This window comes from Pleurodeles waltl, chromosome 6 (assembly GCF_031143425.1).
Source record: "Pleurodeles waltl isolate 20211129_DDA chromosome 6, aPleWal1.hap1.20221129, whole genome shotgun sequence".
NCBI classification, from domain to species: Eukaryota; Metazoa; Chordata; class Amphibia; order Caudata; family Salamandridae; genus Pleurodeles; species Pleurodeles waltl.
The window spans coordinates 1,702,005,826-1,702,232,914 of record NC_090445.1 but is presented as its reverse complement, the minus strand read 5'-3'; the positions used below and the strand labels follow the sequence as shown (position 1 = coordinate 1,702,232,914).

General features: G+C 50.0%; 1 protein-coding gene across 1 annotated transcript; it reads right to left on the bottom strand.

Moving 5' to 3' along the window:
* Window positions 1-45,163: 45,163 nt before the first annotated feature.
* On the bottom strand, window positions 45,164-171,226 carry LOC138301816 (E3 ubiquitin-protein ligase TRIM39-like). Its single transcript, XM_069242315.1, has 5 exons — window positions 170,743-171,226; window positions 117,932-118,027; window positions 92,917-93,147; window positions 69,515-69,809; window positions 45,164-45,798 (listed from the first exon to the last, which is right to left on the bottom strand). Exons 1-5 carry the CDS (start codon window positions 171,151-171,153, stop codon window positions 45,287-45,289), a joined length of 1,545 nt encoding a protein of 514 aa, XP_069098416.1. The 5' UTR covers window positions 171,154-171,226; the 3' UTR covers window positions 45,164-45,286.
* Between the last annotated feature and the right edge of the window lie 55,863 nt (window positions 171,227-227,089).

Here is a 227,089-nt window from a genome sequence, read left to right as displayed (position 1 = left end):
AGATAGTCTGACAAGCACCAGGGAGGAAATCAGCAGATAGTCTGACAAGTACCAGGGAGGAAATCAGCAGATAATCTCACAAGTACCAGGGAAGAAATCAGCAGATAGTCTGACAAGTACCAGGGAAGAAATCAGCAGATAATCTGACAAGTACCAGGGAAATCAGCAGATAGTCTGACAAGTACCAGGGAAATCAGCAGATAGTCTCACAAGCACCAGGGAGGAAATCAGCAGATAATCTGACAAGTACCGGAAATCAGAAGATATTTTGACGAGCACCAGGGAGGAAATCAGCAGATAGTCTGACAAGTACCAGGGAAGAAATCAGCAGATAGTCTGACAAGTACCTCGGAGGAAATCAGCAGATAGTCTGACAAGCACCAGGGAGGAAATCAGCAGATAGTCTGACAAGTACTAGGGAGGAAATCAGCAGATAGTCTGACAAGTACCTCGAGGAAATCAGCAGATAGTCTGACAACAACCAGGGAGGAAATCAGCAGACAGTCTGACAAGTACCAGGGAGGAAATTAGAAGATAGTCTTACAAGCACCACGGAGGAAATCAGCAGATAGTCTGACAAGTACCAGGGAGGAAATCCGCAGACAGTCTGACAAGTACCAGGGAGGAAATCAGCAGATAGCTTATCAACAGGACCAATAGAGAAACTCAGCAGAAGGTTGTCTCCAGATTCCTGAGGAACTCAGCAGCTAGTTTATCAGGAGGCATCATTTACTAAATCAGCAGAAAGTTTATCACCTATTGCTAAAAAGTAACCTGAAGTACAGTTGCAAGTCCATCTCACCAGTGGTACATAAATAACTACTGCTGCTTGTGTGTACTCAATGACATTTATTGTTAGTACATCTTTGGTATTTTAAATAATAAATACGCAAGTGTTTTCTACTTGGAGGAAAAATCTATAATCTAGTTTAGGCTTTCCTTGTCCTGTTCATTTAATTGTTTGCCAAAATGAACACAATTGACAATTTACTCACAAAACCATTTTTGGAAATGACACACGAAGACAAGCTTTGTGTTAAAGCACTTGGACCAGAGAAACCCAACATAAACATTGAGCAGTCTGCCAAAGACCGGGGGAAAGGTTACACGTGCAGGTTTACACGAACATGGCTTAATAAAATGGAGTGGCTTACTGCCAGTTCTTCTAAGATTGTCTTGTTCTGTTTCCCCTGCTTGCTCTTTGCGGGTGGAGTTAGCTGCCAGATGCCTTTAATCAGAGTTACTGATCTAAAGCATCTGCCGCTGCAAGACCACAATGAACAGAAGAGTCACTAAATCCAGGTGTCTTCAGAGGACTGGTTGATTTTGTGTCCAGTATAGACAGCGCAATGGAAGCACACTTGAAAAGTGCAACTGTGTTGAAAGGCACTTCGAAGACAATGAGTTGCTTGACTGTGTGCTGGAGGTAACAAGAGAAACCATTGTACAGCAATTAAGAAGCACTGATTACTGACATCTCTACCAAGACGCAGTCAGTACTTGTTTTTCACTAAATTGATGGGAATTCCAAGGTATTAGAAAGATTTTATTGCTTTTTGTATCTGAAAGATGCATTTGCTGATACAATTTCAGCAGCCATTCCTAAATAACTTAACCTTGTATTACCAGAGCGGAGTGGTAAAGAGAAGTGAATTGCTCAGAGCTATGATGGTGCTAGTGTCATGCGTGGTGCCTCTGGTGGGGTTAAAAAAAAAATCTGAGATATATACCCTAATGCACACTATGTCCACTACTACGCCCACCAACTAAATCTAATAATGGAACAAGCTGCATCGAAAATATCCAGAGTCAGAATTTTCTTTAAAGAGCTGCGCGGCATTACTGCATTTTTTTCCCATTCTCCAAAACTGACTGAAGTTCTTGAACAGATCGTGGCAAGAAGAATACCGAGAGGGTCTGCAACTCGCTGGAACTTCAACATTCGAGCTATCAATATAATTCACGAACACAGAGATGACCTTATAGAATTCATTAAATCTATTACACAAAACACTACGTGTGATTCCACTTCTGCATGTGAAGCAAAGGGCTTCACCAGAACTCTGGGAGACAAGGAGTTTCTTTTTTTTCTTTTTATGTTCCACAGCATAATGCCTCAAGTCAATATCTTATACAATCAGTTGCAAAAGGGAGACATTGATACTGTGTTTGTACAAAGAGCCGCTTCGGACTTTGTGATAAGCATCAACAAGGTACGGGAATCCATTGACAATCTGGACTCTGAATTGCCACATGATTCTCAATTTACAAACCACAAACTGCAGATATGTACCTTGATACAGGAGGGAAAAGAAGTATGTGACATGATTGTGGTGCATGCCAGGGAGCGCTTTGCATTTACACGGCATCTCGTCAGTGCAACACTACTGCATAGTGAGCTGTTTCAAAAACATGCCAGATGTTTTCCTAGTGCAGCTCTCAATGAAACAGTGGAAACATATCCAATGCTAACAAAGTCAAGATTACACACTGAACTATCAATCCTGTATGGAAGACAGGATTTTCATCAGGCTACAGGCGGTGCCATGTTTTTATATATATTTATGTCAAAATAACTTACAAATCTTTTTCTGAGACTCTAAAGTTATTGAGAATTGTCATTACAACGTCCATGACAACATCTGAAGCTGAAAGATGATTTTCTACACTGAAGAGAATAAAAACATTTTAAAGAAACACAATGACTCAAGTGTGACTAAATGCATTAGCCATGCTGGCAATGGAAAACGAACTAATAAATCTGATTCCAGAATTCAACAAAAGAAAAGGTTGCTCACATTAAAGAACGGTGTGCAAACTTTCTGTATAAATAGAAACCATGGAAATCCATGTAGTGTTGTTAAATATTGTTCTTAGGGAATACAGTTTTGGTTTAGTTTGTATTGTAAGTAACATTAAGAAATATTGTAGGCACCTTGTATGCAAGTAAGTGCGCCATGTATTCAATGCATGTTTCAGTATTTTGCATCACCTGAGAGGCATTCAGACTTGCTTATCCTTACAAAGCCACACAAGCTTGGTGTTGTTCAGGGTATTAGATAATAAACCTCTCCCTGTATCTTTTTTTTAAAGTTCACCAGAAAATATGGCCCAGTTATGTAAATATCCTAAACTCTGGAAAGCTTTGGACATACTAACAAACCTCAGCCAGACAGACGGTGACAATGTACCTTCCATGACATACGTAAAGATGGTGCATACTGACCAACAACCAGTCCTGTAAGAAACTACAGGAGTATATCTATTGCTCTCAACTTTCCTGAGGGTATTATATTCATGGTTTGCAAACTTTAGGTGTACAGCAAGGATTTTTTAAGGAGAATTGAGTTTCTTCTGGCTATCTGTCTGATGAAGCATTTCTTGTTGGCTCTTTTCCTAATTGCAAAATCATGAACTGTTATGTTTGCTCTGCTGTTAGAAGCCTGTGGAATCCTGGATATGTTTTTTTTACCATATCTAGGGCTATGAGTACCACATGGACTGATAATGAGTGAATTTGTTGATAATATTTCTTGTTTATAATGATGGACTTCCTTACTGAATCGATATTGCTTAACATCCTTTTCCACTGAAGAGCTGAGTAGATTATTTGACACCAGCAGTGCTTGAAATGGAAAAAATAAAGTGCTGGTACTCTGTGCCAGAGTACCTGCTTGTTTCCGAGAAGTGCCGGTACTCTCCAATTAAAAGTATTACGTTTTTCCTGAGATGTGCCAGTACTCGCCCTCTCAAAATAAAAAAGTGCCGGTACTCAGTACCGGACAGTACTGGCCCATTTAAAGCACTGGACACCAGTGAATAGCTTTAGATCTACACATGACGTGTTACGTTAAACTTGATTGCTCAATGCCAAAGTAAAAAGGTTCATAGTTGAAACAACTATATAAAGGGGGCACCACTTCATGTTGATCGAGTGTGTTTGTTTAGCAGAATCTGAGTCTAATCGCCATCTGCAATGATGCAAATGCTATGAAGGTGCACTTACATTTTCATCAAAGTTGTCGGAATGTTGGCTCATTTTTGATTGATAAATGATGATATAACAATGTTTGTGTATGTTGGCACATGTTGACTTATCTACGACTACTCACAAGATTTTGTGATAGGTTCATGGGTGTCAGATAATATAATTTACATATAAATGTGTAAACCCATACATCTTGGAGATAGTTTTATTTCTTCTTTGCACCAATACATATTTAATTTCTTTATATAAGTTCTCTAAAGTACTGGTTAATTAAAGTCCTTATCAGAGATGTACAAAGTATTTAATTTTAAAGTATGCAAATTTACTTTTTGAACAATTAAAGCGTCCCTACACAAAGACTTTTGGGCGATGTGTATTTACTTTTAGTGTTTTAACGACCCTGCTCAAAATTTTGTTGATTTCCTATAAGATCAAATTATTATTTTTGTCTTCAAATAAATATTTCTCCTACCTGACTGTGGCCAATTATATCATATGAACATGTGTTTGACCTCCTGTGTGCTTGGCTTTGAACAGATGCTTCAGAAAAAAAACAGACATGTACTAACTGTAAGGAATGCATTTTGTGTGTTGCATGTATATATTTTAGCTCTGCATGTTTCTGTATTTTTGGTGTATGTGAGTTGCCTTTATGCATGATCTTGAGTTTCAGTTTGGGAAAACTAACCAATATCTTATTCTGTGGACTCAGTAGGCATTGGCTCTGTTCGACCATCCTGAATGCCATTTTATCTCAGGCATGCACTGACCCAATAGACAGCTCCAACCTCTTCATGCAACAGCAACATCATTGAAATTGTGATTATTAGCCCCTGCCTATTGTATTATTCTCAAGATATCAGCCTGAGGTATTCACATGGAGATAAGAGAACTCATTTTACAACCATGTCGTGAGTGAGAACCAACCCCAACGCCTCTTGATGCGGTACACATTGCTAAAGAAGGAAGTCAGGCCAATGAAAGCTATTTTTGTTCTTTTTATTTTAAGAAATGTATCCCAATTTTGTTAAATAGAATTTGCAGAAGAAATGGAAAATTGCAACTAACCTCCTGAAAAAATGCTCACAATGCCCCCCCCACCAACCCAGGCCCCCCCTCCCGGACCGCCACCAAGCCCAGCCCCACCACTTACAAACCTCACCAGCTGCCACTGTGTCCGTGCCAAACTGGGACGTCTGGTTGCCCTAAATCTAAGCAACCAGTGCCTCGTTGTGTGAAAACAAAGAAAAGTGCTTGTGTAAGAAGCCTCAGAAAAGCTTGCGGGGCTGGGGCAAAGTGCTTGGCAGAGCAATCTACAGCTCCAAAAGTGCCCATGAAATGCGTTCTAGAATTTGTATAGGTCACGCGCAGCAAACTAACAAGTCATGCAAATGTTAACTCACCGCAGAGGATTCCAGAGCTAAGAAGAAACTGCCATAAATATCATTAGCGCAGTAGGATTTCCACATTTGCAAACTCAGAGTTACAGGTTATTTGTGGTCATTCCAGATGAAGTTGTTTGCATAAAGAGTTTAGAGCCCACAAACAGGTGAACTTGTGATTATGCATGGAGAGTTTGCAGGTAGATCCCCTCCTTGGCTGCAGATGTCCTCAGGCCAAGCAGAGCGGTGGGCGCAGTTCCTGAGGGAGCAGGGAAGGAGAGCCCGATATGGAACGTGAAAAGTGATAACCTGCATCCTTTGAGCAGGAGCGCCTCTGTGCCTGAGACAGAGCAGCAGTAAAGCACCCAAGAGCCAACTAATAATTGCCTGATGAGGAGTGAGGTTGGGACGGGGGTCACCAGTTTGGGGGGGGGGGGGGGGGGCTGGGTCTGTCTCCGGTACTCACCAGAGCATGGCAGCCTCTGTCTCCAACACAGGACTCTGTGGCCGGTGTCAATCATCCCACAGCTCACCCCTCGGTGTCTCCCCACCGGAGGCAAACGTTCTGCTTCCAATGTTGTGACACTGAGTGGCTTGTGGTCGAACTGCATGATTAATACCCGAGGCCGGCAGGAGCCAAGTGAAAGGAGTGCTCGTGATAGTGTTGGAGTGTAGCTTTTATAATCAAAATTAACATGAAATGCTTGCAAATTAATGTGTAATGATGCTGCATGGAAAATGTATTAATGTTCTATTAATGTACACGTTTGAAACGTGCCCACGGGGAGTGGCCACCAATGTATACGCTGATCAATGAAATTGACTAATAACGAATTAATAATGTACTAATGTATGATTTTGTATTACCATTAAGAGTTATATGTTAAGGTTTTGCTAGATGAATCACTAGTCCTTAGCAAGAGTCTGGGCCTAGCTGCCTGATCTCATAATGAAATGTGTTTTTCTAACGTGCAATGTTCTGTCTTGCTAAAGGACATGTAACTGTACTTTTCCAGAAGTTAGAGATGTGTGTGTAACCGTAATAAATTCTTTCTCATGAGACCCGATTTGCTCAAGGAGACATTCTTGCCGAATGCAACAGTGTAATTCGCAACAGGTGCAAGGTTGCCTGGACTGGTAGAGACAATGGAACTACTGACTGAAACCACAAGTGTAACTTTTCCTACCTGACATTCTACCTATTGAAGACGTCAATTACAGGAGCCAATAAACTGCATGAGAACTGTCTTAAGTGAAAATTCTAGTAAGGTGATCGATGGATTATTGGTCAGAGATAATGATGCACCAAACTTTGCCCAATTGGAAATTAGAAGCTTGTATGACAAGATTGATATAATGACATGTCACAAGGAGAACTCAGCCATTCCTTGCCATTGCCATTACCTAGCCATTTTGTCATTGCGAGCCACTCTATGCCATTATAGGGACATTCTTGCAGTTACTTTGACACCCTGGCTTAGACTTAGCTGTTTGATTCTTAAAACCATCCTCACCTTTCTTGCCTTGCCCGATACTTACTTCTCCTCCTTAAGAGGGAAGTGTTCCCTATTGCCCTACCTTGCTGAGACTTTGCTGCTGACCCCGGCTGATGGCGAATCAACTGATGTCCTGAGGACGAAGACTGACTCTGTATGCTGACCCATTACGGAGGGTAACTATATGATAATGATATTGTAATTGTCTGTTTGCCTTTTCTTTCTAGGTACCAACTGCTCTTTTGATAGAGTCCATAGTTAGATGTTTTCAAAATTTGTGTTGCCAAATTGTTTTGCATGAAGCACAACATGCGGATGCTAATTCGAGGCTACTTAAGGAGTGTAGGAAAGTACCATCTTGCCTGGCATGTTACCCCCATATTTCACTGTATGTGTGTTGTTTTAGTCCTTGTGTCACTGGGACCCTGTCAGGCAGGGCCCCAGTGCTCATTGTATGTGTGCTGTATGTGTTCCCTGTGTGGTGCCTAACTGTATCACTGAGGTTCTGCTAACCAGAACCTCAGTGGTTATGCTCTCTCTGCTTTCCAAATTTGTCACTACAGGCTAGTGACTAAATTTACCAATTCACATTGGCACACTGGTACACCCATATAATTCCCTTGTATATGGTACTGAGGTACCCTGGGTATTGGGGTTCCAGGAGATCCCATGGGCTGCAGCATTTCTTTTGCCACTCATAGGGAGCTCAGACAATTCTTACACAGGCCTGCCACTGCAGCCTGCGTGAAATAACATCAACGTTATTTCACAGCCATGTACCACTGCACATAAGTAACTTATAAGTCACCTATATGTCTAGCCTACACCTGGTGAAGGTTGGGTGCCAAGTTACTTAGTGTGTGGGCACCCTGGCACTAACCAAGGTGCCCCCACATCGTTCAGGGCAAATTCCCCAGACTTTGTGAGTGCGGAGACACCATTACACGCGTGCACTATACATAGGTCACTACCTATGTATAGCGTCACAATGGTGACTCCGAACATGGCCATGTAACATGTCTAAGATCATGGAATTGTTGACAATTCCATGATCCCCCGGGTCACTAGCACAGAATCCGGGTACTGACAAACTGCCTTTCCAGGGTCTCCACTGCAGAGGCTGCCAACCCCTCAGACAGGTTTCTGCCCTCCTGGGGTCCAGGCAGCCCTCGCCCAGGAAGGCATCACAAAGGAGTTCCTCTGAGAGAGGGTGTTACACCCTCTCCCTTTGGAAATAGGTGTGAAGGGCTGGGGAGGAGTAGCCTCCCCCAGCCTCTGGAAATGCTTTGATGGGCACAGATGGTGCCCATCTCTGCATAAGCCAGTCTACACCATTTCAGGGATCCCCCAGCCCTGCTCTGGTGCGAAACTGGACAAAGGAAAGGGGAGTGACCACTCCCCTGACCAGTACCTCCCAGGGGAGGTGCCCAGAGCTCCACCAGTGTGTCCCAGACCTCTGCCATCTTGGAAGCAGAGGTGTTGGGGGCACACTGGACTGCTCTGAGTGGCCAGTGCCAGCAGGTGACGTCAGAGACTCCCTCTGATAGGCTCTTACCTCTCTTGGTAGCCAATCCTCCTAACCTGGTAGCCAAACCTCCTTTTCTGGCTATTTAGGGTCTCTCCTCTGGGGAATTCTTCAGATAACGAATGCAAGAGCACACCAGAGTTCCTCTGCATCTCCCTCTTCGCCTTCTACCAAGGATCGACCACTGACTGCTCCAGGAGGCCTGCAAAACCGCAACAAAGTAGCAAGATGACTACCAGCAACATTGTAGCGCCTAATCCTGCCGGCTTTCTCGACTGTTTCCTGGTGGTGCATGTTCTGGGGGTCATCTGCGTTCACCCTGCACCAGAAGCTCTGAAGAAATCTCCTGTGGGTCGAGGGAATCTTCCCCTGCTAACACAGGCACCAAAAGACTGCATCACTGGTCCTCTGGGTCCCCTCTCATCCTCACGAGCGTGGTCCCTGGAACACAGCAACTCTGTCCAAGTGACTCCCACAGTCCAGTGACTCTTCAGTCCAAGTTTGGTGGAGGTAAGTCCTTGCCTCCCCATGCTAGAATGCAAAGCTGTGTACTACCTGATTTGCAGCTGCTCAGGCTCCTGTGCACTCTTCCAGAATTTCCTTCATGCACAGCCTAGCCTGGGTCCCCGACACTCTAACCTGCAGTGCACAACCCTTTGAGTTGGCCACCGACGTCGTGGGACCCTCTTTGTAACTTCACATGGACTCCAGTTTGCTATTCTTTCTAAGTGCCTGTTGGGGTACTTCTGGGGGTGCTGCCTACTTCTGTGAGGGCTCTCTGAGTTGCTGAGCGCCCCCTCTGTCTCCTCATCCAAGGGGCGACATCCTGGTCCTTTCTGGTCCTCAGCAGCACCCAAAAACCTCTACCATGACCCGTGCAGCTAGCAAGCCTTGTTTGCGGTCTTTCTGCGTGGGAACCCCTCTGCAAGCTTCATCGCGGCATGGGACATCTGTCTTCCAAAGGAGAAGTTCCTAGTCCTCTCCTTTCTTGCAGAACTCCAAGCTTCTTCCATCCGGAGGCAGCTTCCTTGTCCCCTATCACGACTATTGTGCTCTCTGAGGGTAGTAGGTGTACTGTACTGCTACTTTTCAGGGTCTTGGGGTGGGGTATCTTGGACAGCCTGGCTGTTTTCTTACAGTCCCAGCAACCCTCTACAAGCTCACATAGGTCTGGGGTCCATTCGTGATTCGCATTCCACTTTTGGAGTATAGGGTTTGTGTTGCCCCTAGACGTATGTTTGCCTATTGCAACCTATTGTAATTCTACACTGTTTGCATTACTTTTCTTACTCTTACTTACCTGTTTTTGGTTTGTGTACATAGAATTTTTGTTTTTTTTTAAATTGTTTTATTCAGTTAAGCACAAACCAAGAAAAAACATACATTAATTCAGCAGAGCTCCAAACGAGTGGATAAGGATATGTGAGAGTCATTACACATCATATAACTACAGTGGTGTCACATATCTCAAGTATGACTCTACCGGCGTCTCTCGCCATCCGCCAGTATCCAGGGGTCCGTTCCAGAAGAGGAAATCATAAAGAAAAAAGGCCCACCATATCGGAGAGATGCAGCATTCCACCGCACCATGTAGGGAGAACGACAGAAACACCCAATGATATTAATCAACCACCGTCGTACAGGAAGAACTGCAACTAGATACCAATTGCAAAAACCTCTAAAAGCAGGCAGGTGGAGGGCATAACCACGTCACGCAGGGCTATCGCACATCAAGGTAACTCGCATGACTCGGGGGGGGATTGAAACACTCAGTTGGGGGACATCAGTCACACAGCACTCACAGTCTGCATAGCCAAGTATTCATTTAAAGGGCTCCAAATATCTTTGGGACGAGATCTCTCTGGCATGAGTTCCCAAAATACTAACAGCTGGTCATGGCAGAAAGCCGCATCTCGTAGCCAGTCCGATCTGCGCGGGGCTCTCCCTCTTCCCCAACACATTGCTACTCTTCGCTTGGCCAGCAGCATAAGCAGGCCCACTAAACGTCTATGCGGGCTCTGCATTTCGTCCATATATCCCAACAGCGCTACCTTAGGAGAGAGGGGTATCTCTTCCCCTATCATTTCAGCAATCGCTCGTCGCACCTCCTCCCAGTACTTATATACTTCCACACACTCCCATGCCAGGTGAAAAAAGCCCGCATCCGGAGCTCCGCAGCGGACGCAGCGAGTGTCCGCTACCAATCCCATGGAGTGTAACTTCCTAGGTGTATAATATATTCGGTGTAGAAACTTGAAGTGCAGCAAGCGCAGTCTATAATTCGGGGACAATGTCCTCATATGAGCACAACAGCTGCGCCACATCGCATCCGAGATAGGCTCCCCCACGTCTCTCTCCCATGCAGCCCGGGCGGGCATCACCAAGCCACCACCCTGCTCCTGCGCAGCATTATACAGTTTGGTTATCAGCTTGGAGGGGGATTCCGCGCTACAGAGTGCCTCCAAAGCCCGGAACTCAGAGGGAGCGGTCGACTCTCCAAAGAACCGATCCCGCAGCAAGGAGCGAACGCGGAGAGCATAAAAGCGCAGCAACGGAGAGCCGTCACAGTTCGAGAGTGCGTCCAACAGCCGGCCATCCACCACCCAGTCTCCCAGCACCAGCAAATCAGCGTCCCGTAGAAACCCGCGCACCCCTCCATCACGGAACATCTGGCCATCTGCCACCGCCATAACAGGTAGTGATGGCGCAAAAGGAGCCAACAACCCAGCCCGCAGCATCAACGCCTTCCATGCTCCCGCAGTGCAGGAGACCGTGTCTATTCCTCTGGGGCGGGAGAAATCCCGCCCGCCGAGCACACATACCAAGCCGTCAGGCCAGACAGAGTCACTCTCCGGTGCAAGATGTGGCATGTATCGGGTCGGATTCAACCAAAAATACGCGAAATGTGCTTGAGCGCTGTGATAATATAACTCCAGGTCTGGGGCTGCCAGTCCGCCGCGCTCAAATGGCAACGTCAATTTCTCCCAAGCGATGCGGGGCCGACGCCCCGCCCAGGCCAGCCGCACAAGCGCAGATCTCAGGCGCCGAAAATAAGCTTTAGTAAGTGGTAGGGGGAGATTTCCGAATAGATACAGAAATTTAGGGAGTACCACCATCTTAGCAATAGCAATGCGGCCGGTCAGCGAGAGAGGAAGGGCCCTCCAGGCCTCCACCTTGCCCTCTAGCCATGTCATCGCTGTTTCGTAGTTAGCAAGTCGAAGCGTCTCCACGTCACGGCATAGGTGTATACCTAAATAGCGCACTGGTCCGTCCGCCCAGACCAAAGGGTATCGCGAGTCGAATCTCTCTACACTAGGGGTTAGTGGCAGAATCATTGATTTCGACCAGTTAATAGTGACCCCAGAAAAGTTCCCAAAGCGAACAATTTCATCTAATAAGATATCTAGATTTTGCCCGGGATTGCGCACATATATCGCGATATCATCTGCATATAAAGATATCAAGACAGGGCGTTGCCGGAACCGTAGGCCACTATTGCTATACTTCTGATGCAGTCCCGCCGCCAGTGGCTCCATGGCAGCCGCAAAAAGAAGCGGAGACAGCGGGCAGCCCTGTCGTGTACCCCGCAAGACCAGGAATGGGGCTGATATACCCCCGTTGAGGCGAAGCCTGGCAGTAGGCAGAGTGTACAGCAACCTGATCCAATTCACAAAACGCGCGCTAAGGCCCACTCGATTCAGGAGTGCAAACATATATTCCCAGGCCAGTGAATCAAAGGCCTTAGCCGCATCGAGAAACACTGCAGCCACATCATCGTCTGTCTCTAGTGATCCCAGCACCGCAAAGAAGGTACGTAGATTGTGGCTTGTGGATCTCCCAGGAACAAACCCCGATTGATCTGGGAGCACCATTCTAGAAAGTAGTGGCTGTAGTCGGGTCGCTATCATTTTTGCAAGAATCTTATTGTCAATGTTTATCATGGAGAGTGGACGATACGAATCGCAACGCGTCGGGTCTTTACCAGGCTTCAAGATGGTTATTATTAAGGCCTCCCGGAGGGAGGTCGGAAGGGAGCCGACCGCCAGGGACTCTTCATACACCTCCAGCAGATAGGGGGCAAGGATGTCCCCGTATTCTTTATAAAAGGCAGGGGACAAACCATCCGTGCCAGGAGACTTATCCCCAGGTAGGCTCTGGATCGCCGCCACCACCTCCTCTACCGTGAACGGCATATCCAGATACATCCTGTGTGCCTCTTCAAACCACACTAACGCAATGCTCTCAAAATGCTCCTTCATATCTGCCTCTCTGAGACCCTCCGGAGGCGCGTACGGCTGCGAGTAAAATTTAGTAAATTCCTGCATCACGCCTCCAGTTCCAGTCACCCTGCCACCCTCGGTGTCTAACACTTCAGTGACGTAATTGCTGGCCCAGGGGCTGCGCAGCAACCCCGCAAGTGTCCTCCCAGCTCTCTCACCCTCTCCATACCTACGAGCCCGCGCATGTCTCCCAAGGAAGCAAACCTCTCTAAGAGAGGCCTCTTCATACAGTGACACCTCTCGTCTGATTTCCGCAAGTACCTCGTTTGACCATGTCGCCTCAAGTCTCCGCTCCAGGTCCTCAAGCCTCCTTTCAATATCAGCCATCTCCCGTCTTAGTGCCTTCACTATCCCATGCTGCTTTGCTAGGCACTCCCCACGGATCACCACTTTAAATGCTTCCCATACCGTGCCAGGGGAGTCCACCGACCCTCGGTTCTCCTCAAAAAATAGCCGAATAGCCTCTCATATCTCCGCTCGAAAGGTGTCGTCCCGGAGAGCACCACTGGGCAGCCGCCACATCACCATTGAATGTAGCTCACTAGGCATCGCCAGGTCTAATAATACCGGTGAGTGGTCTGACAGCGTACGGGGGAGATGGTTAATTGTTCTAGTCCAGACCTCCACATCTCTAGTGCCCAGCCATCGATCGGGACCAGCTGCTATGAAAGTAATTCAGACAAGTGCCCTCCCGCACTCCTGTGTGTCTCTGCCTCCACAAATCTACCAGCGCGCCACTATCCATTACTGCTGTCAATGCCCTTGCTGCAGAAACATGTTGCATCCTAGCCACACTCTCGCGGTCCAGCCACGCATCCAGCGCAACATTAAAATCACCGCCCCAAATCACAGCCCCAGCTCCCAGCGAATCTGCTTGGCGCCATACCTCCAGGAAGAATTCCGAGTCATCCACATTTGGCCCTGTGTACATATAACTTGTGTATATTACTTACCTTCTTACTGAGGGTACTCACTGAGATACTTGTGGCATATTGTCATAAAAATAAAGTACCTTTATTTTTAGTAACTCTGTGTATTGTGTTTTCTTATGATATTGTGCTATATGATATAAGTGGTATAGTAGGAGCTTTGCATGTCTCCTAGTTCAGCCTAAGCTTTGCCATAGCTACCTTCTATCAGCCTAAGCTGCTAGAAACACCTCTATTCTACTAATAAGGGATAACTGGACCTGGCACAGGGTGTAAGTACCACAGGGTACCCACTATAAGCCAGGCCAGCCTCCTACACCACGTCACGTCAGTGTCTTTCATTGGCTCATGGGATTGGCAGTTAGAATCTGCTTGATTTAATTAGTGGAAGGCATGCACACGTCATGCCTTTTTCGGTGGATAGCCCTCCTCGAGCACATCGACCACGTACAGAAAACATGCGAGGCTCGCTATTTTCCGTCTGGCTCGTGGACTACTTTTTCTCTGTTTTCCCAGCGCGATCTCGCTTGGCAGAAGTCGAACGCTTTACATAATATCGACCCTGTTACACAGTTAATTGCACTTTTTCCGGTTACGTACATAATTGCACTTTTGCCGATAGGTTTCATTAACAGTGAAAAGTCCGGTTAGGAGTTTTCAACGCTATCAGCTCTAACAGGAGCAAACGCGAGACCCGTTGCATTGCAAATGCTTGTCTTAACATGATCTCACGGTTATACACAGGTCTGCAGCATTGTAAATTCGAGTAGCTGGCTGCAGTACTGAACAATGCTTATGTTGGTCACTAGATGGCAGTGGAGGATTAAAACAAATAAATATATTTTATCCTTCTGTTTACACACGCCAATGTTTACACATTTAACGTGAAACCCAGGGCTCGTACATAGTTTGCCCTTACATTGTTTAATGTTTTTCCATTTGTAGGTCAAGTGCTAGCGTTCGACTTGGTGTACACTAAAGTGTACTTATAATGTGGGTTAAATTTAAAGCAATTTCATTGGCCTGTCCTTTAAAAATTCTTGCTCGCTAGTGGTCAGTTCTGCCTTTTTCTGTTTCAGAGCAGGGACCAAGGGCCACATGTAGGTAGCTTTTTGCACGTCGCAAACAGCAAATTTGGCTGTTTGCGACGTGCAAAAAGCACATTGAGATGCACAAACCCAGTTTTGCGATTCAGTAACCTGGTTACCGAATCGCAAAACGGGTTTGCGACTCGCAATTAGGAAGGGGTGTTCCCTTCCTAATTGCGACTCGTAGTGCAATGTAGGATTGTTTTGTGAGTGCGAACGCGGTCGCAAACCAATCGCAGTTTGCACCCATTTCAAATGGGTGCTAACACTTTCGCAAAAGGGAAGAAGTCCCCTTGGGACCCCTTCCCCATTGTGAATGTCACTGTAAACATTTTTTCAGAGCAGGCAGTGTCCTACGGACCACTGCTTGCTCTGAAAAAAATGAAACAAAAACTTTTAATTTTTTGTTTTTGTAATGCATCTCGTTTTGCTTTAAGGAAAACGGGATGCATTACAAAAAAAAAAACTGCTTTATTGAAAAGCAGTCACAGACATGGTGGTCTGCTGTCTGCAGCAGGCCACCATCCCTGTGAGGGCCGCAATTCGCAAGGGGGTTGCAAATTGCAACCCACCTCATGATTATTCATGAGGTGGGCATTGGCGACCCCCTTGCGAATCACAGATGGTGTCGGATGTGCGACTCGTAAATTGCAAGTCGCTCTGACTCGCAATTTGTGGTTCGCAAATCCGAAATTTCGTACATGTGGTCCCAAGTACTGTGTCCTTCCACTTTGATTTCTTTGTCTGTTGCTGTGATGGACTATTTTTGACATTTCTTGGGTGCTCCCTTTGGCTGCCTGCTTCCTCCCACCACCTCCCTGACAATTGTTGTCCAGATTGCAGCTGTACATGTTTTATTTCAGATTATGTTTTACAGTTGTTTATGGCTTAGAGACTAGAAAGTATTGCAGGGCTTCACATGAGCCCACTTAAACTATCCGGTTACTTTAGGCACGGGTAAACAGAGTGGCTTGCCAGAACGGGATGTTGAGCCAGTGGCAAGACTGGAACCCTGCACCTCAGATCTCCCGTTGGCAGTCCCGGCCCTTACCCCACAGGTTCTCCGCCAGGGGCGGCCCGTCCTTTAGGGCAGAGGGGCCACGCCCCCCCACCTTTTCCCCTCATGAAGAGTGTCTGTCAGGCTGAAGAAAGCTCAGCCTGACAGACACTATTCAAGTTCAGGTCAGGCATCCAGGAGCAGACATGCGCGATTTGCGCAGACCCCTGGCTACCTGAACTGAACTTTGCTGGGCTGAGGAGGTCACAGCTCCTATGGGCGTGATCTCCTCGGCTCAGCAAAGGTGCCTCGAGGCCCTCCCCCGGTTCACGAGGAAAGCGTCACCAATTGACACTCTCCCTGGCGCTTCAGTTTAAGCCCTGAAGTGCCCAGGGCGAGTGTCAATCAGTGACACTTCGTCACAGAGTGGGGTGGGGTCAGCAGTCTCACTGACCCGATCCCACTCTGTGACGAGGCTGGGACTGCTGCCTTCCCTCATTGGTTGACCTATGGTCAGCCAGTGAGGGAAGGCAGCAGTCCCAACCCTCTTGGGACCTCGAGGCTGAAGGTAAGTGTGTGTGTGTGTGTGTGTGTGTGTGATGTTTGAAAATGAATGTTTGGTGCATGCATGCATGTTTGAGTGTTATGAGTGTTAATGGATGTGCGTGCATGTGTGAAAGAATGAGTGTGTGTGATGTTTTAAAATGAATGTTTGGTGCGTGCATGCATGTTTGAGTGTTATGAGTGTTAATGGATGTGCGTGCATGTGTGAAAGAATGAGTGTGTGTGATGTTTTAAAATGAATGTTTGATGCATGCATGCATGTTTGAGTGTTATGAGTGTTAATGGATGTGCGTGCATGTGTGAAAGAATGAGTGTGTGTGATGTTTTAAAATGAATGTTTGGTGCGTGCGTGCATGTTTGAATGTTGTTAATGGATGTGCGTGCGTGTGTGAAAGAATGTGTGTGTGTGTGAAAGAATGAGTGTGTGTGTGTGAAAGAAACAGTGTGTGTGTGATGTTTTAAAATGAATGTTTGGTGCGTGTGTGCAGGTTTGAATGTTGTTAATGGATGTGCGTGCGTGCGTGTGTGTGTCTGTGTGTGTGAAAGAATGAGTGTGTGTGTGTGTGAAAGAATGAGTGTGTGTGTGTGTGTGTGAAAGAATGAGTGTGTGTGTGTGTGTGTCTGAAAGAATGAGTGTGTGTGTGTGTGTGTGAGAAACAATGAGTGTGTATGTGTGAAAGAATCAGTGTGTGTGTGTGATGTTTTAAAATGAATGTTTGGTGCGTGTGTGCATGTTTGAATGTTGTTAATGGATGTGCGTGCGTGCGTGTGTGTGAAAGAATGAGTGTGTGTGTCTGTGTGTGAAAGAATGAGTGTGTGTGTGTGTGTGAAAGAATGAGTGTGTGTGTGTGTGAGTGTGTGTGTGTGTGTGTGTGTGAAAGAATGAGTGTATGTGTGTGTGTGTGTAAGAATGAGTGTGTGTGTTTGTGTGTGCTTCCCGTCGCCCACCTCCCTCCTAAAGCTGCCGGACGCCACTGGTCTCCACTACTCTCTGCTGCTGATTTTTGCAGATGTAGGCATTGAAAGTTAGGGTTCAGGTGACACCCGTCTTGTCTACTGATCGAGCTCCTTTCTTGAGAGACATCCACCCAATTACATCGCATACGGACGTCATTTGTTATACGTACACAAACCCAAAACAGGTAAGTAAGAGTAAGAAAAGTAATGCAAACAGTTTAGAATTACAATAGGATGCAATAGGCAAACATAGGTCTAGGGGCAACACAAACCATATACTCCAAAAGTGGAATGCAAATCACGAATGGACCCCAGACCTATGGGAGCTTGTAGATGGTCGCTGGGACTGTAAGAAAAGTTAGGGTGTCCAAAATACCCCACCCCAACACCCTGAAAAGCAGGAGTAAAGTACCCTTACTACCCCAATAGGACACAATAGTCGTGACAGGGAGATTCTGCAAGAACCACAAACACCAGCAAAGCACTGAAGACGGATTCCTGGACCTGAGGACCTGCAAGGCAAGGGGACCAAGTCCAAGACTCGCGATAGTGTCCGGGGGGGCAGGAGCCCAGGAAACCCCGGATGAAGGTGCAAGAAGGCTGCCTCTGGATGGAAGAAGCCTAGGATTCTGCAACAATGAAGAGAGCTAGGAACATCTCCTTTGGATGTCCCACGGCGTGCTGGAGGTTGCAGAAATGTTTTCATGCAGAAATACTGCAAACAAGCCTTGCTAGCTGCAAGAGTTGCAGTACATGTTTTTGGGTGCTGCTGTAGGCCAGGAAAGACCAGGATGTCGCCCCTTGGAGGAGAAGACAGAAGGGGTACTCAGCAACTCAGAGAGCCCCCACAGAAGCAGGCAGCACCCGCAGAAGTACCAGAGCAGGCACTTAGAAGATTTGTGAACTGGAGCAGGCTCAGAGTCGCAAAGGAGGGTCCCACGATGTTGGAGTTCAACTCAGAAGGTTGTGCACTGCAGGACAGAGTGCTGGGGACCCAGGCTTGGCTGTGCATAAAGGAATCCTTGGAGGAGTGCACAGAAGCCAGAGCAGCTGCAAATCACGCAGTATGCAGGTTTGCAGTCTAGCGTGCGGAGGCAAGGACTTACCTTCACCAAACTTGGACTGAAGGATCACTGGAGTGTGAGGGTCACTTGGATAGAGTTCCTGTGTTGCAGGGACCAGGCTCGTCAGGATGAGAGGGGACCCAGAGGACTGATGATGCAGAAGTTTGGTGCCTGCGTTAGCAGGGGGAATATTCCGTCGACCCACAAGAGATTTCTTCTTGGCTTCCAGTGCAGGGAGAAGGCAGACAGCCCCCAGAGCATGCACCACCAGGAAACAGTTGAGAAAGCCAGCAGGATGAGGTGCTATAATGTTGCTGGTAGTCGTCTTGCTACTTTGTTGCGGTTTTGCAGGCGTCCTGGAGCAGTCAGCGGTCGATCCTTGGCAGAAGTCGAAGAGGGAAGTGCAGAGGAACTCTGGTGAGCTCTTGCATTCGTTATCTGAAGAATACCCCAGAGGAGAGACCCTAAATAGCCAGAAAAGGAGGTCTAGCTACCAAGAAAGGTAAGAGCCTATCAGAGAGGGTCTCTGACATCACCTGCTGGCACTAGCCACTCAGAGCAGTCCAGTGTGCCCCCAACACCTCTCAATCCAAGATGGCAGAGGTCTGGGACACACTGGAGGAGTTCTGGGCACCTCCCCTGGGAGGTACTGGTCAGGGGAGTGGTCACTCCCCTTTCCTTTGTCCAGTTTTGCTCCAGAGCAGGGCTGGGGGATCCCTGAACCGGTGTAGACTGGTTTATGCAGAGATGGGCACCATCTGTGCCCATCAAAGTATTTCCAGAGGCTGGGGGAGGCTACTCCTCCCCAGCCATTCACACCTATTTCCAAAGGGAGAGGGTGTAACACTCTGTCTCAGAAGAAATCCTTTGTTCTGCCTTCCTGGGCTGGGGCTGCCCAGACCCCATGAGGGCAGAATCCTGTCTGAGGGATAGGCAGCAGCAACAGCTGCAGTGGAAACCCCGGAAAGGCAGTTTGGCAGTACCCGGGTTCTGTGCTAGAGACCCGGGGGATCATGGAATTGTCCCCTCAATACCAGAATTGTATTGGGGTGACAATTCCATGATCTTAGACACGTTACATGGCCATGTTCGGAGTTACCATTGTGACGCTATACATAGGTAGTGACCTATGTATAGTGCACACGTGGAACGGTGTCCCCGCACTCACAAAGTCCAGGGAATTTGCCCTGAACGATGTGGGGGCACCTTGGTTAGTGCCAGGGTGCCCACACACTAAGTAAGTTGGCACCCAACCATCGCCAAGTGAGGGTTAGACATATAGGTGACTTATAAGTTACTTATGTGCAGTGAAAAATGTCTGTGAAGTAACGTGGACGTTATTTCACTCAGGCTGCAGTGGCAGGCCTGTGTAAGAATTGTCTGAGCTCCCTATGGGTGGCAAAAGAAATGCTGCAGCCCATAGGGATCTCCTGGAACCCCAACACCCTGGGTACCTTAGTACGATATACAAGGGAATGATATGGGTGTACCAGTGTGCTAATGAGAATTGGTAAATTTTGGCACTAGCCTGCAGTGACAAATTTAGAAAGCAGAGAGAGCATAAACACTGAGGTTCTGGTTAGCAGAGCCTCAGTGATACAGTTAGGCACCACACAGGGAACACAAATAGGCCACAAACATATGAGCACTGGGGTCCTGGCTAGCAGGATCCCAGTGACACATATCAAACATAATGACATCATAGGGTTTTTACTATGATCACTGTGCCCTGGCTAGCTGGATCCCAGTGAGACAGTAAAAACACCCTGAGATATACTCACAAACAGGCCAAAAGTGGGGGTAACAAGGCTAGAAAGAGGCTACCTTCCTACACGTGGACAGGGCTCCGAGCCCTTTTAAATTCCTAAAGCGTCTCGCTTAACGAAACGCATGAGCAAGTGCATGCGACGCAGGCTCGACCCTAAAAAAAAAGGAGAGCTCAGGATAGGATATGACGATATATAAGAACTGTTTTCATGAGATATTAAGAGGAGCGGATTCATTAGAAAGGGAAGAGAAACATTATAGAGGTTCTGCAGAGGCGTATCTTTGTCAGTGAGTTTCAGGGCAAGTGAATCTAACATGTTTTTCTAACAACCACTACAGCGATCCCAATTAAAAAAAAAAGAAGCCTGAAGCATTTCTGCTCTCCCGACCGCTGTGGAGCACGAAGGAAGGACAAAGGAAAACAATGTGACGTAACTGGTGTTTACGCAAAGCGCTCCAATACCCGATCAAGTTCGCGGTGTATCAAACTTAAAAATACCACGGAGTGTGAAGGGGAAAGGCAAAATAAAAAAATTGTTTGCCACACTGAAGCATATTGGCAAATGTGCAACTGTCCATTTAACTGGGTCAGTCTGCAAGGCAGGGACAAAACCACCCCCGGCGGGATAAACTAAAGCATTTACCAAAGACATCAAGGGATTTTTGCAAGGCAAGCCCAAGAACGAATGAATGTGATGGGCGTAAGGTGGGCGTGGTTAAACCCCACAAATGAATTACAACATGTCGGGAAGCAGTGCTTGTGCGCTTCTATGCTCACCCTAAAAAGAAGGAAGCAGTAACACGAGGGACGCTCTGAGAAGGGATGCTGTCAGCTTGTGGGCCTCATCACCCGTCACTGCTCATCTCTCATCACCAAGATGCCACCCTGACTTGTGGTTCCTTTGCTGATCCTAAAGTCACGCGCTGCCCTTCTTCAGTGCTGTTTCTCTTCTGTGACCTTTCCACCTCTCTTCTCTTTGAAGAGACCTCTCCTCTGGGGGAGCAGATCAAGGGGCGGTGTTATTTCACCAATGGTGTAGTATATCCATGGGGCACAGTTTGTTTTATCTTCCTGCAGTAGAGAAGGAGTGCATATGTGCTTTGATCGGTAATAATGAGCAGAGTTGGGTTGTGACACAGTTTTCATATTAGGAGAGATATAAGGACATTCATCTGTCCCTATCTGAGTTATACTAGAGGGTTCATTGCAGGGCAAGTCAGAGGAAACCGATAATTTTGTAAATAATTACAATATTTGAAATGGAGATTATTTATACTGTTACCCACTGTATATGGCACACAAAGGCATCTCCTCTTGACAGCAGATTTTCACTATTTGATTTTTGGTGTCATTTAGGTTTTCGCTTACCTTCAAAAATGCAGTTCTGTATCTTGTTCATAATGTTTCCAAGAAAGAAGGTGAAGGCGGACACTGGAGAGATGTTAGAAAACTGAATGGAAAGGGGTGTCAATCTTGTAAGATCTGTCAACGTGAAATACGTGGCCAGGGAGACCTTCAAACTAACCAAATCTGCTGTCAATGTAAAATCATACTTATGTTTTGTAAATGTAAAATTATACATTTAAATAGCTGTTAAGTTACAACCTTACAGTGTTACCTCTTGCACGTTAGGATTTTTAGCACTTTACAAACAATAGAGCCAGTCTCTTTCAGGAGAGAGAGAGGACAGTAATAATTTTCTCTAGGAGGGTTGCACTTTGGGGTCCCTCCGGACCTTATCCATCAGTGTATCATGCCATTGCTTGAGAGGTTGTCAGTGAGTGAAAAAAACAACAGCCACTATCTGTCACGCCGCAAGTCGCGGCGCGAGCCGAACATCCCACACAATTTTCGGGAGATAAAACAAAAGTGGGTTATCTCATCAGTGCTTTGTCAGGTCCTGCCTTGGCCTGGGCAACTCCGATAGTAGCCTCCAACGACCCGGTGCTGCCTGACTATTCAGCCTTTGTAGGAAGATTCAAACACATGTTTGAACGCCCAGGATTGAAAACATCAGCAGAAGAAGCGCTCTGTGATATTCAACAAGTCACTCAAGAAGTTCTCCAATACATAACACACTTGAGACAATTGGCTGCCGAGACAACAAGGGTAGAGCGTACTCTGGTAATTCTTTTTCGCAGAGGGTTACGAGAAGACATAAAAAACGAATTAATACACTCTGCCAGAGTAGAAAATCTTCAAGGTTTGATGGATTTAGCTCTCTCTATAAAATACCGTCTCCAAGAACGTCGTCTAGAAAAAAGAAAGAATCGTGGACCTTCCCAGTCAAGCAAATCACGTATCTTTGTACATCGTCCTGAAGAACCTCGACCTGTATCTAGAGAGACAGAAGGAGAACCTATGCAGGTAGATACTGCTCATGGGCCACTTTCTACTAGCGAACGTGAAGATAGACGGAGAAGAGGATTGTGCATATATTGTGATGCAGCTGGTCATTTGCTCCGCACTTTTCCAGTTCGTCCTATGAAGACCTCGGGAAACGCCACTTCCCGTCCTCTGTGAGAAGGGAGGGGACGTGATCTTCTGCAATACCTTCCATCAGTTCTTCCAAGGAAGATGCCAGTATTCTATTTATGTTACCTGTTATCCTGCAATTACCTAATGGTCGTGAAGAAAGGGCCCAGGCATTATTAGATTGTGGAGCTAGTGGCATTTATATAGATATGACCCTGGCCAAAGAACTACAAATTCCAATACTGCCTAAAGACGTTCCAGAACAAGTGCATACTGTAGACGGATCCTTAGTATCCTCCGGTCCTGTTATTAATACCACTTCGATTTTAGGTCTACACTTTGGGAAACATCAGGAACATGTCTCTTTTGATTTCATTTCCTCCCCCAATCATTCTATAATCCTAGGAATCCCATGGTTCATGAGACACAATCCATATAGTAACTGGGAAACCAGAACCATTTCTTTGTCTTCTAAGTTCTGTCACGATCATTGTTATGCTTCTGACACCTATTGGTCTCCAAGCAAAAATAATAACCTCAGAACCAAATGTAGGACATTCCATAAATTCAGTCTAAGAGGTACCAAGTCAATATCTGGAATTTATAGACGTATTTCAAAAACCATCAAAGCCCCTACTACCTCCACACAGAGACTATGATTGTACCATTCCCCTGCAACCTGGAGCAATTGTTCCTTTTGGAAGGATGTATTCTCTCACGGAACCAGAAAAAAAGATTCTGAAGGACAATCTTCAAGAAAACCTACAGAGTGGCCTCATTACACCAGCTTCTTCTCCTGCGGGGCTCCCCTCTTCTTCGTACCTAAAAAGACGAAAGATCTTCGTCCCTGTATAGACTTCCGTGGATTAAATAAAATCACCCTAAAAGATTGATATCCACTACACCTCATCAAAGACATTTTGGAGGCTGTCAGAGGGGCACAAATGTTCACAAAATTAGATCTTCACGGAGCATATCATCTCTTGTGTATTAAGGAGGGAGATGAGTGGAAAACTGCCTTTCGGACCCCTTTTGGACATTACGAATATAAGGTAATGCCTTTTGGCTTAACAAATGCCCCCTCAGTGTTTCAAAGATTTATGGATTCAATATTCTCTGACTTATTAAATCACACTGTACTGATTTATTTAGATGATATCCTCATAAATTCCAGATGCCCTGAACTCCATCCTACACACGTTAAGCAAGTCTTAAATAGACTTAGGCAACATCAACTCTACTGTAAGCTGGAGAAATGCAAATTTGATAAGACTGAGGTGAAATATTTAGGCTATCATATTAGTCAAATTGGTATCTCTATGGATCCGGAAAAAGTTCAAGCCATTCTAGATTGGCCATCCCCTTCGTCAATCAAGGAAACTCAGTGTTTCCTAGGGCTGGCCAACTTCTACCGTCAATTCATCCTGGACTTTGCTAAACAGACCAGTCAAATTACACAAACTCTCAAAAAAGAGAGTTTGCGAAATGGTTTCATCTGGACAGACATGGCTGAGACTGCTTTCCAAAACCTAAAACAGGCCTTCACTCAAGCACCCATACTGAGACATCCGGACACCAATAAACAATTCAAAGTTGTTACTCAGAAAGAGCTATCGGGGCAGCATTACTACAACAACAAGACGATGATAGATTAGAACATACAATCTTTTATCTATCCCACATGCTCTCTGATTCTGAACAAATATTCAGTACTGGAAAGAGAACTGTTGGCTCTAAAGACTGCCTGTTAAGAGTGGAGACAATCCTCATGGGCTCAAAAGAACCTTTTGAAGTAAGAACGGACCATCGTAATCTGCATTGCTTACGCAATTTTCAGTGTTGAAACAGTCGACAAGCTCGTTAGGCCTTTTTCTTTAGTCAATACGTTTTCCATAGTACCCATATTCCAGGATCTCAAAATATTTTGTCTGATGCCCTATCTCGCCGTTATCCTGACAGTTCTAATAGCACTTCACAATATCTGCTTGAACCAGACAAGTTAATTGGTGTAGTTCAGTCATTCCTAGATGAAGTACAATCTGAATACTCAACCCTTTCAGAACAAGAACTAAAGGATCTACGTTCCAAAATATGCAAATGTAAAGAATACTATTATTACAAGGACACCTTATTTCTACCTACTAAAAGAGTGCAAGAAAAGACACTTCAGATGTGTCATGATTCCCCTGTAGCCGGTCATTGGGGTATTAAAGCCACGCAGGAATTACTTCTCTGCTCTTTTTGGGGCCTACGTTGAAACAAGACGTAGAAAGATACGTGGAACATTGTCCCATTTGTGCCCAAGTGAAAGTACCCCATACTAGGCCCTCAGGACTACTTCAACCATTACCAGTTCCACCAGCCCCTTGGCATCCAATCTCAACTGATTTTATGTGCTCATTGCCTCCATCTGCAGGAAACCGAGTTATAATGGTGACGATAGATTCATTTACTAAGATGGCTCATTTTACTGCTTTGAAGAAATTACTCACCTCACAAGAATTGAGTCAGATCTTTATTCAAAACATTTTTCGTCTCCATGGTCTCCCACAAAGTATTGTGTGAGACAGGGAACCTCAATACATATCACAGTTCTGGAAACACTTTTGTAAGATCTTGAATATCAATGTAGCGTTATCATCTGGATTTCATCCCCAAACCAATGGGCAGACAGAACGTCTTAACCAGGCACTTGAGCAATATCTTCGTTGTTTTTGTAACTCCACTCAGAGTAACTGGAGCACCTGCCTTCCCATTGCAGAATGTTCTTACAATAATACCGTCCATAGTGCCTCCAAAGTCACTCCTTTTTCCTGCTCATATGGATTCTATCCCACATCTTTTCCTACTACTCCCAAGACCTCCTCTACACTTCCTTCTATCACCTCTCTTTCCAAGAGAATACATAGAATTCTAAGGCTTATTTGATCTAACTACTAGTCACTAAAAGATACATGAAAAGACTGGCTTATAAGAAAACAAAGGGAGGCTCCAGCTTATCACGTCCAAGATAAAGCCTGGCTTTCTTCAAGATTTTTGCCCCTACATCTTTCCCAAACTAAGTTTAAGCCTCGTTACTACAGACCCTTTTGTATTCTTCAGAAAATTAATCCTGTACCTTTCCGTCTCTGTTTACCTGGAACCTGGAAAGTCCATCCAGTCTTTCATGTCTCTCAGTTGAAACCCTTTACACCTGATCCTTTTTCCCGACATTTCACATGTCCTCCTCCTTTGTTGGTGGATAATGAACCTGAATATGAAGTACAAGAAATATGTGACTCTCGTATATTCCGGAACCATCTCCAGTATCCTATTCATTGGAAAGGCTATCCTCTTAGTGAATGTTCTTGGGAAGATGCTTCTTCAATTCATGCCCTTCTTCTGATTCGCCAATTTTTTCGACTGTTTCTGCACAAACCCGGGGCTCCGGGGGGGACCTACTGTTGCGGCGCGAGCCGCGCCGTGAGCCGAACATCCAACTTGGGACACGGATGCGAGCTGCGGCGGCAGGACGTGCCGCACCCCTGCCATTTACCAATTGGGCATGGAGCCTCAACACATTAAAGCCACAGCGCGCCCCTACTAGTATTTGCCTCCCTCCACTCTCCATTCCCCCCACTTATCTTCTGCTTCTTTTTCTTTCTTCTTTTCTGCCTTCCTCATTTCTTCCTGAATTTATGCCTTTCTTTCATTTCCATGATCCTTTCTCCTTCCCGGCATGCTTTCCTTCTCTCTGCATGCCTTTGGAACCTTACTTAACATGGTGACTTTTACTAAAGGTTTCTATGCTATGTTCCCCATCTAATATGGTGTCTTTTACTTCCTGCCGGTCACTTTTTGTTCTTTGGGTATATAAGGTGTGTGATTCCTGCTCTCTTTGCGCTGCAACACTTCCTTTGGGTGGTGATCTTCGCTCCTGTTCTTCTGTGTCAGTTATATGTTTTCTGAGCCCGTTCCAGCTTTTTTCTTTGTCATTTTTGTCTTTTGTTCAGATTTACTTTTTACTTTTTGTTTTTGTTCCAGGAGTTCCTGTTTGTGGTTTTTTCCCTTTTTCGGTTTTTCCCTCGGGGGCTCCTTCTGGAGGGCACGAACTGCCTTTGGCGCTCCCTCCATCAGCAGCACCATGGCTAGCAGAAAGGGTCGCCCCTACTTGGGTCAAGGCAGAACCTATAGGAACCAAGACCTCGTCACATTTCCAGTGGGCCACAGACATAGACAACAAGTAGATTGTGACACTATCAGGGCACATTCCTGTCTTAACATCTTATTATTCTAAAGTTACGAGGTACATACATCTCTTCCAACGTCCTTTAATACTGACCTCTTGACATTCCGAACAAGGGATGCACACATAACTCTGCCAATCTCCTCAATTTCAACTCACAGACACCTCTGTAAAACAAGCCCGGGCTGCTCTACCTGTATACTTGAATCCTGACATGAAGTACCTCACCTAAGCACGTGATCACTCCATCACAAAAGCTGCTGATGGGCTCTTACGCGTCTACCAACAAAGGGGAATTGATCAAGCTTAAAATTGGAACCAAATCTCTCAACACCTCTTGAGTATTAAAAGGGACTGCACTACAACTCCCCAGTCATTTATCTACCACCTACTCACTGATATCACATACAGGGAAGTGTTGGTCATTGATAGACCTGGCTTTTTTTGGCTTGTTTCCCCTGTCTTTTTACCTTCTGACCTCCTGTTTTTATGGTATGCTGGACTTAGTTTTTTCTGGTTTATTGTCTCTGCGCACTTTACCCCTACAGATCAGTGCTAAAGTGCAAGTGCTCCCTGTGTACATTGTGATTATGATTGATTATCCATGACTGGCATATAGGAGATACTAGTCAGTCCCTAGTATACTGTACCATGTGTGCCCAGGGCCTGTAAACCAAATGCTACTAGTGGGCCTGCAGCACTGATTGTGCTAACCACATGAGTAGCCCGGTAAACATGGCTCAGTCCTGCCATTGCAATGTCTTAGTGTGCAGTTTTAAACTGCCATATCGACCAGGCAAGTGTGCCCAATTGCCAGGCCCAAAGCTACCCTTTTACTACATGTATGTCACTGCTAAGATAGGCCCTGTATAGCCCCATGGGCAGGGTGCAGTGTATTTAAAAGGTAGTGTTGTGTTGATGTGTTTTACATGTCCTGATGGTGAAATACTGCCATATTCGTTTTTCGCTATTGCAAGGCCTATCTCTCCCATAGGTTACCATGGGGGATTGTCTTTAAATACATTTTAAGTGTAATTTCCCACTGGGAGCAGATAGGGGTCTGGAGTTCGGGGTCTCTAAACTCACACTTTAAAAATACATCTTTTAGTGAAGTTGATTTTTAAATTGTAAAATGCTACTTTTAGAAAGTGGACATTTTCTTGCTTAAACCATTCTGTGACACTGCCTAATTGTGTATTCCCTGTCTGGGTCAGGCTGACAGTTGGGCTGTTTGTAAATCTCCAATAGATAGTAACACAAAGGGAGCTGGGGTGTAGCTGGGGTGTAGCCTGCATATCTTGATGGGCCATCTGGGCTAGAGTGGAGGGAGGAGTAGTCTGAGCCATGCTAACAGTGCTACTCATGTGGATGGCACAACCAGTGCTTCAGGCCCACTAGTAGCATTTGATTTACAGACCCTGGGCATCTATAGTGCACTTTACTAGGGACGTACTAGTAAATCAAATATACCAATCAAGGAAAAGCTAATTACACATATAATTTACACAGGGAGCACTTGCACTTTAGCACTGGTCAGCAGTGGTAAAGTGCCCAGAGCAACAAAACCAGCCAAGATAAAGTCCAGCACACAGTCAAAACATGGGAAGCAGAGGCAAAAAGGACAGAGATTATGCCAAGGATGCCAGGTCTAATAAAGAGGTCTGCCCCTTTGCTGTGTGTGCTTTGCTGGGTTGACCTGCAGTTGCTGCTTCTGCTGTGGAGAGAACAGAGACTGGACTGCTGTGTATCTTGCTTGTGAAGTTTCTCCAAGTGCTTAGAGTACAGCTTGCCTCCTGACTCAGGGATACCAAAGACTTCAAGTTCATCTGTCTACAGCTCTGGGGACCGTGTGTTTTGTGCTGCAACAGAAGAAAAACCACCAGGATGCCATCAACGCCGGCACTGCACGGAGCCTCGTCCCGCTCGTACAGCAACCCTGGTCTCACCACTGCCGCCACCACCGTGTCGCTGCTTGCATCGTGACCTGTGAGCCCCGCACGTCGCATTGCCTCGCTTCACACCGCAGCCCTGGTATCACCACCTCCGCTCAGTGCTGACACCGATGCTGCTGCCTGCACCGTGGCTTGTGGGCACCGCTAGTGAGGTACACGAAGCATCACCCGATCACGCCCGCAGCCCCGGTCCACCGACATCATCCCCATTATTAGAAATGGCCTTTCTACAGGGTCACCCCCAAACTTTTTGTCTTCCACCTTCTCTTCTTCTGACCTCATTTTTGCTGGCTTAAGGACTCTGCACACTTTGCCACTGCTAATCAGTAATAAAGTGCATATGCCTTCTCCTTAAAACATGGTGATATTGGCTCATACCCAACTGGCTTATCTAATTTACCTTTAAGTCCCTAGTCAAGTGCACTACATGTGCCCAGGACCTGTAAATTAAATGCTCCTAGTGGGCTGCAGCACTGGTTGTGCCACCCACATAAGTAGCCCCCTAACCATGTCTCAGGCCTGCCTCTGCAGTGACTCTGTGTGCAGATTCACTGCCACTTTGACTTATCATTTAAACGTACATGCCAAGCCTTAAACTCCCCATTTTCTACATATAAGTCACCCTTAAGGTAGGCCCAAGGTAGCTCATAGGACGGACAGGGTGCTATGTAGGTAAAAGGTAAGACATGAACATGTGTGTTCTATGTGTCCTGACAGTGTAAAACTCCTAAATTCGTTTTACACTGCTGTGAGGCCTACTCCTTTCATAGGATAGCATTAGGGCTACCCTCACATACTGTTTGAGTGGTAGATTCTGATCTGAAAGGAGTAGCCAGGTCATATTTAGTATGGCCAGAATGGTGATACAAAATCCTGCTTCCTGTTGAAGTTGGATTTTGTATTACTATTTTAGAAATGCTACTTTTAGAAAGTGAGCATTTCTCTACACTTAAATCCTTCTGTGCCTTCCAATCCACATCTGGCTAGGTTTAGTTGACAGCTCCCTTGTGCATTCACTCAGACACCCCCAAACACACACTGCTCAGTCACACTTGCATACATCTGCATAATAAATGGGTCTTCCTGGGCTGGGAGGGTGGAGGGCCTGACACTTACATGTTAAAAGGCAGTAGCCTGCCCTCACCCAAAGGACTCGCACACCCCCTACTGGGACCCTGGCAGACATGATGGAACTGAAAGGGGACCTTGTGCATTTCTAAGCCACTCTTTGAAGTCTTCCCCACTTCAAAGGCACATTTGGATATTTAAACAGGGTCTCTGACCCCCATCAACTCAGACACTTCTGAGGTAGACACTCTACCTTACAGACACTTACTGGAGAAGAAAACCTGAACCAGAACCTGCCACCTGCCAAGAAGAACTGCCTGGCTGCTCAAAGGACTCACCTGACTGCTTTTCCGAGAAGGACTGCTGCCTTGTTGCTGCCCTGCTGCCTTGCTGATCTCTGGCTGTGCTGAGAAGTGCTCTCCAAGGGCTTGGATTGAGCTTGCCTCCTGTACCCTGAAGTCTCAGGACCAAAAATACTTCATTCCTGCAAGAGAACTCCCTGTGTGGTAAAAATCACCGCAACAGCCTGCATCGCAGTGAGAAAATCACCGCACGCTGAACAGGAACGACGCAGACCGACTTCGCAAGGAGAAGATTGAAGCAGCACCAGCGTAGCGACCAGAAATTCGACCCAAGGCCCACTGGACACAGAGCTGAGCCGGAACGACGCAGCTCGACTTCCTGAGAGGAATCGACACACTGCAGTAGAAATTTCCACGCAACGCCCACCGAATCAACGCAGCCCCTGTGACTTCGTCCTGCAAGCGCCGGATTTCAACACATCGTCCCTGGGGCATCCGAAAGCTCCGCAACCAAAAGAGGATCCCAGTCTACGCTCCGGAAATCAACGCAAAGCCTGCCCTGCGTGAAAACTCAACCACACCTCGTCCACGTATGCCAGAAAAAGCAACGCACACCTCCCCGTTTTCCACACATCTCCTCCTCTGCGGTCTCTTGCGGAGAATATGAATACATACCAGGTACTTTGTGCTTGCAAGAGACACTTGTTGCTTTTTAAGAGACTAAAGACACTTTATATACTTTTTACAGTGATATGTCACCATTCTGACCTGCATGAGAAATATGATATATTTTTCTAAACACTGTGTGGGTTGATTTTTTATGGTGTTCTACTGTGTTGTTGCATGATTATTTTCACAAACACTTTACACATTGTCTTCTAAGTTAAGTCTGACTGCTCAGTGCCAAGCTACCAGAGGGTGGGCACAGGATAATTTGGATTGTGTGTGACTTACCCTGACTAGAGTGAGGGTCCTTACTTGGACAGGGGTAACCTGACTGCCAACCAAAGACCCATTTCTAACAGCCGTCAACTCCAGCCTCATTAAGATGCCACTGCTTGCACCGTGACCCGTGTGCACTGCACAGAGCCCCACCCCACTTAGCATTGCAACCTTGAGCCTACCGATGACATCGATTCAGCATTGAGGACGACGCTGCCTGCAACGCAACCTGAAGACATTGCATGTTGCACCACCCTGCTTCATATCACAGCCCTTGTCTCACCAATGCCTTCCTGCACAGAGACCTAAGGGCACTGCACGTTGCATCATCTTGCTGCACACCACAGTGGCCATCAACGTCACTCACGTCACTCTCATGGAGTTCGATCTGCCACTAGTGTGACTTCAAGAGCCTGACGACCCCTGCACCAACCTCTGGAACCGATGCCAGCAATGCCACACTTTCGGATCTCATCCCAGCGAACGCGATGCCCTCCCTACGTTTCCAAGGTACTGTTTGCTGACCTTCCCCACACCGTAGCTGGCCCGTGACCTCGTGCTCGGCCTGAACTGTTGGATTTGTTGTTCACAACGCCGTAATAGCCCCAAGCAGAGCTATCGACTTTAAGGAACTGTATTTTTTAGTTGATTCTTGCAAAATTCATATCTTTATTACTGTATATTGGATTTTTCTCATTTTTGTCTTGTTTGCACAAATAAATATTGGCTATTTTTCTAACACTGGTGTGGTGTCATATTGCAGGGTTCTCAGTGTATTACTGAGTGTTATTTGCAAATGATTTACACATTGCTTCTTCGATAAGCCTGAGTGATTGTGCCAAGCTACCAAGGGGGTGAGCAGGGGTTATCTTAGGTGTGTGACTCCCTTATCCTGACCAGAAAGAAGAGTCCCTACTTTGACATGGGCAAGCCACTGCCAACTAAAGACTCCTATTTCTAACAATTGTTAAGGGGTGTGAGGGTATCTAGGGAGTGAGGGCGTGAAGATAAGTCGGTTGCAGTGGGTGATGCGCAAATGCCAAAGGTGCAAGAGTCAGGGAGTGCGTAGAAGTCAATGGGGTCCAATGGAACATCGGCAAACAAGATGGGTAAAGTCACTTGTGAAGTTTAGGAGGTGAAGTCTGGGGAGCAGAAAGGGAAGCAAGGAAAAGAAAGGGGACAAGAAGGGTGGGAATACAGGAGCGAAGAGTGAGAGAGAAAAAACATTGCCTTTTATGGGAATAATAATGCCTTTACAAAATCATACGTAGAAGATATGGCAGGGAGAATATGTGGATGTTTCCAAGTTATTACACAGAGAGATACAAGCGAAAGAGGGATCAGAGGAAGAGGAATAGGAGCGGGCCAGGCATCCTAGGATCCCAGTAAACATCAAGATATGGACACCACGGTTCTTAATCTACGCTAATCTATACTAGAGTATACTGTAAACGTTACGCTGATAGAGCTGCTTCTTTCCCCAGGTACATTGATGTTATTTACTAGGCACAGTTGGATGTGAGGGTCTTAAGACAGAACAGAGGAATTCAGAGCACTTTTGAGCGTCTATACAGAGAAATCCTGGGAGGGGAGCAGATTCAGAGCTGTGGTTGCAGTGGATGGCACCCACACGACTGGCGCCAGCTGCACACACATCAAGTGGTGTGCCGATTCAGCACCAGTCCTTTCTGGGTCGTCCCGTCTGTGGGAAGCTAGGGAATCTGCAACCTTCCGATGGAAGCACTCCTTTTGTAATACAAGGATATGCATCCGCCTAGTTCCTGATCTGAAGCCTCTTTTCTGATGATCACCACTTTAGTTCTTTTTAGCTGGAAGAGGTGGAGTGTCAGCACAGTTCAATTTCATAGGGTTCCCTATTATTCATTTGACTGCTCCCCGACTCAAGGAGTCCACCTATCGCACCATGAGGGGCATAGGCTTCTACAGGCTAGAGGACACAGGGTATCTTACAATAGCTAAGCAGGTTCAAGCATGTGATGCAGAAATGTGTGTGCAGCTCCAGGGTCACAAGTTTAAATGTTGATACAATAGCAGGGACTGGGGTTGTAATGCACCTGCTACTGCTAACCATCGGTAACCTGCAGGTCACAGGCTCATGGAGTGTATATCTGGCCTCCTAAAGGCAGTACGGAACCTAAAGGCAGTTCACTCAGGATAGTTGTAGGAACATTCACCCTTCCCTGATGTCAGCAGGAATGTGCTTAGGGTTCATCCTGAAACTTGGAAAATTGTTTCTCTGATGTTTATCAGATAATTGTCCTTGAGCCAGAAGCTTCATTATTACAACAAGAGGGAATTGAGGGCATTTTATAATGAAGGACACTGCTATTTAAAGGAGTGATGTGTGTGATTGTGTGTGTATGCCCTCCAGAGTAAAACCCTAGTACAATAACGCAGTGGGTTAATGTGCCTGCTCCACCAAAATTTATATAACTCAGTTGTGATAAAGAACTGAGGGGCAGTGAGAGGAAGTGCTTTGCCCAGGATCTTACAATTTGTTCATGTGTGGGACTCTACACAGTCACCTAAGTGAGTGGTGACTGAGGGCTGATCTTCGGTTCCATTTCAGGAACAAACTGTCTACTGAGCCCTATTGCAATTCATGGTATGTAGTTTGTAGAGAGTAAGAATTGGAGAATAAAAATGAGCTGCCTACATTTCAAGACAGAAGATTATGGACAATAGAGAATGAAAATATAGTCAAGTGACATTTTGCGGCTAAAGATTTTTGTCAATAGAATAATGTTGGAAAATGGGTTATTGGTAAGGGCAGGTAAGTACCTACACTTAGCAATAAGCCACTAACCTCCACTTAGGTCCAGTTAGGTCTCAATAAATTAAACCCAGCTCAACCCTTGGTAGCTTGGCAACGAGCGACAAGGCTTAACTTAGGAGACATGTGTAAAACATTAAAAATAACAAAGCAAATAAGTAAAAGACAATAAAACTCCAACACCAATTTATAAAAATAGATTATATTTTTATCTTTAAAATTACACCAAAACAAATAAAATACAATCGGATAAGGGGAACCGGAGATATGAATTTTTAAAGAATTAATGCTTTCTAGCTCATGGAGACAAAAAGCGCCAATCTGGTCATCTGGTCGCACCTCGACCGGGGCTAAGTCAAAGTTTATGGCCCACCGCAATGGAGCAAGGCTAGGCTATAGCCCACGGAAGGCCTCGGTCAGAAGTTTACCTATGTTTTTTTGCAGATTTTCTTCAGCGGGACCAAGTCGCCAGTCCAATCCGACCTCCTGGAACTCTTCCTCGGATACGTGTCGCGGGAGCCCTAGGTGCAGATTTTTACCTACGGACTTAGTCGGTTTTTTTTTAGGTGAAAATCCTTCGACGGGGTAAACCTAAACCTTGATCTTACGTCCTTGGAGCCCTCTTTGGATACACTGCCTGAGAGATCCCGGTCAACTTCCTATGTCCGGACTTAGTCACTTTTTCGGAGATTTTCTTCACTGGGACGAACCTGCAAGTCAGGCCAGGTCACGGTTGAGGCAAGTCAGCTAGAGTTGCCGTGGCGGGTCGGTCCCTTTATGACGTTTTTTTCAAAAAGTTCTCCAAACTGCTCCAAACTTCTGGATCTTCTTCCAGATGTTCCTTTAAGGGTCTTTTGAGGTCCACAGCTCACCCCAAGGTTCCAGAAACTCTGAGATGCTCCTTGAGGGTGCGGACTACAACTCCCAGAAAGCACCTGACGCAAACTTCTTTTTGGCCACTGGGCAGTGGTCAGTTGGTTGGTTTCTTTGAGAGTTGGTGCAGGGGACTCTGGTTAGCAAGTTTTCATCTGTAGCAAACAGGGAGCCCCTCCTTGAACCAGTTGAAGCCAGGCAAAGTCCTTCTTGTGGTGAAGCTCGTGTGTGCAGCTGGTGCAGTCCTCCAGAGTGCAGTGTCCAGGTGCAGGTCAGGGGTCCAGCTGGGCAGTCCTTCTGCTCCTGTAGTTCTTCCTTTTTGGAATCTGATAGGGATCTGAGGTGTGGGTGCGGGTCCGCTAGTTTTATCCTTGCTCCTAGGTGAAAAACAGGGGGGTCCTGGTTCTTCAACCAAGGGCAGGGTCCTTCCCCCTGTGATGACCACTTCCTGGGAAGAGTGGCAAAAATCAATCCCAGGGAGCAACATTCCTCAAAAATCCATCATGGCTGAAAGTGATTTTTGAAAGTAACATCTGGCTGAGCCCACCCACTGGCATGGCTAAAAATCCTAAATACACCCCTCTCCTGCCTCTCCTAATCTAATCAAGGGGGCACTTAATTTTCTGGGTTTGCAGGATGTGAGGGTGTTGCTGGGTTGCTCCAAATGTCCTTCCCTGCCTTTGAATACCAGTTTGGCAGCCCTCCCCCCTTCCTGCGTCCCTATCTGCTGAGGGGAGATCTCCTCCCCCAGGCATATCTCTTTGTGTTGAGCCAGGCCACTTCACACCTCATCCATGCAGCCTGGCCAGGCTGCCAGAGGCTGGCCAATCAAAGCAAAGCAGCAAAAACACTGCAGGGCTGAAGTTGGAAACTTTTCAGGTAACGTTTAAAACTCCTTAACTGAACACGTTATATTAAATCCCACAGCTGGAACTTGTGGGATTTATTATAACAATTAATTTGATACCAAACGTGTGGTATCTGTTATTTAAGGGGACTTTTAAAATTGAAATAAAGTCTCCCTATTCTAGCCTATGAAGGCCGTACACTACAATGAGGGAAAAGCAAATTTGGCTGTTTTACCTCACCAGGGCTTATAAAACTATTTTTATAAGGTCCCTGCTTATAGTTACATGGCACCCAGCCCTAGGGGCACATAGGGCACAACGTAGGGGTGACTTATATGTAAAAATACGGTAGTTTAAGACTTTGGAACTACTTTTAATTCCAAAGTCGAATTTGCATGTAACTTTAATTTAAAAGCAGCCAGCAAGGCAGGCCTGCCCTTATAATGACACTGGGCACCTCAGCAGTGCACCTATGGGTGCACCACCTATGCTGTGGTCCCTAAACCTACAAGCCCTACCATATATTAGGGACTTATAGGTATGTTGGCTTAGCCAATTATAATTAGCCTTATTTGCATACTGATTTTACACAGAGCACAGGCCCTGGGACTGGTTAGCAGTACCCAGAGTACCATTAGAAACAGGAAAACACCAACAAAAAGTGAAAAATGGGGGCAAAAAGTCAGGGGGCCTCTGCAATCAGCACTGTTTTCTCACATGAATAATATTCAATTTAAATATTCAAGCTTATAGTGTCCTCTTCAGCTCACCTTTTTTCCTTCACTTTTCCAACAACCGAGGGACATAGGGCCTCATTATGACCCTGGCGGTAGAGAACCGCCAGGGCCAACGGGGGCGGGAGCACCGCCGACAGGCCGGCGGTGCTCCCTTGGGCATTCTGACCGCAGCGCTTTGGCCGCGGTCAGAACGGGAAAACCGGCGGTCTCCCGCCGGTTTTCCACTGCCCCTAAGAATCCTCCAAGGCGGCGCAGGAACAGGATGGCGGTAAGGATTGTCGTGGGGCCCCTGGGGGCCCCTGCAGTGCCCATGCCAATGGCATGGGCACTGCAGGGGCCCCCGTAAGAGGGCCCCGCTAGTATTTCACTGTCTGCATAGCAGACAGTGAAATACGCGACGGGTGCAGTAGCACCCGTAGCACCTTCCCACTCCGCCGGCTCGATTACGAGCCGGCATCCTCGTGGGAAGGGAGTTTTTCCCTGGGCTGGCGGGCGGTCTTTTGGAGACCGCCCGCCAGCCCAGGGAAAAACTCATAATACCCTCCGCGGTCTTCTGACCGCGGAGCGGTATTATGGAGGGCGGCATCCTGGCGGGCGGCCTCCGCCGCCCGCCAGGGTCATAATGAGGCCCATAGTGGCTTCCTCTTAACTCTAATGCTGCCAATAAGTCTAACAATAATATTGTTTTCTATTGCACTTAATAAAGTTTTCTTTTTCTAAGTGACGTAAATGACTAGTGAGGATACTGGATTTTAAAGGCAGGACAAAATGGTGAGGTGGGCCCCCATCAACGTACCTTGAAGGGAGGAGGTGAACTTTTGTTATGCCACTGGCCAGTGGGAAGCCCTTCAACACCTGGAGTATCGGATACTGCGAGCAGCATACATTACTCACGCTCCTCCAGGGATGTAGAGAACCATGAGAGTGACAGGAGTCAAGGAGGGGGTTCCGTGGGATTGAAACACACACACCACTGATCTCCCCCTTACTAGCACTCTGTCCGTTTGCAGAACCTGTAGAAACCACTAGACCGTTGTATTATTTTTCATGTGTAGGATTGTGCTGCGCACAGAAAAAATATCTTTGTTTTCTGAAAGATAAGCCCTGGGCAAACTTTGATTTATTACATATTATAGGGCGAGATTTCAAGTAAAATCATAGCGCAACATATAAGTAAAAATGACACATTAAATAAGACGTCTACAGGTAATACTAGAGGAATACAATATTTGAAGATCAAAACTTTTTTATGATTTTTATGTATACAAAATGCAACAAAAGAGAAAACCACACACCACGCCTACAACCCTGGGGCTGGCAAGTGGTGGAGTGATCAATTAAACAACCTCTGGCTTCCCACCCCCTCCCTCCTACCCTGATGGAGACAAAAGTGCCAGTGAGTACTGATGTCAAGGTAGTTAAACGACAAGTTGTTGTGCTGAGGCTTCAGCCCTCCAGTGACCATTTCACATGTGCGGCAATGTCTGGTCAAAATACAATATATTAAACAAGGCTCAGTAATATAAAGTAGATGATCTACCATCCTCCCTCCCTTAAATCTCCCCTAAAATGCTTAAGAATCCCCAAGAACTGACATACACATCACACTAGCATTACCCCTCACTCACCTCGAAGCCGTTCTTTCCACAGCCACCTCACCCACGCAAGTGACCAACCACTTAATGCTAAACCCACCTTAACCGGCTCCATCTCTCCCTAACTTCTACTGCGCCCCTCAGTGACGCCCCCCCCTCGTGATCCACCATCCCCCGTCATAAAGGACTCTCACCGCTCAGCGAGACTGCTGGATTAGGGGTGGCAGCACTTCTGCTTGTAGGCGGCTGAGTGTCTCCTACACCAGTTTGAAACTGTTGCCCCAACCCTCCCGGCTCCAGCAGCACCTCATCAAAGCCCAGACAGTAAAGGTGACTTCCGGCAGCCTTGAGAAAGGACTCTGAAGAGCCCTTGCAGGGAAGTCGTGGTGGAACAAATCTTACCCATTTCTCTCGTTAGTAATAAGTCTCTTACACACGCAGGCGTAAAGGAAATGCAGGATAGCTTTCAATACATTTATAGAAAAGGCTGAAACCTACTGTAAAATGCATGAGCTGCAATAATTAGGATAATGAGCAATAACAAATTCAGGATTGTGAAAATGCGACTGGTATATATTAAAACTCCCAACATATTGCAATAAACATGAAATATGCAATTCATGATAAAAGCCTTGCCTTTACCCTAGAGTGAGAGCATGGCGTGATAAACCTTATCTGCCAGTACAGTGTCCATGAGAGGCACCCCAATCGCCCCGGTTACCTTGGGACCAGGTGGGCTTGTAGATCAGACTCAGTGGAGAATCAAAGGGTGGGGTCTGCTGTAGAGTAACGTGAAGTTTAAAAGGCGTGTCCTGGTGGAACGCCCTCTAATGACCTTGGTCTCACAAGGTGCATTTCTAATGCACATGTTAATGTTTGTGCAAGAATCCTGGCGTGGGTAGGTACCAAAACATCCAATGGTGTGAGCAATCTTGTGTCGGCAAAATCAGAACAAATACCTGATTGGTTTGCATTCTGTTCTTGTCAACGTAAAGCAAAATGAACATGATGACAATATCCCACGTGCATCACTGATGATGACACTTGCTGAGAATGACACTGAATATGAAAATGAAAACATTTCTCTAAAATGCAAGAATATGCAAGCAACGCTGAATTAAATAAAAATGAATGAAATAAAACAGAGTATATAATTGGAACAAAGGTAAGTAGGTAAAAGGGCAAAGGGCTAAGCTAACCTCCTCTGCCCAATGCGGGGAAATCACATGGACCCGTCGCACCCCCAGCTCCTGCCCACCAGGAAAAGCCCGATAAGGCGTTTTCCTGCTCGAACGTGTTACTTCTTTTAGCCCCAAAACACAACATCCGATTGTTCCTGCTTGCACCCAAGAGCAATGCAACCAATACCCAGAAATAAAAAAAAAGATATATACATTTCCATAAAGGGATAGATTCACTCCATCTGGGCGATATAACATGTCATCATCGTCCCCGGGCTTGATTCACCAAAACTCCAGGGGCAGCAGAAGTGACATCACATACCCTTTGACCTTAATGACATCACTTCAGGTGATACCATAAAATCCTTACCCCAGATTTTCTCAGGGAAGGCATGTCACATGACCCTAACATGTTAACAACTGACGGTTTGCATGAGAAAGTATTTCAAAGTAACACAAAGTTGCACTATGCGCTGCTTTGCGTTATTTTGTATCAAGGGGGCGTTCCGTGGGCGGTACATGAGCGTTTCATGAACCACCCATGGCCTTTGAAACAAATTCCTTTCTAGGAAGCATTGGTAGACAGGGAATTGTTCCAAAGTGTTACGCATCTCGAAAGCAGGTGTAATGTAGAGAAACTTTTTCATTTCTCCTGGTTTTTCCAACTTTGCATGTCTGCTGCATTGTACATCACACATACAAAGTAGGGCTCACCCTAGAGTATAGTTCTTGAACTTCAAGGGTCCCGTCCAGTACGAAACCTTGCTTCGGAGAGCTCACACACCCTTGCAGTATCGCCCAGGTTGTGTGCACCCACTTTCTTTCTCTCTCTCTCACATTCACTCTCTACCTCTTTCTCTATCACGCTCACTCTCCCTCTCCCTCTTTCTCTATCACGCTCCCTCTCCCTCTCCCTCTTTCTCTATCACGCTCACTCTCCCACCTCCTCCCTCTTTCTCTATCACGCTCACTCTCCCACCTCCTCCCTCTTTCTCTATCACGCTCCCTCTCCCTCTCCCTCTTTCTCTATCACGCTCACTCTCCCACCTCCTCCCTCTTTCTCTATCACACTCACTCTCCCACCTCCTCCCTCTTTCTCTATCACGCTCCCTCTCCCTCTCCCTCTTTCTCTATCACGCTCACTCTCCCACCTCCTCCCTCTTTCTCTATCACGCTCACTCTCCCACCTCCTCCCTCTTTCTCTATCACGCTCACTCTCCCTCTCCCTCTTTCTCTATCACGCTCACTCTCCCACCTCCTCCCTCTTTCTCTATCACGCTCACTCTCCCATCTCCTTCCTCTTTCTCTATCACGCTCCCTCTCCCTCTCCCTCTTTCTCTATCACGCTCACTCTCCCACCTCCTCCCTCTTTCTCTATCACGCTCACTCTCCCTCTCCCTCTTTCTCTATCACGCTCACTCTCCCACCTCCTCCCTCTTTCTCTATCACGCTCACTCTCCCACCTCCTCCCTCTTTCTCTATCACGCTCACTCTCCCTCTCCCTCTTTCTCTATCACGCTCACTCTCCCACCTCCTCCCTCTTTCTCTATCACGCTCACTCTCCCATCTCCTTCCTCTTTCTCTATCACGCTCCCTCTCCCTCTCCCTCTTTCTCTATCACGCTCACTCTCCCACCTCCTCCCTCTTTCTCTATCACGCTCACTCTCCCTCTCCCTCTTTCTCTATCACGCTCACTCTCCCACCTCCTCCCTCTTTCTCTATCACGCTCACTCTCCCATCTCCTTCCTCTTTCTCTATCACGCTCACTCTCCCACCTCCTCCCTCTTTCTCTATCACGCTCACTCTCCCACCTCCTCCCTCTTTCTCTATCACGCTCCCTCTCCCTCTTTCTCTATCACGCTCACTCTCCCACCTCCTCCCTCTTTCTCTATCACGCTCACTCTCCCTCTCCCTCTTTCTCTATCACGCTCACTCTCCCACCTCCTCCCTCTTTCTCTATCACGCTCACTCTCCCATCTCCTTCCTCTTTCTCTATCACGCTCACTCTCCCACTACTTCCCTCTCTGACTCCATCTCTCTTTCTCTCTTCACTCCACCTCCCTCCTATCTCCCACTTCTCTTTCCTTCCCTCACAATGTATCTCTCTCCCTGCCCCCTCCTCCACTTTTACCACTCTCTTGTTCTATCTCTCGCCCCCTCTCTCCCCTTCTCTTCTGCCACTCTCTCTCTCTCCCCTCACCTGGACTGGAGGCATGTGCATCTGGACACCCACGGAGGTAAGCGCTCATGGCAGGGTCGAGACAGAGTCAGCCTGGCTGCCCCCAGGAGCTGTGTGTGAGCGCGTGCACTAGTGGAGAGGCGCCCCCTGACATACTCGGTGCAAACTCCCTCTGGTGAACTACAAGTGAGGTACAGTGTGAACTGAGACCTTGTAAGAAGGGACCACAACAGAGACTGGCACCATTACAACTCCATAATGGGCACAGCCTATTCCAGAAGGAAAGGGGGGTTAACCACTAACCCAGCGAGAGCCCTGAGGACCAAGTCATATTAAGGCGTCTGTCCTTCTGTCCAACTGCACAAAGTCAGGGAGAGCCTTGGTTCTCATTGGCTGATTCCTCCCATAGACCAGCCCCACCCACCTCCTAGAGTATAACCATGTGTATAGCTATGTGTGGAAGAACCTCAGTGTGAAGGGTGCAGGGAGGATGAAGGGGCGAAGCTCCCTGCACCCCTCTCACCAGCCTCAGCTCCTCCCCAGAGATAGAAGTAGGGAAAGAGCCTCTGTGTGAAGGGGGCGGGGAGGATGAAGGGCTAAAGTTCCCTGCACCCCTCTCACCAGCCTCAGCTCCTTCCCAGAGATAGACGTACAGGAAGAGCCTCTGTGTGAAGGGAGTGGGGAGGATAAAGGGCCGAAGATCTCTGCAGCCCTCACCCTAGCCTCAGCTCCTCCCCAGAGATAGAAGTAGGAAAAGAGCCCCTGTGCGTAGGGGGTGGGGAGGATGAAGGACTAAAGCTCTCAGCAGCCCTCACACCAGCCTCAGCTCCTCCCCAGAGATAGAAGTAGGAAAAGAGCCTCTGTGTGAAGGGGGCGGGGAGGATGAAGGGCTAAAGCTCCCTGCACCCCTCTTACCAGCCTCAGCTCATTCCCAGAGATAGACATACAGGAAGAGCCTCTGTGTGAAGGGGGCGGGGAGAACGAAGGATTGAAGTTCTCTCCAGCTTTCACCACCAGCCTCAGATCCTCTCTAGAGCCAGGAGGAGGGGAAGAGCCTCAGTGTGAAGGGGGCAGGGAGTATGAAGGGCTGAAGCTCTCTGCATCCCCCACATCAGCCGTAACTGCGCTCCCCAGAGATAGAAGGAGGGGAAGAGCTTCTGTGTGAAGGGGCGGGGAGAATGAAGGGATTAAGCTCTCTGCAGCTCTCACACCAGCCTCAGATCCTCTCTAGAGCCAGAAGTACGGGAAGAGCCTCAGTGTGAAGGGGGCAGGAAGGATGAAGGGCTGAAGCTCTCTGCAGCCCTCACACCAGCGTCAGCTCCTCTCTTTAGATAAAAGTACAGAAAGAGCCTCTGTGTGAAGGGGCGGGGTTGATGAAGGGCTGAAGGTCTCTGCAGCCCTCACACCAGCATCACCTCCTCTCCAGAGACAGAAGTATAGGAGGAGCCTCTGTGTGAAGGGGTTGGGGAGGATAAAGGACTAAAGTTCTCTGCAGCTCTCACACCAGCCTCAGCTCCTCTCTAAAGATAAAAGTACAGAAAGAGCCTCTGTGCGAAGGGGCGGGGAGGATGAAGGGCTGAAGCTCTCTGCAGCTCTCACACCAGCCTCAGCTCCTCTCTAGAGGTAGAAGGATGGGAAGAGCCTCTGTGTGAAGTGAACGGGGAGATGAAGGGCTGAAGCTCTCTGCAGCTCTCACATCAGCCTCAGCTTCACTCCCCAGAGATAAAAGGAGGGGAAGAGCCTCTGAGTGAAGGGGGCAGGAAGGATGAAGGGCTGAAGGTCTCTGCAGCTCTCACACAAGCCTCAGATCCTCTCTAGAGCCAGAAGTACGGGAAGAGCCTCTGTGTGAAGGGGCGGGGAGGATAAAGGACTAAAGTTCTCTGCAGCTCTCACACCAGCCTCAGCTCTTCTCTAGAGGCAGAAGTGCGGGAAGAACCTATGTGTGAAGGGAGCAGGGAGGATGAAGGGCTGAAGCTCTCTGCATCCCTCACACCAGCCTCAGCACCTCCACAGTGATAGAAGTACGGGAAGAGCCTCTGTGTGAAGGGGTCGGGGAGGATGAAGTGCTCAAGCTGTCTGCAGCCCTCACACCAGCCTCAGCTCCACTATAAAGCCAGAAGTACGGGAAGAGCCTCTGTGTGAAGGGGGCAGGGAGGATGAAGGGCTGAAGCTCTCTGCAGCCCTCACAACAGCCTCAGCTCTGCCCCCCTCCCCAGAGTCAGAGAAGAAGGGGAAGAGCCTCTGTGTGAAGGGTGCGGGGAGGATGAAGGTCTGAAACTCTCTGCAGCTCTCACACCAGCCTCAGCTCTGCTCCTCCCCAGAGATAGAAGTAGGGGGAGGGCCTCTGTGTGAAGGGGGTGGGGAGGATGAAGGGCTACAGCTCTCTGCAGCTGACACACCAGCCCCAGCTCCTCTCTAGAGTCAGAAGTACGTGAAGAGCCTCTATGCGAAGGGGGCGGGGAGGATGAAGGTCTGAAGCTCTCTGTAGCCCTCACACCAGCCTCAGCTTCGCTCCCCAGCGATAGAAGAAGGGGAAGAGCCTCTGAGTGAAGGGGGCAGGAAGGATGAAGGGCTGAAGCTCTCTGCAGCTCTCACACCAGCCTCAGATCCTCTCTACAGCCAGAAGTACGGGAAGAGCCTCTCTGTGAAGGGGGCAGTGAGGATGAAGGTCTGAAGCTCCCTGCAGCCCTCACACCAGCCTTAGCTCCTCTCTTGAGACAGAAATACGGGAAGAGCCTCTGTCTCAAGGGGGCGGGAAGGATGAAGGGCTGAGGCTGTCCGCAGCTCTCACACAAGCCTCAGCTTCGCTCCCCAGAGATAGAAGAACGGGAAGGGCCTCTGTGTGATGGGGCGGGGAGGATGAAGGACTGAAGGTCTCTGCAGCTCTCACACCAGCATCAGCTCCTCTCCAGAGACAGAAGTATAGGAGGAGCCTCTGTGTGAATGGGGTGGGGAGGATAAAGGACTAAAGCTCTCTGCAACCCTCACATCAGCCTCAGATCCTCTCTAGAGCCAGAAGCCCGGAAATGGCCTCTGTGTGAAGGGGGCAGGGAGGATCAAGGGCTGAAGCTCTCTGCAGCCCTCACACCAGCCTCAGCTCCAATCCTACCCAGAGACAGAAGAACAGGAAGAGCCTCAGTGTGAAGGGCGCGGGGAGGATGAAGGGCTGAAGCTCTCTCCAACCCTCACACCAGCCTCAGCTCCTCTCTAGAGATAGAAGTAGGGGAAGAGCCTCTGTGTGAAGGGGTGGGGAGGATGAAGGGCTGAAGCTCTCTGCAGCTCTCACATCAGCCTCAGCTCCTCTCTAGAGCCAGAAGGAGGGGAAGAGCCTCTGTGTGAAGGGGTGGGGAGGGTGAAGGGGTGAAGCTCTCTTCAGCTCTCACATCAGCCTCAGCTCCTCTCTAGAGCCAGAAGGAGGGGAAGAGACTCCGTGTGAAGGGGCGGGGAGGGTGAAGGGGTGAAGCTCTCTTCAGCTCTCACACCAGCTTCTGCTCCACTCTCCAGAGCCAGAAGTACAGGAAGAGCCTCTGTGTGAAGGGGGCGGGGAGGATGAAGGGCTGAAACTCTCTGCAGCCCTCACAACAGCCTCAGCTCCGCTCCTCCCCAGAGATAGAAGTAGGGGGAGGGCCTCTTTGTGAAGGGGTGGGGAGGATGAAGGGCTGAAGCTCTCTGCAGCTCTCACACCGGCCTCAGCTCTTCTCTCCAGAGACAGAAGTACGGAAGGAGCCTCTGTGTGAAGGAGGCGGGGAGGATGAAGGGCTGAAGCTCTCTGCAGCTCTCACACCAGCCTCATCTTCGCTTCCCAGCGATAGAAGAAGGGGAAGAGCTTCTGTGTGAAGGAGGCGGGGAGGATGAAGGGATGAAGCTGTCTGCAGCCCTCACACCAGCCTCAGCTCCTCCCCAGGGCCAGAAGTACAGGAGGAGCCTCTGTGTGAAGGGGCGGGGAGGATGAAGGGCTAAACCTCTCTACAGCCCTTTCACCACTCTCAGCTCCGCTCATCCACAGAGATAGTAATAGGGGATGAGCCTCAGTGTGAAGGAGCGGGGAGGATGAAGGGCTGAAGTTCTCTGCAGCTCTCACACCAGCCTCAGCTCCACTCCTCTGCCAAGCCAGAAACACGGGAAGAGCCTCTCTGTGAAGGGGGCCTGAGGGAAGGTGTAGAGAAGCTCCATCGAGGCAGCATTGTACAGGGACAGCCGCCACCCCTCGTAATCCAGATAGACCCCCAACTTCAGGGGCTTCTCACGGGGGGACAGTGGAGCTGGAGGAGAGGTGAAAGCCTTGTAGTGATCATTACTCCCCCCAACAGCCCAGACTCCCATCTCAGGTGACCATGTGATCTTTCCCTTCCTGTTCATAGACTCTGCTGCGACCCCCACATGCCACGCTCCCCATTCCTGCAGCAGCTGCACCTCCCAGTAATGTCTGCCAGAGGTGAACCCCTCACTCCCCAGCACACAGACACAGGAGGTGAATCTCTTGGGGGTTTCCGGCAGGCGCTGGGCTGTGACCCTCCGTCTCACACGTCTCCCTCCATCAGACAGGAGGAGCCGAGGATGAGCTGTGTCAGGATCCAGAGTCACCATCACTGCAGAGAAGAGATCCATAAATAGAGATTTAATGACACAAATAAAGGCTGTAATTACTGCTTCATGTTTTATATGATTAATTTACACCACATCTGGAAGGAACATGCTGTGCTAGAGAGCACACAGCACTAGACTGCTCACTACACTAAAGAGTGCGTTCATCTAGAGCACGCACTGCACCAAACAGCACACTGCAATATATAGACAGGGTATTCTACTATACACTACACTGCACATGCAGCATATTACACTACACCACACTACCACACATGACGCACACTAACCTACCACATATGAGGCATGCTACTCTACACTCCACTACCATACCTGATGCATACTCCAATATAGCACATTACCCCACATCCATTACAACACATATGCCTTTACCACGCATGTCTTTACCAGGTAAAATTTTACAACGCATATGCCTTTACCATGTATGCCATTACAACACAAATGTAAGTAGTTTGCAGGTAAGTATAAAGATATATATATATATATATATATATATATATATATATATATATATACATATATGTATATATATATATATTTACACACCACGGTACCAGCATGCTCTCACATGTCCGCAGCGCTCGTGAGCGTGCCCACCCACGCGTGTCACATCCAAACTGCTGCTCTTATTCAGTAAATAAGAGATCGGCACTCCAGCAGCAGTCAGGTAGAAAAGCGTTTATTTTGCTGAGGATCCAACTACGCGTTTCAGCACCAGCATTGGTCATGTCAATAGGCATGGCCATGAGTGAAGTAATATGTTAGGTCATAAGCAGTGCAATGCGGGGGCTTAAGTTATAGTTAGCTCAGGTAACTATAACTGCTGAATTTCTATGGCATCTGAGCCTAACAATAACGCCCTTGTCACCTTTCGTTTTTTTGTTGTGAATTTCTAAGGCTTTTCTAATTATCTTTCCTAACTGTAACAACCCTGTAGCCTTTGTTTTTTTCACTGAATTTCAAAGGTTTTTGTTGCATTCTATAGTTGGTTTATGTATAAAGCAGTGGCCGTTAAATGATGCTTTATTGCTCTTGAGGTGAATGCCTGTGATGTTTGGTGATAGAATGCTGGTGCGGACAGTTGAAGGTAGACGCCGTTCTGGATAGATGCTAAATGGGAGCTCACCTCGTAATTTGCCTGCTAATTGAATAAATTATTTATTCTTCTACGTACTTCATGTGGATCTGGAGTTTGTTCATTCTGCAACTTAAACACTACATATTTGGCGAAGATCGACCGTACTGCAGTGATCAACGAGGCGACTCGCACGTCTGCTGCATTGTCTTATACCTAGCCTGCTTTTGTGCGAGCGACGTCATGTTCCGATTGCTGGAAGCTTTGGGGACACGGCAATGGGCTGCAGAGGGCATCGCATTGGCAAATTTAGAAAGCCGTGGGCTTCGCATTGTCTCATTCAGGTCGCTGCGCAAGGAGATGACATATTGGGCCCCATTACAAGTTTGGCGGGTGGCATAGGCCGTCTGCAAAACTCAAATAATCGGAAGACAGCCGTGTTGGTCTTCCATCTGCCGGCCCTATTACAAGTTTCTTGCTGGATCGGTGGGCGGAAACAGTGCTTTAACATTGCCACTGGCTCATAATTGATCCGGCGGCAATGTGGCGGTGCGTTGGGTGCGATAGCACCTGTAGCACTTTTCATTGTCCTTAATTCGGGCAGTGAAAAGCGCGCTGGGGCTGTCCATGGTATCCCCTGCACTGTCCATGCCAAGTGCATGGGCAGTGCCCTATTCCACCAACCTTTCCATGGCAGTACAACTGCCATGAAAAGGCTGGCGGAATGGTAACTTGTAATCCCCAGGGCAGCGCTGCCTGCAGTGCTGCCCTGGTGGATTATGACCACCGGGACTGACAGGCTGTCGGCTGGCAGCAACCTGGCGGTGTCGGCGGTCCCACCGTGGCGGCTCTGCGAAGGTCGTAATGTAGCGGCTGGACCGCCACTTGCACTAGTGATACGCTAGAATGGAGGCCTTACTAGACGCTGTGGTAACGTCATTGCCTGAATCCAGGCAACCATCATTAAACCAATTACGCAATATACGTTACCTGGCAGCATAACGAGCGGAAGCACGCAGCAGCCATCTTTATTATTGTCAGTCGGCAATAAAGCAATTTTGAAGGCACGTTTACAAGTGTGTGTGTGAACTTCGAAAGGATTTCACAACCATATCCAATTTCAAATTGCATTGTTTGATGGTAAGACTTATTGGAGATCCATAAACCATGGATGCAAACTAATGATAACATTTCTTTTGTTTTTCATTACATTCTGAGTTTCCATTTTTGTTAATATGGCTAGTGGGGACATTTACAACAACCACCGCATTTTTTGCCCAATCCTGGCAAACCTGCTCCTGAGTGGAAATGCTGATTTTGAGCATTTCTAAATTATTCAGTGGCAACTGATGTTGATTACTATTCGCCTACAAGGAAGTTTGCTACACTTTTTAATTGTCTGAGCAGCGCAGGTCAAAACATATGTGATCAGTTTCCAGCATTACATCCTCCAAATGACTCATGTGATTCAGGTGACTGGAATGCATTTGTTGAAGCTGAGAAAAGACTCTCAAAACATTTTTCAAGAGAACCTAGTATTGTTCTGGAATTTTTTTATTTGTATTCATGAAAACAGGATGTTGGAGAAACTATAGATCAATATGTGGCAGCGCTAAGGGTGTTATCCAGCACTTGTGAATTTGACAACTCTGTTGATCAACACACATGTGATCAAATAGTATTGAATTGTCACATTAAGAACATCTAGGAGCATTTATTATGTTGCACTGACCCTGAGCTTGAGGACACTATTAATATTGCTAAGGGAATTGGACGTTCAATTCATTCTGTGAAAGTATCACATGGTGCAAATTCTATGGAAGTGAATGAGAGTCTGAAAGTGAATGCTTTGGTGGATGATGTGAAAGTGAATGCAATAAACAAAAAACAAGAAGGGGAAAAAATAAGAAAATCACTGTAGTGGAAATTGTTGTAGGTGTTGCTTGAATAATCACATGGGAAATAGTGCATATTGTCCTGCACAAGGAAAAATATGCAAAAAATTTAACAAATTAGGGCATTTCATCAGGATATGTAGGAGAATGAGAAACAAAACCAAAAATAATTGTATTTCGAATGCAGTGAAAGAGTCACAGGAAAATAAAAATGTAGCCACTATTCTTACCCTGGAAGTAAACTATGATCCAGGGGAAATTGGAAGTAAGAAGGGGCCTTACGACTTGGTGAAGATTGGTCAGGTTGAATTGAAGATCATGATGGATTCAGCTTCACCTGTTACTGTTTTATCGGAAACAACTTCAAAAACTGATATAAGTGGGGTGCTCATGGTACTTCTGAAATGTAACTTTGGGTTATTTTGAGGGTACATTGCTTTATGAAGATAGAGAAATAGTCACCAAAATGTACGTGGCAGTAAATGGAAGAGCATTATGTGAAGGCTTGATCAAGGTAAGCTCGGGATTGTGTTACCGCCTGGCACCGCCACTCCCATGATGCTAGAACAAAAAAAGGAGAACGTAGAAGCAATCTTGGATAAAGATCCCCACATGTTTATGAATACAACTGGAACAGTTATAGGATTCGAACATGAAACAATTCTCAAAAAAGGAGCAGTGGAAACAGTTAACAGAGTACTTAAGGATGGTATTCAAAGCTTCATCATGTGGAGTTAACATCAAAGGGTTTGTAAAGAATACAATATGTCCGTATCACAGCACACCTCACACAGCGACAGGATTGTTGTGCTTTGTTGAGAAGAAGAGGAGCTCGCATACGTTTTGTGCCATATTGGTTGGAGAACAAAACTTCAGTTAAAGACTACTGCGCGAAGACAGACACGGAGGAACTAAAACTAAAAGTGGAGAGATCACAGGAGAAAATGAAGACATACTTTGGCCAGATTCATTCAATGGTGGATAAGAGAATTGATGTAGGCACAAGGGTCATTCTAAAGAACATGAAACAAAGGAAGTCCAAGGTGGAGTTTCATTCCAGTGGTCCTCCAAGTTTGTAAAACCTGCATGTGCCACTGTTAGCTGATGGAAGATGCTGGGCAATAAGAAATGTAATTCCACTGGGTGGGTACCACAAAACTATATGAATGAAAGGATTTAGTGATGCACCTGATGTAGATATGTTTCCTTTCCGTGTTTCTCAACGAAGTGACATAAGAGTGGAGTCCTGTATTGATATTAGAGGTAAACAAACTCCTGGTTCTTCTTTACTTTCTCCAGATGTTTGGTTTCCTGCGCCTGGAAGGAGTCAGGAAGATGTTCATCAAAGTGACCAACAGGACAAAGATACTGGTATGGTGATGAGATGCGGTCGTGTATTAAAAAAACAAAGTATTTATTAGATTTTGAAATGTAACTATATAATGTACATTTATGATATTTTAGTTTTTTCATTTATTTTTTTATACTTTGTTTTCTTTAGTTTTACGAAAGCAGATGTATTCTATAGTTTGTTTATGTATAAAGTAGTGACTTTTAAATGCTGCTTTATTGTTCTTGAGGTGAATGCATGTGATGTTGGGTGAGAGGATGTTGGTGCGGACAGTTGAAGCAATCCGCATAGGTGCTGCGTGTGAGCTCGCCTCATAATTTGCCTCCTAATTGAATAAATTACTTATTCTTCTACTTACTTCATGTGGATCTGGAGTTTCTCGATTCTGCAACTTAAAACACTACAGTTTTTTCATGTTTTTCCTAACTATAACATCCCTATAATCCTTGTTTTTTTCAGTGAATTTCTAAGAGTTTTCAAATTCTTCTTCTAAAGTGTTATGTCTCCGTAATGTTTAGTGCTTTAAGTTAATTTCTAGGGTTTATTTGTAATACTAGGTATGCTACAATTTATTTTGATTGTTAATTTAGTTGTATTTACTACGCACATTCTTTTATAATAAATATACTTTATAAATGTTTGAAAGGAAAAAATTGCAGGTGCTTGATATACGATATATATTTTTTTTTGTTAATGAAGTTAACAATTTTTTTTTTCAAAGATTTTTTTTTGTTCTGCGGTACGTTTGAAGGTCTGAAAACATCGATGGGGCTAGTACTCTATAGTTTTTAATCCCTATCACGTGATGGAATGAACCCGCCGAGTTGCCAAAAATTCTATACATTATTTAAAATATGTATAGCCCTCCATTTTCACTAATGACATCAGTGTGAACATATTTACAAGTATCTATAGGGTGCCCTATATCTGTGTTTCAAGTAACTTAGCCATTTTATGGGTTCCACTAACCCGCAAATCTACGTACCTGGGTCTACGTGTACAAAACATAGGTTTTGAAATTGCGAGTCACAGTGACTCGCAATTTGCAAGTCACAAAACCTTACGTTCAACAGTGTCAATGACACTTTGCGATTGGCAAATGCCCTACCTCATGAATATTCATGAGGTAGGCCGCAATTTGTGACCCCCTTGGAAACGGCCGCCCTCACAGAAATGGTGGCCTGCTGGAGACAGCAGGTCACCATGTCTGTGACTGCTTTTAAATAAAGCAGTTTTTTTTTTAAATGCAGCCTGTTTTCCTTAAAGGAAAACGAGATGCATTTCAAAAACAAAAAATGAAAAGTTTTCTTTTCATTTTTGCAGAGCAGGCAGTGGTCCTCAGATTCTCAATTTTGGCCGATGACACACCCCAACCTTGGCTTTTGATTGGATACATTAGGACCCCACCCATGTACACGGATAACTACACCCAAAAACAGTAAGGGCCACATGTACAAATATCAGGTTTTGCGACTCACAATTTGCGACTCGCAAAACCTGATGTACAACAGTGTACTTCACACTGTTTGCGATTCCCAATGGGGTCGCAAATGACCTGCCTCATGAATACCCCATTGGGAATGGCTACACTCACAGGGATGGTGGCCTGCTGGGGACAGCAGACCACCATGTCTGTGATTGCTTTTAAATAAAGCAGTCTTTTTTTTAAACGCAGCCCATTTTCCTTAAAAGAAAACAGGTTGCATTTAAAAAGAAAAGAAATGAAACGTTTCATTTACATTTTTTAAGAGTAGGCAGTGGTCCACGGGACCCCTGTCTGCTCTTAAAAACGTTTTCACATGCATTCACAAAGGGGGAGGAGTCCCTCAGGGACTCCTTCCCCTTTGCGAATGGGTTAGCACCAATTTGAAATTGGTGCTAACTGCGATTGTTTTGCGACCGCATTCATACGGACCCTCAACGTGCATGTCTGGTAATGAGCCCTCTTCAAGAACATCAACAGGTCAGCGTCCAGCGAAAGTAATCATCATGTAGAAAGACACAATTGTAGTGCACATTCGGAAGAGGCACCAAAAGAAACTAAACACGGGCTGCACACAGTTCAGTACCGGTCTGAATGACAGAGACCAGTTGCACTCCCGTTCTTCGAGGAGTGGTGCTCCTAAATACTGTATCATGCATTCACAACACAGCTGCGTTCTTGGAAGCACCATCAGTCCTGCTTGTTGAGATGCGGCAGCCATTGCAAATAAAAAGTAGCAATAGCAGGGTGACAGCAATTAAAGCCAAAGTAATTGGGAATCCTCCAAACACTCCCTGAAAATATTGAGAATAGGGCTGAAGGCATTATGCCATATATATAGACGAGAAGGTGCTGACAAACCGAGAACCAACAGCCTTAAAGAAATGTACAATCCCAGCAGTTTTGGACACGTTAGAAGTTCGTCCCACAAGTTCTCTGAAGTGTTTAAAGGGACTGTATTTACGCAGGTGACCTTGCCACTTGAAGTGCATAGGTCTCAAGTGCAGATGTCAGCGCTACATATTTTTGAAACAATAAAGCTTTTAGTTTGTTTAGCTTGTCAAAATTTGCATTAGAAGTAGCAATGTGAAGTTAGATGTCTGCTACTTTCATCTGTTGCATATGGGGAAAAGGACGTTCCCGCAACAAGTTACAATTTGGGAGACCGAAACTACTTAGCCAGTTCCAGCTCTCACTGTTCAGAAGATCAGTGGGTGACTGAGTGAATGCATCACTTTCTGAGGGGGTGTCTGAGTGGATGTATGTATGTCTCAGTGAGTCTTTGAGTGAGTATATCAGTGTCTGAGTGGATGTGTGAATGGGTACATGGGTTTCTGCTTGTGACTGGGTGCATGAGTGTCTGACTAAGTCTATCAGTGGACGTGCAAGTGTCTGAGTGGGCCTGTGAGTGGGTGTGTGACTCTCTGAGTGGGTCTGTAAGGGGGGCCTAAGTGTCTGATTGAGTCTGTGTGTGGCTTCAAGAGCCTCTCAGTGGTTGAGTGAATAGGAGCATGAGCATCGACATGGGTGAGTGAATGGGTCCATGAGTGTCTGAGTGAGTCTGTGAGTGGATGCCTGAGTCTCTGAATGGGTTGGTAAGTGGATGCACGAGTCTCTGATTGGGTCTGTTAGTGAGTACATGATAGTCTGAGTGGGTCTGTGAGTGGTCACGTGAGTCTCTGAGTGGGTCTGTGGGTTGGTGTATGAGTCTCTGAGTGGGTCTGTGAGTGGGTGCATGAGTGTAAGTGGGGCTGTGAGTGGGTGCATAAGTGCGTTAGTCGGTCTGCAAGTGGGTGCATGAGCCTCTGAGTGGGTCTGTGAGTGGGTGCATGAGTGTGAGTGGGTCTGTGAGTGGGTGCATAAGTCTGTGAGTGGGTGAATGAGTATACGAGTGGGACTGTGAGTGGGTCCATGACTCTCTGATTGGGTCTATGAGAGGGTGCATGACTCTCTGATTGGGTCTATGAGTGGGTGGATAAGTGTGTGAGTTGGTCTGTGAGTAGGTGTATGAGGCTCTGAGTTGGTCTGTGAGTGCATGAATGTCTGAGTGGGTCTGTGAGTGGATGCATGAATCTCTGAGTGGGTCTGTCAGTATCTGCATGAGTGTCATAGTGGGTCTGTGAGTGGGTGTGTGATTCTCCGAGTGGGTCTGTGAATGGGTGCATGAGTGTCTGAGTGGGTCTGTGAGTGGGTGCTTGAGTTTCTTAGTAGGTTTGTGAGTGGGTGCAAAAATGTCTGAGTGGGTGTGTGAGTGGGTTTCATGAGTGTCTGAGTGGGTCTGTGAGTGGGTGCGTTAGTCTTTCAGTAGTTCTGTGAGTGGGTCCATCAGTGCCTGAGTGGGTCTTTGAGAGGGTGCATGAGTGTCTGAGTGGGTCTATTACTGTGTGTATTGCTGTGTGAGTGTTTCTGTATATTTTTTTTTTGCCAAGGTTAGAGGCTCTGCCGCAGTGCTTCACAGGAGGAGACACACTGAGCATTGCAATGGGCCAGCAACTCCAACCACGTGGACAAGAAAAAACAACTTGGGCCATTTTCATACTCACAAGAGGTCCCTTGCTATAGTTTCCAATCTTTATTTCCATCAGGGTCCTGATTTACAAAACGGCGGGCGCAACTTTCTCCACTGGTTGCACAAAGCCAATCACATCACTTCTTCTGGTGCTAGGGCTTGTGAAGTTCTGCATAGGCACTGCAAAAGACCAACGTCCCTAGGTACACAAATTTGGAATTCTTTTAACATCTAAAAAACTACTGAATTCACAAAAGATTGCTTTCTGGACCAACATGTAGCTTTCTGCCAAACGTGGTGTAATTCCATTCAGTGGTTCGGGCTGTAGTTGTGTCTAAAATTCCTATGGATATTCACATAGGAAACTCCCTTTTTTAAATCCCCCATTCCCCTTTTTTCTCGGCCCGTACGTGAGGGATCGCCCCAAAACCTTCCATGCACAACTAGAGTCACTGGCGCATTCTTTTGGGGGGAAAATTTTGTGAAGCTTCGTCAAAGGCGCCAAAGATATAGACAAGTCAAAAAATGCTTTTCCTATGGAAACTAGGTTCTAACTATAACTATCTACTGGCAACCACCAGTAGGTAATATATAAATATTTATAGATATATATACATATTATGGCAAGGGTGTTTTTAGAGTTTAGGGGTGGGTGAGGGATTTGGGTGGCAAGGATGTTTTTAGGGTTAAGGGTAGGTGAGGATAGTTGGATGGAAAGGGTATTTTAAAGGTTTGGGGTGGGTAAGGGTATTTGGGTGGTAAGGGTGATTTTGGGGTTTAGGGTCCATAATGGTATTTGGGTGGCAAGGGTATTTTTAGGGTTTAGGGTGGGAAAGAGTATTTGGGTGGCAAGGGTATTTTTTGGGTTTAACATGGGTACGGGTGTTTGGGTGGCAAGGGTGTTTTCAGGGTTTATAGGCGTTTGAGGGTACTGGGTGGCAAAGGTATTTTTAGGGATTAGAGTGGGTAGGAGTATTTGGATGGCAAGGGTATGTTTAAGGTACAGGGTGGGCAAGGGTATTTGGGTGGCAAGGGTGTTTGTAGGGTTGAGAGGTTGGTTAGGGTATTTGGGTTGCAAGGGTATTTTTAGGGTTTAGGGTGAGTAGAGGTATTTTGTGGCAAGGGCATTTTTAGGGTCTAGGGTGGGTAAGGGTATTTGGATGGCAAGGGTGCTTTTAGGGTTTAGGATGGGTGAGGGTATTTGAGTGGCAAGGGTATTTTTAGGGTGGGTAGGAGTATTTGGGTGGCCAGGGTATTTTTAGGGTTTAGGGTATGTAGGGGTATTTGGGTGGCAAGGGCATTTTTAGCATTTAGGGTGGGTAAAAGTATCTGGGGCAAGGGTTATTTTGTTACGGTTTAAGGGTGGGTAGGGTTAGGGATCGATAAGGTAAGACATAGATATGTATATAAATATATATATTTATATGTGTATAGACATATGGAGATATACATACACATTTTTATATATATGGATGCGTGTGTACATAAATGCATGTGCGGTCGCCAGTAGGTAGACTTAGGGCCTGATTATGATCTTGGCGGATGGGATACTCTGGCACAAACATGACGGATATACCATCCCCGTATTACAAGTTCCATAGTATATAATGGAATTGTAATACATCGGACGGGATATCCGTCACATTTGTGGCAGAGTATCCCATCCGCCAAGATCGTAATCAGGCCCTTAGTTTCCATAGACAAAGTGTTTTTTTTTGTTTTGCTAATAACGTTGGTGCTGTTTTTACAAATCTTCACAAAACTTTCAAAACTAGCAGTGCAATCGCTTCATCTGCTGTCTGAAACGTTTTGGCGTGATTCGTCACGTGGGGGCCAAGAAAAAGAGGGATTTCAAAACACATTTGCCCCGTGCAATTTCTCATAGGGATTTTGAACACAACGACAGCCCAAACCACTGATGGGAATTACATCAAATCTGGCAGAAGGCTAGATCTTAGTCCAGAAAGATCTCTTTTTGTAATTTTGTGTAAATCCATTCGGTAGTTTTGGAGTTATTAGAGAAAAATGATTTATAGTTGTCTAGGGACACAAATCCTCCATGGATCCGACAGATCTCATGGTGAGATCTCTATTTCATACAAGAAGGGTTAGCAGCCACCTTAGGGCTAGGGGCTCAATTCAATTCCCCCCAAAAATACAAAGAAAAACAAAAGGGGGTAGAGTAGGAATACTCTGACCCCCTAGGCCTGGTGGTTGGTTTCCCACAGGGATCCCTCCACGGAACAGAAATGTGTTTTTCTTTTAATTTTACTTCACAGAGGATCCTAAAATCTGCAGTACATTTAAAAAACAAAAAACAAACGTGATGGCTCTTCTAATGGCAGCCTCCCTCCCTGGTCCAATTTAAGCCCTGTGGATCTGATCCTCCAGGGCCCAGATGTGATTGTAATGGGGAGGGGGCCTGCCCCTTCCAGGCCGATTTCAGCCCTGGGGCCCCCCATTAGCCAGGGCCTGGCCAAAGTAAAAACCGAAAGGAAGGACAGCACACAGTCCCCCTCTCTAGGCTGATTTTGGCCCCAGGGCCCCATCCCACGGGACTCGGCTGTAACAAGTATGGCTGCTGATTTTCTATGGTTTTGTGTGTGTAAATTCTAAACCTAACTATGACGTCCCTGTAACCTTCAGTCTTTGTAGTGAATATATATTTATAAAAAATACTTTATACTTACTTGTGAAATACTTACATTTTAGTTGTGAAGGCATGCATGGTAAAGGAATATGTGTGGTAAAACTTTGCATGGTAAAGGCATATGCATTGTTAAGGATGTATTGTAATGGCATGCATGGTAATGGCATGCGTGGTTCCGTCATACATCCCACTACCACACAAGGCATACTACACTACACCACACATGAAGCATACAATACTTTCCCTCTACCACACATGAAGCACACTACACTACCCTACTATACTTGATGCATACTACACTCTACCACACTCCCACACACAAGGCATACTACACTGTCCCACGATACCACAAATCATGCATACTACACTACACCACACTACCACACATGATGCATATTACACCATACCACACTGGTCAGGTCTAACAGTAAGTACCTACACTAGCAATACACAGCAGTAGAAAGCACACTGTACTAAATGGTACACTGTAACTGACAGCTACTAGAAGGTACACTGTTCTAGTGAGTACACTGTATTAGGTATCTCCCTTTACGAAACTGCATAATGCACTACACATCACCATGCAGGGGCGAGCACACTGTACCGGGCGGCACACTGCATTACATAGCTGACTATGCTAGACAGCACAATGGGCTGGACAATGTACTAGCCTGTACACTGTAGTCTATGGCACACTGCACTAGACAGCACATTGTAGTGTATGCTATATTACACTGCACACTGCACTAGGCAGGACATTTCACTAAGCAGTACACTGCATACCACAGCAAAGTCCACCAGACAGCACACCTCATACCACAGCAAAGTCCACCAGACAGCACACTGCATACCACAGCAAAGTACACCAGACAGCACACTGCATACCACAGCAAAGTCCACCAGACAGCACACTGCATACCACAGCAAAGTACACCAGACAGCACACTGCATACCACAGCAAAGTCCACCAGACAGCACACTGCATACCACAGCAAAGTACACCAGACAGCACACTGCATACCACAGCAAAGTACACCAGACAGCACACTGCATACCACAGCAAAGTCCACCTGCATACCACAGCAAAGTCCACCAGACAGCACACTGCATACCACAGCAAAGTCCACCAGACAGCACACTGCATACCACAGCAAAGTCCACCAGACAGCACACTGCATACCACAGCAAAGTCCACCAGACAGCACACTGCATACCACAGCAAAGTACACCAAACAGCACACTGCATACCACAGCAAAGTACACCAGACAGCACACTGCATACCACAGCAAAGTACACCAAACAGCACACTGCATACCACAGCAAAGTACACCAAACAGCACACTGCATTAGACAGAGCAGGACAACAGGCAGAACACTGCAATGGACAGAGCAAGACAACAGGCAGGACACTGCTGAACCCTCTTCACAAGCAATCTGCACATATCTGTCATCCCCGAATGACAAAACTAAAGTAGTCTCAACGCTCTATGGGCTGATGAGAGCAGACAATAGAGCACCCTTGACCTATCTCAAACAAAAGTAAGAAAAAGATCTCAGTCGAGGTATCCTGGAAGAAGAATGGGGGCACATCCTGAGAAACCTTCCCAGAGCAACCTAAATACTAGATTTAAACTTATACATTTTATGTGCTGCACCAGGCCTACTTGACCCCAGCCCGTTTAAACAAATATTTTAGTAAAACTACAGAGTGTTGCACTCAATGTGGGTGTGGGTTGGTCGGCGCTGAGTTCAGACACATGTTCTGGGATTGTCCCACCCTGGTACCGTATTGGGTGGAGGTTTGCCAGACCCTGACACGTCTACTGAATAGGAACGTGACCTGCTCCATGGATAACTGCCTCTTACACGCCTTCACTCACTCAACTAAACACAAAACCTCAGACAGATTCCAGGACTTAGCTTTAACATTAGCCAAGAGAGAGATTGCATCCAACTGGAAAAACCCCAGGGGCCCTAGATCATCAACCTGGAAAAGCGAATTACTTAAATGGTCAAACGCAGAGGGAATGCTTCTTCAACGGGAGACTAGGAGGGGGACCAGACCTCCGGAACTGTCCGAGGGCTGGGAAGTAATAAGGGATTCACTTAGAACAGAAACCACACCCTAGAGTTCCCTCAGTTAGTAACATCACGGACAGAACAACAAACGACAATGGTGGGCATGGATTTCAACCCTTAATCACAGACCAAAATACACACCCAAACCTAAGTTGAAAAGCATAGAAATCTAAGCTCTACCTAAATATATCTAATCACTCTTCAAACACTATATGATTCCCTTCAGAAACGATATCAACGTTGGAACATGGTTCTCGGATGAAGAGGTTAGGTAGGGATTGGGAGGGGGGTTTTGGTACTATTACTATTAATATTAGTTATGCTCAATATTTAGATATTGTTAACCAGACTGTCTGATGTTAATGCTAAAGTTAATGAAGCACAAGCACTGTACGGCAAAGAGAACATATGTATGAGAACTATCGAAATGTTATCATCCTAATAAAATCTAGTTAAAAAAACAAAACAAAAAAACAGGCAGAGCACTGCAATGGATAGAGCAGGACAACAGGCAGGACACTGCAATGGACAGAGCAGGACAACAGGCAGAACACTGCAATGGATAGAGCAGGACAACAGGCAGGACACCGCATCAGACACAGCAGGACAACAGGCAGAACACTGCAATGGATAGAGCAGGACAACAGACAGAGCACTGCAATGGACAGAGCAGGACAACAGGCAGAGCACTGCATTAGTATTTGCTATATTACACTGCACACTGCACAAGGCAGGACATTTCACTAAACAGTACACTGCATACCACAGCAAAGTACACCAGACAGCACACTGCATACCACAGCAAAGTCCACCAAACAGCACACTGCATTAGACAGAGCAGGACAACAGGCAGGACACTGCATTAGACAGAGCAGGACAACAGGCAGAACACTGCAATGGATGGAGCAGGAGAACAGGTAGGGCACTGCAATAGACAGAGCAGGACAACAGGCAGCACACTGCAATGGACAGAGCAGGACAACAGGCAGAGCACTGCAATGGACAGAGCAGGACAACAGGCAGAGCACTGCAATGGACAGAGCAGGACAACAGGCAGGACACTGCAATGGACAGAGCAGGACAACAGGCAGAGCACTGCAATGGACAGAGCAGGACAACAGGCAGAGCACTGCAATGGATAGAGCAGGACAACAGGCAGGACACTGCAATGGACAGAGCAGGACAACAGGCAGGACACTGCAATGGACAGAGCAGGACAACAGGCAGAGCACTGCAATGGACAGAGCAGGACAACAGGCAGAGCGCTGCATTAGTATTTGCTATATTACACTGCACACTGCACAAGGCAGGACATTTCACTAAACAGTACACTGCATACCACAGCAAAGTACACCAGACAGCACACTGCATACCACAGCAAAGTCCACCAAACAGCACACTGCATTAGACAGAGCAGGACAACAGGCAGGACACTGCATTAGACAGAGCAGGACAACAGGCAGAACACTGCAATGGATGGAGCAGGAGAACAGGTAGGGCACTGCAATAGACAGAGCAGGACAACAGGCAGGACACTGCAATGGACAGAGCAGGACAACAGGCAGAGCACTGCAATGGACAGAGCAGGACAACAGGCAGAGCACTGCAATGGACAGAGCAGGACAACAGGCAGGACACTGCAATGGACAGAGCAGGACAACAGGCAGAGCACTGCAATAGACAGAGCAGGACAACAGGCAGAGCACTGCAATGGATAGAGCAGGACAACAGGCAGGACACTGCAATGGACAGAGCAGGAAAACAGGCAGGACACTGCAATGGACAGAGCAGGACAACAGGCAGGACACTGCAATGGACAGAGCAGGACAACAGGCAGGACACTGCAATGGACAGAGCAGGACAACAGGCAGAGCACTGCAATGGACAGAGCAGGACAACAGGCAGAGCACTGCATTAGTATTTGCTATATTACACTGCACACTGCACAAGGCAGGACATTTCACTAAATAGTACACTGCATACCACAGCAAAGTACACCAGACAGCACACTGCATACCACAGCAAAGTCCACCAAACAGCACACTGCATTAGACAGAGCAGGACAACAGGCAGGACACTGCATTAGACAGAGCAGGACAACAGGCAGAACACTGCAATGGATGGAGCAGGAGAACAGGTAGGGCACTGCAATGGACAGAGCAGAACAACAGGCAGGACACTGTTGTAATGGACAGCACATTGTGCTATGAGGTAACATTTACTGACTATTGTACAAGGTAACCCACAAGGCTAGAGAGCAAATCACAATGTACTAGAGTAATAGCACACTGTACTACATCGTGCACTGCACCATTGAGCCCACTATACTGGACGGACACTGCACCATACAATAAATAGTAATGGATAGCATACAGTGCTAGACAACACACTGTACTACATCGTGCACTGCACCAGTGAGTCCACTATACTGGACTGCACACTGCACCATATAATAAATAGTAATGGATAGCATACAGTGCGAGACAACACACTGTACTACATCGTGCACTGCACCATTGAGCCCACTGTACTGGACGGCACACTGCACCATACAATAAATAGTAATGGACAGCATACAGTGCGAGACAGCACACTGTACTACATTGTGCACTGCACCAGTGAGCCCACTATACTGGACAGACACTGCAAGTAAAAGAAGAATGCTCTAGACAGAAGCAAACTGCACTAGACAGCACCAAGTGCTAGAGAGTTAGTACAGCACAATGCCCTAGAAGGTACAATGCCCTAGATAGCTTATTGTACTTATTGTACTAGAAGGCACTATGCACTAGACCACACTTTGCACAAGAGATCACAGTGCACAAAAATGCACACTGTACTAGCTGGGACATTGCTGTAGGCAGCACAGTACAATAGACACAATAATGTACTAAACAGCACATCATACTGGAAGGCACATTGAAATGCACAGCACACTGTAGTAGACAATATATTGCACTAGTGACCCTACAGCACTTGATGGTATACTGTACTAGGCAGGGAGCATAAAGTGTTCCTCGCCCTCCAATAGAACACACACTGCACTAGTTGCACTAGACAGAATACTGTACTTGAGTGCACATTACCATACCACACCACCATACCATACCAAACCATACCGTCATACCATACCATACATTACCATCCCATCCCATACCACACCATACCATCCCATACCACCCCATACCATCTCAGCACATCCCATACCATCCCATACCATACCATCCCATCTCAGCCCATACCATCCCAGCCCATCCCATACCATACCATACCACACCACCATACCATACCATACCCTACCATATTGTCATACCATACCATACCATACAATACCATACCATCCCATCCCATCCCATACCATCCCATACCATGCCACCATACCATCCCAGCCCATCCCATCCCATCCCATACCATCCCATACCATACCATACCATACAATACCATACCATACCATCCCATCCCATCCCATCCCATACCATCCCATACCATCCCAGCCCATCCCATCCCATCCCATACCATCCCATACCATACCATATCATACCACACCACCATACCATACCATACCATACCATATTGTCATACCATACCATACCATACAATACTATCCCATCCCATCCCATACCATCCCATACCATGCCACCATACCATCCCAGCCCATCCCATCCCATCCCATACCATCCCATACCATACCATCCCAGCCCATACCATACCATACCATACAATACCATACCATACCATCCCAGCCCATACTATACCATCCCAGCCCATACCATACTTTACCATACCATACCATACCATACCATACCATACCATACCATACCATACCATGCTATTGAACAGTATGCTAATCATCACAATGATATTTACCTTTATAACTCTTCACCACGGCCTCTGTGCACTGACTCTTCACATTATAACACCTGTAATAAAACACACACATCATCATCTTTGTGTTGAAGAGCAATGACAGCTACAGGAACAAAGGATGAACATCACATAAGACCTGTGTTTGAAATAAGATTCAGTATTAAGAGCAGCGCCTGCGGCCTGGGGCTCAGTGTGAGCTGCTGTTCATACACAGCCCCAATGATAACCAAATGATATCCAAAGAGCCTTTAATATCTTATGATGGGATGTGGGTGTTCTCAGGCAGGTAGCTCAGTGAGAGCGGTGTGGGTGGGGTAAGGACCATATACTTCATAAACACCTTCTTAAGGCTGACCCAGGGTCCATTAATGGATCTCGGTTTCTAATCAGAGACCAAACCCCACATCTCTTCAATCCCACCCGCTCCTTCATTCCCTGACGAGTTCATCTTAAGCGCAGCAGGAGATGTCTGTGGTGCTTATGGAGGTGCAACTGCCGGTCACAACCAGAACTGGAATAAAAAAATAGGAGCTATTCTACCTCTTTTTCGAAAATCCTGAGCTAATCCTTCTTAACATTTATTTTTCCTTTCGTTCTGTGTCTTATTCACTGCAACGTCCAAAATTAGTGAGTCCTATGTGGCTAAACAATTGTGCACTTTCCTAGAATCTAACATCACCTTAGCTGGCACATTTCTCCCAAACAGAAACACTAGAACTGTTCTCTTCGCAATGCTAGATGATGTTAGAATGGCTGTGGGTGTTAACAACACACGACATGAAGATTTTCTTTTGCCTACAAGTTTTTTTCAATATTTAATTTGAAACATTGGTGGTGCATATGTGCACAGGGCCAGAACAAACATTCACTAATGTCTTCCATGCAAAGGATATATTAAAGGCCTATAAGTATATACGTGGCAATCAAAGATGACTTAAAGCGTAACCTATCTTGTTTAAATGTTGTGCTCGCGCATTGTTTTCCATTCTCTACCAGAAAATCCTCGAAATCCAACTCCAACCACGGTATTCCTCTGAATGTGCAAAGTATGTTTTCCTGGGCTGAGGGGGGGTGTATTGAAACAAGATTATTGAGCTAAGCATCCATTGCAATGCCCATTGTCATGGCTGTGTAGAACAGTCCATTGTAAATTTAATTTCTCTTGTATGATTTCTAAGGTAGCATGGCCATCTGGTCACTTCATGTCTTTCTATGGCATGGGCATCCAGATGCCTGGAATCAGAAACCGACCATCTGGTCATCCCATGCCTTGCAGGAGCAAGGGTCACAGAGGCGAACCGCATAGCAGCAACTGGAGCCTAACCAAGGGGTTGGGCCCGGGTGAAGCACGGGGACCGCCAAATCTCTAACTGGTCCCCAGATCAGAGCATCTTACCCTGGCAAAGAAGGGGATTCCACAGGGGGCCTCAGGAACCCCCTCCTGGGTGTGGAGCACAGGGACTGCCAGAGCTCTAACTGGGCCCCCAATCAGAGCGTCTGACCCTGGCAAAGAAGGGGAGTCCACGTGGGGCCTCAGGAACCCCTTCCTGGGCGCTTTGTGACATAGGGTCCCACAAATAGACCGCAAGCATAGAGCCCGCACCACCAGACCTGCTGGAGCTCTGACTGAGAACTTGATCAGAGTTCCCCGCACACCTCAAGCACAGGAGTTTTATTGCAGATTACATGGCAATTTTGCAATTTGAAATTCTGAGTGGCTTCCTTAGCTTATGGCTCAGTTAAGTTGGACATCTTATCATTTCGGGGTGATTTTCAAAACGGTTGGGGCGTGTTGGCTCACTTGGTCAGGTGCACCTGGTGGACTGACATCCTTTCTCTGTGTATGTGTTGAGAAGATAACGTATCTCCGCTCAGGCAACTCAGTTATTTCTACAATCAGTTCCTGTTTATTCATATGGGAGAGTGAGAAGTCAGTCGGGACTGAAGTTGCACGCATAACGTTTCTGGAACTGTGAGCCCCCATGTTTTCGAGTGGGCTTCTCTGTTGAAGGACTGACTCATGATCTCTATTACTGTTCTACTGTTTTCGCTTTGTTAACATTTCATGGAGGTACACTGTGGGGGCGTATTCAGATGCACTATTAATCTTGCTTTATCTCACCTGCTTGTAACAATATTATTTTCTCAGTATGGCCCCACTCATGCCTGGGAGAATAATTATTCAGATTTTGATGAAGTGATTTGTTTTAGATTTCTATGCATATAATTTCATTTGTGGAAAATATTGATTCACGCTTAAAAAAGGGTCACACGTCCCGTGAACAATTGGAAATGTCAAGTTTGAATTATAGTTCTTTGCTGGTAGTGGTTCACGATGATATTGAGACATATCTGCTATGTTAAAAGTGCATTTATGTAAGTGATTATTACTAGTGTGTTGCAATAAGAGTTGGTGCTAATTGCTTTTTTCAGTTAGTAGGTGCAAGATGTTTTTCATGCTGTCTGAATAAGGCAGTATATGCTGTTATTCTTTTGCTGGCAGGTTGCCAAATCATTTACAGGTCTCCCTCCCAAGCATACCTACCCTGCTATTCCTTCCCCCATCTGGCAACTTTATAAAGGGTTGTACTACTCGTCCCAAATCAAGCAATCCGCAAGGAGCGAAATACTACCTTTCCTGTTACAGAAACAGGAGCATGTAGCAGGAATGCATAGTAAAACTCATGAACAAAGTGTAGCCAACACGTTGCATCCCATAGTTAAAGCAGTCATTGAAATCCAGGATCACAAACAACATCCAGTAGAAGCTATGGTAGATTCTAAGGCCGCAGGTAATTTTATTCACGCCAAGTATCTACTGAAATTAAAACTCAATGCCTGTGACAAAACTCAACCAGAAGTGGTAAGAGTAGCGGATGGCACAATGTTATCATCTGGGCCATCACCAAACACACAGTGTTAGTGACCCTGCATTGTTGGGACAATCACAAGCACCATGAGGAAAACATACAGTTTGATGTGATTGATACTCCACAGTTTAAGCTGATCCTGGGCATGCCTTGGCTCATGTTGCACAATCCCACCATACTTTGGGCTCAGCGAACACTTGAATTTCTGTCACATTTCTGTCAGGAGGTTTATACCACATCAAACAAAACCGATTCATATACATTTGCATCACACTATAGCCGCAGCTGCAGAAAAGGAAATTGCTGCACAGCCACAGTTCCAAGATGTGTTTAGTCAACATCGCACAGAAACGCTGCCTCCCCATAGGTCTTATGACTGTCAAATAGGCCTGGTGCAAGGGGCTAAAATCCCCTGCAGTCTGATCTAGGCTTTAACTGAAAAGGAAAATTAACATTTAAAGGCTTACCTTGATCAGTACCTAGAGAACAGTTTCATTTGCCCTTCCAAGTTCCCTGTGGCATCAACACTCTTTTTCATTCCAAAGACTAATGGCGAATGACGCTAATGTATTGATTATTAAGCATTAAATGCCATCAAGGATCATCAAGAATCGCTACCTGCTTCCACTCATCTTGGCTCTCTTTGATCAAGTATTGATTGTCACCTGGATCTAGGAGGGGCCTATCATTTGGTATGCATTTGGAGAGGAGATGAGTGGAAGACCGTGTTTTGCACTATATTTGGCCTTTATTAATACTGTGTGATGCTGTTTGAGTTATGTAATGCCTCTGCAGTGTTCCACTTCTTTTTGAATGAGATACTGCACCATTATTTAGATCAGTTCTTTATCGTCTTTATAGATGATATTTTGATCTATTCTCAAGCTGAGAACATGCATGGTCAGCATGAAAGAACGATTATAGGGACCATAAGACAACATGGTCTATTTTGGAAATTACCCAAGTGTGGTTCCATATTTATGAAGCAGAATTTTGAGGGTTTATTTTAACTTCGCAAGGACTGAATAAGTTGGAAAGGAAGGTGCAAGCAGTGAAGGAGTGGCCCACTCTGCAAACAGTCAGGGACAAACCCAAACATTCGAGACTCACACATTTTTATCACTGATTTAGTCCTCATTTTTCTGGTCTCATGGCTCCTGTCTCCAAGTTATTACATAAAAACACTCCTTTCTTATGGTCTCCAGAATGTCAGGAAGCCTTTTCAAAAGATGAAGGAGGCCTTCACATTCACCTCTGTCTTAGCCCACCTTGTAGTGACCAAACCTTCCATAGTGGAAGCAGATGCTTGAAACAAAGTGGAGGGAGCAATCTTGTCACAAAGACATGCAGAGACAAGACAAAGGCATTCAGTGGCTTGGCGCTACAAGAAATTCCTGAAGTTCCTGATGATCTCGGGCTCGGACAAAACATCTTTATATCTTCAACAATCCCAGCTTCTCACAAAATACTCACAAAATACCTCAGGAAATGTTCCTATCCAACCTGCAGGTGACACTACCTCTTGGGTCTCCTTCATACAGAAGCGTTTATCTAAGTGATTTGTATCAAAGGTTACACCCAACTCATGTTGTGGTCAACCTAGTAAGTAGTCTCTTTACTTAGCTACTTACACTTTGTCCTTTGTACAGCTTCCCCTAAACCAGTGGCATCTCCTCATAATGGGCTGAGGGTCCACACCCCTCCTTCTTTTCTGGCCTCTTTGTTTTTATTATACCACAAGTGAATAAAAATCTATCATTCACTCTTGATACAATAAAATACCAACATCCTTTGGGTCTGGCAAGAGTCTCTGTGGGATGGCTGGCGCAGGTAAACAAAGGCACCTGGGCTGCGCCTCAGAGAGAAATTACCAGGGCTGGAGAAATCCCATCTCTGGCCTTGGGGCCCTTGCACGCCCATGCCCTACACAATATTTTCACAATGCGAAGCTTCTTTTTGTTGTTTTGGAGAAGATGAAGAGGGCACTCCAAATTCTCACACACCCTTGTCTGGTCCAGTCTGCCTCACACGCACCAGACCATAGAGAAAGAACATTTTGCACCGCTGGTAAACCCTAATTATGAACATTCTATACTCTGGCAAACAAGACACCTGGGTACAGACGTGCATCAATGGCGGACATTCCCAGACCATGTGTAGGAATGCTGCGTCTGTGTGGTCACACATAGGGTATGCTGGGGAGCACCCCAGGGAACATCTTATGGAGGCGGTAAGGTGTAAGATAAGTTTGGTGCAGGAAGTTAAATTGGGTGAATTTAAACTGGCATTGCGCAAGATCTGTTTACTCATTCTAATGCCATGGTCCACTGCTTGACAGTGAGTTCCATATGTAGGCATGTGTCCCATTTGCCCTTACTTCGAGTTGTAAAGTCACTTCCTCCTCCTAGCAATGCCACATCCATGGCTGAGACCGCACGTCGGCCCATTCAAGGTGTTAAAAAGCACTGCAGACCCAGGTACGTTGATGGCTCGGTCTGGCCGGACATCCATATTGTCCCTATTGTCGCCCTGAGTACAAAGCAAGTCAGAAACAGGCCTGCACTGACCTCCCTGAAAGGAGATCAGGATCCGTCAGTATAGAGATCACCCAACCGAGTGAGTCCTGCGTCTCGCCATTTGGAGGGATCATGGGTAGTTGTTAAAGTCCTCATGTCTGGTACACACCACAAAGGCAGCTGCAGGGCATAAAGGGTCAGTAAGTGGTTGGGTTGGATGTAGTGGTTCAAAGTTAATTTAGCCACTCAGAGTAGCCTGCTCAAGCCCCCAGTCGGTCGTCCTGCTGCAAATAGGCACTCCAATATGTCTGTATTCCCCATCTCTGCCCCCAGCAGGTCTTACTCCATTGACCTATCTCCGGCCAGCCATCGCATGGGTCACTGTAATTGTGCCACTATAAAGTATCATTGTAAGTCTGGGACTGCAAGACCCCCTTCCAGCATAGGACACTGGAGCAACTCTCTTCCTGGTATGCCCCCAAACCAGGTCTAACTGCAGGCTCCTTAGGGTTCTGAAAAACAATTTAGTCAGTACCACTGGCAATGCTGCAAAGAAATATGAAAGTCTCGGAAGGACCACCATCTTGTCAATCGAGACTCTGCCTATTGGTGACAGAGGTAGTCGGGTCCAAAAACATATGGAATGGCAGATTGACGCGAAGGCTCTACCATGATTACTGTTGAACAGATCCTTCTGAGAATGCTAAATGTTAACGCCAAAGTACCGAAAGGTATCAAAGGACCAGGGACAGCTCTACAGCCGGCTCCACCCTGCACTCCAGTTCGACCCGACATAGGAGAAAGATGCACATTTTCCACAGTTTACCTTAAGACCAGATATCCCCCCAAAGTGGTCTAGTAAACCGTAGAGGTCTGGCAACGTGGAGGCTTGATCTCGTAGATATACAAGAACATCGTCCGCATTGAGGGACATGGTGGGCCAATTGGATCTCACCCTGATGTCCCAGGCAGGGCCTCTGGTTCATAGCAAGGTGGCTAGTAGCCCCATGGAGAGTGCAAAAATTATTGGGTCCAGAGAGTACCCTGATCTGATGGCCCGTTTGTCCCCGTGCCTGTGGAGCGGTGTAAAGTAACTTAGTCCAGGTCAAAAAAGTCAGGCCCAAACCAAACCCCTCAAGGACCGGCAGCAAGTAGGGCCAACTCAGTGAATCGAATGCCTTTTCAAAATCCAAGGAGACCACCACAGGTGGGTCAATCTCCTTAGTCACTGCATCCATGATGTGACATTGGCACTGGAGGCTATAAGATGTTGCCCTATGGGGAACAAAACCACATTGATCAGGGAGCTGAGTGTCAGAAGTAATTTATTGGCCATGATCTTGCTTAAAATGTTATAGTCAATGTTTAACAGTCAGTAGGAACTCCCTTCCAAGGGATCCTTACCCGGCTTTGATGGTACTACTATGAGCGCCTCACGAAGGGAACTGGGCAATAGCCCCCCTCGATGCGCTTCTTGGTGTGTCTCCAGCTGTTGTGGGGCAAGGACAGTTCGAAAGGTGGCGTAGAACTCCACCGGGAGCCCGTCGTAATTCAGGGTCTTGCCGCACCCCATCTGTTGGATGGCTAGAAGTATTTCCTCTATCTGGAGGGGCTGCTCTAAGCCTAATGACTGCGATGGGAACATTTGGGGAAACCGTGCCTCCCTCATGTAATCCCGTATTAATATCATGTGTAATACCTGGAGGGGGGAATATAAACGCTCATAATTTTGCGTGAAGACTTTGCTGATCTCTGATGTGTCCCTCCTTATTGCGTATGGCCAGGAGCATGGTTGGAGAAAATGAGTCTAAAAAAGTGCCTTGAGCTGTGTTGGGTGTATAGAGGGACACCAGAGAAAAGGGGCATTCATCGAAGGTTCCATCCAGGACAAAGTACAGCCATCCTTATCTACCAGTGTTCTGGATTCAACAAAAGGTACTTCTGGGGCAACCCAAATGAAAATCACCCCAGGCATAGGCTGAATAGCCAGTACTATAAATGTGTTCACTCCAACGTTTCCTTAATTTTTCTGGCAAGGTGAGTCTCCTCGAGAAAGGCCATATGTACATGTCTGTGGCGCAGGTACACACATATTTAATGCCTCCAAGTCAGAGTGGCCATACCCGTATATTCCATGGATAGCATCTGCTCATTGGTAGTTGAAGGAGGCTGGACTGGCTTGTAGTGAGTACCAAGGGGTACTTGCACCTTGCACCAGGCCCAGTTATCCCTTATTAGTGTATAGGGTGTCTAGCAGCATAGGCTGATAGATAATGGTAGCTTAGCAGAGCAGCTTAGGCTGAACTAGGAGACGAGTGAAGCTCCTACAGTACCACTAGTGTCACTTGCACAATATCATAAGAAAACACAATACACAGATATACTAAAAATAAAGGTACTTTATTTTTATGACAATATGCCAAAGTATCTCAGTGAGTACCCTCAGTATGAGGATAGCAAATATACACAAGATCTATGTACACAATACCAAAAATATGCAGTATAGTATTAGAAAACAGTGCAAACAATGTATAGTTACAATAGGATGCAATGGGGACACATAGGGATAGGGGCAACACAAACCATATACTCCAAAAGTGGAATGCGAACCACGAATGGACCCCAAACCTATGTGACCTTGTAGAGGGTCGCTGGGACTATTAGAAAATAGTGAGGGTTAGACAAATAGCCCACCCCAAGACCCTGAAAAGTGAGTGCAAAGTGCACTGAAGTTCCCCAAAGGACAAAGAAGTCGTGATAGGGGAATACTGCAGGAAAGACACAAACCAGCAATGCAACAACAATGGATTTCCAGTCGAGGGTACCTGTGGAACAAGGGGACCAAGTCCAAAAGTCACAAGCAAGTCGGAGATGGGCAGATGCCCAGGAAATGCCAGCTGTGTGGTGCAAAGAAGCTTCTACTGAACAGAAGAAGCTTAGGTTTCTGCAAGAACGACAAGGGCTAGAGACTTCCCCTTTGGAGGACGGATCCCTCATGCCGTGGAGAGTCGTGCAGAAGTATTTTCCTGCTGAGAGACCGCCAACAAGCCTTGCTAGCTGCAAATCGTGCAGTAAGCGTTTTTGGATGCTGCTGTGGCCCAGGAGGGACCAGGATGTCGCAAATTGCGTCAGGAGACAGAGGGGACGTCGAGCAAGACAAGAAGCCCTCTCAGCAGCAGGTAGCACCCGGAGAAGTGCCAGAAACAGGCACTACGAGGATGTGTGAAACGGTGCTCACCCGAAGTTGCACAAAGGAGTCCCACGTCGCCGGAGACCAACTTAGAAAGTCGTGCAATACAGGTTAGAGTGCCGTGGACCCAGGCTTGGCTGTGCACATAGGATTTCTGCCGGAATTGCACAGAGGCCGGAGTAGCTGCAAAAGTCGTGGTTCCCAGCAATGCAGTCTGGCGTGGGGAGGCAGGGACTTACCTCCACCAAACTTGGACTGAAGAGTCACTGGACTGTGGGGGTCACTTGGACACAGTTGCTGGATTCGAGGGACCTCGCTCGTCGTGCTGAGAGGAGACCCAAGGGACCGGTAATGCAGCTTTTTGGTGCCTGCGGTTGCAGGGGGAAGATTCCGTCTACCCACGGGAGATTTCTTCAGAGCTTCTAGTGCAGAGAGGAGGCAGACTACCCCCACAGCATGCACCACCAGGAAAACAGTCGAGAAGGCGGCAGGATCAGCGTTACAGAGTTGCAGTAGTCGTCTTAGCTACTATGTTGCAGTTTTGCAGGCTTCCAGCGCGATCAGCAGTCGATTCCTTGGCAGAAGGTGAAGAGAGAGATGCAGAGGAACTCGGATGAGCTCTTGCATTCGTTATCTAAAGTTTCCCCAGAGACCCTAAATAGCCAGAAAAGATGGTTTGGCTACCTAGGAGAGAGGATAGGCTAGCAACACCTGAAGGAGCCTATCAGAAGGAGTCTCTGACGTCACCTGGTGGCACTGGCCACTCAGAGCAGTCCAGTGTGCCAGCAGCACCTCTGTTTCCAAGATGGCAGAGGTCTGGAGCACACTGGAGGAGCTCTGGACACCTCCCAGGGGAGGTGCAGGTCAGGGGAGTGGTCACTCCCCTTTCCTTTGTCCAGTTTCGCGCCAGAGCAGGGGCTAAGGGGTCCCCTGAACCGGTGTAGACTGGCTTATTCAGAATTGGGCACATCTGTGCCAATGAAAGCATTTCCAGAGGCTGGGGGAGGCTACTCCGCCTCCGGCCTTCACACCATTTTCCAAAGGGAGAGGGTGTAACACCCTCTCTCAGAGGAAGTCCTTTGTTCTGCCATCCTGGGACAAGCCTGGCTTGACCCCAGGAGGGCAGAAACCTGTCTGAGGGGTTGGCAGCAGCTGCAGTGAAACCCCAGGAAAGGCAGTTTGGCAGTACCAGGGTCTGTGCTACAGACCACTGGGATCATGGGATTGTGCCAACCATGCCAGGATGGCATAGAGGGGGCAATTCCATGATCATAGACATGTTACATGGCCATATTCGGAGTTACCATTGTGAAGCTACATATAGGTAGTGACCTATATGTAGTGCACGCGTGTAATGGTGTCCCCGCACTCACAAAGTCCGGGGAATTGGCCCTGAACAATGTGGGGGCACCTTGGCTAGTGCCAGGGTGCCCTCACACTAAGTAACTTTGCACCTAACCTTTACCAGGTAAAGGTTAGACATATAGGTGACTTATAAGTTACTTAAGTGCAGTGTAAAATGGCTGTGAAATAACGTGGACGTTATTTCACTCAAGCTGCAGTGGCAGGCCTGTGTAAGAATTGTCAGAGCTCCCTATGGGTGGCAAAAGAAATGCTGCAGCCCATAGGGATCTCCTGGAACCCCAATACCCTGGGTACCTCAGTACCAAATACTAGGGAATTATAAGGGTGTTCCAGTAAGCCAATGTAAATTGGTGAAATTGGTCACTAGCCTGTTAGTGACAATTTGAAAGAAATGAGAGAGCATAACCACTGAGGTTCTGATTAGCAGAGCCTCAGTGAGACAGTTAGGCACCACACAGGGAACACATACATATAGGCCACAAACTTATGAGCACTGGGGTCCTGACTAGCAGGGTCCCAGTGACACATAACAAACATACTGAAAACATAGGGTTTTCACTATGAGCACTGGGCCCTGGCTGGCAGGATCCCAGTGAGACAGTGAAAACACCCTGACATACACTCACAAACAGGCCTAAAGTGGGGGTAGCAAGGCTAGAAAGAGGCTACTTTCTCAAAGTAGTGAAATCGGCTACCTAGTGCATGCCATTCTCCCATGATTGAGGAAGATGTGACATGAAATGAGATGCAGGGGGCATGGAGACATGGATGGTGGGCCTCTGCTGAGGTGTGGTGGTTTTAGCTCAGTGATTGGTTCACTTTAACTAGAGCTCAGAGGCAGGAGGGAGCGCTCAGAGGCAGTAATGTTTTGCTAAGAAGGGATGTGTGTGTATTCCCCATGATATGAAAAGGCACTTTTTAACAATTTTATTAAGCATTCCTGAATTATGCAATATTAAGACCATTATATGACAGAGATTCACATATAAAGGTGAAGTACATCAGTGACAGGAGGAGTGGTGGAACATAGTGACACTAGGGATAATGAGTGATGGCTCGTATCAAGGGGGTTTCAGTCATGCCTACGTGATGCAACCTGAGAAGGGCAGAGTTGATGCCAGGGAGGGTTCTTTTGGGAGGGCAAAGGATACGACTCACAAGTGATGATGAATGTATTGATCATGCTTATTGATGTTCAACATGCTGAAATGCACCTCCTATAATGTCTTAATGCTGTAAACAAATACAAAAGCCAATAAAAACCCATACATAAAAAAACATCAGTGACAGGAGAACGTCCCAGGTCATTCTTGAGACAATGGAGGTTGTATGTATCAGTGTATTTCATGACGCACTCATGTGGCGGTTAGAGGGATTTTTTAAACATAATGACTGCGCACAAGTAACAATCCGTGCAGACTCACTGATATGTAAAATAAACATTTCTAGTGAATCCGTCCAGGCCCCCCACCTGTCCGACATGAAAAGTGCACACAACATGTATAAACTGCCTCCTGTTCCAGGCTCTGCTATGACATTCCACAGACCTATGTCAAGACTAACCTGAAAGTCCATAACTGCTGCTCCAACCAGTGTTTTAAACATGCACTGCACTTCACTTCCAAACAAAAAACTGTGTTTGCGTTGGAGGAAGTCACTGTGTGCGCGTGCTCACAGGTTACAGAAAACAATGGTTGGGAAACACGCTTGCTCATTAAATACCTGCAGCCACGAGGAAATTAGGTAAAGGGCGGAAGACAAACAAAACAAGCACAGCGCAAGAGCTGTGCAGCCAAAAAATATAATTAAAAAGTTCCTCAAAAGCAGATCTAAATAGGACTTGGGCCTCGGGACACTGATACGAGCAAACACATGAGGAACAAGCATTGGTAAATGCAGGAAATATGCTACAGCCAATAGAAATGGAGGAAACAATTGTTGCAAGCACAGGAAGCAATGAAAAGCAAGGGGGCGGGCTATAAGCCCCTTTTAAGATCTATATTAATAATAGATTTCACAAGCACAGCACTAGCACTTTGCAGGCGAAACCTAGAAAGTGGATCCACCAGCTTTTGAAGGATGCTTTCTCGGTAGTCTATCTAGCAGGAGCCAACAACTGTGCAGATCATCAGTTGACACACCCAGGCTGGGAATGAGCGAAGTAGAGGCATGAGCTTTGAACATGGGGGAATAGGCCATGATTATGATGGGATGATCATGTCCCCTCCTGATGTCCCTATAAAACATTGTGACTTTGTGACTGCCATGAACAGCCAAAATTGCCTCCAGCTAGCCATCCAAACCATCCAGAAAATCAAATAAATAAATTGACTGATATCTTCATGACCACACTCGTCATGTTCTATAATGTCAGGAATGACCTGATCTCATCATCAGAAGGTTGTCTCCTTCAAGACAATCAAATTGTGATCCTGCAATGGCGATGCAAGCGTACAACTGGCCCATGTGGGCCATCAAGGGATTGTGAAAACAAAAAAAGACCGCAAAGAAGTATGATTCCTACTTTTGGATGACCTTGTGGAGAGCACAGTAAAAGAATGCTCACTCAGCCAAGCATTGAGCAGGTCAGAGCCCTTGCCACCCATTTTCACTGAAAAAATCCTGAGTTCTCCTTGGTTCTGAGTGAATGCTGATTCTGGGATTTTCCTTGATGGGTGGCACACACTGATTATCCTGAATGATTATTCAACATACCCAGTTGTCCAGGAGAGATGTCCAGGTTACCGGAAAAAGGGATACCAAAACTTGAAAAAATAATTGCCAGCCCTCATCCTCTCTAATGGATTGAGAACAGACAAAGGGCCACCACTCCAGGGACAAGTGGCTCATTACTCAAACCAGTCTCACGTGAAAAATGTAAAAGTGACAACTCGATGCCCAGAGAAATAGAAAGTCAGAAAGGGTTATGCGGACCCTCATGAAAGCAGAACAAATTGCACTGGCAGAACATCGATGGAGCTATCTACTCATTCTTGATGGTTTACTTGCTGATGCCTCACTCCATAATGGAACAAGCTCCAAGTCAACTGCATATGGGGAAAACTGTGGTGGACATTATTCCCCACCATCAAGCTGGACACCAACCCCAGCAGACGATGATGCCATCATGGTTAGGAGAATCAAAGGCAAAGAAGGAAGCCTGTCGAAGACACAGGGCCAGACACCCTGGGCCTCATTTACAAGAAAGTGGCACATCAGCTCTGATCCGCCACTTTTCTTGTGTCGCCCTGAGCCCCACTAATGACGCCACAGGAGCACTATTTACTATACAGTGCTCCATTGCACAAAAGTGTCCACAACAACTCAGAAATTCTGACGCTGTTGTTGCGCTAACCCTTAACATTGCTGGGCTGCGTCAAAATTCTGACGCTAGTCCAGCAATGTTAAGGGGACCCATAGCGCTCAGCACAGCCTCACATTTAATGCCCTGATGATAGTCAAGGGGCGTCATTCGAGAAACAGGTTCCGAATTCCTGATGAAAGGGCTCTGTGGAGAGCCACCCTTGTTGAGGAGCTATGGTGACGGAGAGATGAGGACTAGGGGAAGTGGCAAGAAACGTGTCTTTCACAGGTTATACCTCCCCAAAGCATAGCCTTCTGGGAGGGGAGGAGGATCCTATGTGGGCAACCAGTTTGGGGGTCCCCAGGACGCAGCGATCACCTGAATCTTATGTCACAGGACAACGCCCCCTGACTGACAGTGTTCAGACACCTGATGCAGCTGGGCCAGTGAGGAAGTGAGTGAATTGGGCCTAAACAGTGAGGTCAGTGCATGTCAGATGTGATCTGATCACCACAGGCACCATTTCCAAGTGAATGCCGCCCCCTCCTCTTAGAGTTACAAAGACCATGAGACCAAGAGATCGCTTGAAACTATGGCCAGTCTACGCTGGACTGGTGTTGTTGTTTGTTGATAATGTTTTGGAGGAATGTAATGTTGATGGTACTAATGTGCAGTACCATGGGTCAGGCCATTTCAGACCCTTGGATCTGAGTCCTTTTATTCAGTCAGGGGTGGTATCATCTATGAGATGAAAACTGCCTGAAGCTCAAAAAATGTGTTCTTAGCGTGTGAGCCACACAGTGTGTTCCTTTCAGAACCACAATGCAACAAAACAACAGCATCCTTTATTCAGACTTCTCTTCAGACCTCAGCACAAGCTACACACCTCTGAGGAGTGTTGGGCCAGCTGCACACCAAATCCACACCAGTACAGGGGCACTGCAGCACCCCAAAGCTGTTCCATTCCACAGGAGAATAGTGGGCCACGTGGACATGCAGCTACACCTACACTCATGAATCTCCATTCACTATTCAAATCTCTAGGAGTCACACACATTCCATATTTTAAATCTCATTCACAGATAAATGCTGGGCAGCAGTACACAGTACACTGTATTTTTTCTGCACACGCCTCTTGACCTTCCTTACCCTTAACCTTTTTGGGTCACAACTGGCAAACAGGTCTCCTTTGGTCCTCCACACATTCAGCCTCTGTCCCACACATTTCCCTCGTGAAAATGACTGGAACCTTAAGCTATCAGTTCTCTAATCAGTGTTGAAACTATGTGCAATTATTTTATGTGGTCCACCACCATCTTTAATTATTTCATTAAGTGATCTAAAGATGTGTATCCGTACAGGCTTTGTGGAGATTGTATTGTTAGCTACACAACAGAATACATAACTGAGAAGTATAATGTTTCATTAACCTCTGTTATGAATGAGTTAGCAAGACTAGCCAGTAAACAAGCATTAAATACGTGTATGTCACCTCATGATGAAGATTTGGAAACTCATGTAGGTTTAAGGATTCAACTGTTGCCCATGGAGGGATTCCACCAGAAATTGAGATGGGGCTGTCTCTGCAGCTGGGGGAAGGTAGGGTGGGAGGGCTGGAGTCAGCCCCTTCCCTATATAGCCCACAAGAACAGGGGTGTATGTGGACAGGCACCCCGGCCAGCGGTGTGACCATGATGCAATAGCTGTAAAGAAATGTCTCGTTATCTTATTTCAGAAATGAAAAATTACGATCATATACCCCCAAACCATACCGACATGCGACTGATGACGCTGAGACACTGATGTTTATTGTTTGAATATGTATTGGCACCAAAAAATTATAAATAAAGGCAGTTAAATAAAGGATTGAATGGAGACTTCAGAAGACACACAAGGAAGTCTCTGAGACTTGGAGAAGGAATTGGTACCTGGAAGGAGTGGTCAGTGACCTGGGCAGAGGTTTGAGGATTCAAATGAGGCTTCTAGTGACTGAAGAGGATGCTACAGACTGGAGACAGATTTCTTATGACTAGGAGCAGATTTGAGGATTACTATGAGGTTTTTGAGAACTGGAAGAGGCCTCTTCTGATTGGAGTGAACTTAATAAAGAATGAGGTCTGAATATGGCTTTATTAACATTTTAATGATGTTTGGAAGCACTGAAGGAATGTTTTGAAGAGTGGCATCGTAGTAAGGAAATTTTGAATGAGTTTTTGCACAACTCTGAATTGAGGAAAACCAGAGAGGACTTCTCCAGAACCTGCTTGCATATTCTGTATGTTATGGGTACTTTCTGAGAATTTCAGGTAAGTTTTAAAGATAAGAAATATGTTTTGTGAGGACAGCAGTATATTTCTATAGCAATTATTTGTGGACTCAAATTAGCTTTCTGGCGACTCACAGATATTTCTTAAAATTTAGGAGGGTTTGCTGACGATGCAAGGGAGTTGTCCAAGGAATTACGTTTTCAGGGAATGAAAGGTGTTTTCTGAGGACTTGTGGGTTTTTCTGAGGATGCAAAGTGATTTTATGAGGTTCTGAAAGTTTCCTAACACATTGCGTGAGATAAGAAGTGACATTTACACACTGCAGAAGCAAGACCTGCTCCTTGCACGCTGAGAGGAGAATAATAAACCGGCCTTACCTGCTCAGGGTGCTTCTGACATCCTGCAAAACAGAGAAACAAAGACAGTGAAATCAGTTTCCACAGATGTTACAGTTATGGGAGTATTTTTAGGAATGAAACACTTCTATCTATGGTTATAAAACAGTGACTGGGGTCACATGACACAGCACATTCTGTGGCCTCTCATGACTAAGCACAGAATGTGATATTCTCAATGAAGTCACACGCCATGGCAGAAACTGATATTCTGAATGCTAATGACATAGCACAGTGTCATTCTGAATGGAGTCACAAAACAGCACACTGATATTCTGAATGGGGTCACTTGACACATTGTATGATGCACTCAACAGGGTCACACGCAAACGGTCATCATATAGGGATTGTCAGGGGTCACAGCTGTGACTTCTGGCTTGTCCCTTCAGACCCCTGGCACTGCTTGTGCGACCCCTGGCTTCAGAGGTAGCAAACTCAGTGCCAAGAAGACAGAGGGTGCTCGCCCTCACGGGAGTCGTGCTCCACCTTTGTTTTATGCCATTTTTTAAAAACACTAATAGTGAATAATAGCTTGTTATTCACTATCAGTGTATTAATAACAAGAGGGCACCAGGATCTAGAATGAGAACTTGACTGGCAGATGTTGTCAGTAAAACTTGTTTTAAAATGCATGCAGTGTGCATGCTTGTGGGTGAGAGTGTGTTTGTGTGCAAGAGAGTGTGTGTATGTGACTGTGTGTCTCTGTCTTTGAGCTTGAGTTTATGTAAGCAAGAGTGAGTGAGACTGAGGTGGATGAACACCTCCCCCCCCTGCACCAAGCCCGCCACCACCCGAGCCCACAAGAAGAGATCTGGCCCACTACAGTTCAGGTGTTACATCACCACTTTCAAAGATCCGGTCACCAGCCTAACACAGGTGGTGTCTGAAATGGCCATTTTTCTGTGTTGTGTAATACTAACCATGCAGTGACTACAGGACTTTGGTGATGTCAATTATTGTAAAGTCTTCAGGATTAAAGTCTTGTGACACAACTTCCCAGGGACATTTAGGGTAAAAAATCGTAAGATGTCACTTCCTGTGATTTCACTAAAGTTAAAGAGGGTGTGATGTCACTTCCGCTACCCCTGGCGTTTGGTGGATCAACATTTTTGGTCACATGACACAGTAGTGAGTAATATGAATGAGTTCACACAACACAGTCTGATAGTGTAAAAAAATCACATGACACAATCTGTGATATTGTGAATGGGGTCACATGACACTGCATTGTCCGTTATATTGTAATCTGTGTCACCTGACTCAGCACATGGCAAATTTCACATAATACTACAATTCATGAGTGATTTCCACCCATAAAGCAGTCAGTTTACAAGACCTAAAGGTGATATCATGCACACTGACAGCACAGCTAGGGCGGCAAATGGGAACTGGTCTATACCCATGAACACTCTGTATTTTACGCTTTGAATACAGGTATTTGGACCTCTTCAGTGATGTGAACCTTCTTAATGGACTCCCATCCACTATAACACCGCCCCCGATATACCTCTGTAAAAGAAAATGTTGTCCCGAGATGTTCATTTTTGATTTGTGTTTTTGAATCTTTAGAGAAGTAATTTAGCTTGGGTAGACATTGCTGATGCATTGATGCCCCTTCATTTACTCCTGTGCTTAAAGAGATAAAAAGGAAATGTCGACGTCAGGAAAGATTCTAGAGAATTAATTATGCTCCAGAGAAAAATAGCAAATACAAACATCTTATTCAGGAATATAAAAAAACAGGTAATCATGGAAAAATCTAGATACTTCTCAGAGAAGATTCAGATTGCCTTAAATTCTCCTTGAGAATTGTTTTCCACAGACTGGTTGCCCTCCTCTCTTCCGGCGGGGCAGACTTCGTTTTTTACTCAATATCGCTGTGACAGCCTTGCTGGTTTTAAAAAAAATAAAGTTGAGGCAGTTTACTCTGAGCTCAACAACTGCAAGTGGGATGATGCACCCTGTGTATCAGATGCTCTATTCGACCCCTCTTAACATCTTTCTGGTTTTCCACTAATAACTCCGGAGCGTCTGCCTGAACTCCTCTGTCTAACCAAATCAGGGCCCCCCAGTGACCCTCACCCTGCAAGGGTGTTCACAAGATAGCCCATGCCATCGCCCCTTCACTAACTATCATGTTTAATAACATCTTGGAAAATTGCATTTTTCCCACTGAGGGGAAGCAAGCTTCCATACTCCCTCTACTCAAGAAATCCACCCTAGACCTTCAGAAAGACAAAAACTACTCACCTATTTTTTTAGTCCTACTGTTAGCCAAAGTTCTGGAGAGGTATTGAAATATTTCTCTGTCAGAATATTTGGACCAGAATGATATCTTGGATGCTACTCAATTCAGTTTCCGAGAAACCCACAGTACAGAGTCAGCCATGTTGGCTGTCACTGAGGAGGTTTGGGATATTCTTGATAAGGGGCTGAGGTGGTCCTTTTGGACCTGTCCACAGCTTTCGACACAGTGAGACATGCAATCTTAAATCACAAGCTAGAGGAGACTGGCTTCTGTGGTGCTGCCGTGGACCTGCTCTGCTCATTCCTGGAGGACAGGGTACAAACAGTCTCGATGGGTGATTTTACATCCAAGCACTTCTCACTTCCCCGCGCTGTTCCACAGGGATGTTAGTTGAGCCCTACATTGTTTAATGCCTATGTGACATCTCTGCTGAACTTGATAAGACCACTTGGATTTAACATACCTTCTTATGCAGATGATACTCAGGTCATGGTACCCATATTTAATGATGTTGAAGAGGTGGCTCTTTGGTTTAAGAGCTCTATGTCTGCTATAGTTCCCTGAAGAGCTCACACTGCCTGACGCTTAGCTCGGAAAAGACCGAAGAGCTCCTAATCAGTCGGGCACGTCTTTCTGAAACTCCACATGGTCGCTACAATCTCTCCCCCCCCCCATTCCTATGCCTAAGGTGCGGAATCTGGGTTCCTATTTGACTTTCATCCGTCTTTCTCACAACAGGCGAATCATCCAACGTCATCTTGCTTCTTTATCATCAAAACGATAAAAAGATCCTTCCTTTCATACCCCAAGAGATGCAGAAAACAGTAGTCACCTCTCTGCTGTACTCTAAGTTGGACTACTGTAATGCTCTATTCGCAGGACCCAGGTAAGTGTCCTAAATAAACTTCGAAGACTTCAAAATGCGGCTGTTCGCATCTTAATGAACCTCAGAAAATGTGACTCAGTCTCCAAAGCGAGAGCAGAACTTCACTGACTCCCTATTAATAAAAGAGTAGCTTCCAAAACTCCATGCATTGAACATAAAACCCTCTACTTTTCGGGCCCCATCCCACTAAAGACTGAATTTCATGGTATACCCCTCACTTAAACCTTCGTTCCACTACTGCTAGGAAACTCACCATTCCTAAAATTCGGAAAGCCTCGTGGGGGCGGCAGGAGTTTCTCCCACATGACCCTCCGTCTTTGCAACCAGATGCCTTGTCATCTCAGAAATCAGCCCATCCTCCTGAGTTTCAGGAAACAGCTGAAAACCTGGCTTTTCTGTCTGTCATATTCCTTTGCTAGCTGCATATCCCTCCTGACTGGTGGCAGAGCCGAGACGCCCTCGGGCATTTGTGTGCGTCATACATACCATAATCAAAATCAAACCACTTGCCAGTCATGCACAGTTAGGGTTCCCACCTGGCCGGCTTTCAACCAGAGCCATCGGTAGCTGTCCAATCCAGTACAAAAGTAAGCAAAATCACCCAAAGCTCATCTTTAAATACTTCAAATACCTCAAATAGCATGCAAATATAAATAAAAAGTATTTTTTGATGTGTGACAATCCTTGACTAATAATTAAAGTAAACAAAACTGCAAAAGTCATGTTGCAAATATATATGATTTTGTTTGCAGGCCTATCATGTCCAGGCCTTTGCAGACTCTTCAAACGACAAAAAATGGCCAGTTCTCCGGGAACGGGGGCAATCCTACACTTAAACTTAAATTCTTCATAACAAGACGCCGGCATCCAAGATAAAGCACTGGATTGGATCAGGTCCTTCCTCACCAGAGGAACACAGAGTGTCAGACTACCGCCGTTCACATCAGTACCCAAAGACACATTCTGCAGAGTGCCCCAAAGATCTTCACTCAGCCCGCTTTTCAACATCTGCGTGGCCCCACTGGCCAAGATCATCAAGCAACACGGGCTAAACATACTACGCCGACGACACCCAACAAATCCTCTCCCTGTCAGAGGACTCTGCAAAGCCTAAGAGAAATTCCCACAACGGGATGAGAGCAGTCGCTGCCTGGATGGAGGCCAGCTGCCTCAAACCTAACATGGAAAAGACAGAGATCCTTGTAATTGGCTTCACCCCTTCAGCCACAAATGATTCCTGGTGGCCTCCTGCTCTGGGAAATGCCCCTGCCCCCATGGACCACGCATGCAACTTGGGCTCCTCTCTCTCCATGACCTGCCAAGTCAATGCCGTCTTTTTGTCACGCTTTCACACCCTCCGACTCCTGTGGAAGATTTTCAAGTGGATTCCCTCTGACACGAGAAAGACAGTCACCCACACACTCGCACCAGCAAACTGGACTACGGCAACGTACTCTATGCCGACATCAACAAGAAAATACAATCAAGCCTACAAAGAGTCCAGAATACAGCAACCAGACTTATCCTGGACATCCCCTGACACAGCCACATCTCCTCCCACCATAGAGACCTACATTGGCTCTCAGTCAACAAGCGCATCACATACAAACTCCTGATCCACACCTACACGGCACTGAACAACAGGACTGGCATACCTCGACCACCGCCTCGCCTTCTACGTACCCATTAGACATCGCCGCTCCTCCCAGCTCGCCCTCGCAGCCGTCCCTAAGATCCGAGAAAGTACAGCAGGACGAAGATCCTTCTCCTAACTGGCAGCCCGGACATGGAACACACTACCACTCAAGCTCAGGCTGTCCACATCACTGAAGCGGTTCAGGAAGGACCTCAAGAGCTGGCTCTTCGACTGAGCAGCACGCCCACAAACATCGCCTTGAGACCCTAAGGGTGATTAGACGCGCTTTACAAATCTTTGATTGATTGATTGAGATGGCAGTATGTGAATGTTTGTGTCAGCCCGCTGAGCTGCCGTTTTGTAACTCGTGCAATGTAGCAAGTAAATAGGTCAGGGCATGGACGGTGCACTTAATACATTTGGTGGCATATTTGTAAGAAAGTGACACATCGGTCCCAATGCGCCACTTTTCGTGCATCGCCCCAGCCCCGCCTAAAGGCACCATGGTTGTACCGTATTAGAAAATGTTTGACAATACTGTGGTGGTTTGCTGCACTAGCGTAAAACATGTTGACGTTAGTGCAGAAAAGCGCAGAGAGCCCATTGATTGAAACTGGTGCCTCATTTTAGAAATGACAGAAAAAATAGCACAGTGAAATCTTGTAAATTTCACTGTGCCCTTTTTTCGGGCCTCCCGGCGTCTGAACACCCCATCTGCATACATTATGCCTGGTGCTGGCATAAGGTGGTGCAAGGGAGTTGCAAAATGGAGCATTGTAAGCATTTCACCACTTTGTGAATACGACGCAGGCGAAAACCCGCCTTAGCGTAAAAAAAAATACTCTTTTGCAGCATAATGTGGTGCTAAGGGCTTGTAAATATGCCCCTTGATGTTTAAACTCAGCGTACATGGGACTCGGAAAAGCTTTAGGGATCTTGTCTCACATGAATACACCATAGTTATAAGAGAGCACATTTATACAATTATTTAACATTCCCACAAAGAAACAAACTACAGTAGTTTATAATTTATATTGTTTCACTCACCTGTAACAATAATGCCACAAACTGACTGACGCGCTGCGCGTGATCATGTAAGTCACAAAGGAAGCCTCAAAAACCATTATACTTATTTTTTTTATTGCACATGTTAGCTTGAATGCTGACCATGATGACTATGAAATTGTCAAAGTGAGCATTGAATTCAGGGTGTCAGCTGAACACTGCAGGATGATGTCAGTCAGACTGTGACATCCATCAACAGAAACAAACTTATTATCAGACAGTGACCACAGATTATTAAAAGTCGGTGTAGGAGGCTGGCTTGGCTTATAGTGGGCACCTTGTGGTACTTACACCTTGTGCCAGGTCCAGTTATCCCTTATTAGTAGATTAGAGGCGTCCTAGCAGCTTAGACTGATAGAGGTAGCTATAGCAGAGCAGCTTAGGCTGAACTAGGAGACATACAAAGCTCCTACTATACCACTTGTATAACTTAGCACTATATCATAGGAAACAACAATACTCCGAGTTACTAAAAATAAAAGTACTTTATTTTAGTGACAATATGCCAAAAGTATCTCAGAGGATATACTCCCTTAGGAGGTAAGTAATATACACAAAATATACACACACAAACCAAAATCAGGTAAGTAACAGTTAGAATAGTAGTGCAAACACTGTAGAACACAATAGAATGCAATAGGAGACAATAGGTCTAGGGGCAACACAAACCATATACTCCAAAAGTGGAATGCGAACCACGAATGGACCCCAGGCCTAGTGTAGTGTGTAGAGGGTCACTGGGAGTGTAAGAAAACACTTAGGGCCAGATGTAGGTACAAAACAATTAGCGACTCGCAATTTGCGAGCATGTGCGACTCGCAATTTGCGTGTCGCTAACTGGAATGCAGATACAATTTGCGGCGACAAATTGCGACTCGCACCCGGAGTCGCACCACAGATAGCGAGTCCGATATTTGCGAGGTCGCTTTTTGCGACCGCGCAAAAAACGGACTCGCATTTTGCGAGTGGGTGTCGCAAATTGCGATTTTCCTGAAAATTGATTGCAGGTGCTGCAGAACACTCCAGAAACCACTCCAGAACACTCTGGAAACACTTCCTGGCACATGATGATGACATCACAGCCAGGAAGTTTACAAATACACCTGGGAGGAGGGAGGACCACATCCTTTTTAACTGCTGCACAGCTAACAGAGCAACAGCACCCATGACTGACACTCCCAGAAAGAGAAAACTGAAATTTGCTGAGAAGGAGCTGGAGGTGCTCACAGAGGAATGCTGTTAGCACCATGATGAGCTATTTGGGAAGGCAGCCCTCAATGTGCCAGACTCTGACAAAAAAATAATTTGGCAGGAAATTCAGGAGAAGGTGAACTCCCTGGGGGTCAGCCACAGGAGTGTCGATGAGATAAAGAAGAGGTGGTATGACCTCCGCTCCCGGACCAAGGAGAGGGTGGCAGAAAGGCTCCGGGAGATGAGAGGCACAGGAGCGGGACCATCTTCCATACCACCACCCACACCCCAGGAGGAAAGGGTGGAGGAGACCCTGGAGCCGGAGTCTGTAACAGGATTCGGAGAACTAGACCCCTCTGAGCCCAGAACATCAACCGGTGAGTACCATGTGATATGCCTGTACCCCCATCAATGCCATACCCCCACCCACCATGTACACAGGGGCATGCACAACCAAGATAGCTCCATTTCAGAGTTGCAGATACGAACATGATGCATTATGGGCAATGTAGTCAAGTAGGCAGTTAATAGGCAAATGTTTATTAGGAAGTGTGCAACAGATAGTAGACACTGACAGTGTTTTCCCCATGTCCCACAGGTCTCCCACAAGACCCCACCACCAGCCACAGCAGCCAGGTGCCACTGGTCAGCCAGCCCCATGAGGAGACAACAGGAACAGCCACCACTCCCACCTGCACCACCAACACCATCCCCTATATGGCAACACCCGCTGCAACAGTGGTTTCGGAGCCTGCACCAGCAACAACCAGGAGTGCCACAGCACATATCACAGGGCATCCACCGCTGCGCAGGCGACGCAGGATGAGGAGAGCAGGGCTGCAGGCAGAGTCAGGGCGTCCGTCCACCACTCTGACAGAGGCACAACTGCTATGTGGTCAGCGCCTGCAGAATCAAATGTTAGGGCGGATTAGTGGGGTTCTGCACCTCTTTGTAAGGAGCAATGAAAACAGCATGCAGCAGCTTCATGCACAACTGGACGTAATAGGCAACAACACTGGTGACCTAGCCCTGTCCATGTGTGAACTGGTGGCTGGACTGCTTACACAGAGCGAGGGTGCGCAGCGCAGGGACCGCCAGCTGCTCCAAAGGCTGGACAGGATGGCCTCCTCTATTTGCAGACTGGCAGTGAACACTACTGGGCTGTCAAGGAGAACAGTCGGCCTCCAGGTGGAAATGGGCCACTTTGCGGGTGATGTGGCAAGGGGCCTGGGCCGGATCACCCATGTGATAGACCTCATGGAGGCACGGCAGGTGTCCAGGGGTACAGGGGACACCCCACAAGACAGCGAGGAGGGCTCCACTGTCAGCAGTGTCTCTGCTGGTGACACCAGGGTGCTCCGGAGTGGGAGTACGAGGCAGAGCACTGCTGAGCAACGTGGTACCAGCCAGGCTGGCAGAGGCCGCCGTAGGCTATAAACTAAACACTGTCCCTGATGTTGGGGCACATGATGGCAATGTGCCCCATGCCAGGTGGGCTTTTTTAAGTCCCTGAACAGTTTTTCATTGTAAATAGTTCGGTTTTTGCGCATATTAAATAATTTTTTTGTTCCACTTAACAAATGGAGTGTTTGTTCAATTGGTGAGTATGGTAGAAGTTGGCACGTACCTTCCAAAGTATTGTGTTGCAATGTGTTCCGGTCTCAGTCTGCCTTGATTTGCGATGCTCCTATTCCCATGATGGCGATGTGGTTGCTCTTGCTCTTCATCCTCAGAATCTGGGTCTGCAGGGGTGAGAGGTAGCCTGCGTCAGGTGGCAATGTTGTGCAGGATGGCGCATGCTACAACTATTTTGAATGCCGTTATGGGGGTATACTGGAGGGCACCTCCACTTCGGTGAAGGCATCTGAACCGTGCTTTCAGCAATCAAAATGTTCTTTCTATCAGGTTCCTGGTCCTCTTATGTGCACTGTTGTATCGCCTCTCACATTAATTGCTGGGTGTTAAGTACGGAGTCAGAATCCATGGCCGTAAGGCATATGCACTGTCACCTGTTGGGCACAAAAAGTACACTGTTAGAAAGTCCTGGTTGGTGTGCTCATTGATCTGTGTGCATGTCTACAAGGTGTATGCAGCTCTACCTAGGAGGTATCCGTCTCCAAACTCCCCATGTTCCAGGCGTTGGTGTATCCCACTGTGCCTAAAAATGTAGGAGTCATGAGTACTGCCTGGAAATTTAGCTACAATGTCAGTAATGACATAATGGACGTCACAAACAACCTGAATATTGAGTGAGTTGGTACACTTTCTATTGCAGAACAGATATTCCAGGTTTGCAGGAGGGCATATTTGAATATGTGTCCCATCTACACACCCTATGACATGGGGGAAGTTGGCAATCCGGTAAAAGTCCAACTTGGTGCTGTTGATTTCTGCCTCATTCCTGGTAGGTATATGTATTGGGACATGTGTGTGAGTAAGGCATCTAGGAAAGCCCTGAGGAACCTTGATAGTGCACTTTGGGATACCCCACCTGCCACAGCAATGACCCCCTGATTGCTCCCCGAGGCCAAGAGGTGCAGTGAGCATTGCACTTGCACACGCGTAGGGATGGCGCAGCCGCGCACAGTCTGGCGTTGTAGCTGTGGATTGAGTAATTCTATTAAATCTAGTATAGCTGCGCTGCTGAGTCTATATTTATCATATATCTCCTCCTCGGTTTGCTGGAAGAGTGTCTGCCTTGTTCTGTAAATCTTCTCCTGTCTGTGGCTCCTCCTCCTCCTCTGCTGGGCTGCGTGGGCTCTCCTCCTCACTGCTATCAGGTATATCTCCGCCATCTTGAGTAACCCAGATGCCTTCTGGGTCCCCTTTTATACTTTGGTAATGGTTACCACCTGCTCTGAGTTAGTGGTAAATGGGACATGCAAACTGGGCTTTTTGCGACTAGTCGCAATTTGCGAGTTGCTATTGCATATGGTTTGCGACTCGCAAATTGCGACTTCCTGTTTGCGGGTCGCAAATTTTGCGAGTCGGTATCGGCTCGCATCGCTTTTTGCGAGTCGGAAATGGGATTTTTGCATCCCATTTCCGATTTTGCTGAGTCGCAAATAGCGATTCAGGCCATTTGCGACTCGCAAACGTTTGCTACATCTGGCCCTAAGGGTGTCCAAGATACCCCACCCCAAGACCCTGAAAAGTAGGAGTAAAGTTACCCTACTACCCCCAGAAAGACAGTAAAGTCGAGATAGGGGATTCTGCAAAGACAACAACTGACTGCAAAGCACTGAAGATGGATTCCTGGACTTGAGGACCTGTAAAGGAAGGGAACCAAGTCCAAAAGTCACAGAAGTGTCCAGGGGGGCAGGAGCCACTAAACCCCGGATGAAGGTGCAAAAGGGCTGCCTCCGGGTGGAAGAAGCTGAAGATTCTGCAACAACGGAAGGTGCCAGGAACTTCTCCTTTGCTCAGAAGATGTCCCACGAAGTGCTGGAAGACACACTGAGTTGTTTCCACGCAGAAAGATCGCAAACAAGCGTTGCTAGCTGCAAGAGTCATGGTTGAGGTTTTTGGGTGCTGCCAGGACCCAGGAAGGACCAGGAGGTCGCCCCTTGGAGGAGGAGACAGAGGGGGCGCTCAGCAATACAGAGAGCACACGCAGAAGCAAGCAGCACCCGCAGAAGCACCTGAACAGGCACTTAGAAGATCTGAGGATGGCGGTCGACTCAGCACAACAAAAAGTGAGTCCCACGAAGTCGGAGTCCAACTCAGCGAGTTGGGCAATAAAGGACAGAGTGCTGGGGACCTGGGCTAGGCAGTGCACAAAGGAATCCTTGCAAGAGTGCACTGAAGCCCTAGCAGCTGCAGTTCACGCAGTACACAGGATTACTGTCTGGCGTGGGGAGGCAAGGACTTACCTCCACCAAACTTGGACAGAAGGACCACTGGACTGTGCGGGACACTTGGATCCAGCTCCTGTGTTCCAGAGACCACGCTCGTCGAGATGAGAGGGGACTCAGAGGACCGGTGAAGCAGAAGTTTTGTGCCTGCTGTAGCAGGGGGAAGACTCCGTCAACCCACGGGAGATTTCCTCGGGATTTCCAGTGCATGGCGAAGGCAGACAGCCCTCAGAGCATGCACCACCAGGAAGCAGTTGAGAAAGCCGGCAGGATTAGGCGCTAAAATGTTGCTGGTAGTCTTCTTGCTACTTTGTTGCAGTTATGAAGGCGTCCTGGAGTAGTCAACGGTCGATCCTTGACAGAAGTCGAAGAGAGAAGTGCAGAGGAACTCTGGTGAGCTCTTGCATTTGGAATCTGAAGAGAAACCCCCAGGAGAGACCCTAAAAAGCCCTCCGAGGAGGATTGGCTACAGAGAGAGGTAAGCACCTATTAGGAGGGCTCTCTGATGTCATCTGCTGGCACTGGCACTCAGAGCTGTCCATTGTGCCCTCACACCTCTGCATCCAAGATGGCAGAGGTCTGGGACACACTAGAGGAGCTCTGGGCACCTCCCCTGAGGAGGTGCAGATCAGGGGAGTGGTCACTCCCCTTTCCTTTGTCCAGTTTCACGCCAGAGCAGGGCTGGGGGATCCCTGAACCGGTGTAGACTGGTTTATGCAGAGATGGGCACCATCTGTGCCCTTCAAAGCATTTCCAGAGGCTGGGGGAGGCTACTCCTCCCCAGCCCTTAACACCTATTTCCAAAGGGAGAGGGTGTAACACCCTCTCTCAGAGGAAATCCTTTGTTCTGCCTTCCTGGGACTGGGCTGCCCAGACCCCAGGAGGGCAGAAACCTGTCTGAGGGTTGGCAGCTGCTGCAGCTGCCTGGAAAACCCCAGAGAGCTAGTTTGGCAGTACCCGGGCTCTATGCTGGAGGCCCCGGGGATGCATGGCATTATCCCCCCAATACTAGATTAGTATTAGTTCCATTATCCTAGACATGTTACATGGCCATGTTCGGAGTTACCATTGTGACGCTTCATATAGGTATTGACCTGTATGTAGTGCACGTGTGTAATAGTGTCCGCACACTCACAAAGTCTGAGGAAATTGCCCTGAACGATGTGGGGGCACCTTGGCTAGTGCCAGAGTGCCCTCACACTTAGTAACTTTGCACCTAACCTTCACCAGGTGAGGGTTAGACATATAGGTGACTTATAAGTTACTTAAGTGCAGTGTAAAATGCTGTGAAATAACGTGGACGTTATTTCACTCAGGCTGCAGTGGCAGGCCTGTGTAAGAATTGTCTGAGCTCCCTATGGGTGGCAAAAGCAATGCTGCAGCCGATAGGGTTCTCATGGAACCCCAATACCCTGGGTACCTAGGTGCCATATACTAGGGAATTATAAGGGTGTTCCGGTGTGCCAATGAGAATTGGTAAAATTAGTCACTAGCCTGCAGTTACAATTTTAAAAGCAGAGAGAGCATAAACACTGAGGTTCTGGTTAGCAGAGCCTCAGTGATACAGTTAGGCACCACACAGGGAACACATACAGGGCATACTTTATGATCAATGGGGTCCTGGCTAGCAGAATTCAAGTGACACAGGCAAAAACAAACATACACACAAGTAAAAATGGGGGTAACATGCCAGGCAAGATGGTACTTTCCTACAGTCGGTCAGTCTCTGTATAACTTACTGTATTTCACCTTCACTCTTATTCCGAACGTATGCCTTGCTTTTCAACTAAGGGGCATATTTACAAGAAAGTGGCGCATCGGTCCTGATGCGCCACTTTTCTTGCGCACCCCTACCGCCGCCTAACGACACCACGGTTGCACCATATTTACAATACTGCACACCACTGCGGTCGTTAGGCCAAAACCGTCAACATTTTTTACTCTACTGTGGCGCTTTGCTACAGTAGCATCTAAAATGTTGACGCTAGTGCAGCAAAGAACAGAGACGCCCATTGATTTCAATGGGTGCATCATTTTAACACCTGCCTGAATTAGGCGTTAAAAATGATGGAAAAAATGGCACAGTGAAATCTTGTAAATTTCACTGTGCCATTTTGTGTGCCTCCCTGCACTGGAACGTCCCCCTTGCATACATTATGCCTGACGCAGGCTTATTGTGGCGCATGGGGCTGCAAAGTGGTGCAAATGCAAGCATTGCACCACTTTGTAAATATGGCGCAGCAGAAAAGCCACTTTAGCGCCGCCTTAGCACTAAAATAATGATGCTATGGCAGCGCTAAGGTGGTGCAAGGGACTTGTAAATATTCCCCAAAGCATACAAACATTCAGCGTCTTAGCTCTTTGTAAGTTTTATTCAGTAAAATGCAAAAACATATTCTTTGATGTAATTTACAAACATCCAAGATGCTTTAAATCTAATCTCTGATTCTCCGACTGATCAGATTTTCTTTGGCAGCAGAAGAACAAGCACTGCACCATGTTTAGTTGTTTTCACCATTAAGGATTGTACAAAGTGGAGCTTAAAACACACAGAAGTTAAAAAATAGGTCCAAAGATTTCAGATCTCGCCACAGTGCCAGCATACCATTCAGCACACTATTGCACTGACGTCACACAGTCATTATGTTTTTACCTTGCTCTAATTACTTTTTTTGTTTTTACACCGCCTAGTGTCTCGGACTCACCGACTCCGAGTGCCACTGCCCCTGCTGCCTTTCAGTAAGGTCGTGTTGTCTCCCCCACTCCCTCGTGCGCACAAAAGGGAGGAAGAGAGCAAACAACAGAAATAGCCAATCACTGCACGGCTTCTTAAGAAAGACATGCAGTGATTGGCCTGTGCTCAATGGACCTGAATCTCACCGCCCCGCGCTGCATCTTGTGTGGGCCAATCCAGATGCTGCTCTCTTATTGTTGTGTTACAAAAACAACATGAGAGCAGCACCAGGATTGGCTTGGTTAGGCAAACCCAGCGCTCATTAGGAGACCGGGAGGGGGGCTGCGGGTGTGATCCCTCCCTCACTAAGTTGAGCAGTTTGTGGCAGAGGCCTCTAGTGCGCATGTCAGGCTGGTCACTGAAAGGCAGCCGACCAACCTGACTGGCGCATTGAGCGTGTGTCGACGCTAATAACCCAGGTGAGTAGTACCAGTGCCTGCTGACGTCAATTATAAGCTCCACCGTCACCAAGGTCTGCTTCCTCACTCATCCTGTTGCAGCCTCGGCCACGGTTGAAAAAAAGCAATGCTGAGGCCCTCCAAAAAAACACATTTATTTATTTGCAATAATATGGGCAGAAGCTAAGTCGGGACTCTACTGGGGCTACAAGGAAGCAACAGAAATGGGAGGGCAATGCCCTTCTGTTGTTTTAGTTACATACAGTATCTCACCTTCAGGAGTTCCCTTCCCGACTCCTCGCACTTCTTTTCTATCTCCATTATCAGGACATTGAGAGAGGTGATTTGATTGGTCAGTTTGTTGATATTTGCATTTTCTACCATAGTCATTTTCTTCTCCATCTCCTCTAGTTTTTCTCGCAGTGTTTGCTTATTTTCTTTCAGGAGCTGCTGCAGTTTTTCAAACTCAAATTCAATTTTGTTCTTTTCAGTTCTTAGCTTGTTCTGTCAAAAACAAAGAAAAGCTGGTTAGACATTAAAAAGCTTCCTACAAGCTGTCCTTAAAGTGGGAGTCAGGGGAAGGCTTGAAAAATCAGAACTCCAGCAAGCTTTTCCTAATTTCTGAACCGCAGCCTCTTACTACCTTCCCTTCTACCGTCTTCTGTGCTTCTCACATTCCTGCGTTCCCTCTTCCCTCAGACACCTGAGGAACTGTAGAGAGGTCACAAATTGTGAACCTGCAGAGACGCCTGATCCATGGAGAGAGTGCAATGAAGAGAAACCACTGCAGGCAGAAACAGTCAAATACCTAAAGACAGGCTGAGTGGAGAGACTGGCTGAAGTCAAGTGTGAGTCGATGTGACTGACAGGTCAGAATGTAAAAGAGGTGGGGCCAGGAAGTTCCAGCACTTGGGATGGAAGGCACGAGATTTGGGGAGTGTGAGCTGCCCCTGTCCTGCCAAGACACTGGATGTGTTCACCCATTTCGCTGAGGGGGTATCCTACTATGGCCTTCATTCAGAGTGCTGGGGAATCACTGATGTGGTAATTTCAAGTTCAGAATTATGAAGAAATTATGGCCCTCATGGCAGCGGAGCCTGCCGCCAAACTCTTTCTGCTTTCGAGCCGCCTGTGCAGCCTGAACACCGCTGGACCAATTAAGAGTTCACAGCAGGGCCGGCGGGAATAACCAGCGGCCCGACGCCCCCATTCCACCAGCTTTCCATGGCGGTGCAAACCGCCACAGAAAAGCTTGGCTGTATGGGGACTCGTAATCCCCAGGGCTGCGCTGCAAGCAGCGCTGCCCTGGCGGATTACAACCACTGGGACTACCAGGCTGCCGACAGCCTGGCGGTGTCGGTGGACCGACTCTGGTGCCTCCGCCACGATTGTAATATGGCAGTCCCTCTGCCAGCCTGTTGGCGGTGGGACCACCACCACGAGTCTGGTGGTCATGAGACCACCTGACCCGTAATGAGGGCCTATGTATTTTCTGCCATTGAATGTAGTAGGATACCTGTAGCGATGATCACAGTGAGACACAAGACAGTAAAAAGGTAAAAGACTGTTGTGGTGGTCATTCTGACCTCGGCAGTAAAAGGCGCCTACCGCCGGTCAGAAATCCTCCATAATTCCACCGCGGTCGCGGTAATCCGCCACGGTCATTCTGACCCGCAGCAGCCAAACCTCCGAAAATCCGACAGCCACAACAGACCGCCAGACCAGCGGTCGGCGGAAAAGTGGAGGTGACCAAACCTCCACCGTCACGCCAACAGAAATACGCCCATGCCTTTACGACCCACGAATCCACGCGGCGGTCTTTCAAACGCGGTTTTCCATTGGCGGTACACACCGCCGCGGTCAGAATACACCCAAACGAACAAAACTCAGCCACATTGGACGATTTGAATTCCACACACCTGATACACATACACACACCACTCCCACACACACAATACAATATAAAACACACACCCACATCACCCACAAACCCCTTCGACCAAAATCCAAAAAGAAGCACTGAGAGACACAGCAGCGATCACAGAACACCATCACACAGAGGCACACTACACCATCACCCACACAATATCCACACACAAAACAACACACACCACCACACTCAACACACTTAACTACACATACTCCACCCCACACATCATACACACTACTCCATGGCACCCCAAAGACACCCCCGCTTCTCAGACGAAGAACTCAGGGTCATGGTGGAGGAAATCGTTCGGGTAGAGCCCCAGCTCTTCGGCACACAGGTCCAATACACCAGCATTGCCCGGAGGACGGAGCTATGGCAGAGGATTGTCGACAGGGTCAACGCTGTGGGACAGCACCCCAGAAATCGGGAAGACATCAGGAAGCGATGGAACGACCTACGGGGGAAGGTACGTTCCATGGTATCCAGGCACAACATCGCCGTGCAGAAGACTGGCGGAGGACCCCCACCTCAACCCCCACAATTTACAACATGGGAGGAGGAAGTCTTGAACATCCTGCATCCTGACGGCCTCGCAGGAGTCGGCGGAGGAATGGATTCTGGTAAGTTGAAGCTTCAATACTGCTTCCCCCCCACCTGCATACCAAATCATACCCCAACCCTCACCCCCATCCTCGAACCCCACCCTCACCCCCACCCCCATCCTCACCCCCACCCTCACCCCCACCACCATCCTCACCCCCACCACCATCCTCACCCCCACCCCCAGCACACCTATTCCCTGCCAATGTCTCACCATCACAACCCACACATCCCAAAACCTAGGCCTGCATGCGTCCACTAAGCATGGACACCCATCACCAAAGCATGCCCAATGCATATACACATCCCCCCCACAAGCCACCCTCACCAAAGCCCCCACACACGAATGCCAGCACTTGGGGACACGGGAACCCACAGATACACCCATATGGCACACATTGAAACTATAACCATACCTCTATACCCCTGCAGGACCCGACCGCCAACACACCGCCACGGAGGGCCCAGAATTCTCCACACCCCCCACCCAAGAGGCCGTCAGCGATGACAGCAGCTCTGTCGACCTGGACACTGATGACCAGCCCGGACCATCGGGGACCTCTGGACAGTCGGTTCCCCTCAGACAGCCACAGGCCACTACAGACCCAAACCCCTCTGGGAACACCAGCACAGCTCCCACCCAGCGGGCCCATGCCTCTGTCTCCAGGGCGCGTCAATCAGCGGTGTGTCTACCACTACAGGGCACCCAGGATAACCCACCACCCCAACAACAACAGGGACCTGGGGGCAGTGGTAGTGGGCACACCGGCCAGGGGGCAGAGGCCCAGGGAAACAGGGGAACTGGGAGGGCAGCTGTGCGACAGGGGGGGGACGGGCCCAGGGAACCCACTCTCCACGAGGCCCTCACCACCATCATGGGAGCATACAACCGCTCCCAGGAGACGATGGCGACGGTACTGGCCAGGTTCCAGGAGATCCAGGTACTGCAGGAGGAACACTATCGGGGGTACAGGGAGGACATCAGAGCCCTCACCTCCACCCTGGTTACCATGGTAGGGCTGCTGCAGGAACTCATCAACACCAGGACGGACACTCAACAACAACAAAGGGCCCCTGCCACTAGCCTGGACCAAGAACAGCCAACCACCTCCGCCGGCGCTAGTGGACAGGAGGCCCCCGCACAACAGCAGCCCACCAGACCCCCACCTCCTGCAGGAGAAGAACCACCCCGCAAGAGGGCCCTGAGATCTCGCAAGAAGACAGAGTAGGATGTCAAGACCCCCGCCAGCAAAGGATACCACCTGATGTCATCCCACTGTCCCACATTGTCACCCTGTCCATCCTTGAACTGCCCATGCTCCATCTCTCCACAGGCCTATGGACAATGCACCTGTGTGACTGTTACTCTGGACTCTGCCATGGACATTCCTTCACCATAGCCCCCACCCACTTGAAACCCCCCATCCCATTTTGAGCACTGAAATAAACACCTATTTTGCACAAAACTATCTGGAGTCTGGCTGTGATTTCAAAATATTGTAATTGACATGACAGTGCAAATATGTCCTTGTACATAGTGAAGTCAACAACCCGCTGCCACAAAGCTGTAGTCCATGGGGAAACGAAGCACAGGACTCGTAGTGGGGACCCCAGATCTGAAATAGGGAGGGAAAAGCCACAACTCAGTCATCATACACTGGGGCAAATAGACAGGCAGCAGAGATGCAGGAGAGTAGTTTACATTTACTAAATTATGTTTGAATTGTTACCTGTGTCCTATTGGAAGTACTGTGCAATGATTCTGTCCCTGTTGTCTGTTTCAGCCCCGTCGTCTTCCTCCTCGTCACTCTCCACAGGTTCCACAGCTGCCACAACACCACCGTCTCGACCATCCTCCTGCAGGAAAGGCACCTGGCGGCGCAAAGCCAGGTTGTGAAGCATGCAGCAGGCCACGATGATGTGACACACCTTCTTAGGTGAGTACATTAGGGATCCACCTGTCATATGCAGGCACCGAAACCTGGCCTTTAGGAGGCCGAAGGTGCGTTCGATCACCCTCCTAGTACGCCCATGGGCCTCATTGTACCGTTCCTCTGCCCTGGTCCGGGGATTCCTTACTGGGGTCAGTAGCCACAACAGGTTGGGGTACCCAGAGTCCCCCAATAGCCATACACGGTGTCTCTCTAGCTGTTCCATCACGTAAGGGATGCTGCTATTCCTTAGGATGTAGGCGTCATGCACTGACCCAGGGAATTTGGCATTGACATGGGAGATGTACTGGTCAGCCAAACACACCACCTGGATGTTCATAGAATGGTAACTTTTCCTGTTCCTGTACACCTGCTCTCTTTCTTGGGGGGGAACCAAAGCCACATGGGTCCCATCAATGGCACCAATGACGTTGGGAATATGTCCAAGGGCATAGAAATCACCCTTCACTGTGGCCAATTCGCCCACCTCAGGGAAAAGGATGTAGCTCCTCATGTATTTCATCAGGGCAGACAACACTCTGGATAACACCTTCGAAAACATGGGCTGAGACATCCCAGAAGCAATTCCCACTGTTGTCTGAAATGACCCACTTGCCAAGAAATGGAGTACTGACAGGACCTGCACCAGAGGGGGAATCCCTGTGGGTTGGCGGATGGGGGACATCAGGTCGGGCTCCAGCTGGGCACACAGTTCATGTATAGTGGCACGGTCAAGCCGGTAGGTCAGGATAATGTGGCGTGCTTCCATTGTCGACAGGTCCACCAGCGGTCTGTACACGGGAGGATTCCTCCTTCTCCTCGCCAAACCCAGCGGACGGTGCCTAGGAAGGACAACATGGAGCACACAGTCAAGCAACCCACAGGTACGTACTCACAGCTTGCACAGTAAACGATTCTCTATGCAGTGAATGGCGTGTATGAGTGGCTATGCAAGGCCTAGGCCTGTGTGACGCAGTTGAAATTGAGCCATGTGGACCCTCGAAATGGCGGCTGCCTGACCTGTGAAGTGTGACAATGGGATGTGAGGTCAATGCGCTGGCGTGGCACACCGTGGCGGTAGGCGGTCGAAGACCGCGGCGCGAAGCCGCATTGGATAACATTGAAGCCTATGGGTATCAGGAGCCAATGGCGAAGTGCGCCGGCGGTGGCGGTACGCCCCGCCGCGGTACGCACCGCCGCGGGCGTGACCGCCGTTTTCTATCTACTTATTCACTCGCGACTTGAACTTTCACAGGAGAGGACCTATACTGCAAGTGTTGCTGTGACCTCGGTCTGGAAGGGACAATGGCTCATGTGTCTGGGGAAAGGGCCCCTGCCTTCACTGGAGAAGAGTTGGAGAAACTTGTGGATGGGGTCCTCCCCCAGTATGCGCTACTCTACGGTCCTCCAGACCAACAAGTGAGTTTAATTCAATATGGATTTGGGGCCACTGGCTGGCCTGGGGACCTGGCGGGGGGCATGTTGGGCCTGGCGGGGGGCATGGCGGGGATGGGGGGCATGTTGGGCCTGGCGGGGGGCATGGCGGGGGGCCTGGCGGGGATGGGGGGCATGTTGGGCCTGGCGGGGGGCATGGCGGGGATGGGGGGCATGTTGGGCCTGGCGGGGGCATGGTGGGGATGGGGGGCATGTTGGGCCTGGCGGGGGGCATGGCGGGGATGGGGGGCATGTTGGGCCTGGCGGGGGCATGGCGGGGATGGGGGGCATGTTGGGCCTGGCGGGGGGGCCTGGCGGGGGGCATGGCGGGGATGGGGGGCAAGTTGGGCCTGGCGGGGGGGGCATGGCGGGGGGCCTGGCGGGGATGGGGGGCATGTTGGGCCTGGCGGGGGGCATGGCGGGGGGCCTGGCGGGGATGGGGGGCATGTTGGGCCTGGCGGGGGGAATGCCGGGGATGGGGGGCATGTTGGGCCTGGCGGGGGGCCTGGCGGGGGGCCTGGCGGGGATGGGGGGCATGTTGGGCCTGGCGGGGGGCATGGCGGGGATGGGGGGCATGTTGGGCCTGGCAGGGGGCATGGCGGGGATGGGGGGCATGTTGGGCCTGGCGGGGGGCATGGCGGGGGGCCTGGCGGGGATGGGGGGCATGTTGGGCCTGGCGGGGGGCATGGCGGGGATGGGGGGCATGTTGGGCCTGGCGGGGGGCATGGCGGGGGGCCTGGCGGGGATGGGGGGCATGTTGGGCCTGGCGGGGGGCATGGCGGGGATGGGGGGCATGTTGGGCCTGGCGGGGGCATGGCGGGGGGCCTGGCGGGGATGGGGGGCATGTTGGGCCTGGCAGGGGGCATGGCGGGGGGCCTGGTGGGGATGGGGGGCATGTTGGGCATGGCAGGGGGGCCTGGCGGGGATGGGGGGCGTTGGGCCACTGGCAACAAAAATGCAGACAAACTTGAACGTGGTATTTCTCCCTCCCTGTACGTGTCACATAGGTCCGCGCCCATGAGAAGATCGGGATTTGGCGTGCCATCGCCAAGGAAGTCCGGACCCTGGGGGTCCACCATCGACGGGGCACCCACTGCCGCAAGAGGTGGGAGGACATCCGCCGCGGGACCAAGAAGACCGCCGAGTCTCTGCTGGGGATGGCCTCCCAACGTAGGCGGGGTGCCTGCCGTCAACTGACCCCCCTGATGTTCCGGATCCTGGCGGTGGCCTACCCTGATTTGGATGGGCGCGCGAGGGCAGCACAGCAGACACAAGGGGGTGAGTACAAGCATAATCTACTCTGTTGTCGCACAGTGGAGGTGTCTGGGTGGGGGAGGAGGGCTGTGGGTCCCCCTAGGCCAGGGCGATATCTGTAGGCTGGGCACCCCCGTAAGCCCCTGTGTCCCCAGCCACCACCCTCAGTAGTGTGCCAGTACAGCCATCCCTGGGCTGTGTCATCCATGGGTGCAGTTGTCAACTCTAGGCGTGTAGGGCATGTTCCACGGAATGCGTAGCGGACCCCAAGTGCGCAACTTAGTGCAGGGGGCATCTGTGTCTGTCATGTCCGCTAACTGTACCGGTGATCCATGTACTCAAAATCTCTTTATTTCTCTCTCCCCCCCCCCCTTTTTGTTTGTCTTTCTGTGCTTGTGTGCATCAGCATCATCAGACGGAGGAGAAGTGGCATCGGGGCAGGAGGGAACTGCATCTCACATGGCCCAGGAGGGCCATGCCACAGAGTCTGACTGGACCAGTGAGACGGAGGGCGAGGGGAGCTCCACAACGGGGACGACTGGACCCTGCAGCGACACGGACACGTCCTCGGAAGGGAGCTCCCTTGCGGGGGGCAACATCCGTGCCCCCCGCCATTACAGGTACAGCCGCCACCCAGCGCACCATCTCCGCCCTCCCAGCAGCCCCTCAGCGTTCGCCCCGTGCCCGCTCTGCCAGGAAGCCGGGCATCTCCTTCGCCCCAGGCACCTCAGGCCCTGCCCCTGTTACCCCCGCTGCCCTCAGTGAGGAGGTCATTGACCTCCTCCGAACGCTCATTGTTGGGCAGACTACCCTTTTGAATGGCATCCAGGGGGTGGAGAGGGAGGTTCATCGCAGCAATGCGTACCTGGAGGGCATTCATTCGGGTCAGGCTGCCCATCAACGATCGTTCCAGGCTCTGGCCTCAGCACGGACGGCAGCCATTGTCCCTGTCTCCTGCCTCCCTCTACTAACTCCCTCCTCCCAGTCTCCTGTTCCTCTGCCTGTCCCACCCACACCATCAGACCAGCCTGCACACACCTCAACACCCAAGAGCAGCTCATCCAAACATAAGCACCACAGATCACGCAGACATTCACACAAGCAACATTCCGATGCAGACATGCCAACAGTCACTTCCACCTCTGTGACCCCCACCTCCTCGTCTCCCTCCTCCCTCCCTGTGACGTCTACACTCACACCTTCATTCACCTCACCATCAGCCAGTGTTTCCATCACCAGCACACCCACCAGGACAGTCCGCACACGTGCAGTCACCACCCCCACTGCCATTTACACGTCCCCTGTGTCCTCTCCCACTGTGTCTGTCACCCCCTCTTCCACACCACACAAACGCAGCCACCCACCCACCCAACAGCCATCCACCTCACGACAGCCTATCCCTCCTGCACCTGCACCCAAAGACAGCAAACGTCACTCACCTACAACCACATCCTCTCCCTCCACTCCCATTCCCACTGTACCTATCACTCTCCATTGTCCCAAGAAAATCTATCTCTCTACTGCTACCTTCTTTCCTGACCCTGAGCCCCCCCCTCCTTCTCGTCGGGGTAAAAAGAGCACCTCAGCCACCACCAGCCCTGCAGCCCCCTTGACAAGGGTGCAGGGGTATTGGAGCCCACCAGCCCGCATGTCTGGATCTTCGCCCAGCAGCAAGGGGACAGGCAGCCCACCCCCTGGGAAGAGGAGCAGAAGGCGGAAGGGCCGCCGCAGGAGCCCGGGTTCTATATCCCCCCAGGACACTAGCCAGCCACCGTCAACAGCCACAGCTCCAAAGGGAGGAAAGGGCCACAGACTCCCGACTAAGGAGGGCAAGGGCAGCAAGGCGGAGAAGTCAGGCAGGAGGCCTGCTGCCCATGGAGGACCCGTCACAGCTGCCCAGGAGGAGCCCACAACCCCCATAGCCGCTGCCCAGGGAGGAACCGTCACAGCTGCCCAGGGAGAGCCCACCACCCCCATAGCCGCTGCCCAGGGAGGACCCAGCCCAGCTGGCCAGGAGGGCCCCACCACCCCCATAGCCGCTGCCCAGGGAGGACCCAGCCCAGCTGGCCAGGAGGGCCCCACCACCCACAGCCCAGGTGGGCATTGAAGGAGCACCATCCCCGCTGCCCAGGAGGGCACCACCAGGCAATGAGCAGTTGGCCATAGAAGGGCCGCCGTCTCCAGCACCGCTCCGCTGGGGACCGCCGTCTCAAGAACCGCTGAACTGGGCCCTTCAAGGCAAGAACCGCTGAACTGGGCCCTTCAAGGCAAGAACCGCTGAACTGGGCCCTTCAAGGCAAGAACCGCTGAACTGGGCCCTTCAAGGCAAGAACCGCTGAACTGGGCCCTTCAAGGCAAGAACCGCTGAACTGGGCCCCGCCGTCTCCAGCACCGCTCCGCTGGGGACCGCCGTCTCAAGAACCGCTGAACTGGGCCCTTCAAGGCAAGAACCGCTGAACTGTGCCCCGCCGTCTCCAGCACTGCTCCGCTGGGGACCGCCGTCTCAAGAACCGCTGAACTGGGCCCTTCAAGGCAAGAACTGCTGAACTGGGCCCTTCAAGGCAAGAACCGCTGAACTGGGCCCTTCAAGGCAAGAACCGCTGAACTGGGCCCTTCAAGGCAAGAACCGCTGAACTGGGCCCTTCCAGGCAAGAACCGCTGGCCCTTTGGCAGACGTGGCAGGGCAGGATCTGTCTCGGGCAGGGCTGCAGGATGTCCTCTGGCCAACATGCCTCCTCCAGTGGCAGTGGAGTCTGTTATGGACTGTTTGGGCTGTGGCTTTGCACTCCCCAGGATGGCCCAGTGGGCAGGCCACCCACTGTATGGACTGTATGGACTGTGGCTTTGCACTCCCCAGGATGGCCCAGTGGGCAGGCCACCCACTGTATGGACTGTATGGACTGTGGCTTTGCACTCCCCAGGATGGCCCAGTGGGCAGGCCACCCACTGTATGGACTGTATGGACTGTGGCTTTGCACTCCCCAGGATGGCCCAGTGGGCAGGCCACCCACTGTATGGACTGTATGGACTGTGGCTTTGCTCTCCCCAGGATGGCCCAGTGGGCAGGCCACCCACTGTATGGACTGTATGGACTGTGGCTTTGCATTCCCCAGGATGGCCCAGTGGGCAGGCCACCCACTGTATGGACTGTATGGACTGTGGCTTTGCTCTCCCCAGGATGGCCCAGTGGGCAGGCCACCCACTGTATGGACTGTGGCTTTGCACTCCCCAGGATGGCCCAGTGGGCAGGCCACCCACTGTATGGACTGCATGGACTGTGGCTTTGCACTCCCCAGGATGGCCCAGTGGGCAGGCCACCCACTGTATGGACTGTATGGACTGTGGCTTTGCTCTCCCCAGGATGGGCCAGTGGTCATGGAGTCCCCTCGTGGATCTGTCGTCGTGTACTCAAGTGGCTGAGGTGCCCCCCCTTCCCTTCCCCCTGAGGTGCCTGTCCTTTTTTCTTTCTGATGCCCCTGCAGTGTTCTCTCCGTGGAGTTCTTGTCGTGGGACTGGGCCTTGCCCCTTTGCTCAGGACCCCTGTGGTCCACGGACAGTGGTTGGACTACATATAGTAGATGTATATATTTTGTACATAGTTTATTTATTTATTTGGATTACTGCTGTCCATTTTTCAATATATCTGCCCGTTTAAGATCTCTTCTTTTGGTCTTTGCATTATTTCGGAGGGGGGGGTTTGTGGGTTGTGACAGTGATCTGTGGGAATGCATTGATGTGTGTGTTGTAGTGGGTGTGGGTGGGTGGGTGTGTGCTGGTAATCTTTTCCCTCCCCTGTTTCGTAGGTGCAGTACTCACCGATGTCTTCCGTGCCGCCGGGCGTGCTCCTGGTACAGGAGCAGGTATAGGAGTGCGGGGATGACCTGTAACTCGGGTTCCATACTGCCGGAATCTCGCGTGGAGTATGTGGAGGTGAGCGTTTTCCCGTTCGTAGTCTGTTTCCGCCGTGTTTTTATCGGCGGTGCTCCCGCCCCGGAAAAGGTGGCGGATTGGTGGGTCGTGATAGGGTGGGCGGTACATTGTCTGCCGCCTGGCTGTTGGCGGTGACCGCCGCGCTGTTTGTTTGTTCCGCCGTGGCGGTCGGAGTGTTAATGCGGCGGGCTGTGTTGGCGGTTCCCGCCAGGGTCAGAATTGCATATTTTGGACCGCCGGCCTGTTGGCGGGTTGGCCGCCGCTTTATCAACGACCGCCAGGGTCAGAATGACCCCCTGTGTCTTTTGTTTCTCAGAGTAGATGAACCCACAACATGAAGCACCAGCTGACAGTAACTCTCCCATCCCTTCCAGCACTTGACGACCAACTGCCTGTCATAAGATTCCATGGAATCTTATGACACATTTGGAACATGGTGACAACAAAATATTTAAAGGCACAGCATAAAGAAACACATACTAAAACAGATACTACATACTACAATACCACGCTGGATGGATCAGCTGAGTTTCAAGTCTTTATTCACCAACAGCAGACACAAACCTCCAACTCCCTTCCTCTAAACAAACTGCTCTCACTCTCCCTACATTCCAGTAGTTGCTATGGTGACTAGACATCACAGATGGAAAGTTAACATTGTGATGTTCTACAGACACACCACAAAAGAATGGAGAACTACAGGATACATCAATGTTATTGCACTAGTTTTGGGAGCTAATTCAGCGATTCCTACAGAGGATGGGTGAGGAGGTTTGTTAGATATCTTGTCCTATTTTGAAATAGGAAGCTGTGTGTTATCAGGAGAGTTACCCGAGACTATTATTCAGAGTAGGAGCCTGAGTGTTATCAGGTGAGGTATGTCACACAGTAGCTTTGAGCAGGAGTCTGTGTGTTATCAGGTGAGGTACGCCACACTATTGATTAGACCAGGAGCCTGTGTGTTATCAGGTGAGGTATGTCACAACATAGCTTAGGTGCCTGTGTGTTATCAGGTGAGGTATGTCACAATGTAGCGTAAAGCAGGAACCTGTGTGTTATCAGGTGAGGTATGTCAGGTGAGGTATGTCACACTGTAGCCTAGAGCAGGACCCTGTGTGTTAGCAGGTGAGGTATGTCAGGTGAGGTATGTCACACTGTGGCCTAGAGGAGGAGTCCGTGTGTTGTCAGGTTAGACATGTCACACTGTAGCTTAGAGCAGAAGCCTGTGTGTTATCAGGTGAGGTATGTCAGGTGGGGTTTGTCACACTGTAGCATAGAACAGGACCCTGTGTGTTAGAAGGTGAGGTATGCCAGGTGATGTATGTCACACTGTGGCTTAGAGCAGGAGTCGCTCTGTATGTTATGAGGTGAGGTAAGTGACACTGTGGCTTACAGCAGGAGTCTGTGTGTTATCAGGTGAGGTACGCCACACTATTGATTAGAGCAGGAGTCTGTGTGGTATCAGGTGAGGTATGTCACACTGTAGCTTAGAGCAGGATCCTGTCTGATATCAGGTGAGGTATGTCAGGTGAGGTATGTCACACTGTGGCTTAGAGCAGGAGTCTTTTTGTATGTTATGAGGTGAGGTAAGTGACACTGTGGCTTACAGCAGGAGTCTGTGTTTTGTCATGTGAAGTATGTAACACTGTAACTTAAATCAGGAGCCTTTTATCAGATGAGGTATGTTAGGTGAGGTATGTCACGCTGCAGCTTAGAGCAGGAGCCTGCGTGTTATCAGGTGAGGTGAGTCTCACCCCAGCAGAAATAGGAGGGTGTCATCAGTGGAGAGAGGTATGTCTCTCTAGCGTCACCAAGAATGACTGACTCCGATATTCTGTGGAGTCCGTTACATTTCCATTGCTAGTAAAGGGTTGTGCTCCTGTATGTGTCAATAGTATACAGGTAGAGGGTTGTGCTCATGTGCTGTGTCACTAATATACAGATTGAAGGCTGTGCTCCTGTTCTGTGTCTCTAGTATACAAGTAGAGGATGTATTCCTGTGATGTGACACCAGTTCTGGTAGTGTTGTGTTATTGTATTGTACCAGCAAACAAATAATAGACACAATGCTGACCAAATCAAACATTCACCCCCGGTCACAGATCTGGGTTAAATAATTTTTTTTTGCTCGCCACGCTATTACACTTTGGACCCAGCCATATGCAAATCAGACTTGTCCCTGATCCCCATGGGAAGTCCAGCCCGAGCTGTCATGCCAGGTCCTCCCTGGACTGGAAAGAAGCATCTTGTGACCAGTTTTGGGGTGTCACCCCTCATCATCGAGGCTAGCTTGAATCTGGTGGTGGAGCAACCATGGGACCCACGTCTGGGCATACCCTTCCCACTTAGGGTGACAAATGTGAAAACAACAGATGATGGACGGAATGCAGAACAAATCAAACATTCACCCCCACTCACAGATATAGGTTTAATCCATCGTTTTATATGCTTGTCATGCCATTCCAGTTTGGACCCATCCATATGCAAATCATCCTTGACTCTGTTCCCCATGGGGACAGTCCACCCGAACTGCCAGGCTAGGTCCTCCTGAACCAGAAACAAGCACATGGGACCGGTTTCAGGGTATCACCCTTCATCAGCCAGGTTTGCTTGAATCTGGTGGCATAGCAAGCATGGGACCCACATGGGCTCCCTATGGGTGGCAAAAGAGATGCTGGAGCCCAAAGGGATCCCCTGGGACCCCAATGCCCTGGGTACCTAAGTACTATATACTAGGGACTTATAAGGGGGCACCAGTATGACAATTATGAGTGGAATACTGTGTTAAAAGTATCCAACAACCAAATTTAGAGGGAGAGGGCATAACTACTGGGGTCCTGTTTAGCAGGATCCCAGTAGACACAGTCAAACACACTGACAAACAGGCCAAACGTGGGGGTAACCAAACTAGAAAAAGGCTACTTTCCTATAGTAAGCAAAAGAATTGATGGATTAAACCCAGATCTGTGACTGGGGATGAATGTTTGATTGGTTCTGCATTCTGTCAATCATTTGTGTTTGTTTGCTTTTGTCGCCAGGAGTGCGCCGGGTATGCCCAGACGTCGGTCCTGGACTCACTGTGCCACTGTATTCAAGCTAGCATGGCTGATGAAGGGTGATAACATGAAACCCATGTCAGGGCGTTGGTTCCCGGTCCAGGGAGAACCTGGCCTAGCAGTTCAGGCTGGACTGTTCCCATGGGGAACGGGGTCATGACTGATTTGCATATGGCTGGATCCAAACTGGGGTGGCATGGTGAGCAACAGAATTGATGGATTAAACCCATATCTGTGACTGGGGGTGAATGTTTGATTGGTTCTGCATTCTGTCCATCATTTGTGTCTGCTGCCCTCAGGGGCCTTCCCTTAGTACCTCATGCCCTGGGTACCAAAGTATGATTTGCTAGGGACTTATAGTGGCAGATAAAGGTGTTGCCAACTGTAGCCATATTTTTGCAATGTTTAGAGAAAGAACACTGGCACTGGGGACATGATTAGCAAACTAGGCAAAATGTGTGTGTGGGGGGGGGGTACTGCAACAGGGGACCAATTTCCCACAAGCGCTATCAATCAATCAATCAATCACTGCATTTGTAAAGCGCGCTACATACCCGCAAGGGTCTCAAGGCGCTGGGGAGGGGGGGTGCTACTGGTCAAAGAGCCAGGTCTTGAGGAGTCTTCTGAAGGCCAGCAGGTCCTGGGTCTGTCGAAGGATGGTGGGGAGAGTGTTCCAGGTCTTGGCGGCGAGGTAGGAGAAGGATCTGCCGCCGGCAGTGGTTTTTCGGATGCGGGGGACTGTGGCGAGGGCGAGGTTGGCTGAGCGGAGGCTTCGGGTGGGTGTGTGGAAGCTGAGTCGGTTGTTGAGGTAGGTGGGTCCGGTGTTGTGCAGTGCTTTGTGTGCGTGGATCAGGAGCTTGAAGGTGATCCTTTTGTTGATGGGGAGCCAGTGCAGGCCTCTCAGGTGGAGTGTGATGTGGCTGCGGCGGGGGACATCGAGGATGAGTCGGGCTGAGGCGTTCTGGAGGCGTTGGAGTCGTCTCAGGAGCTTGTTTGTAGTTCCTGAGTAGAGGGCATTCCCGTAGTCGAGTCTGTTGGTGATGAGGGCCTAGGTAACGGTTTTTCTCGTGTCGAGGGGGATCCATTTGAAGATCCTGCGGAGCATACGGAGGGTGTTGAAGCAGGACGCGGAGACGGCGTTGACTTGCCTGGTCATGGAGAGAGTGGAGTCGAGGATGACCCCCAGGTTGCGTGCGTGGTCCGTGGGTACCAGGGCTGTGCCTAGTGACGTGGGCCACCAAGAGTCGTCCCAGGCTGATGGGGTGGGTCCGAGAATGAGGACCTCCGTCTTGTCTGAGTTCAGCTTCAGTCTGCTGTCCTTCATCCAGTCGGCTATGGCCTTCATTCCTCGGTGGAGGTTAGCTTTGGCGGCGGCGGGATCTTCGGTGAGGGATAGGATCAGCTGGGTGTCGTCGGCGTAGGAGATGATGTTGAGGTTGTGTTGTCGTGCGACGTGGGCGAGGGGGGCCGTGTAGATATTGAACAGTGTCGGGCTGAGGGAGGATCCCTGTGGGACGCCGCAGATGATCTCAGTGGTTTTGGAGCGGAAGGGTGGGAGGCGGACACTCTGGGTTCTGCCGGAGAGGAAGGATGTGGTCCAGGCCAGGGCCTTCTCTTGGATACCGGCGTCATGGAGGCGCGCTGATAGGGTGCGGTGGCAGACCGTGTCAAAGGCTTCTGATAGGTCCAGGAGGATGAGGGCAGCTGTTTCTCCTTTGTCCATCAGGGTCCGGATGTCGTCAGTGGCGGCGATGAGGGCGGTCTCGGTGCTGTGGTTACTGCGAAAACCAGATTGGGACGGGTCCAGGATGTTGTTGACTTCGAGGTAGCGGGTCAGCTGTTTGTTGACAATCTTCTCTGTCACTTTTGCCGGGAAAGGGAGCAGGGAGATGGGACGGAAGTTCTTGAGGTCCTTGGGGTCCGCCTTGGGCTTCTTCAGAAGGGCGTTGATCTCGGCGTGCTTCCAGCTTTCTGGGAAGGTTGCTGTCTCGAAGGAACAGTTGATTGTTTTCCGGAGGTGGGGCGCGATGGCTGCGCTGGCTTTGTTGAAGACGTGGTGAGGGCAGGGGTCCGATGGGGATCCGGAGTGGATGGAGTTCATGGTTTTGATGGTGTCTTCGTCGCTGACGCTGGACCAGACGGTCAGGCGACTGGTGCGAGTGGTAGTCGCAGGGGTGGTGGACTCGGTGGTGGGCGACGGGGGGTCAGGGTTGAAGCTGTCGTGGATGTCGGTGATCTTGCGGTGGAAGAAGGTGGCCAGGAATTCGCACAGGTCTTGAGATGGCGGGATGTCGTTGGTGATGGAGCTGGGGTTGGAGAGTTCTTTCACGATGCTGAAGAGCTCTTTGGTGTTGTGTGCGTTGTTGTCTAGGCGGTCCTTGAAGGCGGTCTTCTTGGCGGTCCTGATGAGTTGGTGATGTCTGCGGGTGGCGCTCTTGAGGGCTGTGTGGTTGTCTGGTGTTCGGTCGTGGAGCCATTTCTTCTCCAGCTTCCGACAGGTGTGCTTGGAGATCCGGAGGTCCTCGGTGAACCAGGCGGCTTTCTTGTTGGTGTGGTTGGTTGTAAAGGTCTTGAGAGGGGTGAGGGTGTTGGCGCAGTCGTTGATCCACTATGTGAGGTTGGTCGCGGCAGTGTCTGGGTCGGTGGGGTCGGTGGGTGGTCTCAGGGCGAGGGCGGTAGTCAGTTGGTCCCCGGTGACCTTGCCCCAGCAGCGGCGTGGTAGCTGTTGGGTGCGGTGGTGTGTGGTGGGTTTTCTGAAGGTGAAGTGGACGCATCTGTGGTCGGTCCAGTGTGGTTCGGTGGTGTGGTTGAAGGAGACGTGGGGGCTTGCGGAGAAGATGGGGTCAAGCGTGTGTCCAGCGGCGTGAGTTGGTGTCGTTACTAGCTGTTTGAGTCCGAGGTTGGCGAGGTTGTCGATCAGGGCGGTGGAGTTGGCGTCGTTGTTGTTCTCGAGGTGGAAGTTCAGGTCCCCGAGGAGGATGTAGTCCGTGGAAGCGAGGGCGTGGGTGCTGATGAGGTCCGCGATGGTGTCACTGAACTGTGGGCGGGGTCCGGGAGGTCTGTAGATGAGAGTTCCTCTGAGGGTGGTGTTGGGGTCGGTGTGGATCTGGAAGTGCATGTGCTCGGCGGTGGTGAGGGTGTCATTGGTGTTTGTTGAGACTTTGATGGAGTCTTTGTGGATGATGGCGATTCCTCCTCCCACTCCGTTGGTGCGGTCTCTGCGGGAGATCTTGTAGCCCTGTGGGATGGCTATGGCAATGTCTGGTGCTGAGGTGGCGTTCAGCCAGGTCTCCGTCAGGAAGGCAACGTCAGGGGCAGTGGAGTCTAGGAGGTCCCAAAGTTCGATGGCGTGCTTGCGAGCGGAGCGGGTGTTGAGGAGGATGCAGCGGAGGTGGTTGGGTTCTCTGGCTGGTGGTGTGGAGGGTTGGATGCTGGTGAATCTGCAGTTCCGGCAGGTGAAAGGCCCCTGGGTGCGTTTCGGTGTGGCCCGGTAGCAGGGGTGGTCTCGTCTGGTGTTGAGTGCGTGGAGGGTGCTTGCGTCGTAGTGCAGTCTGGCGTTGCGGGGGGTGCGGGTTCCAGGGGTTCTGGTGCTGGGTGCGGTCCAGGCGCGGACGGGCGCAGACGGGCTTGCCTTAGGCAGGGTCAAAGGTCGCTTTCTACCACCGCTTCGCGGCCTCCATATGAGGGCAGAGGGAGGGAGGAGCAGCTGGGAGGTGGGAGCGGGGCAGCCAATGGGAGTGAAGGGGGCGGGGCAGCAGGGGCTCAGCAGCAAGGGAAAAACCCGGGGAAAAACCCAGGGGAAAACCCGGGGAAAAAACGGCGGGAAAAGACGGCGGGAGAGGGACAACAGAGCACAGGAGTACAGAAAGCAAAACACAGGGGCACAGAATGGAAAAAACACGTGGCACAGAAGCACAAGCTCAGGGGAATAGAAACAAGGGAGCGAGTAGTCAGGCGGCAAAAGTGGCAACGGAGGTTCAACCCACAGGGGGCTGCGTGGCAGATGGGGGGAGCGACCTGCCTGGTGACAGGGTCAAAGGTCGCTATTGTCCTCACCTCTGCATGCCATCAAATTAGAGACATCTAAAGATCTTAGGACCTGATTTACGAAAAGTTAGCGCCTTCTTTGTGTCATTTTTTTAAGCAAAAGCAGTGCAAACTTACAAAATATAATTATATTTTGTACGTTTACGCCACTTTTGCATCAAAAAATGACACAAAGGCGCTACTAACTTTTCATAAATCAGGCCCTTACTGCGTTCAGAACACCTTTTGGTACATATTGGTACGCCAGATTGCGTTTAATTTAGCCTCGCTGCATCAGTTTTCCAGTGAGCCATGGAAAAAGGGTTGGAAGATGCAAAGGGTGTGGGCATTTGTCAAGACGATATTCTTGTATTTGGAAAGGATGTTGATGAGCATATTGTCAGAGTGAAGTATGTGTTGGAACAATTGTGTGAGTTTAACCTCACTTTCAAACTGGAAAAATGTACGTTCGGGACCAGAGCCATAGACTATCTGGGACATACGATCACTGCTGCTGATATTGTTCCCAAAACAGAATTGGTGAGGGAGATATAGAGAATGGTTTCACCTGCAACTACGGAGGAGTTGATGCAATTACTGGGCATGGCAGAATATTACAATAAATGTATTCAGAACATCGCAGTGCGAACATGAGAAATTTGCTTTAAAAAGGAGTTGAATTCAATTGGAATTCTGTATGTGAAATGGAGTAAAAAACAGATTGGGTGAGACACCTAAATTAAAGAACTTTGATCTCATGAAAAAGTCTATTGTAACAACAGATGCCAGCATAAAAGGGTTTAGAGCTGTCCTTCAGCAGGGTGGCCAAGGTGCAGAAAACACCATCATGTTCATCTTACATGGTTTCAAAGAAGCAGAAGCAAGAGGTTTGGTCACAGAAAGGGAGGCATTTTCTATTCACTGGGCAGTAAGAAATCTCAAAAAATCTTATAGAGTGAAGCTTTTCATGTAGAGACTGATTGTAAACCCCTGTGCGAGATATTCACAAAGAAAGGTCTGGACGCGGTGTCAGCCAGGATTACTAAACAGGTCGTGGCCTCACAAGGATGTGATGTTGAGGTAAGGTTTATTCCAGGAGTGGTGAACAAAGTGGCTGGTGCATTGTCCAGGTTGTGAATGATCAAGGAGAATACAAAGAATATAGGCCCATATTTATACTTTTTGATGCAAAACTGCACAAACGCAGTTTTGCGTCAAAAAGTATAGCGCCGGCTTGCGTGATACCAGGGTGCCAGATAGGCCCCAAATATATGGAATCCCACAAGCCGGCGCAAAGGGTGGGCTAGCATCTGGGAAAATGGCGTTAGCTGGGTGGCGGTGGCAGTATGGGGGAAGGGGGTTTTGCACTAAAAAATTACGTTAGGCTGGTTAGAGGCAAAAAAAATGCCTTTATCCAGCCTAGCCTCATTTCCTGATGCAAAACCATCCATACCACATGAGTCATGCCCATCATCCCAATGGCCAGCACAAAAGACCAGTGTCCCCTGGGCCTGGCCATTACACTCTGTGCCATGCAGGGGGCCCCAAGTTGGGCCCCCGATGGCACTTTAATTAAAAAATAATAATACTTACCTCTACTTACCCTACTTACCTGGGGTGGGGTCCCTCATCCTCTGGTGTCCCTCTGGTGTGGGTGGGGGTGTTCCTGGGGCTTGAGGAGTGCACCTTTGGACCAATTCCTTTGTGTTCAACCATGGAAATGGGTCCACAAGTCCCCTAACGCCTGGTCTGACCCAGACGTTAAATAATGGTGCAAAGCAACGTTTGCACCATTATTAAGCCCCCTCCTACCATGCATCTAAAAAACTGTGAAAACTCCAATATTTTGACATTAGGCATATAAATATGGAGCTAGTTTTGTGCCGAATTGCGTGAAAACAAATACCCAAATTCGGCGCAAATGGAGTGTAAATATGCCCCATAAGTGATGAGGCAGAATTTGTTTGCAACGTGGGGAATGAGATCATCTCTGAGGAGAGACGGCACGAGGAATTGGGTAAGGTTAAGTAAGGTTTTATGTGAAGTGATGGATTTAATTAGGTCTGGTTGAAAGTCTAAACAACAAGGTAGTGATGGCTGTAAGAATTTTTGGTAGGTAAAGGATGAGCTGTTGAGGAATAATGGTCTGATGTTCAGGGGCACATGGTTTGATGTTCATGGGGACAAGTCTGATCCCTCCGAGTAAAGTTAGAAAGGAGTTGATGAACCTAGCCCATAGTTCTAGCCAGGCTGTATCCAAAATGAAGGAAAGGTTATGTTCCTCTTACTGGTGGCCAGGCCTGGATCTTCAAGTTGAGACGATGGTGATAGAATGCATGCAGTGTGCAGCGAGTGATAAAGCAATGAAACCTAAGGTACAGCCCATGGTAATTAGGGACTGTCCAACAGGTTCTTGAAAGGAAATTGATTCAGACATTCTGGTGCCAATTCACGGTGATGGTCAGGAAACGTTTTTTGTGATAGTGATGGACGTACTCAAGATGGCCACAGATATGCATCACAAGAGATTTTGAAACAGAACATGTGATAAAATGCTAGAAGGAGCATATGGGGGAAGCGCTGCCAGAGACATTACTGACAGATAATGGTGTACAACTAGTCTCCAAAGAAAAGTAAAGGTTCCTAGATGAACATGGAATAAAACATAAAAAATGTGCTCTCTATCATCCCGAAACGAATGGTATGGTGAAGAGGTTTAATTGAGTTTCAAAAGAAACAATATCATTAGCCAAGGGCAATGTTCTGAACTAGAGAGATGAGATGAACAAAAGAGATGAAGTATACACGGTTACCCCACATACCATCAATAGTAAATTTCTCCATTTAAGATTTTTCGGGATACGTATCCCAACACAATTGTGGAACCAACATGGTTGAATGAGTATCAATTAAAATTGCTGTCTACTGCACGTGTTATTACCTTACTGAAAGGATGTGTCTGAGAGACTTCCTGAAAGTGACATTTGAACAAGGAGATCTTTGTACAGTACTCGGATTGCAGTGCAACCAATGCTAGTGTCTACACAACAGACTGTCTCCCAGAGCTGAGGGAACATGAACTGTACTCTGCAGTACTTGCTGGAAGAGTGGAGGGTCTGCCTAGCACCTAGAAGCCTGTCTGGTGAGAGAGAAAAGGAGAGTGCCACATGCTGAAAGGGTACAGCCTGTCCCCTGATCGTGGCCTGGCAGTGCACAAATCCTGACCCTGGTGCATGGAGCTATGACCTGGTGCACACCAATGAACGGGCTCTCAACTGTCGATATAATCGAGGGTATAGCGACAAGTGAGGTAACAGCTAGTAACGACTGAAGAGAGTATATTACGAAAAATACTTTACGAAAACTGTGAGAGAGTGAATCAGATACCATGAAACTTTTACGGCAATGACACCCTTGTTAACATTATCACTATACACAGCCCTGTTGAACAACTAAATATTGTGACCAATGGCAGTGACTGAGTATTGTGAGAAATGTGCACCACTGCTGATGGGGCTTCCATGTTACAGGTCTGCTCTTTCTTCTAACCTGAGATAGGGCAGGTGCACTAGTCATCCTGGGCATTCCAATCAGCAATGGCCTATCCCTGTAAGAGAAGTTTAATGAAGGAATACTATGACACGTCAAACTATGGCCGATCAACGACACTGTTCCAGAAAAAACTTGCAATAAGGATTGAGTACAACAGAGAATGTCCAAGATCAGTGGCTGAAGCTGAGCTGTGCCCATGTCATTTCTTGATTAGAAATGCATGTCCTGAAGAAGAGAGTGGACATGTCCAGAAATGTGCTAAGATTATATTTGGTTTTAATTAACTTTTGTAGGTTAAAATTCATCAACACAATGTTGGCGCTCCATTGCTCCATTTATTACCTAGATGAGCTCTTGTGGATGTTCTGCTGTTCGATGATGCATATGCAATACCGTAGCATGATTACTTTGGTAAAACCTTGGTTTTGGAAAGGCCTTACACCAGGCTTGCTCAGTCTGATGGATAGTTAGATACCTCCAGATCCATGCATACAGAAACCCCCATAGATGCAGACTCACACGCAGATGCATGTACAAACGCCTTCAGTCCATGCATACACAGACTGATAGAGGCACCACTCAGAAACACACCCATGAATATACATCCTCACACCCAGATGTATATACAATCTCATGGATGTATAACTCCAGACTCATGCATAGAGAAACCCACAGAGGGGCCCACTGACACAGACGCAGACTCACACGCAGATGCATGTACAAACGTCCTCAGTCCATGCATACACAGACTCACAGAGGCATCACTCAGAAACACACCCATGAATATAGATACTCACACACAGATGCATATACAATCTCATGGATGTATAACTCCAGAGCCATGCATACAGAAACCCACAGAGGTGCGCACTCATACAGATGCAGACTCACATGCAAATGCATGTACAAACATCCTCAGTCCATGCATACACAGACTCATAGAGGCACCACTCAGAAACACACCCACGAATATACATACTCACACACAGATGCATATACAATCTAATGGATGTATACTCCAAACTCAGGCATACAGAAACCCACAGAGGTGCACACTCATACAGATGCAGACTCACATGCAAATGCATGTACAAACATCCTCAGTCCATGCATACCCAGACTCATAGAGGCACCACTTAGAAACACACCCATGAATATACATACTCCAGGAGATGCACATACAATCTCATGGATGTATAACTCCAGAATCATGCATACAGAAGCCCACAGACGGGCCCACTTACATAGATGCAGACTCATACGCAGATGCATGTACAAACGTCCTCAGTCCATGCATACACAGACTCATAGAGGCACCACTCAAAAACACACCCATGAATATACATACTCAAACACAGATGCATATACAATCTCATTGATGTATACCTCCAGACTCATGCATACAGAAACCCACAGAGGTGCACACTCATACAGGTGCAGACTCACACGCAGATGCATGTATAAACGTCCTGAGTCCATACATACACAGACTCATGGAGGCACCACTCAGAAACACACCCATGAATATACATACTCACACACAGATGCATATACAATCTCATGGATGTATACTCCAGACTCATGCATACAGAAACCCACAGAGGGGCACACTCACATAGATGCAGACTCGCACGCAAATGCATGTACAAACGTCCTCAGTCCATGCATACACAGACTCATGGAGGCACCACTCAGAAACACACCCATGAATATACATACTCACACACAGAAGCATATACAATCTAATGGATGTATACTCCAGACTCATGCATACAGAAACCGACAGAGGTGCACACTCATACAGATGCAGACTCACATGCAAATGCATGTACAAACATCCTCAGTCCATGCATACACAGACTCATAGAGGCACCACTCAGAAACACACCCTTGAATATATATAGTCACACACAGATGCAAATACAATCTCATGGATGTATAACTCCAGACTCATGCATACAGAAACCCACAGGTGCACACTCACATAGATGCAGACTCGCACGCAAATGCATGTACAAACGTCCTCAGTCCATGCATACAGAGACTCATGGAGGCACCACTCAGAAACACACCCATGAATATACATACTCACGCACAGATGCATATGCAATCTAATGGATGTATAACTCCAGACTCATGCATACAGAAACCCACAGAGGGGCCCAGTGACACAGACGCAGACTCACACGCAGATGCATGTACAAACGTCCTCAGTCCATGCATACACAGACTCGTAGAGGCACCACTCAGAAACACACCCATGAATATACATACTCACACACAGATGCATATACAATCTCATGGATGTACAACTCCAGAGCCATGCATGCAGAACCCCACAGAGGTGCACACTCATACAGATGCAGACTCACATGCAAATGCATGTACAAAATCCTCAGTCCATGCATATGCAGACTCATAGAGGCACCACTCAGAAACACACCCATGAATATACATACTCACACACAGATGCATATACAATCTAATGGATGAATACTCCAGACTCATGCATACAGAAACCCACAGAGGTGCACACTCATACAGATGCAGACTCACATGCAAATGCATGTACAAACATCCTCAGTCCATGCATACACAGACTCATAGAGGCACCACTCAGAAACACACCCTTGAATATACATAGTCACACACAGATGCAAATACAATCTCATGGATGTATAACTCCAGACTCATGCATACAGAAACCCACAGAGGGGCACACTCAAATAGATGCAGACTCGCACGCAAATGCATGTACAAATGTCCTCAGTCCATGCATACACAGACTCATGGAGGCACCACTCAGAAACACACCCATGAATATACATACTCATACACAGATGCATATAAAATCTCATGGATGTACAACTCCAGACCCATGCATGCCCAAACTCACAGAAACACAGACTCGTTCAGATACACACATGTATCTGCACACTCACAAATACCACCAGATCTTGTGATATTCAAACCCATAGACAGACATTCACATAGGCAGGTACAAACTCACAGCCAATAAATCCACATAAAAGCATACATAAACTCACATGAACACAGATACGCACATGTATTTGAATACACTGTGGCTTACAATCTATACATGAATATGCAGACACACACAAACACTCATCCATGCCCAAAAACACACATACAGAAATGCAGAGACAGACATGCAGTCCCACAAATTACTCAGGACCATTCATACATGAACACATACTTAGACATGTACACCTAAGCGTGAACATGCACACAAACGTTCACATACGCACACTGGTACATACTCACAGCCAGATAATACCACACCTGTACACACTTCCTCTAACACTCACCATGTAACTATGTAAGTACTACCTTAAGGTCAGAAGAGTAATCTTGATTTTAGTTATTTTAGGACGAGCCCTTGGCTGATTTCAGCCCCAATATCCAACAGCAGTGACTCCGGTCAGTATGTTTATCTGATGGGTACCATGGCCTAGTCTGCAGGGTGACTCAGCAGCCTCTGTATGTCTTGAACTTTAAGAGACACACACAAAGCCATGGGGCAGAGAGACACAGCATTCACTGCAGCCACTCACCCACAGGGTTTTATTGTGTTCATCTTGCTTGACTTTAGACTCCAGCAAATGTTCCTCCTCTTTCTTCAGAAGACGCAGCCACTCTTGAAGTTTTACCTGCAGAGATGAGAGTGCAAGAAATATGTGTAGATTTGTACAGTGTGGTCTTACTGACAAATACTGTCACAATAGTACCTGCCACACGTGCCCAGACTGTACGTACCAGTCACACATATCAGTACTGGAAGCACGAAGACAAGGACACAGACAGCGGTGTCACTCCTTTGGACCAGTTCTTCCCTGGAAGGAACTAGCACCAGTATCCCTGCTCCAACGATACTGGCTCCATCACTGGCTCTTACTGCTACTTGATGAAGACAAGGTGCACACTTTATGCCTAAACGTGTGAAACATTTAGACTTGGCACGACTTAAAAGAAGACACTTTGCCCTAGAGTCAATCTGAAATATTTCAGAATACTGAACCAATTGAAAATATTTAAGCTTACAAGTTTTTATAAGTGTAATACCCATGTACGCTGCTCATATACAAATGATAAATAGAAAACATTCTGGGACTCAAAGAATAAAAAAAGGTACATTATCTGTGAATTTCTTAACAGATGCTCATTGTTGCATACTGTGCAGTGAAACAACCGAGTGTCCCCCCTCAACCTGGTGCATACCCTCCTTCACGCATATCCTAGGTGTCCTCATTCCTGAAATACAACCCTTCCAACACGGGGATCATACATTCAAAACAGGACAGGGGAGGCTTGCAGTCATACACAAGATATTGGGACCCTCACTCTTAGTAACTCTACCATACATACCTCATTCAAGCTCCTTTCGTACCACTTCCCTCCACCAATCTGCAAAAACACATCCTGATCTACAGACCACCCGGACCAAACAATCACTCACTAGAAGAAATCTCAGACATGATCACCTCTGCCTCCATCCAACGCAACCATCCACGTTCCTCGAAGACTTTCAACTCCACCGGAACTCCAAAACAAAATACATAGAGGAAGCCTTCTACACACCTCTCAGCACACTAGAAATTAAACAACTCATCAATAACCCAACACAAAAGCAACACACCAGGACTCATTCTATCAGCATCTCCTAATATCTGCAACTAGGCACCTATAGCCCTAGACTGGACCAAATACCTTTCCATCCTCAACTGGACCGACCACCTTGCCTCCCCCTTCCCCATCCATATACTGCACCTCAGTATCAAGGACAACCAAAAAGTGGAAAAACAACCTTCCACTCCATCAAAGACATTCAAACTCAAGAACCTACCTGAACACTTCAATTCACCAGAGATGTCAGAGCATAATGAAAAAAATGTACCATACAAAACAGAAGTCAAGCAACCTACTAAAATGACTAACTCTAACTGCAGATCCTTAATCATAACAACTAAATCCTTTTATTACAAAATCACCATCAGTGAGTCAACCAACAAAAGCAAAGCCCTCTTCAAGGTTGTCAAACATTCAACAAATCTTCTCCCAGAACCCACAGTCACTGCATCAGTCGACAAATACAATGCCATCAAACGCATCTCACTCTTCTTTACCAAGAAGATCAATAAATCGGATCCAACAGTTGTATCCCCTTTCCATGCCCCCTCCTCAATTTCCAACCCCCACACGGCTTCACCACCTCATGGATTTCCAGTCCCACACGTGAATCTCTCCAATATCCTGAATTCTCTCTAGGCGCCCTCCAGTAAAGATGAGGCCCTTCCTTCACCATGACCTCTCTGCAGCATTAGAAACGGACAACCATCCAGCTCTGATCAATGTCCTGGAAAAGCCCATGGGATTTTCAGACACTGTCTTGGAAAGGTTCACATCCTATCTCTCCAACTGACTCCAGTTCATGCAAATAGTTTCTACAAGATAGCTGAAAATCTAGGTCTCCTGCGGAGAATCTCAGGGATCTGTCCTCTCTCTCCTCATCTTTAAGCTCTACATGGGATCTGTTGGATTCATTCTTATTGGAATAGAATTAAGATCCCTCAGTATTCATATGATATTCAAACATAACTAAAAACGTCCACACCCAACCACATCCTCAAATCCTGCCCAAACTCATCCAGTCTTGGATTTCCACTAATGTACTTAGGTTAAACCCTACAAAGACTAAGGGCCTCATTCCGACCCTGGCGGTCATAGACCGCCAGGGTGGAGGCCGGAGGTAACACCGCCAACAGGCTGGCGGTGCTACATGGGCAATTCTGACCGTGGCGGTAAAACCGCGGTCAGAAAAGGGCAACCAGCGGTTTCTCGCCGGTTTACCCCTGCCCAAGGGAATCCTCCATGGCGGCGCTGCTTGCAGCGCCGCCATGGGGATTCCGACCCCCTTCCTGCCATCCTGTTCCTGGCGGTTGTTACCGCCAGGAACAGGATGGCGGGAACGGGTGTCGTGGGGCCCCCTGCAATGCCCATGCCACTGGCATGGGCACTGCAGGGGCCCCCTAACAGGGCCCCACATAGATTTTCAGTGTCTGCGTGGCAGACACTGAAAATCGCGACGCGTGCAACTGCACCCGTCGCACCCCTTCCACTCCGCCGGCTCCATTCGGAGCCGGCATCCTCATGGAAGGGGGTTTCCCGCTGGGCGGGCGGCCGGCCTTCTGGCGGTCGCCCGCCAGCCCAGCGGGAAACTCAGAATGACCGCCGCGGTCATTTGACCGCGGTGCGGTCATTCGGCGGCTTCCGCCGGGCGTGCGGTTACCGCCGCCGGCGGGAGTCGGAATGACCCCGTAAATTCTTCCAGTATGCCAATAGATCAAAACAACTCCAGGTTCAAGCCTGACTTGCTTACTTAAACCTCCCAGGCTTTACCCTGCCCAGCACACAGTTGCCCGGACTGGGGAGGACATGCACAGGCTCCCAGACTGCCTGGGAGCGCCCTGGTTGGGCACTCCCAGCCAATCCTGATGCTGCTCTGAGCAGCGTCAAGATTGGCGGCAGGGCAGGCTGGGAGCCTGCGCCTGCAGCACAGGAGCAGATGGAGTGGTGCAACAATCGAGGTAAGTGTGTTTTTTAAAATTATGAATTAAATGTTTATGCCCGCCCTGCATGCCGCCCTGTCCCTTCTGTGGGCCGCAACTGCCTCCCAGCCCAGATCATATTCAAGATCATTCGAATCACTTATAAAGATTTCAATAACAAGACCCCAGCTTACCCCCCAAACAAACTAGCCAAGTCTATGGAGCAATGTCAGACCGGTGTGGATAACACCAGTCTGAAGACAAAATGACATAAGAAATAAAAATCCAATACTCTCAGAGTCTGCAACAACATCGCTATTGATGTGGCATCAGCTACAACTCTCCTACAATTTAGAAACCTGCTGAAGACACATCTCTTTAAGGAGTGCTACCCCCGACCACACAGCCCACCTTGACCTTCCCCCAACAACAGTTTCTTTCCAAGGATCATTCCCCCAGTTTGGTGCTTTGTGTCCAGACTGTAAGTACTGCCCATATATATAAAGATTGTAATTACCAAAAACAGATATGTAGATTCTAAATTCTGACCAAACATATCCATAATGTTCTTGAATATGGTACATCTACACGCCCTTGGCCGATTACCATATAAGTACTGTAGGAGGCTGGCCTGGCTTATAGTGGGTACGTGAGGGTACTTACACCTTGTGCCAGGTCCAGTTATCCTTTATTGGTAGATTAGTAGTGTTCTAGCAGCTTAGGCTGATAGAGGTAGCTATAGCAGAGCAGCTTAGGCTGAACTAGGAGACATGTAAAGCTCCTACTATACCACTTATATCATATGCACAATATCATAAGAAACACAATACTCAGAGTTACTAAAAATAAAGGTACTTTATTTTAGTGGCAATGTGCCAAAAGTATCTCAGAGGATATACTCCCTTAGGAGGTAAGTAAAATACACAAAGTATACACACAGACCAAAATCAGGTAAGTAAACAATTAGAAAAGTAGTGCAAACACTTAGAATACAATAGGATGCAATAGGTCTAGGGGCAACACAAACCATATACCAAGAAAGTGGAATGCGAACCACTTAGGGACCCCAGGCCTAGTGTAGTGTGTAGAGGGTCACTGGGAGTGTAAGAAAACACTAAGGGTGTCCAAGATACCCCACCCCAAGACCCTGAAAAGTAGGAGTAAAGTAACTCTTCTTCCCCAGAATCACACTAAAGTCGTGATAGGAGATTCTGCAAAGACAACAACAGACTGCAAAGCAGTGAAGACAGATTCCTGGACCTGAGGACCTGTCAAGGAAGGGGACCAAGTCCAAGAGTCACAAAAGTGTCCAGGGGGGGCAGGAGCCCACTAAACCCCGGATGAAGGTGCAAAATGGCTGCCTCCTGGTGGAAGAAGCTGAAGATTCTGCAACAATGGAAGATGCCAGGAATGTCTCCTTTGCACAGGAGATGTCCCACGGTGTGCTGGAGGATGCAGAGTTCTTTCCATGCAGAAAGACTGCAAACAAGCCTTGCTAGCTGCAAAGGTCGCGGTTCAAGAAAATGGGTGTTGCCTGGGCCCAGGAAGGACCAGGAGGTCGCCCCCTAGAGGAGGAGACAGAGGGGGCACTCAGCAGCACAGAGAGCCCACGCCAAAGCAGGCAGCATCCACAGAAGCACTTGAACAGGGGTTCAAGAAATCTGAGCACAGCGGTTGTCTCAACACTACAAAGTAGGGTCCGACGAAGCCGGTGGTCAACTCAGCAAGTTGAGCAATGCAGGACGGAGTGCTGGGGACCTAGGCTGTGCTGTGTACAAAGGATTCCTTGCAAAAGTGACCAGAAGTCCTAGCAGCTGCAGATCATGCACTACACAGGGTTACTGTCTGGCGTGGGGAGGCATGCACTTACCTCCACCAAATTTGGGCAGAAGGACCACTGGACTGTTGGGGTCACTTTGATCCAGCTCCTGTGTTCCAGTGACCATGCTCGTCAAGATGAAAGGGGACCCAGACGACCAGTGATGCAGAAGTTTGGGGCCTACCTCAGTGCTTAATTTGTAAATTAAGAGGTGCCGGTGCTCAAAGCCCTTCTCTTAAACACGAGGTTGCTGTAATTAAATCTGCCACCACTGAATACTGAGGCAGCATAATTCTGAAGCCATCTGGGGCCTCTTCGATCCATTTATGGCCACCCCTGCCTCTTCAGCTCATCCTGCAACTTTCTACTTTCTCCCTTTATGACGCTTTTTAGTTTTTCCTTCTTCCGTCTTTCACATATGTGTCTTTTGCTCTCAGCAAATGCTTGAGGAATAGGAATAAGCCCCAGCCCTCACAAATAACTGCCGGTGCTCAGCACCGGAAACAACAAGCACAAATTAAACATTGGCCTGCGTTAGCAGGGGGAAGATTCCGTCGTCCCATGGAAGATTTCTTCTTGGCTTCCAGTGCAAGGTGAAGGCAGACAGCCCTCAGAGCATGCACCACCAAGAAACAATCGAGAAAGCCGGCAGGATTAGGCGCTACAATGTTGCTGGTAGTCATCTTGCTACTTTGTTGCGGTTTTGCAGGTGTCCTGGAGCAGTCAACGGTCGATCCTTGGCAGAAGTCGAAGAGGGAGATGCAGAGGAACTCTGGTGAGCTCTTGCATTCGTTATCTGAAGCGAAACCCACAGGAGAGACCCTAAATAGCCCTCAGAGGAGGATGGGCCATCTAACCAGGTAAGCACCCATCAGGAGGGGTCTCTGACATCACCTGCTGGCACTGGCCACTCATAGGTCTCCACTGTGCCCTCACACCTCTGCATTCAAGATGGCAGAGGTCTGGGACGCACTGGAGGAGCTCTGGGCACCACTCCTGGGGTGGTGATGGACAGGGGAGTGGTCACTACCCTTTGTCCAGTTCTGCGCCAGAGCAGGGGCTGGGGGATCCCTGAACTGGTGTAGACTGGCTTATGCAAGGAGGGCACCATCTGTGCTCTTCAAAGCATTTCAAGAGGCTGTGGGAGGCTCCTCCGCTCCCCAGCCCTGAACACCTATTTCCAAAGGGAGAGGGTTAACACCCTCTCTCAGAGGAAATTCTTTGTTCTGCCTTCCTGAGACTGGGCTGTACAGACCCCAGGAGGGCAGATGCCTGTCTGTGGGTTGGCAGCAGTGGTAGCTGCAGTGAAAATCCCAGAGAGCTAGTTTGGCAGTACCCAGGGTCCATGCTAGAGCCCTGGGGATGCATGGGATTGGTACCCCAATACCAGATTTGGCATGGGGGGACAATTCCATGATCTTAGACATGTTACATGGCCATGTTCGGAGTTACCATTGTGACGCTATACATAGGTAGTGACCTATGTATAGTGCACATGTGTAATGGTGTCCTGGCGCTCACAAAGTCAGGGGAAATTGCCCTGAACAATGTGGGGCACCTTGACTAGTGCAGGGTGCCCTCACACTTAGTAACTTTGCACCTAACCTTCACCAAGTGAGGGTTAGACATATAGGTGACTTATAAATTACTTAAGTGCAGTGTAAAATGGCTGTGAAATAATGTGGACGTTATTTCACTCAGGCTGCAGTGGCAGTCCTGTGTAAGAATTGTCTGAGCTCCCTATGGGTGGCAAAAGAAATGCTGCAGCCCATAGGGATCTCCTGGACCCCAATACCCTGGGTACCTAGGTACCATATACTAGGGAATTATAAGGGTGTTCCAGTGTGCCAATCAGGATTGGTAAAAATGGTCACTAGCCTGCAGTGACAATTTTAAATACAAAGAGAGCATAAGCACTGAGGTTCTGGTTAGCAGACCCTCAGTGATACAGTTAGGCACCACACAGGGAACACATTCAGGCCACAAGCTATGAGCTCTGGGGTCCTGGCTAGCAGGATCCCAGTGACACAGGCAAAAACTAACTGACACACAAGTAAAAATGGGGGTAACATGCCAGGCAAGATGGTTCTTTCCTACAAGTACCTAGCCCTATACACGTGTCAGCCACATGCAGGGACTGTGACAGAGAACGGATAACCAATGAAATAATCACAGTCTGTGACAGATAACAAGGGACAGGAAGAGTGCAGGCCACAACCCCAGGCAGGGTCTGTGACAGAGAACAGATAGATACAGCGAGCGAGCACGCACTAGCCCCATATAGGGTTGCAGTACAGAATAGACAACGAAAACATGAGAATGGGCAACAAATGTGTACATGGTCTGTGACAGTCACAGGAAGAGAGCAGGTCAAAGCCTCTTACAGGGTCTGTGACAGAGAACAAACCCATTGAGAGAGTGTGTACCAGCCTCATACGGAGTCTGTGACAGAGAACAAACCCATTGAGAGAGTGGCGACCGCCTCATAAAGAAGTTGTGACAGATGACAAACCCATTGAGAGAGTTGGTACCAGGCTCATACAGAGTCTGTGACAGAAAACAAACCCATTGAGAGAGTGGGTACCAGCTTCATATAGAGTCTGTGACAGAAAACAAACCCATTGAGAGAGTGGGTACCAGCCTCATACAGAGTCTGTGACAGATGACAAACCCATTGAGAGAGTGGGTTCCAGCCTCATACAGAGTCTGGACAGAGAACAAACCCATTGAGAGAGTGGATACCAGCCTCATACAGAGTCTGGACAGAGAACAAACCCATTGAGAGAGTGGGTACCAGCCTCATACAGAGTCTGTGACAGAAAAAAAAACATTGAGAGAGTGGGTACCAGCCTCATACAGAGTCTGTGACAGATGACAAACCCATTGAGAGAGTGGGTACCAGCTTCATACAGTCTGTGACAGAAAATAAACCCATTGAGAGAGTGGGTACCAGCCTCATACAGAGTCTGTGACAGATGACAAACCCATTGAGAGAGTGGGTACCAGCCTCATACAGAGACTGGACAGAGAACAAACCCATTGAGAGAGTGGGTACCAGCCTCATACAGAGTCTGGACAGAGAACAAACCCATTGAGATAGTGGGTACCAGCCTCATACAGAGTCTGTGACAGAGAACAAACCCATTGAGAGAGTGGGTACCAGCCTCATACAGAGTCTGTGACAGAGAACAAACCCATTGAGAGAGTGGGTACCAGCCTCATGCAGAGTCTGTGACAGAGAACAAACCCATTGAGAGAGTGGGTACCAGCCTCATGCAGAGTCTGTGACAGATGACAAACCCATTGAGAGAGTGGGTACCAGCCTCATACAGAGTCTGGACAGAGAACAAACCCATTGAGAGAGTGGGTACCAGCCTCATACAGAGTCTGGACAGAGAACAAACCCATTGAGATAGTGGGTACCAGCCTCATACAGAGTCTGTGACAGAGAACAAACCCATTGAGAGAGTGGGTACCAGCCTCATGCACAGTCTGTGACAGAGAACAAATCCATTGAGAGAGTGGGTACCAGCCTCATGCAGAGTCTGTGGCAGAGAACAAACCCATTGAGAGAGTGGGTGCCAGCCTCATACAGAGTCTGTGACAGAGAACAACCCCATTGAGAGAGTGGGTGCCAGCCTCATACAGAGTCTGTGACAGAAAACAAACCCATTGAGAGAGTGGGTACCAGCCTCATACAGAGTCTGTGACAGAGAACAAACCGATTGAGGGAGCGGGTGCCAGCCTCATACAGAGTCTGTGACAGAGAACAAACCCCTTGAGAGAGTGGGTGCCAGCCTCATACAGAGTCTGTGACAGAAAACAAACCCATTGAGAGAGTGGGTACCAGCCTCATACAGAGTCTGTGACAGAGAACAAACCCATTGTGAGAGTGGTTACCAGGCTCATACAGAGTCTGTGACAGACGGCAAACCCATTGGGAGAGTGGGTACCAGCCTCATACAAAGTCTGTGACAGACAACAAACCCATTGAGAAAGTGGGTACCAGCCTCATACAGAGTATGTGTCAGCGAACAAACACATTGTAAGTGCAGCTACCAGCCGCATACAGAGTCTGGACAGACGACAAACCCATTGAGAGAGTGGGTACCAGTCTCATACAGAGTCTGTGACAGACGGCAAACCCATTGTGAGAGTGGGTACCAGCCTCATACAGAGTCTGGACAGAGAACAAACCCATTGAGAGAGTGGATACAAGCCTCATACAGAGTCTGAGAGAGTGGGTACCAGCCTCATACAGAGTCTGTGACAGAAAAAAACCCATTGAGAGAGTGGGTACCAGCCGCATACAGAGTCTGTGACAGATGACAAACCCATTGAGAGAGTGGGTACTAGCTTCATACATTCTATGACAGAAAACAAACCCATTGAGAGAGTGGGTACCAGCCTCATACAGAGTCTGTGACAGATGACAAACCCATTGAGAGAGTGGGTATCAGCCTCACACAGAGTCTGGACAGAGAACAAACCCATTGAGAGAGTGGGTACCAGCCTCATACAGAGTCTGTGACAGAGAACAAACCCATTGAGAGAGTGGGTACCAGCCTCATGCAGAGTCTGTGACAGAGAACAAACCCCTTGAGAGAGTGGGTGCCAGCCTCATACAGAGTCTGTGACAGAAAACAAACCCATTGAGAGAGTGGGTACCAGCCTCATACAGAGTCTGTGACAGAGAACAAACCCATTGTGAGAGTGGTTACCAGGCTCATACAGAGTCTGTGACAGACGGCAAACCCATTGGGAGAGTGGGTACCAGCCTCATACAAAGTCTGTGACAGACAACAAACCCATTGAGAAAGTGGGTACCAGCCTCATACAGAGTATGTGTCAGCGAACAAACACATTGTAAGTGCAGCTACCAGCCGCATACAGAGTCTGGACAGACGACAAACCCATTGAGAGAGTGGGTACCAGTCTCATACAGAGTCTGTGACAGACGGCAAACCCATTGTGAGAGTGGGTACCAGCCTCATACAGAGTCTGGACAGAGAACAAACCCATTGAGAGAGTGGATACCAGCCTCATACAGAGTCTGAGAGAGTGGGTACCAGCCTCATACAGAGTCTGTGACAGAAAAACACCCATTGAGAAAGTGGGTACCAGCCGCATACAGAGTCTGTGACAGATGACAAACCCATTGAGAGAGTGGGTACTAGCTTCATACAGTCTGTGACAGAAAACAAACCCATTGAGAGAGTGGGTACCAGCCTCATACAGAGTCTGTGACAGATGACAAACCCATTGAGAGAGTGGGTACCAGCCTCACACAGAGTCTGGACAGAGAACAAACCCATTGAGAGAGTGGGTACCAGCCTCATGCAGAGTCTGTGACAGAGAACAAACCCATTGAGAGAGTGGGTACCAGCCTCATGCAGAGTCTGTGACAGAGAACAAACCCATTGAGAGAGTGGGTGCCAGCCTCATACAGAGTCTGTGACAGAGAACAAACCCATTGAGAGAGTGGGTACCAGCCTCATACAGAGTCTGGACAGAGAACAAACCCATTGAGAGAGTGGGTACCAGCCTCATACAGAGTCTGTAACAAACAACAAACCCATTGAGAGAGTGGGTACCAGCCTCATACAGAGTCTGTGACAGAGAACAAACCGATTGAGAGAGCGGGTGCCAGCCTCATACAGAGTCTGTGACAGAACAAACCCCTTGAGAGAGTGGGTGCCAGCCTCATACAGAGTCTGTGACAGAGAACAAACCCATTGTGAGAGTGGTTACCAGCCTCATACAGAGTCTGAGAGAGTGGGTACCAGCCTCATACAGAGTCTGTGACAGAGAACAAACCCATTGAGAGAGTGGATACCAGGCTCATACAGAGTCTGCGATAGAGAACAAACCCATTGAGAGAGTGGGTACCCTCATACAGAGTCTGTGACAGACGACAAATCCAATGAGAGAGGGGCTACCAGCCTCATACAGAATTTCTGACAGAGGACAGACAGGCAAAGCAGGAGAGTAACCAACCTCATAAAGGGTCTGTGACAGAGAGAGCAAGACAGCCAGAGTGAGAGAGAGCAGGCACAGGCACTATACAGGGTTTGCCAAAGAGAACAGACAGTCACAGCAAGGTAACAGGTGAGAGAGAACAGACAGCAGGCACCAAACAGAGTTGACAACAAGAAAAAGGCAGCGAGAGAGAGATCAGACATCAAGCTCTTAAAAGGTCTATGACAGGAGTCAGGCACTTGCCCTCACAACAGTCTGCAACAGAGCAGGCTCCAGTCCTTTACAAAGTCCAAAGCAAGAATCGGACACCCGCCTCTCACAGGGTCTGTAACAGGAAACAGACTACAGACTCTTTCAGGGGTCTGTGACAAGCAACTATCCAGAAAGAGAGAGCAGACACCAGCCCTTTACAGGGTCTGCAAGAGGGAACAGGTATCAACCTCATATAGGACTGCAGCTGGGAACAGGCATCAACCTCAAACAGGGCTGCAGCTGGGAACAGGCATCAACCTCAAACAGGGCTGCAGCTGGGAACAGGCAAGATCAGTGAGAGAGCAGGCAACATGCTAATGCAGAGTCTGCAACAAGGAACAGACAGCCAGACCAGGAGAGCAAGAACCGACCACAAGCACGGTGTATGGCAGGGGAGTAGGCACCGAACAGAAGCAGGGTGTATGGCAGGAGAGCAGGCACCGACCACAAGCAGGGTGTATGGCAGAGGAGCAGGCACCGAACACAAGCAGGGTGTATTGCAGGAGAGTAAGCAATGACCACAGGCAGGGTGTATGGGAGAAGAGCGGGCACCAACCACAAGCAGGGTGCATGGCAGGAGAGCGGGCACCGACCACAAGCAGGGTGTATGGCAGGAGAGCAGGCAACGACCAGAAGCAGGGGGTATGGCAGGAGAGCGGGCACCGACCACAATCAGGGTGTATGGCAGGAGAGCAGGCACCGACTACAAGCAGGGTGCATGGCAGGAGAGCGGGCACCGACCACAAGCAGGGTGTTTGGCATGAGAGCAGGTACCGACCACAAGCAAAGTGTATGGCAGGAGAGCGGGCACCGACCACAAGCAGGGTGTTTGGCATGAGAGCAGGTACCGACCACAAGCAAAGTGTATGGCAGGAGAGCGGGCACCGACCACAAGCAGGGTGTATGGCAGGAGAGCGGGCACCGACCACAAGCAGGGTGTTTGGCATGAGAGCAGGTACCGACCACAAGCAAAGTGTATGGCTGGAGAGCGGGCACCGACCACAAGCAGGGTGTATGGCAGGAGAGCGGGCACCGACTAAAAGCAGGGTTTATTGCAGGAGAGCAAGCTCCGACCACAAGCAGGGTGTATGGCAAGACAGCAGGCACAGACCACAAGCAGGGTGTATGGGAGGAGGAGAGCGGGCACCGACCACAAGCAGGGTGTATGGCAGGAGAGCGGGCACTGACCACAAGCAGGGTGCATGGCAGGAGAGCGGGCACCAATCACAAGCAGGGTGTATGGCAGGAGAGCAGGCAACGACCACAAGCAGGGTGTACGGCAGGAGGAGAGCGGGCACCGACCAAAAGCAGGGTGTATGGCAGGTCAGCGGGCACCGACCACAAACAGGGTGTATGGCAGGAGAGCAGGCACCAACCACAAGCAGGGTGCATGGCAGGAGAGCAGGCCCCGATCACAAGCAGAGTGTATGGCAGGAGAGCAGGCACCGACCACAAGCAGGGTGTATGGCAGGAGGAGAGCGGGCACCAACCACAAGAAGGGTGTATGGCAGGAGAGCGGGCACCGACTACAAGCAGGGTGTATGGCAGGAGAGCAGGCTCCGACCACAAGCAGGGTGTATGGCAGGACAGCAGAGACCGACCACAAGCAGGGTGTATGGCAGGAGGAGAGCGGGCACCGACCACAAGCAGGGTGTATGGTAGGAGAGCAGGCACCGATCCCAAGCAGGGTGTATGGCAGGAGAGCGGGCACCAACCACAAGCAGGGTGTATAGCAGAGAGCAGGCACCGATCACAAGCAGGGTGCATGGCAGGAGAGCAGGCACCGATCACAAGCAGAGTGTATGGCAGGAGAGCAGGCTCTGACCACAAGCAGGGTGTATGGCATTAGAACGGGCACCAACCACAAGCAGGGTGTATGGCAGAGAGCGGGCACTGATCACAAGCAGGGTGTATGGCAGGAGAGCAGGCACCGACCACAAGCGAGGTGTATGGCAGGAGAGTGGGCACCGACCACAAGCAGGGTGTATGGCAGGAGAGCGAGCAAAGACCACAAGCTGGGTGTATGGCAGGAGGAGAGTGGGCACCGACCACAAGCAGGGTGTATGGCAGGAGAGCGGGCACTGACCACAAGCAGGGTGTAAGGCAGGAGAGTGGGCAACGACTACAAGCATGGTGTATGGCAGGAGGATAGCGGGCAGCGACCACAAGCAGGGTGTATGGCAGGAGAGTGGGCACCGACCACAAGCAGGGTGTATGGCAGGAGAGCGGGCACCGACCACAGGCAGGGTGCATGGCAGAAGAGCGGGCACCAACCACAAGCAGGGTGCATGGCAGGAGAGCGGGCACCGACCACAAGCAAGGTGTATGGCAGGAGAACGGGCAACGACCACAAGCAGGGTGTATGGCAGGAGAGCGGGCACCGACCAGAAGCAGGGTGCATGGCAGGAGAGCAGGCACCAACTACAAGCAGGGTGCATGGCAGGAGAGCGGGCACCGACCACAAGCAGGGTGTTTGGCATGAGAGCAGGTACCGACCACAAGCAAAGTGTATGGCAGGAGAGCGGGCACCGACCACAAGCAGGGTGTATGGCAGGAGAGCGGGCACCGACTACAAGCAGGGTTTGTGGCAGGAGAGCAAGCTCCGACCACAAGCAGGGTGTTTGGCATGAGAGCAGGTACCGACCACAAGCAAAGTGTATGGCAGGAGAGCGGGCACCAACCACAAGCAGGGTGTTTGGCATGAGAGCAGGTACCGACCACAAGCAAAGTGTATGGCAGGAGAGCGGGCACCGACCACAAGCAGGGTGTATGGCAGGAGAGCGGGCACCGACCACAAGCAGGGTGTTTGGCATGAGAGCAGGTACCGACCACAAGCAAAGTGTATGGCAGGAGAGCGGGCACCGACCACAAGCAGGGTGTATGGCAGGAGAGCGGGCACTGACTACAAGCAGGGTTTATGGCAGGAGAGCAAGCTCCGACCACAAGCAGGGTGTATGGCAAGACAGCAGGCACCGACCACAAGCAGGGTGTATGGGAGGAGGAGAGCAGGCACCGACCACAAGGAGGGTGTATGGCAGGAGAGCGGGCAATGACCACAAGCTGGGTGTATGGCAGGAGGAGAGCGGGCACCGACCACAAGCAGGGTGTATGGCAGGAGAGCGGGCACCGACCACAAGCAGGGTGTATGGCAGGAGAGCAGGCAACGACCACAAGCAGGGTGCATGGCAGGAGAGCAGGCCCCGATCACAAGCAGAGTGTATGGCAGGAGAGCAGGCACCGACCACAAGCAGGGTGTATGGCAGGAGGAGAGCGGGCACCAACCACAAGAAGGGTGTATGGCAGGAGAGCGGGCACCGACTACAAGCAGGGTGTATGGCAGGAGAGCAGGCTCCGACCACAAGCAGGGTGTATGGCAGGACAGCAGAGACCGACCACAAGCAGGGTGTATGGCAGGAGGAGAGCGGGCACCGACCTCAAGCAGGGTGTATGGTAGGAGAGCAGGCACCGATCACAAGCAGGGTGTATGGCAGGAGAGCGGGCACCAACCACAAGCAGGGTGTATGGCAGAGAGCAGGCACCGATCACAAGCAGGGTGCATGGCAGGAGAGCAGGTCCCGATCACAAGCAGAGTGTATGGCAGGAGAGCAGGCACCGACCACAAGCAGGGTGTATGGCAGGAGGAGAGGGGGCACCAACCACAAGCAGGGTGTATGGCAGGAGAGCAGGCTCCGACCACAAGCAGGGTGTATGGCAGGACAGCAGGCACCGACCACAAGCAGGGTGTATGGCAGGAGGAGAGCGGGCACCGACCACAAGCAGGGTGTATGGCAGTAGAAAGGGCACCAACCACAAGCAGGGTGTATGGCAGAGAGCGGGCACCGATCACAAGCAGGGTGTATGGCAGGAGAGCAGGCACCGACCACAAGCGGGGTGTATGGCAGGAGAGTGGGCACCGACCACAAGCAGGGTGTATGGCAGGAGAGCGAGCAAAGACCACAAGCTGGGTGTATGGCAGGAGGAGAGTGGGCACCGACCACAAACAGGGTGTATGGCAGGAGAGCGGGCACTGACCACAAGCAGGGTGTATGGCAGGAGAGTGGGCAACGAATACAAGCATGGTGTATGGCAGGAGGAGAGCGGGCAGCGACCACAAGCAGGGTGTATGGCAGGAGAGTGGGCACCGACCACAAGCAGGGTGTATGGCAGGAGAGCGGGCACCAACCACAGGCAGGGTGCATGGCAGAAGAGCGGACACCAACCACAAGCAGGGTGCATGGCAGGAGAGCGGGCACCGACCACAAGCAAGGTGTATGGCAGGAGAACGGGCAACGACCACAAGCAGGATGTATGGCAGGAGAGCGGGCACCGACCAGAAGCAGGGTGTATGGCAGGAGAGCAGGCACCGACTACAAGCAGGGTGCATGGCAGGAGAGCGGGCACCGACCACAAGCAGGGTGTTTGGCATGAGAGCAGGTACCGACCACAAGCAAAGTGTATGGCAGGAGAGCGGGCACCGACCACAAGCAGGGTGTATGGCAGGAGAGCGGGCACCGACTACAAGCAGGGTTTATGGCAGGAGAGCAAGCTCCGACCACAAGCAGGGTGTATGGCAAGACAGCAGACACCAACCACAAGCAGGGTGTATGGCAGGAGGAGAGCGGACACTGACCACAAGCAGGGTGTATGGCAGGAGAGCGGGCAATGACTACAAGCTGGGTGTATGGCAGGAGGAGAGCGGGCACCGACCACAAGCAGGGTGTATGCAGGAGAGCGGGCACCGACCACAAGCAGGGTGCATGGCAGGAGAGCGGCCACCGACCACAAGCAGGGTGTATGGCAGGAGGAGAGCGGGCACCGACCACAAGCAGGGTGTATGGCAGGAGAGCGTGCACCGACCACAAACAGGGTGTATGGCAGGAGAGCAGGCACCAACCACAAGCAGGGTGCATGGCAGGAGAGCAGGCACCGATCACAAGCAGAGTGTATGGCAGGAGAGCAGGCACCGACCACAAGCAGGATGTATGGCAGGAGGAGAGCGGGCACCAACCACAAGAAGGGTGTATGGCAGGAGAGCGGGCACTGACTACAAGCAGGGTGTATGGCAGGAGAGCAGGCTCCGACCACAAGAAGGGTGTATGGCAGGAGGAGAGCGGGCACCGACCACAAGCAGGGTGTATGGTAGGAGAGCAGGCACCTATCACAAGCAGGGTGTATGGCAGGAGAGCGGGCACCAACCACAAGCAGGGTGTATGGCAGAGAGCGGGCACTGATCGCAAGCAGGTTGTATGGCAGGAGAGCAGGCACCGACCACAAGCGGAGTGTATGGCAGGAGAGCGGGCACCGACAACAAGCAGGGTGTATGGCAGGAGAGCGGGCAACGACCACAAGTTGGGTGTATGGCAGGAGGAGAGTGGGCACCGACCACAAGCAGGGTGTATGGCAGGAGAGCGGGACCTGACCACAAGCAGGGTGTCTGGCAGGAGAGTGGGCAACGACTACAAGCATGGTGTATGGCAGGACAGCGGGCAACGACCACAAGCAGGGTGTATGGCAGGAGAACGGGCAACGACCAGAAGCAGGGTGTATGGCAGGAGAGCGGGCACCGACCACAAGCAGGGTGTATGGCAGGAGAGCGGGCACCGACCACAAGCAGGGTGTATGGCAGGAGAGCGGGCACCGACTACAAGCAGGGTGTATGGCAGGAGAACGGGCAAGGACCACAAGCAGGGTGTATGGCAGGAGAGCGGGCACCGACCACAAGCAGGGTGTATGGCAGGAGAGCGGGCACCGACTACAAGCAGGGTGTATGGCAGGAGAACAGGCTCCGACCACAAGCAGGGTGTATGGCAAGACAGCAGGCACCGACCACAAGCAGGGTGTATGACAAGAGGAGAGCGGGCACCAACCACAAGCAGGGTGTATGGTAGGAGAGCAGGCACTGATCAAAAGCAGAGTGTATGGCAGGATAGCGGGCACCAACCACAAGCAGGGTGTATGGCAGGAAATCGAGCACCGATCACAAGCAGGGTGTATGGCAGAGAGCGGGCACTGATCACAATCGGGGTGTATGGTAGGAGAGCGGGCACCGACCACAAGCAGGGTGTATGGCAGGAGAGCGGGCAACGACCACAAGCTGGGTGTATGGCAGGAGGAGAGCGGGCACCGACCACAAGCAGGGTGTATGGCAGGAGAGCAGGCACCGACCACAAGTAGGGTGTATGGCAGGAGAGCGGTCAACGAGCACAAGCAGTGTGTATGGCAGGAGGAAAGCGGGCACCGATCACAAGCAGGGTGTATGGCAAAAGAGCGGGCACCGACCACAAGCAGTGTGTATGGCAGGAGAGCAGGAACCGACCACAAGCAGGGTGCATGGCAGGAGAGCGGGCAACGACCACAAGCAGGGTGTATGGCAGGAGAGCGGGCAACGACCACAAGCAGGGCATATGGCAGGAGGAGAGCGGGCACCGACTACAAGCAGGGTGTATGGCAGGAGCGCGGGCAGCGACCACAAGCAGGGTGTATGGCAGGAGAGCGGGCACCGACCACAAGCAGTGTGTATGGCAGGAGAGCAGGCACCGACTACAAGCAGGGTGCATGGCAGGAGAGCGGGCACAGACCACAAGCAGGGTGTTTGGCAGGAGAGCAGGTACCGACCACAAGCAGAGTGTATGGCAGGAGAGCGGGCACCGACTACAAGCAGGGTGTATGGCAGGAGAGCGGGCACCGACTACAAGCAGGGTGTATGGCAGGAGAGCCGGCTCCGACCACAAGCAGGGTGTATGGCAGGACAGCAGGCACCGACCACAAGCAGGGTGTATGGCAGGAGGAGAGCGGGCACCGACCACAAGCAGGGTGTATGGCAGGAGAGCGGGCAACGACCACAAGCTGGGTGTATGGCAGGAGGAGAGCGGGCACCGACCACAATCAGGGTGTATGGCAGGAGAGCAGGCACCGACCACAAGTAGGGTGTATGGCAGGAGAGCGGTCAACGAGCACAAGCAGGGTGTATGGCAGGAGGAAAGCGGGCACCGACCACAAGCAGGGTGGATGGCAAGAGAGCGGGCCCCGACCACAAGCAGGGTGTATGGCAGGAGAGCAGGAACCGACCACAAGCAGGGTGCATGGCAGGAGAGCAGGCACCGATCACAAGCAGAGAGTATGGCAGGAGAGCAGGGATCGACCACAAGCAGGGTGTATGGCAGGAGGAGAGTGGCCACCAACCACAAGCAGGATGTATGGCAGGAGAGCGGGCAACGACTAGAAGCAAGGTGTATGGCAGGAGAGCAGGCTCCAACCACAAGCAGGGTGTATCGCAGGACAGCAGGCACCGACCACAAGCAGGGTGTATGGCAGGAGGAGAGCGGGCACCGACCACAAGCAGGGTGTATGGCAAGACAGCAGACACCGACCACAAGCAGGGTGTATGGCAGGAGGAGAGCGGGCACTGACCACAAGCGGGGTGTATGGCAGGAGAGCGGGCAATGACCACAAGCTGGGTGTATGGCAGGAGGAGAGCGGGCACCGACCACAAGCAGGGTGTATGGCAGGAGAGCGGGCACCGACCACAAGCAGGGTGCATGGCAGGAGAGCGGCCACCGACCACAAGCAGGGTGTATGGCAGGAGGAAAGCGGGCACCGACCACAAGCAGGGTGTATGGCAGGAGAGCGTGCACCGACCACAAACAGGGTGTATGGCAGGAGAGCAGGCACCAACCACAAGCAGGGTGCATGGCAGGAGAGCAGGCACCGATCGCAAGCAGAGTGTATTGCAGGAGAGCAGGCACCGACCACAAGCAGGATGTATGGCAGGAGGAGAGCGGGCACCAACCACAAGCAGGGTGTATGGCAGGAGAGCGGGCACTGACTACAAGCAGGGTGTATGGCAGGAGAGCAGGCTCCGACCACAAGAAGGGTGTATGGCAGGAGGAGAGCGGGCACCGACCACAAGCAGGGTGTATGGTAGGAGAGCAGGCACCTATCACAAGCAGGGTGTATGGCAGGAGAGCGGGCACCAACCACAAGCAGGGTGTATGGCAGAGAGCGGGCACTGATCGCAAGCAGGTTGTATGGCAGGAGAGCAGGCACCGACCACAAGCGGAGTGTATGGCAGGAGAGCGGGCACCGACAACAAGCAGGGTGTATGGCAGGAGAGCGGGCAACGACCACAAGCTGGGTGTATGGCAGGAGGAGAGTGGGCACCGACCACAAGCAGGGTGTATGGCAGGAGAGCGGGACCTGACCACAAGCAGGGTGTCTGGCAGGAGAGTGGGCAACGACTACAAGCATGGTGTATGGCAGGACAGCGGGCAACGACCACAAGCAGGGTGTATGGCAGGAGAACGGGCAACGACCACAAGCAGGGTGTATGGCAGGAGAGCGGGCACCGACCACAAGAATAGTGTATGGCAGGAGAGCGGGCACCGACCACAAGCAGGGTGTATGGCAGGAGAGCGGGCACCGACTACAAGCAGGGTGTATGGCAGGAGAACGGGCAAGGACCACAAGCAGGGTGTATGGCAGGAGAGCGGGCACCGACCACAAGCAGGGTGTATGGCAGGAGAGCGGGCACCGACTACAAGCAGGGTGTATGGCAGGAGAACAGGCTCCGACCACAAGCAGGGTGTATGGCAAGACAGCAGGAACCGACCACAAGCAGGGTGTATGGCAAGAGGAGAGCGGGCACCAACCACAAGCAGGGTGTATGGTAGGAGAGCAGGCACTGATCAAAAGCAGAGTGTATGGCAGGATAGCGGGCACCAACCACAAGCAGGGTGTATGGCAGGAAAGCGAGCACCGATCACAAGCAGGGTGTATGGCAGAGAGCGGGCACTGATCACAATCGGGTGTATGGCAGGAGAGCGGGCACCGACCACAAGCATGGTGTATGGCAGGAGAGCGGGCAACGACCACAAGCTGGGTGTATGGCAGGAGGAGAGCGGGCACCGACCACAAGCAGGGTGTATGGCAGGAGAGCAGGCACCGACCACAAGTAGGGTGTATGGCAGGAGAGCGGTCAACGAGCACAAGCAGTGTGTATGGCAGGAGGAAAGCGGGCACCGATCACAAGCAGGGTGTATGGCAAGAGAGCGGGCACCGACCATAAGCAGTGTGTATGGCAGGAGAGCAGGAACCGACCAAAAGCAGGGTGCATGGCAGGAGGAGAGCGGGCACCGACTACAAGCAGGGTGTATGGCAGGAGTGCGGGCAGCGACCACAAGCAGGGTGTATGGCAGGAGAGCGGGCACCGACCACAAGAAGTGTGTATGGCAGGAGAGCAGGCACCGACCACAAGCAGGGTGCATGGCAGGAGAGCGGGCACAGACCACAAGCAGGGTGTTTGGCAGGAGAGCAGGTACCGACCACAAGCAGAGTGTATGGCAGGAGAGCGGGCACCGACTACAAGCAGGGTGTATGGCAGGAGAGCGGGCACCGACTACAAGCAGGGTGTATGGCAGGAGAGCCGGCTCCGACCACAAGCAGGGTGTATGGCAGGACAGCAGGCACCGACCACAAGCAGGGTGTATGGCAGGAGGAGAGCGGGCACCGACCACAAGCAGGGTGTATGGCAGAAGAGCGGGCAACGACCACAAGCTGGGTGTATGGCAGGAGGAGAGCGGGCACCGACCACAATCAGGGTGTATGGCAGGAGAGCAGGCACCGACCACAAGTAGGGTGTATGGCAGGAGAGCGGTCAACGAGCACAAGCAGGGTGTATGGCAGGAGGAAAGCGGGCACCGACCACAAGCAGGGTGGATGGCAAGAGAGCGGGCACCGACCACAAGCAGGGTGTATGGCAGGAGAGCAGGAACCGACCACAAGCAGGGTGCATGGCAGGAGAGCAGGCACCGATCACAAGCAGAGAGTATGGCAGGAGAGCAGGGATCGACCACAAGCAGGGTGTATGGCAGGAGGAGAGTGGCCACCAACCACAAGCAGGATGTATGGCAGGAGAGCGGGCAACGACTACAAGCAAGGTGTATGGCAGGAGAGCAGGCTCCAACCAAAAGCAGGGTGTATCGCAGGACAGCAGGCACCGACCACAAGCAGGGTGTATGGCAGGAGGAGAGCGGGCACCGACCACAAGCAGGGTGTATGGCAGGAGAGCAGGCACCGATGACAAGGAGGGTGTATGGCAGGAGAGCGGGCACCAACCACAAGCAGGGTGTATGGCAGGAGAGCGAGCACCGATCACAAGCAGGGTGCATGGCAGAGAGCAGGCACCGATCACAAGCAGGGTGTATGGCAGGAGAGCGGGCACTGACCACAAGCAGGGTGTATGGCAGGAGAGCGGGCACCGACCACAAGCAGGGTGTATGGCAGGAGAGCGGGCAACGACCACAAGCTGGGTGTACGGCAGGAGGAGAGCGGGCACCGACCACAAGCAGAGTGTATGGCAGGAGAGCGGGCACCGACCACAAGCAGGGTGTATGGCAGGAGGAGAGCGGGCACCGACCACAAGCAGGGTGTATGGCAGGAGGAGAGCGGGCACCGACCACACGGGGTGTATGCCAGGAGAGCGGGCACCGACCAAAAGCAGGGTGTATGGCAGGAGAGCGGGCAGCGACCACAAGCAGGGTGTATGGCAGGAGAGCGGGCACCGAGCACAAGCAGGGTGTATGGCAGGAGAGCATGCACCGACTACAAGCAGGGTGCATGGCAGGAGAGCGGGCTCCGACCACAAGCAGGGTGTATGGCAGGACAGCAGGCAGCGACCACAAGCAGGGCGTATGGCTGGAGGAGAGCGGGTACCGACCACAAGCAGGGTGTATGGTAGAAGAGCAGGCACCGATCACAAGCAGGGTGTATGGCAGGAGAGCGAGCACCGATCACAAGCAGGGTGTATAGCAGAGAGCGGGCACCGATCACAAGCAGGGTGTATGGCAGGAGAGCGGGCACCGACCACAAGCGGGGTGTATGCAGGAGAGCGGGCAATGAACACAAGCTGGGTGTATGGCAGGAGGAGAGAGGGCACCGACCACAAGCAGGGTGTATGGCAGGAGAGCGGGCACCGACTACAAGCAGGGTGTATGGCAGGAAAGCAGGCTCCGACCACAAGCAGGGTGTATGGCAGGACAGCAGGCACCGACCACAAGCAGGGTGTATGGCAGGCGGAGAGCGGACACCGACCACAAGCAGGGTGTATGGCAGGAGAGCGGGCACCGACCACAAGCAGGGTATATGGCAGGAGAGCGGGCACCGACCACAAGCAGGGTGTATGGCAGGAGAGCGGGCAACAACCACAAGCAGGGTGTATGGCAGGAGGAGAGCGGGCACCGACTACAAGCAGGGTGTATGGCAGGAGAGCGAGCAGCGACCACAAGCAGGGTGTATGGCAGGAGAGCATGCACTGACTACAAGCAGGGTGCATGGCAGGAGAGCGGGCACAGACCACAAGCAGGGTGTATGGCAGGAGAGCGGGCAACGACCACAAGCTGGGTGTACAGCAGGAGGAGAGCGGGCACCGACCACAAGCAGGGTGTAATGCAGGAGAGCGGGCACCGACAACAAGCAGGGTGTATGGCAGGAGGAGAGCGGGCACCGACCACAAGCGGGGTGTATGCCAGGAGAGAGGGCACCGACCACAATCAGGGTGTATGGCAGGAGAGCGCGCAGCGACCACAAGCAGGGTATATGGCAGGAGAGAGGGCACCGACCACAAGCAGGGTGTATGGCAGGAGAGCATGCACCGACTACAAGCAGGGTGCATGGCAGGAGAGCGGGCACAGACCACAAGCAGGGTGTTTGGCAGCAGAGCAGGTACCGACCACAAGCAGAGTGTATGGCAGGAGAGCGGGCACCGACCACAAGCAGGGTGTATGGCAGGAGAGCGGGCACCGACTACAAGCAGGGTGTATGGCAGGAGAGCAGGCTCCGACAACAAGCAGGGTGTATGGCAGGACAGCACGCAGCGTCCACAAGCAGGGTGTATGGCAGGAGGAGAGCGGGTACCGACCACAAGCAGGGTGTATGGTAGGAGAGCAGGCACCGATCACAAGCAGGGTGTATGGCAGGAGAGCGGGCACCAACCACAAGCAGGGTGTATGGCAGGAGAGCGAGCACCGATCACAAGCAGGGTGTATAGCAGAGAGCGGGCACCGATCACAAGCAGGGTGTATGGCAGGAGAGGGGGCACCGACCACAAGCGGGGTGTATGCAGGAGAGCGGGCAACGACGACAAGCTGGGTGTATTGCAGGAGGAGAGCGGGCACCGACCACAAGCAGGGTGTATGGCAGGAGAGCGGGCACCGACCACAAGCAGGGTGTATGCAGGAGAGCGGGCACCGACTACAAGCAGGGTGTATGGCAGGAAAGCAGGCTCCGACCACAAGCAGGGTGTATGGCAGGCGGAGAGCGGGCACCGACCACAAGCAAGGTGTATGGCAGGAGAGCGGGCACCGACCAGAAGCAGGGTATATGGCAGGAGAGCGGGCACCGACCACAAGCAGGGTGTATGGCAGGAGAGCGGGCAACGACCACAAGCAGGGTCTATGGCAGGAGGAGAGCGGGCACCGACTACAAGCAGGGTGTATGGCAGGAGAGCGGGCAGCGACCACAAGCAGGGTGTATGGCAGGAGAGCGATCACCGACCACCAGCAGTGTGTATGGCAGGAGAGCAGGCACCGACTACAAGCAGAGTGCATGGCAGGAGAGCGGGCACAGACCACAAGCAGGGTGTTTGTCAGGAGAGCAGGTACCGACCACAAGCAGAGTGTATGGCAGGAGAGCGGGCACCGACTACAAGCAGGGTGTATGGCAGGAGAGCGGGCACCGACTACAAGCAGGGTGTATGGCAGGAGAGCTGGCTCCGACCACAAGCAGGGTGTATGGCAGGACAGCAGGCACCGACCACAAGCAGGGTGTATGGCAGGACAGCACGCAGCGTCCACAAGCAGGGTGTATGGCAGGAGGAGAGCGGGTACCAACCACAAGCAGGGTGTATGGTAGGAAAGCAGGCACCTATCACAAGCAGGGTGTATGGCAGGAGAGCGGGCACCAACCACAAGCAGGGTGTATGGCAGGAGAGCGAGCACCGATCACAAGCAGGGTGTATAGCAGAGAGCGGGCACCGATCACAAGCAGAGTGTATGGCAGGAGAGCGGGCACCGACAACAAGCGGGGTGTATGCAGGAGAGCGGGCAACGACCGCAAGCTGGGTGTATGGCAGGAGGAGAACGGGCACTAACCACAAGCAGGGTGTATGGCAGGAGAGCGGGCACCGACCACAAGCAGGGTGTATGCAGGAGAGCGGGCACCGACTACAAGCAGGGTGTATGGCAGGAAAGCAGGCTCCGACCACAAGCAGGGTGTATGACAGGACATGAGGCATCGACCACAAGCAGGGTGTATGGCAGGCGGAGAGCGGGCACCGACCACAAGCAGGGTGTATGGCAGGAGAGCGGGCACCGACCACAAGCAGGGTATATGGCAGGAGAGCGGGCACCGACCACAAGCAGGGTGTATGGCAGGAGAGCGGGCAACGACCACAAGCAGGGTATATGGCAGGAGGAGAGCGGGCACCGACTACAAGCAGGGTGTATGGCAGGAGAGCGGGCAGCGACCACAAGCAGAGTGTATGGCAGGAGAGCGGGCACCGATCACAAGCAGGGTGTATGGCAGAGAGCGGGCACTGATCACAATCGGGGTGTATGGCAGGAGAGCGGGCACCGACCACAAGCAGGGTGTATGGCAGGAGAGCGGGCAACGGCCACAAGCTGGGTGTATGGCAGGAGGAGAGCGGGCACCGACCACAAGCAGTGTGTATGGCAGGAGAGCAGGCACTGACTACAAGCAGGGTGCATGGCAGGAGAGCGGGCACAGACCACAAGCAGGGTGTTTGGCAGGAGAGCAGGTACCGACCACAAGCAGAGTGTATGGCAGGAGAGCGGGCACCGACTACAAGCAGGGTGTATGGCAGGAGAGCGGGCACCGACTACAAGCAGGGTGTATGGCAGGAGAGCCGGCTCCGACCACAAGCAGGGTGTATGGCAGGACAGCAGGCACCGACCACAAGCAGGGTGTATGGCAGGAGGAGAGCGGGCACCGACCACAAGCAGGGTGTATTGTAGGAGAGCAGGCACCGATCACAAGCAGGGTGTATAGCAGGAGAGAGGGCACCAACCACAAGCAGGGTGTATGGCAGGAGAGCGAGCACCGATCACAAGCAGGGTGTATGGCAGAGGGCGGGCACCGATCACAAGCAGGGTGTATGGCAGGAGAGCGGGCACCGACCCCAAGCGGGGTGTATGGCAGGAGAGCGGGCACCGACCACAAGCAGGGTGTATGGCAGGAGAGCGGGCAAGGACCACAAGCTGGGTGTATGGCAGGAAGAGAGCGGGCACTGACCACAAGCAGGGTGTATGAGAGGAGAGCGGGCACCGACCACAAGCAGGGTATATGGCAGGAGAGCGAGCAACGACCACAAGCAGGGTGTATGGCAGGAGGAGAGCGGGCACTGACCACATGCAGGGTGTATGGCAGTAGAGCGGGCACCGAACACAAGTAGGGTGTATGGCAGGAGAGCAGGCATCGACCACAAGCAGGGTGCATGGCAGGAGAGCAGGCACCGATCACAAGCAGAGTGTATGGCAGGAGAGCAGGCACCGACCACAAGCAGGGTGTATGGCAGGAGGAGAGCGGGCACCAACCACAAGCAGGGTGTATGGCAGGAGAGCGGGCACCGACTACAAGCAGGGTGTATGACAGGAGAGCAGGCTCTGACCACAAGCAGGGTGTATGGCAGGAGAGCAGGCACCGACTACAAGCAGGGTGCGTGGCAGGAGAGCGGGCACAGACCACAAGCAGGGTGTTTGGCAGGAGAGCAGGTACCGACCACAAGCAGGGTGTATGGCAGGACACCAGGCACCGACCACAAGCAGGGTGTATGGCAGGAGGAGAGCAGGTACCGACCACAAGCAGGGTGTATGGTAGGAGAGCAGGCACCGATCACAAGCAAGGTGTATGGCAGGAGAGCGGGCACTAACCACAAGCAGGGTGTATGGCAGGAGAGCGAGCACCGATCACAAGCAGGGTGTATAGCAGAGAGCGGGCACCGATTACAAGCAGGGTGTATGGCAGGAGAGCGAGCACCGATCACAAGCAGGGTGTATAGCAGAGAGCGGGCACCGATCACAAGCAGGGTGCATAGCAGGAGAGCGGGCACCGACCACAAGCGGGGTGTATGCAGGAGAGCGGGCAACGACCACAAGCTGAGTGTATGGCAGGAGGAGAGCGGGCACCGACCACAAGCAGGGTGTATGGCAGGAGAGCGGGCACCGACCACAAGCAGGGTGTATGTAGGAGAGTGGGCACCGACTACAAGCAGGGTGTATGGCAGGAAAGCAGGCTCTGACCACAAGCAGGGTGTATGGCAGGACAGCAGGCACCAACCACAAGCAGGGTGTATGGCAGGTGGAGAGCGGGCACCGACCACAAGCCGGGTGCATGGCAGGAGAGCGGGCAACGACCAGAAGCAGGGTATATGGCAGGAGGAGAGAGGGCACCGACTACAAGCAGGGTGTATGGCAGGAGAGCGGGCACCGACCACGAGCAGTGTGTATGGCAGGAGAGCAGGCACCAACTACAAGCAGGGTGCATGGCAGGAGAGCGGGCACAGACCACAAGCAGGGTGTTTGGCAGGAGAGCAGGTACCGACCACAAGCAGACTGTATGGCAGGAGAGCGGGCACCTACTACAAGCAGGGTGTATGGCAGGAGAGCGGGCACCGACTACAAGCAGGGTGTATGGCAGGAGAGCAGGCTCCGACCACAAGCAGTGTGTATGGCAGGACAGCAGGCACCGACCACAAGCAGGGTGTATGGCAGGAGGAGAGCGGGCACCGACCACAAGCAGGGTGTATTGTAGGAGAGCAGGCACCGATCACAAGCAGGGTGTATGGCAGGAGAGCGGGCACCAACCACAAGCAGGGTGTATGGCAGGAGAGCGAGCACCGATCACAAGCAGGGTGTATGGCAGATGGCGGGCACCGATCACAAGCAGGGTGTATGGCAGGAGGCGGGCACCGACCACAAGCGGGGTGTATGGCAGGAGAGCGGGCACCGACCACAAGCAGGGTGTATGGCAGGAGAGCGGGCAAGGACCACAAGCTGGGTGTATGGTAGGAGGAGAGCGGGCACCAACCACAAGCAGGGTGTATGACAGGAGAGCGGGCACCGACCACAAGCAGGGTGCATGGCAGGAGAGCGAGCAACGACCACAAGCAGGGTGTATGGCAGGAGGAGAGCGGGCACTGACCACATGCAGGGTGTATGGCAGGAGAGCGGGCACCGATCACAAGCAGAGTGTATGGCAAGAGAGCAGGCACCGACCACAAGCAGGGTGTATGGCAGGAGGAGAGCGGGCACCAACCACAAGCAGGGTGTATGGCAGGAGAGCGGGCACCGAGTACAAGCAGAGTGTATGGCAGGAGAGCAGGCTCCGACCACAAGCAGGGTGTATGGCAGGACAGCAGGCACTGACCACAAGCAGGGTGTATGGCAGGAGGAAAGCAGGCACCGACCACAAGCAGGGTATATGGTAGGAGAGCAGGCATCGATCACAAGCAGGGTGTCAGCCGGAGAGTAGGCACCACCCACAAGCAGGGTGTATGGCAGGAGAGCGAGCACCGATCACAAGCAGGGTGTATGGCAGAGAGCGGGCACCGACCACAAGCAGGGTGTATGGCAGGAGAGCGGGCACCGACCACAAGCAGGCTGCATGGCAGGAGAGTGGGCACCGACTACAAGCAGGGTGTATGGCAGGAGAGCAGGCTCCGACCACAAGCAGGGTGTACGGCAGGACAGCAGGCACCGACCACAAGCAGGGTGTATGGCAGGAGGAAAGCAGGCACCGACCACAAGCAGGGTATATGGTAGGAGAGCAGGCACCGATCACAAGTAGGGTGTATGGCCAGAGAGCGGGCACCAACCACAAACAGGGTGTATGGCAGGATAGCGAGCACCGATCACAAGCAGGGTGTATGGCAGAGAGCGGGCACCGATCACAAGTAGGGCGTATAGCAGGAGAGCGGGCACCGACTACAAGCAGGGTGTATGGCAGGACAGCAGGCTCCGACCACAAGCAGGGTGTATGGCAGGCGGAGAGCGGGCACCGACCACAAGCAGGGTGTATGGCAGGAGAGCGGGCACCGACCACAAGCAGGGTATATGGCAGGAGAGCGGGCACCAACCACAAGCAGGGTGTATGGCAGGAGAGCGGGCAACGACCACAAGCAGGGTATATGGCAGGAGGAGAGCGGGCACCGACTACAAGCAGGGTGTATGGCAGGAGAGCGGGCAGCGACCACAAGCAGGGTGTATGGCAGGAGAGCGGGCACCAACCACAAGCAGTGTGTATGGCAGGAGAGCAGGCACTGACTACAAGCAGGGTGCATGGCAGGAGAGCGGGCACAGACCACAAGCAGGGTGTTTGGCAGGAGAGCAGGTACCGACCACAAGCAGAGTGTATGGCAGGAGAGCGGGCACCGACTACAAGCAGGGTGTATGGCAGGAGAGCAGGCTCCAACCACAAGCAGGGTGTATGGTAGGACAGCACGCAGCGTCCACAAGCAGGGTGTATGGCAGGAGGAGAGCGGGTACCGACCACAAGCAGGGTGTATGGTAGGAGAGCAGGCACCGATCACAAGCAGGGAGTATGGCAGGAGAGCGGGCACCAACCACAAGCAGGGTGTTTGGCAGGAGAGCGAGCACCGATCACAAGCAGGGTGTATAGCAGAGAGCGGGCACCGATCACAAGCAGGGTGTATGGCAGGAGAGCGGGCACCGACCACAAGCGGGGTGTATGCAGGAGAGCGGGCAACGACCACAAGCTGGGTGTATAGCAGGAGGAGAGCGGGCACCGACCACAAGCAGGGTGTATGGCAGGAGAGCGGGCACCGACCACAAGCAGGGTGTATGCAGGAGAGCGGGCACTGACTACAAGCAGGGTGTATGGCAGGAAAGCAGGCTCCGACCACAAGCAGGGTGCATGGGAGGACATCAGGCACCGACTACAAGCAGGGTGTATGGCAGGCGGAGAGCGGGCACCGACCACAAGCAGGGTGTATGGCAGGAGAGCGGGCACCGACCACAAGCAGGGTATATGGCAGGAGAGCGGGCACCGACCACAAGCAGGGTGTATGGCAGGAGAGCGGGCAACGACCACAAGCAGGGTATATGGCAGGAGGAGAGCGGGCACCGACTACAAGCAGGGTGTATGGCAGGAGAGCGGGCAGCAACCACAAGCAGGGTGTATGGCAGGAGAGCGGGCACCGACCACAAGCAGTGTGTATGGCAGGAGAGCAGGCACCGACTACAAGCAGGGTGCATGGCAGGAGAGCGGGCACAGACCACAAGCAGGGTGTTTGGCAGGAGAGCAGGTACCGACCACAAGCAGAGTGTATGGCAGGAGAGCAGGCACCGATCACAAGCAGGGTGTATGGCAGGAGAGCGGGCACCAACCACAAGCAGGGTGTATGGCAGGAGAGCGAGCACCGATCACAAGCAGGGTGTATGGCAGAGGGCGGGCACCGATCACATGCAGGGTGTATGGCAGGAGAGCGGGCACCGACCACAAGCGGGGTGTATGGCAGGAGAGCGGGCACCGACCACAAGCAGGGTGTATGGCAGGAGAGCGGGCAAGGACCACAAGCTGGGTGTATGGCAGGAGGAGAGCGGGCACCAACCACAAGCAGGGTGTATGACAGGAGAGCGGGCACCGACCACAAGCAGGGTGCATGGCAGGAGAGCGAGCAACGACCACAAGCAGGGTGTATGGCAGGAGGAGAGCGGGCACTGACCACATGCAGGGTGTATGGCAGGAGAGCGGGCACCGATCACAAGCAGAGTGTATGGCAAGAGAGCAGGCACCGACCACAAGCAGGGTGTATGGCAGGAGGAGAGCGGGCACCAACCACAAGCAGGGAGTATGGCAGGAGAGCGGGCACCGAGTACAAGCAGAGTGTATGGCAGGAAAGCAGGCTCCGACCACAAGCAGGGTGTATGGCAGGACAGCAGGCACTGACCACAAGCAGGGTGTATGGCAGGAGGAAAGCAGGCACCGACCACAAGCAGGGTATATGGTAGGAGAGCAGGCATCGATCACAAGCAGGGTGTCAGACGGAGAGTAGGCACCACCCACAAGCAGGGTGTATGGCAGGAGAGCGAGCACCGATCACAAGCAGGGTGTATGGCAGAGAGCGGGCACCGACCACAAGCAGGGTGTATGGCAGGAGAGCGGGCACCGACCACAAGCAGGCTGCATGGCAGGAGAGTGGGCACCGACTACAAGCAGGGTGTATGGCAGGAGAGCAGGCTCCGACCACAAGCAGGGTGTACGGTAGGACAGCAGGCACCGATCACAAGCAGGGTGTATGGCAGGAGAGCGGGCACCGACCACAAGCAGGGTGTATGCAGGAGAGCGGGCACTGACTACAAGCAGGGTGTATGGCAGGAAAGCAGGCTCCGACCACAAGCAGGGTGCATGGCAGGACATCAGGCACCGACTACAAGCAGGGTGTATGGCAGGCGGAGAGCGGGCACCGACCACAAGCAGGGTGTATGGCAGGAGAGCGGGCACCGACCACAAGCAGGGTATATGGCAGGAGAGCGGGCACCGACCACAAGCAGGGTGTATGGCAGGAGAGCGGGCAACGACCACAAGCAGGGTATATGGCAGGAGGAGAGCGGGCACCGACTACAAGCAGGGTGTATGGCAGGAGAGCGGGCAGCAACCACAAGCAGGGTGTATGGCAGGAGAGCGGGCACCGACCACAAGCAGTGTGTATGGCAGGAGAGCAGGCACCGACTACAAGCAGGGTGCATGGCAGGAGAGCGGGCACAGACCACAAGCAGGGTGTTTGGCAGGAGAGCAGGTACCGACCACAAGCAGAGTGTATGGCAGGAGAGCAGGCACCGATCACAAGCAGGGTGTATGGCAGGAGAGCGGGCACCAACCACAAGCAGGGTGTATGGCAGGAGAGCGAGCACCGATCACAAGCAGGGTGTATGGCAGAGGGCGGGCACCGATCACAAGCATGGTGTATGGCAGGAGAGCGGGCACCGACCACAAGCGGGGTGTATGGCAGGAGAGCGGGCACCGACCACAAGCAGGGTGTATGGCAGGAGAGCGGGCAAGGACCACAAGCTGGGTGTATGGCAGGAGGAGAGCGGGCACCAACCACAAGCAGGGTGTATGACAGGAGAGCGGGCACCGACCACAAGCAGGGTGCATGGCAGGAGAGCGAGCAACGACCACAAGCAGGGTGTATGGCAGGAGGAGAGCGGGCACTGACCACATGCAGGGTGTATGGCAGGAGAGCGGGCACCGATCACAAGCAGAGTGTATGGCAAGAGAGCAGGCACCGACCACAAGCAGGGTGTATGGCAGGAGGAGAGCGGGCACCAACCAAAAGCAGGGTGTATGGCAGGAGAGCGGGCACCGAGTACAAGCAGAGTGTATGGCAGGAAAGCAGGCTCCGACCACAAGCAGGGTGTATGGCAGGACAGCAGGCACTGACCAGAAGCAGGGTGTATGGCAGGAGGAAAGCAGGCACCGACCACAAGCAGGGTATATGGTAGGAGAGCAGGCATCGATCACAAGCAGGGTGTCAGCCGGAGTAGGCACCACCCACAAGCAGGGTGTATGGCAGGAGAGCGAGCACCGATCACAAGCAGGGTGTATGGCAGAGAGCGGGCACCGACCACAAGCAGGGTGTATGGCAGGAGAGCGGGCACCGACCACAAGCAGGCTGCATGGCAGGAGAGTGGGCACCGACTACAAGCAGGGTGTATGGCAGGAGAGCAGGCTCCGACCACAAGCAGGGTGTACGGTAGGACAGCAGGCACCGACCACAAGCAGGGTGTATGGCAGGAGGAAAGCAGGCACCGACCACAAGCAGGGTATATGGTAGGAGAGCAGGCACCGATCACAAGTAGGGTGTATGGAAAGAGAGCGGGCACCAACCACAAACAGGGTGTATGGCAGGATAGCGAGCACCGATCACAAGCAGGGTGTATGGCAGAGAGCGGGCACCGATCACAAGTAGGGCGTATAGCAGGACAGCAGGCTCCGACCACAAGCAGGGTGTATGGCAGGCGGAGAGCGGGCACCGACCACAAGCAGGGTGTATGGCAGGAGAGCGGGCACCGACCACAAGCAGGGTATATGGCAGGAGAGCGGGCACCAACCACAAGCAGGGTGTATGGCAGGAGAGCTGGCAACGACCACAAGCAGGGTATATGGCAGGAGGAGAGCGGGCACCGACTACAAGCAGGGTGTATGGCAGGAGAGCGGGCAGCGACCACAAGCAGGGTGTATGGCAGGAGAGCGGGCACCGACCACAAGCAGGGTGTATGGCAGGAGAGCGGGCACCGACCACAAGCAGGGTGTATGCAGGAGAGCGGGCACTGACTACAAGCAGGGTGTATGGCAGGAAAGCAGGCTCCGACCACAAGCAGGGTGCATGGCAGGACATCAGGCACCGACTACAAGCAGGGTGTATGGCAGGCGGAGAGCGGGCACCGACCACAAGCAGGGTGTATGGCAGGAGAGCGGGCACCGACCACAAGCAGGGTATATGGCAGGAGAGCGGGCACCGACCACAAGCAGGGTGTATGGCAGGAGAGCGGGCAACGACCACAAGCAGGGTATATGGCAGGAGGAGAGCGGGCACCGACTACAAGCAGGGTGTATGGCAGGAGAGCGGGCAGCGACCACAAGCAGGGTGTATGGCAGGAGAGCGGGCACCGACCACAAGCAGTGTGTATGGCAGGAGAGCAGGCACTGACTACAAGCAGGGTGCATGGCAGGAGAGCGGGCACAGACCACAAGCAGGGTGTTTGGCAGGAGAGCAGGTACCGACCACAAGCAGAGTGTATGGCAGGAGAGCGGGCACCGACTACAAGCAGGGCGTATGGCAGGAGAGCAGGCTCCAACCACAAGCAGGGTGTATGGCAGGACAGCACACAGCGTCCACAAGCAGGGTGTATGGCAGGAGGAGAGCGGGTACCGACCACAAGCAGGGTGTATGGTAGGAGAGCAGGCACCGATCACAAGCAGGGTGTATGGCAGGAGAGCGGGCACCAACCACAAGCAGGGTGTTTGGCAGGAGAGCGAGCACCGATCACAAGCAGGGTGTATAGCAGAGAGCGGGCACCGATCACAAGCAGGGTGTATGGCAGGAGAGCGGGCACCGACCACATGCGGGGTGTATGCAGGAGAGCGGGAAACGACCACAAGCTGGGTGTATAGCAGGAGGAGAGCGGGCACCGACCACAAGCAGGGTGTATGGCAGGAGAGCGGGCACCGACCACAAGCAGGGTGTATGCAGGAGAGCGGGCACTGACTACAAGCAGGGTGTATGGCAGGAAAGCAGGCTCCGACCACAAGCAGGGTGCATGGCAGGACATCAGGCACCGACTACAAGCAGGGTGTATGGCAGGAGAGCGGGCACCGACCACAAGCAGGCTGCATGGCAGGAGAGTGGGCACCGACTACAAGCAGGGTGTATGGCAGGAGAGCAGGCTCCGACCACAAGCAGGGTGTACGGTAGGACAGCAGGCACCGACCACAAGCAGGGTGTATGGCAGGAGGAAAGCAGGCACCGACCACAAGCAGGGTATATGGTAGGAGAGCAGGCACCGATCACAAGTAGGGTGTATGGAAAGAGAGCGGGCACCAACCACAAACAGGGTGTATGGCAGGATAGCGAGCACCGATCACAAGCAGGGTGTATGGCAGAGAGCGGGCACCGATCACAAGTAGGGCGTATAGCAGGAGAGCGGGCACCGACTACAAGCAGGGTGTATGGCAGGACAGCAGGCTCCGACCACAAGCAGGGTGTATGGCAGGCGGAGAGCGGGCACCGACCACAAGCTGGGTGTATGGCAGGAGAGCGGGCACCGACCACAAGCAGGGTATATGGCAGGAGAGCGGGCACCAACCACAAGCAGGGTGTATGGAAGGAGAGCGGGCAACGACCACAAGCAGGGTATATGGCAGGAGGAGAGCGGGCACCGACTACAAGCAGGGTGTATGGCAGGAGAGCGGGCAGCGACCACAAGCAGGGTGTATGGCAGGAGAGCGGGCACCGACCACAAGCAGTGTGTATGGCAGGAGAGCAGGCACTGACTACAAGCAGGGTGCATGGCAGGAGAGCGGGCACAGACCACAAGCAGGGTGTTTGGCAGGAGAGCAGGTACCGACCACAAGCAGAGTGTATGGCAGGAGAGCGGGCACCGACTACAAGCAGGGCGTATGGCAGGAGAGCAGGCTCCAACCACAAGCAGGGTGTATGGCAGGACAGCACACAGCGTCCACAAGCAGGGTGTATGGCAGGAGGAGAGCGGGTACCGACCACAAGCAGGGTGTATGGTAGGAGAGCAGGCACCGATCACAAGCAGGGTGTATGGCAGGAGAGCGGGCACCAACCACAAGCAGGGTGTTTGGCAGGAGAGCGAGCACCGATCACAAGCAGGGTGTATAGCAGAGAGCGGGCACCGATCACAAGCAGGGTGTATGGCAGGAGAGCGGGCACCGACCACATGCGGGGTGTATGCAGGAGAGCGGGAAACGACCACAAGCTGGGTGTATAGCAGGAGGAGAGCGGGCACCGACCACAAGCAGGGTGTATGGCAGGAGAGCGGGCACCGACCACAAGCAGGGTGTATGCAGGAGAGCGGGCACTGACTACAAGCAGGGTGTATGGCAGGAAAGCAGGCTCCGACCACAAGCAGGGTGCATGGCAGGACATCAGGCACCGACTACAAGCAGGGTGTATGGCAGGCGGAGAGCGGGCACCGACCACAAGCAGGGTGTATGGCAGGAGAGCGGGCACCGACCACAAGCAGGGTATATGGCAGGAGAGCGGGCACCGACCACAAGCAGGGTGTATGGCAGGAGAGCGGGCAACGACCACAAGCAGGGTATATGGCAGGAGGAGAGCGGGCACCGACTACAAGCAGGGTGTATGGCAGGAGAGCGGGCAGCAACCACAAGCAGGGTGTATGGCAGGAGAGCGGGCACCGACCACAAGCAGTGTGTATGGCAGGAGAGCAGGCACCGACTACAAGCAGGGTGCATGGCAGGAGAGCGGGCACAGACCACAAGCAGGGTGTTTGGCAGGAGAGCAGGTACCGACCACAAGCAGAGTGTATGGCACGAGAGCGGGCACCGACTACAAGCAGGGTGTATGGCAGGAGAGCGGGCACCGACTACAAGCAGGGTGTATGGCAGGAGAGCCGGCTCCGACCACAAGCAGGGTGTATGGCAGGACAGCAGGCACCGACCACAACCAGGGTGTATGGCAGGACAGCACGCAGCGTCCACAAGCAGGGTGTATGGCAGGAGGAGAGCGGGTACCAACCACAAGCAGGGTGTATGGTAGGAGAGCAGGCACCGATCACAAGCAGGGTGTATGGCAGGAGAGCGGGCACCAACCACAAGCAGGGTCTATTGCAGGAGAGCGAGCACCGATCACAAGCAGGGTGTATAGCAGAGAGCGGGCACCGATCACAAGCAGGGTGTATGGCAGGAGAGCGGGCAACGACCACAAGCTGGGTGTATGGCAGGAGGAGAGCGGGCACCAACCACAAGCAGGGTGTATGGCAGGAGAGCGGGCACCGACCACAAGCAGGGTGTATGCAGGAGAGCGGGCACCAACTACAAGCAGGGTGTATGGCAGGAAAGCAGGCTCCGACCACAAGCAGGGTGTATGGCAGGACATCAGGCACCGACCACAAGCAGGGTGTATGGCAGGCGGAGAGCTGGCACCGACCACAAGCAGGGTGTATGGCAGGACAGCGGGCACCGACCACAAGCAGGGTATATGGCAGGAGAGCGGGCACCGACCACAAGCAGGGTGTATGGCAGGAGAGCGGGCAACGACCACAAGCAGGGTATATGGCAGGAGGAGAGCGGGCACCGACTACAAGCAGGGTGTATGGCAGGAGAGCGGGCAGCGACCACAAGCAGCGTGTATGGCAGGAGAGCGGGCACCGACCACAAGCAGTGTGTATGGCAGGAGAGCAGGCACTGACTACAAGCAGGGTGCATGGCAGGAGAGCAGGTACCGACCACAAGCAGGGTGTATGGCAGGACAGCGGGCACCGACCACAAGCAGGGTATATGGCAGGAGAGCGGGCACCGACCACAAGCAGGGTGTATGGCAGGAGAGCGGGCAACGACCACAAGCAGGGTATATGGCAGGAGGAGATCGGGCACCGACTACAAGCAGGGTGTATGGCAGGAGAGCGGGCAGCGACCACAAGCAGGGTGTATGGCAGGAGAGCGGGCACCGACCACAAGCAGTGTGTATGGCAGGAGAGCAGGCACTGACTACAAGCAGGGTGCATGGCAGGAGAGCGGGCACAGACCACAAGCAGGGTGTTTGGCAGGAGAGCAGGTACCGACCACAAGCAGAGTGTATGGCAGGAGAGCGGGCACCGACTACAAGCAGGGTGTATGGCAGGAGAGCGGGCACCGACTACAAGCAGGGTGTATGGCAGGAGAGCCGGCTCCGACCACAAGCAGGGTGTATGGCAGGACAGCAGGCACCGACCACAAGCAGGGTGTATGGCAGGAGGAGAGCGGGCACCGACCACAAGCAGGGTGTATTGTAGGAGAGCAGGCACCGATCACAAGCAGGGTGTATAGCAGGAGAGCGGGCACCAACCACAAGCAGGGTGTATGGCAGGAGAGCGAGCACCGATCACAAGCAGGGTGTATGGCAGAGGGCGGGCTCCGATCACAAGCAGGGTGTATGGCAGGAGAGCGGGCACCGACCACAAGCGGGGTGTATGGCAGGAGAGCGGGCACCGCCCACAAGCAGGGTGTATGGCAGGAGAGCGGGCAAGACCACAAGCTGGGTGTATGGCAGGAAGAGAGCGGGCACTGACCACAAGCAGGGTGTATGACAGGAGAGCGGGCACCGATCACAAGCAGGGTGTATGGCAGGAGAGCTAGCAATGACCACAAGAAGGGTGTATGGCAGGAGGAGAGCGGGCACTGACCACATGCAGGGTGTATGGCAGGAGAGCGGGCACCGAACACAAGTAGGGTGTATGGCAGGAGAGCAGGCATCGACCACAAGCAGGGTGCATGGGAGGAGAGCAGACACCGATCACAAGCAGAGTGTATGGCAGGAGAGCAGGCACCGACCACAAGCAGGGTGTATGGCAGGAGGAGAACGGGCACCAACCACAAGCAGGGTGTATGGCAGGAGAGCGGGCACCGACCACAAGCAGGGTGTATGGCAGGAGAGCGGGCAACGACCACAAGCAGGGTATATGGCAGGAGTAGAGCGGGCACCGACTACAAGCAGGGTGTATGGCAGGAGAGCGGGCAGCGACCACAAGCAGGGTGTATGGCAGGAGAGCGGGCACCGACCACAAGCAGTGTGTGTGGCAGGAGAGCAGGCACTGACTACAAGCAGGGTGCATGGCAGGAGAGCGGGCACAGACCACAAGCAGGGTGTTTGGCAGGAGAGCAGGTACCGACCACAAGCAGAGTGTATGGCAGGAGAGTGGGCACCGACTACAAGCAGGGTGTATGGCAGGAGAGCGGGCACCGACTACAAGCAGGGTGTATGGCAGGAGAGCCGGCTCCGACCACAAGTAGGGTGTATGGCAGGACAGCAGGCACCGACCACAAGCAGGGTGTATCGCAGGAGGAGAGCGGGCACCGACCACAAGCAAGGTGTATGGCAGGAGAGCGGGCAAAGACCACAAGCAGGGTATATGGCAGGAGGAGAGTGGGCACCGACTACAAGCAGGGTGTATGGCAGGAAAGCTGGCTCTGACCACAAGCAGGGTGTATGGCAGGACAGCAGGCACCGACCACAAGCAGGGTGTATGGCAGGCGGAGAGCGGGCACCGACCACAAGCAAGGTGTATGGCAGGAGAGCGGGCAACGACCACAAGCAGGGTATATAGCAGGAGGAGAGCGGGCACCGACTACAAGCAGGGTGTATGGCAGGAGAGCGGGCACCGACCACGAGCAGTGTGTATGGCAGGAGAGCAGGCACCGATCACAAGCAGGGTGTATGGCAGGAGAGCGGGCACCGACCACAAGCGGGGTGTATGCAGGAGAGCGGGCAACGACCACAAGCTGGGTGTATGGCAGGAGGAGAGCGGGCACTGACCATAAGCAGGGTGTATGGAAGGAGAGCGGGCACCGACCAAAAGCAGTGTGTATGCAGGAGAGCGAGCACCGACTACAAGCAGGGTGTATGGCAGGAAAGCAGGCTCCGACCACAAGCAGGGTGTATGGCAGGACATCAGGCACCGACCACAAGCAGGGTGTATGGCAGGCGGAGAGTGGGCACCGACCACAAGCAGGGTGTATGGCAGGAGAGCGGGCACCGACCACAAGCAGGGTATATGGCAGGAGAGCGGGCACCGACCACAAGCAGGGTGTATGGCAGGAGAGCGGGCAACGACCACAAGCAGGGTATATGGCAGGAGGAGAGCGGGCACCGACTACAAGCAGGGTGTATGGCAGGAGAGCGGGCAGCGACCACAAGCAGGGTGTATGGCAGGAGAGCGGGCACCGACCACAAGCAGTGTGTATGGCAGGAGAGCAGGTACCGACCACAAGCAGAGTGTATGGCAGGAGAGCGGGCACCGACTACAAGCAGGTTGTATGGCAGGAGAGCGGGCACAGACTACAAGCAGTGTGTATGGCAGGAGAGCCGGCTCCGACCACAAGCAGGGTGTATGGCAGGACAGCAGGCACCGACCACAAGCAGGGTATGGCAGGACAGCACGCAGCGTCCACAAGCAGGGTGTATGGCAGGAGGAGAGCGGGTACCAACCACAAGCAGGGTGTATGGTAGGAGAGCAGGCACCGATCACAAGCAGGGTGTATGGCAGGAGAGCGGGCACCAACCACAAGCAGGGTGTATGGCAGGAGAGCGAGCACCGATCACAAGCAGGGTGTACAGCAGAGAGCGGGCACCGATCACAAGCAGGGTGTATGGCAGGAGAGCGGGCACCGACCACAAGCGGGGTGTATGCAGGAGAGCGGGCAACGACCACAAGCTGGGTGTATGGCAGGAGGAGAGCGGGCACCAACCACAAGCAGGGTGTATGGCAGGAGAGCGGGCACCGACCACAAGCAGGGTGTATGCAGGAGAGCGGGCACCGACTACAAGCAGGGTGTATGGTAGGAAAGCAGGCTCTGACCACAAGCAGGGTGTATGGCAGACCATCAGGCACCGACCACAAGCAGGGTGTATGGCAGGCGGAGAGCGGGCACCGACCACAAGCAGGGTGAATGGCAGGAGAGCGGGCACCGACCACAAGCAGGGTGTATGGCAGGAGAGCGGGCAACGACCACAAGCAGGGTATATGGCAGGAGGAGAGCGGGCACCGACTACAAGCAGGGTGTATGGCAGGAGAGCGGGCAGCGACCACAAGTAGGGTGTATGGCAGGAGAGCGGGCACTGACCACAAGCAGTGTGTATGGCAGGAGAGCAGGCACTGACTACAAGCAGGGTGCATGGCAGGAGAGCGGGCACAGACCACAAGCAGGGTGTTTGGCAGGAGAGCAGGTACCGTCCACAAGCAGAGTGTATGGCAGGAGAGCGGGCACCGACTACAAGCAGGGTGTATGGCAGGAGAGCGGGCACCGACTACAAGCAGGGTGTATGGCAGGAGAGCCGGCTCCGACCACAAGCAGGGTGTATGGCAGGACAGCAGGCACCGACCACAAGCAGGGTGTATGGCAGGAGGAGAGCGGGCACCGACCACAAGCAGGGTGTATTGTAGGAGAGCAGGCACCGATCACAAGCAGGGTGTATAGCAGGAGAGAGGGCACCAACCACAAGCAGGGTGTATGGCAGGAGAGCAAGCACCGATCACAAGCAGGGTGTATGGCAGAGGGCGGGCACCGATCACAAGCAGGGTGTATGGCAGGAGAGTGGGCACCGACCACAAGCGGGGTGTATGGCAGGAGAGCGGGCACCGACCACAAGCAGGGTGTATGGCAGGAAGAGAGCGGGCACTGACCACAAGCAGGGTGTATGACAGGAGAGCGGGCACCGACCACAAGCAGGGTGTATGGCAGGAGAGCGAGCAACGACCACAAGCAGGGTGTATGGCAGGGGGAGAGCGGGCACTGACCACATGCAGGGTGTATGGCAGGAGAGCGGGCACCGAACACAAGTAGGGTGTATGGCAGGAGAGCAGGCATCGACCACAAGCAGGGTGCATGGCAGGAGAGCAGGCACCGATCACAAGCAGAGTGTATGGCAGGAGAGCAGGCACCGACCACAAGCAGGGTGTATGGCAGGAGGAGAGCGGGCACCAACCACAAGCAGGGTGTATGGCAGGAGAGCGGGCACCGACTACAAGCAGGGTGTATGACAGTTGAGCAGGCTCTGACCACAAGCAGGGTGTATGGCAGGAGAGCAGGCACCGACTACAAGCAGGGTGCGTGGCAGGAGAGCGGGCACAGACCACAAGCAGGGTGTTTGGCAGGAGAGCAGGTACCGACCACAAGCAGGGTGTATGGCAGGACAGCAGGCACCGACCACAAGCAGGGTGTATGGCAGGAGGAGAGCAGGTACCGACCACAAGCAGGGTGTATGGTAGGAGAGCAGGCACCGATCACAAGCAGGGTGTATGGCAGGAGAGCGGGCACTAACCACAAGCAGGGTGTATGGCAGAAGAGCGAGCACCGATCACAAGCAGGGTGTATAGCAGAGAGCGGGCACCGATCACAAGCAGGGTGTATGGCAGGAGAGCGAGCACCGATCACAAGCAGGGTGTATAGCAGAGAGCAGGCACCGATCACAAGCAGGGTGTATAGCAGAGAGCGGGCACCGATCACAAGCAAGGTGCATAGCAGGAGAGTGGGCACCGACCACAAGCGGGGTGTATGGCAGGAGAGCGAGCACCGATCACAAGCAGGGTGTATAGCAGAGAGTAGGCACCGATCACAAGCAGGGTGTATAGCAGAGAGCGGGCACCGATCACAAGCAAGGTGCATAGCAGGAGAGCGGGCACCGACCACAAGCGGGGTGTATGCAGGAGAGCGGGCAACGACCACAAGCTGAGTGTATGGCAGGAGGAGAGCGGGCACCGACCACAAGCAGCGTGTATGGCAGGAGAGCGGGCAACGACCACTAGCAGGGTATATGGCAGGAGGAGAGCGGGCACCGACTACAAGCAGGGTGTATGGCAGGAGAGCGGGCACCGACCACGAGCAGTGTGTATGGCAGGAGAGCAGGCACCGACTACAAGCATGGTGTATGGCAGGAGAGTGGGTACTGACTACAAGCAGGGTGTATGGCAGGAGAGTAGGCTCTGACCACAAGCAGGGTGTATGGCAAGACAGCAGGCACCGACCACAAGCAGGGTGTATGGCAGGAGGAGAGCGGGCACTGACCACAAGCAGGGTGTATGGTAGGAGAGCAGGCACCGATCACAAGCAGGGTGTATGGCAGGAGAGCGGGCACCAACCACAAGCAGGTTGTATGGCAGGAGAGCGAGCACCGATCACAAGCAGGGTGTATGGCAGAGAGCGGGCACCGATCACAATCAGGGTGTATGGCAGGAGAGCAGGCACTGACCACAAGCAAGGTGTATGCCAGGAGAGCGGGCACCGACTACAAGCAGGATGCATGGCAGGATAGCGGGCACCGACCACAAGCAGTGTGTATGGCAGGAGAGCGGGCACTGACCACAAGCAGGGTGTATGGCAGGAGAGCAGGCACTGACCACAGGTAGGGTGTATGCCAGGAGAGCAGGTACCGACCACAAGCAGAGTGTATGGCAGGAGAGCGGGCACCGACTACAAGCAGGGTGTATGGCAGGAGAGCGGGCACAGACTACAAGCAGGGTGTATGGCAGGAGAGCCGGCTCCGACCACAAGCAGGGTGTATGGCAGGACAGCAGGCACCGACCACAAGCAGGGTGTATGGCAGGACAGCACGCAGCGTCCACAAGCAGGGTGTATGGCAGGAGGAGAGCGGGTACCAACCACAACCAGGGTGTATGGTAGGAGAGCAGGCACCGATCACAAGCAGGGTGTATGGCAGGAGAGCGGGCACCAACCACAAGCAGGGTGTATGGCAGGAGAGCGAGCACCGATCACAAGCAGGGTGTATAGCAGAGAGCGGGCACCGATCACAAGCAGGGTGTATGGCAGGAGAGCGGGCACCGACCACAAGCGGGGTGTATGCAGGAGAGCGGGCAACGACCACAAGCTGGGTGTATGGCAGGAGGAGAGCGGGCACCAACCACAAGCAGGGTGTATGGCAGGAGAGCGGGCACCGACCACAAGCAGGGTGTATGCAGGAGAGCGGGCACCGACTACAAGCAGGGTGTATGGCAGGAAAGCAGGCTCCGACCACAAGCAGGGTGTATGGCAGGACATCAGGCACCGACCACAAGCAGGGTGTATGGCAGGCGGAGAGCGGGCACCGACCACAAGCAGGGTGTATGGCAGGAGAGCGGGCACCGACCACAAGCAGGGTGTATGGCAGGAGAGCGGGCAACGACCACAAGCAGGGTATATGGCAGGAGGAGAGCGGGCACCGACTACAAGCAGGGTGTATGGCAGGAGAGCGGGCAGCGACCACATGTAGGGTGTATGGCAGAAGAGCGGGCACCGACCACAAGCAGGGTGTTTGGCAGGAGAGCAGGTACCGACCACAAGCAGAGTTTATGGCAGGAGAGTAGGCACCGACTACAAGCAGGGTGTATGGCAGGAGAGCGGGCACCGACTACAAGCAGGGTGTATGGCAGGAGAGCCGGCTCCGACCACAAGCAGGGTGTATGGCAGGACAGCAGGCACCGACCACAAGCAGGGTGTATGGCAGGAGGAGAGCGGGCACCGACCACAAGCAGGGTGTATTGTAGGAGAGCGGGCACTGACCACAAGCAGGGTGTATGACAGGAGTGCGGGCACCGACCACAAGCAGGGTGTATGGCAGGAGAGCGAGCAACGACCACAAGCAGGGTGTATGGCAGGGGGAGAGCGGGCACTGACCACATGCAGGGCGTATGGCAGGAGAGCGGGCACCGAACACAAGTAGGGTGTATGGCAGAAGAGCGGGCACCGACCACAAGCAGTGTGTATGGCAGGAGAGCAGGCACTGACTACAAGCAGGGTGCATGGCAGGAGAGCGGGCCCAGACCACAAGCAGGGTGTTTGGCAGGAGAGCAGGTACCGACCACAAGCAGAGTGTATGGCAGGAGAGCGGGCACCGACTACAAGCAGGGTGTATGGCAGGAGAGCGGGCACCGACTACAAGCAGGGTGTATGGCAGGAGAGCCGGCTCCGACCACAAGCAGGGTGTATGGCAGGACAGCAGGCACCGACCACAAGCAGGGTGTATGGCAGGAGGAGAGCGGGCACCGACCACAAGCAGGGTGTATTGTAGGAGAGCGGGCACTGACCACAAGCAGGGTGTATGACAGGATAGCGGGCACCGACCACAAGCAGGGTGTATGGCAGGAGAGCGAGCAACGACCACAAGCAGGGTGTATGGCAGGGGGAGAGCGGGCACTGACCACATGCAGGGTGTATGGCAGGAGAGCGGGCACCGAACACAAGTAGGGTGTATGGCAGGAGAGCAGGCATCGACCACAAGCAGGGTGCATGGCAGGAGAGCAGGCACCGATCACAAGCAGAGTGTATGGCAGGAGAGCAGGCACCGACCACAAGCAGGGTGTATGGCAGGAGGAGAGCGGGCACCAACCACAAGCAGGGTGTATGGCAGGAGAGCGGGCACCGACAACAAGCAGGGTGTATGACAGTTGAGCAGGCTCTGACCACAAGCAGGGTGTATGGCAGGAGAGCAGGCACCGACTTCAAGCAGGGTTCGTGGCAGGAGAGCGGGCACAGACCACAAGCAGGGTGTTTGGCAGGAGAGCAGGTACCGACCACAAGCAGGGTGTATGGCAGGACAGCAGGCACCGACCACAAGCAGGGTGTATGGCAGGAGGAGAGCAGGTACCGACCACAAGCAGGGTGTATGGTAGGAGAGCAGGCACCGATCACAAGCAGGGTGTATGGCAGGAGAGCGGGCACTAACCACAAGCAGGGTGTATGGCAGGAGAGCGAGCACCGATCACAAGCAGGGTGTATAGCAGAGAGCGGGCACCGATCACAAGCAGGGTGTATGGCAGGAGAGCGAGCACCGATCACAAGCAGGGTGTATAGCAGAGAGCAGGCACCGATCACAAGCAGGGTGTATAGCAGAGAGCGGGCACCGATCACAAGCAGGGTGCATAGCAGGAGAGCGGGCACCGACCACAAGCGGGGTGTATGCAGGAGAGCGGGCAACGACCACAAGCTGAGTGTATGGCAGGAGGAGAGCGGGCACCGACCACAAGCAGCGTGTATGTCAGGAGAGCGGGCACCGACCACAAGCAGGGTGTATGCAGGAGAGTGGGCACCGACTACAAGCAGGGTGTATGGCAGGAAAGCAGGCTCTGACCACAAGCAGGGTGTATGGCAGGACAGCAGGCACCGACCACAAGCAGGGTGTATGGCAGGTGGAGAGCGGGCACCGACCACAAGCAGGGTGTATGGCAGGAGAGCGGGCAACGACCACTAGCAGGGTATATGGCAGGAGGAGAGCGGGCACCGACTACAAGCAGGGTGTATGGCAGGAGAGCGGGCACCGACCACGAGCAGTGTGTATGGCAGGAGAGCAGGCACCGACTACAAGCATGGTGTATGGCAGGAGAGTGGGTACTGACTACAAGCAGGGTGTATGGCAGGAGAGTAGGCTCCGACCACAAGCAGGGTGTATGGCAGGAGGAGAGCGGGCACTGACCACAAGCAGGGTGTATGGTAGGAGAGCAGGCACCGATCACAAGCAGGGTGTATGGCAGGAGAGCGGGCACCAACCACAAGCAGGTTGTATGGCAGGAGAGCGAGCACCGATCACAAGCAGGGTGTATGGCAGAGAGCGGGCACCGATCACAATCAGGGTGTATGGCAGGAGAGCAGGCACTGACCACAAGCAAGGTGTATGTCAGGAGAGCGGGCACCGACTACAAGCAGGATGCATGGCAGGATAGCGGGCACCGACCACAAGCAGTGTGTATGGCAAGAGAGCGGGCACTGACTACAAGCAGGGTGTATGGCAGGAGAGCAGGCACTGACCACAGGTAGGGTGTATGCCAGGAGAGCAGGTACCGACCACAAGCAGAGTGTATGGCAGGAGAGCGGGCACCGACTACAAGCAGGGTGTATGGCAGGAGAGCGGGCACAGACTACAAGCAGGGTGTATGGCAGGAGAGCCGGCTCCGACCACAAGCAGGGTGTATGGCAGGACAGCAGGCACCGACCACAAGCAGGGTGTATGGCAGGACAGCACGCAGCGTCCACAAGCAGGGTGTATGGCAGGAGGAGAGCGGGTACCAACCACAAGCAGGGTGTATGGTAGGAGAGCAGGCACCGATCACAAGCAGGGTGTATGGCAGGAGAGCGGGCACCAACCACAAGCAGGGTGTATGGTAGGAGAGCGAGCACCGATCACAAGCAGGGTGTATAGCAGAGAGCCGGCACCAATCACAAGCAGGGTGTATGGCAGGAGAGCGGGCACCGACCACAAGCGGGGTGTATGCAGGAGAGCGGGCAACGACCACAAGCTGGGTGTATGGCAGGAGGAGAGCGGGCACCAACCACAAGCAGGGTGTATGGCAGGAGAGCGGGCACCGACCACAAGCAGGGTGTATGCAGGAGAGCGGGCACCGTCTACAAGCAGGGTGTATGGCAGGAAAGCAGGCTCCGACCACAAGCAGGGTGTATGGCAGGACATCAGGCACCGACCACAAGCAGGGTGTATGGCAGGAGAGCGGGCACCGACCACAAGCAGGGTGTATGGCAGGAGAGCGGGCAACGACCACAAGCAGGGTATATGGCAGGAGGAGAGCGGGCACCGACTACAAGCAGGGTGTATGGCAGGAGAGCGGGAAGCGACCACAAGTAGGGTGTATGGCAGAAGAGCGGGCACCGACCACAAGCAGTGTGTATGGCAGGAGAGCAGGCACTGACTACAAGCAGGGTGCATGGCAGGAGAGCGGGCCCAGACCACAAGCAGGGTGTTTGGCAGGAGAGCAGGTACCGACCACAAGCAGAGTGTATGGCAGGAGAGCGGGCACCGACTACAAGCAGGGTGTATGGCAGGAGAGCGGGCACCGACTACAAGCAGGGTGTATGGCAGGAGAGCCGGCTCCGACCACAAGCAGGGTGTATGGCAGGACAGCAGGCACCGACCACAAGCAGGGTGTAAGGCAGGAGGAGAGCGGGCACCGACCACAAGCAGGGTGTATTGTAGGAGAGCGGGCACTGACCACAAGCAGGGTGTATGACAGGAGAGCGGGCACCGACCACAAGCAGGGTGTATGGCAGGAGAGCGAGCAACGACCACAAGCAGGGTGTATGGCAGGGGGAGAGCGGGCACTGACCACATGCAGGGTGTATGGCAGGAGAGTGGGCACCGAACACAAGTAGGGTGTATGGCAGGAGAGCAGGCATCGACCACAAGCAGGGTGCATGGCAGGAGAGCAGGCACCGATCACAAGCAGAGTGTATGGCAGGAGAGCAGGCACCGACCACAAGCAGGGTGTATGGCAGGAGGAGAGCGGGCACCAACCACAAGCAGGGTGTATGGCAGGAGAGCGGGCACCGACTACAAGCAGGGTGTATGACAGTTGAGCAGGCTCTGACCACAAGCAGGGTGTATGGCAGGAGAGCAGGCACCGACTACAAGCAGGGTGTGTGGCAGGAGAGCAGGCACAGACCACAAGCAGGGTGTATGGCAGGAGAGCAGGTACCGACCACAAGCAGGGTGTATGGCAGGACAGCAGGCACCGACCACAAGCAGGGTGTATGGCAGGAGGAGAGCAGGTACCGACCACAAGCAGGGTGTATGGTAGGAGAGCAGGCACCAATCACAAGCAGGGTGTATGGCAGGAGAGCGGGCACTAACCACAAGCAGGGTGTATGGCAGGAGAGCGAGCACCGATCACAAGCAGGGTGTATAGCAGAGAGCGGGCACCGATCACAAGCAGGGTGTATGGCAGGAGAGCGAGCACCGATCACAAGCAGGGTGTATAGCAGAGAGCAGGCACCGATCACAAGCAGGGTGTATAGCAGAGAGCGGGCACCGATCACAAGCAGGGTGCATAGCAGGAGAGCGGGCACCGACCACAAGCGGGGTGTATGCAGGAGAGCGGGCAACGACCACAAGCTGAGTGTATGGCAGGAGGAGAGCGGGCACCGACCACAAGCAGCGTGTATGGCAGGAGAGCGGGCACCGACCACAAGCAGGGTGTATGCAGGAGAGTGGGCACCGACTACAAGCAGGGTGTATGGCAGGAAAGCAGGCTCAGACCACAAGCAGGGTGTATGGCAGGACAGCAGGCACCGACCACAAGCAGGGTGTATGGCAGGTGGAGAGCGGGCACCGACCACAAGCAGGGTGTATGGCAGGAGAGCGGGCAACGACCACTAGCAGGGTATATGGCAGGAGGAGAGCGGGCACCGACTACAAGCAGGGTGTATGGCAGGAGAGCGGGCACCGACCACGAGCAGTGTGTATGGCAGGAGAGCAGGCACCGACTACAAGCATGGTGTATGGCAGGAGAGTGGGTACTGACTACAAGCAGGGTGTATGGCAGGAGAGTAGGCTCCGACCACAAGCAGGGTGTATGGCAAGACAGCAGGCACCGACCACAAGCAGGGTGTATGGCAGGAGGAGAGCGGGCACCGACTACAAGCAGGATGCATGGCAGGATAGCGGGCACCGACCACAAGCAGTGTGTATGGCAGGAGAGCGGGCACTGACCACAAGCAGGGTGTATGGCAGGAGAGCAGGCACTGACCACAGGTAGGGTGTATGCCAGGAGAGCAGGTACCGACCACAAGCAGAGTGTATGGCAGGAGAGCGGGCACCGACTACAAGCAGGGTGTATGGCAGGAGAGCGGGCACAGACTACAAGCAGGGTGTATGGCACGAGAGCCGGCTCCGACCACAAGCAGGGTGTATGGCAGGACAGCAGGCACCGACCACAAGCAGGGTGTATGGCAGGACAGCACGCAGCGTCCACAAGCAGGGTGTATGGCAGGAGGAGAGCGGGTACCAACCACAAGCAGGGTGTATGGTAGGAGAGCAGGCACCGATCACAAGCAGGGTGTATGGCAGGAGAGCGGACACCAACCACAAGCAGGGTGTATGGCAGGAGAGCGAGCACCGATCACAAGCAGGGTGTATAGCAGAGAGCGGGCACCGATCACAAGCAGGGTGTATGGCAGGAGAGCGGGCACCGACCACAAGCGGGGTGTATGCAGGAGAGCGGGCAATGACCACAAGCTGGGTGTATGGCAGGAGGAGAGCGGGCACCAACCACAATCAGGGTGTATGGCAGGAGAGCGGGCACCGACCACAAGCAGGGTGTATGCAGGAGAGCGGGCACCGACTACAAGCAGGGTGTATGGCAGGAAAGCAGGCTCCGACCACAAGCAGGGTGTATGGCAGGACATCAGGCACCGACCACAAGCAGGGTGTATGGCAGGCGGAGAGCGGGCACCGACCACAAGCAGGGTGTATGGCAGGAGAGCGGGCACCGACCACAAGCAGGGTATATGGCAGGAGGAGAGCGGGCACCGACTACAAGCAGGGTGTATGGCAGGAGAGCGGGCAGCGACCACAAGTAGGGTGTATGGCAGGAGAGCGGGCACCGACCACAAGCAGTGTGTATGGCAGGAGAGCAGGCACTGACTACAAGCAGGGTGCATGGCAGGAGAGCGGGCACAGACCACAAGCAGGGTGTTTGGCAGGAGAGCAGGTACCGACCACAAGCAGAGTGTATGGCAGGAGAGCGGGCACCGACTACAAGCAGGGTGTATGGCAGGAGAGCCGGCTCCGACCACAAGCAGGGTGTATGGCAGGACAGCAGGCACCGACCACAAGCAGGGTGTATGGCAGGAGGAGAGCGGGCACCGACCACAAGCAGGGTGTATTGTAGGAGAGCAGGCACCGATCACAAGCAGGGTGTATAGCAGGAGAGCGGGCACCAACCACAAGCAGGGTGTATGGCAGGAGAGCGAGCACCGATCACAAGCTGGGTGTATGGCAGAGGGCGGGCACCGATCACAAGCAGGGTGTATGGCAGGAGAGCGGGCACCGACCACAAGCGGGGTGTATGGCAGGAGAGCGGGCACCGACCACAAGCAGGGTGTATGGCAGGAAGAGAGCGGGCACTGACCACAAGCAGGGTGTATGACAGGAGAGCGGGCACCGACCACAAGCAGGGTGTATGGCAGGAGAGCTAGCAACGACCACAAGCAGGGTGTATGGCAGGAGGAGAGCGGGCACTGACCACATGCAGGGTGTATGGCAGGAGAGCGGGCACCGAACACAAGTAGGGTGTATGGCAGGAGAGCAGGCATCGACCACAAGCAGGGTGCATGGCAGGAGAGCAGGCACCGATCACAAGCAGAGTGTATGGCAGGAGAGCAGGCACCGACCACAAGCAGGGTGTATGGCAGGAGGAGAGCGGGCACCAACCACAAGCAGGGTATATGGCAGGAGAGCGGGCACCGACTACAAGCAGGGTGTATGACAGTTGAGCAGGTTCTGACCACAAGCAAGGTGTATGGCAGGAGAGCAGGCACCGACTACAAGCAGGGTGCGTGGCAGGAGAGCGGGCACAGACCACAAGCAGGGTGTTTGGCAGGAGAGCAGGTACTGACCACAAGCAGGGTGTATGGCAGGACAGCAAGCACCGACCACAAGCAGGGTGTATGGCAGGAGGAGAGCAGGTACCGACCACAAGCAGGGTGTATGGTAGGAGAGCAGGCACCGATCACAAGCAGGGTGTATGGCAGGAGAGCGGGCACTAACCACAAGCAGGGTGTATGGCAGGAGAGCGAGCACCGATCACAAGCAGGTGTATAGCAGAGAGCGGGCACCGATCACAAGCAGGGTGTATGGCAGGAGAGCGAGCACCGATCACAAGCAGGGTGTATAGCAGAGAGCGGGCACCGATCACAAGCAGGGTGTATAGCAGAGAGCGGGCACCGATCACAAGCAGGGTGCATTGCAGGAGAGCGGGCACCGACCACAAGCGGGGTGTATGCAGGAGAGCGGGCAACGACCACAAGCTGAGTGTATGGCAGTAGGAGAGCGGGCACCGACCACAAGCAGCGTGTATGGCAGGAGAGCGGGCACCGACCACAAGCAGGGTGTATGCAGGAGAGTGGGCACCGACTACAAGCAGGGTGTATGGCAGGAAAGCAGGCTCTGACCACAAGCAGGGTGTATGGCAGGACAGCAGGCACCGACCACAAGCATGGTGTATGGCAGGTGGAGAGCGGGCACCGACCACAAGCAGGGTGTATGGCAGGAGAGCGGGCAACGACCACTAGCAGGGTATATTGCAGGAGGAGAGCGGGCACCGACTACAAGCAGGGTGTATGGCAGGAGAGCGGGCACCGACCATGAGCTGTGTGTATGGCAGGAGAGCAGGCACTGACTACAAGCATGGTGTATGGCAGGAGAGTGGGTACTGACTACAAGCAGGGTGTATGGCAGGAGAGTAGGCTCCGACCACAAGCAGGGTGTATGGCAAGACAGCAGGCACCGACCACAAGCAGGGTGTATGGCAGGAGGAGAGCGGGCACTGACCACAAGCAGGGTGTATGGTAGGAGAGCAGGCACCGATCACAAGCAGGGTGTATGGCAGGAGAGCGGGCACCAACCACAAGCAGGTTGTATGGCAGGAGAGCGAGCACCGATCACAAGCAGGGTGTATGGCAGAGAGCGGGCACCGATCACAATCAGGGTGTATGGCAGGAGAGCGGGCACTGACCACAAGCAGGGTGTATGCCAGGAGAGCGGGCACCGACTACAAGCAGGATGCATGGCAGGATAGCGGGCACCGACCACAAGCAGGGTGTATGGCAGGAGAGCGGGCACTGACCACAAGCAGGGTGTATGGCAGGAGAGCAGGCACTGACCACAGGTAGGGTGTATGCCAGGAGAGCATGCACCGACCACAAGCAGGGTGTATGGCAGGAGAGCGGGCACCAACCACAAGCAGGGTGTATGGCAGGAAAGCAGGCACTGACCACAGGTAGGGTGTATGCCAGGAGAGCATGCACCGACCACAAGCAGGGTGTATGGCAGGAGAGCGGGCACCGACCACAAGCAGGGTGTATGGCACGGAGCGGGCACAAACCACAAGCAGGGTGTATGGCAGATAGCGGGCACTGACCACAGGCAGGGTGTATGCCAGGAGAGCGGGCACCGACCATAAGCAGGGTGTATGGCAGGAGAGCGGGCACCGACCACAAGCAGGGTGTATGGCAGGAGAGCGGGATCCAACAACAAGCAGGGTGTATGGCAGGAGAGCGGGCACCGACCACAAGCAGGGTGTATGGCAGGAGAGCGGGAACCAACCACAAGCAGGGCGCAGGGTGCATGGCAGGCGAGCAGGCACCGACTACAAGCAGGGTGTATGGCAGGAGAACGGGCACTGACCACAAGCAGGGTGCATGGCAGGCGAGGGGGCACCGACCACAAGCAGGGTGTATGGCAGAGCGGCAGTACTCAGACTGAGACCACGAGCAGTTGAGTATAATGTTCTGGCGCAGGGTCTGTGTGACCAACTGCTTCTGTTTTACTGTCCTGGTCCCGAATATCTTCTTGTGCAGGAGGCCTGTACCACAAGCCCCCTGATAGGTGCTTTACATGCGGTGCGGTGCTCTCCAGCAGAGCAAGAGACTGATGTCCAGCCAGAGTGGTCCTGCTTTTAACCTGCGTGGACCCCCCTCCCGTGCCCAGCCCATGACACTACTAAAGGGTTGTGGCCACTGAATATAGTAGGGGGTAGATGTTACCTAAAGCTCCGAGAGGACAGTTACTGCACTGCCTTCTCACTCTGTGTAGTATGTCATAGCTGGGCTCCATCTGACTGCATGTGCAGTATGCATGTTCTGGCACATATGTGTGCAGTGCTGTATTGTCATCAGCAGGGCCTCGGAGTGCTGTCAGGCTCAGGTACCTCCAGGCCCAGGTCTCTAGGGTGCAGTGCTGGGGACATGTGAGGTGGGGGTCCAGTGTGTGGTGAGGGGGCCTCAGTGTGTGTGAAACACTTTCTGTGTAGAGTGAATCAGAGTTTTAGTTGGAGTCAGTGCCTACTGTCCCCTTCTCTTTGTAGCCTCCCTACTTTTTACTTCCCCTCACGCCCCCCATCTGCCCCCTCCATAATAATGATTTTAGGGCCACGTACAGCCATCTGGGCTGAATATCCATCCTGAAGGGAGAAGTAATTTGTGGTTCACTAACAAGTTCATTGGTTCCTCCATAAGTCTGGGGCAAACTATGAATCTGACTGGACAGGTGGATTGGATGGAACTGTCCTAGGGCAGGATATAAACGGTCCCCTTTTAACTTTAAGGAGATCTGCACAACATTGAAGAAATAACTGAAGACCAGAGACAGGTGTCTTGCCTGTTTCCCTCCTACAGGTAAACGCTAGACCCCCAGTACTGAGGAAGAAACTCTATCTTTGCTGCTGAAGGACCCAGGGGGCGCAAGGGCTGCTGAGGTCGTAGGGGGTAATTGTCCTGCTCCCCCAGAGCCCCAGTTCAGTGTCCACCTAACTGACGAGAAGAGGTCAGTGGCCATATACAATGGGTGACTTGTGACCTCTGACCCCTGAAAACCCACACACATAGATTGTGCTCTCTGGCTGCCCCCTGGTGTGGCTCACCAAATGACTGTGATCCCTGAATTTTCACAGACACACCTTGTGATCTTCACTTGTGGTTCTAGAGCGCACCCACACACCTTATTCTGCTTGTCACGTTCTTCAATGGGGCTCAGTGTGACTTTGTGATCCCTGAATACCCACAGACGTACCTTGTACTCCTCTGCAGTCTCCTCTACAGGAGTCACTGAGTGTGTTTTATGCTCCTTGGACTCCCGACAGACCACACATATCATCCTCTGATCCTCTGCACAGAACAGCCTCAGTTTCTCTTCATGTTCCTCACACAGATTCTCCTCTGGGGGCTTCACTGGGGGCAGATGAAGCTGCTTTGCAATTTCCACCATGTTCCCCAGTTGCCAGTTGGGCCGCAGGTTTCCCTCAGAAGATGTTTCCCTGCATCGAGGACAGGGGAAGTTTTCATCTCTTCCCTCCCAGTTCTGAGTGATGCAGGAGCGGCAGAAGTTGTGTCCACACTCACTAATCATCATAGGATCAGTAAAATACTTCAAACAGATGTAACAAGTGGCCTCTTCCTTGAGGCTCCCGAGCTGAGCTGCTGCCTCCATGATTCAGAAATGCAGGAAGTATAGTTAAGTTTCATTTCTCTCTCTCTGTGAAGTGGGTGTGTCTGTGTGTCTGCCCTTCTCTGTGTGAAGTGGGTGTCTGGGCGTCTGCCCCTCACTGTGTGAAGTGGGTGTGTCTGTTTGTCTGCCTCTCTCTGTGTGAAGAGGTGTCTGCCCCTCTTTGTGTGAAGTGGGTGTGTCTGTGTGTCTGCCCTTCTCTGTGTGAAGTGGGTGTCTGGGTGTCTGCCCCTCTCTGTGTGAAGTGGGTGTGTCTGTTTGTCTGCCTTTCTCCGTGTGTCTGCCCCTCTGTGTGAAGAGGTGTCTGCCCCTCTTTGTGTGATATGGGTGTGTCTGTGTGTCTGCCCCTCTTTGTGTGCACTGGGACTTCCTGATTCATGTTACAGTCACAGAGCAGGAGGGAACTGACTCCTCTGCTGTGTGTGTGTTGTACCTCCAGGTTTGGGATCCTTTTTCTGCTAATATTCCAGGCACTTAGCTGCCAAGTTGCACGTTGTACACCAGTGTGGCTGCTGCTCAAAATGGCTAAAAGTTAGTGGTGTGGAGGGACAGAGTGGAGTGGGGGAGTAGAGTGTCGTAGAATGGATTTGTTGGAGTGTCGTAGACTGGAATAGGAGTAGTAGAGTGTCGCACAGTTGAGTAGGGGAGTAGGGCTCAGTGGTAGAGAGTGTAGCAGAGTGGAGTGCAGTGGAATCGGGTTGAGTGGGTTGGGGTGGATTGAGGTAGTGGGGTGGATTAGGTTGGAGTAGAGTATAGAGGGGTGGATTACTTTGGACTGGGATATAGTGGGGTCGATTAAATGCAGTGGATTGGTGTGGAGTGGATTGGACTGGGGTGGATTGAAATGGGGTGCGGTGGATGGGACTGAGCTGGATTTGAATGAGGTGTATTAGATTGGACTAGGGTGAGTGGTTTGGATTTGAGTGAGAGGGCTGGGCTGGGGTGGGGTGGATTGGATTGGGGTTGGGTGGATTTGATTGGGGTGGATTGGGGGTTCGGGCAGTTTTAGGTTTTAGGGCTGGGTCGGGGGCTCAGGGTAGTTTTGGGGTGTGGTTTAAGGTTTTAGGGGTGGGGGTTGGGGTAGTTTAGGTTTTAGGGATGGGGTGGGGGTTGGGGTTGTTTTAGGGGTGGGTTGGGGTGGATTTAGGTTTTAGGGGCAGGGTGGGGGTCGCGGTAATTTTATGGACGAGGTGGGGGTAGTTTTAAGGCAAGGGTGGGGGGTTGGCCTGGTTTTAGGGGAGGAGGTGGGGGGTCGCGGTAATTTCTAGGGGTGGAGGGCCAGGGGGACGCATGCTGGATCCGTGCATGCCTATCACTAATGCCTTTACCAGGAATGCCTTTTCAACGAAAAATCGTTGTTAAGGCATTCGTGGTAAAGGCATTAGTGGTAACTATTCGGCCGTTGCTCCGACCTCGTTGTTCAGGCATGCGTTGTTCCAGCATGCTTTGTTCCGACATACATTCGCAACAAAGTATCCACAAGGGATACTTTTCTTCTGCAACTTGAGCTCCAGCCAGCAACTGCAACAGTTTCCACTGTGTGCACGCTCTGAGGACTCCCTGTCTTCACCCTGCACGAGAAGGACAGAAGAAATCTCCAGTGGGGTGACGGAGTCACTCCCCTACTCATGCAGGCACCTTCTAAGTCGACGACCGGTTCTCTTGGACTCCTCTCACAGCAACGAGCGTGCTCCTTGGAACACAGAGGGTAGACCCCATTGACACCGACTGTCCTGAGATCCTGCTGTTCCAATTTGGAGGAGGTAAGACCTTGCCTTACCCGAGAACGATAGTGCACCGCATCTTCTTCTCCTACTGAGGCCTCTGTGCACTATTTGCTAAATTCCTTCATGCACAGCCTGGCCCAGGCTCCCTGCACTCTATCCTGTGAGGCTCAACTCACTGAGTTGATCTCCGGCGGCGTGGGACCCTCCTTTGCAGTGCTGCACCAACCGTGTTTTGCACCTCCTTTGTCCCCGTATCCTGAGACTCCTGTGAGTGCTGTCTGGTGTCCTGAGGGCTCTCTAAAGTGCTGAGACCCCCTTCTTCCTCCTCAAACAGAGTTGAGGACCCCAGGTCCCTCCTGGGTCCAGCCAGCTCCATTTTGACACAAAACACTACTTTGCCGGAACCAAGGCTTGTTGGAGAATTCCAACACAAAATCACGTCTGCATCCATCTTCACTTCATGGGACATCCGTTGCATGATGCAGGAACCCACTGACATCTTCCTTGGGTGCATCTCTGCAGTCTTCGTCTAACCGGGGACTCTTCTTTTGCACCCTCTTCTGGGTTGGCAGGGGCTGCTGTCCTTCCTGGAACTTCTTTCGACTTCTGGACTTGGTTCCCTTCTTTTGCAGGTCTCCAGATCCAAGAATCCAGCAGTTGTTGTTTGCAAACTTGGTTGGTTTTTGCAATAATCCAAATCACGAGGTGTAGTGTGTCCTAAGGAAACTTGCAGTACTTTACTCCTGCTTTTCTGGGGTGGGGTAATTTACTTACCTTTACTGTATTTTTACTCTCCCAGTGATTCTGCACACACTACACTTGTCTAGGGGGGAATTCGTGATTTGCATTCAACTTTCTTAGTTTATGGTTTGTGTTGCCCCTAGACCTATTTTCCCCCATTGTATTCTATAGCATTTCCTATTGTTTGCACTATCCTATGTCTAATTGCTTGCCTTATTTTGGTGTCTAGTGTATACATTGTGTATAATACTTACCTCCAGAAGGAGTATTGCCTCTTTATTTTTGGTAACACTGAGTATTGTCTTTACTTGTGTATAAGTAATGTGTAACTAACTATAAGTGGTATTGCATGAGCTTTGCATGTCTGCTTGTTCAGCCTAAGCTGCGCTGCTATAGCTACCGCTATCTTTTGCGCTGCGGGCCGCTGCAGCTCCTCCCAGCGGAACCGCGGGGGGAGCTTCGGCGCCACCCGGCCGGGCCGCAGACGAAGCCACAGCCTGTGTCGGGGGTCGCGGCGCCCGCGGCTGCCCTTTTCTCCGACCGCGTGCTGTTGTGAGGACGCAGCGAGGCCGGAGACCCAGAAGGCACGCGACGCGTACATTGCTGTGGGGTGTCTGGGCCCTTCCCCCTAGCATTACTTACCCGCCACACGCCTTCAGGGCCTTCCTCTTCCTCATGCATGGTTTTCTCCTTCCCAGCATGGCGTGCACTTCCCTTCTTCCCTGCATGCATCTGTTCCTTTTGTACAAGGGTATATTTTCTATCTCTAGCTATAGCTCCTTCCCAAGCCAAGATGGTGGTGTTACTTCTTCCTGTTTATCACTTCCTGTCTAGGGGTATATAAGGGGAATAATTTCTTCTTCTCATTGCGTTGCAACACTTCAGCAGTGGTGGTCACGCTCCGGCTGGTCTTCTGTTTCAGGGAGTTCCTGTTGGAGGTTTTTTCCCCCTTGGGGTTTTTCCTCTGGGACTCCTTCTGGAGGGCACGGACTGTGGTGGCTTACTATTGTCAACAGCACCGTGGCTACCGAAAGGGGTTGCCCCTACCTCGGTCAGAGCAGGACCTGCAGGAACCGGGGCCGCTCACCATCCATCTCCAGTACCGACTGTAAGCTCAGGGTGAATCGTGACAGATTGCAACGCCCAAAACTCCAGTTTCTGACCGGAACCATGGAGAATCCTGTGATGAGTACAGAACCAACAAGTCAAACCTTGTTCCTGACTATCCAACAACAGGCCCAAGAACTCCAACAGCTACGAACTGAAAATACGGCTTTCCGACAAGCCTTTAGCCTCTAGAGCCACTGATGTTCCTACTGTCTCTGCAACCACACCTCGCTTCTCTGGGGATCCTAACAAATTGCGAGAGTTCCTAGATGCCTTGACAGTCTATTTCGCATTCCGTCCTTCACAGTTCATGCAAGACAAGACTAAGTTTGGATATTTGATCAGCGCTCTATCTGGCCCAGCCTTGGCCTGGGCAACCCCTTTGGTGACAGGCAATGATCCCAGCCTGTCTAATTATTCAAACTTTGTCGCTGCCTTTAAACAAATGTTTGAGCATCCTGGACTTGAGTCTTCAGCAGAAGAAGCTCTATGTGATATTCAACAAGGAAGTTAGGATGTTCTACAATACATAACACGATTCAGACAGTTGGCAGCTCAAACTTCTTGGGTGGAGCGTACTATGGTGACCCTGTTTCGCAGGGGTCTTAGGGATGACATCAAAGGTGAACTAGTGCACTCCGCCAGAGTGGAGAACCTCAAGGGTTTAATGGATCTGACCCTTGCAATAGAATATCGTCTAAATGAGCGAAGGGTGGAGAAGAAAAAGAGTCGTATACCATCACACTCGATGACGTCCCGCACTTCCTCATCGCTCCGAGGAACTACTGATGAAGAGCCTATGCAAATCGACATGGCACGAGGGCCATTATCAACTAATGAGCGGGAAAACAGGCGAAGAAAAGGACTTTGCCTTTATTGTGGTGCTTCTGGTCATCTACTTCGTACCTGTTCCGTCCGTCCAGCCAAGCCCTTGGGAAACGCCAGCTCCCGTCCTCTGTGAGAAGGGTGAGGACGGGATATTCCGAGATACCTTCCATCTGTTCCTCAAGGGAAGAAATAACTGCTCTTTTTCTCTTACCCATCACCTTACACTTAACAGATGGCCGTGAAGAAAGAGCACTGGCCTTGCTGGATTGTGGAGCCAGTGGTGTCTATCTAGACGAAACCTGGGCCATGGAAAGACAGATTCTGCAAATACCCAAGGAAGTACCAGAGCAAGTCCACACAGTGGATGGTTCACTCCTAGCCTCGGGACCTGTCCGGCATACCACTCCTACCTTATGTCTGCAGTTTGGGAAACATCAAGAAAATATTTCCTTCGACTTAATATCCTCACCGCATCATGTAATGATTCTGGGGATTCCATGGCTAATCCCTACATTAATTGGGAAACCAGAACCATTTCTCTTTCCTCCCACTTTTGCCAACACCATTGTTATTTAGCAGGAACCTATTGGTCCCCGAAGAGACTCTTACTAACACCACCTAAGGTGGGATGTTCCATCAACGTCCTACAAGGAGTACTCAGACATTATCTAGAATATGCCGATGTATTCCAGAAACCAGAAAGACCAGAACTGCCACCCCATAGAGAATACAATTGCGCCATTCCCTTGGAATCAGATGCCGTGGTTCCTTTTGGGTGAATGTATTCTCTAACCGAGCCTGAGAAAAAGATCCTCAAGGAATATCTAGAGGAAAATGTACAAAATGGTTTGATTGCCCCTTCCTCTTCACCTGCACCGTACCAAAAAAGACGAAAGACTTACATCCTTGCATAGACTTTCGAGGATTAAATAAGATTACTACTAAGGATCACTACCCTTTGCCTCTTATTAAGGACATCTTAGAAGCCGTCAGAGGGGCTAAGAAATTCACCAAGTTAGATCTTAGAGGAGCATACCATCTTTTAAGGATAAAGGAAGGTGATGAATGGAAGACCGCCTTCAGAACACCTTTCGGCCATTATGAATATCGGGTGATGCCTTTTGGACTAACCAATGCTCCCTCCATCTTTCAAAGATTCATGCACGCTATTTTTTCTGATCTTCTACACCAGAGAGTGGTCGTCTATCTGGATGACATTCTAATAGTCTCTGTTCACCCAGAACAACACACTAAACATGTACTCCAAGTATTGGAAAGGCTTAGACAACATCATCTATTCTGCAATGCGAATTTGACCAAACTGAGGTAAAATACTTGGGGTATTGCATTAACCAAGTAGGTGTTGCCATGGATTCAGACAAGATTCAAGCCATTCTGGATTGGCCATCCCCCTCTTCCATCAAGGAAACTCAGTGTTTTTTGGGATTGGCCAATTTTCATCGACAATTTATAGCTGACTTTGCCCAGAGAACCAGTTATATTACACAAACCCTTAAGAAAGACAATCTAAGGAAGGGTTTTTGTTGGACCCAAGAAGCCGAATTTGCCTTTCAAGAGCAAAAGAAAGCCTTAATTCAAGCCCCCATTCTACGGCATCCAGACACCACCAAACAGTTCATCGTCGTCACGGGCGCCTCAGAAAGAGCAATCGGGGCTGCCTTGCTACAAAAACAAGATGATGATAGGCTAGAGCACCCTGTATTCTATCTCTCACACATACTATCCGACTCCGAACTTAACTATTCGGTGTTGGAACGAGAACTACCCGCCTTGAAGACAGCTTGCACGGAATGGAGACACTTTCTTATGTGTTCGAAAGAACCTTTTGAGGTACGGACAGATCACCGGAATTTACAGTGTTTGAGAAACTTTTAGTGCCAAAATAGTCGGCAGGCTCGATGGGCTTTTTTTTTCAGTCAATATGATTTTTACATTACGTATATCCCTAGTTCTCAGAATATTTTGGCAGATGCCCTATCCCATCGCTATCCTGAGTTTAGCGATTCTCCTGTACAAAACCTATTTGAAAATAATAAGATCATTGGCCTAGAACAGACATTCCTAGACAAGGTTAAGACTGAATATTCCAACCTTGAAATAACTGAAATGAACAGTTTACGAACGCAGCTTCATAAAGATCAGGAATACTATTATTACAAAAAAGCCTTGTTTCTACCTTCTAAGATAGTCCAAACAGAAGCCCTACGTATGTGCCACGACTCTCCCATCGCAGGTCATCGCGGAATGAAGGCCACCCAAGAGCTCCTACTTCGCTCTTTTTGGTGGCCCACAATCAAAGCAGATACTGAGGATTATGTGACTTCTTGTCCAATCTGTGCACAAGCCAAGACACCTCGTAATAAACCAGTATGATTACTCCGTCTGTTACCTGTTTCACCAAGTCTGTGGCATACTATATCCACTGATTTTATGTGCGCTTTGCCTCGTTCGGTTGGGAATCGGGTAATAATGGTAACAATTGATTCCTTCACAAAAATGGCACATTTCACGGCATTAAGGAAACTACCTACGGCTAAGGAACTAAGTCAAATCTTTATTCAGGAGATCTTTCGGCTTCATGGCCTGCCACAAGTCATTATCTCAGATCAGGGTCCCTGTGGTAGGCTGGTATATGAGCGGATCAAGCAGAGTTAGAGAAGTGTTATATGGGTTTTATGCTTTAAGTTTTATTCTCTGTTTCTATTCACAAGATATTCACTTGTTCATTATTTATAGGTTTCTGGTAAGTTTAGGATTTTCTGTCCTTCTTAATTTTCTTCTTTCTTCCTTAGGTTTCCTCTCCCTCTGGTCTGTCCTGATGGTGGAAGATGCGAACCTCTCACTCAGATTCCGGGAGCATGAAGGAAAAGAAAGAGACGGGTAAGTCCCTCTGTGGAAACGGATTTTGATTATCGTGCTCATACAGGGAAGGGCAGCAAGCAGGGTGGGTCAGTGAGGGAGTGTCACAGGTGGGTTTTGGGGTTCCTGGTTGCTGTGCAGTTCCTATTTCCTTTCCTTCCCTTTCCCTTGTGACTTATTAATCCTCCCCGGCCTTCCTCCCACCTCCCTGGTGCCCTTTCCCAGTGCTCGGGGTTCCCCGTGACCCCCTTGTCCCTAGGAGGGACCGTACCTTCTGAAGCCACGACCCTCTGGGGTCGTGGCGGAGTTCTCGCGTCCTCGGCGTCTCTCCTTTCGCCGTTTCCAGCGTCTCTTCACCCCTTCTGGTGCTGGGTTCCTGTGTCTTCGGTGTGGCTGCCTGGGTAGCTGCTCCCGCGGTCGGCGTTCTCTCCGTGGCGTGCTGCGTGCCAGGATCGCCGTCCTTCCTTTTTTCAAGGGCCGGAACCTGGAAGTTGACGCAGCTGTTGCGGCGCAGCGTTCCCTCGTTGCCAGGGGAACGCAACGCCATCTCGAGGAAGCCTGCCAAACAATGGCGGATCCTAGGCAAGAAAGACGCGGTCTCCGAGACCCGTCTACAGTCCCCTTCCCTTGATCGGGACTGTTCGAGGACCGAGGAGGATGAAGGAGGAAACCGGGAGAGGTAGTCGGCGGGACCCTGTTGGGAACCAGGAATGTGGCGTACCTGGAACGTAAATGGTTGCAGTTCTAGGAACCATCTCAATATTCTAGAGTTAGAGTCCTTGTGAGAGGCAAGCCAGGTGAGAGGGGCATGGTCAGTATATAGGACGAAGGACCTACCTAAAAGATAATACTGCAAGGAGTCAACCGCCCATTTGATGGCGAGACATTCTTTTTCGATAGTCGGGTAATGGGTCTCTCGCGGAAAGTTTTCTACTTAAACAAACCACGGGGTGGTCGAATCGGGCTGGGTGAGTACAGCCCCGAGACCGACGTCTGAAGCATCAGTATATAAGTGAAAACTTTTTGAAAAATCGGTACATTTTAGTATTGGATCTGTGGTAAGGGACTGTTTTAGTTGTTCAAAACTACACTGTTGGGTGTCGGTGAATGGGGCAAGTTTCGTGGGGCTTTGTTTAGTCAGGAGGTCAGTCAGAGGGGCTGCAATGGTCGAATAACCGGGGATAAATCATCTGTAGTATCCTACTAAGCCTAGGAATGATCATAGGTCTTTCTTCATTCTTGGTTTAGCAGCTTGGAGTATGGCCTCAACTTTGTTTTTCTGTGGTTGCAGAGTGCCGTTCCCTATGACATAGCTTAGATATGAGACTTCAGTGCTCCCTAGTAAACATTTCTTAGGATTGGCAGTTAAACCGGCCTCAGTTAAGGCGGAAAAGATCGTATGAAGAGGCAGTAAGTGATCTTGCCAGGTTTCGCTAAAGAGGATAATGTTGTCTAGGTAGGCTGCGGTAAAGGTCTGGAAGGGTTTTAAGATTCGATCCATCAGGCGCTGAAAAGTTGCGGGAGCGCCGTGAAGACCAAAAAGTAAAACTGTGAATTGATAGAGACCGGAGGAGGTTGAGAAGGCTGTTTTTTCTTTGGCGTCGGGGTTAAGGGGAATCTGCCAATACCCCTTTGTCAAGTCAAGGGTGGATAAGTAACGTGCCTTCCCTAATTTCTCTAGGATGTCATCTACTCTGGGGATAGGGTATGTGTTGAATAGGGAGATCTCATTAAGTTTGAGAAAATCAATACAAAATCTCATCGATCCGTCTGGTTTGGGAACCAATACTACAGGGGAATTCCAGGGACTGTTAGAGGGTTCAATGACACCTAGTGCCAACATTTTTTCGATTTCGTTTTCGATTATGGGTTTCCGTGCTTCAGGAATGCGATACGGACGAAGACGTACTACGTGTCCTACAGGTGTTTTAATATGGTGATATATCAGAGAAAGTTTTTCCCGGTAATTCTGAAAAAAATTGGGGATGTTGTTTTATCAGTGTGTATAACTGATTTTTTTCAGTTTCGGCTAGCTCCTTATTAATACCGGGTTTTTCTTCTGGATTTGTTATTCTTAAAGGGCATAGGTCTATTTCCCGTTCTTTGGAGGATGAGACGAAACAACCAGTGGTTGTTTGTCCCTCAGTCTCCTCTGAAGATCTCCATTGTTTTAGTAAATTTATATGGTAAATTTGTGTTTTCCTCGGGCAGGTATTTATATCTAGGAGGTAGGTAACAGGAGAGACTGCTCTAATAACCCTATAGGGTCCTTGCCATTTAGCAATCAGTTTATGATCAGACGTAGGCCGCATGATGAGGACCTGGTCATTTGGGAGAAAAGAGTGCATTTTACTTCCCCTGTCATAGTAGGATTTTTGTTGTGTTTGAGCCGTGGCTAAATGACTATGGATGTCTTCCCAGAGGTTCTGTAATTGACTTTTTAGTTGGTGGATATAGTCAATCAGAGGTTTCCCTTCTTCCTGTTCTTCCTCCCACGTCTCGGTGGCCATATCTAGGAGACAACGAGGTTGTCTCCCGAAAACCAATTCAAAGGGACTGTGTCCCGTAGAAGACTGTTCGTGGGTTCGTATGGCATACAGGACCAAGGGAAGCTTCTGATCCCAGTTGCGACCAGATTCATCTACAGTTTTCCGCAACAGTGTCCTTATAGTGCGGTTATATCGTTCTACCAGCCCGTCTGTCTGGGGGTGGTAGACCGAGGTCCTTAGTTGGGTAATCCCTAATATCTGACATATTTGTTTCATGAGTTTTGACATAAAGGGTGTACCTTGATCTATCAGTATTTCCTGGGGAAAACCTATTTGGGAAAACACTGTTATCATAGCTTGTGCTACTGTTTTGGTTGTCATGCTGGAGAGGGGTATGGCTTCGGGGTATCTAGTCGCGTAGTCTACTATGACTAAAATGTAAGTGTGTCCTTTAGAGGAGGGAAGCAGGGGCCCGACTAGGTCCATACCCACCCGTTTAAAAGGGATGTCAATAATGGGTAAAGGGTATAGAGGTGCTTTTCTGGGCATTCCTGGTTCAGTTAATTGGCATCTAGGACATTGGGAACAATATCTGCGTATCTGGGCATAAACTCCGGGCCAATAAAATCTACGCATAAGATATTCTTCTGTTTTTTCCCGGCCATAATGACCTCCCCCGGGTTGGTTGTGGGCTAAAAACAATACTTGGGCTCGAAATGGTTCAGGGACTACTAATTGTTGCTTGGTTTCTCCCGTAACAGTTGTAGTTATTCGGTAAAGGAGGCTTTTCTTGACAAGAAAATAAGGACCCACCTCATTGGTGATTTCGGGTTTGGCCGACCTCCAGGTGTGAGAAATGGTAGGGTCTTCTCTCTGGCTGGTTCGGAAGGAGATGGGCCTGCTGCTAATTTCTGATACTATCTTAGGATCTTCCTTAGTCTCTCGGGCTTCCTGATATCGGATTTTCTCGCGTCTTTTCTCGTTTCACGTGAGTTTCTTCCGGTTGGGAGGGTCTTCAATGGTAGAATTGGAAAAAGGGGCTTCGGTCCACCATTCGGGAATTACAGTAGGGGCGCGGATTTGGTCTAATAGATCGTAGAATCGAGCATAGTCAGTTCCTATAATGCAGTCCTCGATTAATCGATCCATAACCCCCATTGGAGCCAGATCCTGAAAGGGACCCCACTCAACTTTAACTAGTGAAAGGGGATAACTTCCTTTGTCTCCATGTATACAGCAGATGGAGACCCACTGATCTGTGGCTGAAGTATCAAGATGGATTAGATCTTTCCGGATTACAGATTGGCTACATCCTGAATCGATTAATGCAGAGATGGCCCGTCCATTTATGGTGATAACGTATTTAAATTTTTCATTCCCTTTCCCTGTACAGAGCACCCTACGCCGAGTGACCCCAATTTCCATGGGTTCAGGTCCTTCAGCTTTCCTAGGGCATATTCTTGCAATATGGCCCCATTCCCCGCAGTGAAAACATTGTGGGGACTGCATAGGGGAATGTTCTATGGGTTTAGGGAACCGGGTTTCCTCCGGGAAATACCGGGGAACTGGTTTTGATGGTGGTGTGGGAGTTTTTTGGAAAGGTCTTGGGGATAAGGGTTTGATTTCTGCAGAGCGATGGTAAGCACAAGCCAAATCAATAGCAACCTCAGTGTCCACCTTTGGATGTTGTCGGATCCAGTTCTTGGTACTAGGAGGCAAGGAATCTAGATACTGTTCTAAAATAATTGTCTTAATGACATCCTCCCGGGTTGTCCCTATGGGTCCCAGCCATTTTAGAGCCAAGTCCTTTACCCGGAAGTAGAAGGAGCGAGGGTCTTCGTTCGTACTCCACTTTATTTTCCTAAATTTTAACCGATAATATTCCGTATCATGACCTACTCGCGCCAGAATACTTTTCTTTATGTCTTTGTAAGGGGTAGTACCGTCAGGGTTGGCGGATTGGTATGCTGTCTTTAGGAATCCAGTAAGCAGGGGTGCCACATACTGACCCCAGCGGTCCTCTGGCCATTGAGCAGATGAGGCTACCCTCTCAAAGTTAGTAAAAAACGAGTCAGGGTCTTCTCCCTCTTGGTATTTTTGTAGGACCGAACTAGGAACGTTTGGATGAACCTTACTGGCCGCTATTGTATTGGTTAACTTTTGTAATGCGGTTTCATGTACTAGTTGGTTACTGGCTAAAATTGTAGCCTGACTCTTTAGGGCCGATTGTAAGGCCTCCCGGTCTTCCTTGGCCTCTCTTTGGTGTGCTTCCCACACCAGCTGCAGATGTCTTTGTCCTTCTGCAAGTTGCTTAATCATATCCTCGAGGGATGGGGATTCACTCATGATGAATCTCGCTCGTGAGCCCACCAGGGAATTCAAATCCCACTTCTGACACCACTGTGGTAGGCTGGTATACGAGCAGATCAAGCAGAGTCAGAGAAGTGTTATATGGGTTTTATGCTTTAAGTTTTATTCTCTGTTTCTATTCACAAGATATTCACTTGTTCATTATTTATAGGTTTCTGGTAAGTTTCGGATTTTCTGTCCTTCTTAATTTTCTTCTTTCTTCCTTAGGTTTCCTCTCCCTCTGGTCTGTCCTGATGGTGGAAGATGCGGACCTCTCACTCAGATTACGGGAGCATGAAGGAAAAGAAAGAGACGGTAAGTCCCTCTGTGGAAACGGATTTTGATTATCGTGCTCATACAGGGAAGGGCAGCAAGCAGGGTGGGTCAGTGAGGGAGTGTCACAGGTGGGATTTGGGGTTCCTGGTTTCTGTGCAGTTCCTATTTCCTTTCCTTCCCCTTCCCTTGTGACTTATTAATCCTCCCCGGCCTTCCTCCCACCTCCCTGGTGCCCTTTCCCAGTGCTCGGGGTTCCCCGTGACCCCCTTGTCCCTAGGAGGGACCGTACCTTCTGAAGCCACGACCCTCCGGGGTCGTGGCGGAGTTCTTGCGTCCTCGGGGTCTCTCCTTTCGCTGTTTCCAGCATCTCTTCACCACTTCTGGTGCTGGGTTCCTGTGTCTTCGGTGTGGCTGCCTGGGTAGCTGCTCCCGCGGTCGGCGTTCTCTCTGTGGCGTGCTGCGTGCCAGGATCGCCGTCCTTCCTTTTTTCAAGGGCCGGAACCCGGAAGTTGACGCAGCTGTTGCGGTCCGGCGTTCCCTCGTTGCCAGGGGAACGCAACGCCGTCTCAAGGAAGCCTGCCGAACAATGGCAGATCCTAGGTAAGGAAGACGCGGTCTCCGAGACCCGTCTACAGTCCCCAATACATCTCCCGATTTTGGAGACAATTATGTAAGACACTAAGAATAGAGGTGGCCTTATTATCAGGTTTCCATCCCCAAACGAATGGACAGACAGAACGGCTGAATCAAGGCCTTGAACAATATTTACGTAGTTTTTGTAATGCTACGCAGAGTAATTGGTCTACATACCTACCACTTGCAGAATTCTCATACAATTCAGTACAAAGTGCTTCGAAAGTCTCCCCTTTCTATTGTTCTTATGGATTCCATCTAAAGGCCTTTCCTATTCCTCTGAAAGAAACCTCCAATCTTCCTGCCATTACCTCCTATGTCCGGCAACTACGGGGTATCCAACGTGTCATACATTCAAATTTTTTAGCCACTAAAACACGCATGAAAAGAATAGCTGATAAGAAACGTTGTGAGGCCCCGCGTTATCAGATCCACGATAAGGTCTGGCTTTCCTCTAAATTCTTACCTCTCCGACTAACCCAAAATAAATTTAAACCTCGAAATTATGGTCCATTCCTGATTCTTCAGAAGATCAATCCTGTGTCTGTACGTCTTCGCTTGCCTCTGACTTGGAAAATACATCCTGTATTCCTTGTATCACAACTCAAACCCTACATCCCTGATCCTTTTCGCAGACAATTCACCTGTCCTCCTCCTCAATTGATTGATAACGTGCCTGAATACAAGGTCCAGGAAATCTGTGACTCTCGGGTCTTCCTTGGTCATCTCCAGTACCTCATTCATTGGAAGGGCTACCCTATGAGTGAATGCTCCTGGGAAAATGCACCTTTGGTTCATGCCCTTCTTTTGATCCGTCTGTTTTTCCGTCTTTTCCCTCACAAACCTGAGGCCTCGGGGGGGACCTATTGTTACGCCGCGGGCCGCTGTGGCGCCTCCCGGCCGAACCACAAGAGGAGCCACGGCGTCTCCCAGCCAGGCTGCAGGGGAAGCCGCGGCCAGTGTCAGGGGTCGCAGCGCCCGCTGCGGCCCTTTTCTCCAGCCGCGCTCTGTTGTGAGGACGCGGCGAGGCCGGAGACCCAGAATTGGGTCACGGTCCTCGCCGCGCACGGCGGGCGATGCGGACATTGTTGTGGGGTGTCTGGGCCCTCCCGCCTAGCATTACTTACCTGCCACACGCCTTCAGGGCCTTCCTCTTCCTCATGCATGGTTTTTTGGCATGCCTTCTCCTTCCCAGCATGCTGTGCACTTCCCTTCTTCCCTGCATGCATCTGTTCCTTTTGTACAGGGTATATTTTCTATCTCTAGCTATAGCTCCTTCCCAACCAAGATGGTGGTGTTACTTCTTCCTGTTTATCACATCCTGTCTAGGGCAGTGGTTCCCAACCTGTGGTCCGCGAAGCCTCCTCAGGGGGTCCGTGACAGCTTAGAAAATTAAATAATATTAACAGATTAGGTCCTCCTTGTTCAGTAATGACTCAATCGGGGGTCCCCGGATTACAATAATAATTCAGTGGGGGTCCTCGGGTTCCAGTAATGATAAAGTGGGGGTCCACAGAAGTCAAAAGGTTGGGAACCACTGGTCTAGGGGTATATAAGGGGAATCATTTCTTCTTCTCATTGCGTTGCAACACTTCAGCGGTGGTGGTCACGCTCCGTCTGGTCTTCGTTTGGGACGCCAGTCGTTCTTGCTCTGTCTTCAGTCTTCCAGAATTCCTGGATCCTGAGTTCTAATCCTTGTGTCCTCCTTCTGTTTCAGGGAGTTCCTGTTGGAGGTTTTTTCCCCCTTGGGGTTTTTCCTCTGGGACTCCTTCTGGAGGGCACGGACTGTGGTGGCTTACTATTGTCAACAGCACCGTGGCTACCGGAAGGGGTCGCCCCTACCTCGGTCAGAGCAGGACTTGCAGGAACTGGGGCTGCTCACCATCCCTCTCCAGTACCGACGGTAAGCCCAGGGTGAATCGTGACACTATCAGCCTAAGCTGCTAGAAAACTACTACTTTACTAATATGGGATGGTTGGACCTTGTATAAGGTGTAAGTACCCAAGGTACCCACTGCAAACCAGGCCAGCCTCCTACAATCATTTCAGAAATTACACATAATAAAGAAACAACATCGTTTTGCAATATTTCAAACAAGATAATCTTAATCTTTTGAGAGCAACACCCACTCGCACCCCCCGCCATGCACAGTTTTCTTATCAATAATTTAACTGTAAATGTTGCAGTGATATTATCAATGATTTCATTGAATATGTCATGAGTGTTGTAATATGTGGGGTAATTAACAGTGCAAGGCGAGGGCGCAAGCTATAGTTACCTTAGGGCACAAATCTGCGGCCAGGCCCTGCAGCCAACCCCCCTCAGACTCTCACCCCCAAGTCTTCCACCGCCTTTAACAGTGGTGGCCAACCACCCGCAGGCACCCACGCCTCACACAGGCTGTGAGCTTCCCCCCATATTTAGGTAACTTGAGAGAGGAGCACACAGCCCCTCTCCCTGGGTCTGTTACAGCCCCAGGGTCACCCAATAACTAAAAGGGGAGTGGGGCACGTGCCCCCCTCCGCAGGCCGATTTTGGGTCTGGGGACCCCATCTCCAGGGGCCCAGACAATTAGTATAAGGGAGGGCTGTGTGGCCCCCTTCCCAGTCTAATTTTGGCTCTGTGGCCCCTACCCCTCCGGGGCCTGTGCCACTTTATCCTGGATGCCCTTGCTCCACCCAGGGCACCCAGTGTGAATTTTAAAAGGGAAAGAGGGTTATTTGGCTCCCCTCCCCGGACCAATTTTGGCACTGGGGGCTCTATCCCTCTGCAGCCCAGGACACTTTGTCCTGGATGCCCCTGCCACACCCAGGGTGCATTTTAAAAGGGGGAGGGGGCTGCACTTCCCCCCATATTGATTTCAGCCCTGGGGACCCCAGGGCAACCAGTGTGCAGTGCTGGGGACCGCAGGGGGATCCTCAATGGCTCTGCAATCCCTGCCAGCTCCCTGCCCCTGGTGGGAGCTGACATTGCTCCCACACAAGACGAGCAGCCAAAAATGCTGCTCCCTGCGTGTGGGAATTTTTTTTCATCTGTTTCCCTGCCCGCTTGACTAGAGGGCAGGAAAACAGATGAAAAGTCCGCTCCTAGCAGTTTTTGTGCTCCTGCCTGCTGGGAGCAGAGTTACTGTTTGCTCTCTCTTGGCAGGAGGTGTCAAAGCTTCTGCCAACTGACAGAAAAAATCAATGTCCCAGGGGTGGTCACCCTGGGACATAGAGAGCTGGCCCTGGGGGTGGCAGTCCCCAGGGCAATTAATGGCTCTAGGAGGGAGGCTGTTTGCCTTATATTCGGCCAGCCCCAGGAACTTACTGGGCCCCGGGCCGACTATGGCCTGGGAGGGTGGACCCTTCCCCCTTTCATGAATTATCTTTTCCCTGGGAAGGTGGTGGTCCCTGGGGCAATTTCTTTTTAAGGAGGGGGGTCCATGCACCTCTCCTTATTTTAATTTCAAGCCCTAGGGAGGTGGAAGTACTTTAGGCCATAAGAGGCCTACAGAGGGGATTCCCCCTCCTCTTTATTTTTTAGTCGCTTGCCCCCAAGAAGGTGGTGGTTTGGCCAGGGCCGTAGACACTTTGTGGCCCAGCCGGGCCAGGCCAGCCTATATTTTTGTGTGCCCCCACCTTAACAATAGAGGCTTTGCTGTGTTTTTTGGGATATTATTATTTTGTTTTCTTCGTTGCTCCTCTTATTTTGCCTGTAGGTTATGGTGGGTGGGAGTTTGCCCCCCAGGGTAGCTCAGGAGGCTGCTTTCAAGCTGCGGGACGGGGATGTCCCTTTGCAGTGAAATTCAGGGCCCCACAGTGGTGCTGCTGTGTTCAGTGCACCTGCAGCCACCAGCCTATCAGAGCTCCCCTCCCTGCCCCTGTGGCTTGTGCCCTCTGTGCCACTGCAGCCGCTATCACGCACACCATCTGCAGACCACACAAGGTGCCAAGCCTGGAGGGGCAGCGAGCCCCAACAAGGAATCAGAGGCCCCCAGACAGCTGAGTGTAAAGGTCACCATTGTCCTGTTCCAGAGGTGTTTTAAGGCATGGGCAAAGTGGGCTCTGGCCCAGCGCCGCAGACTTTCAGGGGCCCCTGATAGAGCCAGCCCTGTTGTGCAGTCTTGCCCCAATGACCTTGAATAATTCTTAAACAGCTAATTTTGATATGGGTGATGTGTGAGAGTCTTTTACAGACATTTTGCAAAGAAATGTGTTTATGTTTCATGCAACATCTATAAAAAAGTTTATTTTAGTTAAAAGCAGAGAACCTCACCTAGGAGTAATTTGAGGGCCCCACAGAGGTTATTTTCAGTGATATTAATGAGCTGCTGCTGTGTTGCAAAACTAAAAGAACATGCCACTATCCCTAAATATTAGATGTAAACACATTTAGAATTTGGACCAGGGTGTCTGAAATGTTAGTGACCTGTGCAAAGAGGGCACAACAGAGCTGAAATCGGATCATAAATTCAAACTTGTTCTGAACAGGGGCCCCCAAAATACGTTAGGCCCAGGGTGCCCAAAATTCTTAAGATGTCTCTGTCCAGCACACGAAAAATGGGCCCCCTTTGTCATAAGAGGTGGGGAAGACAACAAATGATCAAGGTGTCCCTGGACAGAAGCCAGCAAAGGGTTTCTCTGCTTTAAAGGGATGTAGGAGGCTGACCTGGTTTGTAGTGGGTACCAAAGGTACCTGCACCTTGTACCTGGTCCAGTTATCCCTGGCTGTTGAAATGCAGACAGTGCCTAAAAGCCAGGCTCTCTAGGGGTGGTGAGGATGAGCAGCCAAGGCCTAACTAGGTAACATGCAAAGCTCATGCAATACCACTCTAGTCACACAGTACGCACACACATGAAAGCAAGTACTCAGTGTTACATAAATAAAGGTACTTTATTTTGGTGAGTCAAATACTAAAAATACCATAGAGACTATACTCCCTTAGGAGGTAAGTAATACACAAATTATATACACTAGTATGCAGAAATAGCTGTAAAAACAGTTAGAAAACAGTGCAAATAGTGGAATCACAATAGTTAGAAATCGGCCCAGGGGGAACACAAACCATATACTAAGAAAGTGGAATGCGGATGTCGGTTTCCCACCTAGGCAAGCTTGGTGTGAGGAGGGGCACTGGGAGTATTAGAAAACACCAAAGGTAAGTAATAGAACCCACCCCAGAGTCCAGGAAAGCAGGAGTAAATCACAATAACTTTACTAGTACACACAAAAACATGAGAAAGAATATTATGCAAAAACTAGAAGAGACTGCAAGACACCAATGATGGATTCCTGGTCGTGAAGACCTGTGAAAGAAGGGGACCCAGTCCAAGAAGCACTGAAGAGTCCACAGAGAACAGGAGCCCCTGCTACCCCTGATGAAGGTGCAAAAGAAGAACCACAGGTGAAGAACAACAGTCAGTACTGCACCCAAGAAGACAGATGCGGGTTCCTGGTAGGTGCAGATGATGTCCCACGTCGGATGGATGATTGTAGTCTGCTTTGCGTCGCTGGATTCTGTCAACAAGCCTTGGCACATGTAAAACTCGTGTTTAGCAGAAAATGGGGCTGCCCGGGGCAAGGAAGGACCTGTTGGCCTCTACCCAATAGGGAGAGGCAGAGGGGGCGCTTAGCAACTCAGAGAACCCTCAGAAGACCAGACAGCATGCACAGGAGTCCCAAAGCACGGGGACCAACAAGGTGCAAGAGGAGGCCCATGCAGCACTACACAAAGGGATCCAACGCCGCCGGAGAACCACGCAGGAGGCTGTGCATTGCAGGAAAGAGTGCTGGAGATGGAGCTCCAGGGTGCACGAAGAAGTTTGTGGAAAAATGACAACAAGCCTTGGCAACTGCAAAACATGCTGTGCACAAAGGTACTGTCTTGCAAATGGAGGCAAGCTCTTACCTCCACCAAAGTTGGAGAGTTGGATGTCAGGAACGTCAGGCCACTTTACTCTATGACCAATGATGCTGGATCCACGCACTTCGTCCAGGAAGGGGACCCAAGCCACCGGTCATCGCTGTGGTAGGGTGCCTGCTGAAGCAGGGAAGTTACTCCTTCACTTCAAGGGAGATTCCTTCATTCTTCTGGTGCAGGCTAAAGACTGGCTGTCCTCTGAGGATGCAGGACCAGGAGACAGTTGCAGTTGAGGGCAGGAGCTGAAGATACAATGTTGCAGAAGTCGTCTTTGCTTCTTTGTTGCAGCTGTAGAATTCCTGGAGGGTCCAGATGCAGTTTCTTTGATAAGAAGGTGCAGTAAAAGATGCAGAGGATTCCTGCTGGAGTCTTGCATTCCAAATCTGAAGAACCACTCAAGAGACAGACCCTAAATAGCCCTGAAAGGGGGATTGGTCAGCTACACAGGTAAGCACCTATCATGGGGAGGGCTCTGACATCACCTGCTGGCACTGGTCACTCAGATGCTCCCAGAGTTCCCTGCCACCTTGGAATCCAAGATGGCAACACCCAGGGACCCTCTGGAGAAGGTCTGAGCACCACCCCTACAGTAGTGATGGGCAGGGGAGTGGTCACTCCCTCTTCCTTTGCCCAGTTCCGTGCCAGAGCGGGAACTGGGGGTCCCTGAACCGGTGTAGACTGGATTATGCAAGGAAGGCACCACCTGTGCCCTTCAAAGGATTTTCAGAGGCTCTGGGAGGCTACCCCTTCCATGCATGTAACACCTATTTCCAAGGGGAGAGGGTGTAACATCCCTCTCCCAAAGGAAATCATTTGTTCTGCCTTCCTGGGCTTGAGCTGCTCAAGCAACATGAGGGCAGAAACCTGTCGCGGAGGTGGCAGCATCTGGGGCTGCCTTGAAAACCTCAGAAGGTTGTAATGGCAGTACTGGGGGTCCTCTAAGGAGCCCATAAAGTGCATGGAATCAAACAACCACTGCTTGCAATATCCTTGGGGTATGATTCCAACATGTTTGATACCAAAGATGGCCATATTCGGAGTTACCATTGTGAAGCCGTACATAGGTAGTGACCTATGTCCAGTGAACGTGTAAAATGGCGTCCCCGCACTCATGCAGTCTGGGAAAATGGTCCTGGATGACATGGGGGCACCTCTGCTAGTGCAGGGGTGCCCTCACACACAGGCACTCTGCACCCAGCCTTCAGGGTTGGAAGGACTGACATATGGGTGACTTATAAGTGACCTGGTGCCAGTGTAATTGGCAGTGAAAAGGTGCATGCACCATTTCACACAGGCTGCAATAGCAGTTCTGTAGAATACTTTGCATGGGCTCCCTATGGGTGGCAAAAGAAATGCTGCAGCCCACAGGGATCCCCTAGACCCCCAATACCCTGGGTACCTAGGTACCATATACTAGGGACTCATAAGGGGTTACCGGTATGCCAAGATTGGGTAAAATACTGGGTTACAAGTATGCAGTGACAGCATTTAGAGGAAAGAGAACATAATCACTGGTGCCCTGGTTAGCAGGATCCCAGTGAACACAGTCAAACACACTGACATCAGGCAGAAGTTGGGGATAACATGCCAAAAAGAAGGTACTTTCCTACACAATGTCCCCCCCCCACAAACGACGGACAATAAGGTTAACCTTGCCCAGGTGAGTCTTCATTGTCTAAGTGGAAATATCTGGAGAGTCAATCTGTATTGAAATGTTTACTCCCAGGTCTGTGTTCCACTGTACAGTCCATCCCTTGTAGGGAAATGGACCACCTCAACAATGTAGGGGTTTCACCTTACGTTTGTTTTAACCATAAGAGAGTGTAGGAAAGTACCATCTTGCCTGGCATGTTACCCCCATATTTCACTGTATATATGTTGTTTTAGTCTATGTGTCACTGGGACCCTGCCAGCCAGGGCCCCAGTGCTCATAAGTATGTGCCCTGTATGCGATTCCTACCTGTCTCACTGAGGCTCTGCTAACCAGAGCCTCAGTGGTTATGCTTTCTCTGCTTTCCAAATTTGCCACTAACAGGCTAGTGACTACATTTACCACTGACTGCTCCAGGACGCCTGCAAAACCGCAACAAAGTAGCAAAACGACTACCAGCAACATTGTAGTGCCTAATCCTGCCGGCTTTCTCAACTGTTTCCAGGTGGTGCATGCTCTGGGGGTATCCTGCCTTCACCCTGCTTCAGAAGCTCCAAAGAAATCTCCTGTGGGTCGACGGAATCTTCCCCCTGCTAACGCAGGCACCAAAGGACTGCAACACTGGTCCTCTGGGTCCCCTCTCATCCTGACGAGCGTGGTCCCTGGAACACAGCAACTCTGTCCAAGTGACTTCCACAGTCCAGTGACTCTTCAGTCCAAGTTTGATGGAGGTAAGTCCTTGCCTCCCCACGCTAGACTGCATTGCTGTGTACTGCGTGATTTGCAGCTGCTCCGGCTCCTCTGCACTCTTCCAGGATTTCCTTCATGCACAGCTGAGCCAGGGTCCCCAGCACTCCGTCCTGCAGTGCACACCCTTCTGAGTTGTCCTCCGACATCGTGGGACTCCCTTTTGTAACTTCACATGGACTCTGGTTAACTCTTCTTCAAAGTGCCTGTTGGGGTACTTCTGTGGGTGCTGCCTGCTTCTGTGAGGGCTCTCTGAGTTGCTGAGCACCCCCTCTGTCTCCTCCTCCAAAAAGCGATATCCTGGTCCTTCCTGGTCCTCAGCAGCACCCAAAAACCTCTAATGCAACCCTTGCAGCTAGCAAGGCTTGTTTGCAGTCTTTCTGCGTGGGAATACCTCTGCAAGCTTCATCATGATGTGGGACATCAGCCTTCCAAAGGAGAAGTCCCTAGTCCTCTTCTTTCTTGCAGAACTCCAAGCTTCATCCAACCGGTGGCAGCTTCCTTGCACCTTCAGCTGGGGTTTCCTGGCCTCCTGTCTGCCCCTGGACACTGTCCCGACTATTGGACTTGGTCCCCTTGTCTTACAGGTACTCAGGTCCGGAAATCTGTTGTCAGTGCACTGCTGGTGTTTGTTCTTCCTGCAGAATCCCCCTATCACGACTTCTGTGCTCTCTGGGGGTAGTAGGTGTACTTTACTCCTACTTTTCAGGGTCTTGGGGTGGGGTACTTTTCTAATCCTCACTGTTTTCTTACATTCCCAGCGACCCTCTACAAGCTCACATAGGTCTGGGGTCCACCGTGGTTCGCATTCCACTTTTGGAGTATATGGTTTGTGTTGCCCCTATACCTATGTGTTCCTATTGCAACCTATTGTAATTCTACACTGTTTGCATTACTTTTCTTGCTCTTACTTACCTGATTTGGGTTTGTGTACATATAACTTGTGTATATAACTTACCTTCTTACTGAGGGTACTCACTGAGATACTTTTGACATATTGTCATAAAAAATAAAGTACCTTTATTTTTAGTAACTCTGTGTATTGTGTTTTCTTATGATATTGTGCATATGATATAAATGGAATTGTAGGGGCTTTGCATGTCTCCTAGTTCAGCCTAAGCTGCTTTGCCATAGCTACCTTCTATCAGTCTAAACTGTTAGAAACACCTCTTCTACACTAATAAGGGATAACTGGACCTGGCACAAGGTGTAAGTACCTCTGGTACCCACCACAAGCCAGGCCAGCCTCCTACAGAGAGGTTTCTGGTCTGTCTGAACTATGAAGTGAGTCCCAAAGAGGTATGGTCTCAACTTCTTTAGGGCCCAGACCACGGCAAAGGCCTCCCTCTCTATGGCTGACGAATGCTTATCTCTAGCGGTCAACCTTCTACTTATAAAAGCAACAGGTTGGTCCTGGCCATCTGAATTAAGTTGTGATAGCACAGCCCCAATGTTAGGGTTTGTACACAGCAAAGAGCATGTCCCCTCTCACTGCACTAGTGGGTTCTGTAATAGCTCCCTTTTAAACTTACTATTGAAAGCCTTTCTTGTTATCTCACCTTCCCCCCCCCAGGCTTCTGTGTATGTTGTTTAATGTGCTGTTTTGTTTACACATTGGGCCTTGCTTTTACCAAGGCTTCTTTAAAACACTCCTCCCTAGGCCATGTGTTAATCCAACTCATTTGCATAATAACTGAAACTCTGCACACCTTTCAAGAACATGTGCAGCATGTGAGGACCACACCCAGCTCTTCAAACCACACCCAGCTCTGCACACCTTCCAAGAACATGTGCAGCATGTGAGGACCACACCCAGCCCTTCAAACCACACCCAGCCCTGTCTATAAAAGGCATCCCCCGAGCCTCACCCAGTGCTTGTGCTCGTCTACCTCCCGCTTACCTGAGAACAGATCCCTCGGCGCTGGCACTCCTGCTCTTTACAGACTTTCATTGACTTCAATGGGCGCAGCTTCTGGCTCTTCCTTCTTCTGGTTTCCAGTTCCTCCTTGCTTCAGCCTCTCTCCTATGAGTAACCTGCAAAAGAGAAAGAAGACAAGGTTAGACTGATCAGTATCTCTTGCCAGCAACAAGTAAGTGCAAAACCTTTTATTACCTGAAAGAACTTTGACAACAATTTCTGGATTCATGTATAGACAATTTGAAACGAAATACCTTCCACGAACATTGTGATTCAAACTCTTTGTTACAAGAATATTTTGCAGAACTTTGTGAAGCAAACATTGTTTTTTCTCATGGAACTTTTAAGAATCGAACAGTGGAAACCATTAACAGCAAGGCAAACAGTAAATCAAGGACTTGCACAAATTACATGCTGTATTTTGATGTAAAAGTACAGTATTTGTTTTATAAAAGATTCTGGAAATATGGGAAAAGTGAGTCTGCTATTGGGAATTTAGGCTTTAGTTATATTATGATGAATGTTTGATATTGGTAATTCTGATAACGGTATTTGTTTAATGTTTTAGAAGCTTTACAGTAATAGAAAACACATCCCAGAGCAGTAACACATTCCAAACCTGGAAACTAGAGACCAGGATCCAAGAGGTACTTTTAGAAGAGAATTTCTAATAAATAAAGGGATAGTCAGGAACCCATTTAGGAATAGGTTGCACTTATCTGTTCTTTGTTTATGTTTCATTAGGCACCAGTTTCTACAGAAGTCAGAAAGGGTTGCAGATTTGTGCAGCACTTCAACAGTGGAAACGCAAGAACGGTGTTGTCTCTTTTTTTATTTTATCCACTTCCCCCCTTCCCTTGAGCTTCTGTTCTTAGTGCACTGTTTTAAAAACTAGTGTGCTGGAACAAGCAGTTTCAGGGTGGGGTCGGATTGTCTTCAACCTCCATCAGAACTGAACAAGAACTCAGGTGAGCTGGGCTTTGACAGAAGCACAAGCCTTAAAAAAATTCAGTTCTGGTGGACGATGAATACCGGGGAAGAAATAGAGGGCATTGACGTCACGGATATGGCGCAGGCCCTAAATGAGGACTTGGCTCATAATGAATCAATGTCTGGCATCTTGCAACATATGCAAGAGGAAATAGAGAGATTAAAGATGTAGAATACCTCTTTAAAACAGGATTTAAGCAGGTATAAATTTAGGGAATCTCAGTGGAACACAGCTTCTACGCCTTTGTTTAAAACCTCCTCAGAGACAGGGGCGCCATCAAAACATACAACTTTGCCTTCCCCAGTTGAGGTTACTGTTAATGTTCCTAATGTTGTGCCCGTAGCAGCACCTGAACGTTTTCATGGAGATAGTAACAAATTCCATGTTTTTATCAATCAATGTCAATTACACTTCATTTGTAAGCCACAACAGTTCCCTACTGATGATACGAAAGTGGCATTCGTCATGTCTTATTTGGGTGGCACAGCAGCCATTGGTCAATTCCTTTCGTGGATAGAGATGATCCCATCCTCCATAATTGGAATCAATTTAAACGTACCATGACCAGCCTTTTTGCAAAACACACTTTCATGCAGGCAAGTGATAATGAGCTTTTAAATCTTAAACAAGGTAACAAGGATTTATTGACCTATCTCACTAGTTTTAATCGTTTTCTCACCGAGACACAGTGGCCAGAAGAAAAGCGTGTCTCCCTTTTTTATAAAGGTTTGAGAGACGTGTTAAAAGACGCGCTGGCTCATATCGTTGATTTGCCAAAAGACTATTCGGACTTTGTAGATTTAGTTGTGAAATTAGAACATAGACTAGGAGAAAGAAAGGGAGATAAATACAAACTGGAATCACGGTTAACTTTTATTAGACACGAGAAGAAAGACACAGATAATAAACTCCCTGAACCAGAGCCTATGCAAATAGGGACACTCAGAGGTCCACTCACATCAGAGGAAAAAGAAAGAAGGAGAAAATTTCAATTATGTTTATATTGTGGCAGGGCAGGTCACTTTGCCAGAGAATGTCCAGTAAAGCCTAAAACTCCACGAAAGGGTGCTGTTTCCTCCACCTCCTCAACTGAATCGGGAAACGATTAAGCTCGACAAGGGGAGAGGTTACTTGTTCGAGAAAACATCTTAATCAAACCTCTAATGTTGCAGCCTTCAGGGTACCGCACATACCTAGACATTTCATAATTCAGGTCGTTTTAATTGTTACTACCCAAGTGAGGCATTCTCTCCCTGTCCTACTGGACTCAGGCGCGACAAGAAATTTTGTGGATAATAAGTTAGCTGAAATCTTAGGACTTCCTATGTGCCTAAAGCCTTGTCCAGAAGCAGTATGTGCAGTGGATGGGTCAGAATTGACCTCTGGATTAATCACAAAACAAACAAGTCCACTTGTTATGGTCTGTCAGAACGGGCACACAGAGGTGATTAGCTTTGATCTGATAGATACTCCTAATTTTGGTTTGATTCTCGGGGTACCCTGGTTAACAACTCATAACCCAAAAATTGATTGGGTGAATAGAACTGTTACTTTGGATTCCTCTTTCTGTAGAACCAATTGCTATCAAGAAGCAGGTACAGAACAGAGCACAGTATTACACTGTGCTAGTGTTACACAAGATGAACCAAGTCTCCCTCCTGAATATTCTGACTTTAAAGACGTCTTTGATCCAGTAAAGGCTAGTGTGCTGCCCCCACATCGGTCTTATGACTGCCGTATAGATCTTATCCCAGGGGCCCCTTTACCTAATAACAGAGTATATGCTTTGACTGACGAAGAAACCAAGGCCCGTATTTATACTTTTTTTAGCGCCGCATTTGCGTCGTTTTTTGACGCAAAAACGGCGCAAACTTGCAAAATACCATTGTATTTTGTAGGTTTGCGCCGTTAGCCGTCAAAAAGCGGCGCAAATGTGGCGCTAAAAAAAGTATAAATACGGGCCCAAATACTTAAGAACCTACCTAGATGACCTATTACAGTCTGGGTTCATCCGACATTCCATATCTCCGGTGTCATCTCCACTCTTTTTTATCCCGAAGCCGGATAAATCCCTGTGCGCGTGTATCGATTATAGAGGACTAAATAAGGCTACAATAAAGAATAAATATCCTCTTCCTCTAATACCTGTGTTGTTGGATCAATTAAGACATTCTACTGTATACACTAAACTAGATCTGCGGGGAGCTTACCACCTGGTCCGAGTAAAAGAGGGGGATGAGTGGAAGACAGCTTTCAAGACAAAGTTTGGTTTATTTGAGTACACAGTAATGCCCTTTGGGTTATGTAATGCCCCTGCGGCCTTTCAGTTCTTTATAAATGAGGTCCTACACGACTTCCTGGACGTTTGTGTCATAGTATACATAGACGACATCCTCATTTACTCTAAGAACTCAGAAGAACATACCCAACATGTTCGTGCAGTATTATCAAAGTTAAAAGAAAATCATCTTTTTGCTAAGTTAGAAAAGTGTACTTTTAATGTCAGCAAGGTGGACTTTTTAGGATACTGCCTGTCACCTCAAGGAATAACTATGGATGTAAAGAAAATCAGTGCTATTGCTGATTGGCCAGAACCATCCTCTGTAAAAGATATTCAGAAATTTCTGGGTTTCGACAATTTTTATAGGAGGTTTATTGCACATTTTGCAGACATTGCGGCCCCAATAACTACCTTGTTGCGGAAAGGGCAACGATTTCTTTGGACTGATGAGGCGGCACACGCCTTTCAACTCCTAAAACAAAAGTTCACTTCAGCCCCAATTCTGAAACATCCTGATCCTGACTTGCCCTTTTTTGTTGAAGCGGATGCTTCACAAGTAGCTTTAGGAGGAGTTCTCTCTCAATGAGATGCAGTAGATGGCCAGTTACATCCTATAGCCTTCTATTCCAAAAAGTTATTGCCAGCTGAACAAAATTACACTGTGGCTGAAAGGGAACTACTAGCTATCAAAGTAGCCTTTTCAGAATGGAGGCACCATTTAATGGGAGCCAAGTACCCAGTTACAATCTTTTCTGACCATAAGAACCTACAGTTTTTTGGATCACTTAAAGCACTAACACCACGTCAGATGCGCTGGTTAAATTTTTTTAGCACATTTGACTTTGTTATAACCTATAGACCAGGTGCACAACAAATTCAATCTGATGTGTTATCTAGATACGGACATACCTCAGACATGAAACAAGATAAAATAGGAGAACCCATTATTCCTCCCCAAAAGTTGTTGGCACCAGTACAGCAGAAGGATTTCATCACAGATCTATATAATGCACACATGCAAATAGCACCTCAGGATTGGTTAAAGGATTCCCATAACACAATACAACGAGGTTTATTGTATCACGACAACATGCTGTTAGTGCCCACCTCTGAATTACAAACACAGGTGATAAATTGGCATCACGCCTCACCGTTTGCAGGTCATCCTGGTTGGGTAAAAACCCTGGAAAATGTGCAAAAACACTTTTGGTGGGACACTATAAGAAAGGACATTCAGCAATTTGTCACTACCTGTCCAATTTGTGCAAGACATAAATCTTCTCATAAGGCTCCTGACGGCTTGTTAATACCAATGCCAACACCCAAACAACCTTGGCACACTGTGAGCGTAGACTTTATTGTAGGTTTACCACCTGTAAAATCCTTCACAACAGTGTTGGTTATAGTGGATTTTTTATCTAAAATGGCACATTTTGTACCATTACGGAAATTACCCACGGCGGCAGAATTTGCCGATATTTTTATAAGGGAAATTGTGCGTTTACATGGTTTGCCAAGCAAAGTGGTGTCAGACCGAGGGAGCCAGTTCAACTCCAGATTTTGGAAAAAATTATGTGAAAAACTGAAAATAGATGTGGCCTTATCCACTGCTTTCCACCCAGAGACAGATGGACAGACTGAACGACTGAACCAAACCTTACTTCAAACGCTACGTTGTTTATTGGCTGATTATTCTAGTGAATGGTTGGAAGCTCTCCCTGTAGCAGAGTTTGTTTATAATAATACTGAGCATTCAGCTCTACTTTGCTCACCATTCTATTTCTTGCAGGGGTATCATCCAAGAGCTATACCCATTTTGTTAGAAGATTCCCTGTTGCCTACAGTAACGGATAGACTAACGAGGTTAGGTGACATACAAGACAAAGCCAGGAAACATTTATTAAAGTACAAGGAAAGCATGAAAAGACAAGCAGACAAACACAGGTCTGAGGCGCCAATGTATAAAATTGGTGACAAGGTATGGCTCTCCACAAAGAACCTAAACATAGAGGGATCCCGAAAGCTGCAACCATGTTTCATTGGACCCTTTAGTATAACTGCCATAGTAAACCCGGTAACAGTAAAATTAGATTTACCAAAAGAATATCCAGTACATACTACATTCCATGTGTCCTTGCTTAAGCCATACAACTCAAAAACCCGACCTGAACCACCACCTCCACCCATACCAATTAAGGGAAATCTGGAATATGAAGTGAAAAGCATAAAAGACTCAAAAAGAATTAGTGGACGTCTGTTTTATTTAGTAGAATGGAAAGGATATGATGAATCTGAGAATTCATGGGAACCAGCATCAGATGTACATGCCCCACAGCTGATTAGACGGTTTTATTTAAAAAATCCAGGAAAACCCCGTCCTGTAGGAGGGCCTTTGAGGGGGGCAACTGTTAGGGTTTGTACACTGCAAAGAGCATGTCCCCTCTCACTGCACTAGTGGGTTCTGTAATAGCTCCCTTTTAAACTTACTATTGAAAGCCTTTCTTGTTATCTCACCTTCCCCCCCCAGGCTTCTGTGTATATTGTTTAATGTGCTGTTTTGTTTACACATTGGGCCTTGCTTTTACCAAGGCTTCTTTAAAACACTCCTCCCTAGGCCATGTGTTAATCCAACTCATTTGCATAATAACTGAAACTCTGCACACCTTTCAAGAACATGTGCAGCATGTGAGGACCACACCCAGCTCTTCAAACCACACCCAGCTCTGCACACCTTCCAAGAACATGTGCAGCATGTGAGGACCACACCCAGCCCTTCAAACCACACCCAGCCCTGTCTATAAAAGGCATCCCCCGAGCCTCACCCAGTGCTTGTGCTCGTCTACCTCCCGCTTACCTGAGAACAGATCCCTCGGCGCTGGCACTCCTGCTCTTTACAGACTTTCATTGACTTCAATGGGCGCAGCTTCTGGCTCTTCCTTCTTCTGGTTTCCGGTTCCTCCTTGCTTCAGCCTCTCTCCTATGAGTAACCTGCAAAAGAGAAAGAAGACAAGGTTAGACTGATCAGTATCTCTTGCCAGCAACAAGTAAGTGCAAAACCTTTTATTACCTGAAAAAACTTTGACAACAATTTCTGGATTTGTGTATAGACAATTTGAAACGAAATACCTTCCACGAACATTGTGATTCAAACTCTTTGTTACAAGAATATTTTGCAGAACTTTGTGAAGCAAACACTGTTTTTTCTCATGGAACTTTTAAGAATCGAACAGTGGAAACCATTAACAGCAAGGCAAACAGTAAATCAAGGACTTGCACAAATTACATGCTGTATTTTGATGTAAAAGTACAGTATTTGTTTTATAAAAGATTCTGGAAATATGGGAAAAGTGAGTCTGCTATTGGGAATTTAGGCTTTAGTTATAATATGATGAATGTTTGATATTGGTAATTCTGATAACGGTATTTGTTTAATGTTTTAGAAGCTTTACAGTAATAGAAAACACATCCCAGAGCAGTAACACATTCCAAACCTGGAAACTAGAGACCAGGATCCAAGAGGTACTTTTAGAAGGGAATTTCTAATAAATAAAGGGATAGTCAGGAACCCATTTAGGAATAGGTTGCACTTATCTGTTCTTTGTTTATGTTTCATTAGGCACCAGTTTCTACAGAAGTCAGAAAGGGTCGCAGATTTGTGCAGCACTTCAACAGTGGAAACGCAAGAACGGTGTTGTCTCTTTTTTTATTTTATCCACTTCCCCCCTTCCCTTGAGCTTCTGTTCTTAGTGCACTGTTTTAAAAACTAGTGTGCTGGAACAAGCAGTTTCAGGGTGGGGTCGGATTGTCTTCAACCTCCATCAGAACTGAACAAGAACTCAGGTGAGCTGGGCTTTGACACCCAACCCCTACCTCTGAAGCATCAGTTTGGACAATAAAGTTCTTTGAGTAGTTTGAGCTTGTTAGGACAGGTGCAGTACACATAGCCTACTTCAGCTCCTCAAAAGCTTTCTGATAGCTAGCTGTCCACAATACCTTTTTTAGGCATCTTCTTTGAGGTGAGATCAAAAAGAAGGGCAACAACTGAGCCATAGTTCTTAATGAACCTCCTGTAATACCCAGTGAGACCACGAAAGGCTCTGACCTGGGTCTGTGTTGTAGGGGGAGACCAGTCTAAAATAGTCTGGATCTTTCCCTGTAGGAGTTCAATCTGTTCTCCACCTACCAGGTGTCTCAGATAAACCACCTTACCCTACTCTATCTGGAACTATGAAGCCTTGATAGTGAGGCCTGCCTTTTGCAGGCCTCCAAAACTTTCCACTGTCAGGTGCATTCTTCAAACCAAAGGGCATAACAGTAAACTGATAATGCCCGCCAATGGTAGAGAAAGCTGTTTTGGGGTTTAGCCTCTTCTGATAGCTTGATCTGCCAATACCCTTCAGTCAAGTCAAAAGTGCTGAGATACGTGGCAGATGCCAGTGTATCTATAAGCTCATCCGCCCTGGGTATAGGGTGAGCACCAGTCTTAGTGACTGTGTTAAGCCCTCAGTAATCTACACAGAACCTCATCTCCTTTTTCCCATTTTGAGAATGAGGCTTGGGTACAAGCACCACTGGGCTGGCCTAGGGGCTATCTGAGTGCTCAGTCACTCCCACGTCAAGCATCTTCTGAACCTCAGATATAATAGAATCTCTGACATGGTCAGGCTGTTTGTAAATCTTACCTTTGACAGGTAAACTGTCACCAGTATCTATGGTGTGCTCACACCAAGTGGTCTGGCCGGGTCTCAGAGAGAAAAGTTCAGAAAGTTGACCTAGTAGGTTCCTGCAACCCTCCTTCTGCTCTTCAGAAAGACAGTCTGCAAGAATAACTCCTTCCACTGAGCCATCAGCTGCAGTGTTGGAGAAGGGAACAGGGAGAGGGTCACTCTCATGTTCCTATCCCTCATCAGTTGCCATGAGTAGGGTTAAGTCAGCCCTATCATAGTAGGGTTTCAAGTGGTTCACATGAAGTACTCTAAGAGGATTTCTGGGAGTGCCACTGAATAAGTGACCTCACCCTTCTTTTCCAATATTAGATGTGGACCACTCCATTTGTCCTTTAGTGCCCTTGGTGCCACAGGCTCCAGTACCCACACCTTCTGTCCTGGTTGGTACACTGTCTGGACAGCCGTCTGGACATGCCATTGTTTCTGTAACTCCTGACTTGCCTGAAGGATTTTAGTGGCCTTTTTCATGTTCTCAGCCATTCTAGATCTTAAGCCAAGTACATAATCCACTATCTCTTGTTTAGGGGGCTTCAAGGGTTGCTACCACCCCTCTTTCACAAGAGCTAATGGACCACTAACAGGGTGCCCATAAGGAGTTCAAATGGGCTGTAGCTCACTCCCTTTTGGGGTACCTCCCAGTAGGCAAAACAGAGACATGGTAACAGGGCATCACATCTCCTTCTGAGTTTTGCAGAAATCCCATAATCATACCTTTGAGATTTTTTTTTAAATCTCTCAACTAACCCATTTGTCTGGGAATGATAAGGAGTGGTGAACTTGTAGGTTACACCACACTCTTTCCACATTGCTTTAAGGTATGCAGACGTGAAGTTACTACCTCTGTCTGAAACCACCTCTTTTGGAAAGCCCACCTTGGAAAATATTCCCAGGAGTGCCTTTGCCACTGCAGAAGCTGTAGTGGTCCTCAGAGGTATTGCTTCTGGATATCTAGTGGCATGGTCCACTACCACCAATATAAACCTTTTGCCAGAAGTAGTAGGAGGGTCAAAGGAGCCAACTATGTTAACCCCTACCCTTTCAAGGGCACCCCAACCACTGGCAGTGGGATCAAGGGGGCTTTGGAGTGCCACCACTCCTACCACTGGCTTCGCAAGTGACACAAGAGCGACAAACTCTTTTGTATCTTCCAACATGTGAGACTAGTGAAAGTGAGAGACCAGTCTGTCCCAGGTCTTACTTTGCCCCAGTTGTCCAGCAAGGGGAATGCTATGTGCCAAGGTCAAAAGAAACTCCCTATACTGCAAGGGAATGACCAGTCTCCTGGTAGAACCAGGTTTTGGGTCCCTTGCCTCTGTGTATAGGAGATTATTTTCCCAGTACACTGTGTGAGTGTCACTGACATCCCCTGCTTCTTGTTTGACAGCTTGCTGTCTTAAACACTCAAGTGTGGGACAGGTTTGCTGAGCCACATTTAACTCCTCCTGGCAGGCCCCCCTGTACCCAAAAGCTCAGCTGTGGCAGCCTGAAGCTCCTCTGGTGTAGGTTCTGCACAGGGAGTAGACTCCTCCTCCCCAAAAGGGGAATCTTCAGTGGAGGGAGGGATAGTGGATACAATTTTACCCTTTCTACCCCTGCTTTTGGGAAGCTCTTGGTCTATTGTTCCAGGATCCAGGTTTTCCTGTCCTCTTTGCTTTTTGCCCTTAGCCCTTGTCAAAGCAAAACTATGCCCAGGAATGCCCAGCATTGCTGCATGAGCCTCCAACTCCACCTCAGCCCAAGCTGAAGTCTCCAGATCATTGCTTAGTAGACACTCTACGGGTAGGTCTGTGGATACCACAACTATCTTTGGACCAGTACCCCTTCCTACCAGTTGAGATCAACAACAGCCATGGGGTGGTTAATAGTGTTAATATGGGCGTCAGTGACTTGGTACTGATGACCAAGTAGATGTTGCTCAGGGGCTACCAGTTGTTCCATCACCATTGTGACACTGGCACCTGTGTCTCTGTAGACCTCAACATGAACACTATTTATTAGGGGTTGTTGCTTGTACTTATCCATACTAAGGGGACAAGCAACAAGGGTGGCAAGGTCAATGCCACCATCAGAGACTAAAACAGCCTCAGTGGTTTCCCTGGTTTCAGTGTTTGAATACATTATTTTATATGACCTCTGTCCAGGTGCCCTGATATTTTTCATTAAATGAAATACGTTGCGGTTTTGCAAGGTCAGATGAGCAGAAGCATGATATGTAAAATGTTGCTCATCCTCACACCTCTATATTGTCAACCTGGAGCCACTGAATTGTTTTTAATCTGCATGATATGGTGGGAAGGTTCGATTTCTTGAGGCCCAGGACTGAAGGGTCTGCTGTGTTTGTAAGATCTGGACTTTATGGAACTAGTGTTTTGGTAATCACTTTAACACAGGAGTCTCAAACCTTTTCTGTAGTAAAAACTACTTACAATCAGTATAAATCATCCTGAGCTATTAATATTATTAGTGTTGCAATAGCGTCCACTTTAGAAAAATGAATTAATGGCTCACCATATGTAAAATTACCAGCAAGTAAAATCGCAGCAGAGATCACCTCAATTCAGCAGGTAAAATTAACAGAAGTGATGTAAAAAAGCTTTGCCAATATGGAATGCCTTTACTTGGGCAATACATAACCATAGCTGAAATTCCTCAGGACCAAGAGAATACTATAAATAATAAGAGTGTGGGGCTTGACACCGAGCCCTGGAGAGCACCAAACAATGTGGGCTTAGGTGAGGATCTGCAATAGCGCAGCATCAGTTGTGCCCGGCTCGGTAAAAAGGATGTAAACCAGGCCAGGACTGTACCCGAGATTCTGGAAACCACAAGTCTTTGGAGTAACATGGAGTGGGAGATAGTATCACGGCTGCAGATAAATCTAGTAAAATCACAGACACCACTCCATTTCCAGGGTATGTCTGCTTTGCGAAACCCCAATTGAGCTTTGTGCAATAGCTTGTAGGATTTCAGATGGATAATGAGCTAGTTACAGACCTCTATCTGAGGAATTCTAGCAAAGAGATGCAGGAGTGAGATTGGCCGATAGTTGGTTTAGAGTTCAGGATCTAAAGAAGGTTTCTGTGAAAGAGATGAAAGAATTGCTGTCTTTCATTTGTCTGATACTATACTGGAGAGTAATAAATACTTGCAGGTTTGAGTAAAATATGGCAGGATGATAGAGGTAGCTGACTTTGTTAAGTTTGTGTAGTGGAAAACCATATAATTATTGAGAAAGAGACAATTTTGTTAATCTTTTTTTGATGATTCTGATTCCCCAATGTGGTTAAAAGTGTCTCAGAGAGGCTCATGGGCTGGGGAGATTTAACCATAACAGACCCTTCCTCTAGAGTCTGAGGGATGTTCTTCACTGGGTCAACACTTTTTCTGTGGAAAAAGGAAGGTACCCCGTTGCATAACAACTGTAATAGTTTGGGATACTTGTGAGTGGGTGAGATTGTTAAAAAGTTAAAAAACTTCCCTTGTGGGGTTTTTAGATTCGAAAATCTGTTTTTAGAAGAACTCTGCATTAGATTTTTAATAGTTTTAGATTAGGGATGTAGATGGGCAGGCTGTATTTCTTTCAAATGTGATTCATAGCTTTTCCACATAACCTTTCAGTTTTTTTGCATTCTTTTTTTGTATTTTCAGTTCCTCAGTGTACCAGAAGGCCAAGGGTTTAGCCTGTCTGGGATTGAATGCTTTTATTGGTATCTTGGTCCAGTGAGGATGATCTCCAGTTCTCTATGACTTGAGAGTTGTGTGCATGGGGGACACTGACATATAGATCTTGTGACTCACACTGACATTGGGACTCACACATCAAGTCTGACATTGGGACATGGGGATGCAGATCCACAGTGTCACTGACAAGGGCGGTGAAAAAAAGGTTACTGACACTGGGACATGAGGACAAAGAGATATTAATACATGAAAACAAAGACTAGGCCTGTCAGATAAACTGGAAGACCATGGACAAACTAATCTATAGTCCCAACTAAACAACATTGTTCTTTAACAAGCTATGTCAGAACACAGCTGTGGAGGTTGAGACCATTAACTCTTGATGTCCTGGGGCCTGACCTACTATGGATCCTGCTCAACAGGGCCAACGAGGCTCCCTTTGGGGGCTGGTAGGGTGTAGATGCAGGCGAGTGAACATGACTCATGACTCAAAATGCAAACAGTAAGAACAATAAATCAGTGCCTAGCCAAGTACTTGCTCTTACAAGAAAAGGAAATATTTTATTTTTAACTCTACACACGCAAAGAGGTGCAACATTCTTATGCAACAACACAGTCCCTCTTGACGTCGGGGCTCTAATGGTTGTCAGGCGAGTCACCATCCTCTCCTCCTTTGTGTAATGTGTTCAAGGTTATTCAACGTTCACTGGTGACCGCATCAGGGAATACAAACTATTAGGCCATGCTCAAGAGTTCCCGTTTGACATTTCAGAATTTAATTCACAAGTGTCTATGCAGCACTTTTAGCAGTGAATTTCCAGGGCCCAAGTGTTTGGCGTTACAGCAGGTACCCGAATCGCAGACATTCATGAGTTCCGATCCTGCTTGGAGAAGTCGGGCTGCTCGCGGTACACACTGCAGTGCCAGGGGAGCAATGTCTCACTCTCTGGAGTAGCACAGCTCCTCTCCCCAGCGATCGGAGCAGCTTCCAGCAAACAGAGATGCGGTAAGTCAAGTTCTCCTTGGTGGGGAAATTCAGTCCTTCTGCTCCCATCTGAAGTCCCGCAAGAGTGCATCATCCTCCTCTGCATTCTCCTGGTCCCAGGAAGAGGTCTTGCAGAGTTTCCCCTTCTCACATAGCCCGTCTGGCTGCTTGGCAGTTGCCAAATTTTGGGGGTCTCAACCTCCCCATTTCCAGGCACCTAATGTGATTTAGGGACTGAGTCCTTGAAGTTTTAAGCTGAGGTTCTGCTTCTTTTGAAGTGGGCACTTCCTTTCATCTTCCTTCAAGAAAGCGGTCCGCCACAGCAGACAACTCTGAAGCTGATTCTCCACAACACAATTCATGGGAGTGGCCAGAGTTCACACCAGGATGTCAGCCACAGTGATATATACTGTAGGAGGCTGGCCTGGCTTGTAGTGGGTACCAAGGGGTACTTACACTCTGTACCAGGTCCAGTTATCCCTTATCAGTGTAGAAGAGGTGTTTCTAGCAGCTTAGGCTGATAGAAGGTAGCTATAGCAGAGCAGCTTAGGCTGAACTAGGAGACATGCAAAGCTCCTACTATACCACTGGTGTCATATGCACAATATCATAAGAAAACACAATACACAGATATACTAAAAATAAAGGTACTTTATTTTTATGACAATATGCCAAAAGTATCTCAGTGAGTACCCTCAGAATGAGGATGCCAAATATACACAAGATATATGTACACAATACCAAAAATATGCAGTAATAGCAAAAAAAAGTAATGCAAGCAGTGTAAAGTTACAATAGTTTGCAATAGGAGCACTTAGGTATAGGGGCAACACAAACCATATATTCCAAAAGTGGAATGCGAACCACGAATGGACCCCAAACCTATGTGAGCTTGTAGAGGGTCGCTGGGACTGTAAGAAAACAGTGAGGGTTAGAAAAATAGCCCACCTCAAGACCCTGCAAGGTAGGTGTAAAGTGCACCTACAACCCCCAGAGAGCACAGAAGTCGTGATAGGGGGATTCTGCAAGGAAGACCAACACCAGCAAAGCAACAACAGTGGATTTCCGGACCTGAGTACCTGTAAGACAAGGGGACCAAGTCCAAGAGTCGTGACAGTGTCGAGTGTGGGCAGATGCCCAGGAAATGCCAGCTGAGGGTGCAAGGAAGCTGCCACCGGGTGGAAGAAGCTTTGTGTTCTGCAAGAACGAAGAGGAGTAGGAACTTCCGCTTTGGAGGATGGATGTCCCACGTCGTGAAAAAGCTTGCAGAGGTGTTCCCATGCAGAAAGACAACAAACAAGCCTTGCTAGCTGCAAGGGTCACGGTTAGGGTTTTTGGATGCTGCTGTGGCCCAGGAGGGACCAGGATGTCGCCACTTGGATGAGGAGACAGAAGGGGCGCCCAGCAAGTCAGTGAGCCCTCACAGAAGCATGCAGCACCCGCAGAAGTACCGGAACAGGCAATTAGAAGAGGAGTGAACCAGAGTCCAGCTGAAGTCAGAAAAGGGAGTCCCACGACGCCGGAGGACAACTCAGAAGGTTGTGCACTGCAGGTTAGAGTGTCGGGGACCCAGGCTTGGCTGTGCACAAAGGAAATCCTGGAAGAGTGCACAGGAGCCGGAGCAGCTGCAAATCACGTGGTACCCAGCAATGCAGTCTAGCGTGGGGAGGCAAGGACTTACCTCCACCAAACTTGAACTGAAGAGTCACTGGACTGTGGGAGTCACTTGGACAGAGTTGCTGAGTTCCAGGGGCCACACTCATCATGCTGAGAGGGGACCCAGAGGACTGGTGATGCAGCCTTTTGTTGCCTGCGGTTGCAGGGGGAAGATTCCGTTGACCCACGGGAGATTTCTTCAGAGCTCCTGGTGCAAGAAGGAGGCAGGCTACCCCCAGAGCATGCACCACCAGGAAACAGGCGAGAAAGCCGGCAGGATGAAGTGATACAAGGTTGCAGTAGTTGTCGTTGCTACTTTGTTGCAGTTTTGCAGGCGTCCTGAGCAGTCAGTGGTCGATCCTTTGGCTAAAGGTGAAGAGGGAGATGCAGAGGAACTCTGGTGAGCTCTTGCATTCGGTATCTGAAGAATTCCCCAAACAGAGACCCTAAATAGCCAGAATAGGAGGTTTGGCCACCTAGAAGGAGTCTCTGACGTCACCTGCTGGCCATGGCCACTCAGAGCAGTCCAGTGTGCCAGCACACCTCTGAATCCATAATGGCTGAGGTCTGGGGCACGCTGGAGGAGCTCTGGGCACCTCCCCTGGGAGGTGCAGGTCAGGGGAGTGGTCACTCCCCTTTCCTTTGTCCAGTTACGCGCCAGAGCAGGGCTGGGGGATCCCTGAACCGGTGTAGACTGGTTTATGCAGAGATGGGCACCATCTGTGCCCATCAAAGCATTTCCAGAGGCTGGGGAAGGCTACTCCTCCCCAGCCCTGACACCTTTTTCCAAAGGGAGAGGGTGTAACACCCTCTCTCTGAGGAAGTCCTTTGTTCTGCCTTCCTGGGCCAGGCCTGGCTGGACCCCAGGAGGGCAGAAACCTGTCTGAGGGGTTGGCAGCAGCAGCAGCTGCAGTGAAACCGCCGGAAAGGCAGTTTGGCAGTACCCGCGTTCTGTGCTAGAGAACCGGGGGATCATGGAATTGCCTCTGGCATTGGGGTGACAATTCCATGATCTTAGACATGTTACATGGCCATGTTCGGAGTTACCATTGTGACGCTATACATAGGTAGTGACCTATGTATATTGCATGCGTGAAATGGTGTCCCCGCACTCACAAAGTCTGAGGAATTTGCCCTGAACAATGTGGGGGCACCTTGGGTAGTGCCAGGGTGCCCACACACTAAGTAACTTTACACCCAACCTTCACCAGGTGAAGGTTAGACATATAGGTGACTTATAAGTTACTTAAGTGCAGTGGTAAATGGCTGTGAAATAACGTGGACGTTATTTCACTCAGGCTGCAGTGGCAGGCCTGTGTAAGAATTGTCAGAGCTCCCTATGGGTGGCAAAAGAAATGCTGCAGCCCATAGGGATCTCCTGGAACCCCAATACCCTGGGTACCTCAGTACCATATACTAGGGAATTATAAGGGTGTTCCAGTATGCCAATGTGAATTGGTGAAATTGGTCACTAGCCTGTTAGTGACAATTTGGAAAGCAGAGAGAGCATAACCACTGAGGTTCTGGTTAGCGGAGCCTCAGTGAGACAGTTAGTCATCACACAGGGAACACATACAGGGCACACTTATGAGCACTGGGGCCCTGGCTGGCAGGGTCCCAGTAACACATACACTAAAAAAACATGTATACAGTGAAATATGGGGGTAACATGCCAGGCAAGATGGTAGTTTCCTACACAACCCCCCCCCCCAAACGAAGGACTATAAGACTAGCCATGACCTGATGAGTCTTCATTGTCTAATTGGAAATATCTGGAGAGTCCATCTGCATTGGAGTGGGTACTCCCAGGTCTATGTTCCACTGTATAGTCCATTCCCTGTAGAGATATGGACCACTCCAACAATTTAGGGTTTTCACCTTTCATTTGTCTTAGCCAAAGTAGAGGTTTGTGGTCTGTCTGAACAATGAAGTGAGTGCCAAACAGGTATGGCCTCAACTTCTTCAGTGCCCAGACCACAGCAAAGGCCTCCCTCTCTATGGTAGACCAACGCTTTTCTCTAGGGGTCAACCTCCTGCTGATAAAAGCAACAGGTTGATCCTGGCCCTCAGAATTGAGTTGTGATAAGACTGCCCCTACCCCTAATTCAGATGCATCAGTTTGAACAATGAATTTCCTGGAGTAACATGGGTTTTTGAGGACAGGTGCGGTGCACATGGCCTGTTTGAGCTCTCAAAAGTTTTCTGACAGCTAGCTGTCCACATTACCTTTTTAGGCATCTTCTTGGAAGTGAGATCATTAAGTGGGGCTGCAATAGAGCCATAGTTTTTAATGAATCTCCTGTAATACCCAGTGAGGCCTAGGAAGGGTCTCACCTGGGTCTGTTTTGTGGGGGGAACCCAATCCATGATTGTCTGGATTTTCCCCTGAAGTGGTGCAATCTGTTCTCCATCTACAAGGTGTCCCAGATAAACCACTTTCCCCTGCCCTATCTGGCACTTTAAAGCCTTGATAGTGAGGCCTGCCTTTTACAGGGCCTCCAAAACATTCCGCAGGTGGACCAGGTGATCATCCCAGGTGGAGCTAAAGACAGCTATATCGTCCAGATACGCTGCACTAAACGCCTCCAACCCTTGCAGGACTGTATTCACCAACCTCTGAAAAGTGGCAGGTGCATTTTTCAAACCAAAGGGCATTACTGTGGATTGGTAGTGCCCCCCAATAGTCGAAAATGCAGTTTTTGCTTTAGCATCCTCTGATAACTTGATCTGCCAATACCCTGCAGTCAAATCAAAGGTGCTTAGATACTTGGCAGATGCCAGTGTATCTATGAGCTCATCTGCCCTGGGTATAGGGTGAGCATCAGTTTTTGTTACCTGGTTGAGACCTCTGTAATCTACACAAAACCTCATCTCCCTTTTTTCCATCTTTTGAGTGAGACTTTGGTACAAGCACCACAGGAGAGGTCCATGGGCTTTCAGAATGTTCAACCACTCCTAAGTCAAGCATTTTATGAACTTCTTGCTTTATGCAGTCCCTGGCATGGTCAGGCTGCCTATAGATTTTACTCTTGACAGGCATGCTGCCTCCAGTATCAATTGTGTGTTCACACCAAGATGTGGTGCCTGGCACCGTTGAAAAGAGTTCAGAAAACTGACCTAGGAGATTTATGCAGTTGTCGTTCTGCTCAGCAGTAAGACAGACTGCCAAAACTACACCTTCCACTAGAGCATCCTCTTCTGTGGAAGAGAAGAGATCAGGGAGAGGGTCACTCTCATCTTCCTGTCCCTCACCTGTTGCCATGAGCAGAGTGAGATCAGCCCTGTCATAGTAGGGTTTTAGGCGATTGACATGGAGCACCCTAAGGGGACTCCTGGCAGTGCCCAGGTCAACTAAGCAGGTGACCTCGCCCTTCTTTTCAACAATGAGATGGGGTCCACTCCATTTGTCTTGGAGTGCTCTTGGGGCCACAGGCTCCAATACCCACACCTTCTGTCCTGGTTGGTACTGAATCAGAACAGCCATTGGTCATGCCATTGCTTTTGGAGCTCTTGGCTGGCCTGAAGGTTTTTACTGGCCTTTTTCATGTACTCCTCCATTCTGGATCTTAGGCCAAGTACATAGTCCACTATATCTTGCTTAGGAGCTTTTAAAGGTTGTTCCCAACCCTCCTTCACAAGTGTTAGAGGACCTCTTACAGGGACCCCAAATAGGAGTTCAAAGGGGTTGAAGCCCACTACTTTCTGGGGTACCTCCCTGTAAGCAAAAAGGAGGCAAGGTAACAGGACATCCCATCTCCTCCTGAGTTTTTCAGGGAGTCCCATTATCATTCCTTTGAGAGTTTTATTAAACCTCTCTACCAGTCCATTTGTTTGTGGATGATAAGGTGTGGTTTTTTTTGTATGTTACACCACATTCCTTACACATAAACTTCAAGTATGCAGACATAAAGTTGCTACCCCTGTCTGATACAACCTCTTTTGGGAAACCCACCCTGGAAAAGATTCCCAGGAGGGCTTTTGCTACTGCAGGTTCTGTAGTGGTCCTTAGAGAAATAGCTTCAGGATATCTTGTAGCATGGTCTACTACCACCAAGATAAACCTATTGCCTGAAGCAGTAGGAGGGTCTAGGGGGCCAACTATGTCAACCCCTACCCTTTCAAAGGGAACCCCAACCACAGGTAGTGGAATAAGAGGAGCCTTTGGAGTGCCACCAGTCTTGCCACTGGCTTGGCAGGTCACGCAAGCCTTACAAAAATATTTTGTGTCCTCTGACATTCTAGGCCAGTGAAACAGGGGGACAAGCCTTTCCCATGTTTTAATCTGACCCAAATATCCAGCCAAAGGAATGTCATGTGCCAGAGTTAGGAGGAACTCTCTGTACTGCAGGGGAATGACCAATCTCCTGGCTGCTCCAGGTTTTGGGTCCCTTGCCTCTGTGTACAAGAGGTTGTCTTACCAGTAAACTCTATGTGAGTCACTGACATCCCCATTTTGCTGTTTGACAGCTTGCTGTCTGAGACCCTCTAATGTGGGACAGGATTGCTGTGCCACACTCAGCTCCTCCCTGGCAGGCCCCCCTCCACCCAAAAGCTCAGCAGTGTCTGCTGCCAGCTCCTCTGGTGAAGGTTCTGCACAGGGTGGAAATTCTTCTTCCTCAGAAGTTGAATCATCTGTAGAGGGAGGGATAGTGGGTAGGGATTTACCCTTGCTACCCCTAGCTTTAGGGAGTGCTTGGTCCATTGTTCTAAGATCCAAGTCACCCTGTCCTTTTTGCTTTTTGGCCTGAGCCCTTGTCAAAGCACAAATATGCCCAGGAATGCCCAGCATTGCTGCATGAGCCTCCAACTCCACTTCTGCCCAAGCTGATGTCTCTAAATCATTTCCTAGTAGACAGTCTACAGGTAAATCTGAAGCAACCACAACTTTCTTTGGACCAGTAACCCCCCCCCCCATTTGAGATTCACAACAGCCATGGGGTGGCTAAGAGTGTTGTTATGAGCGTCTGTCACTTGGTATTGGTGACCAAGTAGGTGTTGTTCAGGGTGTACCAGTTTCTCTATTACCATGGTAACACTGGCACCTGTGCCCCTGTAGGCCTGAACCTCAACACCATTGATTTGGGGGAAGTTGCTTGTACTTATCCATGTTAAGGGGACAAGCAACCAAGGTGGCCAAATCAATGGCACCTTCAGAGACTACCACAGCCTCTGTGGTCTCCCTAACAAGACCAACCCCATCTAAATTACCAAAAGTGAGCCCAGCTACTCCCTTGGATTGGCTATTAATAGGTTTGCTCCCACCACCACTGCTATTACTATGGGCACTAGAGGTTGCAGTAGAGGTTGTGGTAGTGGGAGGTTTGGTGTTTTTTCTTTGGGCAACTGGCATCAGTTGTCCAATGGCCTTTTACTTTACATAAATAACACCAAGGCTTTTTGTTTTGATTAGAAGAGGATTTGGACCCACCACCTCCACCAGAGTGTTTTTGTGGGCCTGATGAAGACTCATATTTAGATTTGTCCCCACCCTTGTCTGAAGACTTACCATCCTTCTTCTTGCCATCCTTGTCACCCCCTGTATGAACTTTTCTGTTCACTCTTGTTCTGACTCATTTGTCTGCCTTCTTTCCCAATTCTTGGGGAGAGGTCAGATCTGAGTCCACTAGATATTGGTGTAACAAATCAGACACACAGTTATTCAGAATATGCTCTCTCAGAATTAGATTGTACAGGCTTTCATAGTCAGAAACTTTACTGCCATGTAACCACCCCTCCAAGTCCTTCATTGAATAGTCAACAAAGTCTACCCAGTCTTGTGAGGACTCTTTTCTGGTTTCTCTGAACTTAATCCTGTATTGTTCAGCGGTTAAGCCAAATCCATCCAAGAGTGCATCCTTCAAAACTGCAAAATTATTGGCATCACTTTCTCTAACAGTAAGGATCCTATCCCTACCCTTTCCATTAAAAGATAGCCATAGGATAGCATCCCACTGCCTTTGAGGGACCCCCTGTACCAAACAGGCCCTCTCAAGTGCAGCAAACCACTTGTCAATGTCATCCCCCTCCTTGTAAGGGGGAACTATCTTGTGCAGATTCCTGGAATCATGCTGTCTCACAGGATTGCTATCTGGAATAATGCTGCTGCCACCATGGGGTCCAAACCCCAACCTCTGTCTCTCCTTCTCCAGATCTAGGGATTCCCTGTCTAGAGCCAGCTGTTGCTGTTTAAGCTTCAGTCTGGTCTCTTCCACTCTCAACTTGTTGAGTTCCCTTTCTAACAATTTGTCTTCAGGGTGGGTGGGTTGGGAATGCTTGGACACAGAAGATATATTGGAATCAACAGAGGGAGACCTGCCCCTAACAGCTTGCACTCTAACAACTTGGCCTTCAGGAACAAAAACATCCCTACTATGATGGGAGCTCCTATTACTACCAGCATTGCTATGAGGTCTGCTAGGGGGCAGATTTGGAAGAGAACCCTGTACACCTCCCTCAAGGGGCTCCCCTGAGTCAGAGTGTGAGCTATCTCCTAACTTCTCAAATGAAGTGCCACCCTGGGCCTTATCATTCTCAATGAGCATGTTAGACAGAAATTCTCTAGAAGGGTTCTTTCCTACCACTAAACCTCTATCAATGGAGAGACTCCTTAGGCTCTTAAAGTTAAGATTGCCATATGTTGTATTGACCATTTTAAGAGAAGTTCCTACATCAGACATGATAGAAGAAGGTTTAGAGACAGTGAGTAGAGAGAAAAAGTTTCAGGACTTTTTAAAGAACAGGAAAAAAACTTTTAAAAACTTTTTGAAACTTTTAGAAAGTTTAGGAATACTTTTCAGCACTTAGCAGAAAGTGTAAAAGAAGAAAAGCAAAACTCTTTGGTTAGGTGTGCATACACTGAACTTGTTTTGTATATTTTTCTCTTATAAAAAGTACAATATGACAAAGTGGTAAGTAGTTACAAGTACTTATCCCACCGATGCACAACCAATGTAGGAGGCTGGCCTGGCTTGTAGTGGGTACCAAGGGGTACTTACACTCTGTACCAGGTCCAGTTATCCCTTATCAGTGTAGAAGAGGTGTTTCTAGCAGCGTAGGCTGACAGAAGGTAGCTATAGCAGAGCAGCTTAGGCTGAACTAGGAGACATGCATAGCTCCTACTATACCACTGGTGTCATATGCACAATATCATAAGAAAACACAATACACAGATATACTAAAAATAAAGGTACTTTATTTTTATTACAATATGCCAAAAGTATCTCAGTGAGTACCCTCAGAATGAGGATGCCAAATATACACAAGATATATGTACACAATACCAAAAATATGCAGTAATAGCAAAAGAAAGTAATGCAAGCAGTGTAAAGTTACAATAGATTGCAATAGGAGCACTTAGGTATAGGGGCAACACAAACCATATACTCCAAAAGTGGAATGCGAACCACGAATGGACCCCAAACCTATGTGAGCTTGTAGAGAGTCACTGGGACTGTAAGAAAACAGTGAGGTTTAGAAAAATAGCCCACCCCAAGACCCTGCAAGGTAGGTGTAAAGTGCACCTACAACCCCCAGAGAGCACAGAAGTCGTGATAGGGGGATTCTACAAGGAAGACCATTACCAGCAAAGCAACAACAGTGGATTTCCGGACCTGAGTACCTGTAAGACAAGGGTACCAAGTCCAAGAGTCGCAACAGTGTCGAGTGTGTGCAGATGCCCAGGAAATGCCAGCTGAGGGTGCAAGGAAGCTGCCACCGGGTGGAAGAAGCTTTGTGTTCTGCAAGAACGAAGAGGACTAGGAACTTCCACTTTGGAGGATGGATGTCCCTTGTCATGAAGAAGCTTGTAGAGGTGTTCCCATGCAGAAAGACCGCAAACAAGCCTTGCTAGCTGCAAGGGTCTTGGTGAGGGTTTTTGGATGCTGCTGTGGCCCAGGAGGGACCAGGATGTCGCCACTTGGATGAGGAGACAGAGGGAGCACCCAGCAAGTCAGGGAGCCCTCACAAAAGCAGGCAGCACCCGCAGAAGTACCAGAACAGGCACTTAGAAGAGGAGTGAACCGGAGTCCAGCTGAAGTCAGAAAAGGGAGTCCCACGACGCCGGAGGACAACTCAGAAGGTTGTGCACTGCAGGTTAGCGTGTCGGGGACCCAGGCTTGGCTGACAACAAAGGAAATCCTGGAAGAGTGCACAGAAGCCGGTGTAGCTGCAAATCACATGGTACCCAGCAATGCAGTCTAGCGTGGGGAAGCAAGGACTTACCTCCACCAAACTTGAACTGAAGAGTCACTGGACTGTGGGAGTCACTTGGACAGAGTTGCTGGGTTCCAGGGGCCACGCTCGTCATGCTGAGAGGGGACCCAGAGGACCGGTAAGGCAGTCTTTTGTTGCCTGCGGTTGCAGGGGGAAGATTCCGTCGACCGACGGGAGATTTCTTCAGAGCTCCTGGTGCGAGAAGGAGGCAGGCTACCCCCAGAGCATGCACCTCCAGGAAACAGGTCGAGAAAGCCGGCAGGATGAAGCTTTACAAGGTTGCAGTAGTCATCTTTGCCACTTTGTTGCAGTTTTTCAGGCGTCCTGAGCAGTCAGCTGTCGATCCTTTGGCAGAAGGTGAAGAGGGAGATGCACAGGAACTCTGGTGAGCTTTTGCATTCGGTATCTGAAGAATTCCCCAAAGAAGAGACCCTAAATAGCCAGAAAAGGAGGGTTGGCTACCTAGGAAGGAGGATAGGCTAGTAAGAAAGGTTAGAGCCTATCAGAAGGAGTCTCTGACGTCACCTGCTGGTCCTGGCCACTCAGAGCAGTCCAGTGTGCCAGCACACCTCTGAATCCAAGATGGCAGAGGTCTGGGGCACGCTGGAGGAGCTCTGGGCACCTCCCCTGGGAGGTGCAGGCCAGGGGATTGGTCACTCCCCTTTCCTTTGTCCAGTTTTGCGCCAGAGCAGGGCAGGGGGATCCGGTGTAGACTGGCTTATGTAGAGATGGGCACCATCTGTGCCCATCAAAGCATTTCCAGAGGCTGGGGGAGGCTACTCTTCCCCAGCCCTGACATCTTTTTCCAAAGGGAGAGGGTGTAACACCCTCTCTCTGAGGAAGTCCTTTGTTCTGCCTTCCTGGGCCAGGCCTGGCTGGACCCCAGGAGGGCAGAAACCTGTCTGAGGGGTTGGTAGCAGCAGCAGCTGCAGTGAAACCCCGGAAAGGCAGTTTGGCAGTACCCGGGTTCTGTGCTAGTGAACCGGGGGATCATGGAATTTTCTCCCCAGTGCCAGAATGGCATTGGGGTGACAATTCCATGATCTTAGACATGTTACATGGTCATGTTCAGAGTTACCATTGTGACGCTATACATAGGTAGTGACCTATGTATAGTGCACGCGTGAAATGGTGTCCCCGCACTCACAAAGTCCGGGGAATTTGCCCTGAACAATGTTCAGGCTAGTGCCAGGGTGCCCACACACTAAGTAACTTTGCACCCAACCTTCACCAGGTGAAGGTTAGACATATAGGTGACTTATAAGTTACTTAAGTGCAGTGGTAAATGGCTGTGAAATAACGTGGACGTTATTTCACTCAGGCTGCAGTGGCAGGCCTGTGTAAGAATTGTCAGAGCTCCCTATGGGTGGCAAAAGAAATGCTGCAGCCCATAGGGATCTCCTGGAACCCCAATACCCTGGGTACCTCAGTACCATATACTAGGGAATTATAAGGGTGTTCCAGTATGCCAATGTGAATTGGTGAAATTGGTCACTAGCCTGTTAGTGACAATTTGGAAAGCAGAGAGAGCATAACCACTGAGGTGCTGGTTAGCAGAGCCTCAGTGAGACAGTTAGTCATCACACAGGGAACACATACAGGGCACACTTATGAGCACTGGGGGCCTGGCTGGCAGGGTCCCAGTGACACATACACTAAAACAACATATATACAGTGAAATATGGGGGTAACATGCCAGGCAAGATGGTACTTTCCTACATATACATGAAAAGATTAATTCCTAGACTGTAGTACTAGAGATTTTCATTCCCAGGGTAATATAACAAAGAACTTGGCAAAGAAGCTGAAATATGAAAAGACATCTTTATTAAACTCAAATGAGTGAGACTACGTCTCCCAGAAGCTGACCTATAGCAAATGAAAGAGGCAGTCTCCAGAAATTGTCTTAGCTCAGACCTTTTATATAATTTATTATGCTCTAGGCATGCAAGGGGGCTGTACCAGTCACATTCTTAAACAAATGAGAAAAGCTAGAGAGGCAACATGTGAGTAGCCTTTGGGGTTTTAACAGGATTACAGTTGACCATTCACATATTTCACTACAAACAAATAGCAGGTTTATGATGACAAGCCCATATTTCAGTTTGTCCAGCCCTCAATCAATTACCCGGCAAGGCTTAGTACTTTCATCAGATATCGACGGACCCCCAATATAAACGGGCACCTCCTCCTTGTAAAGCAAGTCATAAAGAAAGAAACAGAGACAGGTGTGTGTAAGATTAGGCATGGTTTGTGTGTGATGAAAGGTTTTATGTGTTGTGCCTTGATACTAATCTCATTCGGCCACTGGGAAAGAAACTGGCTGAACAGGTTTGGCTTCAGGCAGTGGAGTCAGCTTGCCCAGGTCACAGAGGAGTCAGCAAAGGTGTACGTGTCCTTCAGACTCATTTTCAGCATTAGACATTGGCCTATGTGAGGGCAATCATAAATGGCTATCGTTCTAAAATGGGATCAATATGCAGTATCATAAAAACACTCGTACATATCGTATTTGCCATTTGCGGCTCTCTGATACTAAAATCGGCATGATAGGGCCATGCCTCCAGTGTGGTTCCGAAATTTAAAGTACCACAAGACCCGGGCTCTACTCTTTACAATTCTCTTATCAGCCCCATTTCCCTTCCTGGGATGTGTCCAGCCCCTTTCCTTGTGATCTAGCACTGAATCAAAGAGCAGTCTTGGAAGTGTGAAGGGAGTCTCTTCCTTTTCCCTCCCGCGTGTCTCCACCAGCCCACAGGAAAGCAGTGATACACTAATCTGTCTGAGGGATTCCTCTCCTCCTCTTGTCGATATCAGGCAGGCCTGGGCTTTCCAAAATGGAACCCAGGGTCTGCCATACAATGCACCACTGCAGGCACACTCAGTGTACATCCATTGCACACTTTCTGTTCATCACTAATACCTCTATGCATTCAGCACATACTCAATCTGCGCGCACTGTTAAGCAATGACAGTTTTATATCTTTAACCAGGATGTGTTATTTCAAAACACAGGCACTGCCAGCACACATGCTCACTATGTGCCTGCTGCAGAATTCTTCATCCTTCATGTATTGTACTTCATGCAAATACATACGCCCAGCACATGCTGCCCCTGGACACACAGTGCACAACACTGCATCTCACATGTAATGTATTCCTCTCAGGCATACATACATTCAGTACATGCTATAACCATACATATACTGCACAGTACTGCACCATCCTTATATTCCCATGCACACATACATCCAGCACAGAGCTGCTTGATCTAGGCCAAGGATTAGTTAAGCAGACAGCAGCAGAACTTTAAAAAAGATAAGTGAGCCTGAAGGCCTCACTCCAGTGACACAGGGTAAAGAGGTCTGGTTCACTACTACTGATCAATACACAGTATGCAGTCACCACTGTGCTCGTGCTGCTTAACTCCTGGTGAAGGTGGTAGCCTACCACCACGATGAGGGTAGCGCTTTGGGTGCACCTCCCAGTCCAACATGACAATCCGTGAGGCGGGTCTATGCAATGGCGCACCCACATGGCGCCACACATTTCCTCAAACGTGCCTCGTTAGAAAATACACAATCCCATGTATACCTGATATTCTCTTCAGTTTTTAATTGTATTGTCTAGACATGCTTTCAAAACAGTTCCTACACATTTCCTGAGGGACCCCCACCATTCCTTTCTCACTGTGCTTTAAGGGCCTAATTTCCCATGACTTATCACAGACGGCAGTCAAGGTAGAATACTGTCAAATGTATTGCATTCTTTAAAACGTCAGCATATTGTGTTTTTTAAAGTTATTGCAGGGCTAGCCACATCACTGTCTACCTCAAAACCCATTTTATAGTATACCTTTCCTCTGGGGCCAGGCTCACCAAAACATCTACTCCAGGCTGTGGGCCTGAACCTGAGGCCAGATTTCTGCTACTTTTATTTCTTGCATGGGGAAAAAGCAGATTTACGCAACAAGTCACAATTATGGAGACCAAAACTACATAAACAATTACAGCTTGCGTCCCACAACAGCTTTGTTCATTCAGAATTACATATCTCTCTTCAAGAGCACCTGGAACACCGGATGAATTAAAGGGACAGGAACTCCCTTCAGATAACAAGCTAAATTAGCCATTGAAGCATTACACTCTCCTTGCAAGGACAGCTATTTGCAGATCATTGAACGGCTCACAGAAGTCTTGCATTCGCTGCCCTAAGAAAGACCTCTTTCATGCCATCAAAACATTTGCACGTATCTGCCTACTGGAATGTGCTTCAAACATGAGGTGAATTAAAGTGTTGAAATGGGCAGATTAATAACATTATGCATTAACTAAACTGCAGATGGTATTTCTGCCACAGTGAAAGGCAACTTTTCAAACTTTTCAATATTGAGCTTAATTTAAGTCATTTCTTTCTTGGCCATTATTCAATGTTGTCATGTGAAGCTAAGTGCGGCAAAGAGGTCCCTGGAGCTGACGTATTACTAGGGCTCACAACCACTTTTCAGAACTTGTAAATTGATGATGGACCTAAGTTGACTCTGTCCATGTTGTAAAAATGACATCTCATTTTATATGATGTCAATTGCAGATGAAACAATGTTGTTAAGTGTGTCTATGGAGTTGGACAGAGTGTTAATTCCATTATCTACAACAGCAAAAGTTTTCCGATAGTTTTCCTGATCTATTTGCATTAACTGGGTGGCGGCTTCTTTTGGGGAAAGTTTCCAAATGTCATTATATATTGCATATAAGAAGCGCTTTGTGCGTGGATGTCCGGGGCCTAACAGAAAGTCTCACCAATCTGTGTTTTCTGACAGAAGACTAAGGTGTTCTTTAATGGCTATTAGTGTGGAAGATTTAAGCCATTGCTGACATAGTTTGCCCACGCTATATGTGGTGATACCGGAGTGTTGTAATGATATGTAACGAGCTTCAAGTCAGCTCGCTCTAAAACCCCTTATGAAGTTTGTCATTTGCCCACAATAACCACCCGCTGGGACCTGAAAGTGTTGTGTTAAATGTTCCATTCTGGCCCCACCCGTTGAGCTGTTCTTCATTGACATTTAAAGTATTTTGCCATTTATCAAATTTAGCTGGTGATGGAACACTGGCCACATTCAGTTCCTGTACAATATCATTCAAAAATATAATTTTAAATTGAATAAGGCATGCGCTAAATAAAACTTCCCTTCACTGTATTTGCCAATCTCTATTTTCCCATACACCCTTCAAGTCAATCAAATCGAGCCAACTGGGAAACAAAGGAATGAGAATAAATTAATTTGGTAACTGTTACCAAAAGATTCTGCAATTTCATCAATGGCAATTCTAAAATATAAGACTCAGCATTTTTGACATCATGCCCAGTAAAATATGCTCACTTTTCTATGTATGTTTTGGAACTCCCCACTGGCGTAGTCGGACAATGTTCCCATATTGTGAAATTATAAACAGTTATCAGGGTGCTGGCTTTATGTATAAAATGATGTCCATAATGATGGTAACAGAACATATCCCATAGTTTGCTGTTGTGTGAGAAACAGCATTTTCAAACATAGTATAATATTCAAGCTCAGAAAACAAAGAATCATCTGTTTTTACATCCCAGTCATCAGAACCAGCCCCCGGTGTTATTATATAATTCATACAGACTTTGAATACATATGGAATTTGAATCATTTCCATCAGTCTGAAGACATTGAATGATACTTTATCCCAAACAATCACATCAGGAATCGGTATTAGCTGAAATGTTCACTGGGGACAAGTCTCTGCGGACCTTATGTGAGGACAAGTGAGGTTTCAGGACCTCATCCACCAGTTCAAATCCAGAGTGTTCAGAAAGATAATGACCATTTATCAACACAAAGAAAACAATGACAAAACGTTAACAGAATCCACAGATAACTCCATGGGCAAATTAGATAGTCAGTTTAAAGCCAATTGAATATATGCCCTTGAAACAGGCGCTGTAGAAGACGATGAAGAATTTGAAAAAGAGTTGTTGATATCTGCAAATTATCCAGAAACAGTTCATTCAAACCCTGGAGCCGGTGTCGGAGAGGGAGAACTGGCAGATGTGTCCCTTGGTGGTTCACAGTAAACGATTCAATCAATTTGTGTTGAATTTGAGTACTATATCTCAGAACTTTGGACATCTCTTGTCGTAGATGAATTGATGGGTACTAATGAAAGTTAAATTTTACCCTTTCCAATCTCGGGGAAAGGTTATCATTATTGCTTAAAAGTCGTATTGCTACATTCTGAGAGGGATTCAGGAACTACCCAGGAATCCTCTGGTCTACTGTGCAGGACTGGCCACATGGTGTAACTTGACATTGTCAATTGAAACAAAGCAGTTTCTTTAAAACCAGGCAGAAGTGGTAGAATGACAATTCTGGTTACGTGTATTCCCAGGACCAGAAATTGTGCTCGATATATGAAGGGCCAAATTCCCAAGGTAGCAGCACATGCTGGTGAGTTTTCATCCTAGAACAGTTGTAATTCCTGCAAGACAGTGACATGTTCATTTTTGTCTGCCACAGCACCAGAGCTATCAAGATCCAAGACATACGTAGGTATGCTGAATAGTACCTCAAATGGGGTACGTTTTCCCAAAGACTTTCTGGGTAGATTATCTAGTGCCCTCTGGACTCCATATAGGTGGTTAAGCCAACTAAGGCCTGTACTTAGTACTATCGCTGTTAAGGGTTGCTTTAAGTCTCTGTTTTTCCCCTCTGGTCCTTGTTTCCCCTTGGGATGGTAGGGTGACGATAAATGTAGTTTGACACCCATTGTCGCCATGGTGTCCCTGAATGCCCTGGAGGCAAAGGCAGGGCCGCAGTTCGAATGGAATGCTGCAACTGCATATGCCCCAATAAAGACTTGCAAATCTTTTATAACAGTGTGAGTGTCAGCTGATCATTGTGGCTAGACCCATACAGATCTGGAGCAAAAATCAACAGGGACTGTTGTATGCACCATCAGGTGTTAGGGGACCACAATAGTCCAGGTACACACATTATAATGGTTAATTGGAAATTAGGAGGAGTGTCTGCGGTGGGAGATTGATGGTGTACTTTCTTATTTGTTGGCTGATATACAGCAAAGGACATACTGTTTAGACCGTTTGTACAGACATGCCCATCAGTAGCGTTTTTGCAATACGGAAATGGTAGCTGCCATACCTGCATGGGCAGAAGGAACCTCCTTGTGCGCTGCTGTTATGAGGTCTAATCTTTGGTCTTGGTTGGGGATCACACAATCACCCATCCCTGTTACTGCTGCAAATGCAACATTCTGGGCACTTGGATGGTAGGAATATTTGGCGGGATAAGCCTTTGGCAGGGACTGCCTTCAACCAAAGCTTTCACAGCAGCCAGTGTTTCATCATCCAAGCTTGTACAAGAATGATTAATCGCAGCAACAGAAGCTGTGGCTACTGTGCGTTGATGGCCCAACGTATGCACTACATGGGCATTTGGTAGCATTTCCTTCAGATCTGCTTCCTTCACCCAGAAGAATCTGTGTTTGATGGTGTTCCCTTTTAAATCTCAGAACCCATTTTGGTGCCAATAATGCAAGCATTCATTAAATCACTGGACACAATAGTACAAATCACACACAATCAGTGTCGGAAGCTCAGGAATTGTATGTTCAAGTGACAATATTGGAGCCTTAAGCTCTGCCAGTTGTGCGGTGAAGTGCCCTAGGGTCTGCATGTATGCGTTCTGAGGGTGAAATTCACCATCCCTCATGAAACCGCCCATGGCCACGCAAGCAGTGGAGTATTGTTGTTCAGTGCCTACTGCTAGTTGCGCTGAACCGTCACTATAGATTATCATTTGATACTGATCAAGAGGCAAATGTTTGTAGGTATTAGGTATTCAAGTTCATTTTGAAGTAATTCTTGGGTCTGAAATTTTGGATCAAAAGCGTAATCAACATTAGTGGCCATGAGAGACGCTGCCCATTGGATCCAACATGGATATAATGCTTTTGCGTTAGGAACGTTGGCTTTTGTAACAGCCTTTAGAGCTGGTATTCGGGTCACAGCAATGATGGGTTCCCCCTGTGCTAGAGGTCTCTCTTTTATAACAGCCAGCTGAACAGTAGTCAGAATCTTTTCAGTGGGTGCAAAGCATTTTTCAGTGATGGAGTATAAAAGTGATTTGTATGCTAATGGGTCGGTATCACCTTAATTGAATGTTACATAGGTGAATCTGATGGCACCAGCAATTACTCTGATGGCCAAGTTTGATTTGTTAGTGCATGTATGCAAGTGTTTTGCTTCAAGCATGTTTGCAATGCTTTAAGGATGTGTGTATGTTAAACTGTCCAATATTTACTCAAAAAGTCTGGATCTATTAAATTATACAATGGTTTTATGCATTGTGCATAATCTGGAGAGTATGTCCTGCCAAAAAAGCCCAACAATGATTGCAGCTTTTTGAATGTATGTGTTAGTTGTAACTGTGTGTGTGCGCCTTTCTAGAAAGTGGGGATCCAGGCTCTTTCTTTCATCTGATAACTTGTATCCCAGGAACAGGACAGTGAGAAAGGCATTTTTCTTTTTAATGAAATGTGTGGCTTAAATCGCAAATCCCACAACAATGCGCTCCACATGTTTTAGGTGTTGCACCAGGTCGTCATGTGTAAGATAGCTATCATCTACATAAGACAAAGCCTCAGGGTCAATATTTTGTAATATTGAAGTTACACATGTAGAGAACAGTCCAGGACTGTTCCTATATACATCTGAGGTAGTCGAGAATATTTCCTTTGAGAGCCGAGCATGCTGAAGATTAGATTTTGGCAGAAAAAAACATTGGTAATATCCACGGAAGTTTTGTCTTTTTTGTGCACTACATTGTTAATAAGTGCTGTGCTGTGTGCATTTTAGATAGCAAATGAACATGTGTGACTGTTCAAAAGTTTGTAATCTAAGACTATACGAATGGTCCAGTTTAGCTACGGGGAATAAAGGGTTAATCATTGATGATACACAGGGTTCTATTACAACCTGGGTACTCAAGTTGTGTGAGTATTTCTCTCACTGGAGTATTAGCCTCATGTTTCATTCGATATTGTGGTAGAGACTGTGGTGTGGCTTTAATAGGTGTCATATGGCAGGGGGAGTCTTTGTCTCATCCTATATGATTGTGATACAGTGCTGGGGCTTGTGCCAATGCCCAATCTACAGCATAAGCTTTTCTTAGTTTTTCAGGAACAAGGACCAAAAAGGATGGCATAATGACATCTTCCCCTCGTGGGAGTTTACGGATAAATTCAGGTGGCCAGTCTTTTTCTGCCAAGAGGATGTCATAACTCAATGTTAATCTGTACCAAAATATTACTTTAATAAAGCGCTCTATGTCTCCCTCTATTTGTATTTTCGCTTTGTAAACCCTGTCCAGTGGAGAGACGCTCCTGTCTGCAGGTTCACCTTCTAAAAAAACCTTATTTCCTGTCACATCTAGAAGCTCTTGAAGGTTCCGGTGAACTAGTGTGACCTCTGCCTGCCTCGCTGCCTAGCAGAGTCACTACTCACATCCTGTTCTTCAGTAAAGTTCTCATTATTTGTGCAATTTTTCGCTGAAATTGCTGCCACCTTTTTCTTTTTAAATTGGGGTTTCTGTTACAGAAATTTCTCATCTTTTTTAATGGAAGATGTGCATCTTTTCTCAGTTTCACATACTTGTTTTGTTGTTCTGAACACCATCGTCTCACTGCATTTATCCGGTGAGTCCTGGAAGGAACAAGATTGGCGTGTATACCTATATTGGTATCTATCAAGAGTTTTTAGACTATCTTTATTTTTCAAATTATAGCGTTTCTCAGAGGTCTCCAAATGTGGATATTCTCCTCTTTGTTTAATACTATATTTATTTTGTTTGTGTTTATCCCAGCATTTTTTTTAAAACCCTTTCCGTCTTGGTAGAATCCTTATTGGACAACCTCCTCCCTGGACCAGGTAAGTCGATCGTCTGACAGGGGAGTGTGCTGGAAGGGTGGGGGGGGTGTTGAGTGTGCATGTGTGAGTGGGTGTTGTCTGCATGTG

What these genes read in the sequence shown, in the direction of transcription:
- LOC138301816 (XM_069242315.1), bottom strand. Translation starts at nt 171,153, where the DNA reads ATGATGATTAGTGAGTGTGGACACAACTTCTGCCGCTCCTGCATCACT. An exon ending in AACACAATAAAACCCTGTGG is followed by an intron (nt 93,148 to 117,931) that starts GTGAGTGGCTGC and finishes TGTTTTTGACAG; the next exon opens with AACAAGCTAAGAACTGAAAA. An exon ending in CGGGAAGGGAACTCCTGAAG is followed by an intron (nt 69,810 to 92,916) that starts GTGAGATACTGT and finishes TCCCCCCTCCAG; the next exon opens with GTATTACACATGATATTAAT.